This window comes from Astyanax mexicanus, chromosome 22, assembly GCF_023375975.1.
Source record: "Astyanax mexicanus isolate ESR-SI-001 chromosome 22, AstMex3_surface, whole genome shotgun sequence".
In the NCBI taxonomy this organism is placed as follows: domain Eukaryota; kingdom Metazoa; phylum Chordata; class Actinopteri; order Characiformes; family Acestrorhamphidae; genus Astyanax; species Astyanax mexicanus.
Window position 1 is genome coordinate 23,759,527 of NC_064429.1, and position 266,646 is coordinate 24,026,172.

The following is a 266,646-nucleotide window of genomic DNA, read 5'->3' on the forward strand; positions in this document are numbered from 1 at the left end:
ACATTATTAGAACATGACACATAAACTAAATTTATGCAATCATTCTGAAAATGTCACATAAAAATACAATAATTATGCTGCGGTAATACATTTATAAAATACAATAATAACAATATAATAACACAAGTTATTATTATTTTTATTTGAGTAAAATAAATGCCGTATTAAATCAAACAGCAGAACATGTTCCCTGAAATGATTTTTATCTAAAAAAAAAGAATCAGACTCAAGAGGTCAAACAAAAACGTACATGCAGAAAATTAATTTCATGTTGAAATGATTTATTAACCAACACTGCCAACAAATATTTAAACATTAAGAAATCCCAGATTTGAGAGTATTTCCTCTCTCTCTCTCTCTCTCTCTCTCTCTCTCTCTCTCTCTCTCTCAGGAACTTCAATGAAATCTGACAAATTCTTACATAATTATATATAGATAGTTTTGCAAACGTTTTTCGTTCTTCATGCTGAAAAACTAGAAAAACATTTATGACGGCTAATAAACAAACGAATGTAGCAAAATGTTTTATACATTTTTACACATTAAAAAGACAAAACAGTAAAAGCATTTTTATTACATTAAAATGAAGAAGCACGTGAAATAAAAGCCTTATTTATCTTAGATAGCATTTGTTTCTGAATCAAGCTGGTGTAAAAATTAAATACTGACTTCAGATTTCCTAAATAAAAAAGCACTTTGCGGGATTTCAGTTTTTGAGTTTGTGCAGCAGTTGCGTGAGAACCAGCAGCAACAGATGTCCATGCACAATTCTCGATTTAACGTTTGACATTTCACAAGAATTGCGTTTGGACAATCAGTAGCTCGGGCCCATGTACACAGCACAAACGGCGAATCCCACAAAATAAAAAAAAACATCATGAAGGTCTCTTGAAGATTTCTGGTGTATTCCTGAAACATTCTACTTGACACAATGTTAAACAGGCCTAGTCACACTGATGCACTCCCTACTGATCTTCTACAGTTAGCAAAAGCTGTGTGACATGATAGTCCGATGTGATAGTTAGCCTATAGGCTATGAATATTTCGTGGGATTACATTTCCAAACGTATTGACCTCGGTTTGATGTCGCACTTGAGTAATATTTTCTTATAATTTCTTTACAAAAAATATATATTTAATTCCTTGGAAAAATAAATGTCATGAAATGAAATGAAACTGCTTTCTTGCCGAGGCTTAGGAGGAGGATGATAATCGTAATTTGATTATTCTGTTCTTTAACCAAAAAGAAGGTACATATAGCTAGCTATTTCAGTTAACATAAAGCACGGCAGTTGTATCTTATATATTTCGCTAGCTAAATAGCAGTATTTTAATATTGGTTAGCTGGCTATAATATTGCAAAAATGGTTCTCGATTCGTTCTGTGGATTAATAATTCGTAAAAATGTAAATTATTAGCTAAATTCCGCAGTAATTTCGATAATTCGTTTGTGTTTAAAGCTAATAAAATGTAGATATTCTCTGAAATATCAATATTAAATGTTTCCTCGTCGAAGTAAAACCGCAGCTTTCGCTCAGTCACGCGCGACCGTTGGGATTTTTGAAATTTAAATTTAAATTTCCAACCGCCGCGGTAATGATTCACAGGCACGCGGGCTAACCGTTAGCTAGCATAGCTCCCACAGAAGCCGTTCGCCATTTCTGCACCTGTAGGTTAAGCTGCTTCTTCACCGCAGCGCGGAAAAAGGACGACAGAACAGCAGCTCCAGCAGAGCTTCTGCTCCCTTCACGTGTTCAAGCAAACGGGCTGTATCACCGGACCTTAGGCATCATCATACTAGGTAAGCTAAAATGGCAGCAACTCTGAAGTTCCTCTGCACATCCCAGGTAAAAAGCCACCAAGTCCAACACCAACATCTGAGAGGTGAGTAAAAATAAAAAATATCCAAAATGGGAAGGAGGAAAAGGAGAAGCAGCAGCAGCATCAGCTCCACGAGCCGACTGGACCGAGCAACAGGAGCAGAAGGAGCACACGACGCCGAGCAGGTCCGTATAAAAGGGGCGCAGAGGCAGCCGAGCTGGTGCCGAGTCTGAGGCAACGACCAGAGTGGGGCTGGTGGTCGCCTGGTACGAGATTTGAACGCCACCACTGGGGTGATAAATGGGCATTGTGTGATGAAGAGGGGTGATGAATCTCCGCCGTCTCTCTTTCAGCCCACTGACCAGCAGCTGCGCTTGGACCAGCAGCCCCTTTAAAGACACAGGCTATTTTCTGCTCAAAGCAATTACAGTCCTGCACTGTGCATCTCTGTGCCATTAGGCTTTGTGCACGCCAGTGACGTTGCCCTCTTTTTTTTATTCTGCGCATAGAAAAAGACTCGTACAAAAGGATTACCTGACACTCCATTACAAAGGGGTTGTTCATCAACAGTTTGTAAATAGAGTGGTTTTATAGGCGCACATTAAGGGCGTTTATATCAATATTATTATTACTGTTTTTATTATAACAGTGAATACAGTCGTTAAATTTAAAGAACTGTGACAATATAACATTGTTATTGGGTTGTTAATATAAAACATATAACGTGACAGCTGTGGAAAAAAGTAAGAGACCATTTCAATTTCTGAATCAGTCCCTCTAATTTTGCTATTTATAGGTTTATGTTTGAGTGAAATAAACATTGTTGTTTTATTCTATAAACTACAGACAGCATTTCTCCCAAATTCCATATAAAAATATTGTCATTTAGAGCATTTATTTGCATAAAATGAGAAATGGCTGAAATAACAAAAAAAAGATGCAGGGTTTTCAGACCTCAAATAATGCAAAGAAAACAAATTCATATTCATAAAATTGTAAGAGTTCAGAAATCAATATATGGTGAAATAACCGTGGTTTTTAATTACAATTTTCATGCATCTTTGCATGTTCTCCTACACCAGTCTTACACACTGCTTTTGGATAACTTTATGCCACTCCTGGTGCAAAAAATCAAGCAGTTCAGCTTGGTTTGATGGCTTGTAATCATCCATCTTCCTCTTGATTATATTCCAGAGGTTTTAAATTTGGTAAAATGAAAGAAACCCCTTATTTTGAAGTGGTCTTTTTTTCTGGAGTATTAGTATTGGTATTATAAATGTGGCTCTTGCCATTCTTACTTTATTACCGTTAACTTTTACTGAACAGATATTTATAATAATATCTGCAACAATGTCAAGGACTTCTTTTAAACTATTAGTTGCTGATTTTTATTATTATTATTATTATTATTATTATTATTATTATTATTATTATTATTATTAATCAGAAAACACTTTACAATAAAATCCCACTAATTAACAGTACGACATAATGTCTCAACTAATTATTATTGATACTTATAATTATTAATCATTCTTATTTATAGCATTCTTCAAAAAATAATTAGTTGACAATGTTAACAATGTTTATTACTGTCCTAACTACTGTTATTTGTGACTCTTATTGTGAAGTGTTACCATGAATTGTTAAGATTTTATTAATAGAGTATTTCCTATTTATAAACCAACATAGAAATTATCCAATATTTTCCATACACACATGCAAACGTTTGGTCACCCCTTGTTCTAGTTATGTGAATAGTATGTAATAAAATTATAAACTTCTAAAATCCTAAAAGAAATATGAAAAAATATATATATTTTTTTTCAAAAATGACGAAAAATTGGGGGAAATGTTTAAACAAAAAATGTAACCCGAAATTTGTCTTATTATTATGATCCTATTTACAGACTGAGATACTGGTAGAACTTTATATTATTTATTTGAATCCATTTACAATTTTCGTTTATTTAATTTTGCTGACACTTTTTTATCCTGAGTGCTATTTCATCATGTAACAAAGGTAGAACATTTAGAGAATTTAGAAGTCTTGCTCAATAACTCTAATTAGTGTGGCTTGGTGTGTTTTAGCACATTCGCAAAATTAAATCATAGTCTGTCATGTGTTGGATTGTGTTCTTACCCACTATGTTACACTAACCAGTGTTCCTTTTACCAGTAACTTGTTTTTCCTGCCACTGGCTGCAACACAAGCCAAAAGCATAATCAACCAATCCACTTCTATGCTTAAATTATGCACTTTTCCTTCTCCAAACTAATATTAGGACACCTGGTCATTCATTGTTTCTTCTATAAAATCAAGGAAAAAATAGTTTATTCTGCTTTTGTGGGAGTAACTGTCTCTCCTGTCCAGGGAAGGCTTTCTGCTAGACTTTGGAGCACTGCTGTGTGTATTTGATGTCTTTCAGTGACAGAAAAGTCACAAAGTTAGATGATCAGCACCCTGTCTTAACTCATTCCCAAAGTTCTGGAAAAAGCACCAAATTCCAGAGAACACAGTTCCACTGCTCCACAGCTTACTGCATAGGGGCTGTATACCCAGTTAGCTTAGGCCTGGCATAGGGTATGGTGCCAGTAGGTTCTCCTATTGGCAACACTTCTTTACTGTGTCTAGACATGCTGTGTGTGTGTGTTTTTAGAACCCTGTAGAAATGGGTGCAATTTAAAGAAGCTAAATGAAAAAAAAAAATGTTTTTGATGACTGTTACATATTATGATATTTATGAAGCCTTGGTTGCACAGTAGAACAGCACACTTCCACTTGAGAGTCTGATACACTTGACATGGTCATTTTCACTGACAGCTTTCTCTGTATTGTCAGCAAGCATGTAAAACTACTGTAGAAGTCGTAAATTCCAATGTTCTCAAGTGAAAATCTTTACTAGAGCAACTACAAAAAAGCCAGGCTGTGTTTAGTGCTATTTTAACTTAATACAAATATACGCTATATTTATAGAGGGTTACAAATGCAGTTAAATGAATAAATTGCAGTTAAGCACAGAAGACAGTAGGAAAAGTAGTAGTTCTTTTTATGACTACAATAAATAGTTGAAATATTAGTCACATGGTAATCTTTGTTTTGTGTTATGACACCCATACCATCCTCGTCATAAAGCCTCAGAATAAAGATACTGTATCTACAATGGAGATGAAATAACACCTACCTAAACCTACCTTCTACAAGAAAGTTATCAAGTATCAAGTGTGCTAGTTCTTTTAGTGCAAATGTTGTTGAGTATTGCCAAATACATCTAAACTCTAGTTAGTTAGAATATTATATTTTTGCACTGAAAAACTGCAGAGCGTTCAACTTCTAGCTTTAGCAGACCTAAGATTTTTATTTTGTGTGTGGCCTTTGGAGGTTTTAGCGAATGTAAATCTTCAAACTGTGAAGACCCCCAGCGAAGCTGGGAGACTCAATGCTGAATAAATTAGCAGCTTTCCATTAGCCCAGTGTCCAGCCAGGCTCAGGACCTCTGACCTTTAGGGAAGGATTGGTGGAAGTATGATTGAACTAGCCAAAACTAACCACTCAGTGTTGCTGGGAAAAGTGCACGAAAAAGAATAGCTCAAGATTGTATTTTCCCAAGGTACTAGAGCCAGAAAGCTAGGAATGTGTCATAAGGGTTCTTTTTGAAGTAAGTCTTTTCTTCTTCTCCTGTTGCCTCTCTTGTGAAAGGACATCTTTAGACGATCTTGAGTATAAGTTAGATTTGTGGCTTGGCTTTGATGAATTACACTTCTATGATAAGCTTTATAATGGACCATATGTTTTGTATTATTGTTTAAGAACTTTCTAAATACAAAAGGAATTACACAATCACTTTTCAAGGGTTCAGTGAATTCACCAAATTGAGCTATTTAAGATGAAGTTTTTGGCCACTCACACTAGTTGGAGGCTTGGCATAAAAAAGAGGTTTAGACTGAAGGTTCAGAATGGCTCTAAAGGGTTTTGTGATTTCCATTTTTTATTCATTTATACGTGACAGTGTTGGACCTCCCTGTGATTCCGTTTACATAAAGTGACCAAGTGTAAACATGGTCTGTATATCTCATAATCAAACAGGCTGTTGTTTATTATACTGTGCATTAATGCGAATGACCATTGTTCTGGTTGGCTTCCCTATGTTGTACCTCATTTAAAAGGCAGAACAGATTACTCCTTTTAATTTCAGTGTGAATTGTTGAGCATTTCTAAATATGCTGTTTTTCACAGCGTCACAACAACAATGAATCCGAAACAAGTTGTTTTTTAAATTAAATTAGCATACATTCATGAAAGGTTCTGTTTTACATGCATTTGATCTAGAATAGTCCAGTCTTGGCTTGTGGTTTCAATCCTTGCTCTGGTCTCAGTGAGGTAAACATGGCAGTGAACTGGCAGTACCCCATTGGTGTGAGGTTGTTGGCTTGGGTAGTCTGCAATGGTACCCTGTACAGGTGGTATTTCTACCTTGCGCTCAGTGTTTCCAGATTCACTTTAGACCCACGTGACCTAGATCAACATGAAGCTCATTATCAAATTATCAAAACATGAAGTTCATCATCAAATCAGTTAACCTACTCATTAGTGTAACACTTGTAATGCCCCCAACACTACGAGGACAAAGACTAGCACATCTTCCCTCCAACAGACTTGCCTCTATTCAAACTGACATTGTGGCAGCATTACTGGGTAACCAGCATGATCTAAGGAAATCGCAGGAATGCAGCTCTGAAACATCATCTAACAGATGGCTTTGCTTACTGACATCACCTTGGGAATAATGTGGGGAGAGAGTGACACCCAGAGGGAGCATGGCCAAATGTGCTCTCTCAGACTTCGGCTCCATAGAAATGCTGGTGGATTGTGGTGTGCACAAGCATCCAGGAGGACATCCAAAGAACTGCAGGTCACTGTGGCTTCAGCTCAGGAGTGTGTGTCTCCACAGTAAGAAAGGGGCTGGGTGAAAGCTGCATGCTACATTAATGGAAGACCAGCAAAGCAGAAAACACTGCTAATTAAAAGACACATCAGTACTTGTCTCACAGGTGTAGTTGGTATTGAAGAAACCATGTATTTCTTTCTGTATTAAATAATGGCGTCTGTCATTTCTACAGTAGCCTGGAAAACGGATACTGTGCTACTGCTCTCACCAGAATTAAGCTAGCTAATACTTCTAGTATTAGACTACATCATAATAACACTGTGTCAAAATAAAAACTACCAACACAAACCAATAGGGAGACAAAATACAAAAAAACATATATTATTTTTCTCCCTTTTTTGGTGTGATTCGTTACAACCACAACTACTCATATATCTGAATTAAAGCAGCGAATCTGCAAAGAAGATTGTGCTTTAACCTGAAAGTCTAATAAAAATGAATTACAAGAAATGTAGGTTGCAGTTATAGCTGCTATAGGCCATGCTATAATTTGTTAATTTTAAGAGGGCAATAATGTTTCACAGAGGTGATTAGCATATGGGAAAACTTTTTGGATTTGGATTTAGCATAAATTTTATATGATTCTTTTTGTGTAATACTGCATTTAAGGGCATTCACTGTAATAAATAAGAAAAACAGAAAGAGACTCAAAGTAGCAATTAAAACTCTTATTTAACCATCACAACAGTATAAATAAAATAGGAAGAGTGAGGAATTATATAATAAACAATTATAAAGCACTTCAGGTCAGTTCTGGCTCTGTCCTTCTGCAGGCTGAACTGGAGGTTTTCTCTCTTTACTCCTGCCTGCTGCTCTTCTGCCCCCTGATGGAGAGGTTTGGAGGTGTGGCTCAGTAATTTGTGTAAGTAAAAGGTCCACACTCTGTTCCAGAACAGAGTTCAAAATGATCTGCTCTTCTTTAGAAAATCGTCCCAACACATGTCTGTCCACCGGCGTTTTCCCTGAGGGTCGGCCAATACCAATGCGCAGACGAGGCATAACCTGTACAAACGGCACAAGTAAAAGAAAGATAAAAGAGCCTTATGTCATCCAAATATATTTTCTAATCTCATATATACATATTTTTTATTTTAAACTTCTACTACAGCTAAATTGTAGAACTCAAGTGTGGAACTACATACAGAACCTGTATTCTTTAAGGGGCTAATCATGAGTAGATCTGCTACACAAAATAATAGATTTGTCCAATTAAAAGTGATACTTGCATCAGTTTGAAGACAGTCAACGCAGGATCGGACACCGTTGTGACCCCTGTCAACAAACCAATGAGAGCGAGAGACTTAACAAAAATAGCTAGTGTGCATTTCTGTAAATACTGATTTTTTTAAATATGAATCCAACTATAGAACAAGTTAGACAACGCTGGACACACGTTTCTTTATCTTTTAAATGGGAAAGGGGCATTCTAATGAATAAAGTATCAGTGTATGATGGGGTTAGTGATATGCAAAATATGTCATGATATTTAAAGCCATTTTTACAATACACAATCTTTATGTTAATACAAATTATGACAGACAAATGCTACTATTCAAATAATCCTCCATATTTACTACAATGTTTTATTTAAAATTTGCTGCACTTAATCCTAAATGGTAAAAAATATGCTATTATATATTAAAATTGATCATGATACAGTAAAATATGTTCATATTGAACACCCCTAGCACAAAGTATTTTTAAATTTTCGTTTTTACAATAACTACACTGTTTCAGAATATTTTACATCCAAACCAAAAAAATAAGCTCCACAAAGTGCCCAGCTTCCTGAAAGGACTGAATGTTTGCTCACAGCCACTTTTCACACTGAACAAAGCCCAACACAGTGTAGCCTGAATGGGGCAGTGTAGTTCTTTGTTTCTTATGTGAGGTTATTATTTTCACAGTTACACTGACCATCCATAACAGTAAAAACACCTCCATTTTTTGTGTATGTCATTTTGGTTGTCTCTCTGATCCACTTGTATAGACATGTATTTAACATGACACAATTATAGTAATTAAGTATTTCAGTATGAATTAATGCAACTGGTACCATTATTCAATACTACTCTTATTTACTTCACCAATCAGTGGGTTATTGTTACACTGGTATACACACCAAACTATAAAATGAAATCTAAATCAGAGACTGAAATCCTGACTAAGTAAAATACAATTATTATAGCATATGTTGCTGTTCTGCATCCTCAAGACTAGAGGGAGCCATTAGAACACAAGTTGACATACTAAATTATCCTAAAAGCACACAATGCTGAATGAGAAATTTGGTTTTGTTTTTCTCTGGGTGGAAATATAAAATATTCACAAAAACTGAACTAAAGGTGCGTCATACCTTGCACTTCCACCATGTTTAATGGCAAGCTTCCCAAGTGCTTTATCGAGTTCATCATGGACTAGAAGAATGTTCTTTGGCTGGACAGAAAATTTGTTGGCTGTAAAGAAAAATAACAAAAGAATTATCTTTTTCATACACTTAAGCTTTCTTTTGAGTCAGTTTTAATACACGCAAAGAGACCTAAAGATTATTTGACATATGAATACTGATAGTTCCTGTAAGCAGTGATGTGATGAGCATCTGTTGTGCTTATCTTCAACCTGTTGGAGCAGCCAGAGGACCTTGTATCTCTAAAACTTCAAAGGAAGTTCATCATGGGGCAAACCATGGCGATACAAGACAGCGACAGTGTTTAATATTTTAAGGTACATAATACATTGGGAAACAAAGAGCTTCAGAAATGCATGGTGATTCATTTTCATCTCATTTCTAAGCAATCCTTCACCAATAAACAATCAATAACCGTCTGAAATACTGTCATTTTCTGTTTAATGTCACTGACCTGCCTTTGCCACACTAACTCCATTGACATTCATAAGCAACTTTGGTCGGAGAAGCACCAGCTGAGTGTCCTGGTAGACTGAAACGATGACCTCTCCTGACACCTGTCTGTCAGATTTCCACTGCTGAGCTACTCCAAGACGTTCTGCCAGTGCTGAAATCACAGCCATGCCAACGCTGTGCCTTGAACCGTTCATCCCAGGGTTTCCAAGCCCTACGACCTGAAACGATTCAGAGGGGTAAAATATGATATCAGTTCCTTTAGGCTCTTCATTGTCTCTTTTTTTTTTTTTTTAGAGTGATGCTAAATCATGTTTGAATACAATGAAAAAAATAACTGTGTCTGAATGTCTAAACTTAATTTACTTAATAAATAATTTAGCTTTATGATCTTTACTCTCTTTGTGAGAGATGACGCAAGGCCTTGGAGGTGTTTGTACTTTTTCAGGAATCAGGAGGGTCAGAGTGCTGACATAGTCATATTAATATATATTTTATCCAATTGTATTTGATCCTATTGATTTACATATCATTTGTCATCCAATTTCTTGGATGACGTCTGTGTTGGGACAGGGGAGGAGATGCACAAGGGTCCTCACCCCTCACCTTGCTGCTTGCTTTTTGTCTCTCTCTTACTCACTCACTCACTCACAAATGTGTAGACCCGTTGGTTCTAATGTATCTATTAATTTATTAATCATATACATCTAAACATGAAGTCAATGATCATCTTTTCTTGTCATTCTTTACAACTGGGAGTTCTCACATCTGAGTAGTATTTCCCTACATTACATCATCACCCTATGGCGTAACATTAACAAATCATAAACCATAGCCATAAACATGTCACAGATGTCATATTTTTCATGACAGAATATGTACATTAATATGTCCGTCATGTTTTCATTATTATATAACAATTATGTTGGGATATTATTCTTGCTTTCATAATATATGTAGGGAAACACACTGGTTATTTTTTATTTATAAGAGAGTCTTCAGACATTGATGAATATAAATAACAGTAGTTATCAGACTCACTCTAATGACTGGATCAGCTGCCAAGTACCAAGATTTTTTACTGAACTGGCAAAATCTGCTTTTAGGTACGATGCACCAGCGAGCTGAAATTTACTACAAGAAATTTCAAAGCTACAGGAAAAGTTCAGCTCACTGGTGTCACTCAGTCATCACATTAAGAAAGCCTGTAACTGTTTGCTTAAGCTTATTCATTTATAGTTTTTATTAAAATCTTAGATTTCTTGTTTTAGTTCTTAGATTTTCATTTCCTTTTAAAAAATTTTATTATTTTATTTTTAATAGTTTTTTAATAGTTGCCCTGAATGTACTTCCGAGTCAAAATATAGGTTGATTCATTGATTAAATATTATGTTACACACCAAGTCCTGTCATGACAGATTATGTCTGTTAATGGTAACTGTCATGACAGACAAATCTTTAACTAACATCATCAATGTCGTTCTAAGCATTACACTTAAAATTCACTTCTAAGATTAAGTATCAACAATACATATCACTACATATTTCTTTCATAACAGAAATAGAAACAGTTACATTAGATGTCATGAGAGTTTTTGTCACACAGATCTAAAGTCACAATATAAAAAAAGAAAAAATGGTTATAGTAATACTGTATTATTATGTTACATTACATCTACCATGAGTTGTCTAAAGCATATTTACCTCAATGTCTGTATATGTTTAGCTATATATTGTTACCCAAAATTGAATGGCAGTTTGGGTATTTATTTTTGTAAGATAAAAAAAACTTGTTTACAGCCATTTACAACATTAAATATCAATAACATAAATCATAGTCTATGTTTTAAAGCAAATAATAAAATATCATAAGTAAAGCATATAATAAATATATTTAATAAAATGTACTACATACCATTTTTTTTCTGGCACCGCTGACTGCTAGACCTGTATCACTGGCCATCTTCTCACAAGGTAAAGTTACTGTGCCTAACATAACTCTGTTCACCAGCTTATTTATCATCCGCCTCAGGAGAGCCATAGAGAATCTGAAGAATCGGAACAGCCAGACTTCACTCCTTACTCTGACGTTTCTCATCAGCAGAGATAATGCAAATTGCTCATCAGTGAGTCACCCTTATTGCTCACACACATAGAAAAACTGGATGTAGCCAGTCTGTAAAGCGTTTAAACGCAAATACTGCCCTCAAACTCTTCCAAACCCTGTGTTAAGTGTGTTATTCCCGAATTAATGGATCAGAGTAATCCCTGCTGCTGCTGCTGTGTGAAAGTCCCTATATAAATATACATAAATATAGCAGTATAAATGCAGCTACAGTACTCAGAGCCGTACTCGGAGCGCTCACACATGGGTAAACATGTCTACCCAACCAAGGTTGCCAGATTGATCTTTGCTCACCCTTCTCCAAATTATTATTTTTACATCCTAATAAATGCCAATTCCAACATTATACCACAGGTAAACACATAGTGTAGTTTAATCGTAACCGTTTGGTTCAGAGACTGCTGCTTAAATCCTGAAACACGCTCAAATACATAAAACTGATTTTTCCCCAACATGGCATCCCCACACCAGCACTGTAAGGTCAGACTGAGGGCGGAGTAACTGAAACGCAGAGAGCGCCTCCTACAGAGGAGGCGTAAGAACGACCAGAATAGGTAAATATATGTCCGTATTGCTTTTTTATTATTATTAAATTAGTTTTGTACACAATAAAATCCAACAGCAAGAAATAGACACAATATTAGCTATACAACCGACATATATCAAGTATATTAAATATATCAAAACAGAACACGAACAAACAACAAACCTAAACAAACAAACAGAAAAAAGAAAAGTGGGATTCAAATAAAAATTGAAATGCTTCAAAATATCTATGGAATTATGTTTTTGTTTTGTTTGTTTGCCTAAAATGAGTCAGTAAGTACATATAATTATATAACGTAAGTCTGAATAAACTAATGTTTGGAAAAAGGGTATCTTTTTAGAGCAAAGTAAGCTACAGACATTTATCCATGCAATTATTTATTTACAAACAGATTTAATATGATATGGATTGTAATGTTTTTCTTGAGTATATATAAGAAAAACATCTATTTTTTTAAGTTTAACTCTTCCTATCAGAGAGGGGGGTATGCAGTAAATACAATAAATGTAGGTAAATGCTTATTAATAAAACAATAATTTAAATAATAATATTTAAATCTTTATTATTATTATTGTAAATAAACAAAGCATTCACATTTGTACACTTACCTCTCATGCCTCTGTGTTTTTCTACAGTTTTTAATGTTGTATAATTAGTTTTGGCATTATTACTATTTTTTAACTTAAAACAAATTAACTTACTTATTTTAATAACCGATATATAATTAGGATAACCAAGGGTGTTAAAATTCTAGACATAATATTAAATCAGAGGTAATAATAACAACAAGTATTACTTTCTAAGTAAAAATAATATATACTGGTATTATTATTCTATTTATTTATGTTTTATTAATCATCCTAATAACTGAGAAACTGAAAAAGCAGTGAGTAACTTGCAGCATCAAGTTACATTTCAAGATGTAACTTGAAGACTCACACACATCGACAGACAGCAGATGGCCTGGACACTTTAAAACATCCATCAGCTCTAAGCTAACCCTGATTTAAAACAACAGCAGAGACTTTTCTTTCAGCATTTGCTGTAAGGATTTTGGAGTGGAAAGGAAAAGTAGATTTGGCTGCAGTGAAGTGAAGTGGTCATTTACTACACGTAAGGAGTGTTTACCTGGACGAGTGCCATCTCTGAGTGTCATTTCAGAGGGGGGCTATTTTAGGATGTCAACAGACTAAGTTCTAAAAGAGTTTTCTGACTGTGTTGGATAGTATTGAATAGTAACTTCTGCTACATGTTGATTGCTTCTTTGGAAACTATGCATGATGTAGTATATTTAATCGAAACAGAGTCTTTTCCTGATGTAGGTTTTTTTAGTTTGAGTCTAATTTTTGTGTGCACTTTCATTCCCACAGTTTCCATACTGCATAAATGGCATCACCACCAACACCAAGCAGAAGCTCTTCCTTGGAGTCTGAGACTGACCATTCACTCAGTATCAGTCCAGGAGTTGCTGGAATGTCAGATACAGACAATTATGTCCAACCAGAAACCTACTTCCAGCCAATTCAGGAGCATGCCACTCTGAATAGTGAATATGCTGCAATAATAAGTGGTTCCCCTTCCACTATTGACCTTCCAGATCCAATACCAACCCAAGTATCACCTGATGGAACAGAGCTGATTGTCTCCAATGATGCTTCTCCACAGTTTCTGTCTCTACAGACAAGCTCACCAGATCCCTCCTGCCTCCCATTAACACATGACATCACTACTTCGTGTGATCTTACCACAGAAAACCAATGGTCTGAACCCATTGGTCTTGGTACTCTTGTTTCAACTCCATCTCCACCTTGCTCATTACTTTCACCAACTATTTCCGTCCCTAAAACATCATCTCCCCAAATTGTCCCACTAACACAAGATGTGGACCCATTTTCATGTAGTCCTGAAACTCAAGTTCAGCTAAACCAGGGTGCAGAGCTTGCATCATCTCCATGTTTAGACCACATGTCTAAGGATTCTGAGGTAACTTCTAGTCTCCCCTATCAAGAAAGTGCTAAATCAGAACTGGCTGGTGGATCTTCAGAAGTTTCAGAACATGCAAGCAGCTTGGATTGTTATACAAGTGATATGAATATACTTGGAATGGATACTAAACAGGACAACATGAATATGAATAGTATCTCAGATGAGAAACTTATTCCAGACAGTGATGTTCTTGAAACCAGTATCATTTCTAATTCATCTACATTTATTGATGAAAACAATGATAGCATCAACCCAGAGGTTTCTGTAGAGAACAGTGTCATCAATATAGGTGGCAGGCAACCTATCGAACATTGGATACATTCATCTGATTTGTCATCCCTTGAAAAGCCATCAATCTCTGAGAAGCTTCTACCAATCACTGATGTGGTCGAGAACATCCAGTCTGAATCGCCTGACCTAAAGACCCTTATGCTTCCAACTGTACCCAAAGCTAAAACACAATGCTCAGCTGACTCCATGCCTGTTTTATACCTTCAAGTGACAAAAGCTGTGCAGGAAGAGGCTCAGAGAGAAACAGACACTAACCTGTCCCAACCACCAACAGTCTCCTCAACGTCAACCCGAAATAAAGTTAGATTCAGTCCTTCAGAACTTACAGAACATACAGCTCGTACAGTGTTGGGCACCATTCCAAATGATGGCCTTCTAAATTGCCACAGAGATCCTGGAAGCCATGAAGATCCAAGCAAACAATTAAGGAACCCACCTGTGGTTGGAGATAGAATAACAACAGACCAAAAGGAGAACTCAAAAAAAGCTTCACCTTTTCCAACAAAGAGTCGTCAGCCTATATCTCCTGATATTCAGCAAACACAGCCAACACACTGGACATCTCAGGCAATGTCTGAAGCAAACTACCACGGCTACTACAGATCTGTCTTTCCAGATTATGGTTACACTGATCCTCCACACACAGACAAGTATTCTTTACATTATTTCAGGGCACAACATGCGAAGATGGATCTAAAAAGTTGCAAGCCACAAATGGAATTTGATGCCCAGTGTTTTGAAAAGGTATCAATTCATAAATTCTCATTTTCTAATGTAACAATGAGCTTATGTGAAGTTTAGCTGAACTGTACACCTTTCACTCTGTTCTCCAATGGTCAGCTATTAGATACAGTATTTGGGTGGTGGGTCCATTACAGCACTGCAATGACATTGATATGGTGATGGTGTGTTAGTGGTCAGTGTTGTGCTGGTATGAGTGGATCAGACAGCAGCAGTGCTGCTGGAGTTTTTAAACACATTAGTGTCACTGCTGGACTAAGAATAGTCCACCAACCAGAAATAACCAGACAACAGCTTCCTTGGTAAATTTCAAAAAAAAAAAAAAAATTCTGCTGTTGTTCTGGTTTCTTTCCTTCAGATTTGTTCCCTTGTTTTTATAGTATTGACTATATCTGCAAAATATATGGAATGTGGCAAAAATCAATGTAGTTTGGATTTTGGAGTTGGCTTTTCTCATATTTAAACCCATATTAATGTTACTGCAGTGCTGAGAATGACCAAATAAAATGGTCTGTAATTATAAAAAATCCAGCCCAACCCGGCCCAAGCCCGTGCACTGGAACATTAAACACAATTTTTGGTAAGTAGAGCGTTAAAACTTAGCTTTTTAAAAACATTTTCGGGCTGTTTGAATGAGCGAAAACTGTCCAGAATTATGTTAATTAACACTGCAACACTGAAGAAGCATAGACCTATTATTAATAAAAATGTTTATTAAGAACTGAACTCCCCGTCTACTCTAATATAATTAATAATGTTTAAGAATATAAAACACTTTCTGAACAAATGATTTTTTTTATTTTAAACATATAGCCATAACACATGCAATAACACATGCAAAACACATAAAACAACAATAAGGCTATGCGCTGATGAGCTGCGTGATTATAACATTCTTGTGCAACATTTTCTTAAAACACAGTATGATTTGTTACTTTACTATATTGTGATTATCACACCATAGCTTTATATAAAATAAAAATAGCAGTAAAAAAACAGAGCCCGACCTGACATGGTGGTGGGAAATCTAATCCTTGCCCGAGCTGGGGTTGGGCCACGGGTCGGGTTTGGGCAGAGAATCTAAGCTCTAGTAATTATACAACTACAAAAATTGTGGTGTAGGTGTAAGTAAGGAAGTGGTATTAATGTTAGGGCTGATCAGTGTAGATGATGCATGCAAAATGTTTTAATATAATGCTCATACATAATAATGTAGGATATATGTGGAATTAATTGCAATGTGTTTTTTTTTCTGTCTCTTAAAGAACAATCAAAACGGACAGCCCAATCTGGAACAACTTGAGCCGTTCAGTGCAGAACATGTCAACAACTCAAATCAGAAAACCTTATGGTCAGTAAATATGACTTCTGCCTTTTGGCTGTAAGATTAAATAAATAAAAAACATTTTTATTAATTTTAGGTAATATATGTAATAAATAATGTCTAAATATTTTACTTAATTTAATTAATTGTATGACAATTTTAAACTGACAATAATAGGTCCAGAGAGAGGTCTGTCAAGGCTGACCAAGCTAAAACAACTCCATACTCGTCAGAAAACTACACAAATTACTATAAATATGGAGGTACAGTATTTTAATACTGTTTAAATGTTTAGAATCAGCATACTAACACTATTTATAAAAGCATTTTGTTTTTCGATCATGTTCACAGGATGGAATCCTCAAGGACACTATTCCAATGCGTACTACCAAGGCTACTATTATCCTTATAACTATGGATACTGTTAGAAATTCGGCCTTCAGGAACCAGGTGTCCGATTCAGGAGTCAGGAGACGGCTTCAGAGTTGACTTGAGTTTATTCACGTGCAGACAGAAAATCTACACGGGCACAGCTTAGTCAGTCGATCAGAAGCAATCTAACTAGGGATATTTTGAGGGGGCATTATATACATTGGAATCCTGCTTTGAACACTGCAGGGTGGTTACTTTAATGGGGGGTATGAGGGTCCCTGCAGAGACAAATGGTCAGATAAATTAGCATATAGACGATGAGGGTCCCTACAGAGACAAATGGTCAGATAACAATCTGGGTCCCTGCAGAGATGAATGGTCAAGTTTTGTAGCAGACATGATGGAGCCACAATTGGGGGAATAGGAGAGGGTGAAAGAGTTAAAATATAATAGGAGAGGGTGAAAGAGTTAAAGTATAATTTGTTATGGGCAGGATTCTATCAATTCCCCCTTTGATTCTCCCAAATGGAGAATCACACAACTACATTATTACTAAAAATTAAAAACATATGTACAATAAATTGTCATATGTATAAACAATTAAAGGTCTGTAACTATACAACTGTAATTGTACCATAAATGTCAGAAAAGTTGATGTAACCAAGTATTGGAGCTGGTTATGTCTGTTACTTGGTCTTAAAATGTTCCTGAAGAATAATGAAGAAAGTTTCAGTAGTTGTCCATGGTTTTCCAAGAGGCTTGCTTCCATGTGGTGATGTCTCTTCTTACATCACAACTTCAGCTTGTGAGAAGCCACATTGTGTGTGTGTGTGTGTGTGTGGATGTCCATGGCGATTGCTTCAATGTCAGTGAAAGGCAGGCCATCTGGGAAGTCCACTTTGAACCTCAATTGTCTTTTCAACTGTTCAGGCTTGCATCCGACACGTCACAAATTGTTCTCGCCATGCTGGATTGGCTGGAGCACTGTCTGGCTCCAACAGATCTGTAACAGAGGAAACACTGAGCAGTAAATTGTTCATTGATGTTGATTATGTTTTTTTTTTTTTTTTTTGTAGTTTATCTGCTTATCCCCGCTGTCTGTCCCTCAGAAGAGGCTGCTATGATAATGTACAGTGTGTTGAAATCTTCATCCCAAAGGGTAACCCCCATGAAAATAGAAATCATGGTTCTTCCTCGGGACTCTGAACAATTACCCACCTCTTCTTTTCTGACCCTAGATCTCAGTTCTGGGGTACAAGCAGAAACTAACAAAACTCAATGAGACATTCTCATCTAAATAGATTGTTTCATGTTTCCTCACCATGACCCATTGACCAGAAATAACAAGACATTTGCTCTAATCTCGTTAGTTGTCCGAGTTTTCATCTCACCACAGGTGAGAAAACTATTTGAATTATCCTACTGTGACCAAATTGTGTTTGTGAAGCTATTGTGTTTGTGAAGCTAGTTTTTGCTTCCCCCTTTGATCCAGAATCCATCTGGATCACTTAATACTTTAGTTAAACCATATTCAGAGTTCCACAGATCAGGAACTCAAACTACAGGTTGTAACTGAAGAGTATAAAACTTAAATTGATCGTATAGTGGTTACTTCAGTGTATGACAATTTTAAATTGATCGTATAGTGGTTTATTTTTTCCTAAAAATAACTATATCACCTAAAGTCTGCAAAAAACTTCGTTTGGTGCATTATCTCTAAAATTGTGCAACACAACATAACTTAATCAGGACTGGTCTCAAGTCCCTTGCTAGTAAGAAAACAAAATAAAGAAAATAGTTAAAAAGTGCACTTAAATATATTATTAACATGCTACTTAGCTTATGGTAAGCTCAACCTGGATGGTAAATTCAACTTATGTTCATAAGAATCTTAAGATTCTGCTCTGAGATTTGAAACCATCAAAATCCAGTTCTTAAAAACAAAAAGCACAAATATGAGTTTAAGTAGCAGGACAAATTAACTTAAGCCAAAGCAGGAGAAACTGTTGAAATCCCTGTGACTCCCTGTAGAGCACTGAATATCAAAGATAACTGTCCTGTGACACCCTGTAAAGTCTTGATTATCAGAGGTATCTGTTCTTGTGAAATCCCAGATGGGCTTCCCTGTGAGAACCCACCAAAAGAATTTCCCATTGTGCTGTCTCTAGAACTAGCACCCATTTTGAATCTATCTGCCTGCTTTTTACGACAAACTCGAGAAAAGTGACCAATTCTATGGCAGTAGTGGCACTCTTTTTTCTGATTAGTGAAGGTTTGAGTTGGACCCAAGTTTGATCCATTCTCTGTGAGGATGTGTATGGATGCAGGAACATGGTTTGGTTCAAGATCCACATCCAAACGGTCCAGTTCATTCTTAAGATCAACCCATTTAGTATTCCTCCAGTTTGGAACAGCAGTCACCAGAGCTTGTCTAAGATCTGTTTGTAGTGACTCAACCAGCTGTCTAAAATGGGGACCATCAGTTGTATTGTTAATGTTATCAGCATTGTAATGGCTGATACCTGAATGACGCAGAAAAACTTTTTCAAACCTCTCACAGAAGTCTGCTGCAGACTCTCCCTTTCTATGTCTGCAGTTGGTAATCTGCCCCCAATCAGTGGTTTTACGGCATTTGCATTTAATCCAGTCATCAAAAGCTTCCCACCCTTTGTCAAGGTTCTGGCCTTTGCCACCCAAAGCATTTGACACCTTTTTAGCAAGTTCTCTACCATCTGTGATGTTAAGAACTTGGCCAGCAATGGCTACGGCGTCATTTGGATGTAGTGAGTACAGATTCCTTTTCTTATGCATAAGATCAATAAAGTCAAGCCCCATTTCCCTTGGAGGTTTAAACTCTTTGGATATTGTGTCCAAAGTTGCTGCATCTAAAGGAATGTGCCCAATTTCTAGTCTGGTTTCACCACCTGCATTTCTCCTATTAAGTACCTCAGAGGATACAACAGTTACAGGTCTCATTTTAACACAGATTGGAAAGTGTGTTTTACCAGTAGCATGGTCAGAATCTTTATCTGATGACACAGATTCTGACCCATCAGAGAGGTCACTCTCAGACAATTCAGGATACAGCCTGACTGCTACTTGAGGATTTCCATCCTCTTTGTAACACGGCTGACCTGGAGTAGGGGCAACAGTCAGAGAACACTGAGGCCCTGACTTTGACTTAAGTTTGGCATGTTGCTGTTCAACTTCTGTCAATGTTTGCTGCAGTTGCTTGCATGTGTTCTGGGCATGTTTGGTAGCAGTTTTATGCCTTCTGCACTCGCTAGTTAGCTCTAAGACCTTTCCTTCTGCTTCTTTTAACTTTTCATCCATAGATTTCAACTTGCATTCCCAGTAATGCTTAATAACAAAAAGACATTCCTTAACTGAGTTGTGCTTGAGGCTGTAACCTAAAGCTGTTTTACACTCAGCAAGAGTCCATTCTCTATCAGCAGAGAAACCTTTGGATGAAAAGTACTGAGTTAACTTTTGCTCACAAATATGTTTCTTCCCAATGTCACTGATTACGCTTTCAAAATCAGAATCAGACCATTGTGGCATTTCAGTCCCTCCCTTAACTAAGGTGCTGCTTTTATAGTTAAGAGGTTTAGCAAGATTCTTAATGTTTTGGCCTTTAGCAGACATGGTGAGAAAACAAGAGAACAAAACCAAGCTCTGAAACAATAGCAAAACAAAGACACTACCAGCAGATACCAACCAACTGTACTTCACAGAGGACTACAGCAGTAAGTTTCAACACTAACTAAGTAAAACGTCTCTCTTTGTTAGAGAGGATCCCAGTAACAAATCCTAAGTTTACAGTTGTAACAAAACAAAACGTCTCTCAGTTCAGAGAGGAAAACAGTTACTAATTCTGATCTAGCAGTAACAAACAAGCATCTCTCACTTCAGAGAGGATAACAGTTACTAATTCTGATCTAACAGTAACAAACAAGCATCTCTCACTTCAGAGAGGATAACAGTTACTAATTCTGATCTAACAGTAACAAACAAGCATCTCTCACTTCAGAGAGGATAACAGTTACTAATTCTGATCTAGCAGTAACAAACAAGCATCTCTCACTTCAGAGAGGATAACATTTACTGACTCCTATTTTATCCAGCCAAAATTTCTCTTCAGTTCGAAATGGCGTTTACTCACCAAGCAGGTTTCAGTAGCCATCCGGGTCACGGCACCAAGTTGTTAGAAATTCGGCCTTCAGGAACCAGGTGTCCGATTCAGGAGTCAGGAGACGGCTTCAGAGTTGACTTGAGTTTATTCACGTGCAGACAGAAAATCTACACGGGCACAGCTTAGTCAGTCGATCAGAAGCAATCTAACTAAAGATATTTTGAGGGGGCATTATATACATTGGAATCCTGCTTTGAACACTGCAGGGTGGTTACTTTAATGGGGGGTATGAGGGTCCCTGCAGAGACAAATGGTCAGATAAATTAGCATATAGACGATGAGGGTCCCTACAGAGACAAATGGTCAGATAACAATCTGGGTCCCTGCAGAGATGAATGGTCAAGTTTTGTAGCAGACATGATGGAGCCACAATTGGGGGAATAGGAGAGGGTGAAAGAGTTAAAATATAATAGGAGAGGGTGAAAGAGTTAAAGTATAATTTGTTATGGGCAGGATTCTATCAATACCAATCAGAGTTCTCCAAAAGCAACAGTCAACAATACAACACAAAGTAAGAGCAATATACATTCATACTGTCTTTATGTCTATTACTCTTATTATTAAATATTACTCTTATATATTTTTTTTAGCAAGCCTAAATTAATATATCACTTTTTTTTAGTCCTGACCACTATGATGACTGGTGGAGATATGACCCTCGCTATGACGCAACCTTTGACCGTGATTATTACTCCCAGTACCAGCAGTCTTACTGGGATCAGGGTGATCGGCAAAGCAGCCACAGTGGTTACTCTACCAGGAGCATGTCTAGCATGAACAGCCATCATAGCCGTTTCAGCTGGCACTCAGAACAGGTAACAGATTCCTACCTATATATGTTGCCACATAAAATGAAGGTTCCTAAGTGGTTCTTGACTTCACTGTACGGTTTTTAGGAAAAATTATGTCAAATTAAGGGCCAGATTCATGCACAGTTGTGTAGTTTTTTTTTTTGTTCAAACAAACCGTGGTGAATTTCATGGTGAATTTAGAGCTGGAAAACAACCAAACTATTATAAACTCTAGCTTGTCAGTACTTCTCAGTACTGTTATAGAACCTGTATATTATATAAAGGTTATACACTGCCTGGCCAAAAAGAAACTATAAGCAAATGATGTGGGGTTGCTGCAGTTGGTTAGGTCTGGGTTCAGCAACAGTATGTGCTGAAAGAATGAGGTCAGCTGTCTACCTGAATGTAGGATTCATGGGGCAGTAATGGTAAAAAAGTGATTCAGGAAGCATGAGATCATCATTTTCACACATGGATTGTTCACCACAGAGTCCAGACCTTAACCTCTTTGAGAATCTTTGGGATGTGCTGGAGAAGCGCTGCTTTGTGCAGTGGTCAGACTCTACCATCATCAATGCTGCTGCAAGATCTTGGTGAAAAATTAATGCAACACTGTATTTAAATAAATCTTGTGACACTGCAGAAACGTTGCTTATCGAAACAGTGCCACAGCGATGCATGCCAATCAAAGCTAAAGACGGTCCAATGTAATATTAGAGTGTGACTTTTTTTTGGCGTATATATAGGAAACCAAAACTGATCTTCTTATACTCTTTTAAATTACATTTTAGGCACTGGATATTTTTTATATATATATATGTTTTAATCCTGGACATGGATTATTTATTGCAGAGCTGGGGATACCCAAACCATATGGGCGGCTATCCACCATATGAAGTTACTGTTCAGTCTCCAGCTCTTTCTAAAGACCATCGTCAATTACAGAAGCAAACCAGCACTGAGGACTTCAATGCTTCATGCTCTTCAGAAAGTGAGATCATATGCAGCGTATTATTTCATTGCACAATACACACAATTCATGTCATGCATCATCTAAGCTTTACATGTTCTACCTTTAGGTCCTTCTGTCCCGGAGCAGTTCTCCTGCCCTCACTGCTGTGCTCGGTTTGGACCTGCTGGACAGCTGGTTCAGGTGCTCCCAAACCTTCCATCTGAGGGCAAGCCAGCACTGGTTCAGATCCACAGCACTGAGGTCATTGTCTGTTTGTGCAATATTGAGTTGTATTTATTTCATTGGATTTTGTCATTTGTGGTAGTGTGGGTGGTGTGGTCAGGAGGTACCGCTGTCGAATAGCGTCGTAAAGGCAAAGGAGGCGCTTGGAGCAGTTGTAAACTGTTCAGCTATAACAGTTTATTGACAAAAAAAAAAACAAAAAGGAATACAACACACTATATACACTTATTTTTAGGAGTAGGCAGAGATAAGTGGATAATGCTACCACTAGTTAAGACTTAAGGGTAAGAACGCTAGCCCAGTCCTTAATAGAGTTCTTAAGCTTTTTAGCTCCAGCAAACATGTCCGTCTCAGAGAACTCAATCTACCTCTCCTCCCGTAATGCTCACCCTATACCCCTTAAATACCCCCCGGGCTAAACCAAAAGAGTACATGGGTGAAACAGCTACCAACAATTACACATATAACAAATATACACATAACCGGTTATCTTCACTCATACGACATACTAGGACTTATAGGACAGGTAAGTATAATACACACATATACATACACATTTAATTAACAATTCTGCTTTTTCCCCCACAGGTAATCTGGAACCCCCCCGGCACCAAAGGTTTCTTCCCACCCCATTAAGGGTATAAAAGCTGGGTGACCCGCGCGCTGCCACTCCATAAGGAAGCCGGTAAGTAGCAGGGGTAACCTGCCTAATTAAATATTAAAAATTGTCTTTCAGCATAGTTGGTGATTGGTGTGGGGACCCACCATATCACACACCCCCCCCCTTATGTTCAGAGCCCTTCTGAATCTCTAGAAAGGTAGTCCGCTGTGACATTTTGTGTCCCTTTGCGATATTTGACCACACATTTGAACGGTTGTAGTGACAAATACCACCTGGTGATTCGGGCGTTACTGTCTTTCATGCGCCGCATCCATTGCAATGCACGATGGTCAGTCTCTAAAGTGAAAGCCTGCCCCACCAGATAATATCTGAGAGAGTCCAAGGCCCACTTAATTGCGAGCGCCTCTTTCTCAATCGTGGAGTAGTTCTTTTCCCTGGGGAATAACTTCCTGCTGATGTACAGGATCGGGTGCTGCTCATCACCATCACCTTGCAGAAGCACTGCCCCCAGGCCAACTCCTGATGCATCCGTCTGCACCAAAAACGGCCGCTCCCAGTCTGGACTCCATAGCACAGGTGCTGAACACAATCGTGACTTCAGTGTCTCGAAAGCCTGGTCACACTCCGGTGTCCACTTCACCTTTTGCGGATGATCTTTCTTTGTGAGTTCTGTGAGAGGTGCTGCAACACTGGAGAAGTCCGGGATGAACCTCCGGTACCACCCCACAAGACCCAGGAAGGATCGGACCCGCCTCTTCGTTGTGGGGATCGGGGTGTTCCGAACTGCCTCCACCTTGTCAACTTGAGGGCGTAGTACTCCGTTTCCCAGGACATATCCCAGGTAAGAGACCTCAGGCTGTGCCATGCTGCATTTCTCTGGGTTGATGGTAAGCCCTGCCTCTTTCAGCTTTGTGAGCACCCGAGCCACATGCTCCACGTGCTCAGCCCACGACTCACTGTAGATGACAACGTCGTCAATGTAGGCCGCGGTGAAGTCCTCCATGTGCCTCAGTACTCTGTCCATGAGTCGTTGGAAGGTTGCTGCAGCCCCGTGCAGACCGAACGGCATTACCGTGAACTGGTATAGTCCACTGGGTGCTCGAAATGCTGTCAGCTTCCTTGACTGGTGATCCAATGGCACTTGCCAGTATCCCTTGCACATATCCAATGTCGTCAGGTACTTGGCCCTTCCTAGCCGTTCCACCAGTTCGTCAGCTCGTGGCATGGGATATGGATCAAATGCAGAGACACTGTTCAGCTTGGAAAAGTCCACACAAAATCTCAGCTCTCCATTCTTTTTTGGAACCAGGACCACTGGACTGCACCATTCGCTGGTCGAAGGTTCGATCACCCCCATGTCCAGCATGTCTTGGACTTCTTTTTTCAGGTTCGGGATGAGCCTTGCTGGAACTCTGCAGCTGGTCTGTCTGATTGGTTCTGTCTTATTCAGCTTGATGGAGTGCTCAGTCAGGTCTGTGCGCCCCGGCTCTTCCTTGAACAGTCCCTCTGGGATGACTTGTTGCAGTGTTTGTTGTTGCTGGTGTGAAAGGTGAGAGAGTGATACTGACGCTGTACCTTCTTGAGCTCCAGGGAAGTACTGTTCTTCACACTCCTCCTCGTCCTCTACAGCCCTCAGCCATAACTGCTCAGAGGTCGCCCCATCTTGCCAGCGCCTCAGCATGTTGATGTGGAAGGTCTGGGTGGTCTTCTTCCGATCAGGCAGGTAGAGCTCGTAGTTTGTCTGCCCCAGCCGCTTCGTCACCTCATACGGACCTTGCCACTTTGCTAGGAGGCTGGTATCAGATGTTGGCAGCAGGATGAGTGCCTGTTCCCCCACCTTCAGCTCTCTCTTTCTTGAAGCTGCATCATACCACTTCTTCTGATTGGCTTGTGCTTGCTCCATGTTACCTTTCACCAGCATGCTCAGCTTCTCCATCTTGTCCCTCATCCTCCTGACGTACGACAGGATGTTCAGCTGCAGCTCTGGCTTCTCACCCTCCCAAGCTTCTTTCAGCACATCTAGGGGTCCTCGCACCTCTCGTCCGAAGAGCAGCTCAAATGGTGAGAATCCACTAGATGACTGTGGTACCTCCCGGTACGCGAAGAGCAGGTACGGAAGCCACTTGTCCCAGTCAGATCCTGTATCTGAGACAAATTTTCTCAACATGTGTTTGAGAGTTTTGTTGAATCTCTCAGTAAGGCCATCAGTCTGAGGGTGATAAGGACTAGTCCTAATGCCTCTGATGCCTAGCAGTGCCATCACCTCGCTCACTAGTTTGGACGTGAAATTAGTGCCTTGGTCAGTAATTATCTCTTTTGGTATCCCCACCCTAGAGATTAATTGGATCAATGCGTTCACTACTTGACGGGCTTTAACTTTTCTCAGAGGAAAAGCCTCTGGATACTTGGTGGCGTAGTCGCATATCACCAGAATGTACCTATTACCTTGTTGGCTCTTTGGTAATGGTCCTACAATGTCCATTGCTATTCTTGAGAATGGAACCTCAATTATTGGCAAGCTGACTAATGGCACTCTATCCGACTTGTTGGAGGGGGCGGTTAATTGGCATGCTTTGCATTTTTTGCAGTATTCTACTACATCCTTATACACGCCTGGCCAGTAAAACCTACTCAAGATCCGGTCTACTGTTTTATTTTGGCCTAAATGACCTGCCCATTCACTGGTGTGTGCCAGGTCTAAAATCTCTGATCTTAGTGCTTTTGGGATGACTAAGAGTTGCTGATTACTTTTGACCCTATACAGTTTCTCATCCTCTAGCACAAACTGAACATCACCATTTTGCTGGTGTTTACTTTTTCTGGCCCTATTAAAGAGTATTTTAAGGGTTTCATCTGTCTTCTGTAAGCTACCAATATCAGCTGGGAATTTTGGATCCTCCAAGCTCGGTACAGACAGTTGCTCCTCCACCCTAGTACCTCTGACCTTGGCCTGCCGCTTTTCTCTTTTGCTCTTACGTACACGACATGCTGTAGAGAATGGCAGCTGTTCTGCCCTTTGCTTGTTCTCAGCACTTTCACTCAACTTAGTCTGCTGTCTAGTGACCGCATATACGCTAGCCGTGACACTATTTTCACTAAGCAGATCTAATAAAATCGGAACATCTCTACCCAGGATCACGTCGTAAGGCAGTCTATCTACCACCCCCACCTTGAGCATATAGGCCTGTCCCTTTATCTCAATTTTCACGTCAGTAGTAGGGTAAGTTCTCTCGTCTCCATGTACGCATTTAACTCTTAACTTGCTGTCGTGAAATATTTGGGGTCCTGGTAAGCTTTGTTTGGTGATCAGGGTTTGACTGGCTCCTGTGTCTATTAAAGCTTTATGGGTTCGTTTACCGATTATGACGGTAATAACTGTGTCCATGTTTGGTGCAACTTCACCTTTCCTGTCCGGTTTAGGTACATAACACAGTTTACTAGCACTGCGATCTACCGCTGGACACTCCCTGCTCTTATGGCCCTGTTGGCCACAATTATAGCATTTAACCGTAGTATTAGGCTGCTGCACTCTGCTATTGCTATAGCTGTATCCGCTACCATAGCCCATTTTAGCTTTAGCTTTCTGCCAGCGACCTTCTACGTTGCTATTTTTGGTATAGGCATTAAGACATTTACCAAAATCACCATCAGACTTACCTGGCTTCTCTGCTGGCTGGTTGCTTCTGCCCTTGTTGAAGTTGAAGTCTTCATCCGACCGTCGCGCTGTAATGAACACCTCCGCCAACTCCACGGCTCTGGCTGTTGACTCAGGACTGCGTTCTATAATCCAGCGTCTCAACTCCGGGTTCAACACACTCAGGAACTGTTCCAGAACGATGGCATCGCCGATTTCATCTTTGGATTTCTCCTTCGGTCTGATCCACTTCTCATACAGTCCTTTCAGCCTGCAGTGTAGCTCTCTTGGAGTCTCTTTGGGTTTGATGTGGGCATGTCTGAATTGCTGCCTGTATGTGTCCTTATTTATTTCAAACTTTTGGAGTATTGCTTCTTTTACCTTGGCGTAGCTGCTGATGTCCACAGTGTCCATGGAGATATATGCTTCTCTGGCCTTGCCTTCAAGAGCTGGAACTAGATGTAATGTCCATTCCTCAGGTGGCCAGCCTGCGGTCTGTGCGATTCTCTCGAACATGGCCAGATAATGCTCAATATCGTCACTTTCTTTCAAATCAGGCAGCCTTGGTGCTGGCCTGAATGCTGTGTGTGGACTCACGCTGTCTTGGTTCGAAGCTTGTACTCCTTCTCTCCCGCTTGCCGCAGCTCCGCTGTGTCGGAGTATCTGTGTAGAGTTGCCAGGTAATGCTGCTGCTGCTCCTCCTTCGTCGGCTGAATGGCTCTCGGCGCGAGTCATCTGCTGTAGAAGCGTGAACTGGTGCTGTAATGAACGCCATCTCTGTTCTTGTTTACCCGCTTCTTTTCTCCATAACTCGTCCCGTTCTTGTTGTTGAAGCATGAAAACCTGGAACATAGTTGCGAGCTGATCCAAGTTAGGCGCTGCCGGATTTGTTTGCACGCTTGCCGCTGTACCGCCATGATCGCTCTCGGGAGTCGCTTCTTTCCCGCTGTTCGATTCGCGAGAGTCGACTCTTCTCCCGGATGGATCCCTTCTGGTTTCCATAATAAGAGTCTGTACGGGCTTTGGCTCTACTGACGTGCCGCTCGTGCGTCTAGCATCAGGACTTTTATTCTGAAGCTCCCGGAACTGCTTCCTCTGCTTTGAGCGCGTCGCCTTCTGCCCTAGGTCCCTCTCTAGTGTGCACTAGGAATTAATGCCGCTTCACGGAGCCCAGGTGTCCCGTGATCCGCGCTGCTCCTCGCCGACGACTTCCGCGATGAAGTGTTTTCGCGCTTTCAACAGGTACAGATGGCTGTAACCATTTGCAGTTTAAACCACTGCCACCATTTGTGGTAGTGTGGGTGGTGTGGTCAGGAGGTACCGCTGTCGAATAGCGTCGTAAAGGCAAAGGAGGCGCTTGGAGCAGTTGTAAACTGTTCAGCTATAACAGTTTATTGACAAAAAAAAAAACAAAAAGGAATACAACACACTATATACACTTATTTTTAGGAGTAGGCAGAGATAAGTGGATAATGCTACCACTAGTTAAGACTTAAGGGTAAGAACGCTAGCCCAGTCCTTAATAGAGTTCTTAAGCTTTTTAGCTCCAGCAAACATGTCCGTCTCAGAGAACTCAATCTACCTCTCCTCCCGTAATGCTCACCCTATACCCCTTAAATACCCCCCGGGCTAAACCAAAAGAGTACATGGGTGAAACAGCTACCAACAATTACACATATAACAAATATACACATAACCGGTTATCTTCACTCATACGACATACTAGGACTTATAGGACAGGTAAGTATAATACACACATATACATACACATTTAATTAACAATTCTGCTTTTTCCCCCACAGGTAATCTGGAACCCCCCCGGCACCAAAGGTTTCTTCCCACCCCATTAAGGGTATAAAAGCTGGGTGACCCGCGCGCTGCCACTCCATAAGGAAGCCGGTAAGTAGCAGGGGTAACCTGCCTAATTAAATATTAAAAATTGTCTTTCAGCATAGTTGGTGATTGGTGTGGGGACCCACCATATCACATCATTTTTATCTATCTGATAATCTATTTGCCTTCAGCTAAATGATACCATGATTACATGACTTCTCAACAGGTGATGCTGCAGGACTCCCGGGATCAAATCCAACTCCAAACCTTCCCAGGACCTCTCATAAAGTAAGCAACAACAATAATACTGTCTTGGAAATAACAGACCTTAATATTTAGCAATTAATAGATACTTTCATTTCACTAATTAAACCACCATTAAGGATTATACAAATTCCAAATAAATATATAAATAAAAAATAAATATTGTCATTTAGAGCATTAATTTGCAAAAAAATATAAATGACTGAAATAACAGAGCTTTTAGACCTCAAATAATGCAAAGAAGACAAGGTTATATTTATACATTTTTAAGAGTTCAGAAATCAATATTTGGTGAAATAACCCTGTTTTTTAATTACATTTTTCATGCATCTTGTTCTCCTCCACCAGTCTTACACACTGTTTTTGGATAACTTTATGCCACTCCTGGTGCAACAATTAAAGCAGTTCAGCTTGGTTTGATGGCTTGAGATCATCCATCTTCCTCTTCATTATATTTCAGAGGTTTTCAATTTGGTAAAATCAAAGATACTTATCATTTTATGTGGTCTCTTATTTTTTTGATTGATTAATCAATGTGTCAGGTTGGTAACCCTTGTGAGCTTCACGTCTGGGGTGGGTTGGGTGGTTGATATTTATAGCTAATAAATACATATTATAGCATTACAATTGATATATTAATCATGCCATTTTGACACAAAGTAAGGAACAACTAATATACTCAAATTATTAAAATAAAAAAATAAAAATAAATTAAGAAAGTGTTTTGCATGAAAGTGGTAGTATACCTTAATTGTATGTATTAGACCCTTAATAAAGAAAATACTAGAAGAGATGGGATTCATGATTATTTGTGTTTAATTTTATTTCACAGAGATAGGACCCACAAGTCAGAGGTGCTGGAATTCATCAGAAAGAAGCATCAGGAATGTCTACAGAGTGACACTCTGGCAGATAAAGAAACATCCTGCCTTATATGGGAGATGATGGAGTTAGTTTGCAAACAAAATGGTGTAAGTTATCATTACATTTAGCATATTTAATTTGCACAAATATGTTTTGCTATCTTTTTTTTTAAATCCACTCATTAGGACTCCCCGTATCACTAGTAAGGCCCAAACACCAGGAAGGTGAAGACTAACACATGCCTCTGCCGAGCTCTTACAACTTTATGAATATGAACTTGTTTTATTTGAGGTCTGAAAGCTCTGCATCTTTTTTGTTATTTGAGCCATTTCCCATTTTCTGCAAATTAATGTTCTAAATTAAACTATTTTTATTTGGAATCTGGGAGAAATGTTGTCCGTAATTATATAATAAAACAACAATGTTCATTTTACTGAAACTGATTCAGAAACTGAAGTAGTCTAATTACTGTGGCCTTGTGTTTCCTACATCATTATGATATCCCTGTTGTATTACAGAAACTGGTGGGAACTGATATATCTCACCTCTTGCTACGAAATCAGAGACAACCATCCTCACCCAAGAAAGCTTCTTCTGATCTCATTGATTTTATAAATGAAGCCCTCAGTGGAACACTGGGAGATACATCCACAGATGCAGAGTCAGTCACTGAAGAAGATCCATTTTGGACAACATCTAAAGATACTGAAAAAGCTGTACAGCACTTCAGGGAGTTATTAATACTGGGCCAGAAAAAGGTATGTTGAGTGTTTTTACACTATAAATAAAGCTACAAATCTGTATCATCTTCTAATTGAAACCATGGAGTCAAATTATGAATACATATATGCCCACCTGCTGCTGTTCTTAAATCCATGGCCTACAGGATGCTCTTCAGACAGCAGTAAGCAAAGGCTTGTGGGGACACGCTTTCATGCTTGCCAGTAAAATGGACAACAGGGCTTATTCTCAAGTAATGAGCCAGTAAGTTGTATAAATTTTAATATCCAATGATAAAATGTTTTAAAATGGTCTGTTTTTGTGAATTACAGTAGTTTTAGTTTAATGCTGTTTATCTCTTTGCCAAGGTTTATTGATAATTTGCCAGAGAGTGATCCACTGCGGAGCTTTTATCAGCTCATGTCTGGAAAGATACCTTCATCTGCAGCTGTGAGTATGTATGGATTGAAAACCTCTTACTCACACCAGGCAGTCTGTACCATGCCCAGAAGAAAAGTTTATTGCACAGAATTGCACAAAGGAACCACGGTTCGGAAAATGTTCTTGTGTGTGAAAACAAACCAGCAGTAATAAGCTCCTCCTCCACCAGTGGTTCCTGGCTTATTCCCACTGTTATAACTTGGGAACAACTTAGCCATGTAGTTATCGGAATGTATGTAGTTATTGGAAAGTGGTTGGCACAGTGGATAACACCACTGCCTGGTTATGAGCTACCACATCATGTGGAACACTGGGGTTCAATTTCTGGTCTGGGTCACTGTACTCGTTGGGCAAGACTCCTAACACTACATAGGCCCACCTCTGTAATATAACCAACCTTGTAAGTCGCTCTGGATAAGAGTGCCAGCTAAATACTGTAAATGTAATCATTAGGCTGTAATAAATAAAGGATTTAATGATTATTAACAGACTCCAGTGACAGTTTTTCATCTATTGTTACAGAATTCTAAAGTTAAAAATAAATTTTAGACTTTATTTTTGTAACATCTCATTGTCTGATGATTTTTAAGATGTTCACTGAATGTTTTCTTTAGCACTGTGGAGATAAGGAGTGGGGGGACTGGCGCACACACCTGGCCATGGTTTTATCAAACCACACACGCTTCAAACACCTGCACAAGAAAACCATATCCAGAATGGGAGATGCGTTAGGTAAGACTAAGCATACACTCTCATGGAAATTAAATCAGGTCCATTTGAAATGATAAATCTGATAAACACAAGATACTCGTGTTAGTTTCTCTGGTTCTGGTCCTACCAAACTGGAGATTTCAGATTTCATTTCATTAAATACTTGGATACTTGGAAGTGAGATCTGAGAGCAGGAATGAGCACCCTTTATTTAATTGATTAGCAACTCTTTAGCTCTTTTTGCATTACCCATCATGCACTTTATGTATGTAATCAGTTTACAGAAGATTGAGGCTATCTTCAAATTGCCAGCCAAAATTTTGATAATAATGATCATCTGATTTTCAGCAAGTCTACATTGTATACAATTTATTATTTGATAGTCTGAATTGCCAGCAACCACATGGAATCTAATTATTGCAAATTGGATCCAAACCACATTAGGAGGTGATTTAAAATGCAGTTGCAATCAGCTTCGGACATATGTGTCTTAGTCTGGACATTCTGGACACTTAAATTGGATCTTAATGTGTCTTTTACAACATGTATCACTCACAACCTGAAAAATAATGTGGAGAATAAAGTGTGGAGGTCCAAGAAGAGCACCTAAGACGAGTTACTGACCTCAGAAGCCCATCCAGATACACTTGTGATATTCAGACACTCAAATCTGATCTGATCACTTGCAAAAAAAAATGTAGACAGTTATTTCAACAGATTTGCAAAGTACAGTCCATGACTTTGACCACAGCCCTACACTGAATGAAGACTAAATGATTTATTAAGCAACTTCATGTAACAAATAATTATAAATCCTACAATTAGTTAAGCGTTGAGATCAAAATATTTGTATCTGGTTGCTTAACAGTGATACGTTGACCTAACTAGTACTATGTTTTTATGGTACGTCTACAGATCTTAGATTAATTGATACATTTTCAAAAGCTAATTTAAAGTATTCCACCTTTATTCAATTTTTTTAGCTTCTGCAGGACGATCTGATGCTGCTAGCTTCTGTTACATGGTGGTTCAACTAGATGTGGACACGCAGAGTAACAAGTCAGGCCTATTTGTTCTTGGGGCCAATTCCAGGTAAATTTGTATTTGTTTGTCTCATATAAATTAATTTTTCAAATTAAACTTGAGTTATTGATTAAAAAGAAACGTATAGCTTCTACTCAAATCTGCATTCATTCATTTGTTTATTGCTTGGGAGCAATGCACATTTTATGCTTTTCTACTACTGCTTTTTCTTAGACTGCGAAATCGTCTGGTGGACATACAAATTCTAGTCTATTACATGATATTTTAGCAACATTTGTTTATCTTTGAATATATTTATAATAAACACTTTTACCTTTATTACCTTTATTATCCTCAGTAATACGCCATATACTGCAGTATGTTATATGATAAATAGTACATATGTAATAAAATAAGAATGAATCATTGTTATACTGTATGTTGTCAACTATTGTGTGCTCTTAATTCTAGTTTACCTCCTCCGAAGTATGTCACCAATGAAGCAATCCAGCGTACTGAAGTGTTTGAATATGCTCTGTCTCTTGGTTCAGATTCAGCATATCTACCAGAATTCCAGGTCAGTGTTTTCTCTTAACAACCCCTTAACAAAACACTTTATGACTTATAATTTTATAATGCTAAGATCATCATATGTGTTTGGTTCTTCTTAGATCTTCAAGTTTATCTATGCTTGCCGGTTAGCTGAAGCTGGGCTCTGTGCTCAGGCATTTCAGTACTGTGAAGTGATCTCCAAAGCACTGCTAACCTCTGGTTTAGACCAGTCTCTGACATTAATAAGCCAGCTAATTGAGGTAAAGAAGAAACAACACACTTTTTTATTACTTATCTGACTGCAACTACTACATTTATTTTTTATTCTAATGGCTTTTTGCTAATCACCATGCAGCTATCTGCAAAAATAAGGCACTTCGACCAACAAATGAAAGACACCACAGAACTTGACTCATCACTAGAACCAGAATGGATGGTCAACCTTCGGGATCTTCAATGCCAGATTATTGTGAGCTTGGATTACCATTTAGTGCCATTGTACTATACATATAATAATCCTGGTTTTCACGCATGTTCTCCTCCACCAGTCTTACACACTGCTTTTGGATAACTTCATGTCCTTCCTCGTGCTAAAATTGAAGCAGTTCAGCTTGGTTTGATGGCTTGTGATTGTGGTCTCTTATTTTTTTTCCAGAGCTGTATATCAATATTAATCTGTTGTCACAATCTAACTTGTAGGAGAAACTGAACTCACCCAGCATTGAAAAGCAGCAGGACACAAACCTTGTTCCTACATTGACAACAGACTCCCAAGGTACAAAATATACAACCATGGCAGAGTGTGAGCCTTTAAATAAAGTCTCTCTACTGACTTCAGAGATGCCAATTGAAATGAGTGTACCTAATGCCCCCAGGTGTGTTTAGGCCTTACGTTTCCTTCTACTTCATCCTAATGAACTCTATCCAACTAAAAACATATTTTCTGTATTTTTCTATGGTTACAGCACCACAAGACATTATTGAGAATAGAGCAAAAGCCATACTTCCCAGATCAAGCCAAGTTCTTGATGCAGGTTCTCTTGAATCTGACAACAAGGTAAGAATGTGTCATTAGCCTACTGTGTTCTAATGTAGGGCCAAATAGTGACTAAGGCCATGTCCTAGCAGTCTGTGCCAGTTTGGTCCCATTGGAGCGAATAGATTTTCTTTTTTCATTTGCTGGGTTGTTAAATCAGGACCAGGTAAGCTAAGATGGTGGAATTTTAACTGGAACTCTCCTACAGGTCAAATTTCCTACTCTGAAAATTGGGAGAGCCTCACCAACCCTTAGTTCAGAATCCAAGATGGCTGCACTGCACATAAACAGTAGTAAAAACAGTAGTATTATACAGTTAATTATCATTTTTTTTCTATTTGTGTCTCATTAAATAAGTCATACACACAGTAATGTTCAACTTCTCTCTGTGGACATGTTTCCATGATGTTTTAAGTGCAAAATACCATATAATGATCTATCAATATCAATATCAATGCTAACTTGGGACAATGCTAACATTGATAGCTGATAGCAGAATGTTTAACTGGTTTAACTAAAATTCATAGCTCTGACATCTGAAGTAATTGAAATGTACCATAACTTTGTGTAATCTGATGTTTCTGGTGTCACATTCACACCCTGATTTCATAGTTATCAGTTTAGCATGCTAACTTGTGAAGCAAAGTATATTAGCTAAAGTGTTTTGTATTGTTTTTGACACAATTGTGAAGCAAATTACTGGTTAATTTTGGCATTAAACCCTCCCACCAAATGCTTTTGTGTAGCTTACTGTCCAGAGAGAACCAGGCTCAGCCCACTTAGTGTTAAGCATTCTTTGCCAAATTATTAATCTTCCATCTTTAAACTGTACGGTCCTGCAGTGCATTGATTGCTAATTTTGTCACTTATATCTCATTCCTTTGCGTAAACTGTCCAAACATTTCATAAGAATGTTACTTTAATCTTTTTCAGGCTGTTTCACTGTCTTCAATTTCTCCAATTCCCCAAAAGTCCTCTTACCCTACAAAGCTACTGGTACAAGATCCAGTTCCAGCGGTAGAGACACAAGGACATTCTGAGCCTCACCATCATAATTTGCTGTCCACTGCTGGGATGCTACCTGAAAATGTAGGCTATTTATCAGTAGATCAGTCCAGGGAAGCCAAAGAGTCAACATCCACTCTGGCTACACCATTGCTTGCACCACCAACAGTGCAGCAACTGTTTCCTGTCATTACTGAGTCTACCATAGCGCAGTCCCAACACACAGACCTTCAGTCTCAATACACAGACCTTCAATCACAGCCTGCCAACACTATTCCTAGTCCAAAGTCTACAGAGTTTGCAATGGAGTCAAGTGCATTGCCTTATATGTCATCACCTTCTTTTGTGTCAATGGCATCAGAATCAGAGTCAGTTCCACGTTTTGTTGTTGACTCCAACGAGTCCTATCCATTACCTTCTACCATGTTACCTTTTCCCACATCAAAATCAGTGCCTCAGTTACTTGCTTCAAACAAAGATGCTCACGAATTACCTTCTACAACATTATCTTCTACCATAATATTGGCAAAAGAATTAGAGCCTGTGGCTCAGTTAACTGATTCGCCCATGGAACCTCATGTATTGCCTTCTACAACATTACTATCTAACTTGTCTTTGACAAAATCAGAGTCAGTGCCTCAGTTAACAGTCCCTTTGCCTTTTCCCACAAACATTGACCAGATCAAGGGTCAACCCGATCAAAAGCAGCAGCCAGTCTCTCAATCAAATGCATTTATGTCTTCTCCTCAAATGTCTTCTGCCAATAATCCTTTGGCCACAGAGCAGAGCCTGTATTCTGACAAGGTACAACCAGTGCCTTCCGTCCCAACAACCATGCAGGTTCCTCAACCATCATACCCGTCTGTATCTACTGGAATGTCTCCACCAACGTATCTCATGGGGCCACAAACAGTGCCCCTTCTTACTGTGCCTTTACCCACATCCCATAATTTACCTCCACATGTAGCACAGACGGAGTTCAGGCCTCCCCAGACTATGAGCCTGCCAGAAGACCCAATGCCTCAGTGTCCCAATGGACAGAAACCTCCTTCACTCCCCCACAGTGCCAATCCCTATGCCATGGGAGATAAAATGCTTTCCTCAAAGCAGATGCACATGTTATCCAAACCCTTGATTCCAAGGCTGTTTGTACCCCAGAGTCCACCTCCAGATCCCCAGCCCAAAAAGGTCAGTCAATTCACAAAAAAAAAACTTTTTTTTTTGCATTTGACTTTAATGTAATTATAGACAGTATGAACCCAACATATGTTATGTTTTACCTGGTCAAATTGTGTTGTTAATGTATATTCAAACCTGGGTCTGTAACACTGACGCAACCACATACTGTGACCCATCCCAGCTTTTTTCTCTCTCATGTGTTTCAGCAGGAAACTGGAGGGGGGTGGTTCAGCTGGCTTTTTGGCAAAAAGAAGGAAGTTGATTTACCTGTAGATACGGGAAAATCAGTAAGTGAAGGCCACTGCTCAGATAATATAGATACACTTATAATATATTAATATATTATAATATACTTCTATTTTGAATATAAATAATGCATTTGTTTTTTCCATAGCTTGTTTGGGAGGACAGCCTTCAAAGATGGGTGGATCCATATGAGAAAAAGGAAAAGGTTTTTGTTCTGTTTATGCTTCATTTTTAAATTCAATTTATAATTTATAATAAGCCCTAGAACATTATTGTAATTGATGTGATTCCTCCATAGATTCAGTTTGGTGCAGGTTCTAAAGATTTTGATGTTCCACACACAAAGGGGCTGTTGGATGCAAAGCCTGTTTTAAGTCCAGGTGACTTTTCCTTTCTGACTGACACATTATTTTAATTTGATTGGATGTCTAACTAGAACAAGCACATATATGTTCATTTTACCAAACCCAGGGCCTAAGAGAGGATATATGGCACCACTTAACCCAGTCTTAATGGGCAACAGCCCAGGTACTCAACATTATGCCTCATCGGACAGAAGCAGCACTGAGACACAAATAGTCAAGCCACCCAACACACTTCTAACAGATCCAGGTAAGTCCTATTTTAGGTAATATTTTAGGTCATTTTCGTGTTCTTTGTATTATTTCTTTCTGAATCATCAATAGGTAAAGGAACGGGACACCTGAGGTGGACTCCGAACTCCCAGCCTGTTTCATATTCTCAAACAACTCAGGTAAATGAAAAGCTATTAGTAATGTTTGGTTTAAAAGCATATTTACTTTTCAGCATATCGGTACTGTCCAATTAAAAACAAGTATCTACTAAACAGCAACTTTACAGGAGAGTACAGATGTTCAAATTGGTAATCTTAATACAACTTTTTCAATATTTTTTTTTTTTTGCAGAATTTGAGTCAGAATCAAAAATTGCTGGAAACTGCTGGAAATGTTCCATTGTATAACCCGTCCCACTTCTGTCAGGTAAATTGAACAAACTTCACTTTATGCAATTACTGATTCTTATTTTACATTACAGTTAACCAAAAAGTATACACTGAGCTCCACTAAGCATATAGGAGCACTTTGTAATTGAAAAATTAGAGATTGTAGCCCTTCCTTTCACGCATGACAGCACAACACACACTAAAACACGACAAAGTGGTCCTATATGCTTAGTGGAGCTGACAATAATAGACTTTAGGCTTTAATAGTAAGTACAGAAACAAGGAGGTGCCCATAATGTTATGCTTGATCTGTGCATCCAAAAATACTATATCTTGTGTGTTTTGCAGGATATTCTATGAATCCAGGATAAAATGTGAAGCTGAAGTGTTGCTGGTTGTGATCAGGATCCAGAGGAAGCAAATAATTAAATTTAGACACATGGAGACTGATCACCTGTTAAATTGTGTTGCACCATTAAAGTTTGCTTGTTTTCTTTAACATATTACTTGTATTAAAATGTATGATAATAAAACCTCATTTTTTTGTTGTTGTTAGTAGTCTCATCCAACATCACAGGTAGTCATGGTGCTTTTATTGAGATAGGGATGTTGTACACCTGAGGATAGCAAATCGGCTAGTGGCCTCACCCAGCACCACAACCTCAACTACAGTACATATAGCACAAGATTTTAAACATGTATATATTTATTTATTTATTTATTAATATATTTATTTTATTTTTATTTTCAAATTCAGTACACAAAGTACACAAAAAATGACACAACATACATTGCAAATGTTGAATATAATGTGAATAATGATTTAAATTATTTTGAATATAATGTGAATAATGATTTAAATTATTTTTAAACTATTCAATTTCATATGCATATATGTATATATCTATATCTATCTATATATATATTTTTAAATTCAGTACACAAATTACATATTATATATATATATATATATATATATATATATATATATATATATACATATTATATATATATATATATATATATATATATATATATATATATAATTTATTTTCTTTCACAAAAACTACCTTCACCTTACCCTGATATTTCTGCCTTTCAAAATAAAAGTCCGGTATTACGGAGTTCTTTGGCAGATGAAGTTTGACCTGTTTGTGTTCAGCGTTACACATTAAGTTTGATATCGGGAGCTGTCAGGGAGAATTTCCAGATATGTGCAGAGCGAACCTGCAAATATACCTGCGGGGATGGATCCTGTTAAACGACAAGTGTGAGCGGGACGTTTTATTTAATGTGACGCAGTGTTTTCTGTGTTATGGTAGTAGTTAGCTGCTGGCTAGCTAGCTAGCTGCTCACTCACTTAACCTAGGTTACGCATTCAGTCTGTTTTACTATATATAAATATAGCTAGCTGTTAGCTATTAAATATGTACCCTTTTATTGTAAGAAGGTGTGGCTAGCAGTGATAAGTAGTAGGTAAGCTAGTTATAAACCTGTCCATGAACTGACAGAAGTGCACTGAGGGTTTTTAGCTTCCCAAGTGAGTAGGCTAACCTAGTTAACACTTTTCTGAGAAAGTGGCCTAGCTAACCTAACTAGCTAATAACGTTACATGTCTACTCAGTGTGCAGCTATTAGCAGCTAGATATTAAATTGTTGTTAACTCTTAGTTATTTAGCTAACCTAGCTAGTTAGCTAACTAACATGTTTCTGTCCATGTGAGTCAGTGTTGTGCAACCTTCCTCATATAACCTAGCTACGCAAATGCTAGACAGCTAACTTAAAAAGCTAGGTTAGCTAACTTGTTGGTTAACAGAAAAGTGGGTCATGAGTGAGCAACACCAATACCATGACCTTAACTCTTTCAGACCCTGCGTCCATTACAGTGGACATCATGTATTTTCTTTATTTTTAAAATGTATAACTATTAACACTATTTATAAGCTGTTGTCCATCAGAATAGACCATGAACCAGCCAGTGAACAAGTCTATAAACCAAGGGAACAGTAGCTTGGTCCCATTCACTGCACTGGAAAAACAGTAGTACTAGAGCCATTGAGGGGAAAGTAACAGCTGATTTTTTTTTGTACCAATTTAATGTGATTTAGGTATCTTTTTTTATTAAATAAAATGTTTATGAAATAAAAAGGTCAATATGAAATATAAAATATTACACACAGGCTTCCAATGCAATGGAAAACAGACAGAAAACAGAATTCTTACTTTTTTCCATCACTGAAAGGGTTAATCTTACTTTATTTCATGTTTAACGGTAATGATTGTGTCTGACCACCAGTCTGACCATCAGACACTTGACAGACGAGCTGTCCCTGGACAAGACGAATTCAAGACCAACTGTTGGATTCATTGGATTTGCTGACTGACTGATTTAGCTGTACACACTGAAGCAGGATTTAGAAGGTAAGTTAGGTGTACATACTAAATAATGCTGTCAATATTAAAGTGTTAACACATGCAGTTATTCTAAAAAAATTAATAATGCAAATTAATCATGTGACAAAATTGACACAGCCTGGAGACGCATAATCAGTTTTATTTAGTGATATATTTTTTTAAGGGATTAGCACCGGTATTACAAATCTGTGTTTCAAACACTGATTATTTTATTCACATTTAAATACATATTACTTAGTCTTAAGGAAGACAAAGTGTGATTAGTTATGAATAATCACAGAGATGTCCTGTAATTAATTTAAAAAAATGTATTATTGATTGACACCACTAAATTAAATCAGTAAATACACTTAAAAAAAATTTTATTCGGTTTGTCATTTATCTTTCAGGCTGTTATCGAGATCAAATGGATACTTCATCATCATCAGAAAACTGGTTCAAGAGAAGGCAGGGGTCAGCAAAGACAGAGAATAAGCATGGCGGTGGACCGAAGGGACATGGTACTAGTGGTGTTCAACAGCCAAGAGGAAGCAAAAGTCACCAAACAGACATGGCCAGAAAGAGACACACACCTGAGAGTAGTGAAAAGGTATTTTTGTGCTTATTGTGCTTGTAATACACTATATTAAAATCCTCCAAAAGTCTCCTCTCTCCTGCCTTGCATTTGGTTGGGTAAGGCGAAGTAGATGAAGCAGCCCAGCCACGAAAACCTGTTTTTAATGCTTTACTGTTTTTGAGCTAATCTGAAGCCACATGAAGTTTGGAGATCTGTAGTGATTGACTCAGAAAATTGATTTCTCTGCACACTGTACAAAGAAATATTACACACAATATTATATATCTGTTTCTGTACTTGCTGTAGTTTGGGAAGAGGGTAATGTAATTTCAATTCTCTTTATGTCCTGTACATATGCAGTATTAACAATAACTTCTTGACTTGACTATTGACTGTGCTCCTCAGCGTTTCCAGACCCCACTCTGAGTGTTTTATGTTGAGAGAGCGAGTTGCTTTCGTTCACAGTCACTTCCATGTTGTTATAATATCACTGACAGTTGACTGTTTTTTTAAACATATGTTAGTGTACCTTCATGCTAAGGACAGTGATTGTTGGCGCTTTTATAAGTATGTCTAGATTTCAGGGTGGGTAAATATACTTTTATTGTTTTTTTTTTTACTTTCCTCATTCTTACAGTCATGTTTTCTATCATGTAGCATTTACAGCATAGATCTGAGCCTGCTTCCAGTGACAGAAGGATGAACAGGAGATCAGTGGACACACCCAGAAGAGGTAATTATTATTTAAGGAGGTACAGAAATCTGTGGAGTCTGTTTACTGTACTTAGATGCTGTCTAGACAAAAAATAAGCGGTCTATATTACTGCTATTGGTGGTTTACTTAATCTGTTTGTTCACCTTCCCGTGTTTCCAAAAGCCATGGGATAGAAGTATGTAAATTTGTTTGTAAAGTGTTACTTTAAACTAGTACACACCTGTATAAGTTGTGGGGTGTTATATTTTGAGTGATGTTGCATGATGGGCATGTTCATGTTAGGCGACATTAATTTCTCAGATTTTGAACAAGGCCTAATAGGAGTTGCCAGATAGATGGGACATTCCATTTCCGAAGTTCATTTGATCATGACTCGTGTTTATTGGGGCAGAGAGTTGTTATAATATGTAAAACACAAATAATTGTATTTCTAAACTTAATAGAATTAGGCATAATGTGTATTTTATGATGGCACCCCTGGGGATAGGGGTGTGGCCACCATGACCCGGTAGTCCGGAAGTACAGAGAGACACAAATACAGGGAGTGAATTAACTCAAACTTACATTTATTTTGTTAAAATGCCCTCCACCACACCAAAAAAAAAGAAATCATAATCGCAAAAACTGAGCTGGCTGCTTTATCAGTCCAATGCGAGCCAGCTGGGACAGACGGGGCTGCATGTCCTGGTGAGGGGCGAACCCACGGTTCCCCCACTTCAACGTCATATCTTATTAAACCCTCAATCAGTGTCACTGTGGGCATTCTTTAGTTGAAGTTGATTTTAATTGTATATGTTTTAAAGGTTATAGGGCAACTAGACCTTCTACATCTTCGCGTGAGAGACCCAGATCAGCAGTTACGAGTAGTAGCAGCAGCAGCGCATTTGAAGTGAAGCTGTCGGATTTTCCCGAGCTTTCCAGTGAAGTTACCTCCAGCAACCCAAAACCTGCCTTTACCCAAAAAACCCGGTCATGCTGGGGTTCAAGCACCTCACCAGCCCTTCAGGATTCAACAGGAGACCAAAATACCTTCCAGAACACGGTTGGTTATGTGAAAAATTTTGCATGTTGCTTAGCCGAATTTAACATCTACTGACTTGCTACAGTCACGGTTAATTCAACAGTATGTTGATGTTGTTTATTCAGGATACACCAACACCAGGAAAGAAAGGACCAAAACAAAAATCAAACCAGCAAGTCACTGCAACAGAAAAGAGTCATAGTGAATTAACTGTAACACAAGGTAAAATTCACACAGTCTACTATTAGTGATAAGATAAAGACTCTGATGCCACAAATAAGTTAAGTAATCTGTTCTTTTATTTAGGTCAGGACACTGGCCTTAGTTCACCCCATTCTTATGGATCACCAGCAACATCCTGGGCCAACATTGCCTCTCAGCCTCCTAAAGTCGTCCAAAAAGGTTCTGCCACACATGATACCTCTCAGGTACAGCATTGCCCATACTTCCCATAATAACTGTAATGCTGTTGTAATGTTGGTTCATAGGCCCCAAAAGGTTTAGTAAATCTTTCACAGTCGTGTCTGCATTAGACATAATATATGAATAATACATATTGGGTTCTAGCTGTTAATATATATTTTTTTTCAAATGTTTGTTTTTAAAATTGGTAAGGTGGAAAAGTCTCAACGCACTGACCAAATTACTGAAAAAAAGAAGAGGAAGAAAAAGAAGAAATCTAAAGCAGCATCTGAGGAAATGGAGCACCAGACAGACAGTGTTGTACCGATGGTGGTTGCACAGCAAGAGCCTCCCAAGTTTGAGGTATTTTTAAATATTTTAAATATTTTTAAATATGTTTCGTAATACATAATTTATTTTATTTGTGCCTGTTTTTGTGTGTGTGTAAGTTCTATAGGCTAAATCACTAATACTACTTTCTCTTTAGGATGAAGAGGAGTTCCCAGACCTTTCCTTTGCTTTTGTAAATATTCAGAAAGGGCCGAGGCACACAACACAAGCAGTTCAGGTAAAATGTAACATACAAGTAAGGTACAAGTAAGCCAGTTTGCATTTCTTTGAATGAATTTACCAATTTGTAATCCTGAGTGTATCCTGACAGTCATGAATTGGTTAAAGAATGAAAAATGTAGATGATTTTAAATATTATTTATACTTTTTTTTTTTTTTACTTTTCTGTGTGTTACACAGGATAATGGATCAATATCTGAGAAAGTGGGTACATCTGTGCAACCAGAGAGTTCAAATAAGAGTAAAGCCACTGCTGGGAAGCCCACCCCCACTGATTCTAAGAAAGCACAGGTTGGTTTTGAATTAAATGCAAGAAGAGTTTTTTGTTTTGTTTTTATTTTGCTTTTTTATTATTTCTATTTTATTTATCTTTTAACCCATAAGACCAGTTCTGTTCATATAATAGTTACATCATTAGTGTCATTAGTGACATTATCTCAGTATTTTCCATCAAAAATAGTGAACATAGAATATAACCTTACACACACTAGCTGTTCATCAATATACTAACAGTTAACAAACAATTAATTTAATAGAAATAATAGAATGTATTTCTGATAATAAAAACATTTCTGAACAACAGCAGGCAAGTCAGAAGAAGAGCAAAGCTCTTGTGCAGCTTGACCTTGGAAACATGCTGGCAGTTCTGGAGCAGAAGCAGCAGTCTCAGAAATCTAAACAGGATGTTAAACCAATAACCCTCTCAGGTAACAATGGTGAAATAATGTATTTTTGTCTATTTATTGTACTGCCATCACTACTTTCACGCCAATTTCATGCTGGTTTTTGTTATAAAATCAGTTGGAGGAGCACTACCAGTTGTTCATAAAGAACCAGCAGCTCAAAAGAAGCATCCTTGGCAGCAAGAGAGGATTGCTCACAACCCCCTGGATTCTACATGCCCTCTAGTGAAAAAGGGGAAACAGCGAGAGGTCCCTAAAGCCAAAAAACCAACACCCCTTAAAAGAGTGAGTTCAAATAGACTGTTTTTTTTTTCATATTGGCATTTTTTATATATTTCTTATCACATTTTATCTAATTTGTTTTTTTTAATTGAATTGTACAGAATATTTTAATCAATATAATAAATATCTCATGAACAGGTTATTCTGAAAGAGAGGGAAGAAAGAAAGCAGAACCGCTTGCTAGAGGAGAGAGACCCAGCCAAAATAGTGGATGAATCCAGTCCAGCTGAATCACATTCCAACGAGCATCCAGATGAGACCAGTTCAGTGGAACCACAGGAACTTACAAGTATCTTTTTTAATTATACTATTTAATTTTAAAGTGTCTATAGAAATGGAGTTTACGAATATATCTTTGAAGTGAGGTGTGTTCAGGTAAATTTCTGCCGTATTGCTATTTTGCTTGACTGAAATTAACCTAAACAACAGTCAACAGTCAGACATTTATTGCTATCTTGGCAAAGTAGGAGCACTGATAGCGCTTACACTCCCGCTAATTACACACACACACAAGGACACACAGCACAAACCCAACCTTTACATGAACAATAAACAGGATACAAGATGAATTAACATTGCTGTTCCCATAAATTACCTGCTCATACACCTTCAGTGTGAACCCCTCTGCTGAGAAGCCCAGGAGTGTTGCACAGTTAAATAGCAATCCGCCAAAGTCAGAGCGCACCTGGATCTTAAAGAAACCAATCAGAGTGACACTTGCCATTTCCTTTAAGTTACGACTAAACACCCCCATGATTTAATTAAGAAAATTAGTACATGCCTTTTTTGTGTTTTGAGCCGTGCAAGGCATACTTTTCATGTCGTTACGAAAGGAAAGACATTGCGTGGTTGACTGCTCGCCTATAGATAGCTAAAATAGGGCTCTATGTCTATGATGATAATCTAATAAAATGATTTGGTTTTGATGAAAGGCGATCTCACTGGACATGTTGATGCTGAGGAGGAGCCAGACCAAACAAGCCCACAGGTCATCAGCACAGAAGAAGAAACTGCTGCAGAAGAAAATGCACCTTTGAAAATCTGTAATCCAGATACCAGCCTCGATCGACCTAAAATCCACAGCAGAAAATTCAGAGAGTAAGAAAATCACAAACACTAAATAAAGCAATCCCATGTTGGACCTGTACCTGTTTATAGATAAATGCATTATTGTTATTAGTGGTTTCTCACCTTTCTCATCTTGACTGTTACAGATACTGCAGCCAGATGCTGAGTAAAGACGTAGATGAATGTGTGACCACTCTGCTCAAGGAACTGGTGAGGTTCCAGGATCGGCTGTACCAGAAGGACCCCATGAAGGCCAGGATGAAGAGACGGCTGGTTATGGGACTCAGAGAGGTTCTAAAACACCTGAAGCTCAGGAAAGTCAAATGCGTCATCATTTCTCCGAACTGTGAGCGCGTACAATCTAAAGGTATGAGGGAAAGGACTCATTTCTACAATATTGTTTCTCACAACCAGGTTGTTTTTCAGTGTTTTAGGACAGTAACCAAGTTCCCATTCAAAAATGTCTTAAATTTTATTGTAAGTTGTGCAACATGTAAAAATAAGTCCCATGTTTTCATCCACTACAGTTAAATTAAATGTTAGATTACGTAAACAGCATTAATACCAGCTGAATTGAGAGAATTAACTCTGTTAGTCTCTTTTTAACAGATTTATCTTTACAGCCATTTGCTATTATCTTTTTATGACTGTGTCATTTGAAATTCAGAAAGACTATGCAGGATGAGCAGTGGACCACTTAATTAGGGCTGAAATCTGTGTGCCACCCCAGAAATAACCACCACACTTTTGGGAGCACAAATTTACCAGACAGTTCTTGGAGAGCAGAGCAGAGCCAGCATTTGAAAAACCTGTGTGTTGAGATCGGACCATGCGTAGGGCCATTCAGTTTCAACAGGCAATAGAATCTCCATTGCTTTATACAAGGGGTACATTTCAAAAAGGTATAGGGCAGTAAATGTGGTAGGTAAATGTGTAATGTAAGAGTAACAACAGTTCATGGTTGTGTTTAATTTACATATGTCAAGCATTAACAGTGAAAAAAATGATATATCATATTACAGGACTCACAGGAGGCACATACAACTCAAAACATTTTGTTAAAGGTTTTTTTTAATAAAGCTTTTTCATCTTGCGCTAAAGTAAAATAATATATACATAAACTTGTGTGCTTTTACCTTGAGCAGCACAAAATTGCATAACTTTATATAATAGTCTCATAACACTTCTTCAGCACTGTTTAACTTGCAAGAGCTTTGTAATACTATTAATAGTATCTAATAATATTTGTGTATAATTCTGTAATATCCTTTTCTCATCTTTAGTGACTTTTGTGCACTATATTATTATAATGCACACTGGATTATAAGGCGCACTATCAATAAATGTCTATTTTCACATATAAGGCGCACTGGATTATCAGGTGCATTATGCGACACTAGTAAGGTACAGGGGTGTTGCCATGGTTTCTTTCTAATTTAGTGTGTTGACTGTGTGGTGGGTAAATTAAGTTAAGTAAAGCTAAGCTGTGTAAACAAATTTGTATTTAAAAAAAAAAATCTTTTAAAGTTAAAGGAGCGCTGGATATTAATCTATGCAGATTTCTCTTCTGAAAACTGCTGATTTGGGTGAATAAAGTGTTTTCATTTATTTACAGTAAGCTTAGATTTCCAGATTTCTCCAGCATCAAGCCTGGAGCATTAGCTGTTAAGTGTTGAGGACTCCGGGTTGTTCCAGAAAGTCAGGGTGATATTAGCTAGCGGTTCGACACATAGCTTGTTTTAACCCAGTAAGGCTACAATCCAATATACCCACCTCTGAATGGCAAAATAGCTAGCGCTTAGCAGTTAGTGGCTTATGTTGCTCCAGTAGTGCTAGCCGGAGTTAGCAGCATGCTACAGGCCGATAATACTCACCTCTGAACGGTAAAAGAGCTAGCACCTAGCATGGTTAGCGGCTAATGCTAATACTACTCCAGCCTTGGTGATGGAGAAACTTCACTGAAACTTATAACGCTGTACTTCAGCAGAGTGGCTTTACTGCTCCTTACAACCTGACTGGTAAAATTCATTAATAAGGCGCACTGACGATTTTTGGGAAAATTAAGGGATTTTAAGTGCATCTTTTAGTGCTGAAAATATGGTATGTCTTTTGTATGTCCTTAAATGATGGCTCAAAGTCCAAATTACCCTTTCTGACTGTAGGAGGAGCCCAAAATCAAGAAATACCAATTACCTTATAATGCTGCTTTAAATTGAGTTGCAGTATCAATAAAATATATGCACTTCATATTGAGTTGTACTATTTGCCATTCAGCAGTCTACAGGTTGCGTGACCATATGTTTTTTTCTGTGCAGGTGGTCTAGATGAGGCTCTTCACACCATCATCGATACGTGCCGGGAGCAAGGTGTTCCCTTCGTCTTTGCCCTGTCGAGGAAGTCTTTAGGACGCTGTGTGAACAAAGCTGTTCCTGTGAGCCTGGTTGGCATCTTCAACTATGATGGAGCACAGGTACCTGACCCTTCATTCTTTCATTTTTTGCAATAACTTTATAAATAAATTTAAAAGAAACATATAATGCATAAAAACAGCATTGCAATATAAAATACAACACATTAAAATGTTCTTCATTTAAGCGGGGAAAGCACTTAAAACTAACATTACACGCTTTAATACTTTAATGCTCTAATGTCTGAACTAATGTCACATTCACAGGATCATTACCACAAAATGATTGAGCTCACATCTCAGGCCAGGAAAGCCTATGAGGTTATGATTTCTAGTCTGGAGGTACCGTCTGAGGAACAGCAGGAAGAAGAGAATGATGCACTACAGAACGCAATAGAGTCTACAGAGTCAATACCAGAGCCACCGGCAGCAGAGGAGCCTGAGTACAGTAAGTGTTAACAAATAAATCACACATAATTTGTATGTAGAAAGAAAATGTCATTGGAGCATTTTTGAATCAGGGTTTCCACGGGTCCTTAAAAAGTCTTAAAATGTCTTAAATTAAAATCTGGGTAATTGCCATCTTAAATTGTCTTAAATTTACTGTAAATGTGCTGTAGGTATTACATTTTCAGACAGTGCAATTAATGCCAGCGGGAAAACGGTGAGTTAACGGCGAGTTATCTAACGTTACCGGGTAGAGAACTAAGGTAAGCAGAGAGCTAGCTAACATTAGTGGTGAGTTAGCTTACATTAGTAGGAATAGAACTAAGGTTAGTGGAGAGCTAGCTAACATTATCGGTGAGTTAGCTTACATTAGTAGGAATAGAACTAAGGTTAGTGGAGAGCTAGCTAACATTATCGGTGAGTTAGCTTACATTAGTAGGAATAGAACTAAGGTTAGTGGAGAGCTAGCTAACATTATCGGTGAGTTAGCTTACATTAGTAGGAATAGAACTAAGGTTAGTGGAGCGCTAGCTAACATTAGCTGTATTTAATTTCTTGCTCCTGTCTCAAACAGGTCTGACCAATCAGCAGAAAGAATTTTCTCACATGGTTTGGTGTGATGTATTTTGGACGCTTGAATGTTACATACACGTTAACTGACTTAGACAATTGCAAACGAATTGTATGTTAGTTTCATGTAGTATTTAACAGTTTAATCACAAGGATTATTGATATCATAGCGTTTAAATCTTTGTTACTGGGTTACGTGTCAGTTATTGCAGGTCTCCGATTACATCACCATGTAGAATATTGACTCAGAGAAGCTCCATTGGCTCGGCCAATATTCATGTCTCTTCTCTGCATTATCTTCAGCTCTGTGTTTGTTGTTGTTCTGGTTGCTTGCACTTCACTCCCTGAGAATTTTTTCTCACGCTCTCATTGGCTGCTGCATTACACTGTTTTGGATATACTTTTCACAGTGTAGAGGTGATCACTGCTCACACTATACCATTTACTGTGACTTAACTGTTTTAGTGCACATCTTAGAAATGTTAGTCCTGGGATGTATCTGGGTAGTGTGCTTTCACTACCCAGAGTTTGCTTATTATTAACATTAGAAACTTATTAGCTTTCAATATTTCTTGTATTATAGCACAAATACAAATAAACCATTGTAAATCCCTAGTCATATTCCTAGACTTACATGTTATGGGTATTCAGTGTGACTGTCTAGTGTCACCTTTTCATGTGTCTCGTCTCTTTGTTTTGATTTTCCACAATGTGCATGACTCCACTGGTGCCATAGTGCCACAATGCAGGAGACTCCGTCATGCTTTTGTAGTTATGAAATCTGGTATCTTACTGTGTGTGTTAGGAAGAATCATTATTTGTTTAATGATAAGTTTGTAAAACATGCAGAAGTACAACATTTAACTTGTTTATATTCAAACCACTTTTATAGCTGTATAGTTACATACTGTAGACTTGTATCTGCGTACTTGATTATCCTATGTCCAGGACTAACAAAAACTAGCTATTATTTGCGGGGTGGGTCATTTTTTAGCATTGTCTTGACACTGGCATGGTGGTGGTGTGCATAAATAGATCAGCATGAACAGATCAGACGCAGCAGTGCTGCTGGACTTTTTAAACACTACATTTACGTTTGAACATTTGCGAGCGACTACCTTCTTCAGTGGAGGCATCTGTATGAGGTAAGATTAGACATTTTACGTTAACTGGCGTGCAAGGATAATACTAGACATGAATGTTCCAGTCTGGTTATATGATTCATGGAATTATTGTAGCTACAGCTGAGTATCGAAATTTGATACTAAAAAGGCACCATCCAAAATGTCTTGGTATTAACGTGTACCGAAATGTCTAGAAACAATTGGTGCAGCGCCCTGATGCACACAAGCAGAGAGCACACGCAGATGTGAGCATGTTAGCCATGATCATTCAAACTGTCGACAAACCACAGCTGTGTAGAAATCCCTGCAGCTCGTTTTCGTTCTGTCTCTTGCTAATTTGCGTTGTCTTTCTCTCCCTCTCTCTCTCCTGAGACATTATAATACAGTAAAAAGCTGTAGTCTGCCTGACCTAAACTACACTCTCAAAAATACAGGAAACTAGCAGCATTAAAAAAAAAAAAGAATTATGATTATAATTCATTTTTAAGTGATTGACACCACTAATATAAATTAATTATTTTTAAAAATAACTCTTAAAACTGATGCATAAAGCAATATGCGTAGGAAAAATATTTTTGGCAACAATTTAGAAAAAAGCTCTAGTTCATTACTAGCCGCTAACAAAGGTTACATATACATTTTTCATGTTTGTTGTTGCTAGCCTACCTGCTGCTAAATTACACCATTTGTAAACATAGACCTTATTTTTCCAGTGTAAATTATCACTTACTATCTTTTTTTTTTTTTTCCCATTTTTTGGCTTCTTATGGATAACTCGGTTTCATGATTGCTAATGTTTCATATTTTGGCTGGTTACTGTCACAGAATTTAAAAGGGAGCTCACACAGTTGTTAAACTCATAACCAGTTGTTGTTTGGGGGCCCCAGATCAGCTCAGAGTCCTAGGCAATTGATTGGTCTGCTTTCCATTTTGTAACAGGCCTGCTAACGGTCCACTCTCATTAGACACTCCTACCTTGTTGTTCCACCTCTGTGTAAAATCAGAGACAAATCTGTTGATGCACAGATTGTGTCGGTCACAACAGTGACATAAGTCATAACAGTGCCCACAGGACACCATTGGTGGCGTATTCTCTGTCCAGCCAGTGACACTAAGGTGTTTAAAACTCCAGCAGCACTGCTGTGACTGGTTCACTCATACTACTATCACACACTCCAACACACAACTGATGTCCTGACCATTGAAAAGCAGCAGTGTTGAAGGAGGATAATAAAGTATGCAGAGAAACAGAAGGTCTACAGAACTACTAGGTTATTTTATATGATAAGTGGAGCTGTATATAACCTTGTCACTATTCATTTTTGTATATTTTAGTAAAAATCTGGAAGAAAATGCTGGAAAAGGACTACAATCACAAGTTTTTGGCTTTCGAGGAGCAGTTTTCATCAGTCGCCATCAGCACAGCTGCAGACACACTGCCAGACGACCATGAAGGAAGTTGATCATTTACAAGTAGCATAACTGACTAGCTTACAAACTAGCTTTTGTAAAGATTCCACAATGATGGATTGTGGATTTCTTCATGTATTTAAATAATTGTTCATATTTTTATGAATGTAAATGTTTACCAATTTGCACTTGCAACCCTGTAATATGTGACTTTATCAGATGAAATATAATGTAGAACTGTAGAGTCTCATTACAGTTGTTCAGTACTGACTGAGACTTATAACCTGATTTTTCATTTTTATTTTATTATTACTTTTTTTTTTTTTTAGATCTCAACTCTGTGAATGAATTATAAAGGGGTTTAAGGGGTCATACAACACTAATCATATAAGCAGTGTTGAAACCTGTCAGTCTGTGTTGTCTTACACTACCCTTAACATTAGAAAAGAGCTTGAGCAGCAGATTTATTTGAATAATGAACTATTCAGTTATTAATAATGGAAATATAAGTAAATATTTTTTTGACTGGTCTAAGAATGATTATATAATTTGAATAAAAAAATATAACTGATCACCACAATATAGATTGTCCTGCCTGATTTTTTTTATTTAGTTTATTTGTAAAACTTTAATCTGCCGCTTGGAGCTGAGTGAGTACTGTACTACTAATACATATATTGTATAAAAGCTGAATATAAAAATCTTCCACATTATCAGAATGTAGAAAGCTTGTATCTCCAAATGAATAGAAATAGGAAAACCTTGTTAATTATTAACAGAGATTTAAAAAGATTTTGGAGCGTTTCTATTGGTCCCTTAATCATGACTTTTGACACAATACGAAGAACAACTGCCTGATTTATACTGTGGAGATACAAGGTTTTTGAATAACATAAACTTCATAATGTATTCTTTTAGCCATACTGAGCATAGTAATCAATGAAATGATTCTACATGACATATTTAAAGTTACATACCCTGACAGGTCTAAAACCAGTATACAATATATTAATATAAAAACTCAATACTCAACAATAGTAGGCAGCAGCAAATAATGCCACCTTCATTTCCAATGCCACCTTTTTTCTCAAAAATCTGGTTTAATATTGTGATATAAGTTAAGAATATCTGATGCATCAGTGTTACAGAACTGGATTGACGGTAAAATGTTAAATAAGTGCACACATGATTTGTTTTATAAAAAAAACCAATTGCAATGATTTCGAAGCTGCTGTTCAAACTACATTTTGCTGATTCTGTGAGTGAAAATACAGTAAAAACATGTACAGTAATGTCATTTGCACATTTTAGAAAACACTAACATTTAAAAATGTATACTAGTGCATCTTAAAAAATTGAATGTTATTATAAAGTTTCTTTCAGTAATTCAGTTCAAAATGTTAAACTCATAAACTATATAGATGTAGTATAGAAAAAGTATGAAATGTAAAATTTACTGATGGTCAGTGATTTCATTTTCCAGCAGGACTTTATCATCATCAATAAAATAAATAAACGCTTAAAATAGATCACTCTGTGTGTAATACATCTGTATAATATATGAGTCTCACTATTTTAACTGAATTACTGAAATAAAGTAACTTTTTAATGATGTTATATTTTTTTGAGATGCACTCGTTTATAAGATAAAATGTGGCAATAACTTATTTTACAAAATACATGGTGAAGCCATAATGATAAAACCACAGACAGAAAAGGTAAATATTGTCTTGTTACAGTAGCACCCATCACAGGGTGGAATATACAGTATATATATATATTAGGCAGCAGATGAACCGTTAGTTCTTGAAGTAGGACAAACAAGTGTGTGAATCTGTGCTACTGTAACGAGCCAAACTGATTACTATATGACTGGGTGAGAGCTTCTTCAAGACCACAGTATTCCCAGTTTGCAGTGGTCGGTTCCTCCCACAAATGCTCCTACAATGGAAAATGTTGATGTCACTTGCGAACCTCTTTCCAACATTGTTGTTGACTGTATTTACAAACCTTTATAGAAGCAGTGATGTAAATGGCAGTGGCTTCTTTCAGCAGGACAGTGTTCCTGTTACTTTGCAAAATTTGCTCAGGAATAGTAGTACAAGGAACATGACAATTCAAGATGACCCTGACCTCCAAAATCCTTATCGACGATGAGAATCTCTGGGACTCTTACTTCAGCAATAGGCGGCCTGTGGGCCAGAAGCATAGAACATCTGAGGTTGTTTGAACTACAAGGAACGATATATAAATAAATAAATAAATAAATAAAATGCTTCTCTGGTGAGATTTTGTTTTGATTTTGACTTTAGTTTCTGCCTGTTCTCATTTTTCCACCTGTTCTTGGGCTCCCTATCTCCTTATAAGGATGTTTTTTGCCCGGCAGTGTCCCAATTCACTAGCTGGGGCAGCAGTAGTGTATTGGACCACGACCCCAACATCCCGCGTGAGAGTGGTGTGTTTTTTTAATTAATTTTTTCCCTTTTTTTTTTTTTTGAGTTTACCTACTTCGAGATCAACTGGTCTGCAATTGGGTTCAACAACCCTCTGGTCTGGAGAGCTACAAGTCTGTAGCACCCCATCCTATCATACTTCATTTTTCAAAACATTTTTTTTTTTTGTGGCCCGCCACGTAATGACTTGGAAAATATATAGGAGATAAAGTATCAGCTGCTTATGTGCCAGATACCTTCAGAATGCTTTGGCAGCACAAGCATAATAGACAATATTACAACAGAAATGTGGATTAAATACGATAGCTGAATAATGTGCTGCTATATGTATGTACACTGTTGTAGGACTGCAGTATGTACATTGTTCATAAAGCATTACCCCAGAGGACTACTCAGGAATACCCAGACTTCTATAAGTAGTGAGGTGTTCTCTTGTGAGTATGGCTCTTGAGAGTTTGAGCGAGGTTTGATAGTGGGTGCCAAATAGATGGTACATTCTATTTCTGAAGCATTTAACATTCCTTGAGTCACAGTGTCACACGTGTACTGAATATAGGTTACAGAAGACATTACCATCCCCAGTGGACAGCGCAGTAGTGGGTGGTAATGATTGTGGCCGGCAGTATCTGGCTAGAACTGTCCATGCCATAGACAAGCAACTCTGGTATAAGTAACATCCACATTCAATGCAGAAGAGCCAACACACACATCCCACAGGTCGGAGCAGTGTTTTTTTAGCATGTTACATGGGCCATGCAAAAAAATTATGGGACACACTACTAATTACAGTTTAGTAGTATCTCTTATCCATGTGTCATCTCAGTGTAAATTCACTTAAATAAAAATCACCAAAACACAATTTGTCTAGGTTTGCCTCCCAAACCGTTGCATATTTGTACAGGTCGCTACACATAGCCCACATAGTCCTGTGTGTTTGACAAGTCTTTAACTGTAGAAGGTTTCTCACCCTTGATCTTTTTCTGTGGATCATCACAGTTTTTCTTTGTGAGCGTTTGAATGGGGGTGCTGCTGCCTTTTTGAAGCACGAGCACACTGTCACAGTAAACCCCGCTCACTTTACTGTAGTTTTCTTCTCCTCCTTCTTCTTCTTCTTCTTCTTCTTCTTCTGTGGTGGGCTTTAGTTTACAGTCTTGTCTGTCTGTGACGTCAACGTACTCCTCAAGTCCATTCGGACCAGTGCTGACTGTGTCCTTGTCAAAGTTCTTGAGCTTGGTTTTACCAGATGTGCTGTGAGAACCACCCTCGTCACGCTCCGGTCTCTGCAGGGTCGTCTGTGCGCCCCCTGTGAACGTTTGTCTTGTTCCACATGTAGTTTCAGGATCACAATACTGACAGTCACTTACAAACGCTGATCTTTTCCATCTATCAGTGTGAATGAGGTTCAGCTGCTCCTCTGTGGATAGGTAGCTGTAGTGGAATTCATCTGCAGGATCTGAAGAAGAATGCTGGTGTGTCTTTTGATGTTCCGGATGTTCCTGAGGTGCTTTAGTTCCAGTACCCTCAGGGTCCTCCTCGTTGTCGACCACCACTAGATAATCTACGTGATCAGGGACCTCTGGGGCTGGAGGGAAACCTTTGGAGGTCAGAGCATTAAAGAGATCTTCTGACTTCTCTGCCTGTCAATCAGAGTATTACATACAGTAAGTATTATTAATAGTATGATTAATGATTAATACATTACAGCCTTATGATACATAAACCTGGAATATTATAAAATACAGTAAATGGCAAAATATGATGCATGGCATGTGTCAAAGTTTCTTAAATATTGTGTTACCTCAGGGAACAGCTGTCCACATCTGTATAAGCTGTGAGGTATTATCTTGTGAGAGAAGTTAAACACTGTCCAGCATGTCCTGAATTATCGGAGTTTGAGGTAAATTTTGATAGTGGGTGCCATATCGATACGACTTTTTATTTTTAAGTTATGTGGGCAATTAAGAGGGATACGTCGCAGAAGGCATTACCACCCAGAGTGGAAATTATATTATAAGGGAAATGATGTTATAATGATTTGAAAATCTGCAATATCATCACTAGTTTCAAAAAACAGCTTAAAACTTATCTACCCTCATTATAACCAATCCAAATAGTAAATGTGTATTTGTGTATATTCTTCTAATTATGTATATTGAGTAACTACATATTACTATTATTATTTTATTTAAATATTTTTTTTGTTTGTTTGTTTTGTTTTTTGTTTGTTTGTTTGTTTTTTCTCAATCTTTTCTTTTTTCTGTTTCTCTTATAATTTCCTTGGAGGGAAAGTATCTTGTACAAGCCTCTTTAAGGCTTTTTTTACTTTCCTGCACGGTTATTTTGTTTGTTTGTTTGTTTATTTGATTATTTGATGTCACATTCTATCTGTGCAAATAATAAATAATAAAAAAAAAACAATAAGTAAATTAAAATCATGACTGCCAAAAGAAAAAAACAATGCGATAGACTATATATCATGATCTTGGTATTTTGTCCCACCCCTAATCTGGATAGAGCTGCCCATACAGGCAGACAAGCAAGACTGATAGCCATACATGCATATGTTAGAGGTCAATGTAGTGTTTTTTAGATTCCATTGGACGTGGCAAAAGTCACGGGACACAATACTAATTCATGTCCCTTGACTTCTGGTATATCGGTGTATAAATATTAATAAAATGTACTGAATGGTATTTATGCCAAAATATAAAAACAAGTCTTTTTTCCCCCAAATTTCTAGTTTGTTATTGTTGATTCCCTCCCACTAGCAAGGGATTCCAGATTATAACATCAGTTTGTCACAGATTTAAAAATATATATATATTTTTGTAATATAAATGTCTAGTTTAGTACACCATTAAAAGCTGACATTTAGAAATGCAAATCAGATCTCAATCATAAATTATATATATAAAAAAAAAAACATAAGGGTTAGTTTTCCAGACAGGGATTAAGCCTAGTCTTGGGCAAAAGATCATTTTTAATGGAAAACAAGAAAATATCACTAGGCTTAATGGGATCAAGTTTAGTCCTTAACTTCACTAACCTGCATTCTGAATGGAGATTATTCACTGTAAACAAAAATATCCTCCAGGACTAAAGATAAACTCTGTTTAAGAAAACTGGCCAACAGAAGCAGATGGCAGGACAGGGTTTAAACTAGTTGTAGACTATAATTTTTTTTTTCATGGAAAACCTCTATTCAAAATGTTGTGCATTTCAAGACCTATAGAGTTTGTATCAATCAATATGATAGAGTATTTAATAGTGTTTAAAAAAGTTGTAGTTGTAGTGAATCTTGTGGATATTATGCAGTACCTTCAGGAGCTGAGCATCAAAGCCTTTGATCTTTGGCCCTGGAACTGGGGGCAGTAAGCAATGCTTAACACTAGAGGAGAGAAAATACAAAACATTAACTTAAATGAATAGTTTGCCCAAAAATTTACATGATTTCCCACTTATTTCAAGTGTGGTCGATCAACCAAGGCCGGTTTGTGTTCATGGTTTTGCTTTGGTCAAGTTTTGCATTACTGCCAGAAGGCTCGCACTCTGAGAAATATGGCTTTATGTTGACTTGAATACATAAATAAAAATATAAAAATAGCTTTATCTTTAGCTATCTTAACTTTTTACTAATGTGTTTATCTTTTTATATTTTATGGTTTCACAAAGTGACGGTTTTAGTAAAAACTAATTGAAGGCTTTTACCTTTTTAGCTTCTTGACTTTTCCAGTCAAGGTCAAAACTATGGAAAAAGTAAACATATTTGGTTGGTTGGCCACACTTCACAGCTACTCCTTTAAACATTAAATACTGCATCCAGGGCATTTTTACAGTCACTGTGTGGAGGCCTTCATAGGGTAACTATGTAAGAAACCTGTCCCAGTTAATATGGGCATATAGCAGATACTTTATTTCAGTTTGAAAGTTTTCACAGCTATATTTAAAGTCATAACTGAGACTACAGAAGTTGTAAATAATGAGAAAGAAGTGTATCACACTTACTGTTTTCTTTTGATTACTAGTATTCCAACAGTGAGCAGGAAAATGAAGGCACTGGTAGCGGCTGTGAAGATCACAACTGACTTCTCCTTTAGATAAACTGCAAGATGAGAAGAACACAAGCAAAAAAAATCATAAAGATGTTCACTTATTTGGTTGATATTTTGTCTAAAGGTGTCTAAAGGTCAGCTTTTAACTGTATGTCATATGTTTGGAATCATTTGTCATGTAAAATGATAACTGCAGAAAATCAGTTTGTCAGTATTTCATTAATGCATTTACATGGATTGGATAATCAGATAATGGAAAAACTTAGGATAAACTTTGCAACCAGTCAATATTCTCACAAATGTATGAGACATAAGTTTCAAACTTACTGCCACAGCTTTTGGAAAACATGCACCTACTTACTCTACATTAGCAATTTATGTTTTTTAATAGTGCACTATACTGCCCTCATAGTTTACTTCATATCGCTCTGATAGAAACAAGTTTTGAATGACTGTCTGTCTTTTCCAGTTAAATTTGCGCATGTGCAGAGTGAGAATACCGAGATTCTGTGGTTTACATGAACACTTGAATAATCATATAGCTGCAGAAATTTAATTATGATCAGATTGTAGAGGGTATGTTAGAATCTTTAAAATAATGGTGTTTTGAGAGACATCATAAAAGAATAACTTTTGGTTTGTTAACTAATTAAATTATACATTTGAGTATTCAAACAATAAAATAAAAAATTTTAAAGTGACTTTGAAAAGTTCTTCAAACATACATCTATTTAAAAAAAATGGGCTATGACATCACTTTTGGCCATAACCTGGGCAGTGACCAAATAGTTCAAAATAATAGCATTAGATAAAGTACAACAAAAATGAATCTATAATATTTATAATGAATTTTGACCCAATGTTAAAGGATGTTAAAGCTGTTATATAAAAATGACTCCATACCTTGGAATATAAGTTGTGGAATAGTACATTACTTTACATTACATTTGGCAGATGCTTTTATATAAAATGACGTACAAATAAAGAGGTACATTTCACAATAATGGACATTTTAAGAAACAGCTTAAGAACAGTTTAAAAAAAAAAAACATTTTAAAGACAGGCCTAAAGAAGGCCAAAAGGAAAGGAGGGGAAGAAAGAAATGAGATAAGAAAGTGGTTAGTTTGTTCATTTGTTAGAATAGTAAAAGTTAAAAAGTACTTAGTATTGGGAAAATCAGTTTTTGTAGCTCTTAAGCCAGAACGAACTTTTATAGTACACTTAATTCAGATAGTTGGTCTTAGCTGCAAGCAATAATGTTAAAATTAAGAAATTCTTACTGTTTGGGACACTGATAAAAGCTGCAGGACTCCATTCACTCCAGAGGCCTTGGTCTAGTCTACAGCGCACCTGGACACTGTACTTTCCTCCAGGCTGGGGGCTGTAGATACTCAGCTCCCTCTGTTTACCAGCACCATACACCTATGAACACAACAGAACACAGCAGAGCAAACCTTAAACCTCCAGCTCCAGTTCATTCATTAGTGTTAAATCAGAAGAATGTGTGTTTTTTTATTTATTTAAAGGCTGGTGTATGAGAAGCTGTAAAAGGGGTAAAATATGGAAATAAGAACAGTGTGGGGTGTACCTCCCACTCGCCAGCCTGGTCCTGTCTGCTGTTCTCCAGTTTCACTCGAACTTCGTATTTGAGAGTTACCCAGCCTGAACGAGTGTCCGTGTCATGCGGGGCCTCCCACTGCACCAGAAAATACGGGTTGTCTTCCACTCCCACCACAGTTACCGTCAGGTTCTCTGGAGGGTGAGGCTGGACTGCAGAGAAAAACAGTGAAATCTTACCTAGAATCTCTATAATAAATGCTAATATAAAATATTAAACAGCTATTCAGTCAAATAATGAATCAAACTCAACAGTATATTAGCACAGTCATAGAGAGTTTCATTTTAAACTGATCTGAATGATTATCTGATGTTATATATAAAAAAAAAAAGAATAAAAAATAACAAATAATTTGAATTTGAATTTACACACCTGTGTGACTTGTGAGGTATTATCTTGTGAATGAGGTAGAAATCAAGCCAGATTAGAACTTGAGTTCTAATCAGGTGCCAGATTGATGGGACATTACATTTTATATGATTATGCATATGGACATTTAGCAATCCTCAATTTACAGTGTCTCATGTGTATCGGGAATATGTCATTGAAGGCATTACCACCCACATTGGACAGTGCAGAGTCTGATAATGATCATGACCAGTGGCTAGAATTGACATCTGGCTAGAATTTACAGCTCTGTTTACACCAGCTTGTTAGCGTTAGCTATCTTGTGTAAGTAACTATAGGTTTAAATCGGATCTCGGGTGGATTCCACATTTTACAGAGACCATAAAAATACACTAGGAAAGCACGGTTTGACAAGGTAGCACAACTCGACAGAACACCGGTTAAGTGGGTGCCGTTCACATCGGATTTTAAGATATAGAGCGGACTCTGTGGCTTCACCGTGGTGAAACTGCCCAAGTACCGAAGTAGGAGTTTAGTTTAGTTTTTTTCCACAAAACTGGCTCACATGGTATTCATTCATACTAGAGATCACAACTAGACTATTTTAATATGAATGAAAAAACGATGAAATGAGACCTTTAAAACACTAAAGAATAGATATTGCTTCACAAATAGTTTTGGCTAAAACTTTTGATATCTATCAGCTCAAGTTTCTTTTGATAACCACTTCACGTCAAACACTCCTTTTTTATCAATCAGATTGATCTCACAGCTTTGAAATGGCCACATATGAGATGGTATGATAATTACCATAGTCTCTGTAGTTGAATAGAATATACGCATCTTGTCTAGAGTAAATATTAGTAATGAATATTGTCTTAAAGAACACACAAAACAGATACAGAACTTGATGCAATATCTGTACTGCTACTGATGGCGGAGCATAGTCTGTCTGTCACTATAATTACATTATCAATCTCCACACATTGTACAATGTATGGACATGACCTCAATTATTAGTGTTGACCTCAATATTGCCCATTATGTTTACTAAGCAAGGAAAGCTTATCAATGCACAATCAGCATTTTAGCATTTTCAGATTTTAATTACAATGCCTGTATTTGCTTTTTATTGCTGTTTACAAGAGTGCACAAAGTCTTAAAAATAACAAAAGTCTTAAAACATTATGATAATATGATTTAGGACAATAATTCCTGGGTCACTGTATTGTGCAAAAAAATGTAACTTAAAAATCTTTTATAAATGACAAATTTATAATATCCCATAAGGAGATCTAGAGTAGTGTACAGGTAGTCTGCTCTGTTCTGGATGATGTATTTAATCTCAAGACATGAGGAAACCAGCATACAAAAGACAGTCGTAACAATATAACTGAACTAACTAAATTGATGTATAGAATTAGAGGAAATAAAACAAGTTAAGGACTGTGTTAAAAGTTTTGATTGCCAGATTGATAAATGTACTCACCAATATCCATAACGTCCACCTCCAAAGGTTCTGAAAAGGTGCTCCCATTAGCGTTAGAGGCTACAATTGTAATATTATAAATGATCCAGATAGATGTGTGGGCTTTGTTGAAGAAACATGAGTTGTTGCCTGCGCTGTGATAGTCTGGACATTCCAACACCTTGTCTGATCTGCAACACAAGCAAAAAGAGAAAGAAATCTATATAAGATTAAATGTTCTAAATGAGATTAGATGATCTAAACACTTCTTTGTGAATATGTATTTGATTTTAAACTACAGGCACAGTGGGCTTTAATATACACAAAAAATAAAGATGCATTTTTTTATTGTTTTTAATTATTTATAAGCCACTAAACTAAATCGCTAAATTGGCATTTAAAAAATCTAAAGTGGTTATTTTATGGCAGTGCGTTAAATAATCACTCAGACTCTAATTATTGTATTAATTGTATTGTTAAATTATTGTAAATGCATTATTATCTGGCATATTTTTCTTAAATATCTCCACACAGCTTACCATGCTTTACTGTGATCAGTGGCGAGGATCCATGTTTAAACATTAAATAAAGCGATGGGCATCGAAAACAACAGCCATTATTTATGGTTGAGGAGAAGTGTGGAACCATAGACAATATGCAAACTTTTGTAGACCACTTTTTTAGAGTTGCGAGGGGCAATGGTAAATCATTAAGAAGCTGAATCGCTCCTGAACATCTGGGTAAAAGTTGAGCTGATAAACCCACTCACCTCTCTTTATTATAAAACAGGCGGTGGGTAGTGGGCAAGCCTTCGCTGGACCCCGGCTCCCACCAGCAAGTGAAGGTTTCCTTCTCAGGAGAGCGACAGCTGGTGATCCTGGGCTGCCCAGGTGCAGACTGATCTACAAAACCCAATATACAATACAGTTACAGCACAAACATATATATACTCTATATACAATATAATGAAAATAGGCATTATTGAGATTAGGTTTGGATTTTGGATGATTAGTTCGAGATCAAAAAGGCTCCAACTAATCCCAAAGGGCATGCATGGCAATGGGCATTGATACCTAAAAAAAATAGTTCCTCCAGAGAATCCTCTTATATTACCATACCTTATATTGTCAAGTCCTGCTGGTAAATAAAATCTACGTCTCCACAACCGTTGTCAGCAGAGGGAGGCATGAAGTTTCCACAATCAGTGATGGTTAAGAAAGCCATGTCATCTGCTGGTGTTGGTCCACTGCTGACAACTTTTATGGAAATGCGGATTTCATTTTCCAGCAGGACTTGGCACCCTGCCCACTCTGCCAAAAGTACCAATTGGTCTTACATAATATTCTGAGATATTGATTTTTGGCATTAACAATCAACAATAAAAGAAGTAAACGATAAAATAGATCACTCTGTGTATAATACATCTATATAATATGTAGAAAAGAAGGAATATAGAAAAAGGAACAGAAAAGGTAATTTACCTCCAAGTCATTTCTATTGGTCCATTGATAATTCAATTTAATTTAATTGAAAAAAGGGACTGCCAGATTGTTTTAGTGAAAAAGTGAAAAATTACAAAATTAAGATAATTTTTTGTGTGACAGAAAAGGAACCCTGACTGCCAAATGTCATGGGACATTAGACTAGCATCATGTGCCATGACATTTACCATTTCCTATGGAAGATAAAGAATGCTACATTTACCCATTTCTCTTGAAGAAAATTATTTTTTTTAAACTGTGAATAAATCTTGGGGTTTGTAGTAAAATTGCCCACAGCAGAGAACAAAATTGGATTTAACAAGACAAATCAAAAACTATGGGCTGTTTTGTTGTCACATGCTGTGGGAGACAATGTGACAGAGCTGCAATAGATAATATAATAGAATATAATATGTAAGGCTTTCTAAAATGATAAGCTTAATGTTAATATTAACAGCTCACTATTTAGCACACTAAACTGTGTATTTGTTCTATTGCACAAAACTGTGCATTTCTGGTCCTGTACTATATCTCAATAATACTGTTCTATGATGCACATTAAATAATCAATTCTTACACTTACAATGAGGGATCCAGGAGAACAGAAACATCATAGCCAGGGCTTGTGTGGTGTCCCCCCACATGTTGTCTCAGCCCCAGATGGGACGCATCCACTGGCCGAGTTAAGGAGGTGTCTACATGGAGCGCATCACCAGCTGTGGGGCTGTTTTGACACCAAACATCAGTCTAAGAGTCGAAAACAAGCACTTAGCATGTGTAAACACAACCGCACTCTTAATATGTGTAGAGATGAGGCACAAACATGTGCTTGATTGATAGTAATGTATAAATATGCTTATGCCAGAAAATATTTCAAAATGTTCTGTTTAATAATATGGTCACAGTGTAACAGTGAGAACTGCTGTTATTTTGAGATAAAACACATTTGGTGATATTTTAGAGAAACATACACATATTAGGTCTCATTAATTCAGCAATATATTCCAAAGCATTTTCTTACATTTGTTCTTTTTTTTAAGGATAACTCAAACAAAGAGTCTATGTCAAATTCATGATGTGTTTTAAACCACAATATTGTTATCAGAAATCATACACTGAACATAGCCCAAAAATAATACTGTCAGAATCTTCACGAAAGCTGTATAAGAAAAAAAAAAGGTGAATAATGACTGTTCAAAATGAAGGTGCTAAACAAATTTTAGCGTTGAATATCATAGAACCACCACATGTGGTTCCCTTTTGGTTTAAATTATGTTTAATAAAAAAACACTAACAGATCTTTAAGGCATGTCCTTCACATTTTAGTAGATTTCCTGCTTTAACACACCCACTGCAATTTTGAAAGGTCATGTTAATTAGCTGATTAGTTATATCAGGTGTGTTGGGAGCAGGGAAAGCACTAAAATGTATAGAAAAAGGGGCCTTCAGGACCAGAGTTAGAAAACACTGCTTTAGGGAACCAAATGTGATTCTACAAAAGAGCATCTTTGCAGAAAACAAAATGAACAATTCTAGCCTAAATCTACCTCTATTATCCAGACCACATTTTAAAATCAGAGCAGTCAGACCACTTTGGGACAAAGTATACGTGCTCACAGAAAGAAGGAAAGCTTTCCACCCAGAGACAGCATGGCCAATTGTGCTCTCTCTAACTCCGGCTGCTGATGGTGAAGCAGCAGGAACCAGGAATCAGACTAACAGTTTATTTTAATATCAGACAATTTGTTTGTTTTAAGAAAAACACAAAATAATTAACATTAACATTAACTAGTATTTTTACTATTGTTATAAATACAATTAATAACTAACTATAACTACTTATTATTTTAAATTGATACATTAACTTGTTCAATATTCATCTTTTTCGCTAATGTCTTTTTCTTCTTAACAATAGTAGTAGTAGTAGTAACAGTAATTAAATCAACCTTGAACATGTTAATTTTTTATAGTGGCTCTATCAGTTAGTGGTTGTTCTTAGAAAAATGAAAAAAAAAAATGGAAACACAGGAGTAATGAACGTGGTGATTTTGGTTGAAGAACAGAGCCGTTAGGGAACAGACACACAGCTGACTGTATGCTTTCTGAGCTCGTGGAAATGTACAAGGTTGTTGTATATTAGAAGTCACTCAGACGAGATAACTGGGCGTGGAGAGCCCAGAGGTATAGAGCTTAATGGAAAGTTACTGAATAATCCAGCTGCCCTGCAGAAGATGGGCTTGTGTTAAAAAAGAAAACACCCATGGCCACCCAGAAAGAAAAGGGGGTTTTGACCTTATTACATGTTTTTCACCTGTTATCATGTTCTTACGTGTAACATACTATATATACTAAATATTCTTAACTCTGTTTTATTGTAAAGATGGAAAAGCAGAAAAATTCAAAGATTAAACTTTTGGAAAAATAGACAGCACAAGAAGTTAAGGTGTGTGTTCACCTCAGAACAGAGGTGATGAACTCTGTGCAGCCTTGAAAAGAAATCAAGCTTGCTACATCTCCTCCACATACAGTACACAGTGTGTCAATAATCAGTGTTTACCTTAAGGAGGAAGCAGACTAAAGTCCAGGTTTAATTTTGTGATTTGTGATGAAACATTTTGTCACAATAACATTCTATATTAAGCCCAAAGCCTTGTAAAAGGTTAATGGGCATGTTGCAGGGATCACTCCTACTGTACCTCTGTTCTGCTCTGGAGGAACAAGGCTAATATCGCTAACATGTAATGGAAGTCTGTTTTAGGGTCAATAATGATGTAATGATGTAGAACATTAGTTCACTGTCTTTTGACACAAATAAACAGAAACATGACAATGAGGTGCGACCAATAATAGCAGTAACTGTAATAAATCAATACATTTTAAAATTAGCCAATTCCTCTGGCTAAACTATTGATCACTGATACAATCTTATTATGTAGATATTTTTCCTGATTTCTATCAGTTTGAAATAATTTATAGGAACAAATATGTCTGTTAATATGTATGTTACAGTTAAGATGGTGACTGTGACATTATATAATATATAAAAAACATAAGATCTAAAAAAAAAAAATCTCTATGTAATGCAAAATGTTGATGATTAACCCATTAATACAGAGAACTCTAAAATTAATTCTTTTGAAATTTTAAGATTAATTATGGTCACAACACATGACATTTTGTAAGGCCAGTTTGCAAGCAATTTGTCTCAATTTTAAATGTTAATATGAATGTATATGTACACACTAATCTTAATGTTGGAACAACTAAACCCATTACTTAAAATATTAATTTCATGTGCCACAGAGTCCTACACAAGCCTTTTAAACTACAGTGCAGGACTAACGGCACAAACTTAAGGCAACAAACATGTCCTGGTTGATTAAACACGTTTGTAAAAAGACTAAAAATGCTGTGTAGGTCTAAATGTTTATGTTGATCCACTTCTTTAAAGGTTATGGTTTTGCGTTGACCATCACTTATTGACTGTCTGTGTAAAAAAAATAATAATAAGTGAACAAATCATCTGTAGGAAACAAACTGTCCAGTGCAGAACTTATAGAGCAAACCTGCGGCAACAAACATGTCCTGGTTGATTGAACACATTGGGAAAAAGGGAAAAAGCTGTGTAGGCCTAAATGTTTATGTTGAGCCATGTTTTTAACGGTTATAGATGCCCATAGCCTTCTCTACACACCACACCTCACTCCACTTCACGTAAGGGTTTTCCTCTGTCATGTAAACTCAAAATTTTGAGCCTGAAGCAAAGTTGCTGACTAGCCGCTGACATCACTGATCATTTACACAACAAAAAATGATGCTCGGACGTATTTCTCTTTAATAAACACGGTACACACCCTCTGTTCACACACCCCGTCTCAATTAATCAAATGTGTGAATGAGCATCCATCTTTTAAAAGGTGTGAATTATTTACCGTCCCTTAAATAATCAATTATTTATGAGTGTTTGGCTGACAAAGACGTGCAAGTCAGCCAGAGCGTCTCCTCATACACTGATGAACAATTCCAGTCTAAACGACACCAGAAACGCTTTTGTTTGTACATTTTTAACCCCCTTCAATCCCGCATGACCAGCAATAGTTTTTTTGGTGCAACATGATTTGGCTAGCACAAAAGTTAAATATGGCTGGAGCTCAAGTACTAACTAATATTTTGATTAGTGGTGATGATCGATTAAAACAATAATCTAAGTATTAACAACAATATTCTGTGCATATTTGCATGAAGAGAGAAAGAAACAAAATGTAATCCATATTTCAGTATAAATAAAAAAGTAATCTACCTTCTGAACTTCTGAAGCAGTAGTAATGCTGTGTTTATGATTAAATTGCGCTAATAAAAATGCGTTAAAGTTTCCAGATTAAGCAGTAACACATTAACACTCATCTTAAATAAAGTTAGGTACAGTTTTTTTTGTACAATTAAAATTTTATATCCAAACACCACCTGTAACTGTGACTAAAATATCCTTAAATTAATCAGTACCCAATTAAATAAAATAAAAAATCAAATAAAATTTTGTAATTCAGAATCAAATAAATTCGAGAAATCAGTGATGATACCCAGCTCTATTGGTCATAGAGTTAAGAGACCAGGTGAGACAAAACTATTTCTGTACAGCAGTAAACAGTCACTAGCTAGGAGCTACGCTAATTTCTTCCATAAGGGACTGAGTCTGAGTTCCCTCAGAGGATGTTTAGAGTCTTGGTTACTGTGGGGACAAGACATACAGCAGATGTCCCATACATACATACATACATACATACATACATACATACATACATACATACATATATATATACATATATATGCACAAACAATGTCTCTATAATAATTAAACCTTTTATAAAAAATAGTGCAAAAAATTAGATATTGTTGCATAGCAGTTAAATAATCTACCACTATTGAGACATGTTGTCTGTGTCAAAATATTACAAATTTACAGGAGGAAAAAAAATATTTCAGTGGAAGTCAATTAAACTGCCAGATTTAAAGTACCAAAAGGTAAAAAGCAGCAAAAATTAGGTTTCTGCCTGATAGTGCCAATATACAGTCATATGCAAAAGTTTAGGCTACTGCTCAAATGACACATTTTAGTATTTTGTTGACTTCATAACAAAAAATTTTTTTTTTCAATTAAAATTTATATATTTTTCTTTCTTCTGTATATTTTAGACAACGTTTCTGAATTTCCTAAATGTAACATATTGGAAAAAAGGAAGCATGCCTACAGTTTAACATGCGTCACCACAGAAATACACAGTATATACACACACTGTTTTCACACTTTACTCATTTTAAATAACACGTCTACCAGAGGCATATTATATTTTATTTACATCCATTTTACTGAAATCTTGGATACATGGAGGGTATTATAGTTTTAGGATATTTGACTTCTGTTGAAATCTGATGATTAAAAAAATAACTAAATAAAAAAATATATTAAATACATAATTAAATAAATAATTATTTATATATTTATATATTCATGTATTAAATACACATATATGTATAAATCCTCTGTCTCTACATGTCTTATGTAAAATATATATATATATATATATATATATTTTTTTTATCAAGCAGCACAAAAAAGTGCTAATTATATTTTGTGGAAACTAAGCTCCCTATATAAAATGTGTATTTAAGTGTGCTATAATGTATATACTCTATACATGTAAAATCAGAGTAGAAATGGAGAAAAACCCAAACCTGAAAACCTGGCAACACCAAACACCACCAGCAACACAGCTCAGTATAAAGTGAGAGAAATGGAGAAATGTGGCCACAGTAGAGATAGAGAGCATTACAGTCTTACCTTCCTCTTCATCAGCTGACCCTGCTGTCCCCTGAGTCCGACACTGTAAACCCCAGACAGGCACCTGTAGCTCCTCAGTCAGTCAGTCAGTCTGTCTCTCCTCAGTATCTCCTCTAACACAACACAGACCTGCCCACCAGCAGGAAGTACAGGACAAAAAATCACCAGAAACAAAGCTGGGCTTTTCTTACACCACCTGTATTCCGACAAGACCCGCCCCCTGCGCTACGACTGGCTGCTACAGTAACATACAGAGTGATTGACAGTCATGATTAAAAGCGATAGAAAAAAACCCCAGTATAAATAAAATGTTATTTTTTCTTGTAAAAAATACTTTTTTAGAATCCTAAGCTAAATGAATATTTTGCATTGGCTTCTCTGTTTTTGTTAATTAATTAAATTCTGCCATACATTGTGTAAAAAGAATACAATTTACCTAAATACAACTTTTACATAACTGTAGCTAACAATTAAGTCACTGAAATTATTTTCTAGTAATGAACAAATCACGGTTTTCTGTAGAGTCGACTCTGACTCTCGACTCATCACACAGTTTGCAGGATAAAAGCGCAAACCTGACTAATAGTTTAAATCCACACTTTCTCAAAGATCTGTAAAAATATGTTTATTTAAGTTGTTTATTTCTTTGTCTAGCGATACAAAGTTTGGTTAATGATCCAAATTAAAATACAACATTCATCACTCTTATAGTGATGATAAAAAAACTATAGAAAAAAAAAACTGTATGAATAAAATGTTTATTTTTTATTCTTGTAAAAAAATACTTTTTTAGAATCATCAAAAAACAACACTTAACTGTAGCTAGTATTCTTTAGGTTATTACAATTTTAACTATTTTGATGATACATTGTATTATATTGTAAAACATAGAGAATTTAGGTATATTCTTCCATTTTTATGAATATAGTTGCCCTTTCCCAAAGATAAAGTAAAAATAATTTACATTTTTTATGTCTTTGTTTATTGATACAAAGTTTGGTTATTAATCCGAATTAAAATACACCTCGATACAAAAAAATTACACCAAGAGCTGTTGGTTCAAAGAATCAAACATTCATTAGTCTCATAGAGTCGATTCGACATTATTACCGTTTGTTTGAGAGAGTGAGCACGCTGCAGCCACGCTGGCAGGATTAAGACCTTTAAATCACTGTAAGTCATTTATTCTATTTAATGAACGCTCTGTCTTCAAGTGTAATGTATAAAAGTCTCGGTAAATATGTAAAAAAAATATTAACAATATGGAACACCATGCCTGGTAACAGAACTGAAGTCTGAATAAAGTGTGTGAATAAACCTAGCTAGCCGAGATTAACTAGTCATCTCAGCTAGCTAGCTAGCTAGCGAAGTGTTTTATCAATGAACATCAAAGCATCTGCTGCTGCTGGTGATGTTTGTTGTTCTTTTTCTCTAGGATAAATCAGGAGAGATATTTTATTAAAGTACCACTCAATGGGTGTTGATTGGCTGATGGATAGTTTACTAATAGTGAAGTTGTGACTTGGAGTGAGGCAAACCCACCTTATTTAATGTGAAAAAAACTAGTTTATTGTGTTTTAAGAATATGTATATAATTTATGCAAAGCAGGGAAAATGTTTACGATAATTACATGATCATGTATAATTTTGTATGTAACTAGAGTTTAATAGGGCAAACGACTCACTTAACAACACTACCAAGCATCGCTATCCACTGAAAATGACCTTTGACCTGGGAGTCGGTTAATGAATCGGTTAATGAATCGGTTAATGAATCGGTTAATGAATCGGTTTGTGAATCGACTCCCAGGTCAAAGGTCATTCTCCTCTGATGGGTGATTCCTCGGAATTTTCTAAAAGACAGTTCCGTTCCTGGTATGGCAATTCTTCTCTGTCTTTCTTTTGTTTTAAAAAGTGATTCCTTTCTTCTCTTTTTGTCTTTTGTCCTTCCTCTCTTCTATTTCCAAAAATGATTATTCTTTTTTGGAAAGCCAGTTCTTCTCTCTTTGATTCTTTGATCCATCTCTTCCCTTTTTCTTTCCAAGGGTGATTCTTTTTATTTTTCTTTAAAAGCTGAATTCATTCTTATTTTTTTTTTTCTTTTGAAGTCGAAACCTTTCTTTTTGTTTCTTTTTCTTAAAAGGCGATCCCTATCTTTAAATTTATTTCTAAAACTTTTTTTTTTCAAAAAGTAATTCCTCAGTCTTTTTTTCTTTTGAAGGTCTATTCAATTCATTTTTTTTCTTTCACATAGCTCTCTTTTTACTTTTTTCTTTCTAAAATGGCAATTTTTTGTTTTTGTTTCTTTAAAAACACAATTCTTCTCTCAATTTTTAATTTAAAAGGGTTTTCCTTTCATCTTTCCTTACAAACGGCGTGAATATCAAATTTTCACAATATCAGCTTTTCTGAAATGCGATTTTTCATTTTCTTTTGGAACCTGATTATTCTAATGTGAACAGTTATCATTTGATTCTTTAAAGATTCTTTAATTATCTATTGTTTTTTTTTTTACTGTATTATATATTACAAACCAATGATTTTGCTCAGTATTATGAGATGTATACTTTGGTGATTGTTTGATCATGTTGGCTTTTCGCCCTGCAACATGTTTTATACTTTTATTTGTAGGCAAATCATTTAGTGCTGTCGGCACTGCAGATGTTGCAGGCTACTATTCTTAAGTTAAGTTGTCTAAAGCAGAAACTCATCTCTACACTGCATCAACCTCTGTAGCTACTACATACCAGCCTTATGTTTATTCTAAATGTGCCACTTTTTACCTAAATAAAAAATATATTTTTTCTTAACTTGTCAGTTGGTCTGTGTTCTTATTTTGGGGGTGTTTGTGTGATGACTTTAAAAGTAATGATGCGAATCAGCTGAATTTAATGCGCCACTGAGTGAGTAATCCAGAATGCTAATCACTCTGCAGGTCATAGTGTTAGCTAGCCAATCGCAGCGCAGTGGGCGGGGTCTGTCTGAATTTGGGTGGGAATCAGAACAGCAGGAGATGAAGGCGGTGTGCTGAGAGATCAGTTACAGACAGATCTGTGTTCGTTTGGAGGCTGTTTGTTGGAGGGGTGACATTTCTGACGCCACACTTGAAAAGAACCTGATCCAGCTATTCTCATTTTCTCGGTATTGAGATTTAAAGGTTTAATGTCTCTCACGGTGTTAGGAGGTTTAAGTACACTGGTTTTACTCACCGGACCGGTTTTTTTCGTTAATCAGTCCTTAATTAGTGTTTTATTTATTGATTTTATTTTAACTTTTGCAGTATCATATCTCGCAAATAAAATGACTACAAATGTATATACTGTAAATAAATACTTCGATGTTAAATCAACCGCACAAGTTATGCTACAAATATACCAGGCAAATTATCCTGGAATTAAACTACCACACTGACATTACCCTCAAAAGCAAGGGCGTAGGAGCGGGCTTGATATTGGGGGGGACACATTTGCCAATATGAACCCAAGCCCACCCAATAGTTTCCTAGAACAACATTTGTGGAAATTACTTTTAATTAAAAGTAAATTATTATTAGTAAATGGTGATTTTACAACCTAAACATGTTACTCCACATTACAGCTACTGTTGTTACAAAAATTATGCAAGAAATGTCTGAGTTATCACCTAATATTTAAAATAATATAACAGATTATTATTATTGTTATTATTATTATTATTATTGTTATTATTATTATTATTATTATGTATTGGCAATGTCAATTCTGTTGTATATTTACATTTTCTCCTGCACTTTTATTTTTTTTCTACTGAGAGCTCTTCTTAAGATGGTGTCCTTTTATGTAAAAGAATGTAACTTTACGTTTCATAGAGACTTTTATAAACGTCAGGATATGTGGTCTTACTGTGAAATACAAATGAGCAGAAGTCACGTTACAGCAGTGTTTCTCAACCCTGTTCTTATATATTCTACTGCATATTAAAACTGTTCTGCATATTCTAGAGCTTCCTCTGGTGGATATACATGATTAATTTAGACTCCATAGGGGGCTAAAGGATTTTAACAGGTAAACTCAGTAAATGACTGTTTATTAGCTGATCAGGTGGAAAACACTAGTTTAGGGCAGTGATCGGGGTTAAGTAACTGCTTTAAACTACCAAACTACCAAAATTCTGGCGATCATCTACATCCAGCTTCTAGATAACTAGTTAGTTAAATCAATTTTCGTTCATTATAGCTCACAGTAAGTCCTGTAATCCTAAATGAATAAACAGTTTGAAAATGAAAGTGATTAGCTGATCAGGTACAGGGAAACATTACATATATATTTTATTTTTTTCCTTTAACCCTGACTCCCAATCTAGCTAATTCCAAAGATAAGCTTACACACTAACACAGCTGCAGTTTATTAATCACAGTGGGTTTAAACTTTGTGCTGATTCAGAGACGTGTATTTTTAACCAGCTATCAGAAACATAACATCACAGTTGAAGTGGTTAGCCTATCGTTACCTTTCTTTTAGAAAAATCTCCGTATATCCATATCTGTTTTAAAATCAGCTGAAGCTGCTGCGTCCCGATCCCGCTGCTAAATCTCACAGCGAGGGGGCGGGGCTTCCCCAACAGCAAACTGCCTCTGCTCCGCGCGCCGCAAAACCAGCAAGCTGATTGGCTGTTTCTACTGAGAGGCGTGACTTAATACCTGAACCGGCTCCGTGATTGGTCCGGTCTGTCTCCTCATTAATAGTACAGCTGACCTGAGCGAACTGATATCATTTTTGGGGGGGACAAATCCACCTGTTTTTAATATTGGGTGGGACATGTCCCACCCATCCCCCCCGGTTCCTACGCCTATGCTCAAAAGCATTAAACAATACGTTACTGCTGCTAAATGTGATACGATGATATGATACTGGTATATGAAATAAAATATGCAGAACTACCCATTTCTCTCTGCATCTCTCTTTTTCTCTGGCTTTTCTCTCTCTCTTTTTTTCTCTCCCTTCTCTCTCCTTTCTTTTGCTCCCTCTCTCTCGCTGTCTCTCTTTCTCTCTCTCGCTCCCCGTCTTTCTCTCTATTGCAATTCTCTGTCTCTCTTTCTCTCCTCCTCTTTCTCTCACTTGCTCCCTCTTTCTTTTTCTTTCTTTCTCTCTCTTCCTACTCACTCTCATTCATTGTGCCCTCTATCTTGCTCTGTCTTTTGCTCCCTCTCTCTCTCTTTCTCTGTCTTTCTCTCTCGCTCCCCCTGTCTCTTCCCCCCCCTCTCTCTCTCTCTCTCTCTCTCTCTCTCTCTCCACACGCACGCACGCACACACACACACACCTTCGTCACAGTCACACACATCAGGAAGTAGACCTCAGCAAGAAACGTAGACATGTTTATAGAGGTGAAGTGGATTTCCCCACCGAGCAAGGAAACTACAGCGATGTATCATCTCTTTTTTTTCTTCCTCCACCTTTTTCCTCTTCTCTGAGCAGCTCTGAGGTACATCTCTCTCTATTACTTATCTCTATATATGTTACTTTCTTTGTCAGGTTTGCTTAAATATTGAGATGTGGACTAAAGTTAAATGCCAATCTGTCTCTCTCTTTTCTAACCTAAAAATATAAGTTACAGCTAGCTTGCTCTGATGCTCTTCTCAGGCAGGTTAGCACACTGCAGCACGCCTGTGTTGTTAAAATGTAGCTAGGGTTAATTTCCCTGAGACATTTTTAGGGGGTCTTCAGTTTGAGACGGAGGAGAAATCGCTTAGGGTGCTTTAGGGGAAACCTTAACATTTCTGGAAGAAAAATGTTCATTGAAGCACCTTAAGCTTTCTTGAAGGTTTTCTCAAAGTAGTGGTTTCTACTGTGTTTGAACCCATAAAAGATTGTTTAGGAAGTTTGTTTAACTGTGCTTGTCAGTAGAACCCACAATCTGGTGTGAAATATTAGATTAGTCCAAAATTTTAATCCTTCTGGCATAGTGTTGCCCTCGTGCAACAAACCAAATTTTTTGATTAATGCACCTTTTTATATCTTATTTTTGATTATTTACTTACTTAATTATCTTTAATATAATGTTACACGTCCAATACAATGAGGCATACAAGTGGGTGATAAATAAAAATGTGTATATGAGCAAGAATATGTAAAGAAATATATTTGGCTCCTAATATCTAGATTAATACTAGATTCTTACATTCTTGTTGTAAACCTCCTCTTATCTTTCATGTTTTGGGTTTGCTTCCTTGCTCTAAAACACCTGATTCAAATTATCATCTTATTATCAAAGGTCAAAATCTAAATTAATGTTTGCTATATTCAAAGGGACTTCCTAGCCTCTAGAGCTGGGCGATATGGCCCTAAAATAGTATCATGATATTTCATGGTATTTTTGCGATAACGATATTCTGGCGATATGACAAAACATTCAAATAAAACATAAATACACTACTGGAACAAAATGAAAATGAAATTTTAATATTGCATATGGTATGATATGGTACACCCCTATCTGTAATATTAAAAAAATACAAGAATTTTATCAGATTGTAACAGAAGTCAATGAGTCACAATGTCATGATACTAATACTACAATCCATATATCTCTATATATCCAAAACTAAAGTAAAATTAATGATACTGGACAGATATATTCTGTCTCTAGTAAATATATAGTAGAAAAATGAGAACAGTGTGATTTTTCCTTTTGCTAAAAACAGCAAAAAAGTAGTACCCTGATGTTATAATTAGTGGGGGGTAATATGGCACGTTATTTCAGGATATAATATCGTTCATGATATTCAAAAAAGTTGACGATATTATCATGTACTATACGATTTGGCACACAAAACTACCAGAACTCAGCCGAATTAGATTAAATTGGCCCGTTCATGGCCCTGATGAAATTTCATCTGTGAAATACTTTCATGGTGACTACCGGTAACTAAACTATCTAAAACCTGTTAATTAATTCATATACAGCATGAATCTACAGCATATAAAACACAACACATGAAACAGCAGCCACTGATTTACTTCTTTCTCTTTATTTCTCTCTATAAATCTCTTCCTGCTGTCTTTGAATGTTGCTGCTGGTCAGCAGATTGTCAGCACAACCAAGAAACCCGAAGAACCCATTCACTTCTTCCAGCCTGACCCTTTTTAACCAGAGTCTCAGCAATGTCTCAAGATTCTCACGACGGCTCACTGAACATTAACTCTCTGAAGGAGCCTGTGCTACGGAGGCTCTGCGAGTGTCTGGACAGAGCTAATAATAAAGGATGGAGGAAGCTGGGGGAAACGGTCAGCAGTGACCGGCGGTTTAGAGTGAGGTAAGATCTCAAGACTAACCACAGAGGTTTTACAGTGTTTGTGGTGGTAAATCAGTGTTAGTGCTGTTGGTAAATTTTTAAAAAGAAAAGAGTGTGAACTGACTTCTCTTTCTTCTACTGCACTGCTGGAGGTTTTTTAAACACTGTATTCACTCACTGTTATTTTTTTTTTTCACTGTATATATTTAAATTTTTTGGCAGTGAAGGAGGAAGTGTATGTCTGTCTCCACCTCCCACTGACATGTTTTCTTACTGTCTCTCTCTCTCTCTCTCTCTCTCTCTCTCTCTCTCTTTGTTACATTCTTACCTTTTTTTTCTCTCTTTCTCTCTCTGTCTCTCTGACCCCCCACCCCCTCACTCCTTTTATCTCTCTCTCTTTCTCTCTCTCTCTCTCTCTCTCGCTCTCTCTCACACCCCTCTGCTCCCCTCCCCCTTCAGTTTAGATGACATGGAGATGTGCTCTCTGAAGGTGTTGGAGGTGGAAGGCAGCCCCTCCCGCAGTCTGCTGAGGCTCATGGGAGATCGAGGCTGTACACTGGGACACCTGGTGGAGTTCCTGAAGATGATGGGTCACAGTGAAGCCATTCAATGCCTTAAATCAGGTACATCTGCCGCTGCACTCACACACTTTAACACTGTTGTGTGATGGTTGTGACAGTCCTGTAACTGACTAAAACTATTAAATAAGTCTTTAATCCACAAACTTGCAAAATGACACTAAATTACATTATATTGATGGAAATCCACCTGATGTTGCGGTTTTAGACAATTGGGCCCAATCCTATTTCAATCCTTGTCTCTTCCACTTAGCCCTACTCCTCTGTTTTGCATGTGTACGCCTAGATATAGGGTGTCCTCAATCTTGATAGGCTGGAGGAGGTAAGTGGGGGGGGGGGGGAGTTGGAGCTACATTTAAAATATTGCAAAAAAAATCCCCCTATCCCCTTTTTTGAAGACATACAATAAGGCCCTAAAGTTAACTAGTTATCCAGCAGCTAACTTTCTGAACACGGCTAGATTTTTTTTATTGGGTTTTATTGGGTTTTAATAGTTATTTTCAATTTTAAGGGTGAGGATTTCACCACTTCGTCTAGTGACTCTCTTCCAAGAAGAAGGGGTTACACTAGAAAACAATGGGCATGGGCACAAAAAAAGAATTGGGATTGAGCCTTGGTGTGTGCTAGAATGAATTGCACTACTTTATGCTAATCATAAAAAAAACAGTTGCACCCAGAAGAAATTAAATGACAGGAATTAAACTTTATGGGCAGTCATGCAAGACTGTCATTGAGTGTTTCATCTTCAGAGAGTCCTGCTTTGTTTCTTGGTAGAGACAACCAATGAAATACTGCATGGAGAAACTGTGTTGAGCACCAAGATTCAGCTTTGCTTTCTCACATGTCCAGAAGACCTGGTGTCATGATGTGGAGTTATGTGTAGCTTAGTAAATATGACCAAGAATTGCCCATATCAGTGTAACCATTATCTTATATCCAAATATAGCACTTCAATCTGACTCTTCCTTCTGGGTGCAAATATTTCTGCAACTATTTCTTAGACAATGAGTGTATTTTGCTGTGACTTGTTGAGCTTTTATTTATCAGTATATTTAATGGGTATTAACAGGAATTCAAATCATCGTCCAGCCTCAGTCTGTGGCTGTAATTGCTGGTCAAACCATTTGCATCAGCTGTTATGCTGCTGGACCCTCTACTGTACAGTACCAGTGGTTCAAAGGAAAAGAAGAGGTACAGTAATGCTGACTTTTATATTAATCTTTAAGTGCTGGTTTACTAAATATGAATTAAGCCTTGCCATATACTGTGTTTTTATTTAGGACTAGGCTTTAAACCTGTCCAAGAAACCACATATTCTACATATTCTTATTATTAGTCATATTAATAATGATGGTGATGTATTTATCCAGGTTCCTAACAGTTCCTCTCCAGACCTTATGCTAAGTAAGGTTCAGCTCCAGGACGCTGGCTTCTATATCTGTAGAGTGAATTGGGGTGAATCCTGTGAGTTTAGCCAGTGGGCTCAGCTGGATGTTCTGGTTATGCCTCAGCACACATATGGTAAGCCACTAACCATTCCTTTTGTTTGTATGAAATTGTAAAATGTAATACTTTTTAAAATGTAACACTTTATAGTTGTATTATTATGTGATACATTACTAACCATAATGACCACTGATCCTAAACATGTCTCCTGAGCTTTATATGTGTTGTTGATGACAGTAAAATACTTTTCTTTATAGACTGTTTACCTTACAATGCTTCCTGCATGTACCACATATAATATAATATTTTATTAATTCCAGAATTGATGTCAATTTCTTCTGAGGGAAGACTGAGAGTTGTGATTCAGCCTAAACCTCAGAATCTGCTGGTGGGAGATGCTCTGTATTTGGAGTGTGGAGCTGTGGGAAGACCTCTGCCACATTACCAGTGGTACAGAGATGGGATTCCTCTCAAGAATGCTACCAAGAGAAAGTTCACTGTAAGAGATGAGTAGAGAACACACACAAACGGGCTGCTTCAAAGGAGATCTACTAGAGAGAACTTTTTTGGCACTTACTGAAGAGCCTGTAATTTTATTTCTAGATCTCTGAGTTGGCGTTTGAGCACCAGGGAAAATATCGGTGCGAAATCTCCTGCAACAGTGAGCGAACATGGAGTAAAGAAGTAGACGTTGTCGTAGGTATGATAACATTTCTATTTTCATTGAAACAGTTCTTTGTATACTGGCAAAGCTGATGAATCAAGGCTGCTTTACTCAAATGTGTGTATCAGGAACATGTCATAGAATGCTTTATCACCCACAGTGACTAGTGCAGTACTTGGTAATGATCGTTACCAGAGGCATCTGGCTAGAATTGTCGATGCAAACAGACAAGCTTCTTTGGCAGAAATCACAATGCAATGCATGTCCGTCAGGTCAGCTGATCAAACTTTAGCTTCCACAGGACATGATAATAATCAATTAATTGTATTTATTTAGTGATGCACAACTCCTGCAATATTTTGTAGTTTACCTACTCAAACACAGCCACATAATCTGGTAGGTAACTGGTGGATTGAACAGGTTGAACTGATGTGGTTCAGCCATATGTTTCAGTAGGGCAGCAGGCTAACTTTGCTGGTGACCAGTTGTCCCCTGTATTAAACTATCAATTTTGTTGCTGTCCAATGAAAAACAGGTATCTCCAAAACAGCAACTTTACAGGATAGGGAAAAAACATTCGTAACTTTCAGTGGAAGTCAATGTAAAAACAGTTTATTTTTAGGTAATGAATTTAAACTAATAGAATTTGGAGGAATTCTTAAGAAATCTTAACACAGTATAAGGGGCAGTTGGTTTGTTGAAATAATGAAGTAATCTAAAAATCAACAAAAATAGAGATACTTGTTTTTCATTGGACAGCGACAATTTACAGTTTTAGAACTAATACTCTAAAACTGTAATACACACATTTTGGCCTTATACGATAACAAATTGTCAGATATAATTGCGTTAAACAATGTTATTGTTTTTTAAAACCACTTTTTGTTACTAATATAGCAAAAATACAGTAGCATAAAAAAAATCTATATCTTTTCATTCAATACGGTTGTCTGGTTTTTAATGTATGTTTTCAAACATACTTGCTTTCAAAAAATTTGTGATTGATTCCTGTTACTGATCTGAAATATTAAATGGAGTAGAGAGTGAACAGGTAGCTTCTCCAAGTGTCCTGGAGGAGTCTCTAAAGCCCTAAAGTTTTCATAAATTAAGTAACTTATTTTACTGCAGAGAAAAAGAGTTTAGTAGCTGTTCTTATTAAGAAAAACATAATGGCCATTTTTAAAGTCAACAAATTAGATTGAGATTATATCCCTATATTGTACAATAAGTTGATGACAATTATTGTGACAAGTCTAGCCACAATATTATATATTTTATCCATATTTAAGCCACAAATCAAAAGATTGTCTGCTCCAATCCAAACAATAATTTGCAATTCCAATTGCAATTGCAATTGTGGCAGAGCTGCAATAGGTGTGACAGAGTGATAAATTGTATAACCGTATATTAAAGAAGATATATTATAGACGATAATTGATAAGGATGTTTAAAATTAAGTGCATTATTTTCTTCAGTGTAGCCAGTACAGTTTGGCTAGTGTGAGTGTTGATTCTATACCCTGCTACTATAAACACATTTCATTGCTCTGAAATAAAAGGTCCAAGGACATCCTTCCAGTTTTCAGGGGCAACTGAATGTTCTGAAGGTATTCATCAAGACAAAACATGCTTTCTTCGTGCTCGTCTGGGATTAATCATGGGAACTGGGCTTTAATTTCTTTCACAGATAATCTAAATCTAAATCTGGATTGGTATAAAACCAGTGGAATTAATTAAGCATGTGTTTAATGGATGCATTAATGGAATTTCTTTGCTTTAATGCTGGTATTCACCTGCTTTCATCATCTCATCTTTCCTTTATACTGGTTCAAGGGACCTACAGTAAAAGCCTGTATAGACCTGAGCCTGTGGTGAAAAAGCGAGATATGGTGGTGAGAGACAGTTTGTACAGTACAAATGCAGTATGTGCATGAACTGAATGCCATGGTGTGCATGTGGTGTGTCTTAGCAGAATATGGGCCTTGATGCTACTTACATAGCTTTGGAAACAATTTTAGTTTTTATATTTTAACCATGAGTCCATGCAATCATGCAGTCAATTTTGATTTTTTTTTTTTTTTTTTTTTAATGAAATCAACACTTCTTCCTGAACAATTACCGTATTTTTCACAGTAAAAGGCACACGATATGCATGAATTTTACCAGTCAGGTAATAAGGAGCACTAAAGCCACACAGGAGTATACAGGAGTTTCAGTTTAGACCTCCAGCACTGAGGCTGAAGCAGTATTAGCATAAGCTGCTAACCGTGCTAAGCACTAGCACTTTTGCCGTTCTGTGGTGAGGATATCGGACTGTACTCTGCATGCTTACTGTGTTGAAACAAGCTACATGTGATGAACTGCTACCTAAGATTGCCCTGGCTTTACAAAACTCTCAGAGTTCCTCAGTGTAGCGCTGTCGGTCGGCATAGCGGTTAGCAGCTAATGCTAATATTGCTGCACCCAGCCTTAGTGGAAATCTGGAAATCTAAGCTTACTGTAAATAAATGGAAGTACTTTACTCACCCAAATAAACAGTTTTCAGGAGAGAAATCTGTGTAGATTAACATGCAACACTCGTTTGACTTATTATTATTATTATTATTATTATTATTATTATTTGTTTTTTAAGAATTATGGTTTTATTTATTATCTACTAGCTTAGCTTTAATAAACTTGGTAACCCTTACCCTCAGCAGCAAGACTTGCTGAATTAGAGGGAAAACATGGTGACACCCCAGTTACTTACTAGTGTTGCATAATGCATCTCATAATCTGGTGCGCCTTATAGTGAGAGAAATACGGTATACAGAGTTGCATGACCTTCGAACGACCTTGGTTTTTAATGGCATGTTATTTTTAGGTGCTGATCATGTCTTTCTCTTTTTCACTCCATTCTGACAGCTTTTCTGGTGATATTTGACATTGAAACCTCTTGGGCTACGTTCACGTTATAAACCTCTGTATTTATGTTAGATCATTTTTACTTAGATTGGATATGTTTATAAATTATATGTTTATACATATTTCATTTTACATTTACATTTATGGCATTAGGCTAACACTTTTGTCAAAAGTGACTTACAAGGTTATTCCTATTCCAGAGTTGGGCCAATGTAGTGTTAGGAGTCTTGCCCAAGGGCTCTTATTGGTGTAGCGCAACCTAGTTACCCAGACCTGGTATTGAACCCCAGTCTCAATTCCGGCAGGTAGTGGTGTTATTTACTGTGCCACACCAACCATTAAATATTAGTATTTATATATATATATATATATAGAAGGAGTATACAGCAGGAGTAACAAACATAATCTTTGGATGCACATGCACACATTGGGGAATTGCATTCTGGCCTGGAGTCAGATATTGGCACAACACCGGTACAACACTGGAGCTGACAACTGAAAACATTAAGTGCATGCATACAGGCAAAAAGAATTTCAAATGTAAGCCACTTGTCCATAAATTGGGTAAAATAACATATGCAAGTGACATAAATCAGATTTAATATTTGCACATAACTTAAAAAATAAATAAAATAAATTAGGACAAAATAAATGCAAAAGTGTAATGCAAACGAATCCAAAGTGACCCAAATTAAAATAAAAAAGATACGATTTGACATGTCCATGCAGGCCTGAAATAAATCTGATCTGTGTAACATTTAAGGCAGAAAATCAAATCTGATTCATTCAGAGTGGAAATGTGAATGTAGTCCTAATTATTTTCAATTTGTTTTATTTATTTCTTGTCTTTTGTTTGTTTATTTGTTTGTTTGTTCTTCCAGATGACTTCATTGCCTTTGGACAGAGTAAGAGTTTTTTTTCTCATCTATGCTTAAATACAAATTCCACATAACTTTCTCTGTGGTTATTAATAACTTTCTTTGTAATTGTGGTTCTGTGTGTTTCAGTTTCAGGTAACAGTTTCGAGAAGCTTTATGGTGCACAGAACTACACTTCCCAGAGTTTAGGAGAATGTTTGGCATATTCTGTTAATATAAAAAAATAAAGAATAATAATAAATACTTATCCATGCACTTTTAAGATACAATATTTAAGTTCATTAGAAAGTAATTTAATGCTGTTATGTTTTTTTTTGTTTATCCCACAGCTACAGACAAAGTGGCCCTCCTCATTGGGAACCTGTCCTATCAGAACCATCCTCAGCTTAAGGCGCCTATGGTGGATGTATACGATCTTACCAACCTGCTTCGCCAGCTCAACTTTAAGGTGGTCTCACTGCTGGACCTGACTGAGTCTGAGATGCGTAATGCGGTGGAGGAGTTTCTCTCATTGCTTCACAAAGGAGTTTATGGTAAGTAATGAAGATTTTTTCTAAAGTGAATTCAGTAATGGCAAGATATTAAATAAAACGCACATAATTAATATTTTTAGCACTTCCAGAACCTGTGAGAACACTTTTAAGGCCCTTTCACACAAAGTAATGTGAGCTTTAGCGTTGTGAAGCTTTCAAGCCAAGCACAATACTTTTTTTTGCCTTTTATATACAGTAAATTGAGATAGCAATTCCATAGCTGTCAAAAATGTCCACACTTTTGTTTTCTCACCTCCCTGTTTGATTTTGCTCTTTTTTTAAATTCCCCTCCCTCCATGTGTGCTCATTAGCAAGGGAAGCTATAGTTTGCAGTTATTGTGAAGGTGAACATACTAGGATGCGCCTAGACTTACAAAACAGCTCCCTAGAATCTCTATAAATATCTTACCATCGGTGTTAGCTGATCAGTAGTCGTAGGCTAAACTGACTGTCCGTTTTTCACTTTCAAGCAACAGTTCCTCAATTCTTATTTTCTCACTTCTTAGATGAACTGACTGTGCAAACGTGTTCTTCCTATGTTTAGGCTTGTTGTACTACGCTGGACATGGTTACGAGAACTTTGGAAACAGCTTCATGGTGCCAGTAGATGCTCCGAACCCCTACCGCTCTAGGAACTGCCTGTGTGTGCAGAGCATTCTCAAACTGATGCAGGAGAAGGAGACCGGCCTCAATGTCTTTCTGCTGGATATGTGCAGGAAAAGGTAGCTACACTTAGGTTAAGGTTGTGAAAACAAATTATGTAGCTTATAAAACATAAATTGACAAGCCAAAATATTAAAAACACAGATGCACAGATGAAAATTACACTGATTATCATATATTAAGGTTGCATGGAAGGGTGGGCGATATGTAGTGCTGGACGATATGGCCAAAATTTATATCACGATATATTCCTTAATTTCGGTCGATACGATATAATTTCGATATCGATATAAATACTTTGAAGGCCTCAGAATAACTGCAATGGAAATATGTACACTACTGTTTGAAATTTTAATTTAATTTTTAATTTATGTTTTTAAAGCCTCCTCTCACAAACTTTAGAAATAAAAATTGTTCAAATTAAATTAATGCTCACTTTTATTGGCATGTAGCAAAATAAAAACATGACATCTCTGTCAAACACAAACCTATAACCTATATACATATCACCAATATAAATAACTTTACATTACAAAAGAGACAGAGCTTCTTATTCTTTTGTAAACATATTTAACAGATCAAAACAAAAAGTGCTTCAACCAGGATAAAGAATGCAAGAAGCCTTCATATATATAAAGGGAACATGATATCCCCGTCAAATAAACAAACCTACCAACTTTAAATAACTTAGATACAACATAAATTACAAAAGTGTCTCAGATATTGTGTGTAGTGAAACTGCTTGAAGTGGTGGAACAGACCGGACCGGAGCGCAGCCGAGAATTATCGCGGGAGATTCTAGGTGTGGAGCGCGGCCCAGATCCGCTCGGTTAAGGTCGGTTTCGCTTCATCGCGGGAGATTCTAGGTGCGGAGCGCAGCCGAGATCCGCTCGGTTAAGGTCTGTTTCGTTTTTTATTGCGAGACATTCTAGGTGCGGAGCGCGGCCAAGATCCGCTCGGTTAAGGTCGGTTTCGCTTTATCGCGGGAGATTCTAGGTGCGGAGCGCAGCCGAGATCCGCTCGGTTTCGGTTGGTTTCGTTTCATCGCGGGAGATTTTAGGTGCGGAGCGGAGCGCGGCTGAGATCCGCTCGGTTAAGATGCAATGCAGAGCGGTCCGCAGCCGACCCATGATTACGTCATTGCGCACTGACGTAGCCTGGATACGGAGGCTGATTGTGTAAATAATACTTATCGATATAGCGCAACAATGATATCACCGTTATTGAAACATTTCTTATCGCGATAAATACCGATATCGAAATATTATCAAGATAGTTCATGGTATTTTCGCAATAACGATACTCTTGGCGATACAACAAAACACTGAATTAAAATGAAAATTATTTCAAGAATAAACTATTGCAACAAAATAAAAACTACATTGTATTATTGCATATGATATGATATGGCACATCCTTAACTGAGATTTACAAAAAATACAAGAATTTTATCAAATTTGGTACAGAATGTCATGATCCTAATAATGCACTCCAAATATCTCCATATATCCAGAATTAAAGTAAAATAAATGATACTGGACAGATATTATCTGTCTCTAGTAGATATATAATGGGAAACAAGAACAGTGTGAATTTTTCTTTAGCTAAAAACAGCAAAAAGTAGTATCCTAATGTGATAATTTGGGGTGGGTGATATGGCACAATATTTCAGGGTAAAATATCGTTCACAATATTCAAAAATTTTGGAGACATTATCGCGTACGATACGATATGGAACGCCCCCAGTCTGGGATATACTTGATATATTGTTAAATGTCATGGGACATTGGAATAGTAGTGTGTGCAATGGAAGGTAAAGGATATGCGTGTGGACAGTTTTAACCAGATGCCGCCAGTCACAATCATTACCATCCACTCGTACACATTCTGCCCGAGCCCAGGCCTGACCCGACCCGACCCGATCCACCCCATACACACTCATTTTGAGCCTGAGCCCGATTTAAATCAGACATTTTTTGAGTAAGTAAAGCGTCAAAACTGTGCTTTTAAAAAACATTTTTGGGGATGTTTTAATGAGTGAAACTGCTCAGAATTATGTTAATTAACATTGCAACACTGAAGAAGATCTGTTATTTAAGAAAAAATGTAGAGAACAGATCTTTAAAAGATTAAAACATGAACAATGTGAAAAATGATCCACAGCCTAAACATCGGTAAATTAGGCTACAAGACTGATGTCTGAATGACTTTCCTCTAATGTAATATAATTTAACATGGTCTAAGAATAGAAAATCATTTCTAAACAAACAATTTTTTTTGAGCTTATAGTCTATGTACAAAAACACAAAAACAGTAATAAGGCTGCACAGCACTGCAAGTTAAGTGTGTGATACGAAGAAGTGGAGAATGCACTTGTGCAACTGTTTTTTTTTTTTTTTTCCATTATATAATTTTATTTCTAATTTTTCCCATTTTTTTCACCAATTTTGCACAGCCAGTTACCCATCCCACTCATTAGGACTCCCCTTGTCACTAGTAATGCCCCAACACAGCAGGAGGGTGAAGACTAACACATGCTTCGCAATGTTTTTTCTTAAAACATTGATTTGTTACTTTTTCTATATTTTGATAATCACGGCATAGCTTTATATAAAAATAAAAATAGCATTAAAAAAAAAACAGATGCCTGCTTCACAGACTATTTTCTTGAGCCTGACCCGACCCGTGTTCGGGCAGAGAATCTGTGGTGGTTCACTGTGTCTGGTAATGCCTTCATGACAAATTTTCTAATTATTGTTATGGCAGAATTGTGTCAAAACACACAGGAATGTGCATCACCCCTGGCAGGGTTAGAAAGGTCTAGCCACAGCCCCATGAGAGTGTCTGTATTTACTCTGTCCTCCATTGAAAATGGCTACAATGAACATGTCAAAAGTGGTGAATGTGCTAAAATGAAGACGAGCCGGTGTAGTGAGTATGATGCTCTGGGCAATATTATGCTGTGAAAACCTGATTGGCCATTGATGTCAGTGTCAGTTTAATGCATTTCATCTGCCTACACAAATTTCACTTCATGAGAGGCCAAAACACCTGCATTAATCAGGAATGGTTTGAGGAACATGGTTCATGGTGAGTTCATGGTGTTTCATTTGCCTTCCGAATTCTCCAGATCTCAATCCAATTGAGATTTATTGGCTTAACTTTGCAACTTGAATCTTCTGCTTATGTCTTTGTTCCAGACACCACATGACACATTCAGCAGTCTTGTTCAGGCCTTGGTAGATCAAAGTTGTTTTTGGCAAGAATTAACAGCAAATTAGGTCATAATTTTTTGGCTTTTATGATTATATTGGTCTCCATTCAAACTCTAGTCTAAGATATAGGTGTTTAGGCCTATATATTAAGGTAGAAAGAAAATGTAACTCGTCGTTTTTTTTTTTGTATATAAGATGTCCAGGCAGATGGACCCAAATAATGGGATTATAATGTTTTTCTAATTTTCCACTTCTTGGAAAAGGTATTATGGAAGACATGGTAAAATATAAAAAAATGTTAAATCGGAACTGTGGGGCTAAACTTACAAAAACTTTTTTACACAAGGCTAAATTGGTTTGGATATTTTTTTTCCGTAAATTAATTTTTTTATTATTTTATTAAAGTTTGTTTGATAATTGGAAAAATATCAGTATGACAAAAAAGCATGAATAAAATAAATCTATAGGGGGCAAATATTTTTCAACTTCACTGTATATAATCAATGTCCTATGAGAAACACTTATCTCCATTTTTGTCGATTTTTAGTTTACTACATAATTTGAACAGTTTTACTGTTCAAAATGTTTTACACAATAAGTATGATCTGTCAACATCACAAACACTGTTCATGTGATTTCAGAAACTTTCATGATGAGGACATGCCAAATGTCATGCTTCAGGTCACAGCCAACATTGTGTTTGGATATGCCACGTAAGTGCTGTACTTTAAGTTTTCACTTTCACGAAGTAATATATATATACAGCTCTGGAAAAAATAAAAGACCACTTAAAATGATGAGTTTCTTTGATTTTGCCAAATTAAAAACCTCTGGAATATAATTAAGAGGAAAATAAATGATCACAAGTCATCAAACCAGACTGAACTGCTTGGAGTTTTGTGCCAGGAGTGACATAAAGTTATCCAAAAGCAGTGCGTAAAACTGGTAGAGGAGAACATGGCAAGATGCATGAGAACTGTGATTAAAAACCAGGGTTATTCCACCAAATATTGATTTCCTTTTTTGTAATTTCAGCCATTTCTTTTATTTGGAATTTGAGAGAAATGTTGTCTGTAGTTTATAAAATAAAATAACAATGTTCATTTTACTCAAACATGCAAAATCAAAGACACTGATTCAGAAACTGAAGTGGTCTCTAAAGTTTTCCAGAGCTGTATATTCAGTATATCATGGTCTTGTTGTAAGGAAGCCCAAGTAATATCTGATCGTCATGTCTTACTACTACAGCTGTCAAGATGCAGAAGCCTTTGAGTTGAGCTCCAGTGGACTCACCAATGGGGTGTTTATCAAGTTTTTGAAAGAGCGCCTCCTAGAAGATGAAAAGATTACTGTGCTCCTGGACAGAGTGGCAGAAGGTGGGATAATTTTTGCACATATTTAATGAATTACCATTAACAACACACTCACACTCTATTGTATTGCACAACTCACTAACTTTTTTATGGTTTTGTGACCTTCTGTTATATTCTCTTGTGTTGGTAATGTAGATATGGGTCAGTTTGACCCCACTAAAGGGAAGCAGGCTCTTGAGATCCGCAGCAGCCTATCAGAGAGACGTTCTCTGACTGACCCCATCCTACCTTTACCTGGAGACTACTCAGATGTGACCCAGGCACACAGCCTGCTGTGGGCTAAAGCACATGGTAATTCTAATCATTGTAATCATTGTAAGAAGAAAGTGCGTTTAAGTATATTTTTTCAAAGTATACTTAAAGGCACACTAGGTAGAATTTCCTTGATTATTGAACTTTTTAAAGAAGTGAAATTACAGCTTCAAACTCACTGCAGCGCTCCATCGAGGTGTAATAGGAGGAATAGCGGTGCTTTCGTGTCTGTGCCGGGCTCCTCTGAGCTCAAACCAGACTTGCTCGCGAGAACTGCGCCTCTTTCGAGAACTGCGACTCTTTCGAGAACTACGACCTGCATTCCGACCTGAATGTAGTTCTAACAGTTCTACAAGAACTACAAAAACCCGCTATTTGGAGTTGGTTAATTCTTTACAGAAGCTAACTTCTAAGTGATAGGCACAGCAGCTCTTGCAGAAGAACTAAATCATTAGAATCCGTTCACTAAAAAGATCTGGTGAGTTCAGATAGTACCAGATAAAGACAGATTATAAGTATCCTACCTAGTGGAGCTTTAACATGGAAAAAGTACATACTTTTCACATTAAAATCAATACGTACTTAAGTACGTACTAAATGTGCTTTTTTGGAACAACTTATTGTAATTTTAATACATTTTAATTGTAACAAACCTATATTTAAATACAACATTAAACCATTAAATTGTGCTTTTTAAATGTGCTTTTGTCGTATAACTTCTCCAAATTTAGATTTAAGTATGTGTTTTTAAACACCTTTTTTAATACATATGAAGTACATTTTAAATATACTACTTTGCGTATTGATTCACATATTGTATATTCCTTAATGTTACTAGAAAAAAACTACACTAAAATGCACTTTAAGCAGTATTTAATGCCACTATATATATTGAATTATTTTCAACACATTTAATTTAAAACATATTGCTTAAAAATACATTTTATGAAAATACAGAAAAGGAATTATTATCATCACAATCTGGATCATTGACTTCTGTTACAAATCTGATAACATTCTTAAATATACCTTGAAATATCATGCATGATCTATGAGGTAATGTTCACACACTATAAAAGAAAAAAATGTGTTAAAATAATATTAAACTGTGATTGTGATTGTGTAGTGTTTTAATTTGAATGTAAGCACAGTCTCACCATAGTGTTTTTTTTTCCTAGTGATGACAGTCTAATGATAACCACTGATTCTTGATTTCACTTCAGAACTACCAGAGAGCATGACTCTAGACTTTGAGTGTGGTGTGCAGATAAAGATGGGCTTTGCGGCAGAGTTCTCTAACGTACTGGTCATCTATACCAGCATCGTGAAGAAGCCTGAAGAGATGTCCTCCTGCCAAGCTCACCTCATCAATCTTTCAGTGAGTTCTTCTCTGTTTATCATATTATATGCAAGAGAATATTAACAAAATTTTGCATTAATGCTTTTTGATCTTTACTATTTGTGGTTTTGCAGTTAAATTTTAAGATTTTCTGTTGATGTGTTTCTGCAGGATCTGGATCCTAAACTGATGAATAGAGAGACTCCAGAAGAGACAGGGACGTACTTGCTGTCAGGAAGTCTCCCACAGCACTGCCTCTTTACCAGACTTGGCTCCCTACAGAAGCTCAAAGTAGGTCTTCTGTGGTTTAAGCCTGAACAGGGTTTTTATTTTATCAGTATTCATTTATTTTTATTTTTTTATCTGATTCTGAACATATTTTACAATATTTTACACGAGTTAACAACAGTCACCCTCAAATTGTCCTGGTTAATATTTGCACTTTAAGGCCAGTTAAAGGACCATTAAGGATTATATTATTTCTGTAGTAACTCATAACATGATCGGGAAGTATCATGAGATATTAAGGAAAAAAAGTTAAGATACTGGTAGCAGCCAGTGTTTTATTTTTATTATTAGATCTGTGCGGTTTGTCACGGAAATCTGTGTGGGATATAACCTCTGAATCTGCCCACCACAATTTGCCCTGTCCCAGTACCACATGCTGGGTTGCCAGATGCAGACAAAAGCACGCAAACAGAGTTCTGCAGCCATAGAAATGGACAAGCTGGCTATTTTTCTGCTGAACAGGTGATCAATGAGCTTCAGTAAGGTTACTTAACTTGGCTAATTTATCACGACAACTCGCATAGTAGAGACAGGCATTGTGGACACAGAAACGTGTATATATTTAAGGATTAGCTATAGAGTAACACTCCTCATCGTGTGCCACTGTGCGTCAATCTGGCAACCTTTGAAAAACGTAATCAAATTTTTTAAAATTGTATTCCTGTAGCCATTTCACACACTTGAATTTGGTATTGATTATTCCTTAGGTAAAAAAGTAAAAAAATAAATAACTGTTCTAATCAATAATGCATAATGTGTACCTTGTTAAACAAATCTAGGGGTAGTTTTCCAGATATGGATTAAGGCTAGTCCTGGTCTATATAGCATTTTGAAATTTGCGATTTTCTCATTTTTACACCGCTATATCCTCCACTCCACAGGAGAGGCTGGTTTTCACCGTGTGTCTGCAGGCCGAATACACAGCTCTGGAAGAGCAGGTCCAGTGGACCAGGGAGGTGGACATTGGCAAGCCCCTTATAGCCAAACTGGACCTCCATCGACCCACCAGGAGGAACAGCTGCCAGCAGACCTGCCACATGCCCCACAGCCCCTGCACCAGCCCCATCCCCAGCCCAGGAGCCGAGCGGCTGCTGTTACACCAAATCCCCTGCTTCCACCCGCAGCCCAGCAGCCCCTACCTCAACGTATACGAGCCCCTGCACGGAGCTGTCGGGGGTTACGGGAACGCTCTGCATGGGGAATATGCCTATCACTATGAGGATCCTCCTTATTCACCGTACATGCCTTTACCCAGCGTGCCCATTGAAACCACTGATGACATTGAAGACATGCAGGATAAATTCATGAACAGCTTGTATCTGTACAACCAGCCTTGAATATGTATTTTATGTATTTTTCTTACATAATATAGTTAGTTTTTACCATTTTGTTTTACCAGGCTCGGCTCCCTACAGAAGCTCAAAGTAAGGTCCCATATGATGTATTTTTTGGCTAAACAGGTAATCATTGAACTTCAGTAATAGTGCTTACCATACCTGGATAAAATATACAGCACTGGAAAAAAATTAAGAGACCACTTCAGTTTCTGAATCATTTTCTCGGATTTTGCTATTTATAGGTATATGTTTGAGTAAAATGAACATTGTTGTTTTATTCTATTAACTACGGACAAATTTTTTTCCAAATTCCCAGAAAAATATTGTCATTTAGAGCATGTATTTGCAGAAAATAACAATAAGAAATGGTTGGAAAAAAAGATGCAGATCTTTCAGGCCTCAAATAATGCAAAGAAAACACGTTTATATTCATAAAGCTTTAAGAGTTCAGAAATCAATATTTGGTGCAATAACCCTGTTTTTTTAATCACAGTTTTTATGCATATTGGCAGGCTATCTTTTGGATAACTTTTTGCCACTCCTGTGCAAATATTCAAGCAGTTCAGCTTGGTTTGATGGTTGTGATCATCCATCTTCCTCTTGATTATATTCCAGATGTTTTCAATTTGGTAAAATCAAAGAAACTAGTCAATTTTAAGTGGTCTCTTACTTTTTAAAAGAGCTGTATATGTTGATCATGAAGGGTTTTCTCAGGGGGTGGCTTGGAAAGGCCCACACGTTTATAAGTTGTGAGATGTTACCTTGTAAGTTACTTAATAAAAATACGTCAAAGAAGGCATTACCACCAACAGTGGACAGTGCAGTAGATATAAGGATTTTGACGGGCAGCATTTGACCGGCTAGAATTGTCTCTGTCAACACACACATCGCACAGGTCAGTGCAGCATTCTTCAGCATCCTTGGGACATTTCAAAAATCATGGAAAAAAATACTATGGGATCTTAGTGTGGTACATAAATGTGTTATTCAATTTAAAATATCAAGGAGTTTACAGTCCTTACCTTACCTATGTGTCCCTTTTACCTCCATAGAAAAATAAATGTAATTTAAATAGAATTTTATGTAAATTTGTTCAAGTATTAAAAGGCATTGTAAAATCATTAATAACTATATAAATGTTTCTCTCTTAATAGTACAGATGTAGAATATACAAGTATTTTTAACCAAGCATCAGCGTATGGATTCATTCAGCCGTCAGCAATTTCAATCCACCCACTCATACTGAAGTTATAAGGAGTGTTTCAGCCTGGACGGGGTTTTGACAGGGGTCATTCACATATATCAGTCTTAAAGGTTCAGTTACAAGAACAGTCACTTAAGTTATTATAATTGGGGTAACAAGAGGTTAGCAAATAGTCAACTAATTAAATTTGACATAAATGTTATATAAGGAACCCAGAGAGTAAAAAATAAAATACAAGAAACTTTCATGATATAAGATAAACATTTGTTACAAAGAAGTTAAGAATGTATTCATGCTCAAGAAATCCTTTACCAAAAAGGTTTATTTTAAAAACAGAACTTAAAACCTGAACATTACCTCATATTTTACTCATACTGTACATAATGTACACACCCACATATATACACAGGTTTTCTGTTCAGTAGTATTCTGAGCTCACAGTACTAATACCAGTCATACTGGCAAGTTTTAGTGCAAAAGTTTTTAATCTCTGTCCTGAGCACTGAGGTGATGTACAGACTATGTGTACAGATAAACAATAGACTGCTGACAACTGTAGTGACATATACATGTGTATCAAATTATTATAGTCTTATTATGGCATTTTCAGAACATGTAGTCTAAACGTGGTTCTTTACATTACAGTGCACTTTTCCTCAGCTTTGGATTTCATCTCCACCAGCGTGGCCTGAGCTTTCTCTTTGATCTGATCCATGTCCATGTTTTGAATGTTCTGCATTTGCTCCAGTATGGTCTGCTTTTCTTCTTCCTCTGGAGCTTCTCCGTCCACCATCTTCACCATTTCCTCAGGCACATCAATGTCATCCCCAGCCTGCTGGATCATGATCTCATCCTGCTCACTCTACAAAACAGCAAGGAAAACAAATCAAAAGACAGATCATTTGGTCGTTCTAGAATGTTTATCTAATTTATCTAATATTAAATTTAGATTAGGAACAAAATAAGTGTTATAGATATTTAGATATGTTGATAAATGCATCAGGACACATTGGCTCATTTACTGTTTCGTCTGAAATCAAGGATATTAAATAAATTACATTAGAGTTTATGCTGTTTATGTTGGAGTAGTAACTTTATCTACTGCCCAGGAGTAGCATGAAATTATCCAAAAGCAGTGTGTAAGACTGGTGGAGGAGAACATGCCAAGATGCATAAAACCTTTGATTAAAAACCAGGATTATTCAACCAAATATTTATTTCTGAACTCTTAAAAGTTTATGAATATGTTAATAATTTGTTTTCTTAGCATTATTTGAGGTCTGAAAGCTCTGCATCTTTTTTGATACATTTATCAATATCACTGAATTAAAGGTTTAGGAATGAAATAGTAATTGGGCTGGGCACCTACCACAGTGACACTGGATGAGCCCAGTCGCCAGCACTGCTGACACAGTGTTAGCGGTGTTGCATAAGACTGGTTGCCATAATCGCTAACGCGTTAGCAATGTTGAATGATGCTTTCTATGCATGTCCTGATTAAGCACCGCCACAAATGGAAACAAAAAAACGCATCAGCCGCATTTTGAAAAGTGTCACATGTATCAGATGTGCCCGTCTTCACCCGTATTTGAATGGGCATTGGCTAATTAGCCTTTTAAAATTGGTAGAAATTGGGCAAAATTTGACAGTAAATTTTGAATATGTATATTTTTTACAATGTATATGAAGTTAGCAGAGTACTAACCTAAACTTCGACCCCCTTTCAACCTGCATGGGTTTACCAGCTTGTACAGAATTAAGCTGAGTGGTGCTTTAAACCTCCGCAGCCGAGACAGATGGACTGAACGCTCTCAGTCATCTACGGTCTTTCCAAAGCCCTTAATTCTGTTTCTGTGCTCTAATCTCTTGGCGTGATGCAGCAGCACTGCGTGGCTAGTTCACAAATAGCACTACTGCTACCTGCATGATCTACAATCACTCTTACTGTGAACTGTGGCTAATCCTGTGCTGCACTGTGTGGGGTAGAGGATGAAGAGCCAGAGAGAGTGAGTCACCTTATAATGAAGTGAAAGATTTTACCTTAGGAATTCTGTACTTGTCTCTCAGACATGACCTCAGGCAAGCTCTTTCTGCTTTTTTTGTTGCAAACTCAGCATCTCTTTCCATCCTTTAATCAAGAAGGAGCAGGAAAAATAAGAAAGAATACTATACTATACTAGTCATGCATTCTTATTATTAGACATTCACAGTAAAGAGTCTGATGGTAATTATCAGCTGCACATTGCTTTGAATAAAAATTTATAATGTGTACATAATAGGCAAGCTTGCATTTATATATATATATATATATATATATATATATATATATATATATATATATATATATATATATATATATGGAGGCCACTTAAAAATTATGAATTTCTTTGATTTTACCAAATAGAAAACCTCTAGAATATAATCAAGACGAAGATGGATGATCCCAGCCATCAAACCAAGCTGCTACTGCTTAAATTTTTGCATCAGGAGTTACATAAAGTTATCCAAAAGCAATGTGTTAGACTGGTGGAGGAGAACATGATGGTGGCCAAGATGCATGAAAACTGTGATTAAAACCCAAGTTATTCCACCAAATATTGATTTCTGATATAGAAATATGTTAATGCTTAAATGTAGTCCAGAGCCTATGGACATCTCCACATGCTAAATTACCTCAATTAACATGCTTTACCAGGACATTACTACAGCCCCCTTCTGTCAGTCTGCAGACACTTGTGTGTAAATCTTCTTTTTTTTAGCTCAAGTATTGCTCTGTTTACTTTACAGTTAATCCTGGTACTTATGTCAGCCATCATATCGTCAATAAACACCAGTCAGTCCCTATAAATGTCCGTGCCACAATGGTGCCTAGATCCACTAGGTTTGACAGATGATGTGATGTATATGTAATATGCTTCAAGTCATCCATACTTAAGTTAGTCTTGATAAAAAAATTACTATAATTCTTACACAGATAATGAAATAGTTTTGATAAAATCCTTTGAAGCAAAGTCTAGACTTGTTTTTGCAAAGGAAAATAAATTATATAAATAAATTATATGTATATTCTTCAAAATAACACTTTTTTTTTTTAAGAAGTCTTGGATTGGAATGAGAATGTTTACAACTTGGGAAGACTCTTTAAATTGCTGTAATGTTCCTTGAAGTTACAACATTCATTTAAAAATAATTTATTTAGAGAGTAATTATTAAAAGTTTCTTTGGGGAATAAGATTCTTGTAAAGAATTGTATATTTAATACATCCTGACTGAGAAAACTAGAGTTTCTAGTTATAGTATACATCTATACTATATTCTACACTATATTTTACACTATTGAATGGTTGTTGTGTGCTATATAGACATATTAGTATTTAGGATGGTACTATACGTTTTTATACACACCAGGTTTGTGCCAATGGAGGAATGTGAGATACTGTACTTACTTCTCCTCCACCAGCTGTTTCTGATACTCTTCATACTCCTCTCTTGACATTCCATCTCGGGCCATTTTGCCGGTAGGTCTCTCCTCTTCAGCAGTGAACTCACAATGATTCTTCACTGAGGAGTCATCCTACAAAAGGCCTGAGGACTTTTCTCTTTTTTTTGGTGAATGAAACCTCATCCCGGCCTCATGATTGGTCTGAGTAAATCCACTGAGAGGCTTTTCAGCAGGACAAGCGTGCAGACTGGTTGCATCACCAAGGACACTCTGACAATGACTGTGGCCAAAAAAAGAGAGGACATTGTGGCCAAACTGCTTCATAAGCTGGAATTACTGTCCTGCTGTCTGCATGAGGCTAACAGAGGCTTTCCATGTAGTAGAAAAATCTTACATATTCATTTTGATGCTGTTAGTGGTCAGAAATCACGCACAGACTACTGCTTAACCTGTTTTATAATGCACATAAATATTAAGTAGATATAAAAGTCCTAATGGAAATGCAAGTATTTGCAAATCAATAATAATTTAAATAGTGAAATTAAAAATATTTTTAAAATAGATGGATGGATAGATGAATGAATAGATAGTTTACAGGGTGGTTGCTAAGGGGTTGCTATGCTGTTGATAAGGGATTGATTAATCATTTACACAGTACTCCTGGTGGTTGCTATGGTGTTGCTAAGTGGCTACAATCGTGTAAAAGAGTTGATGATGGCCAAAGAGATGTTACTGAGTTGTGGTTTTGGGAATGAAAGGTGTTGTTAAAAATGAATGGGAGTCCATGAGAAGAATGAGGGGATAAAAAAACAATGCATGGAGGAGTGAGTGAAGTCAGTATGGCTGTGGACTAAAGCTTGTTATGTTGATCTACTATGAGGAAGTACTGGGTAGCTGGTGACTTTCTTAGGCAAAAGAAAAGAACGGGATGTGTGGGGCTGCACATAAATTGGAATCTATGGAAAAAAAGTTGATAAAAAAAATCTAAAAGGAAAAAAGAAAAAAAATGAAAGAGGAAATTTTTAAATATAAAAAAGAACAATAGTTGGAGGACACAGTCTGCATGGATGGATGGATGGATGGATAGATGGATGGATAGGTAGATAGTATGGGGTGGGTGATATGGCCCAAAAATAATATCACGATATTCCATGGTATTTTCGCGATAACAATACTATTGGCACTGTAACAAAATGAAAATTGATACTTATAACTCCATATATCTCCATATATCCAGGATTAAAGTAAAATAAATTATACTGGACAGATATAATCTGTATCTAGTAGATATATAATGGAAAATGAGCATAAAACAGCAAAAAAAAAAAATAGTACCTTGATGGATAATTAGGGGTGGTTGATATGTCACGATATTTCAGCGTAAAATATTGTTCACGATATTGAAAAATGTTACCAATATTATTGCACACGATATGATATGGCACACCCATGATAGATAGATTTCTGACTTATTGCTCTTTTGGCATTTAAAAACACAGGTGCGCCACTGACTGAGTACAACCTAGGTAGATGTCAACCATCTGTAACTGGTGCCTCTGCTGGGGGACTTTGGTACTACCATGTTTGCATGTATACGTGGAAAAAAATATAGCAATAATACCCTCTTATGTTAGTAACACATCTAAAGCAGCCACTGACAAAAGTTATGTATTGACTTAATAATAACCCGTCAGCAAAATTATTTAAAAAAACATTATTGTATCCATTGCTTTTAACCTTTTTCTGGCTGTAATTATAATCTTATTTACTGTGGAAATAATGTACTTATTTAAGTTCGATCAGTCCATCAGCTTTATGTTCATCTATGTGTTCTGTGCAGATGATCTGTGTCATGAATTTTCTCACAGCAAAATGAAACAAAAAGAAAAAGGCGTTTCCCTGAAAAGCCTCAGTTTCCTGTTTTTAATGATTCGACATCTCTCTCCCTTTCACCCTCTCTCTCTCTTTCTCTCTCTCTTTCTCTCTCTCTCTCTCTCTCTCTCCCCACCCCATCCTTCCTCTCTTCACACGCATAAAATCAATCAATAATCAAACAATATTGATTGAAGTTGGTGTCAGTGGTTTAAACCCCTCCCACTAAACAGCAGTGTTATTCTTCTGTAATGTGCTCAGATCTCATTGTTCTGACTGCATTAAAAGTAGTGCTGTCCACATTAATGCACTAACACATGCAATTTATCTGAAAACTATAATGTATTTCATGCATTTTTTTTATTTATTCTGAAATATGGATTAAATCTCATACTCAAAGTTACACTCAATACAATTCTCTCTCTCACACACATACACACACACATACACACACAGACATGCATGCATAGAGCTGCTGCTCCTAGTCATTCAGCAGGTTTCTTTTCCTCAAGCTCTCAGTTAAACATTTACTCAGCACATGAAAAGATTCTGATTATATAAAAAAAACATCAAATCACACTAAGATGTAAAGAAAAACGTGAATAAAGTAAATAAAGTGTGCCTGTTTGCCAGGCTTACTACATTACACAATTATTTAAGATAATTAAATTAATTAAGATAATTTAATATCTTCCTCCCAAAACTGCAGGAAAAAACAGTGTTTAAATGATTTTAATCATGATTTTAAATTATAATCAATCACAGATTATTGTTCTGATTGATATATATTTTTTTACAATTAATATAAATATTTTTTTATTCTTTTGTTTACATTTACATGTTTTCTTAAATACTAAAATCACAAGAAGAACATGTGAGATCAATCACAATTATTCACAGTTAATCACAGAAAATTGTTGCGATTAATCAGTTTTTTTATATATATATAATCGATTGACACCACTAATAAAAACACAACTTTTTTTTTACTCCAAGTGTATGCATACAGTGGTGTGTGATATTTGTTTTACAACTAATATACGTACATTTTAATTTATCCAGTGATATATATTATATTTTTTTGTTTACATTTACATGTGCTTTATTAAATACTTAAATCATAGGAAGAACATATGAGATTAATCAGGATTAATCACAATTCATCACATATATTGTAATATTGTTGTGATTAATCAGATTCTTTTCATGTAATCGATTGACACCACTAAATAAAAAAAGTAAACACACCTTCTTCTTCACACCTTCTGAGTTTATGCATAGGATGGTGTATTTTTATACTATTTATATTATGAGCTTTGCAATATATCATCTTGCTTAAAGCAATAACATCATGATACATATCGTATCGTCTGTGTAAGATCTTGCCACTACACAGCCCTAAGGCCTACTGACTGGATTCACTGTAGACATCCCAAATACAGTATACAGTATATTTGATTACTTTTTTTAATCAATTATAATTATGATTTCTGGCATTTTCTGTGTCACAATTCTCCTCGAATGCTGAAGTCTGGCCTGGTAAACCCATGCCTACGTGACTGCACTGGCCGTGGGATCATTTGATACAGGCAGAGCTGCTGCTGCAGCTGCTCCATCCTCATGATTCATTTAGAACATGGACACAACAAGCAGGTCCCACTGCTGCAGAGTCACCATGGCTGCAGGAGAAACCGAGGGGAGGGGCGAGAGGAGGAGGAGGAGGAGCAGGAGGAGGAGGAGGAGGAGGGTACTGCTGCTGCTGCTGCTGCATCTGATGAGGCAACACTGAGAGAGATGCCTCATTCCGGACAAATGCAGAGGAGCTACTGAAGAACCATGTTGGGTTCTCACACAAAGACTATGCATTTCTTCCTTATTTTGTTGTTCTGGCAAGGAGCCAACACAGGTAAATAGATGATATTACTACATATGTAGAATTTATGTTTCTATATTTTGGTTCTGTGTGCAGTTAAGAGCAGTTAAGGCCTTTTTAGGCCTGTTCTGATGTTATATTCAATTTATTTTAGAGGTTTAATATTGTACATAACATAATCATGTGCTAATAGTCATTTAACCACACATAGAGATACAGCAGATTCAGTTTTTTAACCTTGTTTGACCTCTGTACAGCATGATGCTATGACCTTGTGAATAATGTAAGGCCTCTATATTGCTTCTATAGAGTTTTTATATGTGTTTAATAGCAGAAAGTAGAAACGCAGCCTCTTAGTTTAGATTGTGAGCTTCATACATGACTTAAGCTGCATTCTAAACGCAGAAAGAGTGCACACTTCTCTCTGATACTTGATCCTTTGTGCGCTTTCACATCAGCATGTGGTTCAGAAAGGAAGGAAGTGACAATGCACAGTATATAAAGATCTGCCATAATAGTATGCCCCTTCCCTGATGTTCTTTATTATTTGTTCTTTGTTAAGTCTCCATCAACTCCTCGCTGACTGAGGATGTACACAAAGCTGTAATATCTGGTAAGATATACTGAGCTTATCACGTTTTTCTTCTTTATTCTACTTAGTCCAGAGTAATAAATGTTCTCTTAAACTCTTTAAACTCCATGTGTTCATATGGCAACGATGGCCTTCTTTAGTGGTAGTTCTTTAAATTTCTGACAAACATCGAATAAAAATATTTTTTTTCACAATTTACTCTGAAGAGTAATGCTAACCTTTACTTTAAAATGTTTTTTGTACATTTTGTGAACTTTTCTTTAATGTAGAGACTGGACTTTTTCCATGTCTTGCCACACTGTGCTGCCTGGTTAATCTGAATGATTCTTTAGAGTGGATAAATATCACATTTTATTTGTAAAAAAAAAAAAAAAAAATCATAAATTACTAAACTTTTGAAGATGTGCTTCAATATTTAAAATGTATCCTATTTCACCTGTCTTCTTTGGGTAACCCCGCCACTTTAAGAATGTACATACTCTGACATCAGTGACCACAGTGATTACAACCTTAACAACGGTCATACTGCTTTATTTTCTAAAGGGACTGAAGACACTTTATGCTGCATGTTCAGCAATTATTAATATTAATTTCACTTAATTTCTCTTCCTCATATTCTCTTCGTATTTAGCTGAGGAAAGAGTTAATTATTTGAATGTATTGTCTCTTAATGTGTTTGAGAGCATCAGTTGTAAAGTTGTGAAGAGGTAGAGTTGATATACAGTGAATAGCTCTATTTGAATAATAAGCTAATTCATATTATGCCAAGAACTACACAACTAAGAAAAAAATACTTTAAGAAACTATTTTATGTCAAAGTGAAATCAAATTTCAACATCTACGTTTTTTCGAATAAGTATCTGATTCGAAAGTATTCTGATATTGACAAACATGCTATAAACATGTCATGGAGGACATCATGCATCATTTCAAGTAATACAGCTCTGGATAAAAATAAGAGACCATCTAAAAATGATGAGTTTCTTTGATATTACCAAATAAAAAAACAACTCTGAAATATAATCAAGAGGAAGATGGATGATCACAAGCCATCAAACCAAGCTGAACTGCTTGAATGTTTGGCTTAAAGTTATCCAAAAGCAGTGTGTAAGCCTGGTGGAGTGTAAGCCTGGTGGAGGAGAACATGCCAACATGCATGAAAACTGTAATTAAAACTAGGGTTATTCCACCAAATACTGATTTTTAAACTATTAAATCTTATGAATATGAACTTGTTTTCTTTGCATTATTTGAAGTCTAAAAGCTCTGTATCTGAAAATGTGTCAATCAGAGGATGATGCGTCATTTGCTTTTACTACAGGAAGTGATACAAAATATCTGAAATTCTGAAATTCTTTTAATTCACACAGGTCAAAGTGAAGTCATTGAAAAGATTGAGATCCTGGAACCCCAAACAAAAGTGTTTTCATGTGAAACAACCAACGTACCAAACAAACCCCCAAACATTTCCGGCTACTGGAAAAAGAATGGTGCTGCAATTGAAAGCTCACAACAAGCTGTCAACAATACTGATGGAAAGTACATCTTTAGTGGCACGTGAGTATGTAAGAAAATATAGATATATATTAACATATTGTGATAATTTTGTTTAGCAATACTTTATCGATTTTAACCCTTTCAAACCTGAATTTGGTTTTAGATATCAAAAATATATAAGAATATAAGCTGTTTTTTCTCTGTAATGCTGACAAACCAATATCCTAATATAATTTTTTTATAAAAATGTAATCAATTTAACTAAAAGATTAAATTGCTTTAACTAGTTTTAATTAGTTTAACATTTTTATTTTGTATTTGGAACTGACCTTTTTTATTTCATAAATAATCCGTAAACATGATTTAAAAAATCAATTCTTAATCACAAAAAATCTGTAAAAATGAGTGTTTACCTTGTTTCTTTGGCTCTGTAGTGCTATCACACCCATCAGTGGATAGGGCTAAGCTATTTTTTCCATTGGCTTTTAATGTTTTTCATAGGCTGGTTCATGATCTATACTGATGGACAAAATGCCTCAATTAGGTTCTGTGCAATAAAACACACACAAAAATTCATTCATGATATCCATTGTAACGGATGCAAGGTCTGAAAGAATTAAATAATAGTATATTTGTTGCATGCTGTACTCTTTTGTTAGATCCCACTGTTCTAATTGTGGGTTAACAGGAAACTTATCTTTAACTTAGACATTCAAAAAATGGGAGAATATTTTATACTATGACAGTTATTTTGGTCTAAAATGGGATATATTGTGACATATTGAATCATATTGAAGGATAACCCCTGTATTGAGATATTGTTACCAGTACGTATTGAATGAACAGAAAATAAAACTTTATTTATAGCTATTAATAGTTATTAAAAAACTATTTGTATAACCTGATCAATAAATCAACATTAGACAATTTAATATTTTTAACATGAACAGTTAATATGTTGAACATTAATATTTACATTGATTTCATTAACATTATTGAAAATTAGCTATAGCTATTAACCATCAACCAATTATGGGTGGGATTTGTAAGCAATGAAAATTGATGTGAAAATACTTTATTTATGTGTTTTATTTTCAGATTTAATATGGAAGACTTAGGAAATTATTCATGTGTCTTCAGTTTTTCGGAAAATGTACGTCAAGCTACATTTGTTTTGAATGGTAAGTGAACAAAAAAAAATCTTTTTTACCTTGTTTTTCCAAAATTACAACTACCGGGGACTGACAATACACTATGTAGTACACACTGCCCTTCTGTAACACATTCAGAAAAGGTTTTACAACTTGTTCATATATGCATTATAAGCTTTGCCAGAAAGAGCATGGCCAATTAGTCTCTCTCTGGCTCTGGCTGCTGAGGGCGACCAGGGTGATCCGGGATTCGAATTTGTGATGCTATGACTTCAGCAGCCAGAGTCTGAGAGAGACCAATTGGCAATGCTCTCTCTTGTTGGCCAGACGGCACGCACATCTAACAGCCAACACACAGGCATCTGTTAGCTGATGTGTTAGAGCTGGGTTGCTGCTCTTTCCTTCAAGCGCACTGTAAAACTAGCCAGTATTGCTACATATGCAGCAATTAAAAAATAGGTGCCTGACTTGACATGTATTGGAGGAGGCATGTGCTAGTTTTCACACTTATAATGTTGGGGGTATTATTAGTGATGGAGGCATTTAGGAGATAATGGGATATTGATTTATTATGTAAAAAAGACACTTAAAGACACAATTACCTCTGTAATTTGTTTTTTAAGTGTCTTGTATAAAATGCCATGCTACCAAACTGGGGAATATTATCTACATTGGAATTACCAATAATGAATTTGATATTATGCTAACATTCACACTTTCCAGAGGTAGATATTTTAACAAAAACATGTGTGCTTCACCTCCCATTAAATGTGCTTACACTCTGTGTGCTTATATTTGATTACAGTTCCTGCTATTAAAGGAGCAGACAAGCCCATTGTGAGCTATATTGGGGATTCAGTTGTACTGAAGTGCGAGATCAAATATGGACCAAAAACCTGGGAATGGTTCAAAGTCAACGGTACTGAAAAGGTAACAGTTGCGAGAGTCTTTCCAAAGACCATAGAATTCTTTTTTAACATTTTTTTCTTTAACATTCAAATGTTCATTCATTACAAAATGTTCCTTCTCCCCATGGAAATTGTTTGGGTATATATACACTATGTTGCTGAAGTATCTGCTGGTCTGTCTTGTGTTTGGTGTATGGAGCTGCTGAGCTATGGAATCCTGTTCCATAAAGCACTCTATGCTCTATACTGTTCTTGAGCTAATTTAAAGCTACATGAAGTTTGGAGGTCTGTAGTGACTGACTCTGCAGAAAGTTGGAGCCCTCTGCACAGCACTATGCTCCTCAACATCCAGCTGATCCCTCTCTGTTATTTTACATAGAGCATGTTTCTGTAGTTCGTAGGAGCTTACATTGTGTTAAAAAAATCACTGACAGTTGTCTGTGGAATATTTATTAGTATTTATTAATATTTACGACTGGACTTGTAGCACAGGTGACATATTCAATCACGTTAACATGCTGGAATAATTCAGTGAGCTTCTGAGAGTGACCCATTCTTTCACTAATGTTTGTAAAAACAGTAGAAACAGGATTGGTAAGCAAGTAGCCTACATTTGGCAATATAATGTGTATATATATATCTGAATCAGTTTCTCTGATTTTGCTATTTATAGTTATATGTTTGAGTAAAATGAACATTGTTGTTCTATAAACTACAGACAACATTTCTCCCACATTTCAAATAAAAGAAAAAGAGAAATGGCTGAAATAACCAAAAAGATGCAGAGCTTTCAGACCTCAAATAATGCAACAAAAACAAGTTCACATTCATAAAGTTATAAGAGTTCAGAAATCAATATTTGGTGCAATCCCCCTAGTTTTTAATCACAGTTTTTATGCATCTTGGCATGTTCTTCTCCATCAGTCTTACACACTGCTTTTGGATAATTGTATGCCACTCCTGGTGTAAAAATTCAAGCAGTTCAGTTTGGTGTAATTGCTTGTGACTTTCTCTTGATTATATTCCATAGGTTTTCAATTTGGTAAAATCAAAGAAACTTTATAGGTGGTCTCTTGATTTTCTCCAGAGCTGTATATACTAGCTAATAAAATGAGCAAAGGAGATACTTCAACAAGATATTCTATTACACGTCCAGCATTATCTAATGTCCCATAATGCATCAGTGTACCCTATATGTCTAATATTTTAAAGATGACACAATGAAATTGGTTCTAATACAGTGTCTTTTGCCCAGGAATTCATAAACGCTACTGTTGACACATCAAAGTACAAACTCTGCATCGAGACAAACGTCACCAAGCTGACTGTGATGAACCTGACTAAAGAAGACGCCGGTAAATATCTCTGCAGCGCAGTGTACGACATCGGCCCGAGCCAAGGCCATGTGGAGCTGAAGGTCCTGTCCTTCACAGAGCCTCTTAAACCTTTCCTCGCTATAGCAGCTGAAGTGGTTGTTCTCGTCACACTCATTCTTCTGTATGAGAGACAGAGCCGCAGCCGCAAGCAGGATTCCGAAACAACAGGTAATATGGGATCAAACACTATAATAACTACTCTAGCATAAAAGTTGTTTAAAGCAGCATTATGTAGCATTTTTAACTGCTTCAAAATCAATGTGATGCTCCACTGACCTGTAAACTAGCAGTTCTGTCATCGCTACATAGTGCTAACTGCACAATGTATCTTTAGTAAAGTCATTTTTATGTAAAATCCTATAATATTACTCTAAAGTGACAGTCCACATGCTTATTTTACTCTCAATAATGTTTTTTTTTTCTCACAGCTTGTCCAGGAAATGCATGTGTAAAGTGTGTAAAGAAATTTTCACACAATACTGTTTTAAGTAGACTTAGTGAACAATTATAAAATAAAGCTAAAAGCTGCTATTTAAAGTAATGGCACTGGCATTTTCCATTTTGACATCCATTATTAAGCTCCTACATGAATATATAAACATTAAAAAAATTAAGTTTGATAGAAAAAGAGCACAGGTTGGTCAGCAGATCATTTTTCTACATTATAAATGAATACTGACTTACAGACTATGAGGGAACACATAAGGAATTATGTAGTAAATTTAAAAGTGTTAAACAAACCAAAATACTCTGTAAAGCATTAAGGTGCTCTTATCTGGGGTACTGTAAAATTACTGAGGCTGGTAACTCATAATCTTACTTTCCTGGGTTGCTCCCAGGACGGTCTTTTCGACTGTTCTTGAAATTTTTCGGATTAACTGACCTTCATTTCTTAAAGTATTTTTCTTTATTTAGTTGAGTAATTCTTGCCATAATAATATGGTTTAGAACATTACTAAAATAGGGCTATTTAGTGTATACCAACTCTACCTCTTCACAACTTCACAACTGATGCTCTCAAAAAGGTCAAGTAATTAACTCTTGATGAGGCACAGCTGTTAACTGAAAGCCATTCCAGGTGACTCTACCTCATAAAGCTGACTGACAACTTTAAAGAATCTAAAATATAAAACAAATTCTGGTTTAACACTTTTTTGTTTATTATATAATTACATATGTTTTTCTTCATAATTTGGATGATTTTGTATTAACCAACAATGCAGAAAAAAAAACAAGGAAAAGGATAAAATGTAAAGAGATACTGCTTAATAACCAGCATTTGTATTTCTGCAGAGAATGGGCCGCAGTCTGAACAGACAAGTAAACTGTGAGTAGTCTTGATTTTCTGATGGTTTTATTTGAACATTTGTTGCAGTTTTACAGTTCATTTTTAAGATGTATGCTTAATAGAAACTTCTAAATAAATTATGCATTTTCTCCTAGGAATTATTAAACTGTTAATACCATACTTTATGGATAATAGTTGAGTGTGACTTCCTAATACAAGAGTAATAACACTGAGTGTTTGTGACCTGTGCTTTGTGATTTCAGGACGCAGGATGAGAGCAATGGCACAGATGGAGGAAGCAGCACCAGACACAGGAGAGTGGAACAGTGAGAGCCCTGCTGACTAGTTCAGTAAACTTGCTGTGATTGGAATGACATCGAAGCCTCTTATTCGGTGCTGAAGTCAGAAAAGTGATTCTCAGTAAATATTTTGAAAAATACCATAACACAGCATGTTTGCTCAAATCTCATAAATAACAGCAATATTATTATGATATATATTGTGTAAAATGTGAATGTGTGTACATATGCACACATAAGTACAAATGTGTTTGTAAAACTTATCGCGAACAGAAAGAAACCTTGTATGTCCATTTGCACTGTTTTGCACTATTCTGGACCAATGCAAATGCTTTAAAAAGACTATAATGAATAAAAGCATATTAAATTGACTTCCACTGAAAGTTAAGCAGGATGTCCGCCTCCTGTAAAGTTGCCATTTTGGAGATACAAGATTATTATGTGATGGCGATTACATAAATATTATTTTGTATTTGTGTTCCTATATATAGTCTTATGCAAAATGTAAACAGATTTTACTATTTCTACTTAATCACTGAAATAACTACTACATAATACATTTTAATTGTGTATTAAAATCGGCTGAACTCTAGGTTAGAGTTAATGTTCTGTGTACTTATTTTCATTTACAGTATCAAAAAATACAAATATTTGCATAAGACTTCATATACAGCTTTGGAAAAAAATAAGAGACCACTTAAAATGATTACTTTTTTATTTTACAAAATTGAAAACCTCTGGAATATAATCAAGAGGAAGATGGATGATCACAAGCCATCAAACCAAGTTGAACTGCTTGAATTTTTACACCAGGAGTTGCATAAACTTATCCAAAAGCAGTGTGTAAGACTGGTGGAGGAGAACATGCCAAGAGGCATGAAAAATGTGATTAAAAACCAGGGTTATTCCACTAAATTCTGACTCTTAACTTTTAAAGATTTATGAATATTATATTATTTGTTTGGAATTTATGAGAAATGTTGTCTGTAGTTTTTTAGAATAAAACAACCATGTTCATTTTACTCAAACATAAACCTATAAACAGCAAAATCAGATAAACTGATTCAGAAACCGAAGTTATCTATTTTATTTTTTCCAGAGCTGTATATGTATACACCAGTCATACTTTTATGACAAATTCCTTGATTCTACACCTATTATTCATTTTTTTCAGCTCCACTGATCATATAGGAGCACTTTTTAATTCTATAATTAAAGACTATAGTCCTTCTGTTTCTCTGAATACTTCTATAAGCTCACTGGAGCTTAAAAAATGGACAAGGAGTGTAGAAACAAGGAGGTGGTGATAATGTTATGCTTGAATGGTGTATGTACTTTTGTTTGCTGTGCTTGTCTAAGGATTGCACTAAACGTGCCAGCTGTGTTTGTGCTTTAATTGCTGTTGCTATCCAAAAAAACACATTATCAAAATTTGTATAGTTATTTTTCTACATAATTTAAACACAGAACTGCTATTTACATAATCAAAACTTTATGCTGAATGGACCAAAAGAAACACTCCAAGTGACTATTTTACTTTTTACTGTTTTGTTTTTGGACTGTGATGTCATACAGAATAAAGATGGCCTGCAGATTCAGAAATAATATATATCTAAAGGTTTAAAGATTACAGTTCTCTGCAATTGTTTTTTAGGCAGTTCCGGGCACTATCAATCAACAAAAACTCTGAATATACTATCACAACTGTGCCTATATGAGCTTTATTTGCATAATTCACTATTTTGCAATACTATTTTATATCGCCAAGCTATAGAAAGTAAGCAGATAATGGAAAATATTGTGGTTTATGCCGTTATGGTTTGAATAATAAATGCAAACAAAGCATATAATAAATGTTTTAGATTTTTAATAAATCTTACAGTGAAATATTTTAGTATGCCTTTTATTATATCATAATATTATATAATAAGCCTTGCAGAAAAAAAGGATTTAACACAAAATAATTAATGGTGAAATTATGTGTCACAAATCTTTTAAAAGATATTTCCTTACAGCACTTTATGTTCTTTATTTTAACTCATTATGTTCATTAACTTGCACATGCTGCACATTATGAGTGTAACATCACAGGACAGTCTGTGAATTTGTGTATATTCATCTGACCAGAACATTTACAGAATGTTGAAGTGCAGATTTCCTTTTTTAACTTTTAAAAGTGTCTTTTTTTTATTCTGCAGGTCTGTTTCAACCATTTGAACCATTCTATTGGTTTAATTAAACATTACATATAACTATTTCTTACCTGAGTATGATGTTAAAATACCAGTTATGAACACATCAGGATTTGTACCTTAAAATATTTAGTCATGTTCCCACAATAAGAAAAAAAATGAAGCATTTGCTCACTTATTACTTATCAGTTTATCTGATAAAAATTTTTATTTGGTATCAAAATTCAGAAACGAGTCTCTTATAGGTTAAGTAGGCACTGTACACTTGCCACTGCAAGGTTTAATTTTAATTTACAAATTAAAATACCAATGATTTAGTTTTATTACTGGGATATGAGAACAGTTTTATTTTTTTGTAAGAGTTCTATACATAACCTATACTAATATTTATGACCTTATATAAAACATAAATACAACAGAAACAAGCTGTGGCATATAAGATATTTATTGACGATAACAGTGAAAGTTAAACCGCTTCATACTTCAATGTCTCTTGGTTAATTGTGTGGCTTGTTAAGCAGAAATTGCACAAGCAGCCTAAGAACACGGTCATCCCAGCCGACCACGTCTCCGTCTGAGACCTTCTCGTAGAGGCGCAGGCTTTCCGTGCCCCAGCACAGGTTCTTGCGCAGGTTGTCCGGAGTGGAGAACGAGCTCAAGGCCAGCGTGTTGAGCTGATAGCAGAAGAAGGAGAAGTACTGGCCATCAGTGATGACAGCCTGAGAAGCAAATGGCCTGCTGACATCCTGCTCACTCCAGAAACCTTGAGATGGAACCAGGAGAGAAAAGACATCCATGATTAGTTAGATCAGAGTGCCAAAGTTTTTTACAGGCATGCCACAGAAAAAAAAACACTTTTGAAATAGGATAAAAATGTTTAAATGTTTATATTGTATATATTAATGGTTAGAACGTTTCTGCTCGGATTTTAAAAATAGCTTAAATTCAGCCGTGTTGGCTGAAGATCGTCTGTAAACAGCAATTTTTACGTCTTGCCAAAATAAACCATTCTACTGTAGATCTGGCTGTATGATGAGGGTCATTGTCTTGCTGGAAGGTGAATTTCCTTCCCAGTCTCAAGTTTTTTGCAGCATCCAACAGGTCTTCTTCCAGGAATGCCTTGTATTTATCTCTATCCATCTTCCAAACAACTCTAACTATGGGCTTGTTGAGGAATGCCACAGAAAAAAACACTTTTGAATCTCTTATTTGTGTGAGGTGTATATAGATATATATATACTGGGATATGAGAACACACGGTATTCCAATTGTGGTATATTTTGAAACACAAGGGGTAGCAATTATTGTACCATACATAACTCAGTCCAATAATTTGACGGCGTGCTTGGACATTTTCTGACAAATCAGTTTCATCCTAAAAACATTCATGTAAAAAATATTATGGTACATAAATCCACACAAATATACCAAGCACAAACTAATCTAAGAATAAATTAGGCTATTTAAAGCCCTTTAAAGCCTATTACCTCACAGTCTTTAAAAGGTTCCTAAATGGTTATTTGCTTGGATGTATGATTATAAAACCTGGTGCAGAAAACAATGTGATGTGTTGATATTGTCTCTCAGTTCATTCTCTAGCCTGGCCTGACCCCAAATAGAGTTTAAAGTATTATTTTTCCTTTTTTTCAATCAGCATCAGTGGATGCTAAACCCTCATGCAGCAGCTAGAGCAGGGGTGTCAAACTCATTTTGGCCGAGGGCCACATTGGCATATTGGCTGTCCTCCGAGGGCCAGATGTAACTTATAAATGTAATAAAATGTAACCAAATGTAATATATGTAAATGAATGTAATTACTCCTTAATGTTAAATAACTCTCAATATATTATTTATTCAATCAAATATTACAGTTGCATGGAAAAAATGTTTGCTTGTTGCTCTATTAACATAAATCCTTTTAATTTGTCATGTCATGAAATCCAAAAACTCCATCAATCAAGAACCAAACTATTCAAGTGAATAGAAATGACATCAAGTTATATTAACTTTGAAATTATTAACTGAAATAAGGCTTAATAAATATAAAATCAAAAATTGTGAGCTGTTAAGAACATAGCATTTCCTCAGATTTAGCAGTTCCTCATCCAACCACTAGTGGGAGCTGCAGCAGCAGCACCACAAGTCCGCAGTCTTTACTGAGTCAGAGCTACAGCCCAGCCACGGGCTACAGGGCTCAGCTCAGCCAGTCTGGAGCGTTTTTAAAATTTTTAAGTTCTTCTGTGTATGAAATAAAGATTTTTGTAACCGAATAATACAGCTCTCTACAGTTCATCTTTCAGCCCAATCAGCTAACAGCAGCCGTTTAGAGCATGAGTCACTGCTGGGATTACATTAAAAACAGGTCAGTTAGCGCGCTGCTAACCTCAGGATGTTTATAACTACGGAGTTTAGTGGACACACCACGGCAGCAAGGTTAGACTGTTGAAGGCTACTGAAGACTATTAAAGGCTATTGGAGGTTATTGAAAGGGTTATTGAGGGCAGAAATCAGTAAAGGCTGGTTAGATAAGTGATTCACGTCCTCGTACTTTGCTGCGGTGAAACTGCGACTAGCGCTGTCACAGTGATGTTTATTAACGTCATTAAAACAGATTTTGTCAGCTATTGTCTTATAAATATTTACACAGAACTTATATCTCTCCTAAAAAGCGTTTATTTTGGTCAGTAACACTCTTCGTAACACAAAAGGCATACCGGTCTTTCGCCTTGAAGCACAGCCGTCCGTCTGCATCAACTTTTCTTTTTCTGGATATTATGGGATAAACATTCCAATTCCACCCGCGAAGTTACACATCAATGACTACACTGCCGTGTAGTGGGAGAAAGCCGTAACTTTGCTGGTAATACAATCGACAAGCATTGTGGGAAATGTATTTTTTGGTCAAAGAACGCTTCTGACCTATTTATTATAGACACTAAGATCTTACAAGCTCTCGCGGGCCACATAAAAAGACGTGGCGGGCCACATTTGGCCCGCGGGCCTTGTGTTTGACACATGTGAGCTAGAGGATCAAATTGGATCATAGAAATTTTACTTCAGCTTAGGGGAGAAAAAAAAACAAAACAAAACTGTAAATTTTAATTTGATGAATATGAAACTGCTCTTCTGCCGTTGAAGCAAAAAAAAAAATCACTTTTCTTCTGGTCTTTTAGCCTGTACTATAAAATTAATGAAGGATGTCTGTGATGGTAGGTCTGGGAAAAGGGGTGGGCCTACCAAATAAGTATGCACATTTGTCTCTGCTCTCTACTGCAAAGATTTTGGTGGCAAAATTGTCTACAGAACTGGAAATAGAACCATAAGCATCCATGACTATATAGTAATTAAACTGGCCTTAAATGGCTACAAAAAACTCACCTTGATACATGGCTTGTGCTCCTGTCCAAGCAAAGAGACTAGCAATAGCATTGGCTCTCAAGAACACCTCAGTATGATCAGCAATGTTTTTGTTGTTCAGCTTGTCCCTGCGGAACTTATCGGGGACAATATGGAACTGTGTGTGACCATAGCAGCATGGGTCTTCCAGTTTAGCACCTATGTTGAGTTAAAACAAAACAAAGAAATATCACTGGTTACAGAGAGTGTAAAGCTGGATGTGATTAATTAGAACGAAGATCACAGAAGGCTTTACAAACCTGTGTAAACGTTGTTGTCATACTGTCTTCTGAACACAGGGAGCCGATCTGGAGCAAGATGAATGACTGGGACTTCAGCAGATATTTGAGAGTCAAGTGGCACAAACTGTTGGGATACATTTGATAAAAAAATTATTACAATGATTGAGTTTGCAAGGCTTTAATAAAGACAGATCTAGAAAACTCTTTTGAGAATGACGTACCTCAGCTAGCTGCTGTGGGATTCTAATCTGGCTGTGAGGTTGGTCATCAATTTGGAACCTCTGAGGTTCAACTCTACCCCTCCTGTGCCCTCTTGGAATAGTTCTTTCTCCATTCACCCAGTAAAAGTTGACCTGAGGATCAAAATCTACAACACACAGATTCGATATCCACTGTTATGAGTGTGAGGCTATTAGCAGGGATGATATTACCATTAAACAATATCATAACTTTCATTATTCTCACCACCACTGTTATGATTATATCATTACCTGAAACTAATGTGATGTTACGATGACTTTTTTACCAGTATGTGGTAACTGACCATAGGGGAATGAGTCCTTCAGGTAGGGCTACAACTAATGATTATTTTGATAGTCAACTAATCTGACAACTAGGGCTGTCCCTAACGATTATTTTTTAAACGATTATTCTAACGATTATTTTTTTCGATTAGTCGACTAATCTATTCATTGAGAAACATATTTAAATAATTATTTTACGTTTTAAAGCAAACGATAAATTACTATATTTATATATAATAACAACAACAACAACAACACAAGCCTACTAAACCAAACCCCACACTTATAATCACTTACATGTACAGCACGTTGTTTAGATCTATAACGCTAAAAATGGATAAGCTCCCATACACCACAACCGTGTGTTGCACTGTTTTCTGTGACCGCTAGATTTTGTGACCACTGGCAAGTAGTTCTCAGCAGACCGGTGCACTGGCCGATTCGAAACGTGTTCGTTTCTAATGTTTACCCCGACTGGCCAAAACGGTTCAGTTTAGGGCTGAGGGTAAGGTGTAGGTATAGAAAGCTTCCGTTTTGCCAATGAACGCTCATAACCGTGAGCACTGGTCACAAAATTCCGACGGTGACAGAAAACGGTGTGACACCGCAGCGCCGACGGCGCTAGCTAAAATAACTTAAGGCAGCTAGCTTAGCTAAACACCTGAACTTATGAATAATGCTACTGTTTCTGGAAACTGCGAAATGCCATGCACAAATATAAACCAAAAATGTATAATTTCTGCCTGTGGCAGGTTTAAAACCTTTGGTAGACAGTCTTTTTAAGGACACCCGCGGAGACCCTGATGTAAACGGTAACTTACTGTGTGACTCTGTTGACATAGTGCTCCTGGATGTTTGCGCTTCAAGTGCTCCTTTTGCACGTATGGCAGAGGACCACATTGTTGCCCTTTTGCGTGAAATGCTCCCAAACTTTAGATGCCCGCTGGCGTTTTTTTGTAGCTGGAGATTGCTCTCCGGAGTCCAAGCTCTCTAGAGCTTAGATTCTCTGCCCGAACCCGACATGACCCGAGGCCCGCCCGTAAATCCGACCCGGGCTCCAGAAAATAGTCCGAGATGTAGGCGTCTGTTTTTTAATTATATTTTTATTTTAAAAAAAATAACGAAAACTGAAAGTGAAACTAAACTAATTTATTTATAAGCGCTGTTTTCACTACCGCAGTTCTACAGCGGGGGTGTTGTGCCGATTCTGTCCGCGAAGCGGGAGTCAGATTCAGCAGAGAGTCGGATTCGGCACAAACGCGGCAGCACCTCGCGGTCCGCGGTGTCAGTTGTAAGCGCTCGCGCTAGCCGCAAAATACGGCAGAAAACACTGAGGGAGCTGCAGAATTATGAATGGGACTAGAATATGAGCACGAGGAGATCAAAGAGAACCTTTACCTGTGAGTAGAACAAGCAAATCTCTCTCTCTCTCTCTCTCTCTCTCTCTCTCTCGCACGTGAACTCCTCCGCGTTTGACTTGCAGAACTGTGTTTAGCTGTTCTTAAAAATCATTTTAATTAAATAATAGTTCTATGCTTCTATGTTACCGTGTTAATTAACATAATTCTGATCATATTTCGCTCATTAAAACAGCCCGAAAACAGCCAGTTGGAATTTTTGGGCCCGATCTAACCTCTAATGCTCTCCACAGGCGCCGCCATGTTTACGACGCGCCGACGCACGTTATGCAAATCGATGTATTTTTGTAATCGATGACGTCGATTATGTCGATGCGTCGCCCCAGCCCTACTGACAACTATTTTTTTGATTAGTCGATTAGTTAAGGATTATTTCTGCCATGTCCTCGATCTCTAAAACCAATAGAAACAGCTGAACATGAGATATAAAAAGGCATTTAATTGTCTAGATGTTGTTTGAACATAGAAAAGACTGATGTTTAGTGAGTAAATATGTAATCAGTTCTCTATGGGCACTTTTGGAGACACAGACTAAGTTAAGTGTAACCTGTGTAAGTGAGCCATTTGCCCCATTAATCTCCCACTGCACTTCTGTCCCCTGCACTTTGTGTTATGCAGCACTGTTACAAATGAACGATTAGTCGACAATGAAATTTAAATAATCGACATTGTCCATTATATCGACTAATCGTTGTAGCCCTAACTACAGGTGAGCAGTGATTCCTCCAAAATTGTTTGTTGATAATTGTATTTAAACCCAGCTGTCTATTCTGGTATAGGAGAAGAGATACTGGGACATTCTGGCCTTTTTTTTTATTAAATTGATATGTGTAGACTGACTAAGCTAGCTAGGCTAGGTACAATGTTTAAAAAAAAAAAAAAAAAAAAAGTTTAGGGAATAAGCCAAAATGTGTAGTGTAAGTGAAGGCACATTGTTGCTTAAAATATAGTGAGTACTTCTTACAGTATATAATTAGGTATATTTTAGAGATGTATAGTTACAAAGTAGAACTATTTCACTACTGTAGTTGAGTAAGAAAATACTTTACCTGTATTTTCTGAAGTAGGTATTTTTTTCTTCTATTTACACAGTTACTTCCCTACATATTTTCCTTGAGTTTAATACTTTTGAAATACTTTATAATAATTTCACTTAGGTGTGGTGCTTAAAGAACCCATCAACTTCTACTCAAGACACTTTGATAGAGCCCTTGTACTTAATTGCACTTTTGCATTTATGAGATACTAAGTTGTAATTGTGTGATTCATAATTATCAGATAATACCCATATACTTAGTAACCCATAATTATGACCTAGCATCTCATAATTATGACTTACTATCTTACAGTTATGACTTAGCATTTCATAATTATACTTACTATCTTACAATTATGACTTATGCATTTCATAGTTTTGATTTGGGGGCGGGGACCTTTTTCCTAAGTTGCGGAAAAGGGCCTCTATATTACATTACACAGTTATTAAAGCTATTTACTGTATGACTACTGTACAAAAAAATAGAGGAACTGGATACAGCGCAGATAGTTATCTTACCTAAGCTGGACAGAGAAAGAACAGGGTTTTTGCTGGCCAGCGAGTTGACAAGAGCAGACACTATATTGGTTATAAAAGGCAGAGTAAACTTTTTCTGCTGCTTGTGAATGAAAGTCCTGCCTTTCTCCATGTACCAGTTCTCCTGCAGGAGAGCACTGCGCACCGCGGAGCTCAGCTCGGACAGTGTGGAGTCATCTACCCCAGACTTCAGCTCCTGACCCGGGTCAGCGTTCACCGCCAGTCTCTCTGGAAGTCCAGGTAGATACGCGGTTTTGGTGAAGTGCTGATACCACCGGTCCGCGCCCAGAGCGAACGTCTGCGGGTAGACCACGTACTTCATGTGGGGGATGCGGGTCAGCGCTCGGATCTTCTCCCGCGGCTCCGCTTCCTTTAGCTGCCCGTAGAACTCCAGCAGAACCCGCCGCTTAGCGGACTTACTCTTCGCGGTGCGGGACGGTAAAACCGGCGGGTATACCGGTGCTGCTGCCGCCGCTGCAGCGGTCTCCGCCTGGACATGCCTGCTGCAGGTCAGCCGCGGGGAGCGGGCGGACAGCAGCCGCTGCAAGGGCACTCTGCTGCAGGCAGCCATGTTTCCCTGCCCCATGCGTCTCCTTCACCCTCACGTGTTTACATCAAAACTGACGTTTAGAAAAGAGGAACCTCTAACTCCCCCTGCTGCCTCGGATGATCAGCTAAAAACCTTCCCATGCCTTTTCATTCAATGCATTTTTACACTGTAAATTACTTTACGGAGCCCAGGAGGAGCCGTAATAAATTAATACTAAATATTAAAAACAATTAAAGGGACACATATGGAATTACCTAGTAAACAACACAAAATTGTTTTTCCTCCAAAATCCCCTAACCTAAATCTGATCAACTGAGATGGTGTTTTGGGACGAGCTGGGGCTTCACAATGTGAAGGCAAAACAGCTACTATTCTTTAGCACCTCCAGGAACTCCTTCAAGACGCTGAGAAAACTATTCTACCTCCACCTCATTAAGACACTAAGATTAAAAAAAACGAAATGTGATATTTAGACGATTCCAAAGTTTAAAACATATATTATTTGTTACTTTTTTGTTTAAAAAATAATGCATTCCACATGTGTTTCTGTATATCTTTAATATTAAATTTACAATGTAAAAAGAAAGAAAACACTTTATTAAGAAGAGTTCAAACTTTTGACTGGTATTCTAAAATAAAACTATACTATCACGTTTTTATGACACTGACATGTTATATAAAAAGTTTTCATGTTGTTTTTTTACACGATATCATATAATAACAAGGTGCCTTACATTATTCATAATTCCTGTTTTATTTTATCAATTGTTTTTCTCCTCTTTTCTCATTTATTTTATTTATTTCCAAAAACACAACACAATACAAGCAATGACAAATGAAAAGAAACAACTCTAACTCTTTATCAAACCATTGACAACACGTCATCCATCATCTAACAAATGTAACTCCTTAATTTTCATATGTACTAAATATATGTACAAAACCATTAAAAGGGATAACCTATACATATAATACTTACAGAAGAGGATCATCAGATTTAAAGTAAAGTTGACGGTAGATGCAAAACAGTTAAAACTAACAAACACAAATATCTTCACATTTTATATCTAACCTGCTTTATTGGAAAATATATAGCTATTTCCAAAATGGCTATTTGTTTGGATCAAAATGAACAGTTCTGATATATATATATATATATATATATATATATATATATATATATATATATATATATATATATATATATATATATATATATATTTAGTGAGATTATAAATACATTGGCAGATATTATAAAGGATTTATCTGGATTCATTATAAATACAAAAGTTATTGTGACCCAAGCTTTCCTCTAGCAGGTCCTGGGCGCTGTTTCATTCCCCTGTGCGCGCGGTGTGCGCTGCTATCACGGCGCATGCGCAGTGTGTTTAGACGCTGGTGTGGAGAGAAACGTTAATAAAGTACGCAGAAATGTCCGCTCGCAGTGTGTTATATACCCGGAGACTGCTGCTGCCGCCTTTTGGGTCTTATCTTCACCGTCGGGCTGTGCTGCTCCAGGTGTTTATATTTCTCCGGTTCTGTAGGGTTGTTGTGCTGGCTGAGGTTAGCTAACTTTGTTTTTAGCCTGACTCTGCTGAACCAGCAGCACAGAGTGAAGGTCTGTAGGTTAACTTCTCTAAACACCAAACCTGTCTGTCTCTCTGTCTGTCTTTCCCAGAATCACTGCATGTCCACACACAGTGATGAAGTACGTCTGGCACAGGAAGCCAGCAAGAAATATGGCAATCCTGCACCAACCATATTCTCCAAAGTTATCGATAAAACTATTCCAGCAGACATCATTTTTGAAGATTACAAGGTAACAATTAAATAACATTTTCAAAGCTATGACTACATTTTCTTATGAATGGCTGATAATAAATAAAAAAAGAAAAGAAACTACAAATTTGATCAAATAAAACATGATTCTGGCTGGTTATTGAAAGGCTGTCATCTCATAATTTATGAAAACATCTTGTTATCAAATCAAATTTATATATTGTTTTATATGTTGTTTATATAGTGCATTTTTTTTTTACAACTGATGTCACAAAACACAGCATCTTTACAGAAATGTGATAGCAGGACATTTAACATCTAGTGGTTGGTCTGGTGCACTGGATATAACAGCACTGCCTGCCAGTGAGCTTCCAGAGTCAACATTAAAATCTCATTTTTATATATATAAAAAAAATATGTATCATAACTGTGAGCTCACAAAAGATGTTATTTATCTGAAGTAATTAAACAGAAGTACAGGAAGTATAGATAGACCATTTATTACTGATCAATCAATTTGAACAATACAGTAAGCTTTGCCATATATATCAGAATCTACGAAAAGTATACTTAAGAAAAAAAAGTATATGATCTGTTTAGTCTATGGAACAAAAATGTATACTTTTACTCAAGTGTAAAAGTAATGTACCATTTCCAATTATATTTTAAGCTTCTGTCTTTTTTTGTTATACAAAAGAAGTTTTATTTTACAGTACCTGTAAAGAGTTTTGACACAACTCTTCTCGTTCAATGTTTTTTCTTTCTTTTTATGACTTTCACTGTGAATTTAAAACAGTTTAGTTTAATTGTATTTTAACTTATTATGGTACTGTAATATTGTTTAAACTTCTACACATCTAGCTATTGCATTTGCATGCATTTTCAGTTATATCACTGAATTGTGTAGAAAAGAATAGAAAAATACAGTCTACAGCTAGACTTAATCCCTGTCTGGGAAACTGCCCTGATATGTAGTAAGTGAAATCCTTTAGACATCATGACTAGAGTGCATTAAGAGTTTAAACTTCTGTTGAACTCAGTCTCTCAATGATGCAAGCTGCAGTGCATTTCACTGATACTGATTGCTGTAACATTTCATCAGTGTCTGGCATTCAGGGACATCAATCCCCAGGCACCGGTGCATTTCCTAGTTATTCCAAGGACTCCCATCCCAAGGATCAGTGAGGCTCATGATGATGACGCACTGGTTTGTCTTTGCTTTCTCATCTCTCAATATGCTGTAATACCTTATTATGAGCATAATCTTACATTGATACCTACACCTTGATATTCTCTTCTGCAGCTCCTTGGTCACCTTCTGGTGGTGGCTAAAAACCTGGCAAAGAAAGAAGGGTTGGATGAAGGATACAGAGTTGGTAAGTCTAGATGGCTAGATGTGCTGAAATAAAAAAAAGTTTGGCCAAAATCAAAAGGCTTGACTTTAAAAAGCAAGTACGTTTTGTCACAGGTTTTCGTAACATTTTCATAACATTTTCACCATACATTTACCTCAGGAGTGCAGTACAATTTTAGTCTTAAATTTACTTCATTAATAACATAAAAGAAAATACCTCACCAGTGCAATTGTAGTATACATTTATCTCAGTAGTGCCATTCGAATTCTAAATTTACCTCAACATTGCAATTTTAGTCATAAATTGACCTCAGCAAGGACATTATAATTATATAATTAATTAAGCAGTGGTGACACAGAATAAACATAAAATTAGCCATTTCAAACAGCACCTATTACTGACAGGGATGTGCAAAAATAGCAGCTACTTTTTTTATTGTTGATTGCAGAAGAAGCCAAAAAAGAGCAGGTGCTCCACTACTTTTGTCTACATAGCATACTATTAAGTTTCGTATATGAAATCTTGTAAGAATATTTATGTGTTGAATTGTTGAATTAACGTTCTAAGTTAAAGTGTAAAGCTAACAAAATTTGTGTATTTATAACAGTGATCAATGACGGCAAAAATGGGGCTCAGTCTGTATACCACCTGCACATCCACGTCCTGGGAGGACGACAGATGCAGTGGCCCCCAGGATAGATGGACCCTCTGCCATCGTAAATCAAATGGTCTGTGTTGTTTAGCAGTGTTGATTATCGATGCATTTAATGCAAAATATTAAAATTCAAATGAGAATATGAGAAGCAATAATGATTGTGCATAATTCTTCATGTTTTCACCAAAATAATATACGATATATATGTTTTTTATTTCCATTTATTCGTTAATGCTTGGACAGTCAATGTGAAAATAGAACTGATTTATGATTTAAACTGATAATTTTGTTCATTCAAAGTATTTTTGAGTTGAATTAAACCGGTTGTTTGTTCTTATGTGAAGTTTTTTTATTAATGTATTTCTAAGAAAGACTTTACACTACTTTACAGTGTAGCCCCTCATGCTCATCAGTACATATATACCAAAAGTCATGGAACTGCAGTATGGAAACTGATCATGAAGAATAGAGGTGTGCCAAAAAATCGATTCACATAAGAATCTTGATTCTCATTTACTACGATTCAGAATCGATTTAAAATGTCCCAAAATCGATTCTGAGGGGCGGGTTTTGGACTGATTTTGGGCTGGGTATTTTTGTTGGACCTGGCAACCCGCTTGTCCCTTCAAACCGAGGTCTTCCAGACCCACACAGAGCGTAGTAGGTGTTTGAGAATCACCGGTAAGATGGCAGAACAAGCACTATATTACCTTAGATTAACGTGTAGTTTTAATGTTTTATGGCAGAATGCTTCATAACAAGCATAAAAAAGATCGCTAGTAGTTAGTTTCAGTAACTGTTAGCTAGCTAACAAGCTAACTTTCCAGTTCCACCTTAAATAACGCTACAGGTGGCTGCGGGCTGCAGCATTTAAGGCGGAACGGAAAAATAACAATAAGCTAATCAGAGCTCATTTCAGCTCCTCATCACAGAGGAATTAAGGAATGGACAATATGAATTAATTTCTCCACCTCCTGCCCCCTTTCTGAAGAAATACAACGACCTTAAATTAACTAGTTAATCAGCAGCTGCTCCTGAACTTTAGCGCTCCACTGCTATCATCACATCAGCCCAGCAGCGTCACCTACACACCACCGCTAGTAGCCTGGTAATAAAGCAGTGTTATTTATTATTTATTTATTGTTCATTAACGTCATTGTGATATCCCAGTGATTCCTCTGTCACTGAGGACCCACATTCCTGCACATTTTATTGTTTTTGTAACACATTACTTGCTCCAGGACCAGTGTATATTATGGAGGGTTTTTTTTTTCAATAAGATTCATAAGCCAGAAGCAGAAATTTTTATAATTCAAATCGTTTTGAATCAAAAATCGATTTTGAATCGAATCGTGGCCCCCAAAATCGGAATCGAATCGAATCGTGAGATAGTAATCGATTCCCACCCCTAATGAAGAACATTACCACACGGAACACCCATGGCTTAGAAATCATATTCACATTTAATGCAGAATGATTAACACACGTCCCACAGGTCAGTTTAGTGTTCTTTAGCTTCAATGAGAAACGGCAAAAGTAATCTGAGAGAGTACTAACTACTGTCCCATGACTTTTAGTAGGTTAGTGTAGTTGGTGAACTAGAAGTAACTTTAATTATTTATAAATTTGTAAAATGTCTTATTGATTGTGTCACTTAAAATTGTAATTGCTCTAATAATCAGATGGATGGTGATCTTAGTGAAACCAAATTTAGCTGAAAGCAAGTTAATTTACTGGAATAGACAGGCTATTTGTCATTCTGTCATGACCTGCTTCACTAAATTTAAATGACAGCGGTGGTGTGATCAAGTGACCTTGATAGCAAGGATATCAGGTTGCGTTTATAGTAACTGGAATTTCATCATTGTTTGCTGAACTGACAGGCCCACCTCTGTGGTGCAGAGTGCAGTATTTGTATCCTATTAATAGTATTATATTAGTGTCAATTAGCAATAAAAAATGCCAGTATTTATAGTTACTGTCCAGTACATAATTTATCTTATTAATCCTTCATTGTAGTTGACCAGATGAGCTGCTGGTGGAGCTGAACAGACCCATACAGTGTCTGAAATTTGCAAAGAAGGTCACAAGTGGATTCTTCTTACCAGCATGTTGTTTCTATGCATTAATATTATTAAAATCTTTTTCAGTAATATTTCTAATTCATTTATTAGTAATAGAAATCTATAAATAAACTTAGTATCCAATGGAGAAAAATGTGCACAATTTTTAGAACACGTTTTATGATTTGTGGCTGTGTATTCTCTAGGGGTGTCACGATTCTCTAAATCCTCGATTCGATTTCATTTTCGATTTGAGGGTCACGATTCGATTCGATTCTCGATTTTCTTGTTTTTTTTTCTTGTTATTATTTTATGCCTCATAAAATTTAAATAATATATTTATTATTATTATTATTATTATAAATATTATAAATATTATTATTATTATTATTATTTATTAAGATATATATGGTAATGCCATCTAGTGACTTTTTTTGGTAGCAACAGTGTGCACTATTAAAACAAGCAGTTTATCAGAGCTGTGTGTGGATGGCTGGTGAAACTGCTCATTACATGAAGCTGCAGTTCTTCATCCAACCACTAGCAGCAGCAGCACCCCGCTCTCTTCACTCAGTCACTACTTCAGTACAGCCCAGCCACGGGCTACAGAGCTCAGCCAGTCCGTTTTTACTGTTTCTGTAAACAAATAAAGGTTTTAACCCCACTAACCGGATAATACAGCTCACTACAGTTCATCTTTCAGCCCAAGCAGCTAACAGCAGCAGGTTAGAACAGCCGACACGGAGTCACTGCTCGGATTACATTATAAACAGGTCAGTTAGCGCGCTGCTAACCTCAGGATGTTTATAACTACGGAGTTTAGTGGACACACCACGGCCGCCAGGTAAGTCTTTTAAAGGCTACTGAAGACTATTAAAGGCTATTAGAGGTTATTGAAAGCATTATTGGGGGGCAGAAATCAGTACAGGCTGGTTAGATAAGTGATGTTTATTAACGTCATTAAAACAGATTTTGTCAGGTATTGTCTTATAAATATTTACACATAACTTATATCTCTCCTGAAAAGCTTTTATTTTAGTCAGAAACACGCTTGTGTTTACTTTATCTGAGAGAAAGATGTTTTTTTAATTCAATGGAAAGCAACAGGTGTAGTCAATTATAAGTTTAAGATTTTTAATCCACCTCACTGTGATCTATAGTCAGTGTTCTCAAGTCACAGTGACACACGCATTTCAGCGAGTTCACACGCTCTCACCTGCGCGCACCCACCCCTCCGTTAGATACAGATACAAAACCTGCGCGCCCAACCCCCGCCCCCCCTCCCCCGTTGGACAGATAAAAAACAGTGATCACACTCCCGCCGACTGCGCTCATGCAGTGGCTATCTCTATTTAAATGAATAGGATGCGCTGTGTTGGTGCCGCGCCATTTGCGTAGCGCGCTGCGCTATTTGCGTAGCGCGCGCGGGAGGGATCGTCGATCCTCTTTTTGACTTCGATACTCGAGATCGTGACCTCATTTCGATTCGATTTCGATAAAATATCGAGATCGTGACACCCCTAGTATTCTCATTTCTTCATATTTATTTTATGCATATTACATATTATTTGCAGATAAACAAACCCTTCTTTAATGTGTGACTGGGTCTTACAGAACACTTGATCAGTGCTGATAATCAATTTAAATCAAAGTTTAATTGAAGACTGCCTCACATTAGGTACATTATAATCCAAATTGCATGAAAGAGAATTTATCAGTATGCAATGTAGAGATTAAAAGTTTAGTGAATGTACTAATCATGTAAAAGTGGGTGTGCAGGAGGTAGTATAACAATTATAGTAATAAAATTTTATGTTCAGTAAAACTGTGCTGCATGTGTGGGGCGTAGTCATAGTTGTTGTCCACAACATACACATACACACACTACAAGTCAAATGTTTTACAACATTCTTATTTTTTGAGTTTACAGTAGTAGTGCTGTATGGCCCAGACAAACTGTTTTTATTTCCTCCTCGTAGCAGTCCAATGTTAAGCTACACTAATGGCACTCTTGCCATGTGGGTCAGCCAGATCTGATTTTTCCTGTACCAGTCTTCTCCAGTTTAGTGGTTACATAGTTGTCTGTGTCTTTCTTGTCTTCCTTTAGTTGTTATAATGAAAGTGTGACTGTGTTTGTAATTTCTGCAGTAGAGAGTGCAGTAACAATCTGTTCCAGTTCTGCTTTGCTATAAGGGCTTAGTAAGTTGTTATTTTTTAGAATCCATTTCCAAAGCTCAGTTTATTTCCATCTCTACTTACCAGCTGTAAGCTGTTTAAAATCCTTTTGCTAAAAGTTTAAAACTATATACTAAATATATTGTTTTAGCGCTTTTTTTTTTTTACGATATATTTTCACAGTAAAATTTTAATTGTCCCATTTCTGGGTATTAGTTGGAACTGAAGAGCACAAATGGCAAAAACAAAAGGGGGGAAACTGGTGTGCTTTAAAATATATTTATGTAAGAAACTTTTGCATCAAGTAACGCATAATATGGCTATGTTTCATAATGTGTTAGTGTGTAAAGTGAGAGCCTGAGGCTTAGACATATTCAAAGCATTCAAATGACATGTAAATAAGTGTCTGTATACTCTGGAAACACAGAGTTCACATTGGTAATAAGAAGGTCTTTTTATATATATATGTTTTATGGGTGTATATAAGTTGTTTATATTTCTGGGCTAGAAATACTCAATGTTTATTATGCCTCATTTACCAATCCGAACGCAGGAGGCGGGAAATGTACGAAAACGGGCGGTAAAAAATAGAGCACCTACAGTCAGGTTTCCTCTGTTACCTGTGGGCATAGCCATGTCACGTGACAGCGTAATACTGCTGAATGGACTTTCAGGAGTTTAAGGTGAACTCTGGTCAGTTTTTTTTTCCAGGTTCATCAGTCTGAACCTGAGGGCTGTGCCTGAGAGTGAAGTGTAGCGTTTATCTACCTCTCTATATAGTGTAATTCCAGGGCTGGGTGTCAGGACAAAGAGACACAAGACAAAGACTCTCTGCCTCTCCTGCATGTAAGTAGCTACTTTTATATGGAGTTAATATTGTTTTAATTGACTCTAGCAGCTGTTCGCAATATTTAAGCTAGACTGGACACTGTGCCTGCTAGAATAAAATATCTTCAATGGAAATACACAAACAGTATATAAACTTAATATATAAAAATATGATATTGTATATCATTTATTGGTTATTGTTTGTACAGTAACGTACAACAAATGTGAAACTTTAAGGTGGAGTGTTTGTGTGTGTAACGTTGCTTGTTCTCATAAACTGTAAAAAAAAAAAAAAAAAAAAAGCCAACATAACGCTCTGTGGCATTAACTTTATTTGATTTGAAAAAAATGTTTTAAACAAGAAATTAAAAACATAAAATGTATTTTACAATCTTAATATACAGCTCTGGAGAAAAATTAGATCACTTAAAAATGAGGAGTTTCTTTGATTTTACCAAATTAAAACCCTCTACGATGTAATTAAGAGGAAGATGGATGATCACAAGCCATCAAACCAAGCTGAACTGCTTAAGTTTTTGCACCAGGAGTGACATAAAGTTATCCAAAAGCAGTGTGTAAGACTGGTGGAAGAGAACATGCCAAGCTGCATGAAAACTGTGATTACAAACCAGGGTTATTCCACCAAATATTGATTTCTGAACTCTTAAAACTTTATAAATATGATCTTGTTTTCTTTGCATTATTTGGGGTCTAAAAGCTCTGCATCTTTTTGGTTATTTCTGCCATTTCTCATTTTCTGCCAATAAATGCTCTAAATCACCATATTTATATTTAGAATTTAAAAGAAATCTTGTCCGTTGTTTGTAGACAAAAACAACAATGTTAATTTTCCTCAAACATTTACCTATAAATAGTAAAATTAGAGAAACTGATTCAGAAACTGAAGTGGTCTCTTATTTTTTTACAGAGCTGTGTTCCATTATGTATTGATACAAACATACGTATTGTATTATTTTATTTTATAGGTATTTAAATTTGAACATGTTAGAACCTTATATTCATCTTATCGATTACTGGTATTGCATGCCATGTGGCTCTGGTCGCTTAAAATATTAATCCACCTCAACGTAGAAAGCTAAATCAAATTATTCACAATAATTTTATTTAATGGAGGTTTATCTTGTAACATTATATTTTAAAACATTACATAAAAATAAGTTAATGTAATTACCAAAAAGTTTGTTGCCAAAGGGTAGGTAGAGGGTTAACAAAGTTTAAATTACTATTTTTATTAGTTTAATTAAGCAAAATGCCTTAACAAAACGAAGTTAAATGTTAAGAGTCAGCAAGACATAATCTGGGGAAATATAGTGCACAATATAGATATTTGTCCTAGAGCACCACTGTTCTGGATAGTTATCTGTTATGTCCTGTAATAGAGGAGGCATGTTGATAGCTGATAAGTTGTATCTTTTGTTTTAGATAAAAGACAGTCTATTATGTACAGAACAGTGATACTCCAGGACTAGACAAAGCGGTGTAAAATTACTAGCATATTAACTGGTTTGCATTAATGTGGATAATACTGATATTGATGAGAAATCAGGCCACATTAGATATATTTTGGTTATTAGATTGCACTGGCCTTGATTTGGAAACTGCAAAGCATCTCTAGGATCCGGGATTAGTTATATGTTGTTTATATTACAAACCGTCACTCTGTGGTTAACACAGCACTGGTTTCAATGCTTTATGTATATATGACAAAAATGTATATCTTATTGTATGTAAGAGAAATATATGAGACAATAGGGTGAAATCCTTTATAATGTTAAAATTTTGGTATTTATTTGTAGCACCAAAACACAGCATGCTGTATATTTAAACAGTTAATATATAACTGTAATTTAAGTATAATATATAATTGAATAATAAGAAAATACTCTATTCAATTACATCTGGAAATTCATTGAAATGGTTATGCTGCTTCTTAATTGCAATGTTTTTACTGTACATTGTTGAGTGTTATTTGAATAGCATGCACCCTGCAATTAGAATATTATGTAATATGTCATGTTTTATATTTTATCTAAAACTATTCTAACTCTATTATTATTCTTACTAAAGTCATATCCTAGAAACGTTATGAATGCAGTAACAGGTGTGTGAATGTAGCTGACTGGCTGTAAAGAAAAAATGTGCATGTCAGAAGGCACGCAAGCACCTTTGACCTTTTTGCGTGGCATACAGTGATTAGAGCAATCAAAGAGCAGAATTTATATGATATGAATACTAAGGCAAAACTGGACATCATTTTACACAAGTTTTTATAAAAAAAAATTTTAAATGTATTTAAAAAGTATGTTTCTACTTTTTAAAGAGAAAGCAATTATAAAACTGCAATTGAAAAATATTTATTGAACACTAAACATTTTTAATATTCCAGCAGATAAACCAACAAAGTCATTATACATTATTCAGATTTTTTTTTACTTAATTATACAAACACCCACCCAATGTTATTTTCTGCCGTCTTCAGCCGAATAATTCAGAGTGCTAAATATTAAGCGCATCCCTAATAAATACATTTGGGAAATTATACTATACATTGCCCTTGTGTGATGTGGCCTCAGGCGGGTTTACCCGTTTTTGCATAATTGTGTTCAAAGGTTCAATTGAGCGCAGGCCTAGATGTTTCCACACTAATGTTGTAATTATGAACTTTGTCCTTTTGCCCCATTACAGTGGCGATGCCGACGTGGGTTATAGACCCACTATGCTGGGAATCAGTGACTATACCATTAGTAATGAGAAAAAGTGAAAAAAATATATATTTTTGCTATTTAAAGTATAGTCAGTTTCCTTGATTTTTTTAATAAATATAATGCTTCTTGAACTGCATTAGCTATGAGATACCCTAGATGGCACCAGTGATAAGGAATTGTGTGTAGACTGCCATGAATATACAGTAGAACCAAATAAATGGAACGTGAACCTGTAGCTGAATGAAGTGATAGGGTAGTGAAGTAAGAATAAATGGGTGAAAGGCAGACTGTTGACACTAAAGCCTAGTAGTGTGCCAGCTTTCATCACTCTTCTCTGATGCTGACTGGTCATTGGCACACTTTGCAGACTTTCAGCGTGTTGCAAGAACGTGGTCTCATATAAAGGGCACCAATGGAGTTGAGAGTGCCTTTATTGGGGGGATAATAGTGATATAAACGTAGTGCTGGGAGCTCTGGATTTGCTCAGATAATTTTGACGACTTATTCATATTTTTTTCTTATGTTTTATTTAAATTGCTATTATAATTAACACATATTTTATATCTTTTTTTTCTACAAGATTTATTCCTAAAAGTGAAAATTGTCCACAGTTTTGGGCAACCTAACCATTTTTAAGGACCGATCAAGAATACCATCAGCATTGCCACACTGCAGCCAAGAGCTTCCTCAAGGTACCTGGATTGACATACACCACATACAGTATTTTCTTGGAAGTAGCATGCTGATTGTAATATCTACAGCAATTGTTTTGTGCAATTCCTTACATTATTGGTGTAGGGTCTTATATTAGGTTGAGGTTCATTAAGTTTTAAATATGGTTAAATATTTTAAAGGTTGTTAACTGAAATATTTGAAGGATTCATGCATCTTTTTATCTGTTATCATCTCTTAAATGTTTTGCTATTATAAATATTACAAAACACCTTATGTATCACCTTATGTATTAGAGAAAGAGTTCAGATGCAGGATCAGATTTATCTAATAATTTACTTCAGCCGTTGGTGTGCAGATGTGTTTTACTGTCTACAAGGATGTAAGTGTATGTGAATGAAAACTTTGACTTTGTGTTTAGTGCATACTGGGAACAGAAATTTGATAACATATGTTTGTCTGAATCCAGTACCGATCAAATACACATTTGGCATATTTCATAATTTATTTAGTCAGGTTATTATTAATTTTTCTGATTGCATACAAAATAATACAGTTGGATGGTAAATTGTGGCGTCCCTGATAAGTTTCATGATTTTCCTTTATAAATCATCAGTTGCTTGGATCAGAAATTTTCAGTTAAGTATATCATATAGCAGACGAACATAGAGATACTTGAGAAGTGAAATGAAGTTTATAGGATTTACAAAAGGTGTGCAATAATATTTTAAACAAAATAAAGCAGATGCATAAATTTGGACACCCCAACAGAAAAATTACATCAATATTCAGTAGGTCCAGCCTCTAAATGTTTCCTATAGCTTCCAATGAGAATCTGACTTCTGGCTGAAGGTATTTTGGACCATTTTTCTTTACAAAACAGATTTTCAATAATATTCAGTTCTGGGGACTGAGATGATCATTCCAGAACGTTGTACTTGTTCCTCTGCAAGAATGCTTTAGAAGATTTTGAGCAGAGTTTAGGGTCGTTTTCCTTCTTGCATACCGCCAAATAACTCAATTTTAGTTTCATCAGTCCACAGTCCAAAATGAAGCTGGCTTGTCTACATGTGCTTTAGCATACCTCAGGTGACTTTGTTTGTGGCGTGTGCTCAGAAACGGCTTCTTCTGCATTACTCTCACATACAGCCTCTCCTTGTGCAAAGTGCGCTGAATAGCTGAACGATGCACAGTGACACCACCTGCAGCAAGATGATGTTTTAGGTCAGAGGTCAGAGGCCATCGTTCTCCTCTGCGTTTCTGAGATTTTTCTTGGCCTGCCGCTTCGGGCCTTAACTAGAACTTTGTCTGTTGTCGTCTGTTGTCATTTCCTCAGTATGTTCCTCACAGTGGAAACTGACAGCTGAGATCTCTGAGATAATATAATCTTCCTCTAAACCATAATGTTGATCTAATCTTTGTTTTCAGGTCATGTGAGATTGTGTTTTAAGGCTCTTATCCACTCTTCAGAGAAGATGCAAAGATGAGAAAAATTGTAATTGGCCACATTAACCCTTCCTCATAGTTGGATTCACCTGTGTATGTAGGTCAAGGGTCAAATTAGCTTACCAAACAAATGTTGTGTTCCAGTAATTAGTGCCAAAGCAATTCAAATTAATAAAACGACAAGGGAGCCCAAATTTATGCACCTGCCTAATTTTGTTTGAAGAAATTTATCACGGGGGCCCAAACTTCATACCACTGAAAATAACATTATTTTTTCATTGTTTGCTATAAATTATTTATTCTATTCTTTCAAACACTGAAAGTATTTTTTTGGCATATTGCGCAAAATAATTTTAGTTGCTAAAAATAGACAAAGAGTCTTATATTATGCGGATTCTAATTTAGTTTTACATATGGTCATATGTGAACATTTGTGGTCAGATAATTGTTTAAGGATGCTAACTGAAACAAAATGTTGAATTTATGAATTTATGTACATTTTGTTTTTTGTTCTTATTTTAAAAAATATTATTATGGTTAAAACACATTTTATTCTTTTTTCTATCAGATTTACTTCTATAAGGGAAAAGTTTCCACAACCTGGCACAACTCAACCATTTCCAAGGAGATCATCCCACAATGGAAAGTAAAGTCGAGAGGTGTGTAATATTGTAGCCTTGCATGCAAACCTGTAGCCTTCGCCTCAATCCTACGTAATAACAGTGGAAGAAATAGCTTGGATTAAATGTCACGTGTTTGTCTCCAAGTGGGCATAGGTGTAATGTTCTTTTGTTGCTCTCCTGCTAAGTTTCCCAAAGGTCTCCACCTCTATAAAAGATACCGACGAGGCACTCCAGGGCTCCAAGGCACAGCTTAACGGCAGCTGCTCAGGGTCATTAATTGGCAACGACAGCATGAACCACATGGGCAGCAAGGTGCAGAGGATCTCCTCGACAGATGATTCTGGGATAGACAGTCCAACTGTAGCTGATGGCAAGCTTTTGGAAGAGGTGGAGGCTTTATCATTGTCAGATTCAGCTTTTGAACCCAAAAAGGCATCAGTGGGGAATTTAGAGAATGCTGTGACTGGAAATCGAGGAGCCAGCAAGATCACCGGTATGATTTTTTTTGTTGTACTGTTCTGTCTGGATGGCTTATCTTTAGTCGGGCATCAGGAAGTAAATGGTCACCTGAACAGAAAATCTGTGCCAAATATGAAACTTAGACTTCCGTCAAGTATTGTTGGTATGTGAACTGTGCTAGGGGCTTGAAAATGTTGTTATTCAACTCCAATCTCCACAAATTCTGAATTACAGACTATACATTTAAACTGCAGAATTGTTTGAACACATCAGTATATTTTAGTTGCTACGTTTAAATACAATATTTTTAGATATTCAGTTTCTCTTAACTCTTAATTTCCCATGCTCTGCAAATCACCCGGTAACCAAGGGGCGTGTCTTTTCCCCGCCCTAACATTCTAGATTGTCATCACCATCACAGAAGCATTTTTTTTCCACAGAAACCTGATTGGTGACATTCAATAGCCTGTCAGTAACTTGAGCTTGTTCTTCCATCTAGTTATATATAGGCTTCAGACCTTCAGAGCTGTTAGTTGTCAGTGCGCTCTCTGAGTTTCTGGGTGGATGGGTGGATTTTCCTCTATCCTCTTGATTTGATTGTTTTTTTACCTAATATTTGTTTAGTGTAAGTAAATAAGAATCGACTTATCATGTCTGGTATTTGTTCTCCATGTTGCGCTGACCCACCAGAAGATGAGTCTATCCCAATTACATTTGAGGTGCGCCTGGCTTCAGCAGAGCAGTACTGGAGCTCAGCGCGGGATAAGGCTGTGAAGCTGAGGATGGCTGAATCGGGCCCGGGCTCTGAGGCTCCGCTCACAATCCATCAGATGTTTCAAGATACAGTGAATAAGTATGGAGATCACCCAGCGCTGCGATGGAAGGAAAACGGAGCTTGGACCACGCTGACCTACAAACAATACTATCAACATTGCCGAACTGCAGCAAAGAGCTTTCTCAAGGTACCTGCACTGACATACTGCAGCATATAGTAGGACTGTATGATTTTGAAAAAGAACTGATGTTACAATATTTACTACTTTAGTTTGCAATATAAATTGTGATATATAAATAATTTAATTTAATTTAAATGTAATTTGATTTCACCAGAAGTCTCTATTTTATATCAGTGGTCCAATAAGGCACATAATGTTATTTACTAGAAAAGTGCATTTCCTCAAGTAAAAGCAGGTTCTCTAAAATTTCCTAGGTGGTTGCTGTGGTGTAGCTACATGGTTGCTATGGTGAGGGATACTATAATTAGGGCTTAATATCATCACTGAATTCCCAAATCGATTCAATTTTGAATTTGTTTTCCTCTTCAATTCAATATTGATACAAAAAATATATTAGTATTTACATGAATCATTAATTCATTAGTTAAGAAGTTTTGTGAAAAAAGATTGATCTTTGGCTTATGTGAAAAAATATCAAATTAAATCAGATTTATTATCACATAACAAGTACAGTATGAGTGAAAACTTGGGTATATATTGGATTATTCAAATAAAGATAGATTTGAATAGATTTTTAAAAATCTATTAAATTAATAATGCACATCAATGAAGTAAAAATAATTAAATTATAGTATGCCGAAATAATTTGTCTTTGGTGAATATACAGCTCTTGAAAGAGACCACTTCAGTTTTTGAATCAGTCTTTCTGATTTTGCTATTCAAAGGTATATGTTTGAGTGAAATAAACATTGTTGTTTTGTATCTGTATCTAACGGAGGGGTGGGTGCGCGCAGGTGAGAGCGTGTGAACTCGCTGAAATGCGTGTGTCAGTGTGACTTGAGAACACTGACTATAGATCACAGTGAGGTGGATTAAAAATCTTAAACTTATAATTGACTACACCTGTTGCTTTCCATTGAATTAAAAAAACATCTTTCTCTCAGATAAAGTAAACACAAGCGTGTTTCTGACTAAAATAAAAGCTTTTCAGGAGAGATATAAGTTATGTGTAAATATTTATAAGACAATACCCACATCACTTATCTAACCAGCCTGTACTGATTTCTGCCCCCCAATAATGCTTTCAATAACCTCTTGTAACCCCTGGGAGCCAGGGGTTACACTCTAATAGCCTTTAATAGTCTTCAGTAGCCTTTAAAAGACTTACCTGGCGGCCGTGGTGTGTCCACTAAACTCCGTAGTTATAAACATCCTGAGGTTAGCAGCGCGCTAACTGACCTGTTTATAATGTAATCCGAGCAGTGTCTCCGTGTCGGCTGTTCTAACCTGCTGCTGTTAGCTGCTTGGGCTGAAAGATGAACTGTAGTGAGCTGTATTATCCGGTTAGTGGGGTTAAAACCTTTATTTGTTTACAGAAACAGTAAAAACGGACTGGCTGAGCCCTGTAGCCCGTGGCTGGGCTGTACTGAAGTAGTGACTGAGTGAAGAGAGCGGGGGCTTGTGCTGCTGCTGCTAGTGGTTGGATGAAGAACTGCAGCTTCATGTAATGAGCAGTTTCACCAGCCATCCACACACAGCTCTGATAAACTGCTTGTTTTAATAGTGCACACTGTTGCTACCAAAAAAAGTCACTAGATGGCATTACCATATATATCTTAATAAATAATAATAATAATATTTATAATAATAATAATAATAATAATAATAAATATATTATTTAAATTTTATGAGGCATAAAATAATAACAAGAAAAAAAAACAAGAAAATCGAGAATCGAATCGAATCGTGACCCTCAAATCGAAAATGAAATCGAATCGAGGATTTAGAGAATCGTGACAACCCTATTAGGAATCTAGCATGCATAGGCATAGAACATTATGGAGATTTGTTAAATGTTCAGTTGTGAGGTGGCATAAAGCCACTCTTCAGTCAATATTCAAACATTCAGTCAGGGCTTGGATTCACAGAAACATCAAAACACAAATGGACGATTCTTAAATGGTAGATTAAGCATTATACTAAACACTCTCTACCAGTTACTAATAAATATTAATAATAATATTAACCCTTTAAACCTTAAACATATTATTGTCTTCAATAGTTAAATAGTAGATACAAGTTCTTCTTGTTTTGTATATGTATGTAAATCTACTAAATTAATGTGCTTGCAGACTTAATAACTTGTATGATATTTTAATATGTGTCAATATATAAAGTTTGGACTGCTTTGTGTGTATGAGGTGTGTCTTGATCTATGTCTTGTACTTACTTCAACTTTTCACAAAATATTACTGGTAGTTAATTCTCATTTTTCTGTTATTGCATGTATCAAAATGTAAGTGGTACAACCCACAAAAGAAGTGACTGATAAAACAAAAATCTGTTTGGCTGAAATAATAAGCTCTTATACAGTGTGCTTGCATAAGTTGATCAAATCAAATTCTTTTTACTTTTTTATGTTTTATGTGAGGTACAGGACAAATAGGTCTGTTAGATACATTTAAACATTATATCAACAAAAATGCATGTTTGGAAAATGATTCTTTATTATTAATATAAAGATCACAGTTGTACTGCATGACACTAAAATGACTTAATCTTAACATTTTAATACAAGTGTGCAAAACATTCTAAAGTTTCAACAGTTGCAAAAGAAACTGGACTGGTAAAAATCATAATATGTAATTAACCCATGCCTGTTATCTAAATGTGATTATTGTACGTTTTGTCCTCCGTAGTTGGGGTTGGAGCGTTTCCATGGTGTTGGTATTCTGGGCTTCAATTCTCCAGAGTGGTTCATCTCAAACGTTGCCTGCATCATGGCTGGGTAATGTTTCTTGTGCTCTACACACTCTTAACTGTAACAATTTACAGGCAAGAAACATGAGCGCAACACCAAAAACACTGCAAGATCTGATCAGTGCAAATTCTGTTTGTTCTTCAGAGGCCTCACCACTGGAATCTACACCACCAACTCTGCAGAAGCATGCCAGTACGTCGCCCATAACTGTGAAGCCAATGTGATTGTTGTTGAGAACAACAAACAGCTTGTGAAAATCCTTCAGGTAGATAACAAATGCATTAATAACAGTTTGAAAAAGACACGTTACTATAACCTACTTCCAAAAAAATTTTAATTATGTAATGCAGTAGTGCAATTTTCACTTTAAACCACCATTGTTACAACCCAAAATCTGTGAAAGTCCCAGTATGAAAACACCAAATTAGTGTTTCATGCCTTTCCTTTAAATTTCCAAGATATTTCATGTTTTGTTTGGTCAATTTTTTTTATTTGTTAATAAATATTTATTCCAGAGTTTCAGGCCTGCAACATAATCCAAAAACTAATTGTGACAATTTATGGCTAAGAATTACTTGTAGTAATAATTGTAAGGTGATTGTATTCATGAAAAAAAAAACAGAAAATCCTTATATTAACCACGTCCAGAAGTGACGTTCACTTTTTTGGGCTCAGAGACGTCTGCAATGGACCATCACACAATAAAACAGTGTGTGGTGAGTTGAATCAGTATTTCAGATCTTTTTTTTGAAGAAGTGGACACTGTGAGATCAAAAGGACCATCCAGACTGTTGTCAGCAACCAAAAGCCAAAACTAGAGGTCTGTCATGCTATGAGACTGTGTCAGTAAACTTATGTGATGCAGCATTAATGCAGACCTTCAGCCCTTAGAGCAACATATGATGCCTTTAAACTTCATTGTCCATGGATGTCTATTCACTTTTAAACAAGACAATGAAAAACCACATGCTGCACAAATTGCAAAGGCATGGCTGTGAAAGAATGGAGAACTGGACTGGTCTGCATGCATTCCTGACCTTTCCCCTGTAGAAAATGTGAGGAGAATTTAAAAAAATGATAATTGCATCAACCCCTTAAGTGTTATGCACCTTAAGACATGTGAAGGAACAGGGTATACCTGAAATAACATATGAAACACTTCATCATCACTTGGATTTTTAAGTGCAAAAATTTTCATAAGTGAAATTTGAAATATATTGGGTTCATTCTGCTGCATACTGTCTTTTGGACCATTAGATCATTAAGACAGATTTGGAAAATGGCTTCTGTAGCAATCTTAGCCATTCTTAAAGAAGCACCTATAAAATAAATGATTAATTTGCGTAGTTTTAATGTAAGTTTTCTCTCTTTTATTTTAGGTTAAAGACCAGCTTCCACATTTAAAGGCTATTGTTCAATACAAAGGTGAACTGGAGAGAAAGATTCCAAATTTGTACACGGTAAGTTTTTTTAAATTACATATTTTCAAAGAAAATCTATGTTTGATCTACGGCTTGGAGGTTAATCAAATTATTTTCATTAATCAAACTACTAATTTAATGCAATTTTCAAAATGGGATAATGCTGATTGTACATCTTCACATATATAAGCTACCAGAGTGAATCTTAGTAGATAGACATTTGCTTTTGTCAGAAACCTGTAAAGAACTTTTATGTGGCAGTGATTTTCATATTGACAGGGTATGTTCGCACCGCGTTTAATATAAAATATGCTCACTATTCATATATATATATATATATATATATATATATATATATATATATATATATATATATATATATATTTATATATATATATATACGTAAAAAAAAAGTTTAGAAATTAAATGTAAAGGAAACATCACTTTCAATGCTCTCTGTTTACAAAAAAAAAACTGAAGTTGTTATGTCAAAACTAAAAATCCTATTCGAGAATCGCTCATATTTATTTATTATATTTGCTCCATATTTAAAGTCTCACAACATTTTTAAATATGTTTTTTTTGCAGTGGGCTGACTTCATGAAACTGGGTACAGATATTGCAGATGATCAGCTGGACGACCTGATTAACAGCCAAAATGCTAACGAGTGCTGCTCACTCATCTACACCTCAGGAACCACAGGAAACCCTAAAGGAGTCATGCTCAGCCATGACAATGTGAGTATATGCTGTGTATGCTCTAGCAACTTTTGACTGTTGTTTGACTGCTGGCCCACACCAAAAGACGCCTATAAATATATATATGTGTATAGTTATATATAAGTTAGTGAGTGGCTCTCTACATTTGGGTCCCGAGGAGCTTTATATAGCCTAACACTGATTAGATTGTTCAAGGCCATATTTAAAATAGCTTGCGAGGATTAATCAATACTACTTTCACCTCTTGATCTTTCTCTGCTCAGATCACATGGATCGCAAATGCCTCTGGCATGATGATCGGCACCAAAATGAAGGAGGAGTCATTAGTGAGCTACCTGCCCCTTAGCCATGTGGCGGCGCAGGTCAATGACCTGTGGGTTAGTATGAAGTTTGCTGGCACCACCCACTTTGCGGAACCAGATGCATTGAAGGTTAGTACTGTTTCCTTTTCCTTCTGTTTCTTATTGACTGTGTAAAATCTAGTGAAATAAGGTTTTTAGATTGATAATGCCACAAAGAATCACCTTTTATTTTCTTGAAAAAACCTACATAGACTATAGACGTCATGTAGTTTTTGCTCTCCAAGTTAAATACCTTGAATGCAGGACATCTTTTGGCGTGTCATTGTAAATGATTGACATAAAACTGTAGCTTTGATTTTTATGAATATTCACTGTTTTACATTGTGCATTGTGTATGGTAAATATTAGAACTTGGATTGTATGCTGTGTTTCTGTAGGGTTCTTTAGCAAACACTCTGAGAGATGTGCGTCCTACGTCCTTTTTGGGAGTTCCACGCGTTTGGGAAAAGATGCAGGAAGCGATGCAATCCATTGGCGCAAAGAATTCCGCCATGAAGAAGAGAATAGCTGATTGGGCGAAGGGGATTGGACTACAGACCAATTACAACTTGATGAATGGGTAGATTTAATAGACAATTGTTGTTTTTTTAATTAATTAAGGAACAAAATTATGCAGACACCTCATTATTTTATCTAACTAACTGTTAATTATTTATAAGTGTTTTTTACAAATTTGTTTCCCTGTATTTGTTTATATTGACATGTAGCTTTAGCTACATTGAATATAGAGTATGCCACTATCGTAGGCTTATATCCTAATATTTCATTGTAAATATTTCAAATATTTCACTCTCTGTATACTAAATCAATATGATACACAGAAGCAAATCTCCAGTTAATGCTCTTTAGTGGGCCAACTGACATTTAACATTTTTAACTACAGTGAAATCAGTTCTTCCAACTTCCAACACCTTCGGAACCTTAGGAATTGACTGATTGCTGAATGCTTGTCTTGATCAGAATACAAATTCCAAATTTTACCTATTTTTGGATATCAGAAAATATTTGTACTGTTAAAAAAAAATTCATACACAAAAATCATTGTGTTTTATCATATTTGATCTTCAGTGATACATCTGTACCCTGGGGTTTCATGCTGGCCAATAATCTGATCTTCAAGAGAGTGCGAGCTGCCCTCGGGCTGGACCGCTGTAGAACCTGCTTCACGGGGGCTGCACCCATCACCAAAGAGACCCTGGAATACTTCATGAGCCTCAACATTCAACTGTATGAGCTGTATGGCATGAGCGAGAGCACAGGACCACACACGTTATCCTGGGAAAACAACTTCCGTATTATGAGGTGAGCCCCTGAGGTTGTTTTCCACAGATACTGTACATGTTGTGTGTGCATTTTCACACCTGTGTCAGCTATGGATAGAACTTAAATTAGCTAAATGCTAAATCATGTGGCGTATATGTGGTGTATAGAACCATTAAAAAATATCTTAAGCATTTATGCTAACTGGAGAAGGCAGGACAGAGCAGGGGGTGGTAATGATCATGACTGCCAGTGTCTGGCTAGAATTTATTGTATCAGCAGACAAGTTTCACGCATATGTTTTTATCTTTATTTTACCTTTTTTATCATTTTGGTGTTATTTATTCCTTTATTTCTTCAACTGTGCTTATATTTTATTATTTAATCTCTTAATTTTATTGCTTTACATTTTAGCCTGTCTGCATATCCTTTTATTCAGAATTATTTTATTTTGTCTTAATTAAATCTCATATTGTTTGCTTGTTTTTATCATTTAAACTTATTTTTCAGTTACTTTTATTTTGTACATGCTCGGCTGCATTCAAAATAAGAGTTACCCTCAATGTATTACCAAGTGGAAATAAAGGTTAATTGATTAATATGAGGGGAGTCCATGCGCAATATTAGGTCCTATAAATGACATGCAATATCATAAATCATATTTCGGTGTTGAAAGAAAAAATACAATAATACATCATAGTTGAGTTTGGGTCTATTATTGTTCAGCTTGTATTAAATAATTATTATTAAAGCACTAAATTAGATTTTTTTCAATTCTAATGCAACCCTGAAAATCTGTGCAGAACCTTAGAAAACTACATGTATAGCTTTGCGCATTAAAGCTAGATTGAAAATGCACAGATTTACTTTCGCAAATGTCTTCAGCTTGTGCAATCGCATCTTCCCACAGCTGTGGTAAAGTGATACGAGGCTGCAAAACCAAGCTGGACAAGCCAGATGAGGACGGCAATGGGGAAGTGTGCTTCTGGGGCCGACACGTCTTCATGGGCTACCTCAACATGCCTGAAAAGACCGATGAGGCACTGGACACGGAAGGCTGGTTGCACTCAGGAGATCTGGGAAAGCTTGACCAAAATGACTTCATGTACATCACGGGAAGAATAAAAGGTAGATATGTTGTAGGTTTTTGGCTGCGGCGATGAAATGCTCGCTTTGAAGGTTGAAGAGAAATTACTGGAAATGTAGGATAGACAGGTCAGTTTAGTGTTTGCACTGGAGTAATAATAATAAAAAATCTAAAACCTAGCATTTACTCTCACGTTCTGGTCCTGTTCTGTGTCTTTTTTTTAGTTTGTCTCTGTTGTTTCGGCCCTCCTGTCTGTTTATTTTCCTTTGTATTCCTGCACGTGCTCTGTTTTCTCCCCCTCCGTGTCTCTGTCTGAGTGTTCTCACCTGTGTTCTCCCACGTGATTGTGATCTGTAGCTCCGCCCCCTCATTACCTGTTCCCCAGGTGTCTCACATTTCCGTTTCCCTCTTTGTGCATTTATACCCCAGTGTTTTTTTATGTTTCCTTTGTCTGTCTCTGTTGATTGTTTAGCGTTTTGTCGTTTTTTCTCTTTCTTGTTTGCTTTCCTATTATTTTTGTTACTTGTTTTAAGTTTACTTTTATAATTCCTCGTTTCCTCGGTTGTTTTGTAAGCCTTCCTGTTTGTTTATGTTTCCCGGTGTTTGTTATTCTAAATCCAGAAGCATTATTTTGGAATAGGTCGCCTTTTGCAGCTCTAACAGCTTTTGTGCTCTCTTCATTAGTAACTTCTGTAACTACACTACTCTTCAGCATTTAGACACCCCGCTCTGTAACTTTGCATGGCTGAGCTGCTGTGGATTCTATACTTGTCTACTTTTTTACTTCTCAATAATAACACTCACAGCTGCTGGTGGAATATCTAAAAGAAGAGAAATTTCACAAACTCCCTTCCATCCTATTACAGTACTATGTTTCAATTCAGTGAGCTCTTTAGGACCACACATTCTTTCATTAATATTTATTTGTAAAGGCAGACTGCATGACTAGGTGATTATTTTGTACACCTGTGGCATCAATACTGAATGAAACACCTAAATTAACTGACTGAGTGTCCCAACCCTTTTGTTTTGTATATATATAGTATATATATCTCGATTTGTAAATAACTTAATTAGCTTTGTAAGCTCTCAATAGCTTGTACTTACAAATCAAAAGTTATGTTTTTTCCTCTTTCTGTTAGATAATGATCCTATTCCTGGGACTGACATTATTTTAATGATATAAAAATCATATATAAAAAGAAATTAAAAGTGTTGTGTGTATTTTTAGAGCTGATCATCACTGCTGGAGGAGAGAATGTCCCACCGGTCCCAATTGAAGACGCACTCAAGGAGGAAGTTTCCATCATTAGCAATGCCATGTTAGTGGGAGATAAAAAGAAATTCCTGGCCATGCTTCTCACTCTGAAGGTAAGCGAGCCCACATAAAATAAATAACCACAGCATGGTGGGTACACTGTAAAAAAAATAGTCTCAGACTTAAACATTTCTAGTGTCCTTTTTACTAAAGGATTGTGGTCCTAGAATTGTGGTCCAATTAAAGAAAAATAGTTCAGTCAATGAAATATTATCTGTGAACCAAATACACCTAAGTTGGTCCAACTACATATTTTGCATTGTGTCGGCCAAAAATTCTCCTGACTATCCTTTAAGATCAACTAAAACAGTTAACGTGTTTAAATCACATGTTCTACACAAACCAAACTCACATAAGGAGCACAACACTATATTTTTTGTTAATTTAAGTTGGCAACTGAGATTGCTCAGTAGACCCTGTTTAACTAAAGAGTCAAACTGAGCATGTGCAGTAGTGCAGAGTAGTTGGCTTGGACTCAACTAGAGAACTACAATTTGTAAATTTTGAAACACCTAATTTAGTTAGGCCATTTTTTACAAGAAACTTTTTAATGTTAGTTGGGGTAATTAGTTTGCTATAGTTTACAATGCAATTCAATATTTATTGTTCAACAAATTACATTAAGAAGAACATTTCTAAGTTTTTTTTACAGTGTTTTTATTTATTTATTTTTTACTGATAACACAGGTTTGATATTGCGAGAAGTGTTGTGTTTTTTTTTTTTTTTTTTTTACCTGCTTTGAGATCAACTGTTGTGCAATTGGGTTCAACAACCCTCTGGGCTGGAGAGATACTAGTCTGTAGCGCTCCATCCCATTCATTTTTCAAAACAGTAATGGCTTGGAAAATGGCTTAGAAAATATCTTTTATCAAACTTAATTGCTGACCCCTTGTGTAACATTTGTATGTATTTGCACGCATTAAGCATTTCTATAAGTGCATTATCAACATTATTTAAATAATTCACCCACTCAACTCAAAATGTGAACATTTTGGAAATCAAGCGGTTTTGCTTCCAACTACAGTCAAAAGAATGAATTAAGAAGTCGTTGAGGAAAAGTTTTTCTATCTTAATAAAGCAAATCTCCCTGTGTTCATTCATCAGTGTAAGGTTGATGACAACGGTGATCCCACGGATGAGCTGACTCCACTGGCATTAGAGTACTGCCAGCAGCGCGGAGTCACCGCAACCAAAGTCTCTGAGATCATCAACAACAAAGAGCCAGCCATTTACAAAGCTATCCAGGAGGGTGTAAACATTATTAATGAAAAAGCCACGTCCAACGCTCAGAGGGTCCAGAAGTGGACCCTTCTCCCACGAGACTTCTCTATATCTGGAGGGGAGCTTGGTAAGTTGAGATATGTGCATTACTGGGTTTGTTAGCATTGAATCACAAGTGTTTCTTTACACTTACTTTCAGTTTGCATGCTTGCAGTTTGTTATTGTGCTAACAACAAAGCCTGATTTTAACAAAGCCTGATTTTTATGTAAACAGGTTTACAACATCAGATTCCCCCGTTGTTTTCTGAACTGTACAGCTTGTTCAAAAGTTACACAAGAATGTACAGTGATAGAAATCTAATCAGATATTGTGTTGCCTTGGAAAAAAACAAACAGAATGTACTTTACTGTAATAGATTAAGGTTAGATAAATGAGCTTGACCTCTATTTTAGATTGCTATAAATCCCATGGTAAAATTGGAACACACCAAAGTATTTACCATAATAATGCATAGTTTCCGCCCAATTACACCTCATAAAATACTTCATAAACACTCAGATACAGGAGTATTCAAACTCCAGTTGTAATTGTAATCAAGTGACAATATATGTCCAAATGTGTATTGATAACACTGATGGGCAAATACATGCACACCCACAACTTGTCTACAGTGTATAAAGAAGTAAGAACTGATACCGGTACCAAGCAAGGTGTGGGCTTGAGGACTGTTAAGTCTATTAAGCACTGAGTTGCGGAGCAGTGAAACTGTGTTCTCTGTAATGATGGCGCTCCATCCAATACTTTTAGAATGAGCTAGGGATGAGATGAGATGGTGATTATTCAACATCCTGTCCTCACTATGGCTCTTTTCATTGAAAGCAACCACAGTAATACTCACAGTTATGCTTCAAAATCTAGTAGAAAGCCTTCCTTCGACAGTAGAGACAGTAATATTTTTTCCTATTTTTCCTATAAAACTAAACAAGCAGGGGTCACAATATAGTACATAATTTTAGTCAGAGTTTGTAGAATCATTGAGACTGGACACATCTACTATTTTTTCTCACTTATTTTAAATTATTTGACATTTGTGAAGCTTTAGCAGAGAGTTTTAGCATATTGGAACTACTGTTTTCACTTTCCAGAGAACAGTTCAAAAACTCTTTTCTTCAGTGTCACTCATAGAGGGCATGCATGTGGGGGAAATCACTGTGGTTATACCCACTGAGTAGCAACAAAATAGACTGAGTGTCAGGGTTAGTGCTCATTATAAAGAATATATAATTAATATAAAGAAACTCTAATTAATTTAACTTTCACATTCTGTTTTTTTTTTTTTTTTTGACAGGACCTACTATGAAGCTCAAGAGGCCTGTTGTGTCAAAAATGTACAAAGATGACATCGACAAGTTTTATGAGTAATGCATGACAATCTTCGACTTGGACTCAAATTTAAGAATGTTAAACTGGACCAAAACACCTCGGTCCATTTACCTTTATATTGCTTAAAATATATTGACTTTTACTCACTCCACCTCACAAACAGCTAACAGGAACTGTTATAAACTGACACTCTGTGTATATAGCACCTTCCGATTATGACTGCACTATTTGTACATAATGGGCTCAAATCATAGCTAAAACTAGCACCCTCAACTTTGTACAACTGTGATAACTCTACTGTATCTGTGGTGAATTATGTTTGCTAATTTAACTACTGGGTGTTTAAATTTTTTATGCCTTATGACTATATGTCTGTCACTATTGCCTGGTACCTGACTTGGTAAATAATTTACAATAAGCAATAAACATGTAAATCTAGTTCACACAAAAAATTATGTAGTGGTAATCTAACGTGTTATTTAGCATCATGTACATTAACTGTGTTAATTTTCCTATAATGAGTTTACTGATAGCAATTCTGGGTGAATAATTGCAGGTAAAGCAGATCTACGCACAAGTTTAAGAGTATTTTAAAGTTGTCAGGAGATTTGTGTGAAAGTTGAAGTGTATCAGTGTCACAGGAAGAAAAAGGCCTCAGGGGGAACTACTTTTCTCTGGCCGTAGCCAGCATGCAGTGCATTGCATTAGTCTGTATGCAATTAGAGCAATATTATAATTTCACCTTTGCACAAATCTCTTCCATTATATGAAGAATTTAAATATTTACTGATATTGATATCTCACAATGCAATGTTTAAAATCGCCTTCAAATAAATTCAACAATTTCTTATATACTGATGATATTCTCATGTTTTATGTTTACAATATTTTTTTCTTTACAATACCTGTATGATAAATGTCATCCAAGGTAAATATTACCCAACAATATATATCACTAAATCTTACATAGTGGTATGTTGAGAGTACAAAGCAGTGTGTGAACTGTAAATCTCAGTAAACTAAAACATATCTGTGGGAAAATACTACATATTTCACTTTTAACACAAAGGAACAGAAACCAGTATTAATGGATAAAGTATAACAGGTGCAGATAAAAGAATCCACACTTCCTGCAATATTATCTGCTACAGAATGGGTCTGTAAAGCTTATTAGATTGCAGTAACCCAGACAGTACTTTTTGGATTAAACATTACATAAAGAAACTTGAATATATATTGTTCTTGTACACTAGCATTGTTTGTATTTAGCTGCTAGACCAGTTTTGTGTGCATTGTTCCTTTATAATAGAACTTCTCCTTCATTCTTTATTTATTCGCAAAATAACTTGGAGTGGTCTGGCTTAGGTTTCACAAACTATTTGTCTCATATTACAACAATCGATTATACAGTACAATGATAATGTGCCTTTATTCCTATATACTTGTATAGTACAATAAAATTATTTTCTCTACATAGAAGAGTACTGTGGCAGTGGCCTGCCTGTAAAACTCAAACAACGCAAAGATGGAACACCTGCCTCAGCTTGAAACCAGCCTCAGCCTCCACCTTTGTACTTGGAATGTTAAGATAATGAATAGCCTAAAGGTAACCTTAGAGTAAATCTGAGGTGAACAGTAAAAGTGTAAAGATTATCAGTTTGTTGCTCAAGTCACAATAAAATGTGGAGGTTTGGCTGCAGTTTGAACATATTTCAGATTTTATGCATTAAAACGTTTTTTTTTTGTATAAAACGTTTAAAAGTGCTGATCTCTTGCTTTAATCTGTTATCATAATGTAGCTATTTAAGAATTAGCTATAGGCCTACAGCTAATTCTTGATTTGCATAGTTCCTGAGATGCTAGATAGCTTTTTATGCAACACTAAAATAATTGTGACTATAACTAAAACTTCTAATATTATTTTGACAGTTAATGTAGGGCCCATTCTAGAATTGCGAGTTGGAAAAATTAGACGGAGTAAACTCTGTAATCACAAAAGAGTTGATTTTCAAGATTTTCCACCGTTTTGGGCCTTAGGCCTCAACATTCTAACCTCGACCTACACTCCACACGACTCCACTATACAGTCTGGCAGCTGAAGTGCGTGAACAGATCTGTCTCTCTGGATCTCTGAGGCAATATAATGTTTCAAAAGAGGGGTTTAGCTTAGCTCATAAATCATCTTTGTCTGGCTTTTCTGATTAGCAAATGCAGTCTACCACTTATGAACAAGTGCCCTGGACGTAAAAAGGCAAGAGAGATTAGTAACATGGCTTGTTCTTGTAGCATGAAGCATAGTTTTTACCTGAAGTATGCCCTTTTAACCCTTTGAACCCCAGCCTTTTATGGTGTGCGTTTTCTCTGTGTTTTTCAGTTCCAATTTCACTAGTTAATAACACAGTCATGTTAAGAATTTTTTTTCTTTATACCAGAAGACATTGAGCTGCTCAAATTGTCATTATTTTAGATGTAAATGCTTCTCATGGAATTGAGATGAATGTTTTGATAAAAAATTTGCCCAGTGCCCAGTTCAATTCACACATGAGTTTTCTTTTCAGTAATCGTTAGATTAAAATGTATATTAGTTGTAAGTATAAGAATTTTGATGATTGTTCATTACATGTTTCATTACTGTGACAGAATACATCAGCAGCACCAGGCAGATTTATATTTCTTGATATACCCACCTCTAGATTTCTCAAAAACACCTCAGATCTGCACGAGATCAGATGATATATATATTTTTTAGAAACATTAGGGTTCCCTGTTTGTCACAATGTATGAATCATGTTGGTGCATTGACGCATTCCTGATAAATTAAGCTGTACATACAATACTTGTTTTTTTTACGCAATTTGAGTCAACGGGGTTCTAAGGTTTAAAGAAATTGGATTTTTTTTTTCAAAAGTCAATGCAGCTAACAAATGAAGCAAGTTTCACCTGCTGAAGATGTTTTGGTAAAATGTTTAGCTCCACAGCTGGTTTAGAAAAAAAAAAAGACTCAAATCAAACCCTTAGGGTGCTTTCACACCTGCAAGTCCAGACTGTGGTCCAAACCAAGGTTCATGTGTTTGCTACATTGTATATATTTGGTCCGCTTATTTTTGTTTTCACACTGCAGTTTAGGGAGCGCACCAAAGACCTTTGTGTGATACTCCTATATGGCAAGCCAACTAAGCCAAAACGTGTGGGAAAGAAACGCCTCCACGCGTAAAAATATGACGTGTCCACACGTAAAAAAATCACGTGTACAGGCGGTAAAACTGTTCGTGTATACACGTTTTGGCATCTAACATCCAATCGGTAAACGCGCCTATGCATACATTTGCATTTTAATAAGGCAGCCTGACAACACATGATGTCATGCAACGTATTGTATTCCATATTCATAAGACGCTTACGTGGGTTACAACGCAGTGTCTACGTACCGTGACATAGCCCCATACATACTCATACACACTCTGCACGCAAGGTCCACATAACTGAAACGTTGTAATCATGTGTCTATGATGTACCCCCTATTTCACATGATGTAACCCCCGCCATTTTATATCCATAGTGTTTACCCTGCCTTTAGGTCAGTGCAATCATGGCTCTGCAAAATTCACACTCCGTCGATTTATGTTCCCTTGACCTGTATCATCTCTGCGAAGATGGCTGTTCACAATTCTGTTAAAGTTTTCCTGAAGCAATCTAAATCTTCGCCCTGCCATTGCTTTCAGTACTTGTTAGCTCTAAATAAATTACATTAAATTACAGTAAATTACATACGGGTTCCTCGCCATCCTCTGGGGGGGAGGGGGGGGGGGGCGTGCGCTCAAAACGAAAAAAAGACAATAAAAACACTTCACATCTATAAAACAGAGAATGCTAAAACAGTTTAAAAAAGCTATATTTTAATATAGCATTATTTGTATTGTATACTTTGGATGTCTATTTTATTAAAATGCAATTCATAGTATATATATATTAGTCATATTATTGTTATTATTATTATTATTATTAGTTTTTGTAGTACTAGTCATCTGCACAATAATCTATGGTTATTTTGTCATTTTGATTTGCTTTAGGACAATAAAAATGTAAAAGAAACTAATAAAAGATACAGAGAAATTGTGACTCTAAATTTACTAAATTCAGTGGCTGAACACCGAATGTTGTTTACTAGGGCTTAAAAAAGCAAAATTACAATTTAAAAGTATAACATTTTAAAAGTTAAGACTTTAAGTGTGGACAGTTAGGACTGAAATATTGTGTTTATATTGATTGTAGTTCATTTTTTTTATTTTTTTTTAGACCTAACATTTTTAATAACAGCCTTGCTTTAGTGTTAATTGTGCCGCTATAATACGACTTGACTTAATATGACTTTCCCTGTGGGATCTGTCTTACACCTAGCAATAATAGTTATATTTCTTGTGTGTTAATGTAGGGAATGTTATGTTCCCTGAGTAGGGCACTGTGGCATTAAAAATACTTGTTTATCCACATTTTAATCTGTCCTAGCAGATATGAGGTGTTGTACAGGCATATTAAGACTGCTTCTACAGCTCAGTAAATGTTGCCATCTACAGGCTGCATATGGGCCCTTTTCACATTTCCGGGTTTGGAATGCGGAAGTAAAAAATAGCAGGGTAAACAACGCGTGTAGAACGTATAGACGAAATGGAGCAGCATAGGAAATGCTACTGCAGCGAGCCTTTCTGCTCAAATAGCAAACGCAAACAACCAAACCTGAGTTTCCACGACTTTCCAAATGTCACACGTTTACGCGGTAAATAGATAAGAGCAATTAGGAGAGAGGAAAATGCCACATTTACGGTTCTGCGCGGCAGTACATATGCGTGTAGCCAGCACTTCAGGCCGGATGAGCTATATGTCAAAGCGGGAGGGAACAGAGCCAGGAATCAGTTTCACCACGATTCGCCTGGAATAATTTTGGGAGTCGATATGAAAACCGCCTGACACCCTACGAGAGGGCAAGTACTCGTCTCGGTTTGAACACTGAAGCTGCCATGGTATGGGACAGAGAGACGAGGAGGACCTGAAGCTATGCTAACCGAGCCAAGCACGATTACTGCCGTCCACCGTCTCCTGGTGAGTAATTTTACAACTCTTATATCCATTTACACAATAAATACACAAGCCAGCTACCTAAATATCCATTTGAATAATTAATAATTACCTGAGTAATAGTCTCAAGACAGGATACCTACCAAAATAACATTGGAGATACAATATATACTGAATAACCGTATAAACTTACAATTCATAACTGAATAAAGTCTTAATAAGATATAATTATTTGGATAAAGTCTTAATATGCAATATTTACTTGAATAAAGTTTAAACTTACAATTAATACCTGAATAAAGTCTAAATATGCTATACTTATTTAAATAAAGTCTTAATATGCAATACTTACCTGAATAAAGTCTACACCTACAATTCGTACCTGAATAAAGTTTAAAATTGAAATACTTATTTGAAGTCTAACTTGCCTAAATAAAGGCTAAATATTCAATATTTACCTAAATAAAGGGTCAATTTGGCATGTTTACCTGAATTACTGACTTGTGTCCGAGATATCATTTGTTGTTTAAAAACTTTCCAAGCACAAGTATGGTTTATGTATTATACCAAAGAATACCAGTATTTGTTAGCTAAACATAGCACAGTAAAATATACCAGTTTACCTAATTAGTAATTGGTGTACAATATAGGTCAATTCAGAGTTTGACTTAAATTTTGTCAGATTATCTGTCAATATAAAACTAAGCTAATGTATTTTTTCCCCCCTTTTGTCGCAGGCAAAGTGGACGCTGCAGCTGCACGAATAAGGGAGCTGGAGCAAAAAGTGATTGAGCTGGAGAATTAAATAAAACAGCTTGCAGACCAACCTAGGCTTAACCATTTCTGCTCAACTAAAGAAGAGTTCCACTTTTTCCACACAATTTTCCTTGACTCAGTACAAAATTCTGTCTAAATATTTTAGCTTTAACTTACCATGTGAGCTTCATTTGTTTTTTGTATTTTTAGATTTTTTAAATTTGAGTGTTTTATAAATATAATAAATGAAATACATTTTAATCCTCTTGTCCCAGGTGCTTTGTATTTGTTTTATCTGTAGACAAAGTCATAGATGATTTGGTTACGACTGTATTCACTAGGCATACCATTGCAGGAAATACAATATTCTAAATATACAGTTTAAACAATATAGCTAGTTGTCAGAAATTATGCATTTTTTGAAGCACAACCAAAATGTTATGTTTACCCAAAATATCCTGATTTTTAAAGTTAATTAAAATGTAAAATAGTTCCATGACACCCAATACAAATAGATTGATTCAGTAAACAAAATGTCAATGAACTGAAATGTTTTCTTGCTTGTTGCTGGCTCTGCGCTACATAAAAAGACAATTCAAGCAAAGAATACAAGTTTATTTAGAAAATTCCATATTTCCACAAAAAACAAACTATAACAGAACATGCTGCTGGGAGAGAGACTGTTTTAAAGCCCATGGTGCTTTAATGGGCAATCTGATAAAGCAGAGCAATAGTATGATTGGAAAAGGCCTTCCCCGCAACACTTGCACGATGTCTTTATTACCTCCACAGGATCTGGGTGGTATGAAGTCACCTGTAATGCAAAGCACAGACATACTGTCAGCTCTGAGAAACATTTTTTAAACGGTACAAAAAGCACCAAATGTTCATATCTATATTTAAGCCATTCACAATTACTACTACATCTTTAACCTCTTGGCTGACCCTAAACAATCTACCTGAATAAGTTAACCTCCTAAAAACCAAGCAAAAATTTAATATGATGGACAAATTAACACTTGACCTTCACATTCTACAAGTGGTTGGTATATCTGCTTCACTACAGACGACTAACTTTGGCCACTGGCTTAACCTACCTAGTGGGAAGCTAGCAACACATAGAATCATCTTAGGCTTACCTGAACTGTTTCACCTACGTACAAGATAACTAGGGTTAAATGTGGTTTAATATATTTTTTTTCTCCCTGTCGATTAACTTTCCTAAACCACCTGCACTGTGTTTGAAACTGTATATACAAGGGAAAAACAGTTCTGTCTTCTATCCAACTCAAAGCCTTAAATAAGCACATCAGATCCTGGGCAGTAGCTACAGTAATGGTTAAAACAGAAAAGAAAACATTAACTAAACAGCTACTTAGCATTACTTGACGTACTGTTGTCTATCTAAGTTAGCAAGCTCGCTAGTTAGCGGTAGCTAACCTAACTGAATTGGAAGCCTCGCTAACTTGTATAAAAATAACTACTTACCCTCAAAATTAAAGATGTATTCCTCGACAAAAAGCTTGTAATCCTTTTCAACCTTCGATATTTTCGCTACTGATACCTCATCTATAATCAGTGAGATGTCGGAGAAAGAAATCAATAGAAGTTTGTGCAGAGACAGCAGTGAACTCCATTCTAGCGCCGCTGTGTTTACCCTGCTAAACCAAACCGGAAACACGTCATCAAGCTCTGTGAAAAGGGCCCATTGCAACTGCGGCTTTTTGAGATGGACAGTAAATCCCAAGACGTTAATTTTTTACGTCTGTACACGTAATATATCTATGGCAAGCCAACTAAGCCAAAACGTGTGGGAAAGAAACGCCTCCACGCGTAAAAATATATGGCAAGCCAACTAAGCCAAAACGTGCAATATGCAGCCTGTAGATGGCAACATTTACTGAGCTGTAGAAGCAGTCTTAATATGCCTGTACAACACCTCATATCTGCTAGGACAGATTAAAATGTGGATAAACAAGTATTTTTAATGCCACAGTGCCCTACTCAGGGAATGTTAGGTCTAAAAAAAAATTAAAAAATGAACTACAATCAATATAAACACAATATTTCAGTCCTAACTGTCCACACTTAAAGTCTTAACTTTTAAAATGTTATACTTTTAAATTGTAATTTTGCTTTTTTAAGCCCTAGTAAACAACATTCGGTGTTCAGCCACTGAATTTAGTAAATTTAGAGTCACAATTTCTCTGTATCTTTTATTAGTTTCTTTTACATTTTTATTGTCCTAAAGCAAATCAAAATGACAAAATAACCATAGATTATTGTGCAGATGACTAGTACTACAAAAACGAATAATAATAATAATAATAATAATAATAATAATAACAATAATATGACTAATATATATACTATGAATTAGAAATAAAATAGACATCCAAAGTATACAATACAAATAATGCTATATTAAAATATAGCTTTTTAAAACTGTTTTAGCATTCTCTGTTTTATAGATGTGAAGTGTTTTTATTGTGTTTTTTTCGTTTTGAGCGCACGCCCCCCCAGAGGATGGCGAGGAACCCGTATGTAATTTACTGTAATTTAATGTAATTTATTTAGAGCTAACAAGTACTGAAAGCAATGGCAGGGCGAAGATTTAGATTGCTTCAGGAAAACTTTAACAGAATTGTGAACACTATGGATATAAAATGGCGGGGGTTACATCATGTGAAATAGGGGGTACATCATAGACACATGATTACAACGTTTCAGTTATGTGGACCTTGCGTGCAGAGTGTGTATGAGTATGTATGGGGCTATGTCACGGTACGTAGACACTGCGTTGTAACCCACGTAAGCGTCTTATGAATATGGAATACAATACGTTGCATGACATCATGTGTTGTCAGGCTGCCTTATTACAATGCAAATGTATGCATAGGCGCGTTTACCGATTGGATGTTAGATGCCAAAACGTGTATACACGAACAGTTTTACCGCCTGTACACGTGATTTTTTTACGTGTGGACACGTCATATTTTTACGCGTGGAGGCGTTTCTTTCCCACACGTTTTGGCTTAGTTGGCTTGCCATACTCCTACATCCTTTCATCATCACTTACGTGTCGATGCGATTTCCTTAACTTGACGCTGATTGGTTATAGAAGGACATGCGTCTGACGGTGGCGTGTTAATGAATGAAATGGATAAAATGAATGAACAGATTCTTTTCGTCTCCATAGTAGCTATTGCGGTTTTCATACCAGCAGCAGCAACTTCAGGCACAGTAGTTAAAATGTTAGTTTAAATTCACCAAACGAACGAGCCTGTCCTGAAGCAACTGTATCCATTGCTCATTTTTCCTGCTTTCCGGTTATTTTGAGAGGGTACTGACTACCATAGATATCTATGCTGACTGCACCCTGCAGGAAGGCGGAATTGGACGTCCAGTGCGTCCAGTTCCGCCCACTTTGTTAGCGTCATGCCGTCAGGTCCGCCCACTTTGTCAGCATCATGTCTTAGCTCCGCCTCTGAACGGAAGTAAACAATGTACAGGGCAGTTAGCGGACTTTAAATAAAATGTGCCGCGTCGTCCGGCTTAAATACTGTGTATACACTACAAGCTTGCGAGACTGACAAGGCGCGGCGTGGACAAAGTGGGTGGGACTGGACGCGCTGGACGTCCAACTCCGCCTTCCCGCAGGCTGCAGTCAATAGTAGATGGTTATTTTTCTTCTTCTGCTGCCGTTGTTGAGGAACACCTGCTCAGCTTTCTGTGTTCGAACCATCCAGAAAAGCGCTTTCACACTGCAGGCGAACCGGACCATGGTTCAGAAGATCCGGACCGAGACCACCCCTCTTTGGTCGGACCAAAATCTAGTCCTTTGGTCCGGACCGTGGTTCGTGGCCCCTTTCACACCTGCTACTTTGGTTCGGAACAAAACTGAAAAGTCCGAAAGTCCGGACCAAACGAGGGAGGTGTGAAAGCACCCTAGAGCAGACCTAAAAGACCTAAATCCGTTGTGAAGTAGATGTTCAAGCATTTGTCGCCTTTACAAACAGGCTTAAATATTTTAAAATAACACAGGCATTTGTGTTACTGAAGAGGATAAAATACTCCTAGATAAGCAAATACCAGAATTTTTGGATTGAAGGATACTGATGTATTTACAGAATTTGCCAACCAATATTCTTCACCACAGGTTTAACACAGGTTGTGGAACCACAAGCAAACAGATACTAAACTAATAACCGGAACCAGATTTGCCTAATAGAAAAGCAAAAAAAAGCCATATAAGTTATATAAATATAAATTGGAGTCAAGCAATGTAGGTACCATGTGGTGGAAAAGCACCCTAAGTGTCTAAGATGCACAATTAAGATTATCTATTTTTCTTAGATCAAAAGCTGCCGTATGTTGTTATAATGCATCTCCAATATGTGCAAGTATGTCTGCAGAGTTTAAATTAAATGCCATGCTAAACTGGATTATTAGACTATTGCACCTGTGTATTCTATATAATCTGGTGTTGATTATTAAAAATAAGTACAATGTCTTTAATTATATTCCTTATTAAAACAAGTAAGCAAATAATCAATCAGTGTGGCAATAAAATCCTTCCCAAATCCTCACGTAAGTGTTCTAGCACCAGGGTTGCCAGGTCCCACAAAAATATCCAGCCCAAAGTCATTCTAAAACCCGCTCGTCAGAAGCTTATATTAGCCCAAAATATATGTCTATCTCAAGTGTACGACTTAATAATATTGTACGTTTTATATCCCAGTCAAAAAAAAAAGATCTTACTTGAACTCCTGAACTTTTTTTTTTCTCATCGTTTGGTGATTTCTGGTTACATTGTGATTTCTTTGTGACTTTTTTGGTTTATGGGTGGCCGCGTTATTTTTAAAAGCAGCTCAAAAAAACTGCCACCCCTAAATTTTCACCTGAGACTGGATTTTTAAACAAGCCTAATTTTTGCGAACCTGGCAACTCTGTCCAGCTCTGAGGTTCAGAGCCTTACTGACCATCACCCTCTATTGGTCGATCCCAGGAACAACAGCCTTTTTTTCCCCAATTACAAACACACTTCTTATAAATGTCACCCTCATACAGGTAAACATTTAAATACATAATAAACCCAATTTCCCTAAATATCTGGACAGTTACAATATACACACACAATTAGCTGAGCTTCTACAGATCATGGTGAAATATGAAAAGGCAGACCCATCAACTTTTAATCAACAGTGGCATCATCTTTAATTTAATTAAAATAACATTTTTAGCTGCTAATATTAAATTATCGTAGTTATCTACATGATGTGTTTGTGCAATAACTATACATGCACACAGTGTTTGTTTGTCCTTGTCTTCAAGGCAAGAAATGTTGTGCTGCTGCACTCTATTGGCCATAGGTACCCTGTATCGATTGGGAATTTTAAAATGTGCTTAATGTGGCCTAATAATAAAACTAAGACAAATCTGTTCTGCTGTAGTTAACGAATCTACAGCAACATTTAAACATTTTACTATTCATTTACAAAGGTAGTGAACACAAATTGAATGCACACTGTAACAAAATCAAGTAGTTTTCACAGTATTTCTACTGTATAATGAACACATTTTGCTGTAGAGCCTATAAACTGCATATTACTGTTACTGTTTACTAAAATACAGTGATGTGTACATTCAGTTAATTCTTTTGTTTTGGCAGTTTAACCAAGAATCCCTCTTTGCTGATGTGCTATGTGATTATTATTGTAATACAAATTACAGTATTTTATAAGTACTATGATTTAAATGTACAGTATAAATAATGTAAAATAAACTATAGCAACTTGCTGTCTAATGGTTACCAGCAAATTACTGTACAATTCACAGTGATGTTTTGTACAGTGTACATGCTTTTGGAGTTTTGTTTTACACTTGGAATTATTTAAGATAATTTAAATATAGGCTACAGCTCTGTAAAAAAAAGAGACCACTTCAGTTTCTGAATCAGTTTCTTTAATTTTGCTATTTAAAGGTTTATATTTGAGTAAAATGAACAGTGTTGTTTTATTCTTTAAACTACGGACAACAGTTCTCCCAAATTCCAAATAAAAATATTGTCATGTAGAGCATTTATTTGCAGAAAATGAGAAATATCTGAAATAACAAAAAAAGAGGCAGAGCTTTCAGACCTTAAATAACGCAAAGAAAACTGAAGAAAATATGAACCAAGTTCATATTTATAACGTTTTAAGAGTTCAGAAATCAGTATTTAGTAGAGTAACCCTGATTTTTAATCATAGTTTTCATCCATCTTGGCATGTTCTCCTCCACCAGTCTTACACACTGCTTTTGGATAACTTTATGCCACTTTATGCAAACATTCAAGCAGATCACCTTGGTTTGATGGCTTGATCATCCATCTTCCTCTTGATTATATTCCAGAGGTTTTCAATTTGGTAAATTTTTAAGTGTTTTTTTTTTCAGAGATGAAATTGTACATATTATTTCATTGTTTTCAAGTTTAATTCAATTGATTCCAATGCCACAAGGCCTCTAAACACTTTGGGTCATACTGTTTTTTTCCAGATGATGAATGCCAATAAATTTGGTTAGAACTTTATCTTCCATCACAGCAATTGTCTGATCTCTGTAACAGATAGGCCTCATAAACACAGGGAATTGCAGACATTGATAAATTCTTCAGCTTCAGGTATTTTGCAACACCATTTATTTTCCTCCAGTAATCAAGAACACTAGTTTAATTCTCTCTTTAATTTCCTCAGTGACTACACTCCTATTTTACAAGATCTTTTATCTGAAGACCTTCTTCAGCATCATGCATGTTAGGCTAGATTATATGATATAAAATATAATCTAGCCATCAGATTAATGCAGCATATCAGTAACACCTAATGTAATCTGTTACTTTTTTATTATCTGTGGCCTTGTAAACAACCAAGGTTAATGTTTAGTACTGTGTCTGTGTGTTATATAGCTCTACTTTATCTTTATGTCATCTTCTTAAGCACATCATAAACTGCCTGGTTTAATGGAAAGACTTTCCTGTCAAGTCTTTCTTCTTCTCTTCATCTCTTGTCCTGCTGCTTCTTTCTATACTACAGCTGGATGATGGCGAACTCTGTTGTGGGACGGTTATGGGATTACAGAAACTCTCTGATTGCCTTCCTGACTCCTCTGCTGCTCCTGCCTCTACCAATTGTTGTCAACACTTCGGTAAGGACATAACTGTGTGTGTCTGCAGTAAATATGGTTGATGCTGGTGTGTTTACTTCCGTTCCATGCATGCTATCTGATTTTTTATAGACACAATCTCACAAATTCAGTTAATTTAAAGGTGGGATGCTGCATTTGTAGCTTCTCAGTTCTGAGATATTTATCTTTATCGCTGTATTTCTGAACAGAGCAGCGGAACTGTGTTCTTTGGAGTGATGGGGCTCCATTCAGTACTTTAGAGATCACTATGGGAGGAGTGTTTTTTTAATATTTTTTTTTTATATTAAAAGATTTGATTCAGCATTTTTGATTTAATCATAAACCAATCCCTGCAACTCTGTCTATCTTTTCTAAAACCACATCCAAGCGAAAAACAGTAAATAATTTATCATCTTTATCATCTTATAAGATTTGTTGTAATTTATTATATCAGTTATTACTGTTGATAACATTGGAACTTTGTACTAAATGACAAAACTCATGACAACAAATATTTTTACTCTACATAGCAGACATAACAAGTCGCAAAAAATAATTTCAGGGAGGTACCCCTAGACCTGGACTTGGACCCCCTCCCCCATAAATCCCCTAACGCACACACACCAAAGGATACCAAAGGATAATAGAACTATGTATACACACATGAACTTTCTAAAGCATGCCTTTTGCAGTCATTTAGTCCCCCATGGCGATGCGAAAATCACTATCACAAACTGTACTGTGGCCAAGACTTTCATTTTTTTTTACTTTTACCAGGCATGAATATAATTTAGAGTATCAGAGTTGAAATAAGTTTTGATGGGAGCCATGATGCTCTTGAACGCATCAAAAAAAGCATTGCCTGCCCACACTAAAAACTGATTGACTGACTCACAGACTCTTTGTAGAGAACAGGCCAATCAGAACCCTCTCTGTTTTGTATCTGCTTCATGAATATGCACAAGAGGGAAGTGTCTCTTTCTCCCTCTCCTTCTTTCACACACGCAATTGAGGAAAAAAGTCTGTGTTGTCTGCATGCACGTTTGTGTTCACTCTTGGGCCACTCGTTTCAGATTCCGTGAGGTTTTATCTGACTTGTGGGCATCAGGGAGCTGTTATTGAGATGCAGTAGACTCCCGCAACTTCAGGGAGACTTGGGAAGTCTGACATAGAGAACATTTTTCTAGGGGTCCAAAGCCAAGTTCTGGTGTGTCTTTTTTGGTGTAAATTTATTTTGGATTCTATAAACATATTGGCATTTTGTGTCTGTCTATCTGTATCTGTGCATGCTACTCTGAACACTTCAATCTGCAGGAGGCTAAATGTGGCTATGCGGTGCTCGTGATGGCTGTGTACTGGTGTACAGAGTGTATACCACTGGCAGCGACCGCTCTTCTCCCTGTTATCTTCTTCCCTATGATGGGCATCATGAAGTCTGAACAGGTAGGTACGAGGTTCTGAACTGTGCCAGAATATGTGAAGATTTTGAGAAAATCTTGTTCCTGAAGAGATTATCTGGTTTACTCTGCAGGTGTGTTTACAATATCTTGGTGATGCTAACATCATGGGCGCTGGTGGGCTGATGGTGGCCATAGCTGTGGAGCACTGGAACCTTCACAAGCGTCTTGCCCTGGGCATGCTTATGATAGTGGGGGCAAGGCCAGCACTGTAAGAGCCTTTTCTGCATGATCAAACACTCCTGGTAAATGTAAGCCATAGAACCAGATTTGGAAATGCCCACACATGGGTTGTGTGGTATTATCTTTTGAGTGAGGCTGAACACTGGTCAGCATGCTCATGGCAAGATGATGGGAATTATGTGCAAGTGCGATAGTGCCTCGATGCACAATGTTTTGTGTGACTTTGAATTATTATAAATCATTACCACCCACAGTGGACAGCACACTGGGGATTGTTATAATCCACATTAATTCGAGAGGCCAATCATGCATATCCTACAAATGTTCTTTAGATTCTATTGTATGTGGCAAAGACCTTGGAACACAATACTAGTTCCTGTTACATGTTTTTTAGCTTGTCAGTGTATTATTAATGTTTTTGGGCCATTCCACCGAATGGGTGCCATTTCTGTCCCTAGGAAATTATATATATATATATATATATATATATATATATATATATATATATATATATATATATATAAATGTGCACGCAAAATTACTTTAAAATACATTTCATTACTAAGCATAGTGTCGAAAAGTTAGATATGTAATTAAAAACATTAATAAAAACTACTCAGAACACAAAATAGCATTTGTTACCTGTTCCTTCTCTCTAACTATATACTTTGCCTTGAAATATAATTGTTAAAATCCTTAAGAGATGTATTTTTTTTGCATTGTTGAGGGACTCCAAATCCCATCTATGCTTTATATATATTTAAGTTAAAATACACATTTTAGTTGTGTCCCTGATTTTCTTTCTTTAGTTGTGTCCCTGATCACTCATTCCTGTTACAAAAAACATAACCACATCTGAAAAATCTGAAACATTCCACCAGTCACATCTACAACAGGAAGTGACATCATTTGGTTCTTCTGAAGACCATGCGAAGACCAAAATTAAGTTCCCTCATTAGATTTTTGTATATTTGATCTATATATTATATATTTGATGTATAGACTGACTGAGGAGGTCAATCTCAACACTCATTCCTGTTATATAAATTACTTCTAATACTTCTAATAATATTTGTTTCTTTTTAAAATACAAATTTAGGAAAATCACCTCATGCTATTAGCATAGCTGCCATTTAGCTAGTTTACATGTTTTTGCTAATTCTATGCTAAAAACTAATTTCTGTTACTTTCATTCCTGATACACAAAACATAAAAAGTAACAGGAGTGAGTTCCAGTAACAGGAGGGATTTTTCTTCATAAACATCAATTATGTAGTCAACAATTTCTTTAAAATAAAGACTTTCTTGAGAGAAAATCAAAGAATTAGTCGACTTGCTTTTAAACATGCTTTTTAAATGTCACATGAGCTTTGTAACCATGTTTGGCTTAGAAACCTTGTAAAAAAAAATAAGTAAAGCTGCCTAAGTTTGAGCAGTACATGTTTTGAATAGTTAAATTATTGTGTTATTAGATTCAGAGTTGAAAAAGGATAAAAAAAATAAGTTGCATTTGGAAGAGTTACAACAAGCAAATGGCACCCATTCAGTGGAATGGCCCTTTTAATATTAGTATATTATATTAGTAGTAATAGTAATATTACAGACTACGCTGCTACACTGTTTATAGTACATATAACATATATACTGTAACACATTAGTATGAAGTATATTTGTATATTTGTGACCCTCTCTCCCCACACTCCCTTTCTTTCATTTCCCTTTTTTTTCTCATGCCCCCTTTAGGCTAATGCTGGGGTTCATGATTGTTACAGCCTTCATGTCCATGTGGGTCACTAACGTAGCTGCCACAGCCATGATGCTGCCCATCGTCCGCTCCATGATGGAGCACCTTAAAGAAGCAGAAGCTCAAGACCACAATCTGCAGAGGAGCAGAGCCAGAGACACCATACACAGCACTGACAGTACTGGTATGAGGACAGAAGGAAAGAATATGGCCTAATATTTATCCCAAATAAGATGTTTTGTTTTTATACACATTATTTTTTTTTCAGCTTGACTGAGCATATAGAACACTTTGTAGTTTATTATAGTCTATTATAGAGTGAACTCAGTAGTGTTTAAAACTTCAGCAGCACTGCCGCACACTGGTGTTGGTGTGGTGACAACATTAAAAAAATAGCTGCTATGTGGTTATCCACTTGGGTTCTGATAATTGAAGAACAGGTTGAAAGAAGAAGAATGATTAAGTATGCAAAGAGCAGATACAGGAATACAGTCTGTAATTATAAAACTACAAAGTGCTCCAATATTCTCAGTCAAGGGCGTAGGAGCGGGTTTGATATTGGGGGGGACACATTTGCTAATATGAACCAAAGCCCACCCTATAGTTTCCTAGAAAAACATTTGCGGAATTACTTTTAATCCTAAATAATCCTTTTTTTCTGTAGTCTGTATTTATTATTAGTTACATCAAAATAAAGGTAATTTTACAACCTAAACATGTTATTCCACATTACATTTACTGTTGCTAGAAAACATTATACATGAAAGGTCTGAATTATATATATATGACAAAAACTGATCAGTTTTCACCTAATATTTAAAATAATATAACAGATTTAATTATTATTATTATTATTATTAATTATGTATTGTATGTTGTACATTTACATTTTCTCTAAACTGAGTAGCATTGTGTCCCGCACTTTTAATTGTTTCTACTGAAAGCACTTCTTATGATGTGTCCTTTTATGAAAAAGAATGTAACTTTACGTTTCATAGGGATTTTTGTCAGAAGTTAATATAAACGTTAGACGTCAGGACATGTGGTCTTACTGTAAACTACAAATGAACAGAAGTCAGATCAGTGTTTAACCCTGTTCTTACATATTCTATTGCATACTCCCACTGTTCTGCATATTGTAGAGCTTTCTCTGCTTTAAATGCACATAATAAAGTAAGTGATGGTATGATGTTTCTAATACACTGCTGGACATACATAATGATTGATTTATGATCCATAGGGGGCTAAGAGATTTTAACAGGTAAATTCAGTAAAGGACTGTTTATTAGCTAATCAGTTGGATCTGGTGGAAAACACAATTTTAAGGGCAGTGATCAGGATTAAGAAACTGCTTTAAACTACCAACATTACTCAGTGTTGTACTAAATTCTGTCTATCCCCTACATCCAGCTTCTAGCTGACTGAGTTATCTAAATGAATGAAAATTAAATAGTTATTAGCTAGTCGGGTACAGGGTAAACTGAACATTATATAATTTTGTTTTTCTTAAACTAAGGTAATTCCAAAGTTAAGCTAACTGACTGTCACAGGCTGTATTTTATTAAGCGCAGAGTTGGTATGTTTTGATTAGTGCATTTTTAACCAGCTATCAGAAACATAGCAATTTACATGGTTTACATGGTTAGACTACCGTTACCTTTCTTTTAAGAAAAATCGCTGTATATTCATACCTGGTTTAAAATCATCTGCTGCATTCCGATCGCTGCTTAATCTCACAGCGGGGGAGGGGCTTTTCCCCCCACCACTCTCCCCCACACTCTCCTGCACACGCCGCAAAACCAGCAAGCTGATTGGCTGTTTCTATTGAGAGGCGGAACTTAATTCCTGAACCGGCTCCGTGATTGGCGTTAAGAGATTTCCCATTTACTCAGCGGTCACCTGTCTCCTCATTAATAGTACAGCTGATCTGAGCGAAACCATTTTATTTTTGGGGGGGACAAATCCACCTTTTTCTAATATTGGGTGGGACATGTCCCACCCATCCCCCCGGTTCCTACGCCAATGTTCTCAGTCGATCTGAAAATGGATAATAGGTGTAGAAACAAAGAAGGTAACGGTACAGAAAATTCACCGTTCGGTACACACCTCGGTATAAAACCCATGGTTTGGTATGTTTTCGGTACAGTTGGTGAAAAAAATAAAAATTCTGGGCATTCTGTATAGCCTCACCTTAATTAACAGGGCTCTCAAGTTTTAAAGTTTGGTGGGCGTGAGATTGGGGTGGCGGATTTTGGTGGTGGGGGTGCGCGCAGTTCTTCCTCTGTTGTTCAACTGGGGGGGTTGGGTGCACACAGTTCTTCCTCAGTTGTTCAACGACGTGTGTTTCAGAACTTTCGAATCGGACAGTTCTTCTCGCCTGACACTCTGGCTGAAACTCCACCCTCTTACTAGGTCAGCCTAAAAACAGAGCGATCTATATTCTGATTGGCTCAACAAGAGTACATTATAATATGCAGCCGATGGATTGGCAAGCGTGAGAAATACCGTGTGTGGCGTGTGAGTGTGTGAACTCGCTGAGAAGCAAGAGACTTGAGAACACTGTTTATTAACTTCATAATAACAATGGAACTTCATTAAAACCATGTTTTGTTTTTTGGGATGGAATGTTGTAACGGGGCTCGAGCACTTTTATTAAATTCTTACAAACAGGGTTCTCTCCTACTGTCATCATGAGAGGCTCCATCTTTTGGATCTTGTTGGAACAAACAATGAGCATGATTGTGGGGCTTTCTTTAGAACAAAATCAACAGCATTACTTTAACAGCTTAAACTATAAATATTTTTTACTAAGCATAATACTGGATGCATGTCAGTGTTTATGTTAGTGGTGTCAATCAATTAAAAATGAAAATTAACCATATAAGATAGAAAATGAGAGAGAGCGAGCACGAATTTTAGCACAGTGACGGTGCAAATTATCTGCGTTTCTGCGTGCGCTCTCAGCTTGTGTGCTCGAGGCTGCACTGTCCAGTGCACTGTTTCCAGCCCATGTGCTCAGAGGTAAACTTCTCAGGGCAGCCTATAGGCTAGCAACAGTGCTACAGCTACACTTTCCGGATGGAACACTCCTGTGAACATTAGTTTCGCATTAATCATTCATTGGTTCCACAAGTCTCCTATAGACTGCCTCTGTACCATGTATTCTGCGTCCATGTGCATACCGAACCGTAACCCCCATACCCCCTTACCGATTGCTATATGACCCTGAAGAAGGATGTTAATTATGGGTCTTTTTAAAGTGACTCATCTGTTTAGTACACTTTCCATACACATTCATGACCAAGTGGTGATTCAGAAAATCAAGTAACTAGCTGGAACTCTTTCCCCCATAGTGAACAAACTGAACACCTCAGCTGAAGATCTCCTCAACGATGAGCACATGAAGCAGATGCATGAGGAGAAGTATGTGAAACTCTCTAAAGGAATGAGCCTGTGTGTGTGTTACGCTGGCAGCATCGGAGGCACGTCCACCCTGACCAGTTCCATCCCAAACCTCGTCCTGAAAGGCCAGATTGACAAGTAATAGCAACTTAATATGTAACCATCCTAGTGACTGACTATACACATGATTATGATGATGCAGTGTACTTGATTTATACATCTCAAAATACACAATACATTTATGCATTATACATGTCATCTCTTCAAACCCATTTTGTGCATTTGTTTTATCTTTATCTTTATCTCTGTATGAATCTGAAAAACAGTATGCTGCTGAACATATTATATTTGCTGTGATGTATAAGGAGGCTTATTATGTTTAAAATTTGTGTATTTTGCTGCAGACTGTTTCCTCAGAATGGAGACGTGATCAACTACACCAGCTGGTTTCTATTCTCCTTCCCCAACATGGTGCTGATGCTGGTCACCTCCTGGATATGGCTGCAGTTTATGTACTTAGGGTTTAAGTAAGTCAAAAAGCAGTTTATTCTGAATATGAGTATAGGTGTAAGGCACATTCATGCTCAAAATAGAAACTTGATATGGAACTATTTTTTTAAGATATTAAATTAACATTATTTGCTTACATATAGCTAAGACACACAGTTTTCTCTTTCGTTCTTCTCCAGTGTGAAAAACACGTTTGGCTGCAGAAAGACAAGCCGGAGTGATAGGCAGGTGTGCCGGGTGATGCAGAGTGAGTACAGGAAGTTGGGCAGGATGAGCTTTGCTGAGTGGAACGTGTTGGTGCTCTTTCTGCTGCTCGTGTTGCTGTGGTTCACGCGGGAGCCCGGATTCTCCACTGGCTGGGGCTCACTGATATTCAACCAGGAGAGAAAGTGAGCTTACACACCACAAACCAAACACACACTCGTTCTGCTATTCTATAACAACATTTAACAACATCTAATCGTCTAACTCATGGCACATGGAGAACTCCAGTGTGAAATGGACTTGAGTACAGACTTTTGTCGAATAGCCCACCTCAGTTTTTTCCCTAGCATCCTGAAATGCAGCGCTTTTAGTCAATGCTCCCAACAGGCTTACGATGCTAGCGATATGGGGCATAGTGTTGCGCATACAAAGAAATGACTATTTTTACACCATTAACAAGCTCAAAATAGCTCCATACACCATTGGTACAATTTAATTGGGCCCTGACATTTAATACGAGGCACTGAGAACTTTGAAAGTGAACTTGAAAGTGTAGCTTATTAAAAAGACACACAGTCAAAGTCAAAGTGGTTTTTATTGTCATTTCAGCTATATACAGAGTACACAGTGAAACAAAACAACGTTCCTCCAAGGACCATGGTGCACATAAACACAATGTAGACAGAACAATAGTGCAACAGTACAAAAGTGCAGACAGACAATACAACACCATACAGACAAAGAATAATAAATAACAAGACAGTGTGCAAATTATGCAGTGTGCAAAAAAGACCAGGTGAGGTAGTAATTACTCTATTACACAGTGTGCAATAGAGTCCAGTGAGGTAGTAGGGTTTTTAGTTCTTTCCATTTTCTGGGGTAAGTGGGGTAAGAGTGTGTGTGCATGTACAGTTGTGGTCAAAAGTTTACATACACTTGTAAAAAAACAATGTTATGGCTGTCTTGAGTTTTCAATAAGTTCTACAACTCTTATTTTTCTGTGATAGAGTGATCGGAACACATACATGTTTGTCACAAAAAACAGTCATAAAATTTGGTTCTTTCATAAATTTATTATGGGTCTGCTGAAAATGTCACCAAATCTGCTGGGTCAAAAATATACATACAGCAACATTAGTATTTGGTTACATGTCCCTTGGCCATTTTCACGGCAACTAGGCGCTTTTGGTAGCCATCCACAAGCTCCTGGCAAGCTTCAGGTCGAATGTTTGACCACTCTTCTTGACAGAATTGGTGCAGTTCAGCTAAATGTGATGGTTTTCTTGCATGAACCCGTTTCTTTAGCACTGTCCACATGTTCTCAATGGGGTTTAAGTCAGGACTTTGGGAAGGCCATTCTAAAACCTTAATTCTAGCCTGGTTTAGCCATTCCTTTACCACTTTTGATGTGTGTTTTGGGTCATTGTCTTGTTGGAACACCCAACTGCGCCCAAGACCCAACCTTCGGGCTGATGGTTTTAAGGTTTCCTGCAGAATTTGGAGGTAATCCTCCTTCTTCATTATCCCATTTACTTTCTGCAAAGAACCAGTTCCACTGGCAGCAAAACATCCCCAGAGCATAATACTACCACCACCATGCTTGACAGTAGGCATGGTGTTCCTGGGATTAAAGGCTTCACCTTTTCTCCTCCAAACATATTGCTGGGTGTTGTGGCCAAACAGCTCAATTTTTGTTTCGTCTGACCAGAGAACTTTCCTCCAGAAGGTTTTATCTTTGTCCATGTGATCAGCAGCAAACTTCAGCCGAGTCTTAAGGTGCCTTTTCTGGAGCAAGGGCTTCTTTCTTGCACGGCAGCCTCTCAGTCCATGGCGATGTAAAACACGCTTGACTGTGGAGACTGACACCTGTGTTCCATCAGCTTCCAAATCCTTGCAGACCTGCTTCTTGGTGATTCTTGGTTGACTCTTGACCATCCTGACCAATCTCCTCTCGGCAGCATGTGATAGCTTGCGTTTTCTTCCTGATCGTGGCAGTGACACAACTGTTCCATGCACTTTATACTTGCGTATAATTGTCTGCACAGTTGCTCTTGGGACCTGTAGCTGCTTTGAAATGGCTCCAAGTGACTTCCCTGACTTGTTCAAGTCAATAATTCGCTTTTTCAGATCCACACTGAGTTCCTTTGACTTTCCCATTGTAGCTTTTGTAGCTGAGTCTAATCACTGGGTCAAATGAGCCCTATTTAAATGGGCTCATGAGAAGTCAACAGCTGTAGTCAATCAGAATCACTTACAAGAAGTGAAGAGGCCATTACATGAAGCTAATTTGATTGACACAACTCGCTACATCACCAAAATTGACAAATTTTGTTGCTGTATGTATATTTTTGACCCAGCAGATTTGGTGACATTTTCAGCAGACCCATAATAAATTTATGAAAGAACCAAATTTTATGACTGTTTTTTGTGACAAACATGTATGTGTTCCGATCACTCTATCACAGAAAAATAAGAGTTGTAGAACTTATTGAAAACTCAAGACAGCCATAACATTATGTTTTTTTACAAGTGTATGTAAACTTTTGACCACAACTGTACAGAAAAACCATCAGTTCAGTCTCTGCAGTTAAGGAGTCTGATGGCTTGGGGGTAGAAGCTGTTGCAGAATCTGGTCGTGCTGGACCGGATGCTGCGGTGCCTTCTTCCCGAAGGCAGGAGAACAGTTCGTGTGAGGGATGAGTGGGGTCATTCACAATGCTGGTTGCTTTGCGGATGCTGCGGGTGGTGTAAATGTCCGTGATGGAGGGGAGAGAGACGCCGATGATCCTCTCAGCTGTCCTCACAAAGCGCTGGAGGGTCTTGCTGTCAGAGACGGTGCAGGTCCCAAACCAGGCAGTGATGCAGCTGCTCAGGATGCTCTCAATGGTCCCTCTATAGAAGAGTGTGAGGATGGGTGGAGGGAGACGGGCCTTTCTCAGCTTCCGGAGGAAGTAGAGACGCTGCTGGGCTTTCTTGGCTGTAGAGCTGGTGTTCAGGGTCCAGGTGAGATTATCTGCTAAGTGGACACCAAGGAACTTGGTGCTCTTAACAATCTCCACAGAGGACCCGTCGATGTTGAGTGGAGAGTGGGTGTGTTGTGCTCTCCTGAAGTCAACAACCATTTCCTTTGTCTTGTCCACATTCAGGTGAAGGTTGTTGACTGTACACCAGTCTGTCAGCCGCTGCACCTCCTCTCTGTATGCTGACTCGTCGCCTTTGGTGATGAGACCCAGCACGGTTGTATCATCGGCGAACTTGATAAAGCTGTTAGAACTGTGTTTTGCAGCACAGTCATGAGTCAGCAGGGTGAACAGCAGAGGACTCAGGACACTGCCCTGGGGGGCCCCCGTGTTCAGTGTGATGGTGCTGGAGGTGCTGCCCCCGAACCGGACTGACTGGGGTCTCCCCGTCAGAAAGTCCCGGATCCAGTTGCAGAGGGGGGTGTTGAGGCCGAGCGAGCTTAGCTTCCTGGTGAGGTTCTGTGGAATGATGGTGTTGAATGCTGAACTGAAGTCTATAAACAGCATTCTGACGTAAGTGTCCTTCTTCTCCAGGTGGGTGAGGGAGAGATGAAGGGTGGTGGTGATGGCATCGTCCGTGGAGCGATTGGGACGATACGCAAACTGCAGGGGGTCCAGTGAAGAGGGCAGTTGTGTCTTGATGTTCCTCATGACTAGCCTCTCGAAGCACTTCATGATGATGGGTGTGAGTGCAACGGGACGGTAGTCATTGAGGCAGGACACTGTGGACTTCTTCGGCACGGGGACGATGGTGGTGGACTTGAGGCACGTTGGGACAGTGGCGCTGCACAGGGAGATGTTGAAGATGTCCGTGAGAACATCTGTCAGCTGGTCTGCGCACTCCCTGAGCACTCTGCCGGGGATGTTGTCTGGTCCTGCAGCTTTTCGTGGGTTGACTCTGCGCAGAGTGTTCCTCACATCCACTGCAGTCAGACACAACACCTGCTCGTCCGGCTTGGGCATGGTCTTTCTCGCCATCGTGTTGTTTTGTGCCTCAAACCGTGCATAAAAGTTGTTTAGGGCATCAGGGAGGGAGGCATCACGTTCACAGGACGGTGGCATTGTCCTGTAGTTGGTGATCGCCTGGATGCCCTGCCACATGTGCCGCGCGTCACCCGTGTCCTTGAAGTGGCTGTGAATTCTCTGGGCGTGTGCCCGCTTTGCCACTCTGATAGCTCTTGACAGGTCGGCTCTCGTTTTCCTTAGGGCCACCTTGTCACCCACTCTGAAGGCGGAGTCGCGGGACCTCAGCAGCGCACGTACCTCAGCAGTCATCCAAGGCTTCTGGTTTGGGCGTGTGGTGATGGTCTTGGAGACAGTGACATCATCAATACATTTGCTGATGTAGCCAGTGACTGATGCTGCATACTCCTCCAAATCAACAGAATCGCCTTCAGTAGCAGCCTCCCTAAACATGTCCCATGCAGTGCACTCAAAACAGTCCTGAAGGGCAGAGATGGAGCCTGCCGGCCAGGTTTTCACCTGCTTCTGAACTGTTCTGGAGCGTCTGATGAGTGGTGTGTATGTTGGTGTCAGCCAAACACACATGTGATCCGAGAAAGCGAGGTGGGGGCGGGGCTCCGCCCGGTACGCGCTGGGGATGTTTGTGTAAACAAGATCCAGCGCGCTCGCTCCTCTCGTTGCAAAGTTCACATGTTGGTGGAATTTAGAGAGCACTGACTTGAGATTTGCGTGGTTGAAATCTCCGGCGATAATAAACAGTCTGTCTGGGTGTTTGTTTTGCAGATCGCTGATAGTATTTTGAGGTAGTTCTCCAGCACCAACATCTTGGAATTAAATCTTGATACGTTAGCTGAGGGGCATGAAGAATTAGAAAGATAGAGGAACATATTACAAAATTAAATCAGTGGAATTACATAATTTCCAGCTGTTCCTGAAAATATTTCTGTAATATTAATGCATTTCCACAAAACTGTAAAATGTAAATGTCGGGACTCTCAGAATTCCACCATTAATGTCTGGAGCTCCTTTGAGCTTGTTAATGGTGTAAAAATAGTGATTTATTTGCATGGGCAATGCTATGCCACAATCACTAGTACTTTAAGCCTGTTGGAAGCATTGGCTAAAAGTGCTGTATTTGGGAATGCCAGGGGTGAACGGAGCTATTCGACTAAAGTTTGTTCTCATTACCATGCTTCACTACACCATTTGAAGTCCATATCACACTGGACTAAAGCAGTTAGAATATGTAGAATATTTCTGTCTATGATGTAAATGGCTTACTATTTAAGAAATGCATAATTTAATAATATGAGAAGTGGTTCCAGATTTCCAAAAGGTACTATATGTTTTTGCCAATTGTTATTATTCTAAGACAGAGCTTTTGGGCCCCGTGTCATGAGACTGGTTGTGTAAGAGCTCCATAAACATGATAATAAGTAACTCTTCTTTTGTGTTGGTTCACATTTGTTTTGTTTTTTTGAAAGACACCAATAAAACAGAGGTTTATAACAGTGCATTGTTACGCCATGCAGCTAGGTTTTATTAGTTAACAGTCCTTTGGTCTGTGTTTCAGGTTTGTGACGGACGCTACAGTCTCCATTTTGATCTGCCTGCTGTTCTACATCATACCCTCTGAACTGGAGTTCTCGTGTTGTCATTCTGGTTCTTTTAATGTTAATGGTGCGTAAACTAGCTTACTCAGTCTCATTCAGATATGCTTTTGACTAAGTTAATAAACATTATCAAGCTCCATGTTAATACATTTTAGGGTGTTTGCACACCTACCATATATGTTTAGACCTTTTAGTTTAGTCTAAACCAAATTAGCAAATGTGAACCATGCATGGGTTTGTTTGCAGTGTTTTTGCAAGGTTCAGACCTTTAGGCCAATGACAAAAAGTTAAAGCAGGCTATTACACATTGATGTAATTCTGGCATGTCAGAATATGGGCACAAATGCTTAGATTATAAATGTCTTGTATCTACTGTAACTGTAGATTAACCCTTATTTATAAACGGAAAAAGAAGAACTCTGTTTTGTTTATTCTGTTAAAAGAAACACATGCATGTAAAGCAGGGTCAATTTCTGGCAGGGATACAGCGCCAATTTAGCACAGCTTCTGAAAAGGCAACTCGCCAAACTTGACAGCATTCTACAAACCATTCAGTGTCTAATTTGACCCATTGCATACAATGTAGCAAATCAATGAACAATAATCAATAAAGAAAAAACTGTGCATATTCTTATTAAATACAATATGTGACAGAAAGTCTTTGCTCTTTTTTGGCAGGGAGGAGGAAATGGAAGGCTCCTCCAAGTCTGCTGCAGTGGGACGTGGTGCAGAAAAAGATGCCCTGGAACATCATGCTGCTGATGGGAGGGTCCTTTGCACTGGCCAGAGGATGTGAGGTATGCTGTCCTCATCACTAACAACCCAAAAAAAAGCCCTATTACCTGAGTTCTGGCAATGACTTTGGACAGCTTTAAGAGCATGACAGCCCAAAGCATTTAACAGACTTTAACCTTCTAAGACCCGAACTCTTGCATGGCATGCATTTTTTATTTCTCTTTGCTATTTGGTCTAATTGGCACCTGGGTAAAAAATTATCTTTTTACATGATGTAGTTTCTGAGAAAAAAATATTTTATGTTTTATTTATATATTTTTTTTCTACATTTTATGTTTTGATAGAACACCATGATGTTGCAATTAGTAGTGATGTGCAAAAAAATATTTTGTGCCTGAACAGAGCGTAAAAGTGTAAAACAAAAGTAGAAACAACAATTGTGCCCCTTTCAGCAATATGGCTCATTTGAAGTGCTGCTTTAACACAAAGACATAAAGTAAAAAAAAAAAACATTTACTGTATTTACTGATCATTTAGGTTTCTAAATAAAATCAAAATGGTAACATGTTAAACTCTTTTGCCAGCCTTATAAGAGGACATCAGGCACTTATAGAGCAAAATTTACTGTTGTGGTCCAGACAACCCAAAATGGGATGTCCACACATGTGGACGCCAGCATAATGGTACAGTTACGACAGATTGACAGCAGTCAGAGTCTAAGACAGCATAATTGGTGATTCTTTTTCTGGGTGGGTAGAAGGCACACTAATGATGGTCACCACAGGTGTCCGTTAGCTAATGTAGCTAATGTAGGTAATGTATCAGAGCTGGGGACCCAAACTTTCCCCCCAAGTGCGCTGGCTGCCTATCCAGCAGTACATGTGAAGTCTGACATGCTAGTCTTCACACTCCTAGTGTAGGGGTCGACGCTACTGATAGGAGTAATTCATGAACATGAACGAGAATTGGGTAATTGTTCTTCCCTTTTAGAAACGAAAGGGAAAATGACATATCCGAATATGCCAGCACGTAATAAAAGAGTGTACACATACATTATTCCTGAACATCAAAAGATGATAACAAACTCATGCAAATGTTTTTTGTGTCTAGGTATCCGGACTCTCTTTGTTGTTTGCACAAACTCTGGAGCCTCTGAAGAACATCCCCCCAGTTGCTCTCTGTTTCTTGCTCTGCTTTATTATGGCTATGCTCACTGAAATCTGCAACAATGCAGTAGTGAGCACTGTTTTGCTGCCTGTATTGGCGTCCATGGTGAGTTTATGTGCACACAGGTATAAATGAAAAAGAATGACTGGCAGATTTCTGTTGTCATAAGATAGCGGTATAAGGCGCATCGGATTATAAGACGCATTATATGACACTAGTAAGGAACAGGGGTGTCCCCATTTTTTCTTAAGTAAAGTTTAGCTAAGTAAACAAAACTGTAAATTCTTAAAAAAACATTTTCTTTTAAAGTCAAACAGAACTGAATGTTAATTTACACAGATTTTTCTTCTGAAAACTGTTTCTTTGGGTGAGTAAAGCGCTTCTGTTTATGTACAGTAAGCTTAGATTCCCAAATTTCTCCAGCACCAGAGGCTGGAGCATTAGCTAGTGGTTAGCGGCTAATTCAGCTGGACAGCGCTACACTGAGGAACCCTGAGTCTTCCAGTAAGCCAGGGCGGTATTAGCTAGCGGTTAGTCCCAGGTAGCTGGTTTTAACAAGGTAAACACGCAGGTTACAGTCTGATATAATTGCTTCTGAATGGTAAAAGAGATAGCACTGCGGTTAGTGGCTAATGCTGCTCCAGCAGTGCTAGCCGGGGTTAGCAGCAGACTACCGGTCGATAATACTCAACTCTGAACAGCAAAAGAGCTATGCTAAGAGCCCGCTGGCCAGTGTTCGAATGTCACTCAATGTCACAGCATAGCTGTGAAAATGTGACAACATTCAGCAACAAGAGCATTATTGAGGTCAGGATTAGTGAGGTTCTATTATCATCACCCTAACTCATCCCCAACTCACTCCAAAGTATTGTATGGAGCCCCATCATCATAGTAGTATATGACACTATGTTTAATGTCTTCTTCCTATGTTTCTGTTACCAGGCCGGTGCTGTTGAGCTGCACCCACTGTATATAATGATCCCCCCCACCATCGCCTCTTCCTTTGCCTTCATGCTGCCAGTTGCTACAGCCACCAATGCCATTGCGTTCTCGTATGCCAACCTCAAGATCATGGACATGGTGAGAGGCTTTACTTTTTTTTTTCTTTTAGTCCCATATCGAGTGCTCTTTCTTATAGTGTTATACAGTATAATTCAGAGGTGTCAAGTAACGAAGTACAAATACTTTGTTATCTTACTTAAACAGAAAGTTTGGTTTTATATACTTTACTTGACTAATTATTTTTCAGACTACTTTTTATACTTCACAAAATTATCTGAACTTTCTACTCCTTACATATTAAAAACAGTCTCATTACACCTATTTTATTTTAGCTTATTTTCTTTCTGGTTCGTCAGTGTTTAAAAACACCCTATCCAGATAAATCGCTCTATCCAGATATAAACATTTAGCATTCACACACCCTATTGGTTTATACATGATCCATCACACCCGCACGTCACTTCACAGTATGACATTATATATGTGACACCTTTGGTGTAACCAATTGAGGTGATCAGAGGCTTTTTTAAAACACAATCTGAAATCCATAACCAGAACAAAACATCCCAGCTGATAATGGACATACTTTTTACTTTACTTATAACTTTCGGGATGTTTTAGTTTGATCTGCTAAATAACAAAAAAAGTCAGCTGTGTTTTTAAGGGACACTTCAATTTGGTCCATCAGTTTTTACAATAATTGTTCAAACAACATAATGTTTCATGTATTGAAAGGTAGTGAGTAGTAACAGGTAGTACTTTAAGACAGAAATACTTGAGTAAACTTTAGATAATTTAATTTATTAAAATTGGGATGCACCACATATTCAAAATCTTTATCGTAAAGTTTTTTAGTTTTGTAATATTTTTTTTTCTATAGGGAAAAAAATAGGCTGTTTAATTATAAAAGGGTATTTTTGAATTTTTTGTATTTTTCAGCAAGATAATGCTCACCCCAACACACACTCCCATAATGTCTTTGTAATATTGCAACACTCCCTCTGCCCACACAGTTTTTTAGATTTTTTGCCAATTTGGCCCACTACAGCCTCCTTTCAATTGTACACTTTTCCTCAATAAATGTTTACTTTTGCGATAATATTGAAATTATAAGAGCATGGGGGCATTTTTAGGGGTTATATAAAACTTATAAAATGTGTTCTTCACATCACCTGTGGGACACTTATAAATAAAATATCATGTTATTTCCAATATAATACAGGTTTTGTTACTTGGCATTGGCACTGAAACGAAAATCTATATTGTCATTTTAGACCAACATCAGTGTCACTCAGTTCTGTATTTTTAACTTTGAAACTTTGCCATTACAGGTAAAGCCAGGCTTAATGCTGAATCTGCTGGGGATCCTCTGTGTTAACTTGGCTATTCACACGTGGGGCACTGCCATATTCCAGCTGAATGAGATTCCCTCGTGGGCCAATGTGACTAATGCCACTACTGCTCCAACTGCTTTCTGAATACAGGAGAAGAAGAGGAGAGAAATCCAAACAGACAACACAGCTTCAAAAACAGAAGAGTGACGGTGGGACTGATTTTACATGAAAGATAAATCTGCACAACTGTCTCTGCACAGCCTTTGGACTGTATTATTACACTCAGGTGGGGGACATGTGACTGCTCGGAATTGCTGTCTCTCTTTAGATGCATCTTCACTCTGGTTTAGCAATGGAAGATGAGGAGAGAAGACCACTCTATTTTTTATGGAATTGTTTTTATAGTTAATGAAATATTCTAACTTTTTTCCATCCTTACCTTGAGCTGCTCTATCTGCAGCTGCTTCTTTTACATGAGTGGCTTTTGGTCAGTGAGTTTTCTGTTCATTTCCAAGCTTAGGAAAATGTGGACTATTATAAATAAGGATTTTTGTGTATGCTGTACTTAGAAATTAAATATTTTTTAATACAGGGTAAATACTATGCAATGCTACGTAAATACTATGTACTTTATAATGTGCCAGTTGTTCTTTATATAATTATTTTCCAGTTTACATAACAAATGGATCAAAAATGTTCTCCAATATGACTTGGAATATATTTTCTAAGATCTGTAAAATTAAGGGTTTTTTTTTTATTCTTCTCTAAATTTGCCGTGTTGGAGATGCAATGTATTTGTACATTAATATATCATCAACACGTCATAGAAGGTTTGGTGGGTGGATATGGGTCTCTATCATTGAGCTGCCATTTTATAAGACATCCACTGCTCGTCTGTCTTTCACAATCTCTCCTATTCTACATTAAAAGCTTCTAAATGGGACTATGGCCTGGCCAAAGAGCACAACAGTATAAGTATGCAGTATAAAAAAATATTTATTATTCAAAGATAACAATCACTTCATGAAAAAAATCAAACCAAATTTAATTGTAAGGTTTTTGATATTCATTAATTGTAAAAACTGATTAACAAAAATTGTGTACTGATTGATTGTATTAAATGTGTGTACAAGGCAGTTTTAGACAAATAAAAAGAGAAAACAAACAAAAAAAAAGACTGCTCTGTAAATACTAGCCTTCACCTCTTCTACTCACCACTGTTTTTACTCTAATTAATTAGATATTGTGAAGAAGATTTACCTTGATTTTAATGTCAGAAGCATATTTTTGGCATCAGGTAATGATGTAAATATCCACTATCATAGTTAAAGATGCTGTAGAAAAAAGAAAAAGCTGGGAACGACAGTATAAAGGCAAAGTGTGGTAAATGTAGTGCAAATCTCTTAGTGTTTAAATGAACTTCAAACGCATTTGAACTGATCATGATTTGGTGATGATGGCCACGGCCTTCTTTATCCAGGAGTTGTTGGTGAGCTGCCCGAGCATAAAGCGAGCAACATCCGCTCTGGATACGGCCTGTCCTATAGGGTAGCCGTTCTCATCAGGGACGAAGTAACCTTCATGAGTCATAAACTCACTTTCTGCAAAGAGAGTAATTAGAAAAAGACAGCAATTATAAATGTAATATTTAATATATAATATTTTAATATTTATTTTTTAATATTAATTTAATTAATATTCTGCTTATTTGTAGCAATATGAGAAACAGAGGCTAATTATATCTTATTATATACATCACTAATGGTAAAAATGTAGGTATGTTGGACAACTTTTGCCAGCTTAAATTAAATATTAACAACAGAGGATCCGAAATGAGACACTAATTGACATTTGGCATCAAAGATGAAGGACCTTCAAATCAAAGATCAGCACTATCCAGGCTGTGGTCTTTGAGTATTTTTACCCATTTTAAAAGAACCCCGAATAACTCAAAATGGAATTTTCCTTTTTAAAAAAATGCATTAAATTGCTTATATTGTGTCCTTAGTCACAAAGATATAAGTTTAAATTAGGTAACAATACAAAATAACCAATTAGAACAGAGGCAATTCATGTACGTCCATTAGTCTTAAAGGCACAATATCTGCCTGTTAACTTTATACTTTCTTTACTTTATACTTTCTTTTCTTTATATTTTATTTTCTTTGGCTTGAGTTCTCTTGAGTCTCTGCATGGATCATCTTCATACTAGGCTACATACACATACAGCTCTGGAACAAATTATGGGACCACGGGTTTCAAGTTTTAAGAGTTCAGAAATCAATATTTGGTGAAATAACCCTGGTTTTTAATCATAGTTTTATGCATCTTGGCATGTTCTCCTTCACTAGTCTTACACACTGCTTTTGGATAACTTTAGGCCACTACTGGTGCAAACTTTAAGCAGTTGAGCTTGTTTTGATAACTTATGATCATCCATCTTTCAGTTGATTATATTCTAGAGATTTAAAATTTGGTAAAATCAAAGAAACTCATCGTTTTTAAGTGGTCTCTTATTTTTTACAGAGCTGTATTTTTTCACAAGATAAAACTAGAAGTCATGATTGTCTCTTGCGCACCTGTTACAGGTATATTCTTGAGTCCAGGTGGTCTGACTACAGTCCAGTCGACATCCTCAGTCTTCTGCAGTTGCTGCTCCATCTCGTGCATGTTTGTCAGAACACTTCGAATCATCGGCAGCAGCATGTTGCGGATGAAGAACGAAGCTTTGCTGCCTGAATTCGCTGTAAATCATTAAAGACAATATTTAGCACTCTTCAGTTATGATGACAGCAATAACACTAAACATGCATACAGCTAGAACACTTACGTTCAGTGTACCAGGAGGTCATGGTGATGATTCGATTCACTCTGGCCTCTCGCATAGCACCCAGCGTCGCCGTCATAGACTCAGTGTAGCCAGTGACTCCACTCATAAGAGCTGGTGGGAATCCAAGGCATGACATCACAGCATCCTGGTCTTTAAAATGTGGTTTCAGACTTTCTTCAGAGAAAATATTCCCCTCCACCACCTACAGTGTGAGAGAATGCGTGGTTAGATGGCAAGGCAGTAGCTGAATTTGGCCTTTTAGCTACTGATTAGGCTTGTCTGTGTATTATGTGCAAAGTCTGGATGACCTTTCTGGCAGCAGTGTGATCAGTTCTTTGTGCATAATCATCAATGGGATATTACATTATGCAGAACAGAGAAAATCACAGATTTTGAGGAAGTGGTATTTAATTTCACACATTCTTTGTGATTTTAATGGTAGAATTGTTGTTTCCAAACACCCAGCAAAACATTTTAAAAACTTTTTTAATGTTGTACCCAAAGTCCATATAATGGAAACTTTAAAAAATGAAAAGTCATGTTGAACTAGTTTATTGTGCCATGTCCCATTGAAGCTAAATACATCAAAATACATCGCTGTCTAATAAAATACAAGCATCACTAAATTACCTTGAGGTTGTCGTGGGTCACGGTCAGTTTTCCAGGGTTCCTCACGATGGCTGTGACAAGGTGCCCCTGCTGTAGAGCTTGGCTCACCAGCTGCACCCCTGTCTGGCCCGTGGCACCCAGAACGGCAATCTTCATCTTTAGGAAGATGACTCACAGATTTGCTTCTGCAATGAGTAAGGGTTAGAGTAAGTAAAACAAACACTAAATATATGGCTTACAGAACATAGTCTACTTTTTACAGTATGAAAAACACAGGACAGGACAGTCTGAATAAGGAAAGCTCTGTGAGGCTTGTAAGATATTTGTTGAGCGTAGTGTAGAAGCAGCATTAAATCATTAACTTTATTAATCAGTTTCAGCTGACCGAAATGTCAACTGACTTTGTGATTTATTTAGAAAATATTGCAATATTGAATTTTATCAGCTTTATCAGCACTATTGGGCGTCCAGGATTAGTTGAATGAGGTGTGGTAGATCTGGGTTGGAGGTAAAACTTGTGAACTCTAAGGGAAAACCATACAAAACTGTCACTGGGGTGTATCTCTCAAAAGTATGAGGGTACCTTGAGTTAAGAAATAAAATGTTAACTATATTCTTTTGCAGTTGTTTTTTTCCCCTTTTAAATTAAATAGTTGTGAACAGTTTTATGACGTTTTTTGAGTTAATGAAATAGGGTAATTTTGAATGCATATTAAATCTCAAAGACCACAATGACCAAAGAAGGAAGAAAATGTAAATGTCACATATTGGCTTTAACAGGATCATCTTAATTAGGACTGCACTGTATATCGTTTCAGCATGGTCTTTACTGCTTGATGTAAAAGGACAATCTGGAATGTTCTCATTTTCTATTTACCAAAGGTAAATTATACTGCCAGTATAATTATTTTTTTTTCTAGTCTTGGATCCACAGGATCCACAATGTATTTTTTATTTTTTGACGAGTAGGATTATTGTGACTGCTGGTGAAATTATTAAAAAAATTATGAGTTTCTTTGATTTTACCAAATTGAAAACATCTGGAACATAATCAAGAGGAAGATGGATGATCACAAGCCATCAAACCAAGCAGCACTGCTTGAATTTTTGCACCAGAAGTGGCATAAAGTTAACCAAAAGCAGTGTGTAAGACTGGTGGAGAAAACCATGCCAAGATGCATGAAAACTGTAATTAAAAACCAGGGTTTTCTTGTTTTCTTTGTATTATTTGAGGTCTGAAAGCTCTGCACCTTTTAAGTATTTTTTCCAGAGCTGTATAAATATTGCAATGTCATTTTAACTAGTATTGTTGAGCGCTATGACTATCTGTGCCTGTAGTAGCAGAGAAGGCCCCCTCTATCGTCACCCGCGTGCTATTTATCCGGAAAAGTGACAGATAATGCCCTTCACGTACACAGAGGAATGGCAAATATTTACACTGGAAGAAATCCACTGACTAAACGCTACAGATGCCAAAAAACAAGAATTTATTGCATAAAATCTGATATCAGCACGAAGTTTAACTAATGCAATCGAGTGTTTTTTACATATTCCCACATATACCCTTACCATGCTTTTACTCTCTATATAAATATCAATGCATTCGCCTAAAGCACTGGAGCAGCTCTGATTGATATCAGTAAATGCAGAGACTCACCCAGACCAGCTGCACACAGGAGTCTTCTCCTGCAGGTGTGATCCACTGTAACGTAAGGACTGTTTGGGGGTGAAGCTGGTGGTCCTGAGGGGTTGTCTGCAGGTTTCTCCTCACCCTGAATTAAAGTAAATCCCAGAGATCAGCAGCAGCACAGCAGTAGTGTCACTTCAGTCTGACTCCGCTGAAGTTATGAAAACAGCTGCGTGCGCATGCGCAGTTGAAGCAGAGATCCGAATCTCTCGGATCACATTCACCAGTGTGAGGGCGCGGCGGATGTATATGTAAGTAAACTGTAGTTCCTTTATTAATCCACTGTGGGGGGCTGTGGGTCTTCATTGGGACTGCATAATATCATTTCCAGCCACTAACGTTATGAATCAACTTTTATTTGTTTATCTATTTTATATTAAAAAAAAAAAAAAAAAAAAAAAAAAATATATATATATATATATATATATATATATATATATATATATATGTGTGTGTACAATTTTTTATTTAATTATTTTATTTTTATATTATTTTATTATTATATTCATACAAAAACTTCATTTGTAACGTATGAACAGTAATAATTTATTTATTTTGTATTTTTTGCATTTATTTTATATTTTAAAAAATAAATGTATAATATATATAAATATATACATATAATGTAGTATGTCATTTGAACCCAGATAGTGAAGAACATTGAATAAGCAATTATTTATGGTTTGCTGCCTTCAAACTACTTTTTTTAATAATAATATTATTATGCTACTCGGTAACCTATATCAGCCCTTTTTAAAATTGTTAAAACTTATAGTAAAAAAAAATAATAATATTAAAAACAATATTTTTTTTATTTAGAGATATATATATAAACTTACGTACTTACGTAACTCCAGTGGCGGGAAAATCGAGAGGGGTAACGCTGCAGGCCGCGTGTAAAAGGCGGGCCATATGTCAATCATTTTCGATTGGCTTAATAAAAGTGATTGGCAACAAAAATCGAGTATCTGATTGGCTGCAGTCGAAAATGATTGACATATGCTCCGCCCTTTACACACGCCCACTGAGGGCTCGGGCCTGCAGCCTTACCAAAGATTCGATTGTTGTTTTTTAATCAAAGCGTTTCTGAGCATTTAGCGCAGCAGCAGCTTTTCCACGGAGGAGACTTCAGCACCGACCTTTTTAATCTACTTTATTTTTCTTTAGTCATTGTTTAATTATCTATTTTGTCTTATAATTATCGTATATATATAATTGTCTTATAAGTTACCTGTTTTGTATCGTCACTAATTCTTTGTTGTTGTTGTTGTTTTTTTTTGTTTTTTTTTTACAGGTTAAGGAAGCCGGTGTGGGAACGACACCCCCAGCGGTCTGGTATGGTCTGGCGGCGGTTTTACGGTGTCTACTACCTGCATGTTAGTACAAATTTCTCGATTTTTAGACCAAATTCACCATCAAAAAGAGTCATAAATAACACTAAAAATAAAGATAGATCTGGAGCAGCATGAACTTAAGCAGTATTTGTGTGTTTAGCATGCGGAGTGCGAGGTTCCAGAGGTCCCCATCTCGTCGCATTTCGCCTTTTCATGTGAGCTCTATCTGTCTATCTACCTTTCTGCCTTTCTATATATCTATCTGAAGTGGTTTATGTAGCAGGTTGGTTTATGTATTTAAAATAAAATATAATTTTACACCATATTACCTATGCATGTGTGCTTAATCATCTTACAAAATTTGCTACAGCACATTTGAAATAAATGCACTGCTACATTTATCGATAAAAAGACTTGTAAAAATGCTTCAACATTTTTTAATAAAAAATTGGCATGAGTTTTTACCATCTCTTTTAATTTGTTTTGACAAGAGCACAGTGAGAATGTTCTGTCATATGCTGTTAAATGTATATTATATGTGTATTGTAAATGATTGATCATGTTAATGCATGATTTTGGACATGGTTAAAATACATTTTACATGTACTTTGATTTCAGGTGGACTCCAGTTCTTCAGGAGACCCCACCATTGTCCCGCCTTTTTGGGTGAGTCCCTCTTAGACTGTGTCTGTTGCTTTGCCTAAATATGCATAGATGATTCATCCATATAACAGCAGTACAGTAGAAAGCATATATATTCCAGAGTTGTTTCTAAAGGCCACTGAGGAGTTGTGGGAGTTAGTCATTAATTAAAACAAAAATGAAAGAATATAACACAAATAAAGGTGTATAACACAAATAAAGGTGTCTTTAATATATCTTTTTTATACTACCGAATAGTCCATGTGCCTGAGTTCAGCTCAGGCCCATCTGCACAGGTAAAAGTTTGCAGTTAGTCCTATATCATCTCTGTCTCATCATTTACAGTTCTTTAGGAATTCTATTCAGTTTTTTGCCTCGGGTCAGTGTTAAAGCATCACACATGTGATGTAACACTAATAAAGGGACTAATGATGGATTGTATTATATTATCCTATATTTTTGGACAGTACCAGGAGGCATGGACAGGAAACCTCACCCCCACATTACACCAGGAGCCATCTAGTCAGGGAAGCACAGGACTGCCCACACTCACATTTGACATGCTGGGTAGATCCTACAGAAATGCTCCCCCCTGCACTAACACCTCTATTTGTCCTCTGTCCAGATTGGATCGCCCTGTCCTGCTGGTTGAAGAGGCACACCCCCTTCACAGACTGGACTTTCAGGACACAGAGCCTGAATTCAAGCCTGTGCCAGCTGCACAGGTAAGAGTTTAGAATAAATCCTGCTCTCAGAAAAAGTATCAGCTTGTTTCAGTATGGTCCATGTATGTCCCATTTAGTGTATCTTATTTAATGTTAATTATGTTTTCATTATATAATTAACTCCACAACACAGCCTTACTGACAAGCTTTTAAAAAGTGTTTATTCTGTTTATAGTGTATTTTCTACCACTGAAATGATTAAAGGTCTACTGTTTTTTTCTGTGTCTCTGTCTTTTGTAGGACAAGAGTGACCTAGAGGATGAGGACTTTGAGGGCCAAAGGGAGACTCCTGAAACACCTCCCAAAACAAAGGTGAGAATTTAATGTTATCTAAAGCAAAAAAGAAAGAAAATAATGAAAACACTCTTTTAAATGGCTTAAAATAGCCAATAAAGTTTTCTGAATTGCACCAGTAAGGTGCAGTTATAAGTCTATTTCGTAGAACCTATATTTTCCAGAAATACGAGCAAGTATAGTTTGTTTACATATTACATATTGGGTAATTTGTTTAGTTGTATTGCTTATGCATGCCTATGGAATATCTATGTCAATGATTTTTACACAGTGTCTAACGTTATCTTGTATTTATGTAACTTTTTCCATGCAGAGACGATGGCTACAGTGCCTCTGGGGCTGCTTTCCAAGAAGGAGGAAGATACAGCCCCAGAAAGAATAAAAAATAAATGTGCACATTAGGATAGGCAACATAGTAAAATAGAGCAGGAAAGTTACGTACAAACATACATATATATTAGTTGGTTGAGATTATATAGTTAAAGGTGAGTATGGAGAGTATAAGGGAATGGGCTAGGACATTAGTATACCCCAGTTGTTGTTAGATAATTAAATATAATTAATTTACCATTATTTAAAAAAATATTTATTATATTTTAATATATTTATTATTATATAATATTATTTTATTATATATGTTATATTATTATATCTAATATATTATTTTATATTATTATATAATTTATTAATATAGTCTAGATTTTTTTCCTCCCCATCCACTCTCCATCATCTCTCCCCAAAATTAATGATGTATTTACCATTATTTAAAATATATTTATTATTTCATTTTTAAATCTGTATAATTTCATTTATTATATTATAATTATTATATAATTTATTGATATATTCTAAATTTTTCCTTTCCACTCTCTTTCCATCCAGTTCCCACCCTCTCTCCCCATAGTTATGGATGATTCATTTACTGTTATTTAAAATAAATTTATTATATTTTAATTTATTTATTATATAATTTATTAATATATTCTAGATTATTCCCCCATCCACTCTCCAACCTCTTTCCCCATAATTAATGATGGTTTATTCACCATTATTTAAAATCTATTTATTGTTTCATTTTTATGTATGTATTATTGCATTTATTATATAATTTATTGATTATATTCTAGATTTTTCTTTTCCACTCTCTTCCCATTCACTCCCCAACTTCTTTCCCTATAATTAAGGATGATTAATTTACCATTATTTAAAATAAATGTATATTTTTATATATTTATTATATCATTTATTAATATATTCTAGATTTTTCTATTCCACTCCCTCCCAATCCACTCCCACCCTCTCCCAATCCACTCCCACCCCCTCCCCATAATTAAGGATAATTACCATTATTTAAAAATCTATTTATTATATTTTTATATATTTATTTTTATAAAATTAATTTATATATAAACTACATTTTTTTCCTCCCCATCCTCTCTCCCCATAATCCACAATCCACCCACCCTTTCCACACTTTCTTTACCCTCTCTTCCCCCTTTTTTCCCATGTATCCTCTCTCCACCAACAGGCCCTGTTTTTAAAATAAATAAAAGTAAATTTAATCAATACAACTTTGTGTCTGTGAGTTATTTAACCAAAAGAGCTTTCTTCTTTACAACAGTAACCTGGGAACTGAAACTTAGTTTAAATTTGTGGGCCCCTAACACTACATTCACCAACCTGTGTAACATTAAAATTTAGTTGAATTCATGGTAAAGTATTTTTTTTTTTTTTTTTTTTGGAAATTCAATTAGTTATAACTATATACATTATAAATAATTCATTGTGTAGACATACCCATTTATATTGCCAGGGTGCAGTGTACGGGAATTTCATAGTGTGCTTTTGACGAAACATTTGAAAAAAAAAAAATAATAATAAATGGGCAATTTATATATATATATTTTTTTATACAGTTATACATTCTCTCTCTCTCTCTCTCCCTATATATATATATATATATATATATATATATATATATATATATATATATATATATATATATATATATATATATATATATATATATACACACACACAGCTCTGAAAAAAATAAGAGACCACTTAAAAAGATTTTCTTTTATTTTACCAAATTAAAAACCTTTGGTAAATGGATGATCACAAGCCATCAAACCAAGCTGAACTGCTTGAATTTTTGTACCAGGTGTGGCATAAAGTTATCCAAAAGCAATGTGTAAAACTGGTGGAGGAGAAAATGCCAAGATATATGAAAACTGTAAAACTGTGGGGTTATTCCACCAAATATTTTTTTCTAAACTCTTAAAACTTAATAAATATTAATAAGTGATTATTTGAGGTTTTTGTATTATATTTCAGTCATTTCTCATTTTCTGCTAATAAATGCACTAAATGACAATATTTTTATTGGAGAAATGTCCGTAGCTTATAATAAAACTACAATGTTCATTTTACTCAAGTATATACCTATAAAAATAGCAAAATCAGAGAAACTGATTCAGAAACTGGGGCGGTCTCTATTTTTATTTCCAGAGATCTATAGCCTTTGCTCGACTTCTGAGTTAAAATGTCTTTGTGTGATGAATGTGAAGTGTGAGCTCAGAGCTCCTGGAGCGAAGGTTTGTGTAGATGGCTGTAGGAGGTCCTCTAGTGGTGGATTTAGATCAGCACTGGGGGCTGAGCTCCAGTCCTCTCACTATTACTCAATACGGAAGTCAGAGAGAGATGGGAGCTGAGTGGAGTGCAGAGACCCGCAGACACCGCTGCGCACTCTGCTCAGTTTAGGGGTCTCGCCATGAACACGCTGCTGCTGTGGGCGGTGTTTGGAGTGAGCGTCTGCGGGGGCAGCTTCACCCCGCCTGCGGTGAACATCAGCCTGGACGAGCCGGCCGAGCAGAGATGGGCTCCACTGCTCAAGATATTCGATAAAGACTTCCTAAAGAAAGCTGCAGCAGAGGTGATCGAGTGAGTACACTGACCTGCTGACCCTCAGGATCTCTGAGCAGCACTACTGACTGTCTGTCTATCTGCCTGTCTGTCTGTCTGCCTGTAGATAATCCTAAATAAATAAAGATCACATACAGCAGATCAGCAGAGAACTTGGATCTAAGAACTTAGCTAATACTCTGTTTATTAGAGCAGCTTAAGACCTGCAGAAATACATATCTATGGTAAAATGAGTGTTTTTACTGCAACAAAGAGAAACAGTGGTGGTGCTATCTGACACAATGTGGTATGCATCACATATTAAGTAAATACATGGCCAATATCATTAGTCTACCCATTAGTGCTGCACATGTGCAATAGTCACAGTGCAAGAGGTGCAATGTCAAATTAAATGTTAAATGTTTAATAATAATATTATTAATAAAAATAATAATATTAATACACTTATTTATATGTATATTTTATATATTAAAATGCATAATGCTGTACATACACAGACAAGTGAAATAACTAAGCTAAAATCAACATTAATAAAGTCCAGATGAGAATTAAAACTAGTAAACAGAAGAAAACAATAGTCCAATAAAATAATAAAAATAAACCAACAAATAAAATCTCATTATTAGAGTTAGAGTTAAATAAATACAAAAATGATATTAATAGAAGGATTAAAAGGATAAAAAAACATTGAATGTGGATTAATACAAATATAAAAAAAATTAAATATGAACTAATTAAAAGCTATTTAAGAAAATGTTTTTTAAATCATAAAAAAACAATAACCGAGGAAACCTGACATTTTAAAAACTTTTTCTGTCAGGTGACAGATTATATCCACTGAATACCTTTTATTTGACTTAAATATTAAAACTCATTGTGCATTATTAATATCATGACATGTTGAAAAATTGACATTTGGTGAAATACATTTTCACAGTTTTATTTAATATGACAATATGTAATAAAAATTAGATACCTTTTTACCAAAACAAAGCAGCTGTAGTTTATAGAAAGTGAAAATTCTCTCAGTATGCTTCCTCAGAAGTAATTATTTTGACCTCTAAATAAGCCTTTCCAATGAATAACAATATAAAAAAACATTTTAGTTATTTTCTGTACTGTTACACATGATTTTTATTTAAAAGGCCTTCATGAATGAAGCTCATTTTTGTTTTTTATGTAACAAAAAAAAGTCGTCCAAATAACTGATTTTTCCCAAAAAGGGGACGTGGTTGATATATGGTTTTGTTGGACACAATGAATGATATTGCAATTTTTGGTGACAACATTTAATTAATAAATCCGGTGCATGTTAAAAACCAAGACTGCAAAGTTTTAGGCACACAAACAAAAAAATATTACTGTTATGTCCAGCAGAAAAAAAACAGTGAAACTGGTTTATAATGTAAATAGGGCAACTAACTGGATTGTCAGTAAACAGACTCAGGTCAGTAATTAGTAGACAGAAGTGCCACAAAGGAAAATTTAAATGGGAAAACTAGCTACGGTCCAAACCTTACAGAGCAAAATAAACAGGGTAAATTAAAAAAAGAATCAATGAGAAACAATCAAAAACAAAAACGTGCAAAATGCAAAATGTGAAAGGAGTACTGAACGTAAAGGAACATAAAGTAAAGTATTGATTATCACTTAAGCATGTATTCAATACTAATACGAGCATCATTATTGATGCAATTGATCTATAGGTCGATCAATTCCATCTGCAATGCAGAAGTAAAAGTAGCGTCCTTTCCCTATAAAACTCACACAGTGGACCATAGAACCACAGTGGAACTTCTGAGTGCATTCAGCATCTGTCAGCAGAGGAACTGAAAAACTTCAGGGCTGATTGTTCTCTTTTCAAATTCCTTAAGCTGAGGACCGAATAATAGTATTTAATAAATCAGTGCAGATGCTAAGCCAGCAGAAAATTATTTTAAAAAGTTGCTATAATGTGAACCTGGATATTGTTTTTCTTAACATTTTTATAATTAAAAAAAATACTTGGAATTAAATATTTTTACATTGTCTTCCATTGAATATCAAGAACATTGTTTCCTTATCCTGTAAAGTTTGTAATTAAATACATTAGATCTGATTAAAAACATTTAAACATTATTATTTTTGAATCAACAAAATGCATTATTTGTTTTAATTGTTTCTTCTCCCTTTTCTGAAGTAACATGCTCTATTTCTTTGGCAACTTTTTAAAAAATAGATATTGAAAAGTTGCTGTAAGGATTTGATTCTGTTTCTGGACCAGAAACACCAGAGCAGGTCGAGAGAAGTTCCAGAAAACTTGAATGTGGGATTAATATGCTTCTACTGAACCTTGATTTTGGGTTTGGTGCCTTAGGATTATGCAAGCTGTATGTGCAGAGATAAACAATAAATTCACCTCAGATTTGTACTAAGAAAGGATACATTTGGGAATATAGCTGCCATTGTGCTTTAACATGTCTTTAATACTGTTTCTCTCCTCTTTCAGCACCACTGTTCCAAAATGGGTGCACTATGCCATCAAACCTGTGGTAAAAGCTCTAGAGAAGTATGTGCCTCAGCCGTACGCCGGCGAGATCATGGGCATGGCTTCATTCTATCAGTCCGACATCTCCGACATTATTCTTCTCAACTTTGCCTATGAAGTATCAGCGTATGTATTGCTCACTCAAACCTCTGTGTGCATATGTATAATAATGAATTTACAAATTAGTCATAAATGTACCTCATTAGTGCTATTCTAATTATAAATTAACTAAGCAGTGCTACCCAAGTCACATGTGAGTGAAATTTACTCAGATAAGGGCAGCCAGTCTTTTCATAAACAAACAGATGCTGAGGCCAAGTTAGCCTGGACATATTTACTATCCTATCCCTTGTGTCTTTCAGCTGGAACAACAACAAGCAGTTGTAAAGAAGTGGTAAACTCACACTAAGTGTGATAGGGGATGCTGTATGCTTAATTTAATTTAATTTATGTGAGCAAAGAAGAAAAATGAACTTAAACCTGTTGTTTGTCAGCTGTTTGTCAGCTCTTTGCCTGCTCTGATAACCAAAGCTGCCATTGGTCTAGGGAAAAGTGTGGGGCTGGAAAAAAAATCCTAAAATTAGTCGAAACCCTGCAATATAACTAAAAATAAATTAGTCATTTTTCTTTATAAATTATTTTGCAGTTTTTTTTTTGTTGTTGTTTTTTTTGCACATTTTGAAGGAATATTTTCGGTTGCCAAATATTTGGTGCATTCCTATTTAAAGAATATATTTGTGTGTTTAAAACCACTTTAATTGTTAAATCACTCATATATTAATGTTTATTATTTACTATACTATGAAGCATTTTACAATGGGATCCAAAAGTCTAGGACAACTAGTGAAACTGGCAGTTTGCCTTTTTTCCTACTTCAGTAACGAATTCTTCCTCAAAAAATATCACAGTTACAATATGTGTTAAAATTAGAATCTCAACATAAATATTTGGTGGTGTGTTCCCCTTATATTTTAAAGACAATCTTCACTTTAGCTGCATAGATGAGTCCACAAGTTTAGGAAAAATCCCTAATATGTAAATCTGCATCTAAACATGAACTTCAGTGGAAGAGAAAAAAATTCTGACATTTTTGTTCTTGGTTCTTAACTTGGTATTCTTCTCATTTATCTGCAAAAACTGAGCATTTACTTAGAAATAGTTCTGAACCTTAAATATTTGTTAAAAGTTGTATTATGTGTATTTTATGTTATTTCTGCTAATTTGTAGGTTTATCTGGGGGAAAATAATGGTGTGGGACTTTTGAGCTTCAATGTATGTGTATGCGTGTACTGATAATGGTAAATTTCTATTCCTACACCTGGTTCCTGTTTTGTGTTACAGGTTTTGTACCAGCATTGTAGCTCAGAACAGTAATGGAAACATCTACCATGGAAGAAACCTGGACTATCCCCATGAGGTCCTCAAAAATCTGACCATTGATATTCTGTTCATCAAGAACAGACAGGTATGACTACCCTTGTGAAAAGAAAGTTTACTTAAACTAGGTAAAGAATACTAAACATACATTTTCTATTAATATACTTTAGAAAAATTCACATTAAAAATATTTTTTCTGTATTTCCATATTGTTTTTATGCAATATACTTTAAATATACGTTGTGTTGATAGAAAATGTATGTAGGAACTTTAAATACTGCTTAAAGTGCATTTTAGTGTAGTTTTTTTTTTTTAACCATTAGCATCATCATGCAAAGCAGTACATTTATAACATACTTCAATGTATTAAAAAATGTTTAAAAACACTGTAAAAAACACAATATTAAATCTACTTAATCTACTTTAATCTACTTTTATCTACGTAAAGTTTGTAGAATTATACTAAGAAAGCACTCAAAAGCACAAACTAATGCTTTTATGTTGTATTTAAACATAGCTTAATTACAAATATAAATAAAGTTAAATTGCCATAAGTTGTTTCAAAATTTAAAAAGTACATTTAGTACGTATTTAAGAACATATTAATTTTAATGCTAAAATTATGTGCTTTTTCATGTTAAGTATACTTTTAAAAAATATACTTAAATGTAATTATTTTACAAGGGTACACAACACAACTTTTGAAGACATCTGGTTTGTGTTACATGTGACACTTTATTTGGTATTGTGTCACATAAAACTTAACATTAACTGCCCTGAGCTCAGTTTTATTGGCTTCTCTTTTCCAGGTGGTCTACAGGGGCACTTCTTTCGCTGGGTATGTTGGGTTATGGACCGGGCAAAGTGCAAACAAGTTCACTGTAACTGGAAATGAACGAAGTAAGTACAACTGCTAATGTGATCTCACTCTCAGTGTTTTCCTTTCATGCTTTTAATTGTTTGATTTTGTTGTACCAGATAAAGGCCATTGGTGGGAGAATGTTATCTCAGCAGTTCTGCTAAAGAGTTCTCCGGTTAGCTGGCTGGTGAGAGAGGTAAATAAACCAGTGGAAGCAAAGTCCAGTTAATATAACCTTGATTAATGCCTATGAAGGTAGACTGATGCCTATAAAGATAATTTTTGCAGCTAAATGGTGACAAATGGTATAATGTATAATATTTCTTTTAAAGCTTTGTTTCTTTTTTAATTGAATGCAGAAGTATTCCTGAGTTAGAAGGGGACAAAATATTATATTTATTGATATCAATGTCCTGGCATGACCATCCCTACAGTGTCTCATATATTTATTATAAAACAGAATGGTCTGGTAGGTTTGTTGGATGTAATTTCTTTTTACATTCTAACAGTATTTTCAAATTAACAAAATAACGAATCAATATAAAAACACAGAATTTCACAGACCAGTATTCTGCATGCTCTATACAATCACAATTTCACTTGCATTACTGGTTGTCAAACAGCAATATATAAATATTTATTTTGTTATTTAATGTTTTATTGATTTCACTGTAATTGCAAAGTACAGGAAAATATCACATAGAATACATTACCCTCCTCCGATATTACATGATTATGGACTTAATAATTCAAATCTGTGTTGGGTCACTTCTCCATATGTTATGGTCTTGCCCATGCATAATATTTTTCTGGAAACATTTTGGAACATTTATCTACAATTATAAATGTAATTAATACACATGTGTATTAAAAGTAAATGTGTGTGTGTGTGTGTGTGTGTGTGTGTAGACTCTTGAGCAGGCCATGGATTTTCAGGATGCAGTGACGAGGCTAGCTAAAGTTCCCATCATCACTGACGTCTACTACATTGTGGGTGGTGTCCATCCGAGAGAGGGTGCAGTCATCACCAGAGACCGGAGCGGGCCTGCAGATATCTGGCCTCTGGATTGGGCCATGGGACAGTAGGCACATACTGATATATATTTAATCTAAATTAAATTACTCCAAATTATATTTAGTTTTCTAAAGGATTTTGCTTAGTTTGGAACCTTTCTTTAAATTATTAAAACTTCTTCAGAGTTGCTCCTCTCATCTATAAACTATAAAGAAATGGTTCTTTGTGTTTTCCTACCCTGTGCATAGAGTTACAACCCACTTCTGAAAATGTATACTGTTTTTCTGTGCTTCCAACATCTGATGCAACAAAATAGGGTCCTTAAAAACATCTTGTCACAAAAAAAATATTTCATGGTAGAGTGAGCCTCATACTGAACATTGTCTTATCTAAAGAACACTAATAATACTTACATATACAATAATTTCAATACCAGAATTCATAGCTTTATTATCTGGATGTTCACCAGATTTCACCAGAAATCAATGATTCAGTAAATGATAAGTGCAATACTAATAGTTATTTATGAACTGTGCTTTAGGTGGTACCTTGTTGAAACAAACTTCGATCACTGGCTGCCCTCACCTGATCGTAGAAGGTGTGTACATATCTAATGTTAAATCATTTAAATCTAATTATTTGATTTAAATCACAAATATTGGTAATGCTTATTGCTTTAAGATGTTCATTTTTCTATGTATGTGTCTATCTTCCTCCTTTAGAAATGTAGCTATGAAGGCCTTGAACACTACGGGTCAGAATAACATTAACACACGTTCACTTTATCAGGTAAACATTAAAGTCTCTTTATATTACATATCTTTATTTATTATTGTTTCTATAACCAGGCCTATCTTAGCCTGATGTATATAATTTCAGTATCTGATCATATCGTATCAGGCAAACAAATGAACAACAGCAATCCTATATATTTCTCATTTGAGTTTCTGCATTGAAGCACAACTGCGTTTAGATAACACGTCAGTTTGAATCAGTATAAAGGGGCATTGTATCACTGTGTTGCAAATAAAGATGCTTTTGTGTATTTTCTGATGGAGAAGAGAACATGGTGTTGGGACTGTTGCTTCTTAGTCTCTGAAAAGCAAATGTAGTCAGGAGATACAGAATCGCTCATTATTCAGCCTAGATGTATTAGTAAGTCAATATTGATCATATTAGGAAGTGATTTTGTTTTGAAGTGTTTTAAAAAAAACAATATATGTAAAAAAAAAACAAAAAAACAGGAAATGATACACAAAATATATATTGCAGACAAATCAGATAATCTTTTTTAAATCTGGATTTGTGTGTCTGGACATAAAAAAATATATCTGCATATGTTGCTGTGGCAACAAGGTCAGCATCAGTAACTAACTTCAGATGCTCTTTTTGCATCCCTGTACTTCTAACATTCTGTATTTTATAAGGATGTTATTTGCTTCATTAAGAGTGATGCAAAAGACATGCTAAGATCTGATTCGTGTTAAATCACATTTGAAACCACCTCCAATTTGTGTTTGGATCTGATTTGCAAAAATCTGATTTTATGTGGTCTGTTTTCATTTGTCTAGACTATGAAAAGTCAATCTGAATACTGCAATAGAACACGAGAGGGAGTTTGTTATCACAAATTATTTCACGGCTGTAATTCGGACGTAGATCATCACAGCCGTGATGTAATTCATGATAACACACGACCTCGAGTGTTCTATTGTTTTTATACAACAGTTTTTTTTTTTACAAAAAGAATTAAAAAAAAATCAAAGAACTTTAAGAAATTCAGTTTAAATATGTTTTAATATGGACTGTACCTTCCGCCAAAAAGTAGTTCCACAAAATCTGTCACAGAACTAAAATTTAACATCAAAACGGTGTATGGTTCATACAGAATAAAAGTTAGCTTGAAATCAAAATTGGGAATAAGCGAAGATGGTTACGGTAGGAGCGTGAAATAACGCTAATACTCTCTTCTTCTGCTGCTCCATGGAGTCGTCTGCACATTTTTGAGCATTTCTGCTTGTTTTGCTGGGTGGTGTTGGTTTTAGCTAACCGGCTGGACTGTGGTTAGGTTAGCGTAGCTTGATTTAGCTCAGCATTAGCTTAGCCTTGCCTGGCTGGTTAGCGTTGTGGCTGTCAGACGGCATTAGCCGAGCGATTTTCTTTCTCTTTTTTCCATAAAAGACGAGTCAGCGCTGCGGGCTGTGGGTGAGCGTGCCGCGGCTGAGCGCTAGCCTGTGCTAAGCTAACGCTGCTGCGGGTGTCCTGTGTGTATACGCCGTTACTCAGCAACGCGTCGGCGGAGTGATACAAGTTTAGTGTGAGAAGGCCGTGATGTTATCACATATATCAGCACGGTTAGACCACTTCTTAACCAATCAGATTGTGAAGTCGGAACTAACTGTTGTATATAATATAAATAAAACAATAATCGGATTTCGACTGGCAGTCTGAACAAAGCCAGATTACCAGTAATTTATTTTTTTAAAGTTTATCGGATGCTTGGTTAGCCACCACAGTACACCATACAATGATATTACCATGCAACAGATTTTTTCCATCTTAATGTTTATAGTTGGGTCTGTATAAAGTTTTATAGCCCTAACAGAGTTATGGATGTGTGCATTAACTGCAGCACTGTTTCCTCTACAGGTTTTATCAGTGGTCCCGGTCTGCAATGGGTAAGGAGCATTTTTTATATATATGTAATCACATGCTACACTTTCACATGGTGTTGGTTCCACACTTATCTTCAGTTCCTCTTTAAGGACATTTTGCATTAGTAGCATAAAACTGTGGTAATGAGGAACTGTAGAAAATTCAGCAGTTATGCAAGAACACATGCTCAGTGAAGTCATCAGACCAAAACAGTTCAAAATTTACTCATAGTTCATCCTGCAATGAGCAATGCAATGGTCTAACCACAAAGCTGAGTGTTGAGTTTGTCATGGCTGTCACGTAATCTTAAGTTTATGTAATTTTAAAAAATCTTTTGTGTTGGGTTGTGTTTAACCACACTGCGATATCCTGCCTATACAGCACTGACATGCTATGTATTGTTTATATTGGCAGAACACATCATTTATTTTTAGTTTTAAGGCTAATGTAGTGATAGAAAAAAGCTAGGGATCAACATAATTTTTTTAATGCAGCCTGGTGACTATCAGTTTTATTTGGTGATATAACACAGGAACACTTACTGTGGAGTTCAAAAGGTAGATTACCTTTTATTTATGCTGAAGTTTACGCTCTCTCATACTCACATGGTCATGCACACACAAACACAACACACACAGCTGATGGCATGTTTCCTCTTTTTAAGCTGCTGAGTGTGGAATATGGAGCTACACTAGGGTTTATTTTCTCCATTAAAACTCTCAGTTAAACTCAGCACATTACAATATTCTAGTTTAAAAAGCATTAAAACTACCCTAAGATATAATAATACAGTAAATCTACCCTGAGATATTATAATACATTAAGAAAAAAGGTTCTAGTCTGGCAGTTGTAAATCACACTGTAACATTATTACTTTCCCCTTCTCAAAAATACAGTTAAGTACCAGCATTTTAAAAAATACCCATTTTAAATACCCATTATCAAAAGTTTAGTTTTAAAGAAAAAAAGTGTGATTCCCAGCAATTGTGATTACTCACAGAAATCTATTGAGATTCATTGGATTAATGTTTTAAATCGAAACCACTTTGTGTACTGTAATGTGCATAATTGGTGGCTGCTTTTAACTGTACAGGTAGAAGTGTTCAAAATGTATAGAAGCAAAATAAATATTACGTTTCCTCAGTGTAAATCAATAAGTATCTGGAGACTGAGCCATTTTTTTTTTTTATCATTTTGTCTCTGTTCATCATTTCAGTTTTTTAGAAATTAAGCAATCGAGATATAATTAGAGATATGACAAGTGCAGACTTGAAGGTGGTTTGCATTAATTGTTATTAGTTAGAATTACAGACATTTTCACGCCAGTCCTTCCATTTTCTTATATCTGAGACAGTGTTGTATCAGAAATGTGTTGTATTTTTGAATTGTATCAGTTCAGTGCATCAATAATACTTATAATAATTATACTCTAAATGTGTTTGGTTGTGTTCAGTAATGTATTTCAGGTATAATTAGCTGGAACTCCTACATTTGGCTACTATGCTATGTTATTTATCCAGCGTATTGCCTGATTTGACTATTTTGGTGTGTTTAAAGTAATAAATCATTGTAAATTGCTGGCTAACATTAGTGTGTGTTTTTTGTGTGTAGTATCACAGTCTATACAACAGTAATGAGAGCAGCTGCCCCAGAGGAGTACAGAACGGTGGTCAGAGAGGTAAGAGAACCTGACTATATTTACATATCTTATTCAGCTTTTATAATTCACACAGTAAATTGTTCTTTTTCTTCCTCGCACTGAGATTAGAGAATAAATGTAAATTTTATTAATCTTGTATGAATTTGATGTTTTTGCCCATGTCTTCTGAACCATGTAAATTATTGTTTTATATGATTTATTTAGTGACTGATTATTTTTTACATTATATTTTGTCACTTTATTATATTATGGTCACATTTTGTGACTATAATTTTGTGACTTTTATTAATTGTTTGGAGAAACTTTAGGAAACTTTATTTTATATCATTTGTCAGGTGATTTTAAGGAAGGCTGAAAAATATCCACCAAGTTAGTCAGTATAGGGGGCGCTATTGAGGAGTTTATTTCTTTGTGCAGCATCTAAAATACATGAATGAATTTGTTTATATTGTATTTTAGATGCTGCACAAAGAAATAAACTCCTCTATTGCTCTCAAAGATGTGCAAATGCACACAAACACACACGCATCTTCACTAGTCACTGTAGAGAAGTGCTTCCAGTACAAAGTATTAGGGCCATGCCTAATACTATATAATACAGTAAATACTGTATACAGCATTGAGCTATGGAGCAGTGAAACAGTGATTACTGGAATGATGGTTTGGTTGATCCGATACGTTTGGATGAGTTAAGTGGTTAGGGATAATAAGGTGGTGTGGTGATCATCCAAAATTTTTATCTTATGGTCATTGAACCCCTCAAATCTTCACAGCAATGCGAGTCAAGTCAAGTAGAAAGCCTTTGCTGGAGACAGTTACTACTGAGGGCAGTACTTTTTTCTGAGAACATTTAAAGATCTCATTCCATTGTTTTTTTTCATTCATTTTAAAATGTCTAGTTGTGGTCTCTAATATGAATGAATGCCATGTGAGCCTTTTTATTTATTTTTTTTAAGTGTTCCAGTCTTTCTGTATAGCCCTGCTTTAGTTCACTGGATTACTGGTCTCTGAAGAAGGACAGGATTTCAGCTCTTGCTCATGAATATTCATACATGCAAACAGATCACCTCTGATTGGCTAACAGCACTGCAACAGAGAACACTACCTGCCTTTGCCCCACAGTCGATTTTACAGCTTTGAAACTTGCTGCAGCCTTAGTTATAAAGATATAGCACTGAGTGCTAGGTAAAGTTAACCCTTAAACTTCGCTTAACGTCAGACTCTCAGCGAGGCGAGCGGAGAGATGCCGCAGGGAGAACGGCATTATATCATGAAATCCAACGGGAACGGCACTTGTTTTGACCAGTGTTCTGTCGAGTTGTGCTACGTTGTCAAACCGTGCTTCCCTTGTGTACATTTAAGGTCTCGGAAAAAAACAAAGAATCCACCGGAGATCCAATTTAAACCTATAGTTACTTACACAAGATAGCTAACGTTAACTAGCTGGTGTAAACAGAACTGTAAGCTCTTTAGCTAACAAGACAGTGTCAGCTTTACTGCAGCCCCGGTTCAGCGCTGCCTGTTGGCAGTCCCAATCCGAGGGGGGCAAGGCCATGCATACTATTTCACAGGAGGACATGGACATTGTGCTTTTCCTGATTGACTCATTTTTTTGAGTATTTTATTTTTTTAGCTACTGCAGACTAAAGAGGTTGAGGAAGAGTTTCATGTGCAGCATCATATACAACTCAGAGAGACAGAAAAAAGTGTTTTTTAGCGGGCGAAGACGTTTAATATGTTCATGACTGATTTCAGTTTATTTGCGATGCCCTAGTTCTGGTGTGTTTGATTTAAGGTCTTCAAATGAGGATAATTAAAAACAAGTGAATTTGAATTCGCTTTTCCATAAGGTCACATGTCTGCCTCCTGACTGTCTTGTTTGGTTTGTTTTGGTGTAGTTATAGAGATTCAGCAAACATTTCAAATGACCTTTACTCTAGTTCTGATTTCTACAGTCATATTCTTTAACTACTCACCACTTTGACCCTGTTTTTCTCTCTCTTCACAGACCTGTGATGACTCCATTTAGGAATACAGTTCAAGCTCCCATCCAGAACAACCATCACATTTTGTTCTAAATGTGATATTGCAGGTTTACTCTGTGGATCAGAGACAATTTTAATGAAATAATTAGCTGTTTTATACTTATACAAATACAGACTGTGCATTTTACTGACTGGCAGGACTGCAGTCTGACAGGAGAACATTGTGGATTTTTATAGTTTTTATAAAAAAGGGAATGCTGCCGTAAGAGATTAACTTTGGAAATAGATTGGTTTTGGGGACACGAGGTTAAAGAAGTGCCTTATATTTGAAAATGGAAGTTTTTTGTGTGTGTGATATAGCTTATAACAGTACAACTAACTTGTTTTGAACAACCACAAGATCTATATTCTTATTAAGGATTCACAATAAATTATTTTAGCATCGCTATCACAATCTGCACATGCATAATAGTCATATCATAAATAGTTAAATGTCTTGTAAGGTAAATAAAATCAAACATATAATGCTACAACCTGCCTGATACAGAAGGAAACTTCACACAGTTGACATTTTCCAAGACTTTAATTCAAATGTTTAGTATAGTATATACAGATAAACTTCACAATAGTATTTGTTTCCAATATTATGCATCCATAATTCTTATGTAATTTCACTTTACCATGTTACCATTCAGTGTTAACAATAACGTTCACATAATGGTTTCTGTTAATTATGCAGTGAGCTGATTGGTTAAACTCTTTTGTCAAATATGGAAATTTTATATAAGAAGGAATACTGTTACGTTGTTTTAAATAAAAAGAAATGTGAATTTTGAAATGTCCGTATTAAAAAACAAATTGTTTATTAATAAAAGAGTGTAGTATGCAATCATTTATTAGAGTTTCAAAATGTTCAGTTCACAGCCCAGTCCATATAAGTAAATGACAGCCCATTTTAAACTCATTGTTTCTCTAATGTCATAAAAATACACCACACTCTAATGTACAGTTTTCCACCAACTACAGATACAGTATAGCCAAGTTTAGGTAACACTTTTATCAAACACTGGAAGTCAATAATCGCCTAAATACGCAGAGTCTCACCTACTGTTAAACTAAGAATAAATTAACTAAGGTGCACCATGTAGGAGTAATTTTAAACACATAATGTAGTTCTTATTAGTTTAAAGTTTCATGTTTCTAGCTTTTTTTTCACGTACTTGTCATCATACGTGGTACAGCTTGCTGTGAAATGCTTTAAGAACTGTCCACTTACATGAAACAATAGTAGTATTAAAGTATAGTATAAAGGTGTGTGTATTCCCACTGAGCTAACACATTTTTCGACCAGTTTAGATAATGCTATCCCCTGACTACATAATAAATCTTTTCTGTATTTAAAAATGTAAAAGTTTCCATAATCAGACACCCTTTTCAATTATCAAGTAACTGTACATACAGCTCTGGAAAAAAATAAGAGACCACTTAAAAATTATGAGTTTCTTTGATTTTACCAAAAAGCCATCAAACCAAGCTAAACCGCTTATATTTTTTGCACCAGGAGTTGCATAAAGTTATCTAAAAGCAGTGTGTAAGACTGGTGGAGGAGAACATGACAAGATGCATAAAACTGTGACTAAAAGGGTTATTCCACCAAAGATTTCTAAACTCTGCATATTTTTTCATTATTTTGAGAATTTCTCATTTTCTACAAATAAATGCTCCAAATGACAATATTTGTATTTGTAACTTGGAAGAAATGTTGTCCGTAGTTTAGAGAATAAAACAACAATGTTCATCTTACTCAAACATATACCTACAAAGAGCAAAATCAGGGAAACTGATTCAGAAACTGAAATGGTCCCTTATTTTTTTCCAGAGCTGTATAAAGGAGCCCAGCACTGGACTTTGAAGAAGAGAACCTATGTTCTGTGCAGGGACAAAACTTGATTGTTTAACTAACCACCTCTAGACTCCAGTGTTTCAGAGCATAAAAGCCAACAGGATGTTTACATGTACAATACATTATGTGTATTTATATTTTGTTAGTATAATTAATTAATCTCCCTGTGCTTACAGGAGCACATTATGCACATCACTAATCCCTAAAAAATATGACTGTGCACCGAGTTAATGACATAAGTCTCTATTACCAAAAGCTGCCCTTTCAAAGAATGCCATTTTCTATATAAAGCTCTGTCTAGTCGCATCAAGCTATTACACTAATCCCCTCGAGGCTTGTTTTCCTAATTAAGCAAACAGCCCCGACTCTAGAGGAAGCAGAACCTGCAGTACAGGACCGGAGCTCAGATGTACCTTTGGCAGAACAGGGTGTTTTTACTGATGTAACGGCAAATACTGGCTTTCTGATTGGCACTGTGGGTCACTGGTGGAGGATATGGTGGTGCCAGCAGCTTTGCAGGCCTCATGTCTTCATATCTAAAGTGCACTGGAGGTGTGGTGTTAGTATTTGCCACCTCAGGGATCAATGGGGCAACACCAGCAGGAGCAATTCTTTGCATGGCAGGTGTAGGAGGTAAATATAGAGCCTTTTGGCAGATTTCCTTGATGAGAAGAGACATCCACCAGGTGAGTTGACCTTCTGAAAACACACACACATTTTTATTTATTTATTTTTAAATAGCCTTTTCTTTTAAAAGCAGGATAAAACAATATGGTTTTGGTATTTTAGGGTATGGTGAAATAACTGTCAAAATTAATGAAAACTTGCTAATAAAAACATGCTATTAAGTATTTCTGTCAAATGTTTGTTTTTCTCCAAATGTACTCAACAGTAAATATACATACAGGACAAACAGATTTTTACATTATTACCATAGGGATTTTTCACAAAAAAAAAACAAAAATAATTGAGTGAAAGAAAAGAAATATATGTTTATCATAAATTGGTATTTATTTCAGCATAAACATTTTTTTGTTTATTCCAACATTTATTTGTTTGTAAACAATCAATAATTATTATTTATATATGTCTAGGGCTGTCTAAACTGTTTTTAGACATATTTTGCCAGAAATAATTGCGATAAATTTTTATTATTGCAATTGTAAGGGCATTTAAAGACACTAATACAATGAAAATATAATAGCATAATAATTAATTTCACTGTTTAAAAGAGTAATGTATTTTGAATTAATATTAGTAAGAGAGATTTCTTTTTTGGCAATAAATATTTATGTCTGTCAAAAAAGTCATATTAAGTCATGTCAAACTGTCATTGAGTAGTCATTAAATAACAAGATAAATAAAATGTTTTCCAATAAATAATCCTCAAACTAAATATCATGGATACACAGCCACAGCTACTATACATCAAAACCACTTGCTGTTTCATCAAATCAAATTGTGCTACTCAGTAAAATTAGCTTGCAATTCTGTTGTATGAAAAGGCACTTTTCCTTTCATGCATTCCTTCAGAGCTATAGAGTAACCACTAATCACTTTACTGTTGTTTATAAAGGAGGAAACCTAAAACTTGTCAAATGGCTTGTTGTTTTCACATAAGTAAATTGGCCCTTGGCCAAATTTACTTAATTTAATCTGTGTCAAAGATAGCATTCATCAGACAAATTGCTTGTCTCGAATTTAAATAGTTTCGAAATTACTACATTAAGTTGTGTCTCTGTGCTTAAAAGAAATCGAACATAATAATAATAAAAAAAAATACAAATTCAGAAACATTAGGTAAGGGCCTGAATCACATATTTGCAACAAAACGTCTGTTATGAAATATGGTAGATTACCATTAGTACAGAGGTCAGGTATAATTATGGTCATGTTTATATATTTGTGACAGGTTTAGAGATCCACCTCATACAGTAGACTATATTTGACTTAATTAAGGTCATTCATACATGCAATTTTTGATACTTAATATTTTTTTAACACAAATATTTGCTTTTTCTAACCACACTACAGCTGTGTTTTTTCCGTTAACATTACTGATAAAACTCCTCCGCCTGGTAAAGTAGTTCTAATATAGGTCTAAAATCGTGCAGTTCTAGGAAAGTAGTGCACTATATCCACTCTGTGTTTTCCCCACCCGTTCTCCGGCCAGGGTCTGCTGTAACATGATTGGCTGATGCAGCATACTCCTGCACTCTGATTTGTTCAGGAGTCGAATAGGGGTCTGAAATAAAGATAAATAGCGCTGGTTGCGCTCTGTGTGTGTGTGTTGTAAAGAGGATTAAGGCCAATCAGTCAGGTCAGCACTGGGCCGGATTTAATCTGTCGCCTGGATCTGATTACAGCACGGAAAAGCGTGACGTTTGCTGTGGTCTGCCATCAGAACAGCTTTAAAATACAAGAGTTATTCTGTTCAGTGTATAGTCTAACTCATAGCTTTACTATTTTTATACTATATACAGCTCTGAAAAAATAAGAGACCACTTCAAAATGATGAGTTTCTTTGATTTTACCTAATTTAAAACCTTTGGAATACAATCAAGAGGAAGATTGATGATCACAAGCCATCAAACCAAGCTGAACTGCTTGAATTTTTGCATCAGGAGTGACATAAAGTTATCCAAAAGCAGTGTGTAAGACTGGTGGAGAACAACATGCCAAGATGTATGAAAACTGTGATTAAAAAACAGGATTATTCCACCAAATATTGATTTCTGAACTTTATGAATAGGAACTTGTTTTCTTTGCATGATTTTAGATCTGAAAGCTCTGCATCTTTTTTGTTATTTCAGCCATTTCTCATTTTCTAAAAATAAATGTTCTAAATGACAATATTTTTTGTCATATATGGTAGTTAAATGTGCCTGTGCATATATTAGCGCTATTTACGGTAGTGAGAGCGCGGGCATCGGGAGGGCGGAGATAAACAAACTGGGTAGAGTGTATGCTGTTGCTGGCTGAAGTTGCTCCATTAAAAGATCCATAAAACAAAGTAAAGCTTGAGTTTCATTCCTCTACATGGTGTCAGAAGTAAACGGATTATGGCCAAGTTCAACCCTCCGTTAAACTTCTCTTTTGACAAGCCGAGTGAGTGGCCGGATTGGAAGCAGCGTTTTGTGAGGTTCAGAACCGCCACTAAATTAGATAAAGAGGATGGCGCCGTGCAAGTGAGTTGCCTGATATACGCCATGGGGAGCGAGTCAGAGAATGTCTACCGCTCGTTCACGTTTGAGGAAGAGGGACACAGTAATGACTTTGACCGGGTGCTGGGGAAATTCGACGAGTACTTTGTGCCCCGGAGAAATGTAATACACGAACGTGCGTGCTTTCATCAGCGAGTGCAAAGACCGGGAGAGAAAGCCGAGACTTTTATAAGAGCTCTGTATGAACTGTCTGAACATTGCGACTTCGGCGCTAGCAGAGACGAGAATATCCGTGACCGAATTGTTGTTGGAATTCTCGATAAAGATGTATCACGGAGGCTGCAGCTAATAAAGGACCTGACACTAGCACTGACCATAGAGACAGTCAGGCAGTCTGAAGAGGTGGCTTCACAGGTCAGCATGCAGGGAGAGGCAGCAGGGGTGATACACGAGATCACTCACAAGCAGCGCAGCAAATACACCAAGCTCTATGGTAAGCCGAAAGGGGGAAAAGATGGTCTGTGTGGAAAATGTGGGCGAGAAAGGCACAGTAAAGATGAAAACTGCCCAGCTAGAAAATCCAAATGCAATGCATGCAGCAAAATTGGACATTGGGCTAGAGTGTGTCGGAACAGAAAAGCTGTTAGTGAGGTGACTGAGCAAGCAGAACAGTCATATTTTCTGGGAGCTGTGAGTAAAGCAGAGGGTTCATCAGAGCAATGGACTGTAAAGTTGCTGGTGGGCTCCACACCTGTTGACTTTAAAATCGACACAGGGGCTGATGTGAGCATCATTAGTGAGGAGACCTACCACTCACTATTCCCCAAAAGACCACTAGAGACTGCTAAAATTCCATTGGATAGTCCAGGTGGCGAACTGGAGTGCATAGGTCAAGTCCAGAGCACTGTGACATATAAAGGAGAAACCCATCCTCTCACAGCATATGTCATTCGTGGACGCACAGTAAGCAATCTGCTCAGCAGACCACTCTCAGTGAAAATGAATCTGGTGAAAAGAGTGAACGAATTGGTGTGCAGTAAAGGACACTCACAAGCATTTGGTGAGCATGGGACATTAAAGACTGAACCTGTGAGAATTCAGCTAAAAGACAATGCTAAGCCTTTTGCGGTGCACACAGCACGACGTGTACCATTCCCTTTGTTGCAAAAGGTCAAAGAAGAGCTCCAGAGGATGGAGAGAAATGGCATCATTGAAAGAGTGACACAGCCCACAGACTGGTGCGCACCCATGGTGCCAGTCCTGAAGAAGAGCACAGGTAAAGTCCGTATATGTGTCGATCTTAAGAAGCTGAACGAAGCTGTAAAAAAGAGAACAGTATTTGTTGCCTACTACTGAAGAGATTACAGCAAAACTAAGTGGAGCTACTGTATTTTCGTCACTCGATGCTGCCAGTGGGTTCTTCCAGATACCACTGCATCCAGACAGCTGTAAGCTCACCACTTTCATCACACCATTTGGAAGATTCAGTTTTAAGCGGCTGCCGTTTGGAATTACCAGCGCACCAGAAATCTTCCAAAGGAAGATGAAAGAGACACTGCAGGGGCTAGAGGGTGTCGAAGTGTTTATGGATGATATTCTGATTCATGCGGCTACAATGGAGGAGCACGATCGTCGCCTGGAGATGGTGATGCAGCGCATTGAGACAGCTGGTATGAAACTCAACCGCGAGAAGTGCTCCATCAGGCAGAATGAGCTACGATTCCTCGGACACCTCATTGATCAGTCTGGTATCCGCCCTGACCCCGACAAAGTGAAAGCTATTCAGCAGCTACCCCCACCTGCAGATGTGCAAGAGTTGAAAAGAATATTGGGAATGGTGAATTATCTAGGGAGATACATTCCCAACCTCTCAACAGTAGGACAACCACTGTATGAGCTCCTTAAAAGAAACAAGAACACATGGACGTGGGACCATGCACAACAAACAGCTTTTGAGAACATCAAGGAGCTGCTGACGACTGCACCGGTACTCGCGTACTACGATGTAAACAAGCCAACTGCTGTGTCGGCTGACGCGAGCAGTTACGGACTGGGAGGGGTACTCCTTCAGCTCCATGGAGAACAGTGGAAACCTGTGGCATTTTGCTCCAGACGCCTTAGCGAAGCAGAAACGCGCTATGCCCAAATAGAGAAGGAGAGTTTGGCTGGCGTGTGGGCATGTGAGAAATTTGACAGATATCTCACAGGGCTGGAGCAGTTTAAACTAGTGACAGATCACAAGCCATTAGTGCCACTTATCAACAACCGCAGTCTGGACAATGTACCTTTACGTTGCCAGCGTCTTCTCATGAGGCTCATGAGATTCAACCCCATTGCAGAATATGCTCCTGGGAAAACTCTAATCATTGCAGACACCCTGTCACGTAGTCCGTTGGCCTGTAGCGACGTGGACACACACAGTGATGTAGCTTGTTATGTGGCCAGTGTAGTAGGGGGGATCCCTGCATCACCAAGCAAGATGGATGAAATCAGAACAGCTACATCCATTGATGCTGAATTGGCGTCTGTCATAAAGCTCATAAGAACTGGGTGGCCTGAGCACCTAAGCAGTGTACCTGAGGCTGCAAGAGAGTACATTCAAGTGAAATCCGAACTATCAGAGTATAATGGCCTTGTTCTTAGAGGGAGCAGGATAGTTGTGCCGCGAGCAATGAGGGGTGAAATTCTCCTGAAAATTCATGATGGGCACCAGGGCCTAGTGAAATGTCGAGAAAGAGCAAATTCATCCGTGTGGTGGCCCAGACTCAGTAAGGAACTAAGCGAGCTGGTGACTTCATGTCAAGTGTGCCGCGAACTGAAAAGAACACAACAAAAGGAACCTCTCATCTGTACAAAACTCCCGGAACGACCCTGGCAGAGGATTGCAATGGACTTGTGTGAGTACAAACACCAGCAGTACCTAGTGATCTCTGACTATTATTCTAGGTTTCTTGAAATACTGCATCTTCCAACAACAACAAGTGCACAAGTCATCAAGAAACTGAAAACTGTCTTTGCCAGATTTGGTATTCCTGATGAGGTTGTGAGCGATAACGGGCCACAATTCTCATGTGCTGACTTCCAGGAGTTTGCAAGACAGCTCGACTTTAAGCACTGTACATCTAGCCCTCACTACCCACAAGGCAATGGACATGCTGAAAGAGCTGTACAAACAGCAAAGAAAATTCTCAAACAAGAGGACCCAGTGCTGGCTCTGATGTGCTATAGATCCACTCCATGCTCCTCCACTGGTTTCAGCCCTGCCGAGTTGCTGATGGGGAGAAAAATTAGAACTACACTCCCAACCTTGAAGAAGAATCTCCTACCCAAATGGCCCAGTAGGACTGCAGTGAAAGTAAAGGATGGCCAGGAAAAGGCTAAACAAGCCTACTACTTCAACCGTCGTCATGGAGCCAAGCCCTTACCTGCACTGCGACCAGGTGATGCTGTGTTCCTGAAGCTGGACAATGAAAAGTCATGGTCTTTACCAGCAGTTGTCTCAAGTGAGAGCACAACTCCAAGATCTTTTGTCGTCAGAACACATCACGGAACTGAGCTGCGGCGTAATCGCCGTCATCTTCAGTTAGGGCCTGTTCACCATCCTGCAGCTGACCACAACACAGGGACGGATCAGTCTGATGTACCTACTATAGAGACTGTTCCTGCTAGTCAGAATTTGGACAAGCCTACAAGCCCTTTACCTACTCTGACCGTGACCAGGTCTGGTAGAGTGTGTAAGCCAGTCAGCAGGCTCGACCTGTAGGCTAACACAAACCTATGGCCTTTGGGGGGAATGGGGTGAAAAAAAAAAAAGAAAAAAAAAAGAGACAAAAGTGGTATTGTCAGTTATGTTGATTTGTGACCATGTAAATGTGACAGTTATAATATAGTACCTTGTTTAAGTAAGGCATACTGAAGTGTTTCAGTGTGAGATAACTTTGGTTATTAAGAAAAACAGATGTTATGTTTAAGTTAAAGTGTTCCTTGCTGTTATAGAACGCAAAAGGGGGAGATGTCATATATGGTAGTTAAATGTGCCTGTGCATATATTAGCGCTATTTACGGTAGTGAGAGCGCGGGCATCGGGAGGGCGGAGATAAACAAACTGGGTAGAGTGTATGCTGTTGCTGGCTGAAGTTGCTCCATTAAAAGATCCATAAAACAAAGTAAAGCTTGAGTTTCATTCCTCTACATTTTTATTTGGAATTTGGGAGAAATGTTGTCCGTAATTTATAGAATAAAACAACAATGTTCATTTTACTCAAACATATACCTATAAATAGCAAAATCAGAGAAACTGATTCAGAAACTGAAATGATCTCTTAATTCTTTCCAGAGCTGTGTTTTACATATCTATCACTCCCTTTTATAGAGCAATGAACTCTTCATTAAGATTTTATTAAGGATTTCCGACATATGAATTGTAATATAATAATAAAAAAATCCCAAATAAATAAAACAAATTAAATAAATACTTTTTTCAAAAGACAAGGGCACTCTTTGCCAATAATAAGGTCAGAAATTAGTTTTGAGATTGCATCAATTTATTTTACAATATTTTGATGTGTTATTTTTTAAATGTAGGCCTACTAAATTCACATTTTATACAAAGGTAAAATGTTGCATATTCTAAAGCAAATAAACTGTTTGATTTTGCTTAATTTGCTTTAAAAACACATGTAAACACAACAATACGTTAAATATTCCTACATTGTTTTCTTTTTTCCAATTTGTTCAAATGCCTGTACAAAACAGGCATAATCACATCAAATCAAATCCAATTTATATTTGTAGCACTTTCTACAGCTTTTTTCATACTTGACCAGCATGACCAGCAAAATCAAATGTAATATATACTTTGCCTCTTTAAAGGCTGGTTAATAACGTAGATTTTCACATGGATCACAAGCTTTTCAACCACCTTCACTGTCAAAGTCTCAGCTTAGGCAAGAACTGCTGGAATTTCCTGCAGGGACATGCTGTGTCCAGTTCCCTCCCCTGTTACTCCATTAGGTAAAAATAGATCACTGAGAACTTGTTGTCACCTTTTAATCAGTGTCTAAATACGGAACTGTGGGTCTCAGTTGTTCCTATGTTTGAGAAAAAATTGTAGTGTTGGATATTCTGCAATTGTGCTCTGTGCTAAATCTTCCCATTTTATTGAATTTTGTTATTTCCCATTAATTTTACTGTTACTACATGCAGTGTTTATACACTTTATACTAGATTACTCAAAAATAGTTTTAACACTCATCTAAAGCAATTTTAACTACTATAAAAGATTTTTTTTTTTTTTGCAAAAAATGAGAATTGTGTAGGTCACTATTTAGAAGACTTCAAATATATTCCTTTTGAGCTTTTCCCTTTATGCTAAACATTTAATAGCATTGTTGAATAATGGAGCAGAAACAGAAGCAACAGCTTTTGGCCACAGTCCCTGTTTGTACAGTAATTTGTTAAAACGAATTCCGGTTCGAATCCCAGTTCATGCTACTTGCCATCAGCAGCCAGAGTCTGAGATAGCACAATTAGCTATGCTCTCTCTGGGTGGGTAGAAGGCGCTCTCTCCCAACATCACTCCAAAGGGTGATGTTGATCAGCACAAGGAGTCTGTGAGCTGATGTATCAGAACCGAGTCACTGTGCTGGGATGCTACCCAGCAATGCTACATACTTTGTAACTATATTTATCGACTTTTCAGACCCTCTAGCGATTTTTTTTTTAAAGCGACTAGCTTCAAATCTAGCGAGTTTTTGTGTTGTTATTGAAGACTACTCACTTTTTTCCTACCTTATTCCTTTACAGCTTAAAAAACATGTATTATGCAAATTAGGCAATGACATCACTTAGCAACTTCTAGCGACTAAACACTAAACACATGGGGAAAAAAATACACAGTGCAAAATATATTGGTTTTGGAATTAGTTTTACTGCAAGGTTTGATACTCTACATTTTTAAAATACCATTTTTTAAGAAAAACCTTTTAAAATCTGGTGTTCCTTATTTGTCTATGTCGCTAACAGCAACATGCTTGGACTTCAGAGCTATGTTCAGCTAGCATTGCTAATATTTCCAGGATGCATACATATGATTCTTTATACACTATTATTGTATGTTATCTACATTTTTATTATTTTTTTCATGTTTATGATCATTTTATGATAATGGTCTTTCCTTGTGATTGCAGGAGAAGTTATGGGCTGTGGAGTCACAAAAGGAGGTGAATTCCATAAACGATATGATAAAGGTAAAACATGTATTTTGAGTTCTTTTTTTTTTGTCATATAATTTTAGGGTGAAAAATAGAAAAAAGTAATAAATAATCATTTAAATAGTACCAATTGACCTGGCTGCTAGACTGACTTACATCCTCAATAACAACTGAAAAACTTTCCTTTTCACAAGAAGTCACAATTCTGGAGGCGGTTTTTGGTCCCGTAGCTGGATACTTTTAAAAATGGAGATTTCCATCAGTTCGATTTTGCAAACATCAACACGCTTAAAAAAAGAAAGAAAACACAGAGCTTCAGTTCCAGTTTATACACTATTCCTTATGCAGTGTACAGTACCTATCATGAATCAACAGTTCTTAATCTCAATTTAAACTGCTCATTATATACTCTATTAATAATAGATACATATTTATGTTTATTCTAAATGTTTCTGAAAGTTTAAATTTAGTGCTAATGGCATGTACTGTAAATGTGGTAGTTTTGTGATTCATTGTACATGTGGTTTACCATATAGGGAGTAATTATGTACTTGAGATACACTCAGAAACATGCTTGGGTTGTGATGTCAGCATTTACATTACTTTGTATATAAATAAGTTGTTAAAAATAGCTTTGCACGTATGTTTTTTCTCACAGATGGGAATATCATCTCAGTTAGGATCTCAGGTAATGTCACGTGTTTATTTGGCATAATTTTTATTTTGGTTTATATCCAAACCTAGTAAAATAGTAATAGAATAAGGCCTTTAAGCTTAATATATTTTTAAGGAAAATTAAACATGCGTACAATTACTTTCCATAATGTATAGTAAATAACATACTTTGCCTATGCTCCTTATATGTGTTTCAACTATGGTTTGGTAAATATGACAAAATTCCAAAAGACGTTTTCAAGATATGCACTCTTCCCCTTTTTTCTCTTTATTTTTCCCTGTTAACGCTCTTATGCATCTTACTCCCTGGTACATATGTACAGCTCTGGAAAAAATTTAAAAACCACTTCAGTTTCTGAATCAGTTTCTCTGATTTTGCTATTTATAGGTATATGTTTGAGTAAAATGAATATTTCTGTTTTTATTATATAAAGTATGGATGACATTTCTTACAAATTCCAAATAAAAATGTAATTTGTAATTTAGAGACTTTATTTGCAAAAAAGTGAGAAATGGCTGAAATAACAAAAAAAGGCAAAACTTTCAGACCTCAACTAATTCAAAGAAAACAAGTTCATATTCATATTCATTCAAGTTCAATATTTCGTGGAATAATCCGGTTTTTAATCACAGTTTTCATGCATCTTGGCATGTTGTCCTCCACCAGTCTTACACACTGCTTTTGGATAACTTTATGCCACTCCTGCTTCACAAATTCAAGCAGTTTAACTTGCTTTGATGGCTTGTGATCATCCATCTTCCTCTTGATTATATTTCAATTTGGTAAAAGTAAAAACTCATCATTTTTAAGTGGTCTCTTATTTTTTCCAGAGCTGTATATCATCAGATATTATCAAATTTGTTCTGAAAAAAAAAAAAAAAAAAAAAAAAACAATGGTGATATACAAAATATCTCAGAACATGCTCAGAAATGTATAGTATGTATCACAATACCAATATTTATTACAATAAGATAAAATGTTGTCATACTGCCCACCCTTAGAACTAAAGTAACAACTTTTTCTTTCCTTCTACTCTTTGTGCACACCCGTAGCTGCCATAAGTAAGTAATATGTACTTATTTTGTATTTGTAGTGATGCACTATAATTTTCTGGCAGTAGCCTAATTCAGTTTGTTTTAGTCCTGCTCCTGGAAACACACAAAACTGCACATTTTAACTTCAGTCTTTCTGACTCATCTCATGAGCTCATTTGCTGAATTAGTGAAATGAATTAGTGAAATCTGCCGCTACCCAGGAGCAGCACTGGGAAAAACACTAGTCTAATCAAATCAGAGATGCAGTAGTAGTAAGAGACTGACCTACAGAGCTCTGCCCCCTGGCTCAGCCATGCAGTCTTCACAGCTAGCGCTGGAGAAATTAGGACATGGCCGACTGCAGACTTGGCTAACCTTCTCCGACTGGTGTTGGTGTTGTTTTGGGCCAACACTGTTAGTGGGAATCTCTGTCTACAAGGTCATTTAATTTTAGCCTGTCAGCAATATAGAGGTTAGTTGCCACTGGGAACAATTCATTGGAGGTAAGATTGGGTCAGAGCTGAGGTTCAGTTCTTACAGAGAGAAAGGAATGCACCCGGAACAGAATGACAGTAATGGTTTAAAACTGTGTTTGATTGTTACAGAAAAACTACAGTTGCAAGAAAAAGTAGGTGAACCCTTTGGAATTATTTCTGCATAAATTGGACATTAAATGTGTTCTGATCTTCATCTAAGTCACAACAATAGACAAACACAGTCTGCTTAAACTAATACCACACAAAAAATTATAACTAGTTATTAAATCCAAAGGTTCACATAATTTTCCCACCCTCACTGGGAATGTTAACATTTTGTGTTAAAAAAAACATGCAAACATATAATTTTTGTGTGGTGTTAGTTCAAGTAGACTGTGTTTGTCTAATTTTGTGAACACATTTAATGACCAATTTATGCAGAAATCCAAGTGATCCTATAGGGTTCACATACTTTTTCTGCAGACACAGATTTGCAAATGTACATGCACAACTTGTCAAGTCCCTGGATAAACAAGTATAAACACACCTTTAGTATTAACCTTGATTTCAGAAGAAATAATGAAAATAAGAAGGTTTCCCAATACTTTCATCCATATATTGTACATACATTAGATTAAAAGTTTGTATGTTAAATGCTGAAACATGATGTGTTTAATGGCGCTTACCCTCTGTCTCACTGTAACTAAAGCAATCCGAGCTGCAGTTCTGATCCAGCGCTGGTACCGGCAGTATGTGGCCCGCATGGAGTTGAGGCGCAGATACACCTGGAACATCTTCCAGTCCATAGAGTACGCCGGACAACAGGATCAGATCAAGGTAAGACGCTCACGAATGTGGTTCACAGACATCCCGAGTTGCAAAAATTAATTTCATTGAGGTGCCCCTGGACCTGGATTTGGACTACTGGCATATACAGCATCTATTTGTCACATTAACTTACCTCAGTATATATGTATAAACTAAAAATGCCCACACTAAAAACTAATTGGCTGACTCACAGATTCTTTGCAGAGAACAGGCCAATTAGAACCCTTTCTGTCTCTCCCAATAGTGGAACAAATTACCTTCCATTTCATGAAAATGCACACGAGGGGAGCGTCTTTCTCTCCCTCTCCTTCTCTTTCACACACGAGATTGGGGGTAAAAAAGCCTGTGCTGCCTGCTGTCTAGATTCCGAGAGATTTTATCTGACTTGCGGGCATCAGGAGGCTGTTATTGATATGCGGTAGGCTCTCTAAACTTCCGGGAGACTTGGGGCATCTGCTTTCATTCTATAGGGCTCTAAATATGATTTAAAGGAGTTCTTGTCAGTCAGTCTTGTATCAGTTGAGGAGGCTCTTACAGACCTTTTATCCTGGCAATTAACAGGTTGAAAGTTAAATTAGGTGTGCTTAATTAAGGAAAGCAAAAATCTGCACAGGAATCTTGCCCTTCAGGGCTAAAATTGCTCACCCCTTGCTGTAATAAAACCTTGTTTATGCAGTACAGTACCATTTTTGGTTTTATTAAGAACTATATTCAACAGCTTAGACTTTGACAGTTCATAGTATAGATATATAAAAAACTATTGGTTATTACCTTGGAGCAGTGGTTAAAACATCTTAGGCTACAACTTTTGGGAATTGTGGTGATCCACAGGGCTCTACACTAGGCCCCATGAAATTGATTTGTAGACGTGTGGCCTTACATACAGGATCTAACTTGTTGAATGTCAAACACAAACAAAACTAAAGTTATAAAAATAAACATTTTTAAACATTTTAGATGATTATTTTTATGTGTACGCAACACATTTTCTAAGGTAATCTGGCATACCACCTTAGAACGCTTTTCACATCAGAGGTTATAATATAACACAGTTATACCTGGAAATTGTGGTGAAATAGTCAGTCACAGTCCTTCCCTTGACTTATTTCCTTTCTTTTTGCAGCTGTATAATTTTCTTGGCTATCTTGTGGACAACTTCACACCCTCAAGCAACGAAAGTAAGTTCCTCCTAGAGTATACTTTATAAGGTACTTTTAGAATGGGTTTCTGTGGTGATAAAAGATTTCTAATAATATGTTCCTCTTTCTAGGAAACCTGATCTCCCACATCTTCAGAGAAAACGAAGTATGCCGTGATATAGAGTGGGAAAGATTCTTCGACTACAGGCATATCGAAGTGCCAGACATCTACTCAGGCCCAAGGCTAACTTTTCCACTGAATGCAGATCAAGCTGCTGATCTCGTAGAGGCCTTCCGAAGCAAACAAGTAGGTGCTTCAACTGCGGGCTGAACTTCAGATGCTTTCAGGTCCATTCGATAAGCCTGGGTTCACACTACACAAGTTACACAATTTAAGGCCCCATTTTCCAGTCTTGGACAGTTTATCAGACAAAAGCCTTAGTCACAAGCTTTTTTGGTATGTGAAAAAGACTGAAAGACAATATTTAAGTGATTATCGACACCTCAAAAACATCCGACAAATACAGCTGTGGAAATAAATAAGCTTAAATAAAGCTAAATAAACGTAAACACTGAGTTTCTTTGATTTTACCAAATTGAAAACCTCTGGAATATAATCAAGAGGAAGATGGATGATCACATGCTATCAGACCAAGCTGAACTTCTTAAATTTTTGCATTAGGAGTGGCATAAAGTTATCCAAAAGCAGTGTGTAAGACTGGTGGAGGAGAACATACCAAAATGCATGAAAACTGTGAAATTGTAAAAACCAGGGTAATTCCACCAAATATTGATTTCTGAACTCTTGAAACTTTATGAATATGAATTTGTTTTCTTTGCATTATTTGAGGTCTGAAAGCTCTGCACAAATTGTATTTTGTTTGACACATTTTTATGCATGTTTTGTCATTTTTGTCAAGTAGCAGCTCCACTCTCGTTATGTTCTACAACTTCTTGGGGAAACATGGAAGCTGCTCAGAGTTCTGCCAAATATCAACCGAATCTCAACCTGCCATAGCAAAGAAATCACAATATGCGGTGAGAAAATCCATCGAGGTTGTTTATTGTTTAGACAAATATTGTGAAAATAGGATGATTATTTACACTGGCATGCCAAAAGTCATGGAATAGCAGTATTTAAGTTACCTTGGGAAACTTACAATTTTGGCTATTACTGCATATTCAATGCAGGATGCCCCACAAACATACCCTGTAGGCCAGTAGGCCAGTTTCTTAGCTTTCATGGGATATGACCTTAGTACTTGGCCCATGATCCATGACTTTTGGCATGTCATTGTGTTTTTATCATGTTTTTATACTCTGTGGTTCTTATACTCTGTGAATAATTTGAATTTTAGGTGATTTACATGGACAGTTAGAAGACTTGCTGCTAATATTTTACAAGGTAAGTATAATGTCACAAGAATAAATACTATATATGCCAGTAGATCTAGTCTTATCTAAATTATGACATCACTAGATTAACATAAACCTCACTAAAATGCATATTATTGGCTTTTCAGCACTTTGTTCATCTAGGTATAATTCAAACTTTAAGGGCTGAAATATGCCAAAATAATAAATATGCTGCTTGACATCAGCAGCCAGAGTCCAAGAGTGAAATTTAATTGGTCATGCTCTTTCTGGGGTGGGTTGATGGCATCTTAGTGTGATGTTAGTCAACACAGGCATCTGTTGAGCAGATGTTTAAGAAATGGGGATCCAGCGATGCTGCAAAATCAGCAGTTTGAAAAGAGGTGGTGGCTTTACATATGTAGGAGGGCTTTTGGGGGTATCGCAAGTGATGGGTTGTTTTTATGAATGGGGACTTTAAAATGATCCCTCCAAATTGGGTAAAAATGCTTTATATTCATTTGCTTTATGCTTTATAAAATATTTAAATAAATAAATAAATACATAGCTAAGCAAACATGTCCTTGCTAACTGTGATGTTTAATACTAATTAAGACTTTGCTTGTGAATATGTAGAATGGGATGCCATCTATGGAGAAGGCGTACGTTTTTAATGGAGATTTTGTAGACCGAGGCAAGGACTCCATTGAGATTCTGCTCATTCTGTTTGCCTTCCTGCTGGTGTATCCTGGAGAAGTTCACCTTAATCGAGGAAACCATGAAGATCACATAATAAATCTCAGGTATTTTTAAATATACAGATAATTATACGGTCAGCATATTACCAGATACCTCTTCTAGTAAATGAAGTCTGTGTGACTTTTATCACACCGTAAGGATTACTATTTGATAATTTTCTTGTGATATCCTAGTAGGAAGAAAACCAAAAACCACCAATGGTTCTGCAGAGTTTAATAGGTTAAGGTTTCATTGCTCTCAGAAATCTATACAGTTATCTATACAGTTTGTATTATTTCCAAAGAACTGCTGTTAGAATAAAACACTTTGGAGTAGCCTCATCTAATGAAGAGTAATAAAGCTCTTGGATGAATTAGAGATGATGTGCTTGTGATACAGACACATCCAGCACCTGACCTTACAAATTCAGTTTTGAATGAATGCAATCCAAATTGATAACACTTTATATGGAGGGTTCAACACTGTTGCTCATCTAACATTCAACTGAATGTCTTAAATATAACTTAACTCTTGAATGTAAATGATTCTTTTCAGGACCTAACCCTACATTTAAGTCAAACCCTAACCCTTACCTTAACCATAAATCAACCCTAAAACATAACCCTAATCCAAAACATTTAATCTAACCATGAAGCTAACATAAAATATGTATAGATTATAATGTATAGATAGCAATTCAAGGCAGAGTTAGATGTAGGGCTACATTCAATAGAGAATAATTTATTTAATTCACCTTTGAGTTTAGTTGCATTTAATAGACACAAAGTTGAATGTTAGGTGAGCATCCATAAGGCATCTATAATGGACAATTCAAATAAAGTGATACCAATAAACTTAATAACCAAAATGATCTGGTAGATTTGTTGCACATTCTCTGTGCAATTACATATTCTCACCAGAGGGGTCTTCAAATCCCCCAAAATCTACAGACTGTCCCTTCAAAGTAGAAACAGAATAAAATGGATTCATTAGAAGGGGTGTCCATCCAAACATTTGAACATATAGTGTAAAATGTAGAGTACACAGCTAAATATAGCTACAGTGCTCTTATTAGTGGTGCTTGTTCTTTTTTTAAAGGTATGGCTTCACCAAAGAAGTGCTGGGCAAGTACAAGGTAGGCATTTGATCTGATTCCCAACACTTTCTTATATGCAAGATGTACAGCAAGTTGAGGACATCCAGTGTTGTTTGTTTACCTCGCTGTGTTAGCACCTTATCCTTCTTAAGTAACTATAAAGGAGATTCCATTACATTTTCTCAGAACACCTTGCGTAAACTCCGAGCAGCTCTGGCTGACAGCAGTAGGAAGCAGAAGGAGGCTTTAAGGATTTTTATTTATTTATTTATTTTTAGTTGTTTTGGGAATAGTGACCACTTCCTTTTATCATGATGGCTGTTATTATTGTATATGGCTGTCTAAGAAAAAAACCTAAAAATTATGCTAAATACACTTTAACCAGGCAGGCTGAGGTCACTTGTCCTTTTTTTCACTGTGAATGCAGGTCAGTCTGCTGCTAAGAGGATTACGCTGTCGTTAAAGGTCTATGGACTGGAGAAGTCACCCGTCTTTAGCTCCATCAGGACTGGCTGTTACATAGGCTTTAAATAAATGCAGTGGCACACTTGTTGATGGAAGTGTCCATATATACATATCAGGTCATGAAGACAGATTTCAAGATTATTTTTAATATATGTTTTTTATATATTTATAGATTCTGTTTTAAGGTAGTTTTACCCTAAATAGTCTTAAGTTACTTATGTCTAGACAAGCATCTCTCTAGGTCAAATACTGAATCTGGCAATCTGACAATATACAGTAAATCAGACTGACCAGCCCAGAGATTAAGGACAGATTTACTTAAATAAATCATGTCATATGAACAGATCCTCAAAGACCTCCTTTAAGTAAGAGGTTTGCTATTAAGGACACAGTAATATGGCAGGTCACAGACATACCACGTCTGTTATGATATACAGCGTAAAACATACACAGACATGCCGAATGTTATGTGACAAAAAGCAGGCTCTCAAAGGGAATGGCAAGTGAAATGCTGATTGGTTTATTTTATGCTACACACGATGAATTAATTATGATTAATTAAAATAATTACTGCATGCCTTTTGTTTTTTTCAAGTTGTGCAAGGTGTACTTTTCCTGTCGTTATGATAGCGAAGACAATCTGAAACGCCTTAAATCAAGTTGTGTGGTTGACGGCTCACTCAAACTCAGATAATCCATGTATCTCTCTTTTTGGCATGTCCATGTCTATGACATTGCTTTGCCGGTGCTTTGTCAGCATATCCCTGGTTTTGTCTGTAATTAGATTTTGAGGACTATTTCTGTTCCACTTTTCTGTTTGCCAGATGCATGGTAAACGTATCCTGAAGCTGCTGCAGAAGATCTTTAGCTGGTTGCCCTTGGCAACTGTGATTGACCAGAAAGTGTTAATAGTCCATGGAGGGATCTCGGACACGACTGACCTGGCTCTGGTGGCCAGAGTGGACAGACACAAAGTGAGTGCAAAACACACAAACACAAACTAAGCAAAGCATCTGCAAAGTCTTTTGCCTTTAACCCTTGTGTGGTGTTCATATTGTGTGTTTATCGAAAATGTGTTTTGATATATGTTTTTCACAAAAAATGAGCCAATGCCAATGAGTTTGAGTCAGAAAAAATATATTTTAGTATCATTTGATGAAAAATGAAAACGGGTTATTAATAATATTGTTATTATTATACGGGAACCATTTTTAACAACTAAATTATGATACACTCACTGACAAAAAAAAATGCACTACCGGTCAGTCAGATATGTACTGTATTTTTCGCACTATAAGGCGCATCATATTATAAGGCGCACTATCAGTGAACGTCTATTTTCTGGTCTATTTTCATACATAAGGCCCACTGGATTATAAGGTGCATTTTAAGAGACACTATAAGGAACTTCTAATTCAACAGGTCTTGCCACTGGGTGGTGGTGGGGTGGGGAGGGGGGATAGCTAACTAAATTTAGTAAAGCTAAGCTAAGTAAAAAAAACTGTAATAAAAAATACTTTTTTAATTCATATTTTAGCTGGCTGTAAATCTACTAAAATGTTTATTTGGTTGAGTAAAGAGCTTTTGTTTGTTTACAGTAAGCTTAGAAAACCGAATTTCTCCAGCACTAGGCTGGAGTATTAGCATTAGCATTAGCAGCTAACCGCTCCAGCACTGGTGAGGAGCTGGCTACAGGCCGATAATACTTCCCTCTAAACGGGGAAATAGCGAGCACGGTTAGCAGGTAATGCTAATGCTACTCCAGCAGCGTTAGCCGGGGTTAGCAGCGGCTTATGATAATGCTGCTCCAGCCCTGGTGCTGGAGAACTAAACTGAGACTCCTGAATAACACTGCAATTTGGCGGAGTGGCTTTACTGCTCCTTACAACCTGACTGGTAAAATTTATACATAGGATGCACCGGATTAAAAATGCGCACTGACAATTTCTGGGAAAATTAAAGGATTTTAACTGCACCTTTTATTGCGAAAAATACGATACATTACCACAAGACTACATAAAGTTTTTCTAAAAAGGCTGTCAGAGGCTTCCAACTGCAATTTTTCTTGGCAGGATAATGCTCGCCCACATAAAGTAGGGTGTGTGTCAGAATGCAACACTTCTTAGGCCTACCAAGAAACACAATTCATTTATCCTTTTACTCTAATAACTCTGATATTGTAATCATTACATGTACACACAAAAAATAATTCCAATCCAATATGTAATTTTTATATTATTAATTTTTATTATTTTATTATGTTTTCCAAAAGGTTATTTTGTGTTTTTAACTGGTGGGTCTACTTCTTTCCTCCAGTATGTATCTTCTCTAAGGCCTCCGAAAAGGAGGATTAGCCACTCTGTCCGGGCTTCAGTGGACTCAGACATGGATGAGGACTTGGTGGGCTCAAAGTACAGCATTCTGAACAGGAGACGAGCCTCTCTGACCTATGCCAGGCCTTTCCCTGCCCGCGAGAGCTTCCAGCATCGCTCCTTACAGGACTTCTCATCCACCGTAGCACGGACCATGGAAGAGGAGTTGGAGATCCGGCGCAGGCAAGCTGCCATGACCCGCCCCGGATACAGCATGTCCTGTAGAAACCTGAATACGTCCATGTTATCTCCGTCTTCATCTGATTCACTTGATGCCTTTGAAAATGTCCAAAATGAGTGGAAACAGGTTGGGTTGTTTTTTTTTTACAACTAATTCTTACAGATGTTCCACGGGGAGTTATATTTCTCAGATATTATGTCCATGTTGGGCCTGTATGTGTAGCCCAACTTGGTTCCAAACACATGAAAAAGTCAGTGATGCACCCCATTAGGGTCAGTAATAGGACCTGATGGGGATAACCATGGTTCCCAGTTGAGTCTGTACCTATGGGTAGCCCAAATAGGATCCAGAAAGTCTAGTCCATGGTTTTCATATTGTTCCTACATTTGATGACAGTGGCAGGACCAGTAGGGGTGTAACATTGGCCTCGTCTGTCTTGTGCACTGTACATGGGACTTAGCTGGGACACATTTGGGAAACTCATGCAGAGCCTATGGCCACCTGTAACCCACCTAGCCCATCTTTCACCCATATAAGCCCTTCATGAGCGTGTTGGCTGGATGTATACTGTCAGTGTACTTTTGAGGAGATCAGCTGTAGAAGGGGGTTTACTTGGTTAACATGTAGTGGTCTGTTCAATCTGCAACAATATCTTTTCTCCCAGCTAACAGGGAACCATCCTACAACCTTGGCTAACATTTTCTAAAACTTCTCCCAAAGCTATGAGCAATCGTTTCCACAACAACGTTAACCTCATTTATAGCTCCACAAATATTAGGTGAAAAGCTTCAGCCAGTAACATTAATGGAATGTTATAAAAACAGTACAATACCTTGTCCAAAGTTCCCCCAATGTTAGAAGAACACATTCCCACAGTTACATTCATGTAAGATTATGAAAACGTTGTGTGACCTTGTTCAATATTCCCCCAATGTTAGGTGAAAAAGTTCAGACGGTAACATCAATGGAAAAATAAAAACATTGCAAGAGCTTGTTCAAAGTTTCCCAAATGTTCTGAGAAAACATTCCCACAGTAACATTTATGTAAGATTATAAAAACATTGTTTGACCTTGGTCAACATTAGAAGACAAAATTCCCACGCTAACACTAATGGAACATTATAGAAACTTTTCAAGACCTTGTTTAAAATCCAATCAATGTTAGAAGAAAACAGTTCCACAGTAACCTTCATGTAACATTATTAAACATTGTGACCCTGTTCAACATCCCCCCAATGTTATAGTTTAGACAGTAACATTAATAAAATGTTATCAAAACATTACAAGACCTCTTTTAAAAATTCCTCAATGTTAGGAGATAAAGTTCAGACAGTAACATTAATAGAACATCATAAAAAAAATTACAAGACCTTGTTTAACATTTCCACAATGTAAGGTGAAAAAGTTTACACAGTAACTTTAATGAAATGTTATAAAAACATTACAAAAGACCTCGTTTAAGTTCCTCAAATGTTAGGCGAAAATATTCCTATAAAATATAATGTTAGGGGAATATTATTAGGGGAATATTATTATTATTATTATTAGGGGATATATTATTACATATATGCATAACTATCATAGATACTGCATTTTATTTCAGATACTGGACTTGCTGTGGAGTGACCCCATGATCCCGGATGGCTGTGTCCCCAATGAAGTCCGAGGTGGAGGCTGTTACTGGGGTCCCAACGTCACTGAGGAGTTTTTGAACAAACACAGCATGCAACTCATCATCCGCTCCCACGAATGCAAACAAGACGGATACGAATTCTGTCACAACCGCAAGGTATTGATAAATGTTTTAATTAATTGTATTAATATAAGCAGAAGTGTAGATATTTAATTTAGATATTTAATCAATATCAATTGGCAGAAAGAAAAATTACATTACATTTTTGCTATTTTTGTGATTACAAGAAAAAAAATTCTATTCTATTCCATGCACCAGTCTTACACAATGCTTTATGCCACTCCTGGTGCAAGAATTCAAGCAGTTCAGTTTGGTTTGATGGCTTGTGATCACCCATCTTCCTCTTGATCCAGAGGTTTTAAATTTGGTAAAAAAAAAAAAAAAAAAACTCATAATTTTTAAGTGGTCTTTTATTTTTTTACAGAGCTGTAGCTCTGTATATCCCCATTTCTTCTTTGCTCAGCGCATTCATTTTTTGTCATCTGCAGGTCCTCACTATCTTTTCCGCTTCTAACTACTATGAAGTGGGCAGTAACAGGGGGGCGTTCGTCAGGCTTGGTCCAGACCTAGTGCCTTACTTCATCCAATACCAGGCCAACAGCATGACCCGGGAGATGAGCGTCAGACAAAGGTAATCAACACTGGTAATTTTCTATTGTATTTCATGTTTCATAACTGAAAAAAGTACATTACTTTCTTTTTTATTTTAAATATGGATCAGACCAAGCCACATAAAAATGCAAGTGTAAACACAACCAGCCTGCTTTTAAAAACTACATTTCTCAAACAGCTGGTCACTTCATGCGAAAAGTATCTGGATTGTATCATGTTAAGAGTTTAACCACATGTTAAAATCACACTTTTTTGCCACATTTTACATGTATTTAATTTTTACTTAGCTTTTTTAAGTTAATATGCTGTTTATATACTTGATATGGATGCAGTTTAGTAACATGCAGCTCTACAAAAGTAATTTTATGATTTTTAAAACAGTGATTTAAACATTTTAACTTGATATTTTGACTGAGAGTTCAATTTAACAATTACAAAACTGATTATTGTGAATACTTTACACCTTAGGACCTAATGGAACATAATGAGCGATGCCACTTCCGTACTGCAGGTGGTGGTAATCAACCATTATTAGCTTTTAGCTCAGGGCAGTGCAATGTATCACATATTAAACAAGAGTAACTGAACAGTACTGTCTATTTTGCTGTGGTAAAAGTTTTTTTTTCATTGCAATTATTTTATAGGGAGTAATTGGTCAGAGAGAAAAAACACAATTAAACATATACTTTTTCCAGTCGGATCCTGTGGGTCACTAGTAGATGCTATGCTTCCATGGTTAGAAGTTCTTCACCCCTCTCTGAGATCTTTGTGGGCGTTATATTTTAATGAACATTTGTGATTGACAGCTGTCTATTACTGGCGTTAAACATTTGTTAACATGACCATAGCAAAGCACACAGCCTTGAGATGAATATGCATAACTTGGTGAGTGGATATGGATAGCTTGCTGGTAAGCTCACCAGCTCACTGGTTCTGTTTGCTCAGACTCGAAGAGAGCCTTGTGATTGGTCACTTTTATACTTTTATACACTGACTCACTTTTATACACTTTTTATTCTACATCCAGAGGAGAGTGATATTAGTAAAATATGGCAGAGATTTGTTGAGAAGATTAACATTAGATATACTTTAAACATAGGGAGGGGACTGCGGTAGCAGAATTAACCCACTCAGATTTAAGTTAGCAAAGGCTAAAAGTTGTATTTTTTTGTGAAATACAATAGGTCTCTCTGGTGGATTTTTACTCCTTTTGAACCTGGACTACCCACTGTTGTGTGTTTACATAGGTTTACATAGGATCTCCAGGGGATTTTGTGTTTTACAGACTCTAGAAGGTGGTCAGTGGCACTTAGCAGGACATTACAAGTGTTGTAAAGTAACAAATGACATTGCAAAGACTGTTATTAGTGTAAAAATGTCTTTATTGAAACATTTTTATTTAAAAACATTTTCCATCTTGCTGCCTCCTGGTGTCGCAGTGCTGTTAGCCAATCAGAGGCGATATAGTTGCATGTATGAATATTCATGAGAAAGGGAAGAAATCTTATTGTTTCTCCCCGTCCACTCCTTCACTGGACTAAAGCATCGTTACACCGGATCAACACAAAAAAACAGCTCACATGGCATTCATTTATACTAGAGACCACAACTAGACATTTTAAAATGAATGAAAAAATGATAGAATAAGACCTTTATGGAAAGTGTGTGATAATCCAGAGATGCAATTAGCAGCATGCTTAGTAGTAACACTAAAGATACTTGTGTAATAACTTTTTAAGGGGTTAAAACCTTACTTTAATTAAAGGCATAATGACATCCTGTGTACTGGGAAGCAATTTAATCTAGTTGTTTATTTCTATTGTGCTTTTTTCCTGTTTAGTTTGAGACGAACAGAGCACTCAGCGCTGAAGGTCCTGAGGGAGCAGCTGTTTGCGCACAAGTCGGACCTCATGAGTGCCTTTCAGCAACACGACAAGGAGAATACAGGTACAGCAGAAACCTTTATTAGTGCATTTTAACTTTAAAAAATCATGTACACTCAATATTATATAATGTCAATAGTATTTTTCTAATATAAACATAAAATTAAAGCCAGGTTTTATGATCTGTAGGGCCCTGGTCTGCAGATCTGAGATCCTTTACTATGCTGACTTTGGCCCAAGTGTGGCTCCCTGTGGATGATTTTCCTACTAATCTAAGCATTTTTCACTGTGTGTTGTAGACTACAAGCTCAGTGGACAAGCATATCTATCTAAAAGCAGACAAAAAACATAATAATGGCTGAGTTATATATTTCTTGTGATTAAATGTTCTTAGTTTTGGCTCTGTAATACAGTTAAGCTTAAAATGATACAGTACTTTCAAGGCTGAAGTGCAAAATGTGAGCTTTAATTCTAGTACATAATGTTTATATGCGTAGTATATATATTCCAAGGACTGTACTGAATAATTGAATGATGAAATACAAGAATAGTTACAAGGACTAGAACTTGACAAGAACTTGGCAATATGATGCGTATCACAAGCTGTTATGATTCAATATATCACAAACAATATCGATATTTTCCTACACCCCTAATCGTAAATGTCATGGTCATTTAATCTAAAATGATCTTTTCCTGATTTAAAAGAAAAGGTGCTGCCAGTATGATCGGGAGATCGCTGTTTCGAATCCCGGTTATGCAGCTTGCCACCAGCTGCCGGAGCCCTGAGAGAGCAAAATTGGCCTTGCTCTCTCTGGGTGGGTAGATGGCGCTCTCTCCCCACATCACTCCAAAGGGTGATGTTGGTCAGCACGAGGCGTCTGTGAACTGATGTTTCTGAATCGAGTCGCTGCGCTTTCCTCCGAGTGCACTGTGATGCTACTCAGCAATGCTGCATCAGCAGCAGTTCAAAAAGGTAGAGGTAGTGGCTGACTTTACATGTATCGGAGTAGGCATGTCCAAGTCTTCAGCCTACTGGTGTTGGGAAATCACTAGTGATGTACTTGAAACTGTATATAGAAAAGCCTTTATTGTGACTTTATGGTTCAAGAACCCATAGACTAAATTAAGTAAAATAAGGAATATAAGGACACCTGGTTTTTTTTACCTACAGACAGTTTTTAAAGTGATTTATATTGGAAATATCCACGTTTTAATTAGTATTTTGAATCTGTTTTCTGTTTTATCTGTATTATCACACAAGTTTGAGTAAAGTCTATATTTCAGAATCTTCCTGCAGAATGCTTATGTGCGGAAAAACAGGGGACAGTGAGTTTTGGGTGGAATTCAGAACATTTTAGTTACCATCTCATTAGCTGCTTTAATCTCCATCTGTGCTTTTGCCGTGCCAGTTTCATAAGAGGATGTAAAACAGAGCCAAATCCTATGAACAGTGAAATTACAATTACAGAGTCAAATCCGCAAGGCCAGATGACTCGAACTGGCTATTATATCTCTGTCAAAATCCTGCTATAATCCAATTCTTTACTCTTTGAAAAAGAATAGCAGAGCGCTGCTGATGACGGTCTTGTCCTCTGTGTCCGCTCTCAGGCCTCATCTCTCTGAGTGACTGGGGCAGTGCGATGAGCCAAGTACTGCATCTGGACCTGCCCTGGAGAATGCTGCGCTCTCAGCTCATCACCACCACCACCGACGACATGCTGGACTACCACAACTGGTTCCGGAACCTCGCCATAAAAGAGAAGAGCTATGAGGTAAACTGATGCTTTGTACAGGATGCCAATGATCTTAGACATAGCAGACTCAGTTCCAGTCTATATATATATATATATATAACCCCCATACCCTCATATGACATTTTACTGATAACAGTGTGGATGGTCCTTTTTGTCTTTGGTCCACTGCATTGTACAGCATAACAAAGGTTTGCTAATAATACCTTGCCTATTTGGTTCTATCTCTATCAGCTATTGTCAAATGATAGATCTTGATGCAGACAGATTGGAGAGCACAATGTTAAGCTTAGGCTTGCACCCGTAAACATTTACCTATTGAAATCCCTCACCAGTCTTTCAATTGTTTAATGATATCATGCACTAAAGAAGAGGAAATATTTATATCCCTTTCAATCTGTCTTAAAATAATTTTCTCACATTTTGCTACTCAAAGAGTTTCAACCTTTCATGAATACTGCTGTTGTACCAAATCTTTAGACATCACCATTTATAAATCTCATCATTATTTTGTATTTAATTACTAGGTCTGAATTGTCCTCAGTCCCACATTTTTTGGAATGTGTTGCAGGCCTGAAATGTGGGAATAGATGTGTAATACGTACTGATTGAACTATCAGGATATAGTTTTGCTGCTCAAGCATGAAGTTTATCTTCTAAGGCAAATGTCTGCGTCTATGCCCATTTTTCAAAGGAATGTAAACACAAAGCATCCAGGGATTTTAGGCGAAAAAGTCAAAACCATACATCAATATAGCCAGTGTGCTTAATTGCATTCCTAGTGCTGCAAGACAAAGCACCTCTGGGACGATCTAACAATGAGTCAACACTTTCTTTTCCATTATTAAACAAACGCATGCACAAATGCGGAGAGTGTCAAATCGATTTGGTTTGTGTTGGGTTTATTATACACCTAACTTTCCTATTCATTCATTGTGTGCAGCATATTGAGCAGACCTTGTTGGACACGCTTTACAAGCACCGTTCCACACTGGAGACCATCTTTAGGATAGTGGACACAGACAACTCAGGTATGGCAGCACATCTTTAAAAGCTTAATCCCGTTCCTCTTTTTTATCCCTACCCCTTGTTTTGAGTGGAAGGGGTGAAATCCTTCCCTAAGAACTGAGATCAACTCTTAATTTGTGGGTTTCTTTAGTTGCTTGTGCTGCTATCTTGCCAGTGATTCTCAGCTCTCTGTTTGGATTGTGCCTCTGTTGCAGCTGAGTCTTGTATGTTGCCAAATAGATGCTGGCACAAATGCATGATTGGTGATAAATCTAGCAACATGGAAGACCAAGAAAGTGTTGCAATCTGGTGGAGACACTTTCTGTGAAACTCTGTGTGTGGGTGAGCATTATCTTGCTGAAAAATGCCAGTTGGATGCCCTGCCATTAAACGCTACACATGTGGCTGCAGGATGTCCTGTACATATCTCTGAGCTGTTATCTTGTTATCACTTGGATCACTACTAGGGATAACTGACTGTTATAAGCAATGGCTTTCCAGACCATCACTTTAGCACTTGGGGTCTGGGGGGATTAGGGGGCGTGTTGGGTGGCGGGCCTGTCCATTGTCAGATCCCAAACAGAAATTGGATATACTGCTAAAGATATTTTTAATCTTTTAGGTAGCAGTGCAGGTTTTTGGTAATGACACCACTGCAAACAAAGGTGACGGACAGCCTAGATGATGGGCAGTTGGGCTAAATAATAAGTTTGCTTCTCTTATTACATTGACAAACCCCCATTTCAAAGTCTGTTATCTGGACAACATGTTTTGCATCTTCAAGTGCATAATAGAGGCATGTGTATCAGTGAACTGACTACCCAAAAGTAGTCATTCACAGCCTTTTGTAGAGCAGTAAGGGAAGCACTTCTACAGTGTCTGATGTGAAGAGTTCAATGAGTGTTATTTAAAAGTGTATTTTGCAAAATTTGATTAATATAACCTGTTGTGTTTGGACGTTTGCTTGGTTTGCGCATCTTCTTCTACTTTTTCTTTGTTTGTTTATCCCCCAGGCTTCATTTCTTTCGAGGACTTCCGCCAGACATGGAAACTCCTTAATGCCTATTTGAAAATGGAGATTTCTGAGGAATCCATCAACGACTTGGTGGTCAGCATCGACACAAACAAAGACGGCAATATAGACATTGACGAGTTCATGGAGTCCTTTCGACTGGTGGACAAGAACATGCTTGAAAGAGGAAAGAGCCTATTCATGCGGAGGTCAGAGGAGTATGATGGACCCCAGGATGAAACCACAAACCAACCCCCACAGACTCCCACAAACAAAGAAGGGGGATTTCTTGCTCCTCCGTAACCGGTGGTTCACAACAGTGGTTCATATACTCCTATACATATTTTACCTTTACACTTCTATGTGGATAAAGGTTCATAGTGGACATTCTGCAAACACAGGGAGTTTCTTCAGGAACTTTATAGACTTTTTGAATGCAAGTTCATGGTAGGAGTGCACGGCCTGGAACTATTGCACATTCAGATGCTTTATGGATCCTTCTTAAATCAAATGGTTTAGTGCTTGGGTGCACTCTGTGTCAAGTACATTCACCATAATCTACAGTAACAGGAAACCTATTAGATTCCATTTTTTCCATCGAAGTTATTTTAACTTTTTTTTTGTGTGTGCGCATCTAAAACTAGTTTTGGACCCTAATTCTGCAATTCCATTTATATTCTCTGCATCATTGAAATTCTGATTAAACCTTAGAACCCATTAATACTTTTGTTTTTTGAATGCTTTATATTTTTTGAGTGAACATACTCTGGGATCTCTGCAAGATTAAAATTATTTTTTGTTTTCTATCTGATTTTCTTCACAATTTAGCTTCCCCAACTATCCCATTAACTCGCCCTCGCCAAGGACCACTATAACTTGCAATGCCCCCAATGTTAGTAGCGGCAGGTCAAGCATATGCCTCCTTTGATATGTATGTGACGTCAGACACATTTTTTGAACAGCCACCTATGCAGGACCACGAGGCAGCCAATGCACCTGGAGGAAAGCGCTGGTTGCCCATCTTTGATACATCAGCCAACAGACATCTGAGCTAACCAACATCACACAGAGAGAACAAGGAGAGAAGGAAGAAAATTGTGTTCTCAATTGTGCCGATTTTTTCCTCAGCGTTAATTAATGACCTAGTGAATGAATCTAAAGGCATTTAGCATTTAATTTAATTTATCACAATTTCTCAGTCCACATGTCCACCATATAATAACATTTTTATCCTTTGTGCACAAAGCAATAAACAGTATCTATGAGGTAAAGATGATCCTTTGACTAAGGGTACATTATTTGTTGCCTACATATTTGTAAATATAACATATACAATATATTTTCATTACCTTATTAAACATGCTAAGCATGTATTCTTGTCATTGGTAGGTAGAGTAGGATGTGTTTTATTACAGTACTACAGTACTAATGGAAAGCACTGTGGTCTCTGAATAAACAGGCGCACATCGTCAGCGAATAAAGTTTTGTGTTATTAATCATAGAAATTAGACTCGCGTTGTCAGGTGGAGATGATGATGCCCCCAAGGTGCTCCCTTATATTCTGCTTGATGGCACTAGACTGTGCAGAAGATTTGGGCACACTGCTGATTCAATCAGGAAGTCTACCTCTGAGAAATGTTTACAGTAGAGAGCAGGAGAGCAGGATTTCTTCTTTTTAAATGATGCAGCATTGTTCAGCAAAATCTAATAAACTGGCAGGAGAACAAGTCTTGGATTGCTCTTTTTTTTGTGAAGCAGGCTAAACAGCCATCCTATAGTAAATACACCCATCAAGCATAACATTATGACCATCTATGGCACTTATTTCTACTCTCATCAAGGGCACTTTGTGATTCTATAATCAATCAGGCGTAGGAGTGGGTTTAACATTGTGAGGGACACATTTGCTAAAATGAATCAAAGCCCACCCTATAGTGACTTAGAACAACATTTGTGGAATTACAGTTAATCACAAATAAATATATATTTTTTTATTTACGTCTGTTTATATCAAACAAATGGTCACTTTACAACCTGTACAAATGTACTGATCAGTTATCACAGTTATCATGGCATGTCAATTCTGTTCTATCCTCACATTTACTCCACTTTAAAAAAAAAACAGTAGCATTAGGTCCTGTGTTATTTTTTTTCTACTAAGAGCACTTATTATGATGGTGTCCTTTTATCAAAAAGAATGTAACTTTATATCATATATTATGTAACATTATATCACTTTTGTTTCATAGAGATTTTTGTTTCACAGAGATTGAAAATAAATGGTAAATAACTCAAACCTTCCAGTCTGTTAGCAAAACAAGACATTAAAAGACAAAGACAAAAAAGTCGTTTTTATTGCAGTATATTGTCATTGTTCTGATCTATTCCTCTCATCACTGACCTCGCGTGTAAAGTTGGCGCGAGTTCCCTGACGCCCAATGAGGTGAAAGCTCAGGACAGTAAAGCCATACATATCTTATATGTATATGATGTCTATGAGTAAAGCTGCTGCTGACTGCAGGACATTTCTGAACAGGCATCTGAACTCAAGCCTAAACAAAGTGAAAGACCATAAAACAACCAGAGCCAGTTGCTAACAATAAACACAGCACGTGAAACGCGCTTTTAATATAAAAGTTTATTTTAAAACAATTTCTGCTTTTCTACGGTAATTATTAATCCTTTTTTATTTCTGCTGTTGGGTGGTACACATTAAATGCATAGCCCCTGTTGCAATCTTTCAATTAATCCTCTAAGGATGTTTCTTGAAACAAATGTTTGATTCTTGATTTTTGGTCAATTTTATGAAAGGTATTTATTTTAGAAGACTCCAGAGGCAAGCATACGAAAGACGGATTTTTAATGTAGGTAAAATCTTTCCAAATTGACCAGAATCAGATACGTTTAGAAACGTCTCAGGAATTATAGGCTCATTGATTGTTAATAATGTTACCATTTTATCTGTAAATCTTAATAAATTATCTTTCGCTGGCATGAAAAGTTGAATTCATGAGCTCTAAAATCTAGAATTTTTTTTATTTATTTTTTTTCCATATTTTGACCACTGCAGCTTCAATTCAATATTTTGACATATTTTCAGATAAAACTTTATAGGGTTTTCAGTACCAATACTTCATGAAAATGCCTGTAGTTCATATTCTGTCGCAAGATTTAGTTATGTAATTTTAGGCAGAAAATGGCAAAACTGGCTTGGAGCATAAGAGGTTAAAGATGGGTGAAAGCTGGTAATTGGGTCAAAGAAAGGTAAGAAATCTTTCCATCCATCCATATTTGCATAACATACAGTTAGAGTAGTAGAGTCCCATTCAATTCTTTTTATTTTACTCAAATTATGCTTTTACCTTTGTTTTTTATTTTTTCTATTCATACAAATTTCTATTTCTATGTCACAGATGTGTCTATTGCTCTGATTTAAAGCACTTGCACCTGATTTTGGATCCAGCAGGTGGTGCTGTGGCTCTGAGCCAGCAGTTCCCATTCATCTCACTGTAAAAAAAAAAGAAATACTTTCCTGAAGGCCAACACAGCATCTCTCATAAAGCAGGTTGTATTATAAGATATTATTATCTCATATAGAGCTCTTGAGATATACACTACATGGACAAAAGTAATAGGACAACTGCCCATTTATTTTTTGTTTTTATTAAATTAGGCATACAAAATAATGTATCCTGCCTTTGTAGGAGTGAATGTCTCTACTGTCCAGATTAAGGCTTTTTAGAGTTTTAAGCTTTTGAGCTGTATGAATTTGATTGCATTCAGTGTCAGTGGTAAGAGCATTAGTGAGGATAGGATGTTGGATGGTTATTATCAAATTTCATACCTACATCCCCAAATTAGGTGTGGTGAACAATGGGCAAATGATGACACATAAATTAGATTATTTTATCTTAATCCAGTCTGGGTCTTGTCACAGTTTAAGCTTGTACTCGACCACTAAAAGTCTTTGTCTTGACTTGTGATTGACAAAAACATTTGGAAATAAACAGGCAGTCTTCCAGACAGAGATTAAGTCTAGTCTTAGACAACACAACATATTAACCAGTAAAACAGATTTCCAGAGAAGGAAAAATATAGTCTATGACTAGACTTAATCACTGTGCGGGAAACTGCTTTATAGCGATAATTAGACTTGCTGATTGAGGCAAACAATTTTAAGATTATAATCTAAACAAAATTATGTTTATCAAACAGTCAGATTAAAGCAATCATCCAGTATGCCAGGATATGGCATCTGCATCCTGAAGGGATATTAACTTTGATTGGGAAATGGTAAGGTGAAGTGTGTTACAGGATAAATCCGGTGTGAAATGGACTTGGGGTGTAGTAGTGAAACATGATTACGATTATGAACTTTTGACGAGTACTCCATCTCTGTTCGACCTCAGCATTCCAAAATACAGTGCTTTTAGCCGATGCTCCCAACAGGCTTACAATGCTAATGATAGGGACATAGTGTTGCCCATGCAAAGAAATAACCATTTTTACATCATTAACAAGCACAAAGTAGCTCCACACTGGTTGACTTCTGAGGGCCCTGACATTTAAATTGAGGCACTGAGAACTTTGAAAGTGAATAGGTAGTTTATTAAAAAAAAAAAACACTGTTTATACACACACTTCCTTCAGGTAGTTTTCCAGTTGCGCTGCCATCTTGAAATGAAGTCACAACAATTTAAATGGGTAGCATGAACAAATAGGTAGGATGGGGGAACATATTGCAATATTAATTCTCAAATAATATAGATATTTTCAGCAACAGCTGGAATTCATGCATTTCCAAAATAGTGACTTATTTGCAATTGGCAACACTATGCCCCTATCACCAGCATTGTAAGCCTGTTGGGAGCATCAGTTAAAAGCGCTGTATTTCAGAATGCTAGGAGGTAAATGAGGTGGGCTATGTGACGAAATGACTTCTCCTTTAATGGTCTGATAGCTAGTGTGCCCTAAAATTAGAAGATTAGAATTGAGATTCGATCTTGTTCAAACCAGTAGAAGAAGCACCAAAAAGGGCAAATCAAGGGCACAGGAAGAGCTTCTCCAGCATTTGGAATAGTGAGGGTATAAGTGCTTTCTTCATCTGCTGTATTTTGACATCTCAAACAGGAAGAACGTAGGTGGGGAAAAGGTCTGGACAAGCTCAGAACGATGATGAAGATAGCTTGTTCAAACATGCCTGGAGTCCTGTTGAGCAACAACATGAGAAGCTCAAGTTCTTTATCAAAAGGTGGACAACACAACAGCTAAAGACGAGGTGTACTGGCTCTACTGTTTTATGAGGGTCATTATCTTTTACAGTGTTTTGACTTCTGTACGTGATTCTACCACTTTGAGCTTTGTTTAAAGCAACATTATACTAAAATGTAAAATGTCACAGGACAATGGGGTGCACATTACCACTATGCTGTCTACTCCAAGCGATAATGTCTTCTGTTTTTTCCCCTTGCTTGCCCTCTGTGCAGTTTGTGTGTTTAGTTTTTGTTGCAGGACCATGATTGGCCACCAGGGGCACACTCTATAAAAGAATAAGAAAAAAAAACTGACCTGAGAGAGACGTTCAGGGCTCCTTCCCTTTTCTGACCTGGAACAACTTCCTGCTCAGACCAACCAGGCCTCTCCATTTTGTATTCTGTTTGTTGTTTTAGTTTTGCTACAGTATACATTTTTCTTTGGGTAAAGTATAGGGTGAGTGCCATTTTGTTTTGCTACCTTTTTCTCCTGTTTTGGTGACGGGGAGTCAGGGTAGTTTGTGCATTTTGTTTTCTTTATTTTAGCAGGTTCAGTTAGCTGTCTTTGTTTGTTAGCTGGTTTTATTTGTTATTTTGGCCTATGGCTTTGCCTCACCCCTTAAGCCATATTCTGTTATTTTTATCAATAAAATAATTCTGGTTTAATTCATTTTCATTGTCTGGCTCTCATTTTCAAAATTTCATTCCACTGTAGCTCTGACTGTATGTTTAGAGTCATTGTCATCCCCATGTTTCACAGTGGTGACGGTGTTTATCAGGATAATGAGCAGTGTTACTTTTTCCTTTGCATTTAGGCCAAAACCTTCAACACCAGCGCCTTCTTACGTGTTTGCTGAAGTTTGCTGATGTTTGATAAAAGCCAGATTGAGAGAACTGTGTAATGCTGCTTAACCCAAGTTATATTTGTGTCAAGTCCTGTAATGCTGTTTTCATATGAGAAAACTCTGAAAAGGGTATCTCTGGAAAATACCTAAAGAATCAAATCCAGATGTTATCCTGACTTGTTCTTTCACACACATGGTGTACAGATGTGTTCTTACTACAGTAAATGTTCTGTGTGAGTAAAAGACAGCATCTGTGTGAAAAGTACACTACAGAAATACAGTAGCAGTGTTTTTTTTTTTTTAACAGCATATCAGACGCCCACTGTGAATTCTTCCATAATGCAACCTGCTCTATTCTCACACATGGGGCTCACCCAAACATTACTCAGGTACCTAGACATTGTACAAAGGGTCTGGTACTATAACGTTCTTCAATATCAAAGCTGGTCTCTCAGCTTGTCCAGAAATGCATGTGTAAATCATGTCCTTTAGCTAAGATTTTTGTCAAGAATGGCATCAACGAATAAAATGTTTATAATGCAAACAACACAAATACTCCCAGACATTTTGCAGTGATTGCAACTTGTTTATTTTGGTTTTTTTGCAAATAACACTAAAAATGTTTACAAAAAGCACTGTAGAAACATTTGTGCAGTGTAAATTGTCAAAACTAAAACTGGATATTACTCTTGAAATGATTTTGCACCTAACATGACCACATGAGGATTGTCATTTTCAGCAGCAAAAAACTCAATGTGTCTCTTGAGGTGAACGCGAAATGATCAGAAATGCTTGTTAAGTAGCGTCCCCCCCGGAGACGCCAGGAATGTGAACTGAAATGTGGTTGGAACAAATGAAAGAACTGCTACACTGCTTCCACATGTTACTAAAGCAAATTCAGTAAACGAGGGTGATATGGCACTAGAAGCTCGTCCCTGAAGGAGGGCGTCATTCATCTAAGGATAATTAAGAAAAGGTTTGATTGCAGTAGTAATATCCCTTGTACCCGACGTGGCACCTTGGCAATCGCCCTAAACATAAAACTTGAAGATGCTCAGCCTTCCTATTGCAGGCCGCATCGGACGAAACAGTGCGGCGGCTTCTTGAGAAGAAACTTGGAGCTGAGGAGGTTCATTCATTACATGTGTAGACTCACACCCCACAGATACATCACAAGCCTTTCTCAGTCACTGCCACGGAACTTACAAACCATATTCATACACACTCTTACACACACCGTTTCAAATCACAAAAGCGGGACCAATTTTACCATACTCAAAATCATCACTTCATAAATCTGTGGGGGGTCAGAGAAAGAAAATGTACATAATATAAAGAAAAAGAAAATATAAACAAAAACTGATCCCAAAAATTACAAAATTATTTATAAAATACACAAGTGAACAGAACTAAAATACAGAACGAATACCTTACAAAGTCCAGATAATGTACATAGCGTTGAACATGTGAATACATAAATATTTGTCCAGATACAAAATCTTTATTTTTTATAAAATTTCCTTTTTTTACGCAATGTATTGCTGTGTCAATACATAATACTGAGTGTTTTAGCACGTCGCGGCAACACTTCACTAAGTTATGTTGTTAGAAACGCTTTTTCTCCTTGAAAATACTCATCAAATATTAACCTACTTTTGTTGCCTTTTGCCCTTGTTGGTGGTGATGGTTTTGCTGATGGTTGTGACACAGCTATTATTTTAAGACAGGGAAAAATCGATGGCACTACCGATGGATCTGAGAGAGTAAATTGAACTGGGCATATAGATCGATCTAGAAGGTTATCTTTGGTTGAGCATACAGGGTAATGAACCGGTGAGGACGCCTCTGGGCTCAAGAGTCACTACAGGAAGTAGTTGGACGACTGTACAGAAATGGCTCAGGTTGTAGATCTTAAAAATTCAAGTCAGTACAAGTGGTGCATTCCACTTTGCGATAAGAAAGATGGACCAGGAGATTTAACCAGGGCCTTCCTCGAGGTTTAACGATGTGAGCAAAGGCCACTGTTGTAAAACGGTGTTCACAACGATCGCATGTCCTGACTGAGGAAAAAACAACAAAAAAAAAAACCCTAACAACCATGACCGACTCAGACTTTTTTTATAGATAGACTACTAAGTGCCAAAGGCTATTGACCTTGCAGTCCCGTCTCGGCCCCATCCCTGACCATAAATGCTTTCCTTACACCTTTGTTTGTTAACTACAGCAGCTGTACTGATACTGCTTTTCCAGTTGCATCAGTCCTTTAAGATCAAAATAGGTAACAACTACTAGAACCGTTGATAGAAACTTGACACTGGATACTGGATGAGATCCATCTGGTGGAGGCCATCACAGCAACAAGTAACAGAGATAGCTCAAGATAAGTTGACAGAACAGAATGTAACATTTTCCAAAACGTGTGTATACAAATCTTTTCTATAATAATTCTGAACTGATTATAGTAGATGGCACACTCATTTGGCATGGTGTTGAGCCAGTGACCAAACAAACTGTGCAAATGCTTATATGCTTCTTTCTGAAATGGTCATGGGCTTATGGCATCTGTTAGCAGCAAAGAAAATGCATAGAAGAAAATTCAAAAGAAACAGATAAAAGCATTTCAAGCAAATCTTCAGAAATTGACAGTTTGAGAGTTTGAGTAGAGACCTCAACGTGAAACCACTGAGATCTATTTGGGGATACTTCTACTTCTATGCATGAAATGCAACAAAGGACCGATAACAAAAAAATGTGCACAAACATTGTCTTTATAAAAAAGTGCAGATCAAATTTCTTACTTTTTGTTTTTTTTACTCTTTCTCAGCTTTTTATGGCCCAATATCAATGAGGTGCATCAGCTGAAGGCTTTTTTTGAACATTATGGACCAAAAAAAAAAAAAACAGTGATTCAAGTGCCAGGTCTATTAAGGGTTGTTTGTTTTGCCTGTTGGCTCACAAAGAGTTAACACACAGAACTGTGCAGCTCTTCTAACTAAGTGTACTGAATTCTGCTCTCCTCAGCCTTCATCGAAGACAAAAAACGCCATAAAAAACGTCAAGGCGCTGCAAGGAAAAACAAAAAGCGTGCGCCTTAAGAAGAGTTCAATTTCAATCTTTTACATTGTGCTTTCTTTCTGCAAGTTGCGTATAGAGTAAGAGTATAGGAGGTGCCTGTACATGGCATGACAAGGGCTTGGAGGAGTCAACGTTTAGCAGATGTTTAGCAGGCAGATGTTTGGACTAACCGACTGGATTTGTTCTTGTATAAAACTTGGTCTTTCCACCTTTTCATCACCACTACCACAATGCTAGTAATGAGCCCTTTCTCCAAGTCGTCATGGCCGTGCAGCAAACTTGTGTCATGTGTAAGGCAGAGGTTGGGTTCAAGTAGGTTCTCATTTGTGCATTTTGTAAGCCTTTTTTTCTCCTCCATTAAAAGGATCAAAGGAAGTTTTTTGTCAGCACAATGAGGAGACCCTCTATACCACTTAAAGGTTGAAGGAGCGAGTGTTGCGTAAGAGTCGGGTCGGGTGTTCAGCAAGAGTCTAAAGTTCAGTAAGTTCGATTACGTCTACTTCTCAAAAGCGTAAAAAAAGGGGAAACGTTGAAATCGCTAGTGTCCACACACCTTCCACTGCATCAAGCTTAAAGAGGCACCTGGGCCCACTAAGCAGTTCACAGCAGTGAGGCCAGAGCATTTGCAAATACATCTGGCCTTAAACACACGTACAAAAAACCCACACACACACACTCACTCATTTGAAACACATTCACACCACTATGACCATGACTGGACCAGATTAATCCAGTCAGTTCCTTGACATGCGAGGCCTCCAGTTCCAAAATTAAAAAAAAATTAAAATAAAAAAAAAAAGTCTTGGCAGAGGCACACAGCTACAATTTGACTCATTCGCCTCAATGTCAAAGGATACGATATGGCAAATAAACATCTCTGCAAGTCTGGCCATGCAGACTTCAGTGTACAGTAGTGTGGCAATAATATACTTTGCTGTATACTTGTGTACTTTATGAGCATTGGCATTGCCTAAACACTGGTGTTTAAGGTGGCCCCTGCCGCTAGCCACTGGAAAACAGCAGCAACAGCAGCAGCAGCAGCCTTGATGTGTTCACCTCAACACCCTCCCTTTGTTCTCAGCCCCTTGATAAGGAACTACACATCAGTGAGCATGCATCTGGGCAGCATCTTCCCAAAAGGAAAAGGTGAGTGAGCATTTTTCTCATTAGTCCACTTGGTGTCTAGTAGACAAAAAAAAAAAAGCTACAAACAGCACTGAGTGTTTCGAGTAATACAATTTGTTTGTGTCAAAAAATATGGCAGTTCGAGAAGGCCATGCTCTCATAGAGCAAGAAAACAAGTCAGCAGGAGGAAGGAAGTCGCCCAGGCAGCCACAGAACCAGTTGGTGATTCGGCCGGCGGCAGCGGTGGTTCTAGGAATTATTGGCCCCAGAACGTGTTGCACAGTGGAGAGAGAAAGAGAGAGGATACAAAGAAGAGGTGAAGAGAAGGATAGAAAAGTCCTTGAAGGAGGTGGATCCCTCCAGCGGGATTCCACGCAGTGATCTTCATCAACACTTCTGTGCCTCCACTGGCGACATGGCGATGTAAGAGCCGTTTTTCTGAGGTTGGTTTGCGTGGCTGTCAGGCGAGTCGTCCGATTTGTTGCTGACTGGAGTGTAGGCCGTGTCGTCTTTCGTAGCCTGCGAGGGCATACAGGGATAGAATTTAGGACACATACTGAAAAAAATGCTTAAACAGCATTCAGATGAGACACTAAAATAGGCAATTTTTACACCACACATCTAAAAGTAATATTTATATAATAAACTTATTGATCAATTGTTTGTCTAAAATCCAACCCAAACATAAAACTAGAGACTAAAAACTAGCATAAATAAAGCATGCAAGAATTGCAATAAACATGATTTGCCAAACAAATGCATGTTATTGATCAAATAATAATAATAATATAAAAAAAAAAACATATTACCAAACAGAAAACAAGAACAGTAAATAAATGAAAACTGGCTAAAAAGTTGCAATCCTTATTGTTAGCATCAAATAATACATAATAACAAGCAAAAATCAGTGAGCAAATAAAGGAAAAATGGGGGACTTACAGCTAAAGAATGAAAAGCTTCTGTAAAATCAATACGTTTTACTTCATTCTGAACAGGAACACAAAAAGGGGGAAAAAATGTTACTGAAAATGAAAACAACAAGGCAGCATTATGCAAAATACAATTGTAAAAATTTCACAAATTCACAGTTTTGCACTATATTATAGTAATACTAGATTACTAGAATAGCACAATAGAACAGCTCCTTTGTTTTAGTTCTCTCTTTTTTTACATGCTGCATTTGATCACTATAACATTGGTGAACAATACTAATAAAGGATAATAATAATAAATGTGGAGTAAATTATAAAATATTAGTTTAAATAACACATGCAGTTCCAGGTAGCGTCATGCTCTAAAATCTCATGCAGGTAGAACAGAAATAAAAAAAAAACTGAAAGAGGTTATCACTTAACCCATTTCCTGCCCCAATACTAACTGCATATAACTTCAGTCTTGTGCATTTTAATTTGTAAGTTGTTTTTTAATTATTATTTGCCTTTAATAGACACATAGTATATTGTTACATACACTACACTGCCAAAAGTGTCCGGTCACCTGTACTGTGTTTGAAAACATGTTTGAAAAGGCTTGGATGGAGCTGCTAAGCCACGGGAAAAAAAAACAAACAAAAAAAAACAAAAAAAAAAAACTTGTTTTTTATACACCTGTGGCCATGGAAGTGATTAGAACACTTGAATTCAATGATGTTTTTTTTATGGGTGAGCGAACACCTTTGGCAATATATGTTTACTATATTTACTATATGGGTAAGATGCATTTTTCTTTTCTCCTACAACTGAATATTGCAACACTGTTATGTAATGAGTTATTACTGTTATGTAATGCTAACCAAAGTGAAAGGGAGCATGTCTACCTTTTTTTATATTTTATTTCTATATGCTTTGATGAGTTTAATACTATGCAAAATTAACTTATCTTCACAACTCTTACAAGAAAAAAGATAATTCAATGCGTCATTCCAGCAGAGAATGATTTAGAGTTGCTGCGTCACAGCAGCTTATTTCCTTTAAATTACTTAAAAAAAGGGTAAACATTATAACCCGAAGCTGTTTTGGAAAAGTTAGTAATTAGAGTGGCTCTGTGATGAGGGTACAAACTGAAGAAGAAGAAGAACAGAGATGAAGGACATCTTACCCTTCTCTGGCGGTTCCTGCACACCAGGCATATGAGGACCAGTAGCAGGATTGCCCCCATGCCCACAATGATCACGGGGAAATTTGACACTAATGTTACGATCAGGAGCAGAGTTCTCATTTGGCTGGCAGAGTCGTCGTCGATGGTGGCGGTCTGAAAAATACAAAAGCAGGGAAATTCAAAATCTTTACAAAAAATAACCAGGAGGTGACCTGTGTGTGCAAATTTATTTACATGTCAGGAAAATAGCAAAAATAAACAAAAAAGCATACAAATTCCTACCTCGTTTACATACATAATCGGGAAGATGGTTTCGTTGAGAAATTTGGTTTGGCTGAAAATGAGAAAGACAATAAGTGTAAAAAACACGAACAGTGGATTTTTTTCAGAACAGTGCCGTTTAGTGCAAGTAGAGAATTCTGGAAAGTTCAAATTCGGGACTTACGGGAAGCCAGGGACTCTCTTCATTATCACATTGAGCTGGGCTCTCTTACAGGCACGAATGGGGACCCCAGTAGTCTGTAAAACAGAAATGGACCCTGTTTAATACTGGTTATTCAGTGTGACTAATATCTGGATTGTATTCTGATGAGATTTTAGCCACATGCATTTACACTTAGTCAGATGGTTGTTTAATGCATCCAAGGTTACATTCACATTACAATATACAATAGATTTTTTTTGCTCAATGTGGCTCAGATCTGATTTTTAAATGGCTGTGTGAACGTGCCAGATATGATTTTCAAATTTGAGTTTTGAGTGACTCTCAGATGTGGTCCTAAATCGAATACATATCTGTGTCTTTTTTGCTTTTATACATGCGCTACGTGCTTCATTTCTTGGTGCAGCTGTGCAGCTATAGCTGCAAAAACAGCAAAAGCAAACTGCCTGGCCTTTTTTCACCTCCTCGACCTGAGCTTCAGTACTTCAGACCAGCTGTTCTCTCTCCACTCCAGCAAAAGATGCTCCACATATAAGCGGATAACGCATCCACTTCCCTTTATAAAGCTACGAGTCGTCTCTCAAATATGAGGTTTGTTGTTGTTGGTTAGGAAGGAGACATTTATACATGTATCAATGTGCTCATGTGAGGCGTTTCAGGGACAGATTTGTTCACATTACACACAGATACAGATCACTTACATTTGTGAATCTGAACCGTCAAGATAGCGAAATCTGATTTGAGCAACGTAGCTTGTAATGTGAAAGTAGCCTAAGAGTTTTAGACTGTGGCTCAGATGTGTCTCAGTGATTTGAGTAATAGGATTGTGTTATTTTTAAACGAATCTTGAGTGTTCAAACTTTTATTTTGCAAATTTTAATGTGGATTGGATTTCTTCAAATATAATTCTAAATCTCAATATGCATGTGACCAGGTGCAGTCATAAACACGGTCATAAAGTAAAGGAAAACTAAGTTTATACATAATTCAATACACTGTGGAAGTACATAAATCAAGTGTATAAAACTCTTTACCACAAATGCAAGTGGCAGTTTAACACAAAATATTCAGTAAGGAGTAGACCCCCATCTCTAACATCTCTAGTATTTTTAACAATGTGGTTAACGCCTAATGAGTCATCAGTCTTAACAGCATATTTTACAAACCACAACCATCATCAGCTACTAATCTCTGATCATGCACTTCCTCAGAGCTTTATAAACAAATAACTAAGGGCAACACGCAATAATTAACTGCCATATTAAACAATGTCAAGCTTCTGCACAACAGGGTAGATAAAAAACGTACTGGGTTAAGGTCGAGGTAAGTTTCGTGTTCTTCCTTGTTTGGGTTCATTCCGTCGATGGCATCAATGTACTGTGTATCAGCTTGGTAAAAATGTGGGAATGACACAACTATAGGTGCTCCTGTTAAGACAAACAAAACAAAAAAAAACAGACAAAATGAGAAACTTTTGTTAGAAAAAAAGAAAGTACAAGAAAGTGTGGTAGAGTAGATGTAAAGCTTTCAAAAATTAGTGGAAAAGGGACAGAATGTTGTGTTTAAATGATACCAGTGTGCTATAACAACCATCCCTGCTAAGTCTAATATATTCATTCAACGCAAGTGGCTGGAGACTTCAGAAAGGTAAACTCAGACCTCAGTAGCTCATTCACCCATAGAAACGACAAAACCAAAGAAACGAAAGAGTGAAGCAAAATCAGAATATATTCGTATATAATACCAACTCTTACATCTTCTGAAGACACTTTTCTCAGCAGTTTCTGACTAAGCACACACTCACTCAAACTGAACATAACCTGGAATCGGATTCTTTCGCTCTAAATGGAAAGAACCCGCCCAGTTTAAAACAATTCTTCCGCATGCTCGGTCCAATTTTACGCATTCTCTCCAGAGAGGGCCCTAAATCTTCCAATTAACAAAACGTACAGAAATCAGCTTTAAGCAATGCAGTGTCAAAACTTGTGCCCTTACAAAATATGTCATGTTGTGCTGCCATGATTTATCTTATAATGGGAATAAATTTATCTAACATACTTAACATTTTTACAAGATTTCATACATAGTGCAACCTGTTTGCACCCATGATCAATATTTCAGCCAAATAATAAGAGAAAAAACAATAACTAATGCTTAGTGAGGTTTTGGTGAGCACACGTTATAGGAAAGATACTACATGCATGTTATTATTTTAAGCATTTTTGACAAAAAAATAAAATAAAATAAATCTGATGGGCAATTCAGGCAACACATCATTGACCCTATGACAGTTTCAAAGTTAAGAGTAAAAGAACTTTTCTCTTAAACCACAGATAATGAGGTACAGCAGGACAGTGACCTGTCAAACTTCCATGAAGCAGGCAAATTCCACATTTTGTTTGCGATATGAGACTGAGAGTCTGACCATGGCCTAAATATATCTCACCTGGTCAAACCCAGGAGTAAACTGGTTTCTGCAGGCTTTGCAAAGCCTATATCGATTGATTTTTACTTCTCTAAAGAGGAGCTTCATTAACAAAGCTTCATTTTAAACTACCTACAGCACGCAAAATTAAAAAAAATCCCGAACACACACGCGATTAAAGAGAGAGTTCAACAGCAGCAATCTGCAGCAGCAATCAGGAATGCAATTTATGGAGGAAGTAATAAAGAGATTAAACATGGCCATGTCCCAATCGAACAGCTATTGTAGGCCAGCGTGGAGCTTATGGTCCTGAATTGGAGTTACTTATTAAACGGCCGTGTGCTGAACTCTGATTTCTATCACAGTCCAGAGGAGAGCAAACACAGACAGACCGATCAGAGATGAACTGTAGTTAAAAGGGCACGCATGTTAACTTGGAAGAAAGGGACTTTAGGATGAGTATATACCTTTATACAGGATTTATACATGGAAATTGATTTTAAAAAATGGGTCAATAATACAGAAGTTTTCAAAAGAATCCTTCAGTATATATTAGATGTGTAATTTTTATTAAAAAAAATAAATAAATAATAATACTAATAAACCTCATACTTTACTAGGCCTGTCACAATAATTACATTACAGACTTATGGTACAATATATGAATATGAACTGACATATTTTACATAGTAACTGATCTTTAAAAGAGTACAATTTAATCATTATACTATAATATATTAATTTTACCGATTCCACGAAATTAAACTACCTTAAACTGACAATAATCCCGTTTAGCGCAATTATTTTTGGGACAAAAATACAAAAGAATTAAAATTAACTTAAGTTTTTTCTAAACTATCACTTCCATGCTCTTTACTGGAATGGATTAAACTTTTGATAGGCCCTTGCTTACCAGTGTAATGCCTGCTTTACAGTACAGTTTGATTAATGCTGCATTCCATAAACATTGTATATTAAATCTGGGAATTTTGTCACACCAGAGTTTAGTTCAAGTTAAACATTCAGCAAATTATACAGTGTTTTAAAGCGAACCCAGGCAAAATCATTACCCTTTTTTAATTGTTTAGCTATCATTTAATTATTTAGCATTATCATTGGTTAACACTATAAGCAAAATACTATTGATGTGCGGGGCAGCCATCTTAGAGTCTAAACTCTGACTTTTAGTAGAAATTATGATCTGTCGTAGCATTTCTATTAAAATTTTCTACTTGAAACTAGAAATTTCCAACATCCGACTTTAAATGGAACACAGCATTACAAAGATAGTGATAGAAAACCAGCACAAACTCTGAATGAGCTCTTCTAATGTTCCTAAAAAGACAATGTGTGTGAAACTACAAGGATGAATGGGTTTTCCTTTACTTCACTGAGGCAGCGAGCGTGTGCCTGCTTGTAAAGATAAGTCACGCAACAGAAACTGAAACCGTGAAGGTCGTTTAAACCATTCCGTCGAGATACGATCTTGTTTTGTATTTGATTTTGTGCTAAGGGTTTTTTTCCCCCCACTGTAAGGTGAGCTCATAGGATGCAACGTCATACAATGCAGTGGAACAAACTGTTTAAATCAGCAAACTATTAAATATTTCACAAAACTGTCACTTTAAAGTTGGTATTGACTCAGGTTTGCTCTCACCTTCACGGCAAACGCTGACTTTGAGCACTCCTTTGCCCAGGCAGTCGCCAGCAGGCACACAGAAACCGGCATTGCTGGGGTTCTCATCAGGAGCAGCCAGGACATCAGAGGGAGGAGCAAAACGGAAAGCGGGAATCCCTTTTACTTCTGTATCGCTCACATATCCCAGATGGATAGACCTACATAGGAGAAAACAGGTGCATTAGGATACAGAGAATACTCACTTTCCCACGATCACCATTTCTCTTTAGAGATATCATATAGAGATATGAGTTTATATGAGCAAAGAGTGATTTAATGCAGCATACCTGCACAGATCTGCAGCAAAGATGTAGAGGAGCTCCTTCCTGGACAGGAAGGTGTGGAACACACTGCCGTCTGTGCCGTTGATCATGTTACTCTGCTCTGAAGACCACCAGTTCATCTTTCTACGGGGAAACAGAATACACAGGTTTTTAAGTTAAAGCACAATGATTTTACAAGATTTTTTTTGTACAAAAACAGCATTTTGTTTTGCAAATGAAAGAAAAATACTGTGGAAAAAAAGAAACATTAACAAATAGTGATAATAAAACTGATAGAATTTGCTTAGGAATTTCCTGTTTCTAGAGGAACTGTCTCACAACACTGCCAGAATCTTCTCTCAGACTCTCAGACTTCGCACTTTGTGCATTTTCTTGGTGTTTAACCAGAGCAAGCACTGACATTTTAGCTTGTTAAAACAGAATGACATGAATAAAGTTCACAATTAACAAAACTAGGAAAGCACTTTGTACCTTATGCCGTTCCACGTGTCAATCTTTCCATAGTCCATGTAGTTCTTCTCTCCAGTATGGAAGACAAATTCACCTTCATGGGTGCCATTTTTCTGAAAAGGATCACAAAAAATAGATTTTTATTTTTAGATTCTTGGACAGGGCTTCTTCCTGGTCACAACATGGAATAAAATGTTGCCAAAAAAAACACAACTTCCATTCATCATCGTCTGTAATTCTACTCTGCTTGTAATCCCTGGAGAGTCCAGCAAATCTAAACCCTGCTATTATAAAACCAGGTCACTATGTCTATCCTAGCACTGTAGCATACACTGACCAGCCAGTACATTAGCACGTAGGTAGGTCATCCTTGAGTTACCATAACCGACACAACAATCTGGCACAGGATCAAAAAGAGCTTAAAATTAGTGTGTCCTGTGGTATCTGCCACCAAAGCTAATGTTAGCAGGAGATCCTTAAAGTCCTGTACGTTGTGAGATGGGGCCTCCATGGATTGAGCTTTTGATGCCAATTTTTGTGGTCTTTCTCAGATCACACACCACAAGACCGGTCTGATGTTTTAAAGATTTGCTGACCCATTAATCTAGCAATCAGAGGTTGCGGATAAGATTGTAAAGTTTTTAACACATCACTATTAAGAGCTGACTATTTCTCAGTGGTATCAATGTTCTGGCTGATTAGTGTTTATATATTTGCTGTGGTTTAAAAGATTACAGATACAGTAAATTAAAGAGTGAACTCTAGCTAAAATCCACCCATCAACAAAATTTTTATATAGGCTTATTGCCACTACACTAAAAACTACTCTCAAAAACATAAATAATCGAAACTAAAATTATACAAACCTTACTTTCAGTTTCTAAATATACAGTAACTTGAATCGCTTAATTTAAAGATTCTCACCTTATACATGAGGCCAAAGTACTCATCTACTTCAGGCTTCAAAGTATGGAGCTTAGTCATTAGTGGATCCTTGAAGCCCCACAGGAACTCGTGCACGCTGCGCGTCATGAACATGTTGACACCCAGTGATTTAATGAACATGGAGATCAGAGGGCGAATGAAGAAAGAATAGGAGTGCATCTCATTCATCACAGCCTGTGAAGAGACAAAGGAAATTCAGGATTTGACACAACCAATGATACCGCTTTACTTAAAGTAATTTAAATGAATTTAAATATTTGATGATATCAAACCAAAGACAAACTCACAATGAACGGAATGTTGGGGGTGGTCAGCATGTCCACCTCCGGGTCTCCCACAGACATTTCAGGAAGGAACACAAAGCTCTTGGGATTCGTGGCAAAGATCTTCGTGCCATTTTCCAAGAATGTCACGTTCTCTCGTGGTCGGTATTCCCTGATAAGATACAATCAAAGACGTCACGTTCAGAGTTAATGATTCCATGCCAACTCAACTCAGGATCTTTTAAATCTGTTATCTCTTGGAGTACTTTCAGACAATAGAAGGGTCTGTTGCGACCAGTAAACATACAGCCCACAGGAAGTTGTGCCAATTAGTCTTGGGTGCTACTAGACAAAGCGTTAAAGCTGCATGATGTTTGATGTGTATTTCTCGGCAGACATTTTCTCTGTTATCTTCCCTCTCCTTCTGACTTCCTTCTAGCATATGAGCCACTTCCGGAGTGATGTGACGTGGGGCTGTGCTGTGCACATGCCAACAGACCATAACATTGATAAACAAATGAGCCCTTTCAACAAAAAATGGATCAGCCTTTTTTAGATTTTTTTTTTTATCTAGACACCTTTTTAAAACATATATTAACTAAAATAATATTTACTTAGACTTAAATGTATTTACTTATAGAGGCTCCTAAAGGACATAAAAAAAGAAAAACTGATTTCTCACAAAAAGGAGACATGGTTTATTTATTTTGTTTCATAGGAAGAGCTCAAATGCTGGTGCAAAGCTTGCGTAACATTTTATGACAACAAACCTTTTTTTTTTTTTTTTTTTTTTTTTTTACTCTTTTTCTTGGTGGTGGGTGGTTTAGGAACTAGTTTAACAACTAACTTGAGGGCCTAAAACATGCAGATATATAAAATATCAGATTGACAGAAAAAATATATATATAAATATATACACTGCTCAAAAAAATAAAGGGAACACTCAAATAACACATCCTAGATCTGAATGAATGAAATATTCTCATTGAATACTTTGTTCTGTACAAAGTTGAATGTGCTGACAACAAAATCACACAAAAATAATCAATGGAAATAAAATTTATTAACCAATGGAGGCCTGGATTTGGAGCCACACACAAAATTAAAGTGAAAAAACACACTACAGGCTGATCCAACTTTAATGTAATGTCCTTAAAACAAGTCAAAATGAGGCTCAGTATTGTGTGTGGCCTACACGTGCCTGTATGACCTCCCTACAACGCCTGGGCATGCTCCTGATGAGGTGGCGGATGGTCTCCTGAGGGATCTCCTCCCAGACCTGGACTAAAGCATCCACCAACTCCTGGACAGTCTGTGGTGCAACGTGACGTTGGTGGATGGAGCGAGACATGATGTCCCAGATGTGCTCAATCGGATTCAGGTCTGGGGAACGGGCGGGCCAGTCCATAGCTTCAATGCCTTCATCTTGCAGGAACTGCTGACACACTCCAGCCACATGAGGTCTAGCATTGTCCTGCATTAGGAGGAACCCAGGGCCAACCGCACCAGCATATGGCCTCACAAGGGGTCTGAGGATCTCATCTCGGTACCTAATGGCAGTCAGGCTACCTCTGGTGAGCACATGGAGGGCTGTGCGGCCCTCCAAAGAAATGCCACCCCACACCATTACTGACCCACTGCCAAACCGGTCATGCTGAAGGATGTTGCAGGCAGCAGACCGCTCTCCACGGCGTCTCCAGACTCTGTCACGTCTGTCATGTGCTCAGTGTGAACCTGCTTTCATCTGTGAAGAGCACAAGGCGCCAGTGGCGAATTTGCCAATCCTGGTGTTCTCTGGCAAATGCCAAGCGTCCTGCACGGTGTTGGGCTGTGAGCACAACCCCCATCTGTGGACGTCGGGCCCTCATACCATCCTCATGGAGTCAGTTTCTAACCGTTTGTGCAGACACATGCACATTTGTGGCCTGCTGGAGGTCATTTTGCAGGGCTCTGGCAGTGCTCCTCCTGTTCCTTCTTGCACAAAGGCGGAGGTAGCGGTCCTGCTGCTCGATTGTTGCCCTCCTACGGCCTCCTCCACGTCTCCTGGTGTACTGGCCTGTCTCCTGGTAGCGCCTCCAGCCTCTGGACACTACGCTGACAGACACAGCAAACCTTCTTGCCACAGCTCGCATTGATGTGCCATCCTGGATGAGCTGCACTACCTGAGCCACTTGTGTGGGTTGTAGAGCCCGTCTCATGCTACCACGAGTGTGAAAGCACCACCAACATTCAAAACTGACCAAAACATCAGCCAGACAGCATAGGTTCTGAGAAGTGGTCTGTGGTCCCCACCTGCAGAACCACTCCTTTATTGAGTGTGTCTTGCTAATTGCCAATAATTTCCACCTGTTGTCTATTCCATTTGCACAACAGCAGGTGAAATTGATTGTCAATCAGTGTTGCTTCCTAAGTGGACAGTTTAATTTCACAGAAGTTTGATTTACTTGGAGTTATATTGTGTTATTTGAGTGTTCCCTTAATTTTTTTGAGCAGTGTATATAACTCACTTACCTGTATGTGTAAGGGCCCATTTGGGTCACATGCGGCTTTGCTTTGCCAGCCAGGAATTCGTCAGGGTTGGTAACATTGAAGAAGAAATACTGCATGTAAACCGGAGGGGGTGGGTTTATCCAGCCACCCAATACTCGACTGTTCTCACCTAATGTGATTTCCTGCAAAGTAAAAAAGAAGCCAATGAAGAAACTGACAATAGTTGTAATGCTTGGGAACAACTTCACCCTGTTCTGGACATTAAGGAAGGATGTTAATTAACCCTTAATATTAAGTGAACTTCTCCCAGATCTACCTAGGATAAACCCTTCTGGGTGATACCTGAAGGGCTTCCAACAAAAGTGTAAAATCCAGACCAAAACACTCAATTGTGTGGATATGAACAGGAAAAAGAGAACCAAGGACAGACTAGGTCACTGCGAGTCAGTCGTAAAAGAGAAAAGACAATGTTTAGTCAGCAGTGTGTGACAGACAGCAGCCTTGTCTTACGTCTTGGTGTCAGGCGGAATAAAGCAGCCTTTCTTTGTGTTGTCATCAAAATAAAAAATGGGAAATGCACCAAGCCTAACCTAAGCACTTACGGTTCCCTTTGAGCTCCTTTAGGGTGGGGTAAAGAATTATTTTGTCACTTTTTTCAAATGAGATTTTAAATGGATTTAATCAACCAATGCTATGAAATAAGGAATACATGTAGAAATGTAGCACGTTTTGCCACAAAAAGAAGGGAGTCAACCAGCAGGCCTGAGATGGTAGGTTCAAGAACATCTGATACAACAATAACACCATTATCTACACTTTCCTTGAAGTGTAGATAATATTACGCTATCTAGATCTAGAAGCCTTGAGCAGAGCATAGTAAAACACCACCTTGTCCTTCTCTAACTAATTAACAGACCTTGACCAGCATTAATGTACGGCGCTCTCATGGTCTTGTGTTAAAAACAAGAGAACTGCTGGTTATGTGTGCCCTGAGAAAACCAGAACTGCTTGTTACTGGTTTACCATTAGTATCATGTGAAACTTCACTGCAAACACTATAGTTCAGAAATGCTGACATTAAATAAATCTGTACCCCATGGAAAAATGACAACTGACATACAGGAAGAGAAAACTCAGAAACTATGCCTTTATCAAAGGGAAGTATCGGTATATACGATGCAAAGCTTAAAACAGAAAAAAAGCCCCAAACAAACAAATAAAAAACTCCAGATCATCTTACTCTGTTATTAGAGTATCCTATTCCCATTCAGTACACCAAACTAAATGCTACTAAAGTGCTATATACAAAAGGGTATGTGTAAAGCTGGACTGAGAAATGTCTCACTCGCATACCCTAAACAGGACCCTTTACAAAGGTCTTTAACCCCTGTTTCCCCTGCTCTATGGGTAAAGTATGATGTACTTGTGAAAATCTTCAGCCGTTCAGCTTGCTTATCCATGTGTGGTAAATTCCGGCCTCGTTCCGGCCACAGAGCTCCTATACAACAGTATTCTTTTGACTCAGGCTTATTTAAGCACATGTATAAATGTTTTTTGTTAGTTCTGGGATTACAGCCTAACAAATATTTTAAAATATCAAATCCCTTAAATCAGACCACACCTTCCTTTTCCATTTCTCTTTTCCACTGCGTCATGACTAAGTACACATCTCCTTGAATGTATTTATCTAGCCTCAGCAAAAATATTAATTGTCCTAAGGTTCTTTGGCAAGACACTTCATGTTTTTTGAGGCTACATTTAATAGGATATCCTCACGTACACTCTGTACACAACAATCACATCCCAGGATTTCAGGATTTCTTAACCAACACCACTAGAGCACTTCCAAGAAACAAATGCAGCTGCTGGGAAGTTCTGGAAACAAGCAAACAAAAAAAGGTGTTGATTACCCCTAATAAAACAAACCTGTTCACTAGCCCAGACAAAACAGTCTGTGAATGTCCTTCTGTGAAGACGTCACAACTTTAAAAACCTTGATCCTGTACGAAAAAAAAACAAAACATTCCATTCCAAACTTTTGCTTCTTTTTTTTATGTTTCTTTCCAATGGAAAAGCCACAACATACAGGACTAGACCTGCAGGGCACACAGGCAAAAAAAACAGGTTTTACTCAAGTTTAGATGTGGTGTGTAGCCTATATATGGGTGTGACACTGTAAAAAATATATAAATGAATCACTTTACAAAATTTGGACTGAGGGGAAAGCATAAATCATGAAAATCAGCTTTAATAAGTTGTCTCATAACATTTAAAAGAACCAAAGTGTCTAAAATGAGAGCCATTTTCCAGAATTCGCTGAGCTGTTGAGAGACAGTGTGTGTAGTGTGTTTATTAGGAAAACCTAAAGCAGAAAGCCAACCAAAAACACAGCCAAACCATTCAGCTGAGGGCTAAGTCACATATACTGTGTAAACTAAAAGCATTCCATCCGTTCCACACCCAGTTCAACAAGTATGCAGGTCCTGAGGGCAAGACAAGTCACTATGGCTGAATAACTGTCCTTTTAACTGATTTCTGTCAGTGTGTTTTAACCATAAAGCCTGTATACGCTTTGCTTGTTGATCCACCAAAAAGTTTCTGACAGAACTGGTTAGTATGGTGTCTACAATTTATATACAGCTACTATATCCAACCAAAACATATGTTCACTTCCAGGTAGTGCTGGGCGATAAAACGATATCGATAGTTATCGAGGAAACTATATATCGCGATAAGTCGGGGCGAGAAATTCGATAAACTAAATTTTCTATTTCCCGTTTAAGTAGCGTTGTGAAAAGGCGCAGCACGAGATCAGGCAGCACGCTGAACTGCTGCTCAGCCCAGTACAACCCCTCCCCTCCCCTCTCCACCATCCCCCTCCGCCCCACCCCCCGAGCCCCTCCACTCTGAACTCCTCACATAGCGGCTCCTTCTCTCCCATTTACTGGATAAACTTCATTTATACTATTCAGCGGCGCTACACTGGAAAACTCACCTTTTAAATATGAGGCATGCGTCTCCAAGATATTTAGAGAGGTGAGCTTGTTCAGATTTCTGAAGGCAGGTAAACGCTGCTCTGTTTGCTGCTAGTTAGATTAGCTTGTCTCCAGTTTAAAGTTAGCGATGTTTAGGTGTAAAAGGGATCTGTGCAATCTGTCATCATTAGCTAAGATGCTTTCACTGCTTTTTACATTCTAATAAACTAATGGGTAACGCACGTTAGCCGTGTTAATCCACGTTTCGTGTAAATTAAGGTTAACTTCAGCACGAGTGAGGGTTAGTATATAAACACACAGAAAGGAAGCACTTTCCATCTTTTTTCCTAACTCTCACTGTTTCTGTTAGAAAACCCTGAGGGCAGCATTCTCCTCTGTCTTTGTGTTTTATAGTTTTTAACAGATAGAGAGTCTGTTATGCTGGATATTTTACTAAATACAGAAGATTATATAATCTGTCTAGCTGTATTTGAACTGAGCTAAACATTGCTGTTACTGAACTGGAGTTTTAAATACACTTAAGTAATGTAAGTCTAGTCTACTGAAAGCCAGTAATGTTAGTATAAATCTGTACTGCAGTAGAAGTGGATCATTTCAGAAACTTGACTTTATTCCTCCCACCTCCATTATAGGCCACTTTTTTTTTTAAATATTTAAATGTTAGCTTAATTTAAATGAAAAAAAAACTAAAGGCTCTTATTTAAAAAAAAACATAAGCAGTAAATTATCTAAAATTACAACAAATAGAAAATAGAAAAACAGTAAAACATATGTAATACATACTTTTTATATGACCAAAATTAAACTAGACTGAAATCTGACTAAAACTAATAATATCCGATAGACTAAAATGTAACTAAAACTATTATACATTTTAGTGAAAAGACTAAGACTGTATCAAAATCACCTGTCAAAATGAACACTGTGATATACTCTTGTATTTTGCTTTATGTAGTTGCCTGCATTCAGGGAGGGGAATGATCTTTTGATTAAATATAATTTTATAAAAATAAATAAAGTGTTATTGCAATTTAAATTAAACAGACATATAATGTAAAGGGTCTTACATATTTTTTAGTTTATATATTTGTCCCCTTTTTAAAATTAATTTAAAAGCTGTACCCACCTGGCAAGATGTTAACATCCTAGTGTCTGTCCACAAGGCTCTGAGCCTGCTAGTGATTTTGTCCATAACTCCCTTATTCTGTCACTTCTGAGTAAAAATAGAAACCTTTAAGTGTAACAGAAAGTGATTTGATTTATATCGTGATACATATCGATATCGGCTGATATGAAAAACTATATCGTAATAAGATTTTTTTCCATATCGCCCAGCCCTACTTCCAGGCAATAGCCTTTAAGTCTAAGCCTTTCCCAATCACATATTTCAAGAATTACATTTAAGAGAACCCTATATATAACAGTAACCCTACCTAGCTCAAATTTACTGAGGGGCTCCAGAATTCCAAGCATTTCTCAATGAGAATTCCCATCGACTCCCAGTTAAAAAGACCCTTCCCCCCACCTCTTACTACCATTACTACACTACACCTCCCCCTACACCACCTACCAACAACCCTTACTACCTAGCTACCAAAAATCTCATCAAAAAACAGGACAAATCAGCTGTTCTGGGCATAAATCCACTCTCACGCTGCCCTATAAAAAGCACCTAGAATGTAGAGTACTGGGGGAAAACCTGAGTTTGCTAACAGCAGTGATCCTGCGCAGTATGACAGACAGGCTGTGGATGACCAAACCACCAGGATTAAAGCTACCTAACAACGTTAGTCATACAACTGCTGACTGTAACACATGGAAGATTTGGCTCAATTCCTGGATAGTGTGGTCTGGAAGAACCTTGTGAGCAGTAAGAGCTTAAAAAGGCCAGGTTAATGGTGGTGCATATAAAATATAGATAGCCAGGATAGTTAAATAGAGAAATTACAGTGAAATTCTAACATTCAGTCAACGTTCACTTACATAGCTAAAGGTTTTGAATGAAAAATAGATTAATGCTTTTAATTTAGTGTAGAAACAAATATAGGTTAACTAGCTAAAGCTTAAACCTTTGTGGCATGAATTTTATATTTTTTAAGAAAATAATAACCCCCACTGTTTTATTAGCATTATCTCCCTTAACAAATGTGGTCTAACTGTATATTGCAGCTATATTGAAAATGAAATGAAAACACTGTTTTAGTAAATAAATACAAATATAGATCATTAAACAGTAATATATGCTTTTCCTTTTGCATATTAATACAAAATCATTTGCATTGATAGCTAGTTAAATGTGATTTTTTTTTAAAAAATCTATTAATTTAGCTTTTGGTTTTATTGAATCCTAGCTCCTAAAGATTACTAAAAGTAGCTATTAATCGCCTTAAATGTACATTTTAATCAACTTCTATCCTCTAATATTATTGGATGGAGACATGTAGCTTAGTGATGTTATATATCATATATAAAAAGAACATTATGAAAATTAAAGGGATGGTGTAGTAACAAGCAAAAAAAGTAAAAGTGGTTTGCCATAGAATGTTAAAACAAACAATATAGCTGCATTTAAACCATAACGTTGAATCAATGTTTAAGCAACGTAAAGTATATATGCACGGTGTGCACGACTCGTTAAATATCAATTCTGCTGTCAAGAATTCATCGTGATGATCACCGTTGTTTCAATGTTGCATTAGAGATGGAAAAAATGAACGTCGATTGAACGTTTTAAACAGGACAGAACCGTTACAGTACAGTTACGAAAAGACCGTTACAGAACCGTTACCATTCATAACTTTGAAAGTCGTTAGCGCTACACACCCACTGATCGTTATAAGCTAGCTAGCTTAACTAAAGCTAGCAAGCGTTTCAGACGGTGTACGAGTGTCAAAACGAGTCGAAATACACAGTTTTGAGACTTCTTATTAACATTTAGCCAACATCGCTTAAATATAAGGGTCTCTTACCTTTTTTATCCGCTCTTGAATCATTGTTTGGAAGACCTGAGCCACCAGGAGGGCGATCCCCACGATCAGCAGATGGGCACACACAATGCCGGTAGCGTAAATGGCACACGATCTCCTCGTCATTTTGTCGAGTTTTTTGTTGTAAAAAAGGCTGAAAGTGAAGTAGTGGATAATAATACTGAGAATACAAAACGAAGAGGTCCTCCTTTTGACTTTCTGGCAAAAAAGAGAGCTGTAGATATCTCCTAGCTAGCGCAAATCTTAACCTAACGTTAGGTAGGTTACTTGTTCCTAGCCTAGTTCCTCCGTTTGTTCTGGTTGATAATCTAAAAAAACACACAAAATTAGAACACATCCGCTTGAGCCCTATGATTAAGAAAGCACCATAAGTTCTTCTTCACCGATGTTAAGCGGCTGGATGTGTGAGAGAGTGTGTGTCTGAGCTAAAGCAATGCAGAGAGAAACGGAGGAGGACCTCTACTCCCCTCCTCACACACATTCAAATGAAGCCAGTCATGCGGGAGGGAGCCTACAGGGTTTTGGTGACCGGGGCGGTGGGTGGGTGGGTGTGTGGTTGGGTGGGAGGGGGCTCAAAAGAGAAATACAGCGGTGTTTCACACTCCTCACTCAGAGCTGATGTCACAGTTTATATATATGTAGCTATTTGCCTTTAAAACGGCACTGTCAGACAAACAAAAAGCTTGAGTGTCAGTGCTTAACTAATTAAAAGTCCTGTTCTCAACGAGAAGTGCAAATAAAGCGAATTAAATCTGCCACCCCATGCTTTAGAGGTGATAATAAGCTAGGTTTGTTTTATACAGCTCTGGAAAAAAATTAAAAGACCATTTCAGTTTCTTAATCATTTTCTCTGATTTTGATGTTCATAGGTATATGTTTTAGTAAAATGAAAATTGTTGTTTTACCCTTTAAAACACGGACAATATTTCTCCCAAATTCCAAATAAAAAAATGACATTTATAGCATTTATTTGCAGAAAATTAGAAATGTCTGAAATAAAAAAAAGGTGCATAGCTTTCATATTCATAAAGTTTTAGGAGTTGAGAAATCAATATTAGGTATAATAACCCTGGTATTTATTACAATTTTCATGCATCTTGGCATGTTCTCCTCCATCAGTCTTACACACTGCTGTTGGATAACTTTATCATACCACTTCTGGTGCAAAGTTACAAGCAGTTCAGCTTGGTTTGATGCTTGTGATCACCTTCCTCTGGATAATATTACAGAGGTTTTCAATTTGGTAAAATTGAATAAACGCATCATTTTTAAGTGGTCTCTTATTTTTTTCCAGCACTGCATATTTTTATATTGCAATAACAATACCAAGACAGATTGCTACAGCACAACACAAGTTTAGGGCATGCAAAAAAAAATTCTAAATAATAATAATAATAATAATACATGCACAAATGATATTTAATCTAAGCACTCCATTTCAAAACTCTTCCTAGAAAAGTTCAATATTTTTGTTTTATAACAGCACTTGACTGCTATCAACTTCCAAACGCTGTGGGGAAAAAAGGCTGCAGCAGCAACATAAGTGGGATTTATGTTATATTAACTTTATCAGTCTGAGAGGGCAAATGTAGATTATTAATGAGTTCATTAAAACTATGTGACTATAGTTCCCAAGTTTACTGATGAGTAGATGGATAGATACAGAGGTGTGAGATACAGCAAGCAAACAGCTGTTAGCAGTTAACGTTGCTGTTAGAGCAGGTTTGCCCCAATGTAAAGTATTCCAACTTGGTCCAAAACGGTGTTAAACATCTACTCAATTCTCCCGCCGAGCAGGACGCAGCGGGACACCCCGTTGTTTTAAGCGACAAAAGAAGCGGACCGTTATGTCTTATCTCTTTCAGGACTCCTTAAACAGCCGCTCACTGAACATGAATAATAAGGAGAGTGACGCGTTTCGTAAACCTTTTGTTCACAGCACTCGCGATTTGATTGGTTAACGTAGTCCCGGACCACCGTCTAACACCACCCCCCGGGCGCGCTGATTGGCCAGCGGCGCATGAGCGCGATGCTGAATTTGATCGACTGATTTCGAGGAGGGGCTCGTTTAAAGGGGCCAGGCAGCGGGGCTGCACGTCGCCAATCGCGTGTTGCCCCTCGGTGTCAGCCTGCAGAAGCGGAGAGCAGAAGAATGAAAACTGTGTTTTTCTTTGCATTGTAATGCGCCTTTGAACGCCCACAATAAGCGACTGAAGTTTTTGTTTTATTTTATACATCCAGGCACATAGGTTTATTGTGCGGCTGGGAAAAATAGATCAATTGTATGTACACTACAGTATGTTTTCACGTTTCAGAAAGCAAACATCCATTTTTAAATGCCTTTCAGACAAAACATGGGCCTGGTTTAGTAACAGAAAACACTGGTGCTTTAGTTTATGCATGAATAAAATTAAAGCAGGTCTGCTGTGTAGGATTTAAAAGTCACTACTGAAACTTAAGCCTAAACTGCACTGCTTTTGACACTTAAAACTTATGCTGCCATTTTTAAATGCCTTTTAGACAAAACATGGCCCTGGTTTGTTCCCACTGGATAGTAAAAGAAAACACTGGTGCTTTAGTTTTGCAAAAACAAAATTAAAGTAGGCCTGCTGTGTAGAAACCTAGACCTAAACTGCACTGATTTTGACACTTAAACTTACAAACAGACAAAAAATGGGCGTAATTTGTTTCAACCATATAGTATAAGAAAACATTGGTGCTTTAGTTCTTGCAGAAAGAAAATGAAAATAGATCTGTTGTGTAAAATTTAAGAGTCACGACTGAAACGTAGGCCTAAACAGCACTGCTTTTGACACTTAAAACTAATGCTGCAGTAATGTATTAATGAAAATTAGATTTTCTGACTTTGAAATTACACAGGAATTACACGTTTCTAAGTGAGAAAATCTAAGACTATTTGACATCAGACTTCCCAAGTTAAGGTGAACTTAATCTTGGTTTGTGCACATTATGTAAATCGGTAATCTGAACATGCATTTTTTTTCTATTCGTTCTAGCACTTTGACTATTCTGCAAATGCTGAAATGTAATGTTGAAAATATTTGAACGCTTTATAAGAAAAAGCAAAAATATATATTTTTATGATTCCTTCTCTAATACGACTTACAGGACTGTACAAAACGTTTAGGAATTTGTAAAATTTAGGAAAAAAGGCTTCTGTTGTGATGTTTGAAAAAGTGGTGTACTGATAATTCGGATTTAACAAGTGGGAAGTAGGATCTTCCAGGCTATGTTTACAAAAAGGTGAAAAAAAGGCCAAAATTATGTCACCAAAACTATTAAATACTGGATTAACCTATCAACAGAAAGGTGTCTGCAATTAACCTACAGCTCAAACTGCAGTGTTATCACAATTTACTGACAACACAGTCAATGCTTGGCTAGTGGATTTTTCCTAACCCACACCCGTTGCAAAGGCCTTCAAGCAGTGACTTAACACCATAATCAGAATCAGGCTCTGCCTTTTTGTTTACACATCCAAGAAATGTGTCTTTGGTTATACAGTAGCTCAGAGCACACAGAAAAAAGACACTGGGTACACACATCTAGAACAAAATTGGAACAAAAAAATGGCAGATAACAATGCAAGTTCAGGTGCGAGTGTTGTCATAGCAAAGTCAGATCACTTTATGTTACTTCAAGACAGGTCAGTACATTAATATTTTGTGTGATAACCTGCCAATCCTGCAATATTGTTTGTATGCAGGGTGAGTCAAAAGTCGTAGGACATCCTTGTATTTCAGAATTGAAATATGGTGGCCATGTTCCGGACACAATAAATGTGATTGTTGTCCTGTATTGAATTGATTCTTAATGGTTCATTAAATTTATGTGTGTGATGACAATTTTAGTTGGGCCACAAGTTGCTAAAGGTTGGGAAACTTTGGTATACACCTTATAGTGTTAGTATGTAGTATACAGTAGGGGTTCAGCCAATAAACATTGCACACTTAAGACTATAAAATCCTAATATGCAATGACCTGAACAGACATTACTTTGAAATACAGTAATGAATTAATCAGTAGACCCATGCTATTAATCATGTGCAAATGTCCTTTGTGAAAATCCATGAGAAGTACAGTCAGATTCCCTAAAAAATTCATCAGTATCAGAAAGTTTAGGCTAAGAGTGGCTCAAGTTTACTTGTTCCCTGTATCTTTTTGTTCTTTCGCAAGCCGGTGGGTTTATTTCTCAGAGGGGAAAACTTGCCTCACATGTTTTGACAGTTGATAGAGCAGAATCAACACAGCCTACCGGCAGCTGTTGGCCTGTTACTAACACAAATTTCTGTTTACTCCCATGGAGGTGTGGTGGAGTCGGAGTCAGAGAGTGAAAAGTTAATTAAGAAAGATTGCCTTATAAGTAAATATATATGCCCCAGTCCTGAAGCAGATGCCATAAGCTGTGCGAAACACTTAATTTTAGAACATTATATGATGCCCTTATTAGGCCAAGTCAAAGCAGTGCATCAAAACTTTCCAGATTTGAGTTCAAAAACTCAATAACTGTCAAGTCTGGTTAGTCAACATAGTGTAGAGTGTCTCATAATGTTGCCATACCAAACATGCTAGCTGTGGTGATTCATGACTAGGTCTTTGATTCTTGTAATCTCTAGGGGGTGAGGGACGTTTGGGCCATGAAGCATCTGTACAAACAAAAGCAGTGAAAACAGACCCCAGTCATAAGTGGCTAGAGGCCTACTTTGTGTCTTAAAAGTAAAAAAAAACTGTGACAATGGTTTTAAATGAAATAAAAAACACATAATATATCATTTTTAACTTAAAGCAGTAGTCCCTGAGATTTTTAACTTTATTTTAAATAAAAAAAAAAGTTATGAAGCAGTTAGGAGGGTACACAATATTCTGATAAAGGATATCACTGTCCTGGCATGCCGACCCCTGCAACGTCTAAAAAGTTAATTCTGAAAGTGGTCTGGTAGGTTGTTAGTTGTAATTGCTCTCTACATTGTGACAGAACTAAATAAATTAACAAAATGAACACAGAATTTCACACAATTCATTTTTACATTAACCTGCATTAAAAGTACTCTTCCACATGCCCAGTGCAATTCCACCTTCTCACCAGGAAATCTCTAAACCCTCAATTCCTCCAAATTTACACACTGTCACTTTAAATGTAAGGATTTTAGTGTTTTTCTAATTTAAGTTTTTCTAATACATGTGCTGTTGGGGACATTATGTTGTCACAAGATTGATGTCAATGGATTTCACAACTAGATATCAGAGTGCAGTCTAACTAAAACAGCCTGTGTGAGGTTTCCCAATAACATCTTGGTACAAAAATAGTCAAGAGAGCATCACAAGGCACACTCTGTCGGAACTAGGTCGAATGTGGTTTATACCTGGCAACCAAAGATTTGGTTCCCATATTGTGCTTAGCATAAACTCAGCATCTAGGATGTTGGCACATGCAGCAGAATCAGGTCTAGATTAGATAAGAACTAGGGGAATTTAAATTTAAATGTCATCAAATACATAAAATATCATTTAAACCTATAGAAATGAGATTAAAATCCGAATTACTATCAAATTCTTGTTGTGTTTTTTATCCTGCTTTTGGAAAGTGACGCTACTATGCCGAGGAAATTTCCAAAAGGAGAAATGACCATATAAGTACTAACACTGAATACTAAGAAGAGTAAACAAGCTGGTAAATCAAGCTCTGTTTTATGCTGAAATAATAACAACAGAAGCAGCTCATCAGAACTCTCTGATCTGGCCTTTAGCAAAAAAAATATGGAATGCATGAAGGAAACCAAAGAATATTCAGGATGTTTTTGTACCGGTCTAGTATAGTACCATTTGTCCCTTGTTTTATCATTCTCTTCAAACTTTTCCAAATATCCTGTAGTTAATTAAGACTAAGATGGATTTTATCTTGAATATTTTGTTTTGACTCCTAGGGTCATCACATACAGCACTGTGCAGAGATTCATAGACGCTTTAGTATGTATCTTGCTTCTTAAACTACAAGACCACTTTAGAATATTTTCAAATGAATATAAATACATTAAAACGTAAAAACAATTTCGCATTTGAAGCATTATTCTAAATCAATTGGCCAAACAAATGATATGGAACAATATGAGACATGGGGGTCCAAGGAGCAAACAAGAGACAAACTTTGGGTGCCAGTATAAACTCTGGATTACTTGGCTACAGCCTAAGCCTTGGGACACAGCTACTGTTTTCTCAATTCTTCTTTGAGTACATAGCAGACACGTTTCTAATTTGTTTTAACAACACTTAGAAGCGATGCATTGAAATTGCAAATGAGAATATATATATATATTTTTACGTTTTTTATCTCTAAGCGTCGCAACATTTTACTAGGAAATCCACGCAAAAGGCCCCAGGAGTTGGATGACAACAGAAGCCTTTTTATTTCTACAGTACTGTAAGTCGAATTCGGGAAGGAATCATAGAAAATCTATTGTTGCTTTTTCTTATAAAACGTTTTAATATTTTTAACAAAACTGTGTTGAAACTGTGCAGCTGTGTTCTATTTCTATAAAACCATTCAGTAAGGTTTTGTTTCTTCCAGCAAAAAGCGGTGAGAATGTTTTATTATGTGGAATCAGAGGTTCAGTGAGACACAATGCTCTTTGGGTTTTGTTTCACAGAACCTTTCTTCCTCGTAACGCTTTAGCTTTCCAACACATGCACAACCTGTTTGGTCTCCAACAGATGATGCAAATTTTTATGTATATAAACCGTTTCCTCTTTTGTTCGGCATATCCGTTGAGTCGTCCAGTCTCTTCCTCTGTTTGCCACCCAAACTTTTTTTGGTTTCTCTCGTGTGCACGCAACTAGCTACTTAGTGCATCCTCTTTCCAGCCAGAAAACAGCCGCCAACAATCGCTTGCACGCCACATTAAGATCTGTCAAGATAACAGACAGTCAATTCATAGTGTCAATTTTATCAGTTCCACTGACCATACAGGAACACTTTGTAGTTCTACTGTTACAGATTGTAGTTCTATATCTGTTACTCTGCATTCTTTACTTTCCTTATTTCACCCTGTTCTTCCATAGTCATGACCCTATAGAATCACCGTAGAGCAGCTATTATTGGATGGTGGCTCATTCATTCTCAGAACTGCTATTTTTAAAGCCAGCACTGACCCTGAGGTGTTAAAAACGCCAGCAGCACTGCTGTGTTTGATGTACCACCACAACATACACTACTAACACACCACTATGTCAGTGTGTAGTGTGCAAAGCTAAGAAAATAATACCACCCAAATAATACCTGCAGCTCTGTGGTGTTCCCGTAAAGTCCTAACTATTAAAGCACAGGGTAAAAGCAGGATAACAAGTATGTAAACTGACAGAAAGACTACAGGACAGACAAATTGCTACGATGTGCGCCTTGATGGACAGTAAGTGAAGAAACAATGAGGTAGTAATAATATTCTCACTTGACAATGCACTATTTTCATATCTTTTCCCCAAATCTAAAGTATTAAAATGTCAGCATAACGATACAATGATTGTTATCAGAGCATGTGAAACAGCAGGGCCTCTCCCTCCCTAAACTGTGTGAATCTAGAGTGTGAATAACCTTTCATGCATCCCAGAACAAGGAGACTTTTCTTTCCGTGAGAAAGCAAGTTGACACATTCTGCTGATTCGTTTAGCTATCTTTTGTAATACTGTACACATTCTTCATTTCTGTTTTTTTCTCAGCATATCTTGATCTGGCCTGACTAAACTCTTTCTACTGTATTTAAGCACCTTTTACAACCAAGACGACCCACAAATTCAGTCATTTGCTAAGTAAATAACAGGCAAAGGTAGAGTGGAAATATGCAAATAGCTTCACTCTATGAACATTTCTTGGAAAGGTATGGGTCAGACAGGTCAAGCAACTTTTTAAAGCATTGCATCGAAACACATTATACAGTAGAATAAGGCCTAGTGTAGTTTTCAGCTCATTTGCATTATCGTTTCTTTGGTCTATGAATTCAGATAAAGCAGGATAGCAATTTGCATACAAATTACATACACTCACTTATGTTTTATGAGAAAAAACATGACACATTTTTGTTCAGTGCTCTCTTCTACAAGTCTACTCTACTGCTGTATTTGTGGGAAATAAAACTTTAGTCACATTTCACTTTATTACAAAATAAGTAATCCTCTTTCTCTGTCTTTTTTATGTTGTACTGTTGGTTCAGCACCTGTACTGCTATACTGTTGCCCACAGATCTCAGTTTGAAGATTTAGTACATTATAAAAAAAAAAAAACAGATCCACAAACAACAGATCCAAAACTTTTTTGTCTGGTCAATTCGGACTCTGGTTTGTTTGTGCAAGTCATTTAGGCAGATGTGAATTCAGTAATTACATTTGAGCAGTTTTGGTCTGGTCTCTTGTGAACTCTGTAGAAGTTCGATTCTGATGAAAGTGTGATCTGATCTTGATCCAACACAACTATCAGGTGTACTCTGCAAGCTTGAGGTAACTGTCTCCCATAACCAGTACTAACCTGGTATATTACCCACACAATTACTACACTGCTAAAAGTGCTAAAAGTTTAATTTGAAACTGTGGAGGAACAAATTAGGGTGTTTTGAGGAACTTAAGGTGCTTTAAAGTACCTTCGGGAATTATTTTTCTTCTTATAGCCTTTACTTGTAGGTTCCTCAAATGATCTTAATGAATTCCTTAACAGTTTCAAAATGAAGAACATCTAAAAGTTCATAGAGAAATTATTTTAACAGAACACTTTTTGAAGTATTCTAGATGTTGATATTAAAATGTCAAGAACTGACAGACAAATAAGTTCAAGTGAATATGACAGAGAATTCCAGATTAACCATCCAGATGTGTTTTTGTCTCTGTTATCTGCAGTACTTTGGCTTTAAAACTGCATTTTTTACTTGAGTTAACAATTTGCTTAGATACTTGAGTCATTAGCTTTAGGTTATTTAGATTTTATCCTTAATAAAGTATTGCACAATCTAAGGAATCCCTTGTGAAACACATCCACGTCCAGCTTCAAGGACCATTCTCACGCCTTGATTCAACAATGTGGCGACTGCATCAACCACTAGGCTGGCAGGAATTTCGGCACAAGAAGAAGGAATGCGACTCTGCACGGCCTGGTACGACCTAGTTGTTAAAAAAGCGAACAGGATCTGGACACTCCCATCCAGGGTGAAGACTGATATTCATGTGTAACCGTGGGAGTAGCGCCTAGAGCTCATGGCCAAGCCTTTTCACCAGACGAGATTCATGGAAGCTCAAGCCATTAATTGCAATGGGAGACAAACTGTACTGGATTTATGTTGGCTTAGATTTTTCTCCAAACTCTCCCAGGAGAGCGAGAGACTTTGAAGAAAAACGTGCCGTTACATTCTCAGAAATAAAGGTGCCTTCATAGTTCTTGGACTGGACACAGGGCTCATAACAACCTGAACAAAAACAAGTTCTTCTCTGGTTCTTTAATAGAGAACAATTCAAATAGTTCTTTAAATGCTTAAATGACAGTTTAGCAAGTTCTCCTTTATGATGGAGAATGCTTTGTACAGTTTTAATTATTGTATCAAATAGAGTTGCTTTATTCTATATAGAACCAAAAAGCTGTTACAAATCTATTAACCAGGTTTTGATACCATATAAAATCTTTTGTGCTGACAGAAGTGTCCTCACACATCAACCTGACCATTTTTTAGGAGTAAAAAGCCTATTCAGTCACACTGTTCTAAAAAACAATTTAAGCACCATGAATTTACCCGTATTTTTGGACTATAAGGCACACTGTCTATTTTATGGTCTATTTTCGTACATAAGGTGCACTGGATTATAAGGCACATTTGAAGAGACACTATAAGGAACTTCTAATTTTGCAGACTAAAGGCCGATATACATTATAGATGATGTGCAAAAATAACCTCCTTATATTTCCATTAAGAAAAAATGCAAAACATGAAAAAATGGACTACAATAAGAAAACAGTTCAAATATGACAAATCATTGAAAGGAGACTAGGAGCACAACTGGATAATAGTCTAATAAAATAAAAAAATCGCAAGAAAATAAAATGAAAAACTGAGGAAAGAGATAAGATTTTAATCTGACAAGTATTAGTGATTTAATTGCAGTGAAACTTGTGTGTTTTACCTCCCTATTCCTCAACTGAATTAAAACCATTTTTCATTCTATTACAGCATATCCTTCCCAGCTTCCAAAAACTGCGTGTGCAAAACATTTGATGGAAATTAGCCTTTTGTCTTGGACTGTTTTGACCCAAGGTGTGGTAAACTTCCTAGAAGCGAAGGGGTGCAGTGTGCTGCTGTAGAGCATTGTTCGTGGCCTGGGGGTTCGGGAATATAGAGGAAATTTAGGTTGGCTGAGGAAGCACAGTTATTCCTTCTGAACTAATGGCCACATGTATAAGTGCCGGATCATTGTCCTGTCTGTGTTACCCACTTTACATTAAGGCGTTAACTAGTGTTTTGTTGACAGTAAGTTACTGTATACATATATATTTAGAAGTAGGGAGGCATATTTCCGAGAGTTTATTTAAAGTTATTGTAAGAGACCTTCCGTCTTGAAGGTATGGAAACGCCGGCCGTAAATCCCAGGGTACAGAAGCCGAACATGCGCAAGGGTATCCTGAGTTTCTCAGTAAACAAAAAACAAAGTTCTTAGAGTTTGCTTCCAGCTTTAATATTTCCCTCCATTGTCCACGAGCTGTTAGTGACAGCTCAAACTCTCCTGAGAGAAATCTGGGTTATCCTGTTAGCCTGCTGTTCCCATAAATGTTTGACTGAAGACAACTGGATGAACATCAAGTCGAGACCTTGCAAACATGTTCAAGGCCAGCAAAACACGCATGGCTTATTCCAGTAACTGCCACATCATCCTCATCCAATGTTACCACCTACTCCATCCAGTTTATCAAGGTGTTTATTTTATCTTCATATCTCTTCGCCACTTTAGGGTCAAGATCAAAATAACATGCCTTTTTTGTCTCAGCATAGTTATTTACGACATATAATTCCTTATAACAATACAATTTTCAATATTTACTCTGAATAAACGTATTTAACATTTTATACAGGTTTCATTGTTCAATTGTTCATTTATCTTGTTGAATAAAAATGTAAATATTTTTAAATGTGTTCAAAAACTCCATATCCCCTGTAAATATGTGTAGATATGTGTAGGCTTTAAAATACATCTATGGATGTGCTGTAATTATTCCCCAACTCTTTTGTAAGGTTTTGCAATACCTTAATAAAAAAGGAAAAAGAATCCCCTGTTCACCCTGTCATCCTGGAATAACCCCACCCCTTTAAAAAAAGTAAACTCACAGTGACATCACATCACCTTCATACTGTTTTATTTCCAAGGAACTGAAGACACTTGCAACATGTTCATTAATATTAATGATTAATAGTATTAATTTCACTTACAATTTCTCAAATTGTCTTTATACTTGGCTAAGGTTAGCTTAAGTTAAAATACTGGAATTTATGATATTTTTAGTAAATCAAAATTTATTTTTGACACAGAACAAGGTCATCATGAACAATTCAACATGTTTACAACTCTGAATCAAA

The 266,646-nt window shown here is 36.8% G+C and overlaps 15 protein-coding genes and 2 long non-coding RNA genes across 26 annotated transcripts; 10 read left to right on the top strand and 7 right to left on the bottom strand.

Moving 5' to 3' along the window:
• Window positions 1-7,423: 7,423 nt before the first annotated feature.
• ptrh1 (peptidyl-tRNA hydrolase 1 homolog) lies at window positions 7,424-12,164 on the bottom strand. Its single transcript, XM_007230016.4, has 5 exons — window positions 11,546-12,164; window positions 9,632-9,851; window positions 9,127-9,226; window positions 7,997-8,042; window positions 7,424-7,772 (listed from the first exon to the last, which is right to left on the bottom strand). Exons 1-5 carry the CDS (start codon window positions 11,726-11,728, stop codon window positions 7,518-7,520), a joined length of 804 nt encoding a protein of 267 aa, XP_007230078.2. The 5' UTR covers window positions 11,729-12,164; the 3' UTR covers window positions 7,424-7,517.
• Window positions 12,165-12,227: 63 nt separating this feature from the next.
• On the top strand, window positions 12,228-38,826 carry LOC103046988 (protein transport protein Sec16A-like). 3 transcript variants are annotated; one of them, XM_049470514.1, is made up of 29 exons: window positions 12,228-12,309; window positions 13,673-15,323; window positions 16,586-16,671; window positions 16,822-16,907; window positions 16,996-17,062; window positions 21,672-21,719; window positions 21,831-22,023; window positions 22,852-22,990; window positions 23,079-23,212; window positions 29,510-29,571; window positions 30,380-30,518; window positions 30,930-31,169; window positions 31,298-31,395; window positions 31,500-31,581; window positions 32,187-32,304; window positions 33,267-33,375; window positions 33,778-33,883; window positions 33,978-34,118; window positions 34,214-34,327; window positions 34,558-34,633; window positions 34,824-34,915; window positions 35,828-37,087; window positions 37,285-37,365; window positions 37,473-37,529; window positions 37,623-37,704; window positions 37,796-37,936; window positions 38,011-38,078; window positions 38,251-38,325; window positions 38,637-38,826. In XM_049470514.1, the coding sequence occupies exons 2-29, from the start codon at window positions 13,689-13,691 to the stop codon at window positions 38,646-38,648; spliced, it is 5,541 nt and encodes a 1,846-aa protein (XP_049326471.1). In that variant the 5' UTR covers window positions 12,228-12,309; window positions 13,673-13,688; the 3' UTR covers window positions 38,649-38,826. The 3 variants fall into 3 exon arrangements, with proteins under 3 accessions (XP_049326471.1, XP_049326473.1, XP_049326472.1); XM_049470516.1 differs by having other exon boundaries at window positions 37,288-37,365; XM_049470515.1 differs by lacking the exon at window positions 12,228-12,309 and adding an exon at window positions 13,238-13,415.
• Window positions 38,827-39,394: 568 nt separating this feature from the next.
• Window positions 39,395-52,538, top strand: LOC103040756 (selenocysteine insertion sequence-binding protein 2). The gene is made up of 18 exons (XM_007230017.4): window positions 39,395-39,558; window positions 40,585-40,709; window positions 41,093-41,292; window positions 41,917-41,992; window positions 42,778-43,016; window positions 43,121-43,217; window positions 43,302-43,423; window positions 43,611-43,760; window positions 43,885-43,965; window positions 44,148-44,258; window positions 44,551-44,674; window positions 44,769-44,935; window positions 45,071-45,221; window positions 45,865-46,030; window positions 46,147-46,367; window positions 48,316-48,470; window positions 48,675-48,855; window positions 51,884-52,538. The coding sequence occupies exons 3-18, from the start codon at window positions 41,110-41,112 to the stop codon at window positions 52,009-52,011; spliced, it is 2,352 nt and encodes a 783-aa protein (XP_007230079.3). The 5' UTR covers window positions 39,395-39,558; window positions 40,585-40,709; window positions 41,093-41,109; the 3' UTR covers window positions 52,012-52,538.
• A 594-nt stretch (window positions 52,539-53,132) lies between these two features.
• Window positions 53,133-69,371, bottom strand: prlrb (prolactin receptor b). Of its 2 annotated transcripts, none has more exons than XM_022667628.2 (9): window positions 69,218-69,371; window positions 63,962-64,102; window positions 62,667-62,799; window positions 61,919-62,088; window positions 60,052-60,233; window positions 59,744-59,885; window positions 58,417-58,513; window positions 57,730-57,799; window positions 53,133-56,048 (listed from the first exon to the last, which is right to left on the bottom strand). In XM_022667628.2, the coding sequence occupies exons 2-9, from the start codon at window positions 64,020-64,022 to the stop codon at window positions 55,317-55,319; spliced, it is 1,587 nt and encodes a 528-aa protein (XP_022523349.2). In that variant the 5' UTR covers window positions 64,023-64,102; window positions 69,218-69,371; the 3' UTR covers window positions 53,133-55,316. The 2 variants fall into 2 exon arrangements, with proteins under 2 accessions (XP_022523349.2, XP_007230080.3); XM_007230018.4 differs by having other exon boundaries at window positions 63,962-64,125.
• Window positions 69,372-74,487: 5,116 nt separating this feature from the next.
• On the top strand, window positions 74,488-93,098 carry malt1 (MALT paracaspase 1). 4 transcript variants are annotated; one of them, XM_049470345.1, is made up of 18 exons: window positions 74,488-74,678; window positions 76,278-76,509; window positions 76,948-77,111; window positions 78,136-78,257; window positions 78,437-78,587; window positions 78,833-79,011; window positions 79,116-79,212; window positions 80,735-80,782; window positions 82,961-82,984; window positions 83,087-83,152; window positions 83,287-83,490; window positions 84,035-84,212; window positions 88,010-88,081; window positions 88,617-88,744; window positions 88,877-89,032; window positions 90,217-90,371; window positions 90,504-90,623; window positions 91,502-93,098. In XM_049470345.1, the coding sequence occupies exons 2-18, from the start codon at window positions 76,358-76,360 to the stop codon at window positions 91,955-91,957; spliced, it is 2,472 nt and encodes an 823-aa protein (XP_049326302.1). In that variant the 5' UTR covers window positions 74,488-74,678; window positions 76,278-76,357; the 3' UTR covers window positions 91,958-93,098. The 4 variants fall into 4 exon arrangements, with proteins under 4 accessions (XP_049326302.1, XP_049326301.1, XP_049326303.1 ...); XM_049470344.1 differs by having other exon boundaries at window positions 76,281-76,509; XM_049470346.1 differs by lacking the exon at window positions 80,735-80,782 and having other exon boundaries at window positions 76,281-76,509.
• Window positions 93,099-93,465: 367 nt separating this feature from the next.
• Window positions 93,466-97,054, bottom strand: cplx4b (complexin 4b). The gene is made up of 3 exons (XM_007230023.3): window positions 96,608-97,054; window positions 95,202-95,289; window positions 93,466-94,023 (listed from the first exon to the last, which is right to left on the bottom strand). Exons 1-3 carry the CDS (start codon window positions 96,670-96,672, stop codon window positions 93,796-93,798), a joined length of 381 nt encoding a protein of 126 aa, XP_007230085.2. The 5' UTR covers window positions 96,673-97,054; the 3' UTR covers window positions 93,466-93,795.
• A 3,186-nt stretch (window positions 97,055-100,240) lies between these two features.
• On the top strand, window positions 100,241-109,087 carry emb (embigin). Its single transcript, XM_007230022.4, has 8 exons — window positions 100,241-100,381; window positions 100,911-100,961; window positions 102,311-102,497; window positions 103,536-103,618; window positions 104,394-104,518; window positions 105,752-106,040; window positions 107,166-107,199; window positions 107,424-109,087. The coding sequence occupies exons 1-8, from the start codon at window positions 100,312-100,314 to the stop codon at window positions 107,488-107,490; spliced, it is 906 nt and encodes a 301-aa protein (XP_007230084.2). The 5' UTR covers window positions 100,241-100,311; the 3' UTR covers window positions 107,491-109,087.
• Window positions 109,088-110,078: 991 nt separating this feature from the next.
• Window positions 110,079-117,415, bottom strand: mrps30 (mitochondrial ribosomal protein S30). Its single transcript, XM_007230024.4, has 5 exons — window positions 116,787-117,415; window positions 113,511-113,656; window positions 113,308-113,413; window positions 113,030-113,206; window positions 110,079-110,414 (listed from the first exon to the last, which is right to left on the bottom strand). The coding sequence occupies exons 1-5, from the start codon at window positions 117,388-117,390 to the stop codon at window positions 110,149-110,151; spliced, it is 1,299 nt and encodes a 432-aa protein (XP_007230086.3). The 5' UTR covers window positions 117,391-117,415; the 3' UTR covers window positions 110,079-110,148.
• A 1,302-nt stretch (window positions 117,416-118,717) lies between these two features.
• Window positions 118,718-121,480, top strand: hint2 (histidine triad nucleotide binding protein 2). Of its 2 annotated transcripts, none has more exons than XM_007230025.4 (5): window positions 118,718-118,917; window positions 119,033-119,173; window positions 120,236-120,340; window positions 120,437-120,509; window positions 121,096-121,480. In XM_007230025.4, exons 1-5 carry the CDS (start codon window positions 118,786-118,788, stop codon window positions 121,185-121,187), a joined length of 543 nt encoding a protein of 180 aa, XP_007230087.2. In that variant the 5' UTR covers window positions 118,718-118,785; the 3' UTR covers window positions 121,188-121,480. The 2 variants fall into 2 exon arrangements, with proteins under 2 accessions (XP_007230087.2, XP_007230088.2); XM_007230026.4 differs by having other exon boundaries at window positions 118,718-118,872.
• A 4,642-nt stretch (window positions 121,481-126,122) lies between these two features.
• Window positions 126,123-145,478, top strand: LOC103043523 (long-chain-fatty-acid--CoA ligase ACSBG2). Of its 2 annotated transcripts, none has more exons than XM_022667623.2 (16): window positions 126,123-126,227; window positions 129,516-129,627; window positions 131,622-131,712; window positions 131,862-132,169; window positions 132,826-133,097; window positions 135,791-135,879; window positions 135,997-136,117; window positions 137,232-137,312; window positions 137,862-138,011; window positions 138,257-138,424; window positions 138,733-138,914; window positions 139,424-139,657; window positions 140,526-140,743; window positions 141,934-142,073; window positions 143,126-143,369; window positions 144,592-145,478. In XM_022667623.2, exons 3-16 carry the CDS (start codon window positions 131,693-131,695, stop codon window positions 144,663-144,665), a joined length of 2,301 nt encoding a protein of 766 aa, XP_022523344.2. In that variant the 5' UTR covers window positions 126,123-126,227; window positions 129,516-129,627; window positions 131,622-131,692; the 3' UTR covers window positions 144,666-145,478. The 2 variants fall into 2 exon arrangements, with proteins under 2 accessions (XP_022523344.2, XP_022523345.2); XM_022667624.2 differs by having other exon boundaries at window positions 132,829-133,097.
• Window positions 145,479-149,646: 4,168 nt separating this feature from the next.
• LOC125787024 (uncharacterized) lies at window positions 149,647-150,716 on the top strand. Its single transcript, XR_007428970.1, has 2 exons — window positions 149,647-149,723; window positions 150,437-150,716. It is a non-coding gene; the product is annotated as an uncharacterized LOC125787024 (long non-coding RNA).
• Window positions 150,717-151,055: 339 nt separating this feature from the next.
• LOC125787023 (uncharacterized) lies at window positions 151,056-152,164 on the bottom strand. The gene is made up of 2 exons (XR_007428969.1): window positions 151,944-152,164; window positions 151,056-151,269 (listed from the first exon to the last, which is right to left on the bottom strand). It is a non-coding gene; the product is annotated as an uncharacterized LOC125787023 (long non-coding RNA).
• Window positions 152,165-157,445: 5,281 nt separating this feature from the next.
• LOC103047287 (solute carrier family 13 member 2) lies at window positions 157,446-175,097 on the top strand. Its single transcript, XM_022667413.2, has 12 exons — window positions 157,446-157,640; window positions 158,934-159,062; window positions 159,151-159,287; window positions 161,003-161,187; window positions 164,357-164,543; window positions 164,810-164,932; window positions 165,095-165,304; window positions 170,676-170,782; window positions 171,394-171,512; window positions 172,561-172,722; window positions 173,560-173,697; window positions 174,951-175,097. Exons 1-12 carry the CDS (start codon window positions 157,533-157,535, stop codon window positions 175,095-175,097), a joined length of 1,752 nt encoding a protein of 583 aa, XP_022523134.2. The 5' UTR covers window positions 157,446-157,532.
• An 834-nt stretch (window positions 175,098-175,931) lies between these two features.
• On the bottom strand, window positions 175,932-180,258 carry LOC103044042 (flavin reductase (NADPH)). The gene is made up of 5 exons (XM_022667414.2): window positions 180,050-180,258; window positions 178,414-178,577; window positions 177,784-177,985; window positions 177,533-177,697; window positions 175,932-176,554 (listed from the first exon to the last, which is right to left on the bottom strand). The coding sequence occupies exons 2-5, from the start codon at window positions 178,546-178,548 to the stop codon at window positions 176,394-176,396; spliced, it is 663 nt and encodes a 220-aa protein (XP_022523135.1). The 5' UTR covers window positions 178,549-178,577; window positions 180,050-180,258; the 3' UTR covers window positions 175,932-176,393.
• A 5,502-nt stretch (window positions 180,259-185,760) lies between these two features.
• Window positions 185,761-198,915, top strand: LOC103047558 (N-acylethanolamine-hydrolyzing acid amidase). The gene is made up of 11 exons (XM_007243966.3): window positions 185,761-186,017; window positions 188,488-188,652; window positions 189,868-189,991; window positions 190,713-190,803; window positions 190,882-190,958; window positions 191,672-191,844; window positions 192,319-192,375; window positions 192,500-192,566; window positions 194,427-194,455; window positions 196,044-196,110; window positions 198,101-198,915. Exons 1-11 carry the CDS (start codon window positions 185,848-185,850, stop codon window positions 198,119-198,121), a joined length of 1,041 nt encoding a protein of 346 aa, XP_007244028.3. The 5' UTR covers window positions 185,761-185,847; the 3' UTR covers window positions 198,122-198,915.
• A 172-nt stretch (window positions 198,916-199,087) lies between these two features.
• ppef2a (protein phosphatase with EF-hand domain 2a) lies at window positions 199,088-229,405 on the top strand. The gene is made up of 19 exons (XM_022667551.2): window positions 199,088-200,666; window positions 209,333-209,392; window positions 210,015-210,044; window positions 211,086-211,094; window positions 212,253-212,380; window positions 213,495-213,549; window positions 213,642-213,817; window positions 214,434-214,548; window positions 214,869-214,915; window positions 215,500-215,666; window positions 216,700-216,736; window positions 217,987-218,136; window positions 219,479-219,841; window positions 221,319-221,504; window positions 221,897-222,039; window positions 223,861-223,967; window positions 225,515-225,678; window positions 226,601-226,688; window positions 227,679-229,405. Exons 2-19 carry the CDS (start codon window positions 209,341-209,343, stop codon window positions 227,978-227,980), a joined length of 2,319 nt encoding a protein of 772 aa, XP_022523272.1. The 5' UTR covers window positions 199,088-200,666; window positions 209,333-209,340; the 3' UTR covers window positions 227,981-229,405.
• Window positions 229,406-238,040: 8,635 nt separating this feature from the next.
• Window positions 238,041-255,526, bottom strand: scarb2a (scavenger receptor class B, member 2a). 2 transcript variants are annotated; one of them, XM_007243964.4, is made up of 13 exons: window positions 255,014-255,526; window positions 249,070-249,230; window positions 246,583-246,730; window positions 246,275-246,469; window positions 245,372-245,463; window positions 244,904-245,023; window positions 244,596-244,774; window positions 241,822-241,940; window positions 240,517-240,590; window positions 240,354-240,405; window positions 240,072-240,224; window positions 238,914-238,961; window positions 238,041-238,493 (listed from the first exon to the last, which is right to left on the bottom strand). In XM_007243964.4, exons 1-13 carry the CDS (start codon window positions 255,134-255,136, stop codon window positions 238,362-238,364), a joined length of 1,596 nt encoding a protein of 531 aa, XP_007244026.1. In that variant the 5' UTR covers window positions 255,137-255,526; the 3' UTR covers window positions 238,041-238,361. The 2 variants fall into 2 exon arrangements, with proteins under 2 accessions (XP_007244026.1, XP_022523343.1); XM_022667622.2 differs by lacking the exon at window positions 238,914-238,961.
• Window positions 255,527-266,646: the final 11,120 nt, after the last annotated feature.

Excerpts from the sequence above, each read along its gene's own strand:
- LOC103044042 (XM_022667414.2), bottom strand. The coding sequence starts at position 178,548 with ATGAAGATTGCCGTTCTGGGTGCCACGGGCCAGACAGGGGTGCAGCTG. Across the intron at positions 177,698-177,783 it reads GACCTCCTGGTACACTGAAC|CGAATTCAGGCAGCAAAGCT; the intron begins GTAAGTGTTCTA and ends AATGATTTACAG. Across the intron at positions 176,555-177,532 it reads CAAGAATATACCTGTAACAG|AAAGTGAGTTTATGACTCAT; the intron begins GTGCGCAAGAGA and ends CTCTCTTTGCAG.
- ppef2a (XM_022667551.2), top strand. The coding sequence starts at position 209,341 with ATGGGCTGTGGAGTCACAAAAGGAGGTGAATTCCATAAACGATATGAT. Across the intron at positions 209,393-210,014 it reads CCATAAACGATATGATAAAG|ATGGGAATATCATCTCAGTT; the intron begins GTAAAACATGTA and ends TTTTTCTCACAG. Across the intron at positions 221,505-221,896 it reads AATTCTGTCACAACCGCAAG|GTCCTCACTATCTTTTCCGC; the intron begins GTATTGATAAAT and ends TGTCATCTGCAG.
- prlrb (XM_022667628.2), bottom strand. The coding sequence starts at position 64,022 with ATGTGGGGGGACACCACACAAGCCCTGGCTATGATGTTTCTGTTCTCC. Across the intron at positions 58,514-59,743 it reads TTTTATCAGTGTCCCAAACA|TTTATCTAAAGGAGAAGTCA; the intron begins GTAAGAATTTCT and ends CTCATCTTGCAG. Across the intron at positions 56,049-57,729 it reads TTGATGCTCAGCTCCTGAAG|GCAGAGAAGTCAGAAGATCT; the intron begins GTACTGCATAAT and ends TCTGATTGACAG.
- mrps30 (XM_007230024.4), bottom strand. The coding sequence starts at position 117,390 with ATGGGGCAGGGAAACATGGCTGCCTGCAGCAGAGTGCCCTTGCAGCGG. Across the intron at positions 113,207-113,307 it reads TGACAACAACGTTTACACAG|GTGCTAAACTGGAAGACCCA; the intron begins GTTTGTAAAGCC and ends AACTCAACATAG. Across the intron at positions 110,415-113,029 it reads AGCACAAGCCATGTATCAAG|GTTTCTGGAGTGAGCAGGAT; the intron begins GTGAGTTTTTTG and ends TTCCATCTCAAG.
- cplx4b (XM_007230023.3), bottom strand. The coding sequence starts at position 96,672 with ATGGCCCGAGATGGAATGTCAAGAGAGGAGTATGAAGAGTATCAGAAA. Across the intron at positions 95,290-96,607 it reads AAACAGCTGGTGGAGGAGAA|GATGGAAAGAGATGCTGAGT; the intron begins GTAAGTACAGTA and ends TCTTGATTAAAG. Across the intron at positions 94,024-95,201 it reads ACAAGTACAGAATTCCTAAG|AGTGAGCAGGATGAGATCAT; the intron begins GTAAAATCTTTC and ends GCTGTTTTGTAG.
- hint2 (XM_007230025.4), top strand. The coding sequence starts at position 118,786 with ATGTCCGCTCGCAGTGTGTTATATACCCGGAGACTGCTGCTGCCGCCT. Across the intron at positions 120,341-120,436 it reads CTCATGATGATGACGCACTG|CTCCTTGGTCACCTTCTGGT; the intron begins GTTTGTCTTTGC and ends TCTCTTCTGCAG. Across the intron at positions 120,510-121,095 it reads GGATGAAGGATACAGAGTTG|TGATCAATGACGGCAAAAAT; the intron begins GTAAGTCTAGAT and ends TATTTATAACAG.
- LOC103047558 (XM_007243966.3), top strand. The coding sequence starts at position 185,848 with ATGAACACGCTGCTGCTGTGGGCGGTGTTTGGAGTGAGCGTCTGCGGG. Across the intron at positions 188,653-189,867 it reads TTTGCCTATGAAGTATCAGC|GTTTTGTACCAGCATTGTAG; the intron begins GTATGTATTGCT and ends TTTGTGTTACAG. Across the intron at positions 192,567-194,426 it reads ACACACGTTCACTTTATCAG|GTTTTATCAGTGGTCCCGGT; the intron begins GTAAACATTAAA and ends TTTCCTCTACAG.
- scarb2a (XM_007243964.4), bottom strand. The coding sequence starts at position 255,136 with ATGACGAGGAGATCGTGTGCCATTTACGCTACCGGCATTGTGTGTGCC. Across the intron at positions 246,731-249,069 it reads ATGGGCCCTTACACATACAG|GGAATACCGACCACGAGAGA; the intron begins GTAAGTGAGTTA and ends GTATCTTATCAG. Across the intron at positions 240,225-240,353 it reads CGATTATGTATGTAAACGAG|ACCGCCACCATCGACGACGA; the intron begins GTAGGAATTTGT and ends TGTATTTTTCAG.
- LOC103040756 (XM_007230017.4), top strand. The coding sequence starts at position 41,110 with ATGGATACTTCATCATCATCAGAAAACTGGTTCAAGAGAAGGCAGGGG. Across the intron at positions 43,017-43,120 it reads AAAATACCTTCCAGAACACG|GATACACCAACACCAGGAAA; the intron begins GTTGGTTATGTG and ends TTGTTTATTCAG. Across the intron at positions 43,761-43,884 it reads AAGAGCCTCCCAAGTTTGAG|GATGAAGAGGAGTTCCCAGA; the intron begins GTATTTTTAAAT and ends CTTTCTCTTTAG.
- LOC103046988 (XM_049470514.1), top strand. The coding sequence starts at position 13,689 with ATGGCATCACCACCAACACCAAGCAGAAGCTCTTCCTTGGAGTCTGAG. Across the intron at positions 16,672-16,821 it reads TCAAATCAGAAAACCTTATG|GTCCAGAGAGAGGTCTGTCA; the intron begins GTCAGTAAATAT and ends TGACAATAATAG. Across the intron at positions 23,213-29,509 it reads TTCAGATCCACAGCACTGAG|GTGATGCTGCAGGACTCCCG; the intron begins GTCATTGTCTGT and ends ACTTCTCAACAG.
- LOC103043523 (XM_022667623.2), top strand. The coding sequence starts at position 131,693 with ATGGAAAGTAAAGTCGAGAG. Across the intron at positions 137,313-137,861 it reads AGATTCCAAATTTGTACACG|TGGGCTGACTTCATGAAACT; the intron begins GTAAGTTTTTTT and ends TTTTTTTTGCAG. Across the intron at positions 142,074-143,125 it reads CCATGCTTCTCACTCTGAAG|TGTAAGGTTGATGACAACGG; the intron begins GTAAGCGAGCCC and ends TTCATTCATCAG.
- emb (XM_007230022.4), top strand. The coding sequence starts at position 100,312 with ATGTTGGGTTCTCACACAAAGACTATGCATTTCTTCCTTATTTTGTTG. Across the intron at positions 103,619-104,393 it reads AGCTACATTTGTTTTGAATG|TTCCTGCTATTAAAGGAGCA; the intron begins GTAAGTGAACAA and ends ATTTGATTACAG. Across the intron at positions 104,519-105,751 it reads AAGTCAACGGTACTGAAAAG|GAATTCATAAACGCTACTGT; the intron begins GTAACAGTTGCG and ends TCTTTTGCCCAG.
- LOC103047287 (XM_022667413.2), top strand. The coding sequence starts at position 157,533 with ATGATGGCGAACTCTGTTGTGGGACGGTTATGGGATTACAGAAACTCT. Across the intron at positions 159,063-159,150 it reads GCATCATGAAGTCTGAACAG|GTGTGTTTACAATATCTTGG; the intron begins GTAGGTACGAGG and ends TTTACTCTGCAG. Across the intron at positions 165,305-170,675 it reads ATATTCAACCAGGAGAGAAA|GTTTGTGACGGACGCTACAG; the intron begins GTGAGCTTACAC and ends TCTGTGTTTCAG.
- malt1 (XM_049470345.1), top strand. The coding sequence starts at position 76,358 with ATGTCTCAAGATTCTCACGACGGCTCACTGAACATTAACTCTCTGAAG. Across the intron at positions 79,012-79,115 it reads CTACCAAGAGAAAGTTCACT|ATCTCTGAGTTGGCGTTTGA; the intron begins GTAAGAGATGAG and ends TTTTATTTCTAG. Across the intron at positions 88,082-88,616 it reads ATTGTGTTTGGATATGCCAC|CTGTCAAGATGCAGAAGCCT; the intron begins GTAAGTGCTGTA and ends TTACTACTACAG.
- ptrh1 (XM_007230016.4), bottom strand. The coding sequence starts at position 11,728 with ATGAGAAACGTCAGAGTAAGGAGTGAAGTCTGGCTGTTCCGATTCTTC. Across the intron at positions 9,227-9,631 it reads AGTTAGTGTGGCAAAGGCAG|CCAACAAATTTTCTGTCCAG; the intron begins GTCAGTGACATT and ends TTTTCTTTACAG. Across the intron at positions 7,773-7,996 it reads TTGACTGTCTTCAAACTGAT|GTTATGCCTCGTCTGCGCAT; the intron begins GCAAGTATCACT and ends CCGTTTGTACAG.